This window comes from Bos indicus, chromosome 8, assembly GCF_029378745.1.
Source record: "Bos indicus isolate NIAB-ARS_2022 breed Sahiwal x Tharparkar chromosome 8, NIAB-ARS_B.indTharparkar_mat_pri_1.0, whole genome shotgun sequence".
Classification (NCBI taxonomy): Eukaryota; Metazoa; Chordata; class Mammalia; order Artiodactyla; family Bovidae; genus Bos; species Bos indicus.
Window position 1 is genome coordinate 80,643,903 of NC_091767.1, and position 285,714 is coordinate 80,929,616.

At 43.9% G+C, this 285,714-nt stretch overlaps 2 protein-coding genes and 1 long non-coding RNA gene across 7 annotated transcripts; 1 reads left to right on the forward strand and 2 right to left on the reverse strand.

Annotated features, from left to right (window-relative positions):
• Positions 1 to 23,987: 23,987 nt before the first annotated feature.
• On the forward strand, positions 23,988 to 235,543 carry DAPK1 (death associated protein kinase 1). 5 transcript variants are annotated; one of them, XM_070795079.1, is made up of 27 exons: positions 23,988 to 24,006; positions 25,122 to 25,291; positions 134,855 to 135,076; positions 173,626 to 173,764; positions 175,933 to 176,062; positions 176,239 to 176,287; positions 176,374 to 176,400; positions 176,880 to 177,032; positions 177,395 to 177,440; positions 178,903 to 178,992; positions 180,328 to 180,420; positions 182,698 to 182,817; positions 183,281 to 183,379; positions 184,214 to 184,312; positions 185,730 to 185,828; positions 186,718 to 186,915; positions 188,492 to 188,689; positions 193,147 to 193,245; positions 199,890 to 199,967; positions 214,987 to 215,209; positions 221,511 to 221,699; positions 224,344 to 224,541; positions 225,630 to 225,768; positions 226,962 to 227,082; positions 230,014 to 230,202; positions 233,028 to 234,256; positions 234,719 to 235,543. In XM_070795079.1, the coding sequence occupies exons 2-27, from the start codon at positions 25,230 to 25,232 to the stop codon at positions 234,750 to 234,752; spliced, it is 4,323 nt and encodes a 1,440-aa protein (XP_070651180.1). In that variant the 5' UTR covers positions 23,988 to 24,006; positions 25,122 to 25,229; the 3' UTR covers positions 234,753 to 235,543. The 5 variants fall into 5 exon arrangements, with proteins under 5 accessions (XP_070651180.1, XP_070651177.1, XP_019822090.2 ...); XM_070795076.1 differs by lacking the exon at positions 23,988 to 24,006 and adding an exon at positions 24,024 to 24,280; XM_070795077.1 differs by lacking the exon at positions 23,988 to 24,006 and adding an exon at positions 24,538 to 24,659.
• On the reverse strand, positions 99,600 to 126,047 carry LOC109563230 (uncharacterized). Its single transcript, XR_002181315.2, has 3 exons — positions 125,705 to 126,047; positions 111,884 to 112,011; positions 99,600 to 104,034 (listed from the first exon to the last, which is right to left on the reverse strand). It is a non-coding gene; the product is annotated as an uncharacterized lncRNA (long non-coding RNA).
• LOC139184606 (large ribosomal subunit protein eL42-like) lies at positions 211,785 to 212,297 on the reverse strand. Its single transcript, XM_070795080.1, has one exon. It carries the CDS (start codon positions 212,218 to 212,220, stop codon positions 211,900 to 211,902), a length of 321 nt encoding a protein of 106 aa, XP_070651181.1. The 5' UTR covers positions 212,221 to 212,297; the 3' UTR covers positions 211,785 to 211,899.
• Positions 235,544 to 285,714: the final 50,171 nt, after the last annotated feature.

Sequence of the window (285,714 nt, forward strand, 5' to 3'; positions counted from 1 at the left end):
AAAAATATCATCTGTGAGTGAATGTGACAAATCCTTGTAATACAGCTAATCACTCTCTCTGTGTGTGTCTCTGTCTTCTCTCTCTGTGTGTCTCTCTGTGCCTCTGGGTCTTTCTCTGTTTCTCTGTCTCTGTCTCTCTCAGGACTCTGGAATTGTGAGCAATACCCAGCAGGAGAATGAGTGTCTGGAGTGTGTGGTTTTGTGGGAGTTGAGCCATTGCAGGTTTCCTTGGCCACATGACCATTCTTGTCCAGAAAGATGCCTCTAATGGCCCTTTCTTCTCTTCACCCTTCACTTTCTTCATTCACAATGCTAAATGACATCATCATTTTTTGGAGATTCACCTAAACTGTGAAGATGGTGAGGTCATATCACCACTATGACAATGAGATCACTTTAATGTTTATCCAAACCCACCATAGTGCTGTCAATGACTCAGGACAACTGTTGAGTATCTTCCCCAGATGATGTTCAGCCTGGAGGATGGAAGTGTTTTGTGTGAGAAAATATAAAATAGAGAAAGAGAAGATCCCAATCATCTTAAGTGTTAATCAAACATGGCTCTGCAAGAGGTAACGTTAGAAAAGAAATGGGATGTCTCCTGAGGTGATCACATTCTCTTGTAAAAAGTTGAAGATAAGTCTCAGGAGTGCCTATTAACTTCAGTGTGGTGGACCACATCTTCATCTCCATGAGCTGCTTTGAATGTTCTACAGAGAAGGCAGGAGAATGGAAAATCACGTACACACAACTGAGGCACTGATTTTAAACTTCCATTGCTAGCTGCTCACAAGTGATTCTTTGAGGACACAATCTTATTATCATAATGGGTAAAATCTAACCCTTCAGGGCCAATTAACAAATGCTTTATTCAGAGATTTGCGTGCTTAGAACTATTGAGGAGTGTCCTTGCACAGCCACATCTTCCTGTCTGTTCTCAAATATATAATTAATGGCCTTGCTCCACGATAAAACACATTGTTTTCAATAAAATGATTAAAAGCTTTTTTTATAAAAGTATCTTGCATGTCACTACACTTGAAATTGTCCTTCAACACAAAATGGTGAAAAATTATTGTAAACAAATCTATTGTAGTAACAGGACTAGAGATCTATTGTAGTCTCAAGTGCCTCAGTGGTAAAGAATTTGTCTTCTGTATCCAATGCAGGAGACACAGGAGACGTGGGAGTTTGATCCTTGGGTTGAGAAGATCCCCTGGAGGAGGAAATGGCAACCCACTTCAGTATTCTTGCTTGGAAAACTCCATAGACAGAGGAGACTGGCAGACTACAATCCATGGGGTCACAAAGAGTCGGACATGACTGACTGAGCAAGCACGCATGCACTGTAATAACAATTAGAGAGGATTCAGCTCTGGAGGTTGTCTGACAACTAATTCATCCAGAGACTTTAAGAATATATTTATATTGTATATTACATGCAAAAGGTTATGTTTTATTATGTCAGACTGCCAGGAGAAATATCAATAACCTCAGATGTGCAGATGACACCACCCTAAGGGCAGAAAGCAAAGAGGAACTAAAGAGCCTCTTGATGAAGGTGAAAGAAGAGAGTGAAAAAGCTGGTTTAAAACTCATTATTCAAAAAATGAAGATCAAGGCATCCGGTCCCATCACTTCATGTCAAATAGATGGGGAAAAAATGGAAACAGTGACAGACTTTATTTTCTTGGGCTCCAAAATCACTGCAGATGGTGACTGTAGCCATGAAATTAAAAGATGCTTGCTCCTTGGAAGAAAAGCTACAACAAACTTAGTGTATTAAAAAGCAGAAACATTACTTTGCCAACAAAGGTCCATATAGTCAGAGCTATGGTTTTTCCAGTAGTTATGTATGGATGTGAGAGTTGGACCATAAAGAAGGCTGAGCACCAAAGAATTGATGCTTTTGAACTGTGGTGTTGGAGAAGACTCTTGAGACTCCCTTGGATAGCAAGGAGGTCAAACAAGTCAATCCTAAAGGAAATCAACACTTCATTGGAAGGACTGATGCTGAGGCTGAAGCTCCAATATTTTGGCCACCTTTTCACTGGAAAAGACTCTGATGCTGGGAAAGATTGAGGGCAGGAGGAGAAGGGGGGCAACAGAGGATGAGTTGATTGGATGGAGTGATCTACTCAATAGACATGAATTTGAGCAAACTCTGGGAGATAGTGAAGGACAGGGAAGCCTGGTGTGCTGTAGTCAATGGGGTCACAAAGAGTCAGACATGACAGAGTGAACAACAGCAACAACTCTACTTCAAGAATTTCAAGAGTTTTCTCAATGTCACTTTGGATAAAATTCTGCAATTCTTTTTTTTTAAAAACAACTTTTTTGAAATTCATTTAAGTATTCAATGATGTTTAGTAAATTTTGTTATTCATTTTCAAAGTGATCATTATCCTTGGTAAAACTGTACACTGAATTTTCCTAATCACATGAATCATTTCCAATTCGGGTGTTTTGGTTGCTCCTGTACCTGGGTTACTCTTTTGTAGAAAACTCCAAATTCTTGCAAACTAGAAGACTGAAAGCACTGGGATTCCCTGATAACAGCTTTTAACAAATACTTGGTTGCCTCTGCATTATAATCAGAATACCAAGAAATCTGCCTGGCTAATCCTATTTAACATCAAAAAAGACACCAAGGGCAGGCCATGATATGTTAAACATTTACAGTTGGCATGTAAGTCTGTCTTTTGCAATTATATTTTAAAATGGTTTATTCCACTGTCAAAATACAACGTATTTCATCATCATTCAATAAATTTTTCTTTGTTTTTTGGAAGGTGTACAACCTATCCATCATTGACAGAGATTGCCCCAATACAGCATATAAAGGTGCTGTGAATTTTGAACCTTATGAACATCTGTGCCTTGGTGTACTTAAACAGCTTGCAGTGCATATAAAGCCAGCTGATCTAATTTAGCACGACAATGATCCACTTTGAAAATAGATAGAACTGTTAGGCTTTCAATTAGCATATATTTAATCAAAAGGTAAATGAAGGAAGATTAGGAAAGAAACAATTATTTGACAGTTTTAATTGAAATCCATGTATATAGTAGGTGTAAGATACGTAGCAGTTATACAAAGCATGTTCCTGAAGAAACAAACTCTGTGCTGAGAGACGAGAGCAGCAAACATAGAACGATGAAGGCTACATAAGGGAATACACACGTCTGGGGATGAGTCGCATGGAAAGACCTAAAGGTCAAAGAAGCTTAGAGAAGAGAGGTCAACACAGACCATAAACAATAGAGAATTTTTTATGGAGAAAACAGGACTTGTTCTGGACCTCAGAGATGATTATATCCTCAACAGAAAGTTTTCAAATTTGGGAACACTTTGGTACATACAGTCATGATTCTGATGGAGTGGCATAATCTGTATTTCAGTTCAGTTCAGTCACTCAGTCCTATCCGACTCTTTGCAACCCCATGAACCACACCACACCAGGCTTCCCAGTCCATCACCAACTCCCAGAGCCTACCCAAACTCATGTCCATTGAGGCATTGATGCCATCCAACCATCTTCCATCCCCTTCTCCTCCTGTCCTCAATCTTTCCCAGCATCAGGGTCTTTGCCAATGAGTCAGATCTTTGCATCAGGTGGCCAAAGTATTGGAAATCAGCTTCAACATCAGTCCTTCCAATGAACACCCAGGACTGATCTCCTTTAGGATGGACTGGTTGGATCTCCTTGCAGTCCAATGGACTCTTAAGAGTCTTCTCCAACACCACGGTTCAAAAGCATCAATTCTTCGGCGCTCAGCTTTCTTCACAGTCCAACTCTCACATCCATACATGACCACAGGAAAAACCATAGCCTTGACTAGACACACCTTTGTTGGCAAAGTAATGTCTCTGCTTTTTAATATGCTGTCTAGGTTGGTCATAACTTTCCTTCCAAGGAGTAAGTGTCTTTTAATTTCATGGCTGCAGTCACCATCTGCAGTGATTTGGGGGCCCCCAAAAATAAAGTCTGACACTGTTTCCACTGTTGGCCCATCTATTTGCCATGAAGTGATGGGACCAGATGCCATGATCTTTGTTTTCTGAATGTTGAGTTTTAAGCCAACATTTTCACTCTCCTCTTTCACTTTCATCAAGAGGCTCTTTAGTTCTTCTTCACTTTCTGCCATAAGGGTGGTGTCATCTGCATATCTGAGGTTATTGATATTTCTCCCGGCAATCATGATTCCAGCTTGTGCTTCCTCAAGCCCAGCATTTCTCATGATGTACTCTGCATAGAAGTTAAATAAGCAGGGTGACAATATACAGTCTTGACGTACTCCTTTTCCTACTTGGAACCAGTCTGTTGTTCCATGTCCAGTTCTAACTGGTGCTTCCTGACCTGCATATAGGTTTCTCAAGAGGCAGGTCAGGTGGTCTGGAATTCCCATCTCTTCCAGAGTTTTCCACAGTTTATTGTGATCCACACAGTCAAAAGCTTTGGCATAGTCAATAAAACAGAACTAGATGTTTTTTTTCTGGAACTCTCTTGCTTTGTCCATGATCCAGCAGATGTTGGCAATTTGATCTCTGGTTTCTCTGCTTTTTCTAAAACCAGCTTGAACATCTGGAGGTTCGTAGTTCACGTATTTCTGAAGCCTGGCTTGGAGAATTTTGCGAATTACTTAACTAGCGTGTGAGAGGAGTGTAATTTTGTGGTAGTTTGAGCATTCTTTGGCATTGCCTTTCTTTGGGATTGGAGTGAAAATTGACCTTTTCCAGTTCTGAGGCCACTGCTGAGTTTTCCAAATTTGCTGGCATATTGAGTACAGCACTTTCACAGAATCATCTTTCAGGATTTGAAATAGCTCAACTGGAATTCCATCACCTCCACTAGCTTTGTTCGTACTGATGCTTTCTAAGGCCCACTTGACTTCACATTCCAGGATGTCTGGCTCTAGGTGAATGATCACACCATTGTGATTGTCTGGGTCGTGAAGATCTTTTTTGTACAGTTCTTCTGTGTGTTCTTGACACCTCTTAATATCTTCTCCTTCTGTTAGGTCCATACATTTTCTGTCCTTTATCAAGCTCATCTTTGCATGAAATGTCCCCTTGGTATCTCTAATTTTCTTGAAGAAATCTCTAGTCTTTCCCATTCTATTGTTTTCCTCTATTTCTTTGCATTGACCTGTGAGGAAGCCTTTCTTATCTCTCTTTGCTAGTCTTTGAAACTCTGCATTCAGTATATCTTTCCTTTTCTCTTTTCCTTTTCACTTCTGTTTTTTTCACAGCTATTTGTAAGGCCTCCTCAGACAGCCATTTTGTTTTTTTGCATTTCTTTTTCTTGGGGATGACCTTGATCCCTGTCTTCTGTACAATGTCATGAACCTCCGTCCATAGTTCATCAGGCACTCTATCCATCAGATCTAGTCCCTAAAATATGTTTCTCACTTCCACTGTATAATCATAAGGGATTTGATTTAAGTCATACCTAAATGATTTAGCAGTTTTCCCCCACTTTCTTCAATTTCAGTCTGAATTTGGCAATAAGGGGTTCATGATCTGAGCCACAGTCAGCTCCCGGTCTTGTTTTTGCTGACTGTATAGAGCTTCTCCATCTTTGGTAGCAAAGAATACAATCAATCTGATTTCGGTGTTGGCCATCTGGTGATGTCCATGTGTAGAGTCTTTTCTTGTGTTGTTGCAAGAGGGTGTTTGCTATGACCAGTGCATTCTCTTGGCAGAACTCTTTTGCCTTTGCCCTTCTTCATTCTGTACTTGAAGGCCAAATTTGCCTGTTACTCCAGGTGTTTCTTGACTTCCTACTTTTGCATTCCAGCACCCTATAATGAAAAGGACATCTTTTTTGGGTGTTAGTTCTAGATGGTCTTGTAGGTCATCATAGAACTGTTCAACTTCAGCTTCTTCAGCATTACTGGTCTGGGCATAGACTTGGATTTCTGTGATATTGAATGATTTGCCTAGGAAATGAACAAAGATCATTCTGTCATTTTTGAGATTGCATCCAAGTACTACATTTTGGACTCTTTTGTTGACTCTGATGGCTACTCCATTTCTTCTAAGTGATTCCTGCCCACAGTAGTAGATATAATGGTCATCTGAGTTAAATTCACCCATTTCAGTTCATTTTAGTTCGCTGATTCTTAGAATGTCGATGTTCACGCTTGCCATCTCCTGTTTGACCACTTCCAATTTGCCTTGATTCATGGACCTAACATTCCAGGTTCCTATGCAATATTGCTCTTTACAGCATTGGACTTTACTTCCATCACCAGTCACATCCACAACTGGGTATTGTTTTTGCTTTGGCTCCATCCCTTCATTCTTTCTGGAGTTATTTCTCCACTGATCTCCAGTAGCATATTGGGCATCTACTGACCTGGGGAGTTCCTCTTTCAGTACCTTATTATTTTGCCTTTTCATACCGTTCATGGGGTTCTCAAGGCAAGAATACTGAAGTGGTTTGCCATTCCCTTCTCCTGTGGACCACATTCTATCATACCTCTCCAGCATGACCTGTCCATCTTGGGTGGCCTCACATGGCATGGCCTAGTGGTCCATATGATCAGAATGGCTAGTTTTCTGTGATTGTGATTTCAGTCTCTCTGCCCTCTGATGCCCTCTCGCAGTGCCTACCATCTTATTTGGGTTTCTCTTACCTTGAATGTGGGGTATCTCTTCACGGCTGCTCCAGCAAAGCGTAGCTGCCGCTCCTGACCTTGGACGTGGATTATCTCCTGTCTGCCGATCGCAGCTCCTGCGCTGCCCAACCGCTGCTAGCCATTCCAGCTCCTTGTAGCCGCCGCTTTTTATATCCACCTAAATTGACTTAGAAATAGCACATAAGTAAAAGTGTATCCATATCCTTATATAAAGAATAATAGAACTGGAAAATACAAAAAGTAAGTTTGCATATCTAGAGTTCCTGGGCAAAGAGGAGATCCAATGGTTTAGGGTGACCAGGCTTACCAAATTCCTGACTTGGAGCCCTGCACATTGGTGTATTAAAGTTCTCAGAAGTTAGGCTGAGGAGAAATTGTTTATTACTTATCTGACCGTGGAACACTGTTTCTCACAGAATGCATGTTACACAGAACATACATGTCAAAGAACTGAACTCCATGGCAAACAGATTGGAAAGATTAATCCATAACAATGAAAAACAAGCAATCTGATTTTTAAAATGTGCCAAGACCTTAAAGAGTGCTTATGCGCTCAGTCATGTCTGACTCTTTGCGACCCCATGGACTGTAGTGCACCAGGCTTTTCTGTCCATAGGTTTTCCAGGCAAGAACACTGGAGTGGGTTGCCATGCCCTATACCAGGTAAGCTTCCCAACCAAGGGATCAAACCAGCATCTTCTGCATTGGCAGGGAGATTGTTTACCACTGAGTCACCAGGGAAACTCTAAGACCTTTAGGACACTTCATCAAAGAAGATATACATTAACATATACACACTGTCTATACAAAATAGTCAACAAGGACCTACTGTATAGGTAGGAGGGAATTGTAGGGGGAGTTCTAATCAATAGAGGGAATGCTACTCAATATTCTATAATAACCTATATGGGAAAAGAATATGAAAAATAATAGATATATGGATATGTATGTATTTGTATGATGGAGTCACTTTGCTGCACATCTGAAACTAACACAGCATTGTAAATCAACTATACTCCAATATAAAATTTAAAAATTAAAATAAAAAAAAAGAATGACTTCCTTAGTGGTACAGTGGATACAAATCTGCCTGCCGATGCAGGGAGCATGGGTTTGATCCCTGTTCTAAGAAGATCCCCTGGTGGAGGGCATGGCAATCGACTCCAGTATTCCAGTATTCACCACTGAAGCCCATGAGCCCTAGAGCCTGTACTTTGCAACAAGAGAAGCCACTGCAAGAAGAAGCCCGCCCACCACAATGAGGAGTAGCCTCTACTCACTCGTAACTAGAGAAAGCCTGAGTGCAACAACAATGACTCAGTTCAGTCAAAATAAATAAATAAGCAATTTAAAAATATACATAAATGGAAAATAAGCATATGAAAAGATCTCCATATCATTTGTCAGCAGGGAATGCAAATTAAAGCAACAAGGTACCACTACACAGCTATCAGAATAACTAAAAATCAAACACTGACAACATTAGATGCTGGTGAGAATGTGAAGCAACAGGAACTCTCATTCATTGCTACTTCAAATGCAAAATGGTACAACTCTGAAAGACAGCTTCACCGTTTCTTACAAAATTAAACAGGATCCAGTAACTGTGTTCCTCAGTCTTTAGACCTCCCCCCCCAAATCCACTTGAAAACATGTCCACACAAGCACCTGCGTGTAGATGTTTATAGCAACTTATTCATAACTGCAAAACTCAAAGAATCAAAGATGTCCTCAGGATGTGATGACTAAACTGTGGCACATGCAGACCATGGATGGTTATTCAGTGCTAAAAAGAAGTGAGTTATCCAGCCATGACAAGACGTGGAGGAAAGTTAAAAACATATTCTTAAGTGAAAGAAGTCAATCTGAAAAGGGGGCCTACTGTATGATTCCACATAAGTGACACTCTGGAAAAGATAAAACTATGAAGACAGTAAAATGATGGTGGTTTCAGGGATTGGGGGTGGGGGGATGGGGAGGATGAATACTCAAAGCACAAAGGATCTTAACAGCAGTGAAACTACTCTGTAACACTGAAGAAGCTGTAACCAGTAACACTGAAGAAGCTGAAGTTGAACAGTTCTATGAAGACCTATAAGACCTTTTAGAACTAACACCCAAAAAAGATGTCCTTTTCATTATAGGGGACTGGAATGCAAAAGTAGGAAGTCAAGAAACACCTGGGGTAACAGGCAAATTTGGCCTTGGAGTATGGAATGAAGCAGGGCAAAGACTAATAGAGTTTTGCCAAGAGAATGCACTGGTCAGAGCAAACACCCTCTTCCAACAACACAAGAGAAGACTCTACACGTGGACATCACCAGATGCTCAACACCAAAATCAGAATGATTATATTCTTTGCAGCCAAAGATGGAGAAGCTCTATACAGTCAGCAAAAACAAGACCGGGAGCTGGCTGTGGCTCAGACCATGAACTCCTTATTGCCAAATTCAGACTGAAATTGAAGAAAGTAGGGAAAACCACTAGACAATTCAGGTATGACCTAAATCAAATCCCTTATGATTATACAGTGGAAGTGAGAAATGGATTTAAGGGACTAGATCTGATAGACAGGAATCAAGATTATCCCCATGGAAAAGAAATGCAAAAAAAGCAAAACAGCTGTCTGGGGAGGCCTTACAAATAACTGTGAAAAGAAGAGAAGCAAAAAGGAAAGATATAAGCATCTGAATGCAGAGTTCCAAAGAATAGCAAGGAGAGATAAGAAAGCCTTCCTCAGCAATCAATGCAAAGAAATAGAGGAAAACAACATAATGGGAAAGACTAGAGATCTCTTGAAGAAAATTAGAGATACCAAGGGAACATTTCATGCAAAGATGGGCTTGATAAAGGACAGAAATGTATGGCCCTAACAGAACCAGAAGATATTAAGAAGAGATGGCAAGAATACACAGAAGAACAGTACAAAAAAGATCTTCACAACCCAGACAATCACAATGGTGTGATCATTCACCTAGAGCCAGACATCCTGGAATGTGAAGTCAAGTGGCCTTAGAAAGCATCACTACGAACAAAGCTAGTGGAGGTGATGGAATTCCAGTTAAGCTATTTCAAATCCTGAAAGATGATGCTGTGAAAGTGCTGCACTCAATATGCCAGCAAATTTGGAAAACTCAGCAGTGGCCACAGGACTGGAAAAGGTCAGTTTTCATTCCAATCCCAAAGAAAGGCAATGCTAAAGAATGCTCAAACTACCACAAAATTACACTCATCTCACACACTAGTAAACTAATGCTCAAAATTCTCCAAGCCAGGCTTCAGCAATAAGTGAACCGTGAACTTCCAGACGTTCAAGCTGGTTTTAGAAAAGGCAGAGGAACCAGAGATCAAATTGCCAACATCTGCTGGATCATCGAAAAAGCAAAAGAGTTCCAGAAAAACACCTACTTCTGCTTTATTGACTATGCCAAAGCCTTTGACTGTGTGGATCACAATAAACTGTGGAAAATTCTGGAAGAGATGGGAATTCCAGACCACCTGACCTGCCTCTTGAGAAACCTATATGCAGGTCAGGAAGCACCAGTTAGAACTGGACATGAAACAACAGACTGGTTCCAAATAGGAAAAGGAGTACATCAAGGTTGTATATTGTCATCCTGTTTATTTAACTTATATGCAGAGTACATCATGAGAAATGCTGGGCTGGAAGAAGCACAAGCTGGAATCATGATTGCTGGGAGAAATATCAATAACCTCAGATATGCAGATGACACCACCCTTATGGCAAAAAGTGAAGAGGAACTCAAAAGCCTCTTGATGAAAGTGAAAGAGGAGAGTGAAAACGTTGGCTTCAAGCTCAACATTCAGAAAACAAAGATCATGGCATCTGGTCCCATAACTTCATGGGGAAACAGTGGAAACAGTGTCAGACTTTATTTTTTTGTGGTCCAAAATCACTGCAGATGGTGACTGGAGCCATGAAATTAAAAGACGCTTCCTCCTTGGAAGGAAAGTTATGACCAACCTAGATAGCATATTCAAAAGCAGAGACGTTACTTTGCCAACAAAGGTCCGTCTAGTCAAGGCTATGGTTTTGCCAGTGGTCATGTATGGATGTGAGAGTTGGACTGTGAAGAAAGCTGAGTGCTGAAGAATTGATGCTTTTGAACTGTGGTGTTGGAGAAGACTTTTGAGAGTCTGTTTGACTACAAGGAGATCCAAGCATTCCATCCTAAAGGAGATCAGTCCTGGGTTTTCATTGGAAGGACTGATGCTAAAGCTGAAACTCCAGTACTTTGGCCACCTCATATGAAGAGTTGACTCATTGGAAAAGACTCTGATGCTGGGAGGGATTGGGGGCAGGAGGAGAAGGGGACGACAGAGGGTGATATGGCTGGATGGCCTCACTGACTCAATGGACGTGAGTCTGAATCAACTCTGGGAGTTGGTGATGGACAGGGAGGCCTGGCGTACTGCAGTTCACGGGGTCTCAAGGAGTCGGACACGACTGAGCAACTGAAGTGAACTGAACTGAACTACTCTGTATGATACCATAATAGTAGAGACATGTCATTATCAATTTGTTCCGGGTGGCTCAGATGGTAAAGAATCTGCCTGCAGTACAGGAGACCTGGGTTTGATCCCTGGGTGGGAAAGATCCCCTGCAGAAGGGAATGGTTAGCCACTCCAGTATTTTTGCCTGGGGAATCCCCACAGACAGAGGAGCCTGGAGGGCTACAATCCATGGGGTCACAAAAGTCAGACACAACTGAGGACTAACACTTTCACTTTCATAGAATGTACAACAAGAATGAAGCCTAATGTAAGCGATGAGCTTTGAGTGATGTTGTGTCAAGATAAGTTCGTCAGTGTGACAAATGCACCACTCTGGTGCAAGATGTTGATGATGTTGGTAATAGGGGAAGCTGTACATTTATGGGGCAAGAGCTACATGGGCAATCTTTGTACACTTCCCCTAAAATTTCCCAATTAAACTGCTCTAAAAAATAAAGTCTTTAAAAAAAACTTGACCCAGTCAGACATGCAGTACACGCAGTGGAATCTGGTCCACACAGGTATTTTGTTTGCTACTTTACCTACTTACATTTCCTGTCTGGCAGAAAGCTTCATATATAAAAAAGAGAGAGAGAAACCGACATTGGGAGGGATTATGTAACTTGCACAGGGCCCCATGGCAGTGTTAGTGGCACAGTAAATGATAAAACTCAGATCTCCTCAATTCTGTCCTTGTGGTTCTTCCGCAAAGTTCTCCCTTACCGAGGCTTCCATATCAATACCCTGAAAAGCTCAGAAAGACAGCTGAACAGGTTAGAACAATGTTCCAACTGATATTGAGAAGGAAAAAAATAGGAGTCTGAAGTGTAACCTGCTGAAATGTGGCCAAACATAAATAATTTTCAAGGTGATGGAAAAAAATGCCTTATGATTTTTAAAATGTCAAAATTGCTCAAATACATAAAGGTGGTCCCAGTAAGAGTTGGCAATCACTAACTAATTCCATAAGGATTTCTGGTGTACATATATTTTTTGGGTAGCACTTTGCAGTTTGTGCAAAGGGATCTTTGTTCCCTAACCAGGGATTGAACCTCTGCACTGGGCGGTAAAAATGTGGAGTTCTAACTGCTGGACTGCCAGGGAATTCCCTCTAGTCTACTTTTTAGCCACATAAATCTATTATTTCTCCTTCAGGACTGACATCTTTCCACCCCACTCTTACCTTGAAAAAGCAAATGTAATTTTTAAAGAACATGGTGGCTGAATGCAGTGTTTAGAGAATGATCTGATTAAATCAAACACGTAAGACCCACAGCTCCCACTTTTCATCTCTTTTAGTACGGAAGTTTGTGCATTCCCTACTGCCTGGCAGTCATCTAGCAACCCTTTTCCATTTGTGTCCTTCTGTACTTTTTAAGTCTGAGTCTTTCTTCAATGTCTTTAGTCATTTTTAGCATTCTTACTTTCTAATCTCTATCCAATTATCCCATTAGCTAAATTTATTGGGAGAGAGGTTGTTTCCCTCATTGATTAAGCCTGGAAAGTAGTGAAAGTGTTAGTCATTCAGTGGTGTCCAACTCTTTGAGACCCTGTGGACTATATGTAGCTCACCAGGCTCCTCTGTCCATGAAATTCTCCAAGCAAGAATACTGGAGTGGGTGGCCATTCCCTTCTCCAGGGGATCTTTCTGACCCAGGGACCAAACCCAGGTTTCCCACTTTGCAGGCAGATTCTTTACCATCTCACCCACCAGAGAAGTCATGACTAAGCCTGCTGCTGCTAAGTCGCTTCAGTCATGTCCGACCCTGTGCGACCCCATAGACAGCAGCCCACCAGGCTCCCCCATCCCTGGGATTCTCCAGGCAAGAACACTGGAGTGGGTTGCCATTTCCTTCTCCAATGCATGAAAGTGAAAAGTGAAAGTGAAGTCCCTCAGTCACGTCCGACTCTTAGCGACCCCATGGACTGCAGCCTTCCAGGCTCCTGCCTCCCTGGAATTTTCCAGGCAAGAGTACTGGAGTGCGGTGCCATTGCCTTCTCCGCATGACTAAGCCTAGTGATTCTTAATTCTGCTGCACTGGTTCTTGGAGAGTTTTATAGCTTTTGATTGTGAACTCCTCTTCAGTGAGACTTGGGTATCCTCCCTGGGGTGGGCTTGAGGCCACGGCTCTTCAGAGGATTTTACCAGTTCAGGACCACTTTCCTGACATAGGTGATTCTGGACCAACACAAAGTATCAGTTTTAAACTCAATTTCATGTGAGGAGGAGGTGTAATGTTACAAATTCTCACATACCTTGTGGCAGATCAGCTTTATGTCATCTGCCCATGTAAGAGGGTAGGTTCTTATCTAGTTCATCTTACTGAAGGTTTGATCTCTTGAAGAGTGTTTTATCTAAAACTGCCCAAAGTCTCAACTACTGTCCCATTTGAGTATTAAAAGTCTAACCCTTTATATTCCTGAGGCTGATGCCCATCTCCAGTGCTGTCAGGATTCATTTTTATCATTTATTTTTAAAATTTTAGTAGCTTTATCTTTTTGGTTTTTTTCTTCCTCGCTATCTTTCAGCTGCAGATGAACATTTAAATGATTCTTTTTTGTATGTTATTAGTGTTTCTAATAATTCATAGCTAGAGGGTTTTAAGGTTTCTTATTTGCCATACAGTCAAGTTCAAAATGTCTTTTTGCTTTCACTGCATGGCTTCTGTTAGAAAACGAGGACAGAGCTCAGGTTGCTCAGATTGTGTTATATGCCTTTCTTGATTAACTCTGTTAGAATACATAAAACTATTATTATAAGTTCAAGGTTTTCCAGTGAACTGGAAATGTTGTTTTGTATTCTTTGCTGGGAGCTTTACTTTTATTTCATGATAAACAGAATTTGTAAATAAATTGATGATGCAGCAAACAATGAAGAAGAGATGTTTGGTCAAACTTGAGATCCTTAAAAAATTACTTCTCAGTGTAGTAGCCATTGATGTCAACAAGTAACACATGTTGATAACTTCATACCATCCTTTGAAGCAGCACTGATGAATTCCGAAGCTTCTCACTGCTTTAAGGAACTTTTCTAAGAGAGAAAGGGGAATCACCTTAAACCTTCTTGAACAGATATTAGAAACCTGGTCCATGCCAATTATCTCCCCAAAGTCCTTCCAAACTTAGAAAATAAGCATGATTATTATTGATGAACTGTTTAATTAATGCATATTTTATTCAGCATACTATTTTAACTAGCATTTATGATACTATGAAATGCATTTTATGCGACATACATATGTATATACACATGTATCTGTAACAGTGGAGTGCTGTGGTGATGTCTGCAGTGCAATTATGCCCATTTTATTAGGCTTGGAACATAATTTTGCTGTTTTGTATCTTCATAGAGTCATTGCTGCTGAGCCTCGATTTTTATGACATATTTTTGTTTACTGCCATGTTTTATATTATGCCAAATCCTTGGGCAGAAGTACAACCTCCAGTTATTGCATTCTTCCCGTGGAAAAGCACTATATGTTTACACCGTGGGTTGCACGATGTTCTAGTTTCCTCAAATGCATTTTGGTTAAAAGCAAAGACTGTCTGTATATCAGAACATCATTGTAGCTAACTGATTACCCCAAAGGCAATTAATCCAGGAAACAGTTTCACTGCCATCATGTGCGTGAAGTGAAAGTCGTTCAGTCATGCCTGACTCTTTGTGACCCCATGGACTGTACAGTCCATGGAATTTTCCAGGCCAGAGTACTGGAGTGGGCAGCCTTTCCCTTCTCCAGGGAAGCTTCCCAACCTAGGGATTGAACCCAGGTCACCCACATTGCAGGCAGATTCTTTACCAGCTGAGCCACAAGGGAAGCCCATCATGTGTGTAGTACCACTCTTTTTTAGTACTAACTTTTTGAGATCTTTTTAGAGATACAAAACATGGACTTTTAACACTTAAGGAGTCTGTAAGTATTTGTAAAACTTAAATAAATCAAATATCTAATCAAATATTTGAAAAATATTTGACTTTGCAAATCAACTGGGCAAAACTCATTTTAAAAAGACATATTTAGTCATTGAAGACATATTTAAGTCAAGCGAAATGTAATTTTATTTTTGGTCACACCTCACAGCAAACCAGATCTTTGTTACCTGGTCAGAGATTGAACCCATATTCCCCTTGGAGTCCTAACAACTGTATTGCCAGGGAATTCTCCCTAGATGTAATTATTATTTTTAATATATGAAAGAATCTATTTAGTTAATATTTGAAAATTTAACCACCTTTGCAAAAAGTTAGGATAGGATGGGAAGTAGGAATCTTATGTTTTTTAAATATTATGAGAGTGCAGTAAACTGGAGATATGGCAGTGGTGTGAAAGTCTACAAAAGAGGTGGGAGGTACATTTTCAGCTATTATGTCTTTTTTATTGTATAAACTTAATTAGGAACTACTCTTATCGATTGTGTTTGGAGAGCTCCATTGGGGAGATTTCTTCTAGGAATCTTAATCAGGAAATTTCAGAAAAACCAAGTAGATCCTTTCTTTAAGAGTATTCTATTAAAACAGAAATATAAAATGTAGCTACTTCTAAGTCATTACTCCCTGAGTCTGTCTTATTCACCATTATCCTTATGACTCAATAAATAATTAAATGAGTGAGTATGAAACTATTAGAAGTAATTCTTGATTCCTAAGAAGTTATAAATCCAGTATAGTGTTCTTAAGTAGTATTTCCAAAGAAATTTTCATCATCTCAATATTTCTTAAAATTAAGAGAAGATGGAGGAAATACTTAAGCAACAAGTTAAATTATGCCCATTGTAAGAATATAACTTTTTTAAAAGAATATATTTGGACTTATTAAGTTTATGTAAGCAAAAGCTATCAATTTTATAGGTGTGTAGATTTATGAGAATACAGCATTGAAAGGGCCAAAGATAATTGCTTTATTTTTAAATCTTCAGACTGACAAAACCTTCTTGAAAAATTTATGACGTTTGTCCTTTTTAAAAAGCAATGTTTCTATAAATCCTACCAAACTGCTATGAATAAGGCTGTAAATCACTTCATTGGCTTGAGTAATGGGACCTGTATTTCATGAAACCATGCCAGGAAATGTGGAGGCTTTCATTGATATTGAATCTCCTCCTGTAACATTTAATATCTCTGTGTCCAAAAAAAAAAGAATTTGGTAAAATATTTTTACCATAATTTTTTCTTAAAGGAAATAAATATAAAACAATGATATTAAATCTGATGATTTTAAAGAGGTTCATTAGTTACTGATAGAGAAAAAAAAGATTAGAAACAGTAGAAAATAAATAGAATTACCTTCACTAAATCAGTGCGGCTGTAAGCTTAGATTTTACCTGTAATTATGATTTGTACATCCAGTTCTAATGGAAGAGTAATGTCAAGTGCTTCCTTAGGGGTAACTTTTCTTTCAGTCTTGCTTTAAGTTTGTTTGACAAAACAGAAACTCTTGAACGTTCCACTCTTCCCCTTCCCTCTATATCCAACTGGATATGGTCCTAACTTTATCCATTGTATCCAAATGAGGAAATGCTGTATAATCTGGTGCCTAACTGCACTAAAAATCCAACAGCAGGAACTCCATGGAGAGATAAGGAGTTATATGAATGCTATATTTGCATTTAACAGTAAAATGAGTGACATGTACAGGGCTTAGAGACAGTGCTATGCACCTCTAGTTAAGAACATGACTGATATTCTGGGCCATGAGCTTTATGAGTGCTGTTCAGTGATTTAGTGTTACCAATCTTTTGCTCCAGCGAGTGTCTGAACCTAAAAGAAATCGGGCCACGCATAAAAGAAATCAGGCTAAGGACCAAAGTAAGCCTGCATCTGGAGACATTTATAATCTCCTGTGGCCTTTCATACAATGGTCAGTGATTTGTATGAGTTTGTTTACATCTCACTTGTTTTTGTTTTTTAACAAAGGATTTAATGAAGGTTAGCAAAGCATTCTGGAGAAGGCAATGGCAACCTGCTCCAGTGCTCTTGCTTGGAAAATCCCATGGAGGCAGGAGCCTGGTAGGCTGCAGTCCATGGGGTCGCTAGTTGGACACGACTGAGCGACTTAACTTTCACTTTTCACTTTCATGCACTGGAGAAGGAAATGGCAACCCACTCCAGTGTTCTTGCCTGGAGAATCCCAGGGATGGGGGAGCCTGGTGGGCTGCCGTCTGTGGGGTCACACAGAGTTGGACATGGCTGAAATGACTTAGCAGCAGCAGCAGCAGCAAAGCATTCAATACCATAAAATAAGTAAATGAAAACTGGAAAGAAACTGAGTCAAAGGAAAGTAGGCATAGCCAAGTAGGCAGAATGCATGCCATAGGGTCTCAAACTCGGGGTCTTAAACTCCAGTGCAGAGGGCCAGGCAGGTGATGGCAAGTCCTAATCTTTACAATTATGCACTAGAAAAAAGTAGAGAGGGGAAGGGTCTTTTGCACTGTGTCCAGCACTTGGATAAGAGCAGAAAGGTAAACCAAGGGAGAGCTTGACAGTCTTGTCCATTGTGCTCAGCACTTGAGTCTTCATTCTGAAGACTCTTTGATACCCGGGGTGATTTATGCTAAGTTGGCACATCCTAGGAGATGGTGGGGAGAGAGAAACAATGAGAAACTTTAAGGAGGTAGAACTCATAGGGCTTGGTACCAGAGGAAAAGGACAGAGTCGGGGCAATACCCAAATTTGGGGTTAAGTGATTAGGTAGATTTTGCTGCCATGTGAGCTGAAATACAGACGGATGAGCTATTTGGGGGATGAGAAGATGAGGTCACTCTTTGATACATAAAGCTTGAGGAGCATGTGAAGCTGAGTCAGGAGCAATGGTGGGAGAAGGGGTCAGAGAAGTGTTTCATTTATCTCACAGCTCAGAAGGAGTTGTGCAATGTGCATTCGACATTTTGGCTGTGAATATTCAATTCTGTTATAGAAAACAAGAAAACAAATGGGATAGATTAAACTTGCAAGTTGTGTTAAGCACAGATAAGGAAGTTAGTAACCTATTAGACCAAGAAGACAGCAAATATTTATAATGCATTGTACATACAGGAGGCATTTGAGGCACTCAGTATTCATGAGGTCTCAATTCACCACTTTAACCCTTTCTGCTAGACGGCATATTAAAAAGCAGAGACATTGTGAACAAAAGTCCGTCTAGTCAAGGTTATGGTTTTTCCAGTAGTCATGTATGGATGTGAGAGTTGGACTATAAAGAAAGCTGAGCGCTGAAGAATTGATGCTTTTGAACTGTGGTGTTGGAAAAGACTCTTGAGAGTCCCTTGGACTGCAAGGAGATCCAACCAGTCCATCCTAAAGGAGATCAGTTCTGGGTGTTCACTGGAAGGACTGATGTTGAAGCTGAAACTCCAATACTTGGGCCACCTGATGCGAAGAGCTGACTCATTTGAAAAAACCCTGATGCTGGGAAAGACTGAGGGCAGGAGGTGAAGCGGACGACAGAAGATGAGATGGTTGGATGGCATCACCGACTCAATGGATATGAATTTGGGTGAACTCCGGGAGTTGGTGATGGACAGGGAGGCCTGGTGTGCTGTGGTTCATGGGGTTGCAAAGAGTCAGACACGACTGAGCGACTGAACTGAACTGAACTGAACCCTTTCTGACCTCAAGAAATATAAGTAAAACCCATAGCTGCTCAGCTGACTCACTCATGCTCAAACCTCCCATGGCGTACACAAGAATTACCTCTGTTCTCTCATAGGAACCCTTCTCCACAGGGATATTATCTAAATGCCCCATGGGCACCTTAAACTTATGTCCTTTTCCTCTGGTACCAAGCCCTATGAGTTCTACCTCCTTAAAGTTTCTCATTATTTCTCTCTCCCCACTGTCTCCTAGAATGTGCCAAGTTAGCACAAATCACCCCGGGTATCAAAGAGTCTTCAGAGTGAAGACCCAAGTGCTCAGCACAACGGACAAGACTGCCAAGCTCTCCCTTAGTTTACCTTTCTGCTCTTATCCAAGTGCTGGACACAGTGCAAAACACCCTTCCCCATGCTACTCTTACATTGGAATATTTCACTGCCCAAACTCTGGTTACTTACAGATTCCTGAACAAGCCATTATCTTCCTCACATCCGTGATTTCACCCTCACTGTTCTCCTCTCCCTAGATGTCCTTCTCTCCCAGCCATCCCACCCTACAACCCACCACTCATCACCCACCACTTTATTCTGCTAGCTCTTAATCTGCTTTCACAGGTTTTTAGAAGGATCATCAGCTCCTCCAGGAAACTTTCCTGAAACCTCAGTTTCGCCCATTGTCACCCTCCATCCCCATTTTTTATCTGAATTAAGTGACCTCCCTTTGTGTTTCCACAGCAGTCTGCGGGGGTTGCAAAGGAAAGAGATGGCACACTCAATTTAGGATGATCAACAAGGTGTGCAAGAGGTGCAGAGGAGCCATGAAGGATGAGGCAGGAACTCCGGGTCTGTAATGTGGAGCTGCCATCAGTTCTAGGTCTGAAGAAACTAGGGGAGAGAGTGGTTACCAGCAACACCTGTATAGAGACAATCACAAAGAAAATTTACCTGGTGAGGAGCAGTGACTTTTGTTTGATAGTGACCAAGGCAAACTTGCAGTGAGAAAAGCAGGACAATAATTACCCTGGCCTCCTTCGCCTCCCTTCTCCTTGACCCCATGCCTGGTACCTCATTGGCCAAACCCACCAGAGGACAAGGTAATGAATTAAAATGATCTTACAACCAGCATGGAGACCTGTAAAGGTAGAGAAGCGTAGAAAGTACATATAGAGAAATAAATGGATTATATCTAACACAACAACACTTTAATAGAACTGTCCCTTTGTTCTTTAGTCTCCCTCACTGGATTGAGTTACTTAAGGACAGAGAATGTTTTATTTATCTTTGCATCCTTAGTATTTAATATATATTGGACAATAAATGCGTATTGATTGATTCAGAGAATATAGCAAATTGGACATAACTTGGATCCTGCTATGTGCTTTCTGGAAGCCAGGGGAAAATGGAAAACAAAGTGAGCTCTGTAATTTTCATTGTCACAAAAAAAGAAACATCATTTGGTCAGAAGTGATGAGTTCTCTCAGTGCTCAATGCTGAGAAGAATTGGAGTCAGTCATGTGACTGTCTACATAAGAGGCACTCAACTACACAATGGGCAATATCTTCAGAGAAACCACAGGTGCAGAAACATTCTTCCTGCGGCCATTTAAAAATATTAGCCCTTGATAAAAGCCAAAGGCACGTCACAAAAAGTAACCCAAAGTTGAACTGAGCTAGTGTATTCCACTCTCTTTGATATTAGAACATCTTTTCCAAGAAACTGTTAAGCCTCAGACTTCAAACCTGACCCCCTAAAAAAACTTCAGTGCAGTCCTTTCTGAATTGTCTCTTCTCTAATCAGCCAAAAGATGAAAAGGATCAACTGAGAAACTCAGTGTGCCAAGGAACCGTGGATCTATTAGAGGACAGAAGCCTGGATCCTCGAATGACCATGTGGAGGGGAACCCTTTCTCTAATTCCTGCAAGTATCTGTTCTGAGTGCAAGAAATAAACCTTTAAATGCATCACACCTCTAAGATCTGTGGACTTTTTAGCAGCGGTTATTTTACCCTAATGCAGATGTAAAATAATGTCCTAAATTCTATCCTTGAGTCTGTTTTAAATGTTATCCTCATGATTATCATAAGTCACGGTCCATATCACAATCAAGTTCTCTTCATGGAAGTCCTTTCCAGATTGAATCTCATAATTTCAGGATTGTAGTATTGTCATCTTCCATGAAAGAGATGTCCCTAAGAGCTCTTCTTGCTTGGAATATGTTAGAAAATATAATACCAACATTCTGATGTATTTTATAATGTACAAAGCCTTGTTTAATGCATCATCTCTTTAGAATCTTCCAGCAACTCTGAGGAAAACACAAGGGTCTATTTATTGTTCCCATTTTGCAGGTGATGAAACTGAGACTAAGAAGGTTAAATATAAAGTGGAAAAAACAATTAATTTAGAGTTGTTTGAAGATTAAGCAAGAGAATAATTCAGTCTGATTATCATTTGGCACAAGTTAAGAGCTAAGTTTTCTTATATAAGTTATCTATTGCCTTATAATAAACCACCCCAAAATAATGACTTAGAATGGTGAGTGAAGTGAAGCTGCTCAGTCGTGTCTGACTCTTTGTGACCCCATGGACTGTAGCCTATCAGGTCCCTCCATCCATGGGATTTTCCAGGCAAGAGTACTGGAGTGGATTGCCATTTCCTTCTCCAGGGGATCTTCCCGACCCAGGAATCGAACCCGGGTCTCTCGCATTGCAAACAGATGCTTTACCATCTGAGCCACCAGGGAAGCTTAGAAAGATAATGGTCCTTTATTCTGCTCCCAAAATTGGGGCTGTGAAGGCACAAATAGCTGAGAGTGGGGGTGGGGCTGGAACAGCTGGCTTCTTTGGGCTTCTCTCTTTCTGTGGTCTCTCCACATGGTCTCTCCACATGGCAGCCCCAGTGTAACCATGGCAGCTGAAGGCTTCCGGAGTGTGTGGAAAGAACAAGAGTAAGAGAGACAAAGAGCCAGAGAGAGAATAAGAGAGTATTAGGCAGAAGCTCTAAAACCTTATGACCCAGCCTTAGAAGTATGTTACACCCTGTCAACTTCTACTACATTTTCTTAAACTCAAGCCACCACAGCTAACTCATATTCTTGGAGGAGAATTGGACTCAGCTTCTTCACTGAATTTTGGGCACATTTCCCTGTCTAAAATGCTTGCCTAAATTAGTGCAGACATGAAGCTAAGAGGTAAAGGACACAGCCAGGGTCATTCACAACTAGGATTAAATGGTTCCACTAATATTAGATCCAACTGTGTGACTCCCAAGTCTGCACTTTTTTTTTTTTAATACTCTAGAAAATCCACTGTGATCATCATGTCCAATAGGGTAGGGAAGACATGCTGGTCACCAAACAGAACCAGTTCTCTTCACTGCTTTGGAAAACTTATTTATTTATTTTGCGGGAAAATATTACCCCTAAAGCAGTCATCCTCAAGCACTCAAGTCTGTTTTTAATCCCTCCCGCCAACAGATGTATTCAATTGCATTTTCCCAAAATGAATCACTTTTTTGTGTTATTTTTTCTGTATTTTTCACCTCTCAAGATCCTTTTATGTTAATTCTGAAACCCATCATTTAGATTGATAATGCCTCCCAATGTGGAATCTTCCCTTGATTCTTTCATAATGAATGTGTGCCCTTTCTGTGGGTCACTGTATGAAATATTCTTTAAGAGGAGGGTCTCACATAAGATCTGAGGAGTATTCTTTTTTACCCCAAGAATTTCTGTTGAACTAAAGAGAGTTTTGGACAAGGAAATGGCAACCCACTCTAGTATTTTTGCTTGGAGAATCCCCATGGACAGCTGGCAGGCTACAGTCCACAGTGTTGCACAGAGTCAGACCCGACTGAAGAGACTTAGCACAAAGAGAGTTTAAACCATCTCATTTTGGAAAACCTGGAAATTTGAACAATGACATGGAGCTGAATTCTCAGTGTGTTCACATACCAGTTTTAGTAACTCTCAGCAGTAAAGTGGATTTTTCCAATAGGAGCTTTTCTCTGTTTAAGGATTCCCAGCAGTCTCTATGGACTTCCCAGGTGGCTCAATGGTTAAGTAATCCGCCTGCCAATGCAGGAAACTCAGAAGACTCAATCCCTGCATCTGGAAGATCCCCTGGAGAAGGAAACTGCAACCCACTCCAGTATTCTTGCCTGGAAAATCCCATGGACAGAGGAGCCTGGCGGGCTACAGTCCTTGGGGTCACACGGAGTCAGACATGACTGAGCTTGCAGGTACAGCAGTCCTTATAGGGAAACATCCTTCCTGTTTCTCACACCTCAGGGCTTGGTGGGGGCCTGGGGTAAGAAGCAGAGAGAATGGATAAGGATCTCCAGTAGGTATGGGATCTCTAAGAAGACCAGCACAGTCCATAGAAATATCTGCAAGCCACATAGGTACTCATATTTTATAATATCTGCATTTTGAAAAGTAAAAAGTAACATTAATTTTAATAATATATTTTATTTAACCCAATATGTACAAAATACAATTATTTGAACATGCATTTAACATAAAAAATATTCAAGAAATGTTTTTCATCCTTATTTCTATACCAAGTCTTGGAATCCCATGTATATTTCACACTTCTTGCACACCTAATTCTTGACTAACCACATTGCAACTCATCAATAACCAATTCGTATTGGACTGCACACATAAACCTTTCGTTTCTGCTGTTACATTGGGCCTCTGATACCCCAAACCTTTATTCTTTGGTTTCATATCTTTTCACAGTCCAGATCTCAGCTCAAAACACCAGTCCCGTAGAGAAACTCCTAATGAGATCTACTCCTGTCTTGCCGTTCTTTATCGTGTTATCCTTCAGTATTGTCTCCACAGAACCCATCCTTTCTAAAATGATCTCATTTATTCGTTTACATACTTATTGTCTAGTTTCTCTGCCAAAATGTAAGTTTCAGAAGACCAGAGATTTTTAAAAACTTATTATGGTCTGTTGTGATTTTCAGGTGCCAAGCACCGTGCCTGGCCCACGTTGGGGGCTCAAAACACCTTTGCAGGAGGAAGGAATTGCATTCCTCTGGATCCTAGCGGAAGAGGGCAGCGTAGCCGCGTGTCACAGGTGGGGCACCCACGTTGCGCGCGACCGCTCTCTGCGCGGGTGTAGGGTGAGTGGGTTGGTGTGGGGGTGTGCGCTGTAGAGCGCGCCAGCGAGCCCCAAGAGCCGAACGGGGAGGAGCAGCCAGCGCAGCGCAGCAGCTGCAGCGCCGGCCCGGCCGGGCAGCTCGGAGGTGGGTGGGCCGTGTCGCCAGCCCGCCCGCGGGGTCCCTATTGGCCGTCTGTAGGCCGCCCTCAGCCCGGAAGGCGGCTAGGAGCCGCGGGGCTGCTCCGGAGCCGGAGCGGGAGAGGCAGGCCGAGCCGACGCCGGGCGGACGCGCGGGATCCGCGCCCCCACTCTCAGCCTCCTTGCACTCCCGCCGCCGCCCAGCTCGTCTCGGGCGCTGGCGCCTACCGTCGGCCTCCGACAGCGCCCGGGAAGGACCCGGGCAGCTCCCGGGCGCCCGGGTGAGTGGCCGCGCGCGACTCTGATCCTTCCGAGCCCCGCCGCCTGCTTTGGCTTTCGCGGCCGAGGCACGACGAGGTTTGCCCGGGCAGCGCCCAAGACAACAGGGAAGGCCAAGGCAGGGTAAACTTGACTGAGGGGAGAAGTAGGATCGCCACCAGGAGGTTCCCCCAGCCCCGCGGGCCGGATGGGAACAGGTGGCGCGGGCCGGGCGCTTTGTGTTCCGGGCGCGAAGAAGGAGCCGGCGGCCGCGCCTCCCTCGGCCGCTCCCTTCCCTCCCTTGCTCCCCCGGGCGGCCGCACGCCGGGTCGGCTGGGTAACGGAGCGGGAGTCGCCAGGAATGTGCCTCTGGGGACAGCTTGGCTCGAGGGAGGAGAGAAGGTGGCCGTGGCGGCCGGGGAACTGCGGGCACCGAGAGGTGGCGCGGGGGCTGCACGGCTGCTCCTGGCAGGAGAGGGATGCTTCCAGCCAGGCGCTTTCCGCCCGGGCGAGGGCTTCATTCTTCCGCGGCGCCCCTGGAGCTGGGGAGCTGGGTGGGCGTGTGTGCATAGAAAGAGGAGGCCGGGAGGCCAGCGACTTCCGGAGCGGGTGCTGATCGGTGCTCCGCGCCTTGCTTTCGGAGACCCAGACCTTGGGGTGCGGCGGTGCCGGGCCACACGAGTGCGCCAGTGATGCTGGGCTGGGGGCATCCCTATGTTGGGGTTTAACAAAGAGTGCTCCTCTCCACCCGGCGGGGTGGGGCAGCTCCGGAGAGGTGGTCTTCAGCGAGCTAGACTTAGCCCAGGGGAAGGGTACTTCCTTTTGGGGTTGTCATTTTATTATATTGCCTTTTTTGTTTTAAAGGACTGCTGACTGATGCATGAGGGGCCCACGGAGGCGCAGGAGAGGTGGTGATGGTTTGGGAAGCGGAGCTGAAGTGCGCTGGGCTTTGGTGACGCGTGACAGTTTATCATGACCGTGTTCAGGCAGGAAAACGTGGATGATTACTACGACACCGGCGAGGAACTTGGCAGGTACGGGGCAGGTGGGGTGGGGTGCCGAAAGCTCAAAGCTTTCCGGTGGTGGGAATGCATAATATTGCGGGTAGCGGGGCGGTAAACAAATGGAGTTTGAATTCAGAGGTCTCCCTCGCCCTTCTAGGAGATGTGCAAATTATAGAGAAAAGAGTTACTAACCCAGCAAGGACTAGGGACCAGAAATAAACTACCTCATCCAAGGGGTTGGGGGTGGAGAGGCAATTTCAGTGTTAGATGATGATGAAGTGTATTGATCGAGACCCCTGGACAAGAACAGATTTAATTGTCTTCAATAACTCTTGTCAGCTTTTGCCCTTCTGAAACAATGAGGCAAAAGCTTATGTAGTTGGAACTGGAGTTAGCTGCTTATGTGTGATTCAGATAGAGAGGACACACCAATTAATAGGCTTTTAAAAGCATAATACTTTCCCTCTTTATGAATTTTTGGAGTAACATGCATGAACAACTATTGGTAGGTCACACATGAAGACTTGCCAGATGTTGATGTTGGGTTTAGATTTTGAAACTTCCTTGAACCAGCAGTTTAATTACCCAGTTGGTGTCAGCGGGTGCTTGCTTTGCTTTCTTTCACGATGTTAAATTTTTAACAAATCCCTGACGGCGAGTCTAATATGGCTATCTGGATTCAAAGCATACTTCCATTGCTGCAGGAGCTATGATTCTGAAAGTGGAGCTTTTCAGTTCCAGGTGAACAAAGAACCATTTCTTTGGGGACATGGAAGGGCTGGATGGGTCTCCTCTTGACTGGGGATTTGACAAGGTGGGTTGTGCTCTGGTCTGGCTTCAGCAGAAAACCCAGGTTTCACGCCTTAATTTAAATTCAGCATAAGGAATTTGACTGTGGTTTATTTGTATTGTGAGTCAAGTAGAAGAATCTTTAAACAAACAAAAAGTATGTCTTTATTTAATATGTGTATCAAAATATGTATTTTTCCATATACATCTGTTGTCTGATTCAGTGCTTCCTTTTTCCCCATGAAAAGGAAATTCAAAAACACCCACACCCTAGATTACCTTATGAGAACTGAAGTTGAGTTTAAAATATTTTTCAAGTTCAAGTAATAGTTCAGGCTAAAAGCAATGTTTTTAAAGTTATTATATAAAATATTTCTGTATACATTTAGTATGAACTAAGAACATCACTGGGAGCTTGTGCTTAGGGGAAGCTTATTATATACTGGAGATTTACTGAATGAATAAGAAGGAAACCTCTCAAAAGTCACATTTCGTGGATATGTTTAAGGTTAAGGTTTAAGAGTATGTGGTTGAAATACTTGGTTTAACTAGAATTAAGTCACTTTATTCCTGTGGCTTTTAGCAAGATGAGTGGTACATGGAGTTTTCCTTTGGGAGCAGGGGAGAAAGGCGAAAAACTATATTTAAATTCTGTTTGTGTAGTGTGGCCTGATTATATAAATTCTCTCATAAAGAGAGATGATTAAAAGTAGGTGAGATGACTGCTTTATAGATTAAATATGCTGACCTTATTTTCATTAAGATCTTTTGATAGAATTATGTGTAATGAGAAGGAAAAACAAAAAATGCGGACTCCCTGTGGCTGATGGAGGAGTTTGTGATCCTTTATTTCGTGGGTGTCATGACAGGACCTCTGCCTCTGCTATGGGAAGTGGTTTGCTCATTTGTCACTAGCAGTTGGCTTTGATTCTGGCTCGTTCTACATTTCTGTGTATAATTTTCTCCCCACTGTGCAAGACTAACTGACAAATTGTTTATTGAAAATTTTAATTTGTGTGACCTATGAATTTCAAAGAAGTGCTCTGAAAAACTGGGAGTTGGGGATTTTGAAAAAAAAAGTATACGTGCCCATCTGTCTAATAGGTCTTTTGTTTTTGTCTAAAAATGTGGTAAATAGTTGGGGGTTTTTTTTTGAAGTTTTTTTTCAAGCCCTGTGAATTTTATGTCTGCTGGGAAATTGCCACTTCCTGAAAACAAATGCAGGCATAAGATGGACATTTGGGAAAGATGCTGCTGTGAGTCACTGCGAGGAGATTAGGAGTGGAGGCAAGAGCTTAGTGTTGCAAAATGGAAATGGGCAAATATTTAACACATAAGCAAGGTTGTTCTAAGTGTGAGTTACAAATAGGCCAACATCTAGGATTTAAGACTTCACCCATGTATCTTTAGCAGTAATCTAAATAATAGCTACTCACCTTGTAAAGGGCTTCCCTGGTGGCTTAGAGGATAAAGCGTCTGCCCACAATGCCGGAGACCCAGGTTCAATCCCTGGGTAGGGAAGATCCCCTGGAGAAGGAAATGGCAACCCACTCCAGTACTCTTGCCTGGAAAATCCCATGGACGGAGGAGCCTGATAGGCTATAGTCCATGGGTTCGCAGAGTCGGACACGACTGAGTGGCTTTGCTTCTTCTTCACCTGATAAATGAGCTGAGAAAAGTCCATAGCTAGAGGAGGAAAGACGGGCTTTTTAACAAGTAGAATGTAGTATTGTGATTATTACTATTGTCACTTTACGTTTATGAAAACAGAGTTTGTATGTACAAGGGCGAGAGTGTATGTGTCTCTGTGTATATTAGTGTGTGTACTGCCAGGACTACCATAAAAACTCTTTGTCAGCGCTAAAAAACTTTATAAAGTATTATGATCATTTGCAGTAGTGACAGAGCAGACAGACCACTGCACAGATAGTCTGACCCAAAATTGGCTCTACAGTTCAGTAGCTTTATAACTTTGACTAGGCCACTTATCCTCCCTGACCCTCAGGATCTTCATCTATGAAATTAGAGGCCTAGTGCTTATTTCATGACTGTTGTGAGTATCAAGTAATCTAAGACATGTAGAAGTATTTTATCAGCAGTCGTGAGTTAAACAAACAAAGATATCATCGGCAGAACTTGGTTGAGACGTGAGTATTCCAGGCATGCCAATAACTTGGTTTGCAATCCGATATTCTTTTAAGTGTCTGTTTACCAATTTGGGGAAGGGCCTGTAGATAAAGGGCCGTGAGGAAGACCCACTGCTGATGGCCCTCAGCCTCTCTACGCTGATTCTGAATAATGCAGCTCTGGCCTTGAAGTCAAGCAGAGACAAGCGCCTGCAGTGAAAGACACTTCATCATTAGAGTATTGTTTGGTGACCTCTGTTGACTCCAGGAGGTCCTTTGGGTCTCAGCCTCTATCCCAGGAGGTGGAATGAAGAACTGCTTCCGTCATGTGTAGTGGTTTCTGGGAGGAGTTCTTACAAATGTGGATTTCTGCATGTGCTGTTACACTGGGTCATTTTAATGCCCCAGGTGCCTTAGCATCTCTTATCAGCGGGCGCATGGGGCAGCTGAAGTCTGGCTTGTCCCACCATCAGGCTCCAGTTTCACCCCTGGCTTTGGTTCAGCCTAATCCGTGAGCCTTCCGAGCACCTCTCTGAACACTGCCTTCCTAAGGACTGGCCTTGTTTCTCTTCCAGTCTGACCTTATGTGATCTTAAGACCTTGGTCCTATCTCCTGAATAAATCTCTCCACGATGATCTCTCCCTTTCAGAAGCCAAATGGCTTGTCTGAAGCACTCCATTGATTGTGACCACAGACTGCCTGGTCCATGCTCCATCTTTGCTTTGTGTTATTAATGTTCTTGTATTACTCCATGTAGCCAACTTGAAAGTTCCTTTAGAGTGTGTTCTGGTCTCTTTTCTCCCCAGGGTGTACAATGTGCTTTATAATTCCGGGCAAAAATTTGATCAGTGCCTGAATAAGTTAATGCAGGCCTGCAGGTACAATATTGAGACCAGAATGGGGATTTGAGATGCAAACGATGATGCGGATGCCGACACCGATGGAGAGGCAGTGTGTAGCATGGGATGGCCTGGTATACCAGAAAGTGGGAAGATCCCTACCTTTGCAGGATGTTGTGAGAATTGGGGGCAGTGGCTGTAAACATCGGATACGTAGTCACTGCCCCAGATATTATTTTTAATAACCTCTTTTCCTCATTAGAACATTTACCACAGTGCATACTCATTACTTATTTGATTGTCTGCTTTCCCCACAACTTGTCACAAGGTTGTGACCCTGGACTTTCTCATCACTTTTTATCTCTTCTGCCTAATTAGATGTGTGATACTAGGTGCTCAATAAATGCTTGCTGATTGAATGAATGAATGGATTAATATTCATAAAGTATCATGAACACCCCATATATATTTACATGTATATGACCCTCAATAAGTGATGACTGGTAGGGATAAACTTAGGATATTAAAGACTGTAGCTCATCAAAATAAGAGCTGCTTTTGCTTTTGCATTCTCTGGCTGAACAGTAATGTTCACAGCAGCCAAAATTTCTAAGCACAAGATGAGTTTTAAACAAAACACAGTGGAACCTTACATATTCTACATTTGTTTGGATGGTCACTGGAAGATAATAATTCAAAGTTAAAACATTCTCATTTTGGCATAAAATCCATGAGCATTTTAATCAACATAAGGAGCTGTATTGATAATAAACCTGACAGTCTGAGTACATCTTTCAGTTGATTTACTGTGAACTGCAGAAATCAGTCTTAAGAATACTGGCAGTCTCATGGGGATAGGGGTGAGGGTGGAAGGAGAGACCTCCGAGCATGTTTTCTCCTTGGAAGTGGGGCTCAAGGCTCGTGCGGTTGACTAGTGAGATCATCCCGTAGGACCTCGCTGATTGTGAGTGTTCTCTATTCATTTCTGCTTTCTTGTCCCCTCAGATGTTTGCTCTGATGGGAAAGGCAGCCAAGCTTTAAGAGAGATAAAGTTCAAATATTCCTATTAGAGATAACAGTCAGGGATTTAAAAATTCTGTGCATTTCAGGGAGATCTAATAATAGTCTTCTAGAATGTGAAGGGAGGGCGTGGTGACAGTGCTGAGTGGCATTTGGGCTGAATGCTTGCTTGCCAGCACTGGGAATGCAGAATGTGCCTCTGGACCTCCTGGGGACACAGAAATTCAGCTCACTGGACCCCAGCATACCCCAGGAATGTAGGGTATGGAGGCGCTTATTGATGGAGAAGCCAGGGAACATTGAAGCAGCCTTCTTGGCCTGTCTGTGCTCTTTACTCTTGGCTTGTGTCTCACCCAGCTGCTTACGAACCTAAAAGCCCCATAGCGTTGGCTCACCCCTGTAAAGCCGTGAAAAACACAATAAGCTTACAGAGATGGATGTGCAGATTAATTTCAGTAATTGCAAATACAGTGTTATGTCAGAAGAGGTGCCATCGTCAGACATATCCTCTGGTCTCCCAGCAAATCTGTAACCTCTGAAGTGCAGAGTGCATTTCCTTGAGGCACTGGTGTGTGAGTGTTTGTGTGTGTGTGTATGTGAGGCACTGGTGTGTGAGTGTGTGTGTGTGTGTGTGTGTGTGAGGCATTGGTGTGTGAATGTGTGTGTGTGTGTGTGTGTGTGTGTGTGTGTGTGTATGTGAGCATTGATGTGTGAGTGTGTGTGTGCGCATTGAGGAGTGGGGTGGAGGGGGGAAGCTTGAGAGATGCTGTGGTAGGGGGATGAGAGGTGAACCTCAAGGTCAAGATTGTGTTGTCTGATCTCTGGGACACCCTGCCAGGGAATGTGTTACGAACTTTCACCTTTAATTCTAGTCAGTAGCTTTGTGTACCTAACCTAACCTAATCTTGCATTTCATATGCATGAAATAAAGCATGATTTTAGTGTAAAAACTTCTTTCTGAACAGGAGACAAAGAAAGCTACCTACCAGTAGAGGGGAGGGGAGGAGCTTTTGTTGGTGAGTTCAGTTCAGTTCAGTTGCTCAGTCGTGTCCGACTCTGCGACCCCATGAACCGCAGCAGGCCAGGCCTCCCTGTCCATCACCAACTCCCGGAGTTCACCCAAACTCATGTCCATCAAGTCAGTGATGCCATCCAGCCATCTCATCCTCTGTTGTCCCCTTCTCCTCCTGCCCCCATCCCTCCCAGCATCAGAGTCTTTTCCAATGAGTCAACTCTTCACATGAGGTAGCCAAAGTATTGGAGTTTCAGCCTTAGCATCAGTCCTTCCAAAGAACACCCAGGACTGATCTCCTTTAGAATGGACTGGTTGGACCTCCTTGCAGTCCAAGGGACTCTCAAGAGTCTTCTCCAACACCACAGTTCAAAAGCATCAGTTCTTCGGCGCTCAGTTTTCTTCACAGTCCAACTTTACATCCATACATGACCACTGGCAAAACCATAGCCTTGACTAGACGGACCTTTGTTGGCAAAGTAATGTCTCTGCTTTTGAATATGCTATCTAGGTTGGTCATAACTTTCCTTCCAAGGAGTAAGCGTCTTTTAATTTCATAGCTGCAATCACCATCTGCAGTGATTTTGGACCACAAAAAAACAAAGTCTGACACTGTTTCCACTGTTTCCCCATCTATTTCCCATGAAGTGATGGGACTAGATGCCATGATCTTTGTTTTCTGAATGTTGAGCTTTAAGCCAACTTTTTCACTCTCCTCTTTCACTTTCATCAAGAGGTTTTTTAGTTCCTCTTCACTTTCTGCCATAAGGGTGGTGTCATCTGCATCTCTGAGGTTATTGATATTTCTCCTCGCGATCTTGATTCCAGCTTGTGCTTCTTCCAACCCAGCGTTTCTCATGATGTACTCTGCATAGAAGTTAAATAAGCAGGGTGACAATATACAGACTTGATGTACTCCTTTTCCTCTTTGGAACCAGTCTGTTGTTCCATGTCCAGTTCTAACTGTTGCTTCCTGACCTGCATATAGGTTTCTCAAGAGGCAGGTCAGGTGGTCTGGTATTCCCATCTCTTCCAGAATTTTCCACAGTTTATTGTGATCCACACAGTCAAAGGCTTTGGCATAGTCAATAAAGCAGAAATAGATGTTTTTCTGGAACTCTCTTGCTTTTTCCATGATCCAGAGGATGTTGGCAATTTGATCTCTGGTTCCTCTGCCTTTTCTAAAACCAGCTTGAACATCAGGAAGTTCATGGTTCACGTATTGCTGAAGCCTGGCTTGGAGAATTTTGAGCATTACTTTGCTAGCGTGTGCGATGAGTGCAATTGTGCGGTAGTTTGAGCATTTTTTGGCATTGCCTTTCTTTGGGATTGGAATGAAAACTGACGTTTTCCAGTCCTGGGGCCACTGCTGAGTTTTCCAAATTTACTGACATTTTGAGTGCAGCACTTTCACAGCATCGTCTTCCAGGATTTCAAATAGCTCAACTGGAATTCCATCACCTCCACTAGCTTTGTTCGTAGTGATGCTTTTTGTTGGTGAAGGGAAGCCCAAGACCCTTGGACAATTAGACCTTAGAAGAAGCTGAGCAGTCAGTGAGTCCTTTCTTCTTGTTTCTTCCCGTCAGACCTTAGGTCCAGTAGCTTTCTTGAGGTGGATGGTTGGTAGGTAGCAAGAGATGGACCTAGATTCCTGAGCAGGACTGTTTTCATTATATTCTTCATACTACTTAGGATTTGGCGATTATCTTTTTTTTGGAAGCCAGGAAACATTGATATTTAAGAGAAGTGGTTTAGGTAGCCATCTAATGCCCATCTATCTTAATACCTGCTTGGACAGGATGGTCAGGAGTAACCAGTAACCATTTCATGGTGGGTTTTCATTTCACCCCATGCAGAGGGTGTGAACCCCTTGGCATTCAGAACACTCATGGGTACTTGACAAAATATGTGACATCCTTGCCTTTTCCAAAGGGCTTGTGCCCCATGGTTATGAATGGTGCTTGAACCTGCTGTAGTTTTACCCAAGTCTCAAAGTTAATAATTTAGCTTTTTGGAAAGTTCACAGAACACTTTCATTATTATTTAACCTTTGAGTCTTGGAGTATATGAGAGTTGTGGCTCTACCTAATAGGCCACCCTGTAAGTGACAGCTTCTCAGTTCATTAAGCATCACTAGTCTGTCTGGTTTAAGGTTGGGGTATGATTGTTTAAATCTTTATGTGGAAAGTGACAGCTGATTGTTTTGCGTTGGTTTGTTGTGGTAAGTTATCACAACAGAATGCATCATCTCTCAGCCTTGAAGGAGATTATATGGTAGTATAATTTTTTATAATAAATGCAATTATTACTTTGTTAATATTTTAAATGAATTCCTTTAAATATCCAGTTAGGAGAGAGTAGAGGAAAAAGCGATTGATCTTTGGTTTTTCTACATCATCTAACAAAAATAGGTTTAAAAATAACTGTCTAACTAGTACATCTTTCTTAGGTAAAATAGAAAGTGCCACATCCCCGTTCCAGGTTCAATGTTCTGTTCAGTTCAGTTCAGTTGCTCGTCCTGTCTGACCCTTTGCAACCCCATGGACTGCAGCATGCCAGGCTTCCCTATCTATCACCAACTCCCGGAGCTTGCCCAAACCCATAACCTAAAATCATTGGTCTCATTTTCAATCCTAGTTCAAAACAAAACAAAACCAGTCATGTGCTGGTAACTAATCTCTTGTGATAGCTGACAGGTGTGACCCTTAGTGACTCTTGTTTATCGTTCCTGTCTTTCGGAGGTGACGTTAAGCGCTCGTGTGGCTTACAGACCACAGTGTGATCATTTAAGTATAATGTTGCTTACCTCTGAGAAATGACCCTGAGTCTTTCCCTTGTGTCCTACCTGTCGACATTTCGATTGTGAGCTTGAGAAATTTTATTCAGTAATATAATGTTATGTTCAGAGACATCAAGAGGGGAAGGAGGAGGGGAGAAAGTTGGTTTTTTCCCCCTTTTAAAAACACTTTCAACTTTGGACGAAGAACATAATGTTTGAACAAATGAATGCTGTGAACTGCTGATCACTGGCGTTTGAAAAGTTTATGTTGATGGTGCTGATATTCATAAGCTTGATGGTTTTCAGCTGGAAAATTTGGCTCTGTGTGTGAACTTTTGCAGGGCACATTTTCAGTCAAAACTGTTTTGATTATTCCTACTCAGATATCATGTGATGAGTGGGACTGGTTTTTAAATATCTCAGGACAGTTGATATAGTAAATTTTCACTTATAAGTAATGAGCTAATTTCCATTTTTCCGTTACTCATTGTTTTCTACCTTCAGAACCACGCACCCCTTCCCTTTTTAACTCGTAAAAATTGTCAGGATTTTTGAGACCTTACTTCAGTCCACCATATTCTTGTCTACCTCCCAGTGTAGAATTTTCCATAGAAGAGGTAATCAGTACCTTTTTTGGCCCCACCATGAAGAGGGTCAGATTTCCCTCGGAACTGCCTGTCTCTGTGTCTGCCTAGCAACCCATAATGCTGTCTTAGACTAGGCTATATGTGTGGGAGGGTAGATAAGACTCAGCTCAGGTGATGGGACAGAATTGTGTCAGGGATACGTAGGCACATGGAAGGAGTGGCTTGGGGGAGAAGAGATCAGTAGTTGTGCTGATTCTGCTCTGATGTTTCCACCCCACTTTGAGAAGTTTTTCTAAATTGTTTTGCCTCCTTTAAAGCTTTCTTTCTTTCTTTTTTTTTTTTTTTTTTTTTTTGCCATCTGTGGTTTATGGGTGAGCAGCAGAAATATGTGTCTCTGAAAGAGTGTTGAAAAGCTGCAACCTTTTGAGTCTAATATTATATAATAGACTGCTTCCCTTTAAAAAAACCAAGCCATTGGCCCTGCTGGTGTATGGATACTGTAGAGAATAGACTTTTCACAGCTAACTGCTGAAGTTGTAAATGCTGAATTGCACCTGATACCCAGAGGAACTGTTCTTAGAAATTTGCTAAGTCAAAAAAACATTAGTAGGTTATTTGTTATCTTAAAAATACTATTTTACTGCCACATAAATCAGTTAACTGAAACCAGAGCCTGCCAGGGTTTCTGCTATATACCTTAGATGTGGATATAGAAAGTTGTCTTTCTCAGTGTTGTTTTTGCCACTCGATGTTGAGAATCAGCACGTGAACTGCTGTTCGTAGTGCCAGAAATTTCCACCAAAATGTCCTCAGGAGCTCCCCTTTCTTTGGATAACAGTAGGTTTATTTCCTTCCCCTTCCCTGGCCAGCTTACACCTCTTTTCAGACCATAATTGCAGTGGCACCATGTGCTCAGGACAAGGCCTGCCTGACCTAAGGCAACTCTGCTCTTGTTCTCCTCCTAATGTCTCTTTTTCCACATTGTACAATCAGAGTGGACTCCTCACGTGTCATCCCATTTGATGAAAAATCTATAAAAAGAGTGCTTGAGACCCTGTTCTAGGCACTTCTTTGCCATGTAATTCACACTGCCTTTGGAATAGAGAGGAGATAGTCACAGTGACCCTTTTAGTACTGTGAAGTTTGGACACCTGTCAGATGTGCCTCCTCACCAGCTTCAGGCAGCTGATTCAATTGTTTGGCAGAGAAAGTGAATTTGAACAAGTGGAATATTTTCCAGGATGAAGCTTTATCATTTTGCTTTCCTCCCCACCCCTCTCCTGACACAGAGATAGGAGAACTTGGCAAATGCAGTTGGGGACAGGCAAGGTAAGCTTAGCTGTGGAATAGAAACATCAGATCCCTTGGTTTTGCTAAACATGGTTGGGGCACTGAATGAATATATCCAGTTTTATGAACAGTACCAGTTAAGATGGACCATCCTTTGTAGGCCTTATCTTCAGAAGCAACATTCTTTGAGGCATATAATTAAAAAAAAAAAAAAAGTTTTTTTTTTTTTTTTAAATTTTGCATCCACTGGACAAAGTCAGATGGAGAAACAGTGGAGCAGGATCCAGAGTCCTGCTGGGTCCATACTCCCAACATTCTTGAGTCTCCGGTGCTCCTTCCCCAAGGCCCAGTGTGCCCTTTAATTTCATTTAGAACCCAGGCGCCCATGGGGAGGGGCTCACAGTCATTGCGCAGCCTGCCTTTTGCCCGCAGCCCTGCGGGGGCTGGGTCCTGACTGGCTGGTGAGTGCACCTAGCCTGCCCGGAGGAGGATGCAGGCCCGTGAAGGCCAGTGCCCTTGCCTGCCGACCCTGAGCCACCTCCACTCTGGCCCATGCTGGGCGGGCAATAAAAACATGTTTTTTTTTAATTAAAAAAAAAATTACCTGCATCAGAGAGAAGTTTTAACCTGGAGAACTAAAAAGCAAATGCAAAGTGAGCTGGCCGATGGTGGCCTGCAGCCTTCTGTGGAGCCTGTCCAGGCTTGTCCTGCTGGTTCTCTTTCTTATCTTCTATATCCTTAATTTGTGGTAAATAACTGGGCACTTTGTCTTTTTTTGTACTTGGCTTGTCCCTGTGATTCTTGGCTCTCCCTATGAATTGGGCGTTTCACAAATTGACTTTTTGTGTGTCTTACATTGGGTGGGATTCAGCTATCTGCACAGGAGGCCTTGTTTATCTGCCTCGAAAGTGTTAGTCTCTCAGTCTGTCCAACCCTTTGCGACCCCATGGACTGTAGCCCACCAGGTTCCTCTGTCCGTGGAATTCTCCAGGCAAGAATACTGCAGTTGGGATCTTCCCAACCCAGGAATTGAACCTGGGTCTCCCGCACTGCAGCAGATTCTTTACTGTCTGAGCCACCAGGGAAGCTATGAAGGTGCATATTCGGAAATGATAATATAGATCAGAGCTTTTGACCCACATTGCTGACTCAACAAAGCACTAGCTTTGGGGAAGGCAATTGACTACTGTGAGACTCCATTTTCGTATCTGTGAAACTGGTATAATAATCATATCTGCCTCAGAAGGTAGTTGTGAAGATATATGTGATGTGTGTAAGGTACTTGACCGAGTAGCAGGAACATAGAAAGTGCTGAAGAAAGGGTGGCTGTTTACTAAGAATAGGAGGGACTGAATGGGCTTCTGGGTCTCAGGGGCCTGCCTTTTTCTGTTAGTTCCTCAACATCACCCAGGTTCTGGCCTGGCCACCTGGGGCGGGGTGGGGGTTACTTCCCTCTTCTCCTCAATTCCATCCTCCTGCCTTCTCTGCTCCTCTGTCTTTGGCTCAGCCCACAGAGTGGGCTCATTCTACCAAGTTTGATGTCATTTGTGCGCTCCGTCTTGGCTGTCTGTTTCAGCTGGCTCAGACCCAGGACTCAGTTTATGTGCTGGGCTCCCTCGCTGGTCTGCCCTGTGGTGTGGTCAGTGATTCTCAGAACTCCTGAGAAACAAGTTATCCAGGAATTTAGCCATGCATTTGAGGGTGGGCTGCTAGAGATGGGGCTTATGGGATGCCATTGCCAAAGTGCACCCAGAGTCTCTGGGAAGAGGGAGGGAGGAACTCATATCAAGATGGGAAGACATGCTTTCGGGGAAGCCAGAACAGCTAAAAGCTGCACAACAACGGAGGGAGGGCTGCTCAGAAATGCTCAGGGGGACAGTCATCTTGGCATTATTAAGAACCTGAGGTATGCCTGCACACAGATTCATGTTTTAATGGGGTGTACTGTAGCTTCCTGAAAAGTCAATTTCATTTTTCTAGCTGCTTTTAAATGAAAAAAACTGTCTTAAGCAGCTGAATAAGAGACTAGGAATTTGATCCGATGAACAAATCATTGATTTTTATTACAGATCTTTATGGGGGAAGGAGTCTGAATGAGTGTGTGAGTTCCATTCCAAGATGAGCTTGCTGCAGAAGGCAAGACGTACAGCAGGTCTGAGCCTCCGCTCAGTTCTGACACGTACTGATTTAAGATGTGAAAATGAGTGTTTGGCCAAGCCAGAGTTTCCTGTGCCAAGAAAAGCCTATTAGATTGGTGGCTGAAAGGCTGAATTGTTAGGATTTACTTAATGGTGAGGCTCTGCCAGCTGCTGGGAGTGAATGCCCACTTAGGCGTTTGAGTGCATCCTTGTTCCCTGGACTCGGGGCCCATTTGTTCAAGGAATATGGCGGCCTCACAAGAGGCCACTCTAAAAGGATGCTTCCTTATTCTTTTGGCCCCTTGTGTAGAGCTATCTGTAGTTTGTAACAGTAACATTAGTTGCTCACAAATTTATAAAGAAGAATGCCTGGAAATTGGGCTTATAAGGTGAGTTCAGGTGAAATATCAGGGAGTGACAATGTTAACTATAAACAGGCAACATAAATGGCCTGTTAAACAAAAGTCACGTGAGCTGTGATATCCGCCCATCACGTATTCATTCATCCAGGGTTGATTGATGTCTCAATGGTAGGGTACTGGCTGGGGTAGTGGGCAGAACATTTTATCTCAACGAGTTCCAAGTGGGGCAGACAGACTTTACATAACCAATGATAATAGAAAACCTAAATAAGAAGTGAGAGAAACCAAGTATGAAAAACTGTTTCTGGAGTTCCAGCAAAGAGAGGCCATTCTGACTTTGAGGGTTCATTTGTTTATTCACTCATTCATTCAGATTTTCTGGGGACTAAAAACATAAGCAGGTAGGTGCCCAAGTGGAAATGTGTGTGTGTGTCTACCTGTTTATTCCCTGAAACAATTTGGAACTCAGACATGAAGGAAGAGACTAGGAGACTAAGATTTACTGGGAACCCATTCTAGACCAGTGACTGGAGGTAAGTTTAGTAACCTACATTTTACAGATGAGAAAACTGAAGTACAGAAAGACATTGGCCTTGGATAATGTGTTTAAAATAGTGGAGGCAACCATTGGACACCCCAGATTGCTAAGTGATGACTGGAAATTGGGTGATGGGCTTACTTTGTGGCCTATTCCTCTGCAACTGTCATGGAAGGGAGAAGTTCAAAGAACTTCAAAACATTCAGAGCAATGCCTGGCGTATGACATGTTCAATACATGTTTCCTGCCTTTAAACTGGAAGTTTTCAACCTCAGTACTAGTGACATTTTGGTTGAAATGATTCTTTGTGGTTGTGGGAAGCCAGCATCCCTGTCTTCTGCTCTCTGGATGCTAGTAACATTTCACCCTACCCCCACCCCAGCCCACTGAGAACCGCTGGGCTACAGGATCAAGACAGGGAAGTGTTAACAAATGGACCTAGGGGTTGGAACAGGTGGTAGGCGAGGAGGATCCTGAACCCAGTGAGCAAAGAAACTGCCTCTGAAAGAAGGTATTGGCCTTAGGTGTCCAGAGCTGGGGAAGGAAGAGAGCAGGCTACCGATGGTGTGAGCCAGGATTCTGCGGCAGGTGTTGTTGTGATCTGGTCTTTATGTTGCCCCTGCAGTGGGCAGATCTGTTGTGTCCCAGTAGTATGGGGTGGCACACAGACAGTGAGTAAGACCTGGAGAGACTCCATGGTGTTGCTCACCCAGGGTGACAGCCACCCATGGCCCACATGGAAGTTTCTGCCTTGCCCTTCCCTGCTGAGCAGGCTGCTCTGAGTCATGGCTCAGCCGGGTCCCCATCATGGCCTGCTCTTTCTTGGTCCACTCTGCTCTCTCCCAAGGGTGGTTTCCATGACTGTTTTTAACCTGAATAGCTATGTGGTTTTCTTTTTAATGCTGATTTCTGATTTTTAGTCAGAGCTAGAGAAAAGTGTGTTAGTTGCTCAGTCATGTCCGACTCTTTGTGACCCATGGACTGTAGCCCACCATGGTCCTCTGTCCATGGAATTCTCCAGCCAAGAATACTGGATTGGGTATTCTCTAGGGGATCTTCTCAACTCCTTGCTTTTTAATTGCTTTACATTCTCTTAAGCCTGCAGGGCGGTTCCAGCCTCTCCAGCAGGCTGGGTGGCATAGCATGCTGTGGGATTGTGGGGAACCCACAGAGCTTAGTTATTGCCTCCCATATCCCCTCCTTCTGGCAGGGGGCTTTTGAAGGTGAAAGGTTGGGTCTTGGGATGTGGCAGAAGGCGTGAAGAATGTTTTCTGCCCTCTCCCAGGTCCCTGGGGGAGAGGGCACTTATGTGGAGTTTACCTGAGGAAGCTTGTCAGTGGTGGAGGGTGTGAAAAGACCCAGGCTGATTGGGAGGGCATGGTGGGGAAGGGAAATGGGTCAGTCAAGGGGCAGGCAGGATGTGAGTCCGCTCTTGATGGTCACAGTGAAGAATGGCCAAGTATGTACTGTCTGGGAAGATGATACTTCACCTAGGGCTGAGCTGGAGCCACCGAAGAGGGCCTTTAGCACATGCCATGCTGGGAAAGAACACCTGTTCTTCCTGTTAACCCCCTGCAGGGAGCCAGGGTGGCGCAGGATGTGGAGCAGCCTCTGGCTGGGCAGAGAAGAGTGAAGAACAGAGTTTGCGGGGGGTTGGATGTATGGACGGATGGAGGAGAGGGATGTCCACTGATGACAGCTGTGAAATAGCACTGGGTTTGTCATGGAAACTGTTCCCCTCTGTTGGTGCAGGTGCTCAGAATCTGTACTGTCAGCACGCAGGACCCGCCTCTTGACTCTGAATATTGGGTCTCCATCCATTTGTCCCAGGAAGTCACTCTTGACCATGCCCTTGCAAAGTGTTCCTTCCTCTTGCAAACGCTTGGATATTTCCTCTTTGGCACAGTCGTCCAGAACTTAGACCCTCCATGTTGCATCGCTGGCTGTCCCTCTGTGTGTGTTCAGTTCAGTTCAGTCGCTCAGTCATGTCCGACTCTTTGTGACCCCATGGACTGCAGCATGCCAGGCCTCCCTGTCCATCACCAACTCCCGGAGCCTACTCAAACTCATGTTCACTGAGTCAGTGATGCCATCCAACCATCTCATTCTCTGTTGTCCCCTTCTCCTCCCGCCTTCAATCTTTCCCAGCATTAGGGTCTTTTCAAATGAGTCGGTTCTTCCCATCAGGTGGCCAAGGTGTTAAAGTTTCAGCTTCAACATCAGTCCTTACAATGAATATTCAGGACTGATTTCCTTTAGGATGGACAGGTTGGATCTCCTTGCAGTCCAAGGGACTCTCAAGAGTCTTCTCCAACACCACAGTTTAAAAGCATCAATTCTTCCGTGCTCAGCTTTCTTTATAGTCCAACTCTCACATCCATACATGACTACTGGAAAAACCATAGCTTTGACCAGACAGACCTTTGTTAACAAAGTAACGTCTCTGCTTTTTTAATATGCTGTCTACGTTGGTCATAACTTTTCTTCCAAGAAGCAAGCGTCTTTTAATTTCATGGCTGCAGTCACCATCTGCAGTGATTTTGGAGCCCCAAAAAATAACTTCTGTCACTGTTTCCACTGTTTCCTCATCTATTTGCCATGAAGTGATTGGGACTGGATGCCATGATCTTGGTTTTCTGAATGTTGAGCTTTAAGCCAACTTTTTCACTCTCCTCTTTCACTTTCATCAAGAGGCTTTCTGTGTGTTTATCTTCCCTGTATTGTAAGCCACTTAAGTTGTCATAGTTCTTTTGTTCCCAGCATCTTGTGCAGAGAAAGTACTCCAGAAGTACCTGTTGTTTGGTGATCAGTTCCCTTCACTGGCCATAATCAACAGAATTCTGAAATGCCCGAATGTACTGTACCTCCTATGTACAGTATGGCTAAGTCATCACTAAAAACTTCCTTAAGAAGCATAGTATGTTTTCGTCCTTGGAATAGCCCTGCCCAAGGATAGCATCAGCCCCTTGGAATAACCCTTGGAATAGCATCAGCCCCTTAAATGTACAGAGTGGGTCCCAATGTCAGTAGCTCGCTGGAGAGTAGGGTATAGACAGAATGGCTATGTCCTTTCCATGATGGCATCCTGATAATTTCCTCCAAATCTGGTGGTACTTTCTTTTTTTTTTTTAACCATGTAACCTATTTTTATTGTCTTTTTTTTTTTAATTTAAAGCATGGTGGAGCCTAGTGGGAGTAAGCTATGCTTGACCCCATATCAGTTACTGAAGGGAAAGCAGGTATCAGAGCTTATAGGCACCAGGCACTGATGTGCCTGTGTCACAGCTTGTGTGGCTCTTAGAGAAAGCAGCCCACGTGTGTGCTGAGTCTATGAATGGAGCCTCTACAGCACAACTGTTTGCCCTAGAATATTTGCAATTTAAAAGTGAAAACCCATGGGACTTGATGTTAAACCTCTCTGCAATTGGCGGTCTCCCTGCTGTCAGTCACTCCCGTCAAGTTTGCTATTTTTTTACAATGCTGGAAAACTGGGACTTCACAAAGGAAAAAGGAGGTCTGAATATAGAATTGACTTCTTCCCCACCAAATTTTAATTGATTCTAGTGCAAGTAGAAAGGTGTATCATGTGTTCTGAAAAGATAGGGTTTAATTATGGTTTATAATTAGTTCTCTAGGAAGCGCTTGGAGTTGTACCCAGGGAGGAAAAACAGAGGGCTCCGGTGGAATCGTGTAAAAGGATTGATGAGAAAATGGGTTTCTGTTGCGGAGGATTTGGGCATGTTGCCAGCCTTACGACAAGGTGTCAATTAGCCTCCTCGCTCAGGGAGCAAGAGAGGGGACTGCCAGCATGGGGGACCCCTGCTCTGGAGGACAAGGACACCTGGAACCAGAGCAGTTTCCAGGGCAGAGAAGCTTTTGTTTCTCAGGTAGCATTTCTTCCTGTGATAAAAAAGAGGTTACAGGCAAGAAGACAGCTGCTCGAAAGCCAAAGACAAGGGGACAGTTGTGGGGAGTGTATATTTAAAAATCAGCCACCGTGAGATGGAAAAATTAGGATGTTGGAAACAATTAGGGTTCAATTTTATAACTTAGAGTTTCTTTCTTGACCCTTGAAGGTAGGTGGAAAGTGTTTTTTTTGTTTGTTTCTTTTTCAGATTGGGAAACTAGAGTTTAGAGAAGTTAGGTTCAAGGTAGCATAGGTCAGTTCACAGTGAATTGAAATATGTGTATGTGTGTATATAACTTACATACATGTATATATACATATAAAATATACACATGGAGATATATATATATGTACACACACACCATACAAATATTTATTGTAAATCTTACTGATGTAAAGGATATGTAATAATTGACAAATAATACAAAATATCCATATTCATTATTATAAATCCATATAGCCGGTATATAGCCAGAATGCATTTGTTAATTTTTGACAAACCTATGTTTGATGATGTTTTGACAAATGCTAGCTCTTGTCCATCTGCTAATTCTTTTCCTGATAAATTGATTGCCCCTGAATCTGACATGTGATCTACTGTTAGACTATTTCTCACCCTTGTACAAATTATATTTAGTAAATTGAACCCCTTTCACCTTCAGCACTGCTGATTATGGTAGTGCTGTGTTTCAGCTCTTGGTGTCATTGCTGGGATTGGTATACATTGTTGGATTCTGCATTCTTTAACAGTGGCCGTGTTTAACCAGCAGTTCACAAAATTCCTACAAAATGAGCAGTGCTCTTGTGAGTTGCACTGGTCAGCTAGAGCACTTCCCAGTTCCATTGTTAAGGTCTGAAAAGACAAGTGCTTGCCTGTCTTACTCACTGTTGAGCCCAGAACCAAGGATGGTGCCAAATGTGTGCTTGGAGGACGTGTTGTTCACAGGGATGAATGAGATTTCAAAGCTGGGACCTGGAGCCAGTTCGTGGGACTCCATGAGGACAAGGTCCTCGGTGGGCAGTGAGGAAGCTCCGGAAAGAAGAGACAGCAGAGACTGTCTCCACCGTCAGAGCTGCCTGAGAGAGCCCCGCCTTCTGGTGGGACGTTAGCACTCGAGCAGTAACACAAGGAAGAGGAGAGGGGACAGCATCTCCTTCTGTGTCCCTTTCTTCCAGCTGTATCAGGCCTGACAATTCTGTGCCCCATCTTCGACGTGGCCTTCTTGTGTATCAATGTGGAGGCTGCCTTAGTCTTTGGTCCTCAATGTGGTTAAGCAGTGATGGGAACAAGAGAGAGAGATTACATGGTCTGAAATGGAACAGGTCATACCTGTCACATGACACAGATGTCAAAGAGGACGTGCAGGGAAAGTCGTGTCCCTCCTTCCATCTTCCAGCCACCAGCTCCTCAGCTACTTGTGGATCCTTCCAGGTGGAGCCTGTGCATATTTCAGTCAAAAAACTTTTTACATATTTTCATGTGTTTACTAAGATGGGATCATGTTATATGCATTGTTCTACACTTGGTTTTTTTCACCTGACAACATATTTTGATAATCAGCCCGTTACTGCACAAGGAGAAATGACTCTATTCTATGGGTTTACCGTAATTTATTTAATTCTCTCCCTATCTGTGAACATTTAGAGTTCATTTCCAATTTTTTTATTACAAATAATTCTGTAATGAAAACTTTTGCATTAAAGGTTGAAATTATCTGTAGGATAAATTCCCAGAAGTGAAATAGCTGGGTCAGAGGGGAGCATTTGTTATTCTAATAGATATCCTCCAGGTTGCTCTTTATAGAAAATAAGCCAGTTTACCACCCAGTATGGGTCACATGGAGTCGGACACGACTGAAGTGACTTAGCATAGCATAGCATAGCATGGGCTTCCCTTGTGACTCAGCTGGTAAAGAATCAGCCTGCAATGCAGGAGACTTGGGTTCGATCCCTGGGTTGGGAAGAGCCCCTGTAGAAGAGAAGGGCTACCCACTCCAATATTCTTCCCTGGAGAATTCCATGGACAGAGGAGCCTGGTGGGCTACAGTCCATGGGGTCCCTGAGTCAGACATGACTGAGTGACTCAGCACAGCTTAGTGCAACCCAGTACAATTAGAGAGCCAATTTCTTCCCCCTTTTCTGGAACTTTTGGGTACTTGCTACTTTGATAGGTGTGGTCTCATTAACTTTTTTTTGCTCCACCACATGGCTTGCAGTATCTTAGTTCCCCAACCAGGGACTGAACCCGGGCCACTGCAGTGAAAGTACCAAGTCCTAACCAGTGGACCACCAGGGGATTCTGTCATTAATTTTTGAATATGAATGAGTATAAGCATCTCTTCATGTGTTTAAGAACTATTTGTCTTTGTTGTGAACTTTCAGTTCATACTATTTGCTCATTTTTCAATAGCATTGTAGACCTCTATTAATTTGTAGGAACTCTTTATATATTGAAAATTGCTTTATGTCTGTTGCATGATTTACACATCTTTTCTCTAGGTTGTCCTTTGTCTTTTGACTTTGTTTCTGGTCTCTTCCTCATATATGTATGTTTTTCTGTATTATGTAAAATATACATAAAATAAAACATAGCATTTTTAAGTGTACAGTTTAGTGGTATTAAGTACAGTCACACTGGTTATACACCACAATCTAGCTCCAGAACATTTTCATCATTCTATTTTTCTAAAGTAGTTGAATTTATCAATAATTTTTCATCTTTTTTAGATATTATATCACCTTTAGAAAGTCTCTGCTCGCTTTGAGTTTATTAAAAATATTTTCTATCATTTCTTCTCGTACTTTGTATGGTTTATTACTTACTTTATTTATTTCTTATTTTTGGCTGCGCTGACTGTTCGCTGCTTTACATGGGCTTTCTCTAGTTGTGGTGAGCAGGGGATACTGTCTAGTTGCAGTGCACGGACTTCTGATGGCAGTGTCTTCTCATTGTGGAGCACAGGCTCTAGGCGCATGGGGTTTAGTATCTGCAGCACGAGGACTCAGTAGTAGTGGCCTTTGGGCTCTAGGATGTGTGGGCTTTAGTAGTGCAGTACTTGGGCTCAGTCATAGCTCCTGGGCTCTAGAGCTTGGACCCAGTAGTGTGGCACAAAAGGTTAGTTGTGCTGTGACAAGTGGGATCTTCTCAGACCAGGGATCAAACCCATGTCCTCTGCATTGGCAGGTGGATTCTTAGCCACTGTGCCACCAGGGAAGTTTTATTACTTCTTTAAATTCTATGATCCATTTGGAATTCCTTTGGGTGTAAAGTGTGAACTGTGGCTCCAAGGGTACCTATTCCTGATAGTGAGCTCCTTGATTGCCCTTCGGTCATCAAACATGGTTTGAGGACTAGTTGGATGCCTCTAGCTATAGGGGAGCAGCAGAAGAAGCCATTTTGAGCAGTCCATGTGAGTTGGGGTTGGAAGGGGGTGCTTCAGAAATGAAGCCTGACCTAGACTGATGAAGTCTCATTCTAGGAAATATGAGCTCCTAGGTATTTATGTTTGCTATCCTCAAAAAAAATCTCAGACATGCTGGTCAGTACTTTGAATTTGCTGAAAGAGTCTCCCTGATGACAGGTAGGTAGGTTACGTACAGCACACAGGACAGAACTGCCTCTTAGGTAAGGCTGTCCTGCAAGGCGAGCAGTGTGTGTCCTGCCAGAGGCTCTGCAGCAGGCTAGGGAGCAGTGAGGTCAGGGCTGAAGTCCAGCTGATGCTCAGCAGCATCTTCCTGGAAGAGGGGGCACCTATTTCTAATTCTCCTGTAGGCACCTACTAGGCAAGAGGTGCCATAATGGAAGAACTCAGTTTCCAGGTCTCCAGACCCACGGGCAAGTACCCTTCTGGATCTGTCCTCCCAGGCTCCTTGAGCGGAGGGTCAAGGAGCACCCTTCATGTTCCAGGTGGGCTGGCCATGGGTCATTGGTCCCCTCACCCTCAGGGTAGCTGGGCATGGCCTGAGGGCACTGGAGTCCCGAGGCTGGTTATCTCAGGCGGCAGGCAGCCCATATATCCTTTCTGCATGGTCCATGAGGGGGGAGAAAAGCTGGAAAGCACAGACATGGCCTCTTGAACTTGTATCTTTCTCAGAAGCCTGCAGGTGGAGCTGGGGTGGGTTCCCTGCCAGAACCACCTCCTCACAGTATTCCAGAGGACACCAGCCATGAACATTCACATCTGACCATTTGAATGGTATGCCCTGCAGTCTCCCCAGGGTCCCATCTTATCCCATGGGAGTCTGTGGGTGGCCCAGTGGAAGCAACTGGGCTGGAAGGATATGTCTTTTCAGTTCTAGGACTTTCTCCATCTCTGTTTTTCACTGCGTGCAGCTCAAAAATGAGTTGAATAAACGAGTGACACAATACGAACTTCTGAAAAAACCCCTGTGGTATTTCTTCTGTCAGAGCAGCCACATCCAGACTGGGGGCTTCTGGTCCATGTCCAGAAAACATGTGTTTTCCTTTCATCCCTTCCTCTGTGAGCTCCCCAAGGCCTGGTCTGGGACATCTCTCCTTTGCCCAGCTCCTCTCCCTATGCTTGGCATGTACTGAATGCTTGAATGTTTGAGGAACTTAATTACCTGCCCCTGTTGCTCCTACCACGGGTGAGAAGTCAGTTGTTCTGAAGGGCACAGCCAGTCAATTGAGCCACCAATGTACAGAGAGAGGTAAGTTTGTTTTTAAATATTAAAATGGAACTTACCTAGAAACAGCAAATATTTAAGTTCTTTATTGGGTTGTGCACTTTTTCCTGGTTACTACTAGATTTTTTTGTTGGCCTTTTTTTTTTTTTTCAGATACAGTTAGTGTGTAGTAATATTGTACTTTATATTGTACAGTGTTATGAGTTTTAACAAATCATATTGTCATGTAGCCACTGCTGCAATTGAGAGATACAGCAGTTTTGTAATCCCTCCCAAATTTCCTTGCTGCCCTTATAGTTAACACTCCCCTGTCCCCAGCATCTGACCACTATCAGTTTTCTGTTCCTCTAGTCTCTCCTTTTCGAGAATGGTATAGACATAGAATCATAGCATATATACCTTTTAAGTCTGGCTAGCATAATGCATTTGACGTGTATTCACGTTGTTGATATCTTACTTCATTCCTTTTTATTGCTGAGCAGTGTCTTGTCATATGAATACACCACAGTGTATCCATTTACCAACTGAGGGACACCTGAGTTTTTCTAATATTAGCACTTTGACTCCATTTGCTGTGGGTGGGAAGCTTTTAGAGAGTTGTTATGGTACTAACCTAGTATGTTTGGTATCTTTTTCAAAGGCAAAGCGTTTTGAGCAGCATCCTCCAAGGCACCCTTGTGAAACTGTGCATTGGATGGTCCTTTAAGGTGATAGTGGTGTGGTCTCGTCACCGTGCCCAAATCTGGTTGACTTCTCACCCTTCAGCTATCCTTAATGGTTCTCTGCTGCTCGCTCTTGTGGGTGACATGCCTTCTTTGATGTTGAGGCCAATTCGAAATGTTATAAAAAGCATTTCTCTGAAAACTCAGAACCCAGACTAAACCATCTCCATATGCTGATTTCTGCTTCAAAGACAGTTGGAGGCTAGTTCGACAGGATTTCTTCCCATTAGAACAGGGAAGACTCTTGGCAGTGGGGCCAAGGAGGAGGAGATGGGAAGAACCCCCTGAACAGAACACACTGGTCTCAGGCAGTCTGTGAAAGTGGACGCCTGAAGGGTGGAGGGTCAAAGTTGACATTAGTCCTCTGCACTTACTTAGCTGATGGAAATAGAATTCCATAAACTTTCCATGAAAGCAAAGGCTGGTAGCTGGCTACATGCGCTACACACTCCAGTGAGGAGAGCTGGGGTCTGCATACTTCACGGATGGGGTGTTTCATTTGGGGGCAACTCTCTGCCTCTCTGGGCTTTCCAGGTGGTTCAGTGGTAAAGAATCCACCTTCTAATGCAGGAGATGGGGGTTGCATCCCTGGGTCGGGAAGATTCCCTGGAGGAAGAAATGGCAATCGACTGCAGTGTTCTTGCCTGCGAAATCCCATGGACAGAGGAGCCGGATGGGCTATAGTCCATGGGATAGCAAAGAGCCAGACACAACTTAGCGACTGAGCATGAACTTGTGCCTCTCTAGATGTTGACCAAAAAAAATCCAAGAGACAAATTGAGGAAACTCATCTTTTGACTTTGACTTGTGTGTCCTTGGGTGGATCACTTACTCTCTATTTCCTCTTTGCCAGAATGAAGGGCTTGGAGGGGATGGGCCTCCTGGGTCTCTGACACTGATGTCACCTTCTCAGAGAAAAGCACATCCTTGGGCTTTACATCTGCAAGTCCAGAAGTATCTTGGTACCGTGGGGGGGGTCCCTGCTGCCATCACTGCTCACCAGGCGTGGTGGGTAGGGGGCATACTCTGTTGTGGGACAAGCCTGGGCTGGCCCTGCCCGCCTCACAGAGTGCAGGTACAGCTTGCTCCCCTTGGGAACTTCCCAGGAAACTTCTCTGATGCTTTCTGAATCCAAGCCTATGAGGAAGGCTGTCTGGCCAAAGATCTCCAGAACCTTTGAAAATCCCCTATTTAGATGTGCATGCAATACTGTCTTTCAAAACACAAACCTCGTGGGGTTTTTTGGACCATTTCCAAATACTGAGCTTTTTTTTTTTTTTTTTTTTTTGAGCTGTCAGTGGCTGAATTACTGGGACTTACCTCAGATGGTTATTTCACATCCTCCTTTTCTTGTGAGTGACATTTAAAATAGCAACACTTCTCCTTTGATAGCACGCCATGGTAAGCCAGGAGAAAATCCTAGGACAGGTAGAGGTCTTTTGGCTGAGGTCTTATCTCCAAATGATCATTTGCCAACTGGAATACAGAAGCCACGAATCCTCCTTTGCTGCTGTGTTCTAGTGCCTTTGAGGTGGAAAGTGAAATTTCAGAAGCATTCCCAGTGCTCTGCTCAGCCCGCATTATTTCACATGCCCGTATGCATTGGTAGTTTGAATTCCATACATAGATATATTAAGCCACCTTTGTACAGAGAATGCTGGTGACATATAGGAATGCACCATGTAAGGCTAACATCCTGAGAGTGAATGCTCCTCTGCATTCATCATTCTTATGAGTACTTCAGCAACACGTGGACACTGTCCACTTAAGCTTATCGTACAGATGTGATGTCTATTCCCTCTTCCGGGGATGCTCTTCTCCCCAAGAGTCACATGTTAATCCTCACCTTCTTCAGTGTTTGGTCAAGTGTAACTGTCTCAGTGAAGTGGAACTTTACTACCCTATTAAATTCACTTCTTACCCCACAGCCCCTCATTTTTCTGCCCTATATCTCCCCCAGCACTTAGCACTTTCTAACATGCTACTAATACAACCTTAGCGTTTTAAAGTTGTTGTTCAGTCGTTCAGTTGTGTCCGACTCTTTGCGACCCCATGGTCTGCAGCACGCCAGGCTTCCCTGTCCCTCACTATCTCCTGGAGTTTGTTCAAACTCATGTCCATTGAGTCGGGGTTTTAAAGATAAGAATGTGTTTTCTTTTTTTTCCGGGCAGAGATCATTGTCTCTTTTATCCTAGGTATCTAGAACATTATCTGCCTGACACATAATGGGTGCTCAATAAAAAGTGGTGGCGTGAACATATGCGTGAATGGCGTAGTTGTTTGCTTTCATTCTTGCCTGCAAAGCTGGTGGGAAGGCCCTGATTGCACTGAAGGAGACCAAGCTTTAACACTACGTGGGCTGCAGTCCACATCCCTTTTCCTGTTGGGATAACTGACTGCTTTGAGCTGCCTGGAGTGAGGAAGCTGTGACCCTCGGGAGGCTCAGGCTGGACCAAGAGAGCCTAGGAGGAGGAGGAGCCCTGGTCATCTCCCACTTAGTACAGGGCAGATCTCCTCCTTGCACTGGAATCTGGTCTCTTGCTGTAAATTTATTCCTTCTTGCCTCTGGCCCTTTAAATTTGAGGTTTTATGAGAATACGTGGGGTGGTAGAGTATCTGATGCCTCCTTTGCTTCTCAGAACCCCTTCTTCCTCATCTGCAAAATAAAATCCTAAGAACCGCCTTAGAGATCTGTGTGCATTAAATGAAAGAATGTCCATAACTTCTTATTACAGTGCTGTCATTAATTTTTAAGCTCCCTGCATCCTCCCTGCTACCATCCCTATTTAGCATTAAGAAAAACCTTGCTCTCTTGTTTTCCCCAACAAGAACCTATATGGTTTCTCTTGTGTTTTGTTGTTATTCTTCCATTCACCGTAACTTAGGCCATAGAAAAGTAGCATTTTCCGGAATGTTAGGAATAACTGAACATTGAGACTGTCATTTTTGTGCAGTTGTCAGAGGTCTGGAAGAAGCAGTTGAGAGCTCTTTTGACCTTTAGCATCAACCTCAGAGACCCTTGTGTTACCAACATAGGTCATATTTTCAGTTCATGCCTTTAGTTTTTTGGAAGGTAGCTTGATTTTAAGTTTGCAGGTTGATTTCAAGTTTGTTTCATAGGTACAGTTTATATTCAGCACATTGACTACCATCCATTGACTACCTTGGTCTTTCTGAGGGTCAGATGATAATTCTTTTCTGGACCCATTTTGAAGTTGGCAGAGACAGTTAATAGGCAGCTGTGTGCCCTCCCTTTTAGTTTTAATAATGGATGAAAAGTTCTTTCATCCACTGTTATTTCTTAGAAAACTCCAAAACAGTTTTCCTCTGAGGAATATTAATACGGCTCTTAAAAAGATAAGCATGTTATTAATTTTAATTTCTAGACACAACTTTCCAGTGGCATTCTGGCGTCTGGGGACACCCTGGATTCAGGGGTTGGGTGTTGCTACATGGAAAGGACACAAAGTGGGGAGCCTTCTCAGGCCAGTGGGAAAGGACATCAGGCAATCCCTAAGGGGCCCTTTTGAAGGTCAGGCTCCCTAGAACAAAGATAGTCATTGGGGCCAGACCCTTGGCCTCCTCATATTCATGCAGTTCTCCCCTTCAAAGGAGGTTTTTAAGTAATTTCCTTCCCCGGAGGATGGAGCAGCTGTGAGCCAAGAATTAGCATCAAGCCTTTTAAAAATAGAGACTGATGAATTTAAGAAATGCTTACCCTTTGGAAAGTCGAGTAGAGACATGGATATATTTTAAAGTAGCTATCTATCTAACCCTTTCTCTCAAAGAGATGGAGAGGGAGGGAAGAGAGTGGAAGAGTGAGAAAGAAAGCTAGAAAGAGGTGGATTTATGCAAAAGATGGGGCACGGAGGAAAGAGAGAAGAGTCAGACATTTTTAGGGGAAAAAAATGGTCTGATGTTCTGTGTTGGGCACAGTGGCCTTGCTGTGTGGGCACCCCATTGTGGATGGTGGCTTGTTCGCAAGCCCTCTTGTACACTGTTCCCTCCGAGTGGGGGGCTGCCCTGTGCGCATTGCCATCAGCCACTGAACTGCATTACTGGGCCACCAGCCTCTGGCCTGGTTGTTCAAAGAAGAAGCAATATTTGAAAACTAGCCTGATTTTTTTTTCCCTTTGAAATTTCCTGCATTTTCTTTACTGAGCATGTTTTCCTTTGTACAGTAATTGGGGCAAACAGAGTAAATAGCAAAAAGAAGGGTCGTGAGATGAGATTATCTGAAGGCTTTGTGAACTGTGAGAGGGAAAGGCCGGGGTGAGAGCCTGGTCACCAGACAGCAGAGACTGGTGTGTTTCAGGCCAGTGCAAACCTCTGTGAGATTAGTGACCCAGGACGGGTAGACAGGTAGAAAAAAAGCCATCACTTTCTTTCAATGCTAAGGAAAAGCCACTCCCTCCCTGGCAGAAGGCATGGGATCCTTAAGGATTTCATTCAGGGATTAGATATTACATATAGTTTAAAAAGCTAGTTGTTGAAAGTTAAGCTATTATTGTTTGCTCTGGCATGCTGGAGAGTTCTCAGTATATTGGAGACTATGGAAGAGAGAACAAGGAGGGTGCTTGAGAGATGGTATCAGTTCAGAGAAATCCCTGGGATCTCTTCTTTCTGCCGTTTTCCTTGTGTGTCCCCTGGGCATTTGCTCCATAATCTGTTACAGGTAGTGGCGAGAGCATTCCTGGCTCTCCATTTTACTTTTTTTTGAGGCATCATCATCTTAACAACATATTACTAAACTGGTGTTTGTGCTGTGATGAGCCTGCTCTCTTTCTGGCCATGTGGGAATTAATGACACCCTTTGATCGTCTCCTATTTATGAGCCCTTATATGCCATTGATAACTGGGGCCAGACTTGACCAAGGTCCTGTGGTTTACATCGGATCACAAAGGATGACTCTAAAGCCAAGTCTGGCCAAATGCCTTTTTGTCTAGCTCACAGGCTAAGAATGGCTTACATGTTTTTAAATTATTGGAAAAAATCAAGAGGCGATAATACTTTGTGACATGTAGGAATTATTTGAGATTCAGATTTCAGTATCCACACATAAAGTTTCATTGGGACACATCCTCACCCACTGTTTTACATTTGGTCTACACCTGCTCTTATGCTATAGAGTTGTGTCGTGGCAGAGATCGGAACCCTTGAATACTTACTGTCTAGCACCCCACTCCAGTACTCTTGCCTGGAAAATCCCATGGAAGGAGGAGCCTGGTGGGCTGCAGTCCATGGGGTCGCTAAGAGTCAGACACGACTGAGCGACTTCACTTTCCCTTTTCACTTTCATGCATTGGAGAAGGAAATGGCAACCCACTCCAGTGTTCTTGCCTGGAGAATCCCAGGGACAGAGGAGCCAGGTAAGAGGCCAACTATGGGGTCGCAAAGAGTCGCAGCAGCAGCACTTTATAGAAAAAAGTCTTTAATCTCTGGTTTATATCATTGGGCTTGGCATATTGTACTGTTATCCTATGCTGTTTAAACTTTGAGAATTGAAATGTATTAAGTTTATCCTGTTTATATTATTATAGTGGAGCAATTTTTGTTTTGACAGCACTTTTCATGCCCCCTATAAAAATCTGAAAATGCTAGACAATGAATAAATGTTGAAACTGTTGAATAGACAGAGCCAGGTGTCCATAACCAAGCGCTCTGATGCTTTAAGAGAAGAGAAATCTCATCCCTCCACTTTTTTTTTTTTAATTTTATTTTATTTAACTTTACAATATTGTATTGGTTTTGCCATATATCAAAATGAATCTGCCCCTTTTTTCCCAACATGTTATTATGATAAATTTAAAATATGCAAAACAGTTGATGGAATATGCAGAGAAATTTGCTATGCAGTAAACACTAATATGCCTACCACTGAGATTCTGCATTTGCTAGCAACATTTTGCTTTATTGCCTCTATCCCATATCTATCCATCAGTCTACCTCATTTTCAATGCATTTTAAAATAAGTGGCATATGCTACTACATTTCAACTATGGGTTACTTTTATTTCCACTACTGATGAGGCATAGCCAGAAGGGTGTGGAATATTTTTATTCTCTGAATGGAGTAAAAGGGAGGTGCTAAAAGTAGATAGGAGCAAACAGGAAGAGATAATTAATTGAAGCCTGGGTTTAAAAAACTAAGCGTGTGTGTGTGTGTATGCACACACATTGTAAAATTGTGTGTACATATACCTGTGTGTGTGTATGTCTACACATAAAGTAAGAAACTTGTCCATAAAATAATGGAATTTGGGGAAGCTAGTTCACAGGCAGCTGCTGGGAGAGAACTATGCATTGCTGGGCCTGGACACCAGGATAGTGTTGTGAAGTTAAAGCTGCTAGAGACAAGGCCAGGTTGAGTGTCTAGACTGTGAGCAGATGTGTTTTAAGGAAGGGAACATGTGGCCACCTGGGCAGCCCCATTTCTAGCCAGATTGCGTGGCACCACCAGGGCAGCCAGGACTTGCCTGCCCATTTTTGTCGAATCCCCCAGAAGCCTGAGCGCTCCTGCAGTTGTGTTGCAATTTTGCCTGCACCTGTTGGGCTTTGCTCCAGAAGAGCCTTCAAGGAGTGGGAGGAGTCAGGAAAAGAGGCGGCTGTGTGTTCCAGGTGGCTTCAGACAGGTGGAGAGGTGCCCTTAGGATCAAAGTCCGGCCAACCCAGAGTGCACTGTGCCCAGGTGGGCAGGGAGAGCAGAGCAGGGTTCAGGGGAGCAGAGTCGGGTTCCTAAGGGAAAGTCTGAAGTGCATCAGGCAACCTGCTACCTGAAGGACTAGAGAGGAAACTTTGATTATCAGAGAGCCTTTTATGACAGGAACAATTAATCTTTAACCAGTTGTGTTCACAACCTTCTCAACTCCCTGTCCCCAAACCGTATTTAAATGTATGTTTGCATAGTGCTTTACAGTTTTTAAAGCACTTTTCATGGGTGGTATTGACCGCCACTATGATCAGGTGGGGGTTATTATCCCGATTTCTTAGGAGGAATTTTCTTTTCAAATTGCTCTGTGTTCTTAGGGAAAACTATAGCCTATTTAGCAGTAAATGTACACAAAACTATGTACCACACATGTGGCAAAATACAGATGGCTTATTTTGACAACTGTTTTTGATTTTTGTTTTATTCCTGCGATGCTATTCCAATTAGTTTGGTTTAGAAGTTCTTTAATTGACAGTTTTTTGCCACTCCCAGTCTTTGTTCCTGAGGGCTAGAGTACTCTGTTGTACATTTACTCAAAGCTTCTAAGCCCCTTAACATAATGTTGATCCTCTTGCAGATACTCTGTAATGCTTACTTTAAACAGACTTTGAATTGTTGATAGGATGACTTAGTTTTGATACATCTCTGACCCAAGGAACAGCAAAAACAACTTTAGGCATACTCGGTGTTCTTGTAAGTGGATATGTTGTGAACACATGAAATAACCTTCTTTTTGGAGACCATTATTTTAAAATTGTGTTCTTGCTTGTGTTGTATTCATCCTTGATTTGTTTTCTATGGTTGATTTGATTCATGCAAATGTATTTATTAATATGAAGGACACTTTTTGACAAGACATATTATTCAGAAGATTAAGGGATAAACAGTTCCTGATTTTAAATAATATTTTAAAGCTATAGTAATCAAAACAGTGTGGTATCGACATAAAACAGATACATAAATCAATGGATTGGAATAGAGAGTCAAGAAATAAACCCACATATTTATAGTCAGTTTTCAAAAAAGGAGACAAGACATTACAAGGGGGAAAGGACAATCTCTTTAATAAATAGTGTTTGGAAAATAGGATATCCACATGCACAAGGATGAAACCAGACCCCTGTCTTATACCATACATAGAATCAATCCTACCAATAACTCAAAATAATCCTATCAATAACATCCTATCAATAACTCAAAATGGATTAAAGACTTGAATATAACTTCTAGAAGAAAGTATATATATAACTTCTAGAAAAAACTTACAGAAGAAAGCACCTCGATATCAGTCTTGGCAATGATTTTTTGAATTTGGCACTAAAGCAAAAATAAATAAGTGGAACTGCATCAAACTAAAAAGCTTCTGTATAGCAAAGGAAATCACCAACAAAATGAAAAGGCAACCTATGGAATGTAAGAAAATACTTGCATATCTGATGAAAGATTAATATCCAGAATATATAAAGGACTCATATAGCTCAATAGCAAAACCCCCAAACCATCTGATTAGAAAATGGGCAGAAGAACTGACTTGACATTTTTCCAGAGAAGACGTACAAATGGCCAACAGGTGCGTGAAAAGATACTCAACATCACTAATCAAAAGCACAGTGAGCTATCACTTCACACCTGTTGGAATGGCTGTCATCAAAAAGATAAATGTTGGTAAGGATGTGGAGAAAAGGGAACCCTTGTACACTGTTGGTAGGAATGTTAAGTTGGTATAGCCACTATGGAAAACAGTATTGGATGTTCCTCAAAAATTTAAAAATAGGACCACCATATGATCCAGAAATCCCACTTCTGGGTAATATCCAAAGCAGAGGAAAACAGGATATCAAAGAGATATATGCAGCCCCATGTCCACTGCAGCATTATTCACAGTAACCCAGATATGGCAACAACCAAATGTTTCGATCAACAGAGAAGTGGTACAGAATATTATTCAATGTGAGAAAAAAACATCTTGCTTTTGGTACAACATGGATGAACCTTGAGGGTATTATGGTATATGAGATAAATCAGACACAGAAGGACAGCACTGCATGGTATCACTTATGTGGGATCTGAACAACAGACAAAAACTCAAAACCCAGTCAAACTCATAGAAATAGAGATCGAAAAGTGGTTGCCAGGCACTGGAGGAAACAGGAAAAGGTTGTTAAAAGGGTACAGATGTTCATCTATAAGATGAGTGAGGTCTGAGGATCTAGGGTATAACATGGTGATAATAGCTGATAACACTGTTTTGTGTGATTGAAATTTCCTAAGAGAGTTGACACACACACACAAACACACATATGCAAGAATAAATAAAACTTCATCAGCTCTTAGCTTCTAGAAATTATGTGATGTAAATGAACAGATGACACAGCCATTTTGTTTTTTCCGCATCCTCTGTGCTTCTGGCCCCAGGCTAATCCCTTTGAAATGGGCCCTGTTGTGCTGTCACCATGGCTTACAAACGAGTCTTCCATTAGCCCCCCTTTTCTGGGTTTACCTGACCCTGGATTATTGTTCCCTTAGCAGCTTCAAGCAGAAAGCAGAAGAGAGTTGCTTGTGAACATGCTGAATCGCCAGTGTTCTTAGATTTATCTTGGTGTTCACTTCTAGTATTGACATGAAGTTAATTTGTTTTTTATATTGACTTAAAATTATAAGTCCTAGCTTTTGAGTGTGGTTAAAAAAAGTCCTATAAATTTGAAACTGGTTCTTATGTGGCATCAGCATTTTATATTGTAAATTATAGATACTCAGAATAACTTACAGGGTTCAGTTGATCCTAACGTGAAGTTCTTATGTGTGAAGGTCTCCTTTGATGTCAAATATATAATCTTTTTTAATGTAGTACTATCTATAAATATGATTTTCTTTTCTAAGGAAGGTTATAGTCTTGCCTTAGTTAATTTAAATACATAGTCCTTTAGAGTTTTATTTCCCTTTGTATGATAGGGACATAATTGACATAATTCAGGATATCTTAGTGTATTTCCAGAGCCATAAATTTGCTTCACCAATTCCTTACAAAATTATTAGATAAAGTGTGTATTATTTTTTATGAAATAGATGATGGTATAGTAAATGTCTTTTGCCTGCTGCTGCTGCTGCTAAGTCACTTCGGTCATGTCTGACTCTGTGTGACCCCATAGACGGCAGCCCACCAGGCTCCCCCATCCCTGGGATTCTCCAGGCAAGAACACTGGAGTGGGTTGCCATTTCCTTCTCCAATGCATGAAAGTCAAAAGTGAAAGTGAAGTCACTCAGTCGTGTCCGACTCTTAGCGACCCCATGGACTGCAGCCTACCAGGCTCCTCCGTCCATGGGATTTTCCAGACAAGAGTACTGGAGTGGGGTGCCATTGCCTTCTCCAGTCTGACATACTATTAAAACAGCTATATATAATTGTATGTATAGGGAAGAAATATATATATTTGTATGTATAGGGAAGAAAAGGGTTAGATATATAAATCAAAAGCCAGTGGTGGTTATCTTTCCCTAAAAAATTGAATCTTAGTCATTTTTGTTTTCCTTTTGCTCATCAGTTTTCTAAAATTTCTACAGTAGATGCTTTACCCTAATAAAAAAACTAAAATGATAGATTTTGTTTAATAAAATCAGTTGCAGTACCTCTCACCTTTTCTTCCTTCCCAAATGAGGCAGAACTGATGTAAATGGATTTTTAAAGCTTTATTGAGATGTAATTGACAAAATTTTAAAATATTTAAAGTGGATATCATGGTGATTTGATAAGCATTGTGAAAAGATTCCTCCCATTAGTGTGTGTGTGTGTATGTGTGTGTGTGCATATATGTATACATGTGCCAGTGTGTGCACATACACTCAGTCACGTCCAACTCTTTGTTACTCCATGGACTGTAGCCTGCCAGGCTTCTCTGTCCGTGAATTTTCCCAGGCAAGAATACTGGAGTGGGTTACCATTTCCTGCTCCAGGAGATCTTCCCTACCCAGGGATCCAACCCATGTCTCTTGTGTCTCGTGCATTGGCAGGCAGCTTCTTTACCAGCTGAGCCACCGAGGACACAAACATAGATAATATTGTTGTTGTTCAGTCACTCAATTGTGTCTGACTGTGACCCCATGGACTGCAGCATGTCAGGTTCCCTTGTCCTTCACTATCTCGGAGTTTGCTCAAATTCATGTCCATTAAGTCGGTGATGCTCTCTAACCATCTCATCCTCTGCTGCCTACCTCTTTTGCCTTCAATCTTTCCAGCATCAGTGTCTTTTCCAGTGAGTCAGCTCTTCACATTCGGTGGCCAAATTGTTGGAGCTTCAGCATTAGTCCTTCCAATGAGTATTCAGTGTTGATTTCCTTTAGGATTGATTGGTTTAATATCCTTGCAGTCCAAGGGACTCTCAAGTGTCTTCTCCAACACCACAATTCAAAAGCATCAATTCTTTGGTGCTCAGCCCTCTTTGTGGTCCAACTCTCACATCCATACATGACTACTGGAAAAGCCGTAGCTTTGACTAGACGGAACTTTGTTGGCAAAGTCAAGTCTCTGCTTTTTAATATGCTGTCTAGATTTGTCTTAGCTTTTTTTCCAAGGAGCAAGCGTCTTTTAATTTCATGGCTGCAGTCACCATCCACTGTGATTTTGGAGCCCAAGAAAAGAAAATCTGTCACTGCTTCCACTTTTTCCTCTTTTATTTGCCATGAAGTGATGGGATCAGATGCCACAATCTTTGTTTTTTGAATGTTGAGTTTTAAGCCAGCTTTTTCATTCTCCTCTTTCACCTTCATCAAGAGGCTCTTTAGTTCCTCTTTGCTTTCTGCCATTAGGGTAGTGTCGTCTGCACGTCTGAAAAAGTGAAAGTATTAGGTGTCCACCTCTCTGCGATCCCATAGACTGTAGCCTGCCAGGCTCCTCTGTCCATGAGGTTTCCCAAGCAAGAATACTGGAGTGGGTTGCCATTTCCTACTCCAGGGGATCTTCCCGACCCAGGGATCGAACCCATGTCTCTTCCATCTACTACACTAGCAGAAGGGTTCTTTACCACTATTGACACCTGGTAAGCAAATATGAAGTTACTGATATTTCTCCTGGGAATCTTGATTCTGGCTTGGGATTCATCCAGTCCAGTATTTCACATGATGTACTCTGCTGCTAAGTCACGTCAGTCATGTCCGACTCTGTGCGACCCCAGAGACGGCAGCCCACCAGGCTCCCCCATCCCTGGGACTCTCCAGGCAAGAACACTGGAGTGGGTTGCCATTTCCTTCTCCAGTGCATGAAAGTGAAAAGTGAAAGTGAAGTCTCTCAGTCGTGTCCAACTCCTAGCAGCCCCATGGACTGCAGCCCACCAGTCTCCTCCATCCATGGGATTTTCCAGGCCAGAGTACTGGAGTGGGGTGCCAACTCTGCACATAAGTTAAATAAGCAGGATGACAGTATACAGTCTTGTACTCCTTTCCCAATTTTGAACCAGTCATTTGTTCCATATCCAGTTCTAATGGTTGCTTCTTGACCTGAATATGGGTTTCTCAGGAGACAAGTAAGGTGTTCTGGTATTTCCATGTCTTTAAGAATTTTCCAAACTTTGTTGTGATCCACATAGTCAAAGGCTTTAGTGTAGTCAATGAAGCAAAAGTAGATGTTTTTCTGGAATTTCCTTTCTCTATGGTCCAAAAAAAGTTGTTTTTCTTAGTGACAACATTTTAAATGCTACTCTTATAGCATATGGTCCTTATATAGTACAATCAGTTCAGTTCAGTCGCTCAGTCGTGTCCGACTCTTTGCAACCCTGTGATTGCAGCACATCAGGCCTCCCTGTCCATCACCAACTCCCGGAGTTCACTCAAACTCTCGTACATCGAGTTCGTGATGCCATCCAGCCATCTCATCCTCTGTCGTCCCCTTCTCCTCCTGCCCCCAATCCCTCCCAGCATCAGAGCCTTTTCCAGTGAGTCAACTCTTCGCATGAGGTGGCCAAAATACTGGAGTTTCAGCTTTAGCATCACTCCTTCCAAAGAACACCCAGGGCTGATCTCCTTCGGAATGGACTGGTTGGATCTCCTTGCAGTCCAAGGGACTCTCAAGAGTCTTCTCCAACACCACAGTTCAAAAGCATCAATTCTTCGGTGCTCAGATTTCTTCACAGTCCAACTCTCACATCCATATATGACTACTGGAAAAACCATAGCCTTGACTAGACGAAGCTTTGTTGGCAAAGTAATGTCTCTGCTTTTGAATATGCTGTCTAGGTTGGTCATAACTTTCCTTCCAAGGAGTAAGTGTCTTTTAATTTCATGGCTGCAATCACCATCTGCAGTGATTTTGGAGCCCCCAAAAATAAAGTCTGCCACTGTTTCCACTGTTTCCACATCTATTTCCCATGAAGTGATGGGACCAGATGCCATTATCTTAGTTTTCTGAATGTTAAGCTTGAAGCCAACGTTTTCACTCTCCTCTTTACTTTCATCAAGAGGCTTTTTAATTCCTCTTCACTTTCTGCCATAAGGGCTGTGTCATCTGCATATCTGAGGTTATTGATATTTCTCCTGGGAATCTTGATTCCAGCTTGTGCTTCTTCCAGGCCAGTGTTTCTCATGATATCAGATCAGATCAGATCAGTTGCTCAGTCGTGTCCGACTCTTTGCGACCCCATGAATCGCAGCACGCCAGGCCTCCCTGTCCATCACCAACTCCCGGAGTTCATTCACACTCATGTCCATCGAGTCAGTGATGCCATCCAGCCATCTCATCCTCTGTCGTCCCCGTCTCCTCTTGATAGTACATAGTATATAGTACAATAGTACAGTGTTATCAGTGGCAGTCACCTTAGGGTTGTATCTGGCCTTCTTGATTGCCCTCTAGGTGAGATCACTGCTCAGGTCAGCACCAGGAGCTCTTGGAGGTCAGGAGTAAGGGTAGCTTGCTGTCACCAGAGTGGCCTAACTGGCTGAGACAGTTAGAAGTGTCTAACTGTGAAGTGAAGAAGGCTTCAGGTCTCAGTGGATTTTAAATCAATAAACTCGTTTGGTTTCTTTTGGGGAATCACATAGTGCGGAGAGCTTGGGCTTTGGTTTCCCTGGTAAAGATGATGTCAGGCCAGGTGAGGGGAAAGGATATAAGTCATAGTGTGTTTCTGCAAGCAAAGATGATTTTAAGACACCATGTGAATGAGAATGTGACCCAAAGGCTGAGTAATGATGGTTTCTTTTCTCCAGGAAACTGCTCAACAATTAAAGCCTTTATCTGTCTACCCTGGTTTTGAAAACCAACTGCCTAAGACTCTGACAGCTGAGTTTGTTTAAAAGAAAAATCTTGAGGTCATATGAGAGTTTTAAAAAATCAAAAATGCTTGATTTCCCAATCACTCGTCTTTTCAGTCACCCCCCCCCCCCATTCATGCCAGCTTTAAATGAAACTAGTATTATGCTATATTTAATTCATTTCACAAATTACTGCCTTTATTGCTACTCTTTCCATGTCATTTGGTTTTAAGTCAGATGATATCCTCTCTGAGAATGTTTTAGCCTTATTTAAATTCTGTGTTGTTTTGAATAGGCACAATAACAATAAATGTATTCAAAATTCAAGAATGGGAAAAATTTTTAATTATCTTGATCATTTTATATTGTTTATAATGGAATAGCAGTGTTGGTTTTATCATCTGGGCGATAATAGTTGTTTTAAATTAAATTGTACTTAGAAAAAATTGATACTGAAGAGAGATGAGGTTTTTATGTGTTTTGGAAGTCCTGTTGAGAACATCAGCATCTACTGTGATAAGGACTGTCTTAGCTGTCCCCTCACCAACCCCTGACAGGCTGGGGGTCCAGGGAGATGTTCCCAGGTGTAGTAGGGTCTGTGTTTGTGCGGCATATGGGATGCCTGTGTGTGTGTGTGTAGTATGTATTGTATAAGGTGTGTGTCTGTGTGTCCTTGGAAGGAATAGTGGGTGCCATAAAGGATGCATTCTCACGCTCTGCTCTAAGTGGAGGGAAAAGGATTTCTGGAAGCAGCAGATGGAATGAAATGTGCTGCTGTAAAGTCAGAAGAAAATGTTGTTGAGGACCAGATTGGTTCTCAGGCCCAAGGAGCATCCTAATAAAATCCACCACTTAAAACTATAAACATCAGATAGCAGAGCCGGAGGCCACCCAGGGGGTTGAGAGGAGCTGAAATGTGTTCCCATTCACAAATGCAGGGTCTGCCAGCTTTGATCCACAACTCCCATGGGAATTACAAGTATTTTACTGGTCCAGAACATTTTGTAATTCAGCAGATGGCTTGAAGAATTCAGTTTCTTCCCATTTTTACTGTAAAGTCAAAGGATTCTAATGAATGTTCAAGCTACAATCTCAATGTTGTTGTTTAAATGAATTCGCTAAGACTGTAGTTCTAGAATCTTTTAAAAGACATTTGAAGATGTTAATTTCCTACAGAAGTGTAGTATACTAATAATTGAACCAAGTAATTACACTAAAGAATGATTTAGAGATCTGCCTTTTTGGAGTACATTTTTTTTTAAAGAAAGATTTTTTTTTTTTTCTTTCCTAATTTAAAAAAGTACCAATAAAAAAAAAAAAACTGAAAAAAAAAGAAAATCACTTATTCCCCCACTCAAAGAGAATCATTGTAAATATCCCTTCATTTCCCAATCATAAATGTAGATGTCTGAGGCTGTGTGAAAGTGTATGTGTTAATTTATTTTGCACATCTACAGTTCATGTTGTGTCTATAAAGGTTAGTATCTTTCTCTTTAACCTAAGGTTCTATTATTGTCTCCCTTTCAAATGCCTTTATCTTAAATCCCCAATATGTCACAGTTCACATGTCTTGGAGACCTCTTGTTAGAACAAATATTTGAACAAAATTCTTTTAAAATCCTGAAATATGCAAGATACAATATTTAAGCAAGACTGACTTTCTGCCCAGATGTTCTGTTGCTGACTCATTCTATGGAAATCACCCATATGACTAAAAAGACATTGTGAGAGATTAGAAACAAAATGAAACAAAGATAAAAATACTTTAAAACCACAAAACCAACTGTCCATTTGATTAATTAAAATATTTAAGTATACCTAAGTTAAAAATAATAAATTTCAAAACAACAATGAATTGTCATAGCTTTATAAACTGTTGACTTTGTTTTTTAAATTAATTTTAACAATTTTTAAAATTAGGTGGCTTGGGGTCTTTAGCTGTGATGTCTTTTTAGTTGCTAGATAGTAAAGGCCTTTAGACTCTAAAAAGTGGGCTAAATACCCTAATTGGATTATATATATTACTTAGAGGCTTTTTATGTTAGCTTAAGTCTCCTAAAGGGACGTCCCAGGTGGATAAGTGGTAAAGAATCTGCCTGCCAATGAAGGAGATGGATGCAGGTTTGATCCCTGGGTCAGAAAGATCCCTTGGAGAAGGAAATAGCAACCCACTCTAGTATTCTTGCCTGGAAAATTCCATGAGCAGGGGAGACTGGTGGGCTACAGTCCCCGGGGTCACAAAAGTGTCCGACAGGACTTAATGATTGAACAACAAGTCTCCTAGAGGTGATGAGACTTGAAAGTGAAAGTGAAGTCACCCAGTCATGTCCAATTCTTTGCGATCCCATGGACTGTAGCCTAACAGGCTCCTCCATCCATGGGATTTTCCAGGCAAGAATACTGAAGTGGGTTGCCATTTCCTTCTCCAGAGATCTTCCCAACCCGGGAATTGAACCCGGGTCTCCCTCATTGTAGGCAGACACTTTACCATCTGAGCCACCAGGGAAGTCCTGATGAGACTTACATCAAGGCAGTTACTGAGGTTTAAGTTTTGTAGATTTTGTTTAGATTTAAAATGAATAGATGTATAGTTTAAGATGTATAGGTTATATGTGCTGGTAAAAGCTAGGTAAAACCTTTTCCTGGCTGCTGTTAAGTTAGTTTAATAGGACAAGTAATTATAGTTGATAATAGGAATATCAGTGTGACAGCCATAAGTAATTCTGTTATTATACATATTATTCAACAATGTAGTCGCTCATCTGTCTATGTCCTAAACTGTAAGCTTCTTAGTGAAGCGTTTGTCTTAATCATTTTTTAATTCCTGAGACTGACATGTACTTGAGATAGAAATAATTGCTGAATTAATGAAAGACCCTCTCACAGAACTGGTTTCTCTTTACCTAAGTTCATTTGGACTGTGACGTGCATACCACAGAAATCTGTTTTAGTTTTCCATGTCAGTCTCATCCTCACACAGAAATGAAAATAATTTGACTTTCTAGGAGCATTCTCATACTTTACCACATTTTGATTAAAGTACCCCAGATTTTCAAAAAGACATAGTAATATTTATTATGTGTAAATTACCAGAAGTAGTTAAGTAAGAGCAAAGTCAAGACATTCAATTAGAACACCCTTTTACTGGACATTGAATATTGGTTACTGCTTTTATTCCTCCATCAGCCATTTTTGGTAAATGCTTATATATTCCTGTGTGGTTCCTGTCCAGTTAAAGTATAAGTGATTCTTCTTCCAGCACTTAAAGAATGATGATAAGAGACAGTGAAAGGCGCTAGAGCAAACTGCATCCCACTAGAGGAAACTTGTGACTTTCTGAAAAGTCTCTCAAAACACTGTGGTTAACCAATGAAGAACTGCAAAAGGGGAAATGTGAAGTTTATTTTCAGGCTGAAGATGTAGTAAGAAGAGTTAGGATCTCTCAAGGATATATTCTCATTAACTACAATCACATCTTACATTGCCATGGGTACTATTGTTATCTGTAGGGCCATTCCAGTTACTAATGTTATTGACTTATTTTTCTGTTATTTATCTACCACGTAGTCTATCTGTATTTATGCTTTTCTTGTTTGTTACAATTAGATTTTGTTATTTTCAGTAGTTCCTTGTGTCTCAGGTCAGAGAACGTCTTTGCTCATCTTTAAAGTGGTATTGATAGCTACACAGAATGAATTGAATTTTTGAAGAAATAGAATTTAGATTCTTTTAGACCCTGAACTTAAGGACTACAGTAGTATTTATAAGTCCTCTGCTCTAATAAAAAAGAGTTGGGGACTTCAAAAAAAAATGAAGTACAGAGTTTGTCAGCAAAGTTTTATACTAATCTGTCCCTTCATAATAATTTAGCTCACTTTAGTTTCACATTAGCAATGAAAATTAATAAGGTACAAAAATTAATTATTAATAATAATAGGCAACATTTCCTAAAAACTTAAATCATATAGTGATAATGTCTAATAATATTGCTTTCTATGGATTTCCCCATAATCATCACTATAATCATAAGAGGTTGCAGCTGTTATGCCTGTTTTGCAGATGAGAAAACTGAGGCTTGATGAGGTGAAGGAATTTGTCCATGTCACACAGAGAGTAAGGGATAAAGCCACAATGCACCCAGGTGTGTCTGACCTCCTGGTCCCTGACGTTGTGCTCCACCCATCATTGCTAACTTTGTCAGCAGCACAGTATGAATCTGTAAGCAGTGTGCATGCCATTGCCTCACCAGACCTAGCCTGTGCTGCAGGGCTTTCAGCTAGGTTTTCCTGTGCATGTTAATGAGGACTTACGAGGTACCTGCGGTGCTAAATCTGACTTACATTCAGTGACTTTTTTGAAGCCTCACCAAACCCCATGAGCTTAGAAGGATCATTTGCATTTTAAGGATGAAGAAACTGGCTTTGTGGCTAAGTTGCCAAAAGGCAGATGGCCAGTGAGAAGTGAAACTCAAGTCTGTCTGAAGCCAGGACTAACACCCTTGTCATTGCCTGGGGCTGACTTCAGAGTCATTGCAGCCTTGAAATGATTGGATGCCCTGCACAAGTTTCCTTGCCCTTTATCACCAAAGAGTTCATTGACAAATACATGAAATGTCAGCATGGTCCTAAATAGATGTTCAAATAACCTGGCATATTGTTAGCATGTCATTTTATAATTAAATCCTAATGCAATTGTGGCAGAAAGCAAAGGAACTAAAGAGACGCTGATGAAGGTCAATGAGGGGAGTGAAAAAGCTGGCTTAAAGCTCAACATTCAAAAAACTAAGATCATGGCATTCAGTCCCATCAATTTTCATGGCACATAGATGGGGAAACAATGGGAATAGTGACAGACTTTATTTTCTTGGGCTCCAAAATCAATGCAGATGGTGACTGCAGCCATGGAATTAAAAGACGCTTGCTCCTTGGAAGAAAAGCTATGACAAACCTAGACAGTGTATTAAAAAGCAGAGACATTACTTTGCCAACAAAGGTCCATATAGTCAGAGCCATGGTTTTTCCAGTAGTCACGTATGGATGTGAGAGTTGTATCATAAAGAAGGCTGAGCGCTGAGGAATTGATGCTTTTAAACTGTGGTATTGGGTAAGACTCTTGAGAGTCCCTTGGACTGCAGAGAGATCCAACCAGTCCATCATAAAGTAAATCAATCCTGAATATTCATTGGAAGGACTGATGCTGAAGCTAAAGCTCCAGTACTTTGGCCACCTAATGAAAAGCGCCGACTCATTAGAAAAGATCCTGATGCTGGGAAAGATTGAAGGCAGGAGACGAAGGGGATGACAGAGGACGAGATGATTGGATGGCATCACTGACTCAATGGACATGAGTTTAAGTAAGCTCAACTTGCTTGCTAGTGAAGGAGAGGGGAGGCTGGCGTGGTGCAGTCCATGGGGTCTCAAAGAGTCGGACACGACTGAGTGACTGAACAACAACAAAAACGATTGTACAGGTGACAAATCAGAATAAATTTTTATTGCTTCTACCATAAAACATGTGGACATTTTGTAAGAATCATTTTAGTAAGTATTAAAGATATGGCATATATTATATATAATTCTTGGCTATGAGTTCTGCTTGTCTGAAGCAAATGATCTGAACATCCCTTAACCCTGAAGGTTGGGGCAGGGTGGGGGCAGGAAGTCTTTATAAAGAAAAACAAAATTATGGTGACCTTCTTAACAGGCATATGGATGAATCTTTCTCAGTGCTCATCTCTTAAAAATTGCTTTTTATGCAAAAAATTTTCTTGGCTCACCAGTTAAGTATATCTATTAATCATTTTGAACCCAATTTCTTTAAAATACATTGTTGTTAATAAATGTTTTCTGGAGGTAGATAAGTGGATTCTGATGTGGTTAATAAAAGCAGCACAATCAGCATAAATGCTTCTGAGGATTATCTTTTCATTTCATGGAGCTTTCTGCACATTTATCACTTGTCCTTATCTGAGTTTTTTCTGCAGTTGCTTTATTAAGCATTGCATTATTTAATAATGCAAACTGTTTGAGTTTGTATGAGCTGAATGAAGTGGTACAGACTTGGGGAAAATGTACAAGCCTCACTTTTTAAATATCCAAGTTAATTTCAGTATATTCTTGTGAGTTTGGATTTTGTTTATTGTAACATTGGGCTGTAGGTTTAAAGACTGAAGATTTAGAAGACTGTGGCCTTAATTAGTGATCTGTCATATTTTAAACAAACTTGTGTTGAGATAATAAATATAGAACCTGTAAATATTAATGTTTACAGCCTCAGAAGGCAGGGGTTGTATCCAAAAATTATTTTGGATAATATTTCAGAAGAGACTATACATAATTAAATGTATAAATCTATTATCTGTAGAAAATTATACATAGACCAAAATTCATTAACCAAATTTTGAAAAAAAACAGAAGAAAATTCACCCATAGCTCTACTATTTCTTTAAAACTTTGTCATGATTTTGAGTTAATAAACACTTGTTGGCAATGAGGATAAACCAGTAATTCACCAGGTTTTCATTTTCAAACATCATGCATGAGCAGGGAAAAATTTTGTAAATACCACACTTAAGAATGTATGATACTTGAGAATCTATGAGTATGTCAGGTAATGTGTGTATACATGTATACATATATGTACACACATTTCAGGAAGTTGTCTAACATTTCTTCCAAAACACAGTCTGCACCTTTATGAAAATAAGTATTTTTCCGTTGTATTTAGTGACTGTATCATTTATACCAAGTCCCCTACATACAGATGAGTTCTATTCTAAGAGCATGTTCGTAAGTCAAATTTGTTTAACAGAGTTAGCCTAGGTACCCAGCTAGTCTAACAGAGTTTGTCTAGGTACTCAGCTAGCACAATCAGCTATACAGTTCAGTTCAGTTCAGTTCAGTTGCTCAGTGGTGTCCGACTCTTTGCAACCCCATGAATCACAGCACGCCAGGCCTCCCTGTCCATCACCAACTCCCGGCGTTCACTCAGACTCACGTCTATCGAGTCAGTGATGCCATCCAGCCATCTCATCCTCTGTCGTCCCCTTCTCCTCCTGTCCCCAATCCCTCCCAGCATCAGAGTCTTTTCCAATGAGTCAACTCTTCGCATGAGGTGGCCAAAGGACTGGAGTTTCAGCTTTAGCGTCATTCCTTCCAAAGAAATCCCAGGGCTGATCTCCTTCAGAATGGACTGGTTGGATCTCCTTGCAGTCCAAGGGACTCTCAAGAGTCTTCTCCAACACCACAGTTCAAAAGCATCAATTCTTTGGCGCTCAGCCTTCTTCACAGTCCAACTCTCACATCCATACATGACCACAGGAAAAACCATAGCCTTGACTAGATGGACCTTTGTTGGCAAAGTAATGTCTCTGCTTTTGAATATGCTATCTAGGTTGGTCATAACTTTTCTTCCAAGGAGTAAGTGTCTTTTAATTTCATAGCTATACAGTACTGTACTGTAATGAGTTTATAATACTGTTTGGATAAATAATCATAAAAACAAACATAAAAAATAAAACATTTTAAATCTTAGGGTACAATAACATGAAAAGTACGGTAGTACAGTCCAACAGCTGGCATACAAGTGAACAGGCAAGAAGAGTTACTGACTGAAGAAGGGAGAGGAGGTGCGAGACGGAAGAGCTGAAGAATCATCAACAGTAGGAGACAGGAGGGCAAGCTGCAATTTCACTCATGCCTGATGCTGATGGAACACACATTCACATCTTTGAAAGTTTGCAACTGAAAGGTTCATGTGTAAGGGACTTAACTATATTTTTCATAGCAAGATTTGGGTGGTCCCTATAGATGGGGCTCTTCTATTCAAGGTGAATTCTGTATGTCCCACTTCAAACAGGGGAGGCAGGACAGCTGAATAATGGTAAATTTTAAATGAGAGCTTAAGATCCACACAAAGTTAACTTCCCTGCTGGTATCCAAAATACAGAAAGAAAGGCATTTTTTTTCTAGGAAGAAATTAAAAAGTGAAGATTTTAATTTGGTTCTCCCCATTCCTCAAGGTGGAACTGCAAACCAGCTCTGCTTTCTGGCAGGTAAATGATTTTATGCACATTTGCGGCCCCCACACTGTGGGCAGCATTCTCACACTCCCCTAGGTTGCTTTCAGCATCTCATTGCTTGCTTTCAAATCTGCTTCCCATCTGGAAGATATTGTCAGCTACCCTTGTAACTTCACAGATAAGGACAGAATTCCTGAAGAGCAGAGGTTGTCAGAACAGTTGTTGAAGTGCTTACCACAACTGTTTTATTATTCAGGGCCCCCCAGCAGTCTGGTCTCCCTGCTTCTCCCGGAGCAGGCTCCCTAGTGAGATGTTAGGAAGGACTTAGCTTGAGAATGGTTCCTGAACCCAAAGCTTGTTGCTGTTGTATAGTCACTAAGTCATGCCCACCTCTTCTGTGACCCTATGGACTGTAGCCCGCCAGGCTCCACAGGATTTCCCAGGCAAGAATACTAGAATGGGTTGCCATTTCCTTCTCCAGGGGATCTTCCTGACCCAGGGATTGAACCAGTGTCTCCTGAGTCTCCTGTATTGACAGGTGGATTCTTTACCATTAAGCCACCAGAAAAACCAAAACCAAAGGTAAATTGTTATTAATCATCTCAATTCCAGCAGTACTTCAGATGAATAGATCTTAACAGCTTTTTAAATGAAAAAATGCATATATTGAGAGAGGATTGGGCAAGCTTATTGAAGCTGAATCTCCAATACTTTGGCCACTTGATGCGAAGAACCAACTCTCTGGAAAAGACCCTGATGCTTGGAAAGATAGAAGGCAGGAGGAGAAGGGGATGACAGAGGATGAGATGGTTGGATGGCATCAGTGACTCAATGGACATGAGTTTGAGCAAACTCAGGGAGATAGTGAAGGACAGGGAAGCCTGCCTTGCTGCAGTCCATGGTGTCACAAAGAGTTGGACACGACTTAGCGACTGAACAAGAAGAAGAAGACAACCACAAGCAAGAGTCTTTGTCATTTATTAGTTTTAGGTGAATGTGCACCAGATTGAGAAAAACAGGCTGGACACAGACATCAGTAAGAATGTTTAGGATCGACATTAAATCAGTTTAACTCTTCAACAACCAAATGCCTTTTATTAATAAGGTTATCCATCTGTTTTGCAGGAGAGACACAGGAATAGGAAAAACGTAGTCAACAAGACGGTGAAAGAGACAAACACAAACCTAGTTTTACTCACGGTGGTGGCTTTTGGAGAGATGTTTCAGCTGTAAAGTAAGGGGTTTTGTATGATCATCTGATAATTAAGTTTGAGAGCAGTTCCACATGGTCCTATAGGAAGAACCATTTTGCTGCATCCCCAAAAACTATAAAAGAAGAGGTGTCTTTTTGGCTGCATGTGGCTCTTGAGCATTTGAAATGTAGCCAATGAGACTGAGGCACCGAATTTTTAATTTTAGCTCATCTAGAGTTAAATTTAAATAGCCACCCCGGATGAACAGCACACAGTAAGGACAGTCCGCCTGTTAGCGTGCCAGGCACTTCATGTGGGGCTCCATTAAATAAATGCTGTTATACATTCTGTAGAAAACATTGCGGAAGCAGTGGTTAAATCATTTGCCCAAGGTCACTAGGTCGGGACATTAGGATTCACACTAGGCAGCTTGGCTACAGAGGGCCTGGGAGCCTCCCTTAGCTGTGAGGGGCAGAGTTGCTTTGTAAACACCAGTCTTTTTTTTCATGGAGGCTAAAGTCAGAAAGCTTAGGTTAGAACCCTCGTTCTGCCCCTTAAATGGCTGTATGATGTGTAAGTCACTGAATGTGAGCAATATCGTCAATCTCTAGTATAGGTAAGATTATTCCCTCCACTTGCATTTCTTTTTTTTTTTAATGAGGGGAAAGAGGATGAGAGGGTCCTAACATTTTGCTTGCGTTTGTCTCTTTCACCGTCTTGTGGACTACGTTTTTCCTATTCCTGTGTCTCTCCTACAAAACAGATGGATAACGTCATCAATAAAAGGCATTTGGTTGTTGAAGAGTTAAACTGATTTGCATTGTTTCTTTAATGCTAGAGTGCTGGAATGGCTTCTTTAATTCTACAGGAACGACTTACATATTCGAATTACCTTGCTTCCTCAAAGAGGAAAGCGTGGCATTTTTCTGATTTGTGTAAAGCTTTTCTTTTGAGTAACTGTCTCCGAGCCACTTCCTCATATGTGACGCCGTCTTGAGGAGCCCCGTGCTGATTTTGCTCCCGGTATGCCCATCAGGTTTCAATACCTGCTTCTGCTTTGGGGAACTTCTGTCTATGCCACACCTCCACACAAGGCTCTCAAGGACACACCTTTTGAGAACTCAGCACTGAATGTGAATTTTTTATGTAGTTTGTTGGTTTGAGTTATCCTCGGGGGTTATTAAGAATAGACTTCCCTCATTAAAAAAAGGAAAATTTTGCCGTTTGCGACAAGGATGGACTCAGAAGGTATTATTCCAAGAGAAATAAGTCAAACAGAGAAACACAAATACTGTATGATATCACTTGTATAAGGAATCTAAAAAATACAGCAGACTAGTGAAGAAAACAGAAAGGAAGCAGACTCACAGAGAACAAACTAGTGATTACCAATGAGGAGAGAGAAGGGCGGGGGCAGTATAGAGGCAGGGGATTAAGAGGTGCAAACTATTAAGTATAAAATAAGCTAGAAGGAAATATTATATAACATGGGGAACATAGTCAACATTCTATAATAACTATTAATGGAGTACAACCTTTAAAAATTGTGAATCACTATATTGTACACCTGTAAGAGTCCCTTGGACTGCAAGGAGATCCAACCAGTCCATTCTAAAGGAGATCAGTCCTGGGTGTTCTTTGGAAGGAATGATGCTAAAGCTGAAACTCCAGTTCTTTGGCCACCTCATGCGAAGAGTTGACTCATTGGAAAAGACTCTGATGCTGGGAGGGATTGGGGACAGGAGGAGAAGGGGACGACAGAGGATGAGATGGCTGGATGGCGTCACCGACTTGATAGACGTGAGTTTGGGTGAACTCCGGGAGTTGGTGATGGACGGAGAGGCCTGGCGTGCTGCGATTCATGGAGTTGCAAAGAGTCGGACACAACTGAGCGACTGAACTGAACTTATATAATATTGTGTATCAGCGATGCTTAAATTAAAAAAAAATAGACATCCCTGAAATCAAGAAAAAGTTTTTGGTACTATCCACACTCTATTCTGTTTTTTTAAAGTAAGAATTCAGACAAATTAGTTTTACAAATAGATTGGAGTAGGAAAACCTTCCTCATTTTAAAGAATGTAAAGTAATGTTCCCTCTCATTAACCTGGTTTTCAGATCCTTAGCAGAACTGTCATGAGGTTGTACTGCCTGCAAGTGGTGCCCTGAATGAGATCAGATGGTGGGCCTGGTAACAGTTTTCCATATTTTATTTTGAAAATTTGCAACTTTGTAGTCTGAGTACCCCGATGCATTCCCTAAATTCAGCAGTGAACATTTTACTCTATTTGCTTTATCAAATCTCTGTTCATGGGTCTAGCCCTCTAACAAGCCATTTTCATTTTTTGTGGATTTCAGAGTAAATTGTGAATACCAGTACATGCCAATCCTTAACATTTCAGCCTGCCTATCACCCCCTAGAATTCAGCATTTTTTTGTAGTTCTTTTTATGTGAAGTAAATTTTACATGTAGAGAAACACTCATCATAAGTGCACCTTTTAGTGAGCTTTGGTAAATGCATACCCCCATGTAACCCAAACCCCCATCAAGATAATATAGAACTTTAATATCACCCCAGAAAGTTCCCTCTGCCCCCTTCTTAGTCAGTCCCTGTTTTCACTATGGTTTGGTTTAAGCTGTTCTAGAACTCGAGGTAGATAAAATCATACATTTTATACGCTTTCTTGTTAAGACCTCTGTTGCCATCAACATTTTGCTAGGGCTGGTGGAACAAAGTGTCCCAGACTGGGAAGCTTAAGCATCAGAAATGTGTTTTCTCCCAGCCCTAGAGGCTGTGGGAGGCAATGTGTGGGAGACAAAAGTCAACCCAGAACCCCAACGAATGACTGAAAGTTTCTCCTAGGTTGTCGCATGTGTCAGTACTTTGTTTTGAGGTGTTTCCCATCATGTAAGTAAACTATAGTTTGTTTAGTCGCTATCCTGTTAGTGGGTGCTAGTTCTGACTGTGGTGAATAAAGCCACTGGGAACCTTCTTGAGCAAGTCTTTCTGTGGACTTGTGCTTTTGTTTCTCTTGGATACAGAACTAGTGTGGAATGACTGGCTCATCTTCTTCCAGCTCTAATCTACTGAGATTCAGAAGCAAATCTCTGGGCCTCTATTTCCATATCTGTGGAATGATGATTAAACTAAATGATCTCAAAGAAAATAGCTTCCTTCTATGTTCCTCTATTTTTTGACACCCAGGGATCAAACCGGGGTGTCTTGCGTTGCAAGCAGATTCTTCACTGTCTGCACCACCAAGAAGCTTCTATCGGTGGTAGTGAAAGTTAATTTTCTGGGCAAGCACTGGGAATCATCAGGCAGGTGTGCTAAGGTGATTCCCTTTGTCCTTTCCATAAAAGGACTTGAATACATTCAAGTTTCTTTTGGATTGAAGCATTGCTTATTCTGGGCTTTCTGAGTGGCTCAGTGGTAGAGAATCCATCTGCAATGCAGGAGCCACAGGAGATGCAGGTTTGATCCCTGTGTCAGGAAGATCCCCTAGAGGAACGCATGGCAACCCACTCCAGTATTCTTGCTCGGAGAATCCCCATGGACAGAGGAGCCTGGCAGGCTACAGTCCATGGGGTCATAGAGAATTGGACACAACTGAAGCAACTTAGCACACACACAATGCTTACTTTCCAAGGGGTTGTATGTAGGGTGAGGGGATGACACATGGGTTAGATGAGATCCTAAGGAGGGGCTGGTGTCAAAAACGGGAGGCAGTGAGCTGTGAACTGAAGCTTTCTCTGCATCTGAAGCGGAATTCAGGGGAGGGAAGCATTCTTGGGGCCAAAGAAAGGCTAGAGAGGCAAAATGGGGCCCTGTGCGGTGATGGCCAGGAACCCTTTAGGCCAGGGATAAAGTCAGCATGGAGCCGAAAGCGGGACAAAGTGTCAGCAGAGCTTGGAGATGAACAGAGTGATGGGGGGGGGGGGGGGGGCGCCCAGCAACCATATGGGATGCCAGGAGGGATCAGATGAGGAGGCTGGGCTGCCAGCAGTCTGGACAAGCAGAGGAAAGTCTAACCCCTGTGTCATCTCAGGGACTTGGGACCAGGAGCAGGGATGAGATGTCCCAGTGTCCAGAAGCAGCAATATTTAGGAAGGCAGAGACAGAAAATAAGTATGTGTTATATATTTTTATATATAATAAAAATAAATAGCAACCTTTTCAAGGTTGTGCAGAACAGCCTGGTGCCCAGGAGAGCCTGGGATAAATTCCTCCACCCATGGGAAAGCCAGAGGGGCTGACCTCTTTTAGGGTGAATGTTAAAGGGCATTCCTCTCCAGGTCAGAGGACCCCAGCTGGTGGATCCCCCCCCTCTTATGGGCAGCAACCTGGAAGTGTTGCTAGGATAGAGTCCAGTTGGGAGACAGCAATATAAACCACAGCCTTCCTTCTTAAAAGCAGGTGACATCTTCATGTCCCTTCATTTAGACCCTAGGCCAAATCTATTGGTCTCTGTCTAAGGTTAATGATGAAATCCCTAAAGACCCAGTGACCGAGTGTGTTGAGTGAGACCACAAAGCAAAGGGAAGATTGTCCTAGTCCCCAGGCCTGTGCTGGCAGCGATGAAGAACAGGGAAGAAGGTGACATCCTCCAGAGCTGCAGAATAAAGGGGGCAGGCTTCCCTGTGCATCTGGAGGGCCAGCCCAGCATGATGGCTCTTGGATCTGTCATGGGGAAGGAAGCAATCAGCACCTTGAATGCTTCCAAGGCAGCGCAGGTCCTGATACATCAGCGCAGAGAAGCCATAAGAAAACCAGAGGGTGACGAACCCTGAAGGTGGATCATGAAGATAAGCATCACCTCTGTACAGTAGTGATAGACATGGGAGCTGGAAGCTGATGCGGAGTTTCAGATCCCTCTGTGGTGTGGCAAATCTAGAAGCATAGGACTCTAGATAATCTCAGCTGCCAGTGAGCCTAGGGGCTTTGTGATAACCAAGATCAAGTTCTGAGATGACCAGGAAGCCCATGTAACTCTCTCCACAAGCGGCTCATTTTTCAGGCTGCTTGAGACAGAAACGTGATGCTGTCGGGAACCCAGGGAGCAGGCAGGAGAGGCTGTAGCTGGTGGCCATTCCAAGTGTCAGAGGAGGCTGCCAGGCACCACAGTTCTGCTCAGGGATGCTCAGGACTCCTTTCAACCCTGAGGATGTCCTAGAGGAAAGAAAGGAAGGGAGTGTCAGCCTGAGCAGGGACACCACTTAGGGAAGAACCGGGTGTGCATCACGGTTTGTGAAACTCTGGGTCCAGCAAACTCATTTTCTTTAGCAATCCAGCTTAAGGGGGTGCCAGTAACATCTTTTTTGTCAACTATGTACAGAAAGGGCTTCCCAGCTGGCACTAGTGGTAAAGAACTCACCTGCCATAAGAGACATAAGAGACATGGGTTCAGTCCCTGGGTCAGGAAGATCCTCTGCAGGAGGAAAAGGCAACCCACTCCAGTAATCTTGCCAGGAGAATCCCATGGACAGAGGAATCTGACAATACAGTCCATGGGGTTGTAAAGAGTCGCATACAACTGAAGCGACTTAGCATAGCAAACAGCACACACTGGAAAATCAAGACTGCTTCTTATTAATTGTGGTAAGATATACATTCCCTATAGACAGTACCTGATGAGACATGGTGTTTAACTGTGAGAATCAGTGAGAACTGGTACATCTCTGCTTTGTGGGGTTTGGAGAAATTTTTTGACAGAATGAAAGGATTCCTGCAAGTAGCCAGTCCTTTACAAACTTTGCGTGTCTTTTTTAAAGTGAAATAATTAAGGATGTACTCTGGCAATGGCACCCCACTCCAGTCCTCTTGCCTGGAAAATCCCATGGACGGAGGAGCCTGGTGGGCTGCAGTCCATGGGATTGCGAAGAGTCGGACACGACGGAGTGACTTCACTTTCACTTTTCACTTTCATGCATTGGAGAAGGAAATGGCAACCCACTCCAGTGTTCTTGCCTGGAGAATCCCAGGGACGGGGGAGCCTGGTGGGCTGCCGTTTATGGGGTCGCACAGAGTTGGACACGACTGAAGTGACTTAGCAGCATACATTCCCTAAAATTTACCATTTTAATGTGTTTGGTCCATTGCCATTCAATGCATTCGCATTGTTGGGCAGCCATCCCTGCTATTTGCCATCAGAACTTTTTCATCTTGCCACCAAAACTCTGTGCCTGTGAAACACCAGCTCCCCATTCCCACCCTTCCTCCTGGTCATCTGCTTTTTATCTCTGAATTTAAGACTGCTCTTGAGGACACACAGCTCATCCTTGACATTGTTATTGATACTGTTAATGAAAATATATGTCAGTAGTAAGAAATGGAAGATTTTGATCTAAGAAATGGAAAATTTTATTTGAGCCACCCTAAGGTGATAACCCCGAGGACAATATTTCAACAAGCTCTGAGAACTGTTCCTGACCATTAGAGGTCAAAGCACAGATAAATAAATTTTTGAGATAAAGGGTTATATATCAAATGATGTACTGTTGACAGTTAACACAATCCAGATCTACACTTCTAAAGCGAGTCATGGGTCATGGGTCACCTTGGCCCCTTACAGGATTAAGAAAGAAGGTTATTTCCAAAGGAGCTGGAACTCTTGATGAGATTAAGAAAGAATGTTATCTCTTAAGAAAAGTGCAGCTTTCCTGATGGCTCAGTTGGTAAAGAATCCGCCTGAAATACATGAGACCCTGTATTCAATTCCTGGTTCGGGAAGATCCCCAGGAGAAAGGATGGGCTATCCATTCCAGTATTCTTGGGCTTGAGATCAAATTGCCAACATCTCTTGGATCATCGAAAAAGCAACAGAGTTCCAAAAAAAAAATCTACTTCTGCTTTACTAACTATGCCAAAGCCTTTGACTGTGTGGATCACAATAAACTGGAAAATTCTTAAAGAGATGGGAATACCAGATCTCCTGACCTGCCTCTTGAGAAATCTGTATGCAGGTCAGGAAGCATCAGTTAGAACTAGAAATGGAACAACAGACTGGTTCCAAATTGGGAAAGGAGTATGTCAAGGCTGTATATTGTTACCCTGCTTATTTAACTTATATGCAGAGTACATCATGAGAAACACTGGGCTGGAAGAAGCACAAGGTGGAAACAAGATTGCCAGGAGAAATATCAATAACCTCAGATATACAGATGACACCACCCTTATGGCAGAAAGCGAAGAACTAAAGAGCCTCTTGAGGAAAGTGAAAGAGGAGAGTGAAAAAGTTGGCGTAAGACTCAACGTTCAGAAAGTTAAGATCATGGCATCTGGTCCGATCAGTTCAGTTCAGTTCAGTTCAGTCACTCAGTCGTGTCCGACTCTTTGCGACCCCATGAATCTCAGCATGCCAGGTCTCCCTGTCCATCACCAACTCCTGGAGTTCACTGAGACTCACGTCCATCGAGTCAGTGATGCCATCCAGCCATCTCATCCTCTGTCGTCCCCTTCTCCTCCTGCCCCCAATCCCTCCCAGCATGAGTCTTTTCCAATGAGTCAACTCTTCGCATGAGGTGGCCAAAGTACTGGAGTTTCAGCTTTAGCATCGCTCCTTCCAAAGAACACCCAGGACTGATCTCCTTTAGGATGGACTGGTTGGATCTCCTTGCAGTCCAAAGGACTCTCAAGAATCTTCTCCAACACCACAGTTCAAAAGCATCAATTCTTCGGCACTCAGCTTTCTTCACAGTCCAACTCTCACATCCATACATGACCACTGGAAAAACCATAGCCTTGACTAGACGGACCTTTGTTGGCAAAGTAATGTCTCTGCTTTTGAATATGCTATCTAGGTTGGTCATAACTTTCCTTCCAAGGAGTAAGCGTCTTTTAATTTCATGGCTGCAGTCACCATCTGCAGTGATTTTGGCTGCTACTGGTAAGTCACTTCAGTCGTGTCCGACTCTGTGTGACCCCACAGACAGCAGCCCACCAGGCTCCCCCATCTCTGGGATTCTCCAGGCAGGAACACTGGAGTGGGTTGCCATTTCCTTCTCCAATGCATGAAAGTGAAAGGTGAAAGTGAAGCCACTCAGTCATGTCCGACTTTTAGCGACCCCATGGACTGAAGCCTATGAAGCTCCTCCCATGGGATTTTCCAGGCAAGAGTACTGGAGTGGGTTGCCATTGCATTCTCTGCAGTGATTTTGGAGCCCAAAAAAGTAAAATCTGACACTGTTTCCCCATCTATTTCCCATGAAGTGATGGCACCAGATGCCATGATCTTCGTTTTCTGAATGTTGAGTTTTAAGCCAACTTTTTCACTCTCCTCTTTCACCTTCCCATCAAGAAGCTTTTTAGTTCCTCTTCACTTTCTGCCATAAGGGTGGTGTCATCTGCATATCTGAGGTTATTGAGATTTCTCCCGGCAATCTTGATTCCAGCTTGTGCTTCTTCCAGCCCAGCGTTTCTCATGATGTACTCTGCACTTAAGTTAAAAAAGCAGGGTGACAATATACAGCCTTGACGTACTCCTTTTCCTATTTGGAACCAGCCTGTTGTTCCATGTCCAGTTCTAACTGTTGCTTCCTGACCTGCATGCACTTCATGGCAAATACATGGGGAAAAAATGGAAACAGTGAGAGACTATTTTTGTGGGCTCCAAAATCACTGCAGATGGTGACTGCAGTCATGAAATTAAGAGACACTTGCTCCTTGGAAGAAAAGTCATGACCAACCTAGACAGCATGTTAAAAAGCAGAGACATTACTTTGCCAACAAAGGTCCATCTAGTCAAAGCTATGTTTTTTCCAGTAGTCATGTATGGATGTGAGAGTTGGACTGTGAAGAAAGCTGAGTGCCAAAGAATTGATGCTTTTGAACTGTGGTGTTGTAGAAGATTCTTGAGAGTCCCTTGGACAGCAAGGAGATCCAACCAGTTCATCCTAAAGGAAATCAATCCTGAATATTCATTGGAAGGACTGATGCTAAAGCTGAAACTCTGATAATTTGGCCACCTGATGTGAAGAACTGACTCATTTGAAAAGACTCTGAGCTGGCAAAGATTGAAGTGGGGGGTGAAAGGGATGACAGAGGATGAGATGATTGGATGGCATCACCGACTCAATGAACATGAGTTTGAGTAAACTCCAGGAATTGAAAATAGACAGGGAGGCCTGGTGTGCTGCAGTCCATGGGGTTGCAAAGAGTTGGACATGACTGAGTGCCTAAACTTAGCTGAACTGAAGAAAAGTGGAAGTCGCTTGGTCCTGTCCAGACTCTTTGTGACCCCACAGACTACACAGTCCATGGGATTTTTCAGGCAAGTGTACTGAAGTGGGTAGCCATTCCCTTCTCCAGAGTATCTTCCCAACCGAGGGATTGAACCCATGTCTCCCTCGTTGCAGGCGGATTCTTTACCAGCTGAGCCACCAAGGAAGCCGTCCTGAGAAAGCTGGTTAACACACATGCACAACACACACTAACAGGGAGGGAGGAGGCCCAAACAGGCAGAGAAGAATTTTATGTTCAAATTTTTCTCATCTTGCTATAAAATATGAATTTTATTTCATTAAATCTTTTTTTTCTTCTTTGGTTTTTGCTTATTATTTCATTAATTCTTAAGTTCCAGCCAGCCAACTCAGCTAGAAACCACTCGAGACCCCAGTCATCAGGTTCTTAGAGTATCTTTTCCCTTGATTTTTGTCTCTGATGTAGGCTAGGATTGGGGATTGGAAACTGACATCTCTCACAGCAACTTGCGAGGCTGTTCCAGCATTCTGCCTTAGGCACATCAGACTATTTGTGTCTTCTTTTCTTTCATCTGACACCAAGCTCCTTGGGAACATGGGCCCTGTCAGAATGACCTTGTATCCGCAACTCTGAACACCTTGTCCGGCACATGGTACTCAATATTGATTCATTTAGTTTTAAATATTCACCAGATGAGGGTGACAAGGAGAGGAGGAATAAGAGAGAAGATGAGATGAGTAACTTGTGGGCAGAACAGGGAGATAGGAAAACTCCCCGCAATGTGTCTTCCACCAAGTTTTAACATGTTCAAGGGAATAAAAGGAACTGGATGGGTTAACTTTCCTGTAAATTAAGTAGACTCTAAACTTAATATTTTGGGAATCTTCTTTGGGAATGCTGCTGCTGCTGCTGCTGCTAAGTCGCTTCAGTCGTGTCCGACTCTGTGCGACCCCATAGACGGTGGCCCACCAGGCTCCCCCGTCCCTGGGATTCTCCAGGCAAGAACACTGGAGTGGGTTGCCATTTCCTTCTCCAATGCATGAAAGGGAAAAGTGAAAGTGAAGTCGCTCAGTCGTGTCCGACTCTTCGAGACCCCATGGTCTGCAGCCTACCAGGCTCCTCTGTCCATGGGATTTTCCAGGCAAGAGTACTGGAGTAGTGTGCCATTGCCTTCTTCATCTTTGGGAATAGTTGAGAGTATATACTCCTTTCTCAGAAAAATGCCCTGAAATACTCAAACACATTAACCTACAGGTCAGAAATCTTGTCCCAAGGCTAAAAAATAGAATTTTAATTGTCTTCTAAATGAAGTTCATAAGGAGCTACAGATTTATTAAAATTTTACAGTTGGTTTTGCCCTCAGTAATCTCTTCAATGAATGCAAGGGAGTCAAAGGAGGGTATTCTCAAGTGCAGTCATACTGTTGCTGTTAAGGGTTCTTGTTGCTGACTACCATTTTAAAAATTATTATTATTCCCATCTTGTTCAATGCCTCAAGGCATTTTTAAGCTCAATAGCCATCAATAATTTAACTAATGATTAAATAATTGTGAAACACAGGAAGCAAAGCAGTAAAATATAATACTGAAAAACATGTTAAAAAGTCATCTTTACTTCATCTAGGAAATTCAGTTGAAAGAAAAGAAATCCTTTCCTTCCAGACATAACAGTGACTAAGCCAGAACATTCCCTCTGACCCAGCAGGGCCATGGGGGTCCAACCTACCTACTCTGTACACAAAGCCCCCTTCCTCACCACCTTGACTTAGAGGTGCTCACGTAGCTCCCTCCACTGGTCCTGTAGTGGGGGTGTCTAGAGAGACTGCTAATCTCTAAGGCAACCTGGACCAAGGGAGCAAAGCGCATTGACTATTCAGGGCCCGCTGACTACTTGGAGGGACAGTGGTGGCTGGTCCAGCCCTGGCTTCCTGCGCCACCTGACATGAACACCTGGGGCAGGGGTTTTCCGATCTCAGCTTTAGCTGGTTCTCCAGGTGGTCTTTAAACAGAAGCCTCAGTTCAGTTCAGTTCAGTCACTCAGTAAAGTCCGACTCTTTGCGACCCCATGGACTGCAGCACACCAGGCCTCCCTGTCTATCACCAACTCCCGGAGTTTATTCAAACTCATGTCCATTGAGTCAGTGATGCCATCCAACCATCTCATCCTCTGTCATCCCCTTCTCCTCCCGCCTTCAATCTTTCCCAGCATCAGGATTTTTTCAAATGAGTCAGTTCTTCACATCAGGTGGCCAAAGTATTGGAGTTTAAGCTTCAGCATCAGTTCTTCCAATGAATATTCAGGATTGATTTCCTTTAGGATGGACTGGTTGGATCGCCTTGCAGTCCATTGGACTCTCAAGAGTCTTCTCCAACACCACAGTTCAAAAGCGTCAATTCTTTGGTGCTCAGCCTTCTTTATGGTCCAAGTCTCACATCCATACATGACTACTAGAAAAACCATAGCTTTGACTAGATGGACCTTTGTTGGCAAAGTAATGTCTCTGCTTTTTAACATGCTGTCTAGGTTGGTCATAACTTTTCTTCCAAGGAGCAAGGGTCTTTTAATTTCATGGCTGCAGTCATCATCTGCAGAGGAGCCTAGCTGGTGACAAATTCCCTGACACAGCCCAGAGCGAGGTTGTAATGATGGCTCTTTAGGTGCTCAGGGAGCCAAGTGACTTGCTGGAACAGAGGAGGAACTATGGACCGGCCTCTCAGAGCCGGTAGCAAAGCAGACGCAGGAGAGCTGTGTGATCAGGGAAGCCTCACTGGTATGACTTTTAAGGACATGGGGGTTTATATAATATCCCTTTTTCTCAGCAAAGTAAGTTCCTTATTTCTGAATCTCATTGCTCTGAGAAGATCCAGTTCCTGAACTGGCTGTCCCATTAGAGCACTTCCCTAATATAGCACAGTCTTCAGCAGGCGTTAAACCAGGAAGCACTTACGTCAGAGCTAAGCCTGGTCTCAACCTTCTAAAGCAGTGTATCTGCACTTCCTTTTGGCCTCTCTCTCCTGTTGATGGGTCAAGGAGAAGCTGGGACTGATCCTTACAGAGTAGAAAACACGCAACAAAATCAAAAGCAAAAATTTAAATCCCCAATTTTAAACACTAACCACTGAGAGCACCTTAAAATTTACTGTTAGGCACAAATATGCAATCACACAAGAGCACACTGTTAAAAAATTACCAACTTACTACAAGGCAGGTGAGTTCCATATCAATATGATTAAATAGTGCACAGGAAAATGATTCTTTAAAGGAGTGAAGTAGTCACACGCTGCCATTGTGGAGGATAACTGTTTTATTCTTTAAAAGACAATTGAGAAAATTAGGTATTATGAATGAAGAAGCAAATGCAAATGTAACCATCATAATTACTGCTGAGGAGCAGGGGAGAAACTGTCTATTTGTGTTCTAGTTTTGGTCACTGGGACTCATAGATGAAGCCGGACCCAGAAACAGGAGAAGGCAATTTGGGGTGGACCTTTCATTAACAGTAACTTGTATGGCTAAACGGCTGTGTGGGTCAGGCACTGTGCTAAGTGCTTCTTCATGTATTATCTCAATTAATCCTCACAATAGTCCCTGAGGTAAATCCCTACCAGGGCTTCCCTGGTAGCTCAGATGGTAAAGAATCTGCCTGCAATGCAAGAGACCGGGATTCGATCCCTTGGTTGAGAAGATCCCCTGGAGAAGGGCATGGCAACCCACTCCAGTAGAGAATTCCATGGACAGAGGGGCCGGGTGGGCTACAGTCCATGGGGTCACAAAGAGTTGGACACGACTGAGTGACTCTCTCTCACACAAATTGAGCGACTAGCTCATACACATACACACACAGACATACACACACGTATTTCAAACATGCTGTGAGGATTCCAGCTCAGACCTATGTGTGTCCAGCATCTTAGAAGGAGGACTTCCTCCCCATGTTTTTATGTGAAGAGGGAGAAAAATTGCTTTTCCCTCTCTTTGCTCTCAGGAAAGCCTAAGAATGGAAATGACTCGCCCCTGCCAGGCTGAAATGGGGTGCGGTCACAAGGGTAGGGCCTGGGGCTGGGGCTGGGCTTTCTCAGCTGCTGTTTGCAAGGGGGCAGCCTAGAGGTGGAGGCAGGGCGGGCAGAGCGCCTCGGACCTGGTGGTGGAGGTGGATGGAGGGCCTCTTCCCGTCTGGTCCACAGCTGCTCACATCCTTTAAGGAGTCAAGGAAAGAGGAAGGTGGAGGCCTGGCCTCTACCTTGTCCTCCCCGAGGCCACTTTGCAGGAAGGAAGGGCTGACATCTCCTTCGGGAGTGTGGCTTCTCCGAGGTTGGTGTTTAGCTTTGTGAGGCCGTGGTTTTCTAATCCTCTTTGGTTTCTAGTCATTTGTTCAGGGCATGTTCCCTGGCAGCCCCATATGTACCAAGCAGCCCTTTGAGGAATGTGTGGGACTCCTGAGAAGAGTCTGGAAGCCTGGAATCTGCCTTTTCCTTCATGGCTAGGCCTCAGGGAAATCACTTTTGCTTTCGTCCTGACCTCTGTTCACTACATCGGGCCCCTTCCTTGTGCTTCTGAATGCATGGCATTCAAGAAGAAAATTACAGTTTTCTTTCTTTGATTCAAAAAGTCCTCCTTTGTGAGCTCTAAAGCCATACAGATTAAGAAATTATAAAGTTAAAATAACATCAAATGTTCATTGCTTTTTTTTTTTTTTTTGGCCATGCTATGCAGCTTTCAGAATGTTAGTTCCCCACCCAAGGATCAATCCCAGGCCCTCAGTGGTGAAAGCACTGAGTCCTAACCACTGGACCACCAGGGAATTCCCCTGTTCATTACTCTTATTGCCCAACAGTTTTAGTTGATAGAATTTTTTTTCCTTTCTCCTACAGGATCCTCCTCTTATTACTTAAACCATTACTCATTGAGAAGTTATCTATTAAAAATGTATTGGGCTTTTAAAAATACCTAGTACTTTAGCCAAGTGTGTCTCTTTGAAAAGTCAGTGCTTTCCTTCTTTCACTTACCAAACTGTGATCAGTCTTTAATTTTAACTTCAGTGATCAGGATCTTGAGTGAGAGCCCAGTGTGGTAGCTGGTAGTGAGTTCGTCACACGTCCAATCGTCTGACCAGCCCCTTGGAAGTCAAGTGCAAGGGGCAGGCAGTCTGTCTGGTTTCATATCATGGTCACAAAATCTCCCCAGCTGATGTCTTATCTACACACAGGTGTGTTGCCTGTCCATACTCTCCTTGAGGCGTCCCGGGAGGATGCTAAACAAAGTGGATTGAAGCCTTTCATGATAACAACCCAGTGGTGTGTATTACAAAACCTGAGGATAAACCCACATAGACAAATGGGAAAAAATAAATAAGGCAAGTTTAAAATTGAGATATATTTTATTTATGAAAAAAAATCTTAAATGAGTAAAGGATCCTGGAATCCCTTGATTATGTGCTCCATATACACAAATATCAGAGACAGCAATGGCACTCCACTCCAGTACTGTTGCCTGGAAAATCCCATGGACGAAGGAGCCTGGTAGGCTGCAGTCCATGGGGTCGCTAAGAGTCAGGCATGACTAAGCGACTTCACTTTCCCTTTTCACTTTCATGCATTGGAGAAGGAAATGGCAACCCACTCCAGTGTTCTTGCCTGGAGAATCCCAGGGACGGGGGAGCCTGGTGGGCTGCCATCTATGGGGTCGCAGAGAGTCGGACATGACTGAAGCAACTTAGCAGCAGCAGCAGCAGCATACACAAATATAGCATATGTATATGTCCATACATGTAAACATATACACAGTAGCAGTACATTAGATATGCAAGGTGCAAAGCAGTCAGTGAATATCAGTGCCCCTCTTGAGGGACATGAACAATTCCCAGTACTGGCTGGTCCCTGGGTGTCTGACATCTATCACTGCAGAGTCATTGAAGAGAAGGGCTGTGATCAAAGGGGTTCCTATTGACATAGGCAGCAAGTTTTCATCTGTGGATCCCTCACTTGACTCGTTGACAACCTGCTCTAGGCTGCACCCACCCATGTGGGCTCCGCATGTGGTCCTTCTCCCTACAGTCTCTATGGGTGGACTCCTGATAAGTAGGTGGGAGAAGGGAGACCAGACCTCCTTGAGCCTGGCCCCCATGCCTGGTGCCTCGTGGGCCATCTGGGAAGGGCTGTCCATTTCAGTTGTTTAATCAGAATCTTATGCACTCTTTCGGGGTAAGAAGGGTGTACAGAGGATGGATTCATGCTCCCTCTCTGCAAGGAGTCCCCAACGTATATGTGTTTGTGCGCATTCGTATTCCAGATGCACCCTCCCCACAAAATAATAGCTGGTCTTACCTGAGCCCTTACTGTGTGCCTGACAAGTATGATCCTATTTTCCCCACTGAACAGCCCTATAAGTTATGTGCTAATAGTATAATTTATGTATCACATTTTTCCAGTTGTCATGTATGGATGTGAGAGTTGGACTATAAAGAAAGCTGAGTGCCAAAGAATTGATGCTTTTGAACTGTGGTGTTGGAGAAGACTCTTGAGAGTCCCTTGGACTGCAAGGAGATCAAACCAGTCAATCCTAAAGGAAATCAGTCCTGGGTGTTCATTGGAAGGACTGATGTTGAAGCTGAAACTCTTAATACTTTGGCCACCAGATGTGAAGAACTGACTCATTAGAAAAGACCCTGATGCTGGGAAAGATTGAGGGCAGGAGGAGAAGGGGACAACAGAGAATGAGATGGTTGGATGGTATCACTGACTCAATGGACATGAGTTTGGGTAAACTCTGGGAGTTGGTGATAGACAGGAAGGCCTGGCATGCTGCACGGTCACAAAGAGTTGGACACGACTGAGTGACTGAACTGAACTGAATGTATCACATGTAGATCCCAGTGCCCCAGGAAGCCTTCTTTCCATCGCTGTGTCATGTAGTATATAGTGTAGCATCTATACCAGTGCTGTGTGATAGGCCTTTCTGTGATTGTGGAAATGTTCTGTGCTGTCCATTGTGCTGGCCTAAAGGTTCTGTTTTTAAAGATTAAATAGTATTCCATTGTAGGTATGTTTGCCTTTATCCATTCATCCACTGATGGATGTTTGGATGCCCTTCTATCTTATCTTTTCTTCCTTTTCCCCAGGTATATCAGTAATATATAATTAATATATCCAGACAGTTATTGTATTAGATGAGGAGTTCAGTTCAGTTGCTCAGTTGTGTCCGACTATTTGCAACCCCATGGGCTACAGCACGCCAGGCTTCCCTGTCCATCACCAGCTCCCGGAGCTTGCTCAAATTCATGTCCACCGTGTTGGTGATGCTATCCAACCATCTCGTCCTCTGTCATCCCCTTCTCCTCCTGCCCTCAATCTTTCCCAGCATCAGGGTCTTTTCTAATGAGTCAGTTCTTCACATCCGGTGGCCAAAGTACTGGAGTTTCAGCTTCAACATCAGTCCTTCCAATGAATATTCAGGACTGATTTCCTTTAGGATTGACTGGTTTGATCTCCTTGCAGTCCAAGGGACTCTCAAGAGTCTTCTCCAACACCACAGTTCAACAGCATCAATTCTTCGGCACTCAGCTTTCTTTATAGTCCAACTCATACGTGACTACTAGAAAAACCGTAGCTTTGACTAGATGTACCTTTGTTGGCAAAGTAATGTCTCTGCTTTTTAATATGCTGGCTAGTTTGGTCATAGCTTTTCTTCCAAGGAACAAGTGTCTTTTAATTTCATGGCAGTGGTCACAGATGAAGAGTAGTTTGTGCTTATTTCATATTTTAAGAGCAACACATGTTAAGTCTTTATTCTGTTCCGCTCATCACTCCAAAATGTACCAAATGTGTCTGCCCAAAGTGGATTTTAGTCTAATGAAGCCTCCCAGTGATTTTAATTCCTCTAGGTTGTTGACTTTCCATGGAAAAAGAAATTTTCCAGGCCTAGAGAATGACCCCGTTCAGATGGTAGGTTGGATAGGCGTTGCTTTGGGGGTAATGTTTGTGTACGTCGAGCACAGTAATCCTGACATGTTAAAGGGTTAATTTTTCTCTCCCATGAAAGTGGGGAGGTAAGTGGCTGAGTGTGGCATGGTGGCCCCTCAGTGCCATCAAAGACACAGACTCCACATGGGTTTCTCCCCTGCCATCCTTAGGGGTCACTGTCATTGAGAGGCTCCATGTTGGCCACCAAAGCTCCATCCACCATGCCTGTGGTTCAGGCAAGAGGAAGGGAAGCATAAGGTGTCCTGGAAGTTCCACCTGAGACTGTCCACTTATCAACTAGACTGTATCAAAAGGCACCCTGGCCCCTCCCCTAGAGCATGGGAGACAAGGCACATTTGCTGCCATGAATAAAATTTGATTCTGGTCGGAAGATGGAAGAGGGTGGACATAAGGTAGACAGCCAGCAGCTCAGCTGGGGGTCTTTGGCATCTACCCTCTTGGGGTTCGGGATATGGCATCAAGAACTGGGGCACAGACTCCTTTCAAATGGCCTGTGCTTCATACTAGAGGCATTCAACTGCTTTTTTTTTTTTTTTTTTTGGCTGCTAAAGCATGCCAGCTTCCCTTTGTGGTTGAGGGCACTGAATTCTTCCAAAAAGAGAGGAAAAGAGTGTGTTGTGTCACTGTCTGGTGTCCTCTTCTTTGTGTGTCTTGTCATGGAGAAGTGTGGGATAAAGCAGCTGCCTGTGAGGTCTCCTCTGCATGGGTCTTTTTAAAAATTCTTCTATTTAAATGGGTTTTAAAATGTGAAAGGGAAAAAGGATTGTCCCCTTAAAGAAGTCTTTTTCAGATGATAGTTCATCAAACTGAAGCTTAATAAAGACACTCATTCATAGTGATTAGGTCTTTGTTAGAAAGGATGGGGGAGAGTTACTGAGGCTGGTTTGCAGACTGCAATTTCCCAGATACCCTCATGGTTTGAGCAGACAGATAATTTAATCTTCCTCTGTGCTTCACTGGGGTCTGTGAGGGAAGAGGGCAGAGAGTGTGGGCACTGTCTTAAGTCCTGGCTCCTCAAAGTGGTGACGTAGGAGCAGGACTGTTAGGTGCTGGGCTGGAAAGTCCTGGTGGGCTTTCCTTGCTGAGGAGCTGTGATCAGCTAGAAGTGATCAGCTTTGGGCATCCAGGGGTGGCCTTTAAGGAGATGTAGCTGTCGGACCAGAGGAAAGAAACCTCTTGGGGAAGCAGAGGAATCTCAGACCTGGAAACCCTTAGACCAGAGGCAGAAAAGTCAAGTCAGATTCTAGGGGAAGGAGATGGCAGGCAGAAATTGGGTTAAAAAAAAAAAAAGAAATTGGTTTCCTTGTGGTGTGTGTACTAGTGTCAGGGAATAGTCTATAAGCCAGCCATGAGCCTTGGAAAACAGCTGGGCTTTAGACCTGAGTTTGCTACTTACCCTAGGCAAGTGACTCACTCTTTGCCCTCAGGGTCAGGATTGTGAGCGCCCTGATAGGCAACACAAAGACCCTCTGACCCCATGATCCAGACTTGGAGGTGCTATCCAAGGGATCAAGGCCAAGATCCTGTGCCAGAGAGGAGCTTGATATGCCCCAATCTCTCTCCCTTAACCCAGTCACTTCTGTGCATTCCCTGCAAAGGATATAAAGGAATTTCCTAAATTCAAGGCAAGCAAGAAGAGAGAAGTAGGAACATTCAGGCAGAGGGAAGTGAGGGGCAGAGTAATTAGTGCACTTATACTGCCCTAAAATCGGGAGCCATCTTGCTTAGATGGGCTATTTACTTTCTTCCGTGTAGCAATTTAAGGTAATCATGTGTTCATCTAGTTATGTTAAGATGGGCAAAGGCATGCCACTGTACCAAACAATGCCAACGGCCAGTATGAGTGAGTTGAGGGCTCTGTCTCACATGTCCTGTTTCTGGTACTAAGCTCTACCATCTGAAAAATGGCAGTCACTTTGGGTGAGGGAAGAGGATGTGGCAAATCGAGTACTGGCTCTTGAAACTTTCATCCAAGGCAAGTACTTTGGCTCACGTTTCATCAGCCAGAGGAAGTCACATGGCCAAGCCTAACTTGAAGAGTATGGGGGTGCCTTCCTACCTTGTGCTGACCAGAAAGGTAGCTGAAATATGTGACGAATAGCACTGCCACAGTAGTTATTTTAATAGAGTTATATTTTTACAGAAAAGGGGTCAAGAACTGGGTCATTTGCTAATCCAAGTCCCTGCATTATTTATACCTAAAGGAATTTGAGACTCCCATATAACCTTACCATTCCATTTACTTAATCTCAGGCACAATGTCTAGAAGGAAATAAATCTTGCCAAGTCTAACTCATAAAATGATAGCTTGTCAGTTGCCCAAATTAGGAAGACAGATTGAAACAGCAGTCTGCTGCTACTGCCGAGCAAAGACAATTTGCTGTATATTAAGCTTAAAGAGTGATTTAAAGAGGATTCTGCCCAGACATGATGACTTGCTCTGCTTTTTTGTGGAACCTAAAGCAGGTCCTGACCTCTCAAACTTTTTTACCTCCATCATGACAAACGATGGGATTTGGAGTGAAGGCTGGAAAATGGAAGGAGAGCAGTAATCTGTCTGGAGATTTGTACCTGGTGAATTCCAGGGCACATACTCTTTGTGTAACAGTCATGTTCTTATTCTGTTGTCTTGACGTGTTTTGTAAGCAAAAAAGACTTTTTATTCTTTATTAACTGGACCCTTGGGCATTCTCTGCCCATAAACTCCAATTCCTAATTGTGTGCATTTGTGACAATTTAATTAATCCACATGAATTTATTAAGTACTCACCAGAAAGAACTATGCGAGTTACAGTTGGGGTTACAAAAGTAAGCAGGATTTTAAGCTTCTTGAATGCTTTTGAATTTAAGGGGCCCACAGAGAAGGTATACATGCATGGTCTGATGATATCTCTTTCCTCTCTGGGGTAGGTGGTAATATTCATGTTCCCTCAGGAACCTCCGCAAGGGGAGCCGCCCACCTTAGCAGTTTGGCATTTCTGTTCTTCCCCTCTCTTTGAATCAGGGCTGGCCTTGTGACTTGACCTGGCCCAGCAGAGTCCTATAGAAGGGATGTGGTGACCTCTGAGGCTAGGCCGTGCTCTCTCAGCTGCTTTGTCCTCATGTAACGATGCTCTGGGTAGGCTCCTGGAAGGTGAGAGGCACGTGGAGCGAGACGCCCAGGTGACAGTCAGCATGTGCCACCAGATAATGTGAGTTAGGCCATCAACGCCCGCCAGCCCCAGTGGATCTCAAACATGTGACTGAGCCAGGACAAAACCGTGAGGAGCGGACAGCCTGCCCATATTGCAAACATCAGACTGTGAGCAAGTCAATGACTGTTATTTGAACTTCGAAGTTGGCGGTGGTTTCTGTGCCTCTTGGTTGGCCATGGCCCACTCCCTTCACTTACCCTCTGTGACAGCTAGACCTGCCCTCTTGCTGTTCTCCAACATGATGTGATTTTTGGCTTCTTCTTGGGTATATTTTCCCCGTAGTCTGGAATGGCTGTCTGCCCCTTTCCTTCTCAGAACTTCATGTCCTATCTTCAAGATGCAGGTGCCTCTCTGCGTTCTCCTGGAGCCCTTGATACTCATGTCTGTAAGTGGTACTTTCTCTGTTGCCCTGTGGTTCTTTGCTTACAGATTGAAAGTGGAAGTAGTCGTCGTTCAGTCGTGTCCGACTCTTTGTGACCCTGAGGACTGGAGCCTGCCAGGCTCCTCTGTCCATGGAATTCTCCAGGCAAGGATACTGGAGTGGGTTGCCATTTCCTTCTCTAGGGGATCTTCCTGACCCAGGGATGGAACCCAGGTCTCCAGCATTGCAGGCAGATTATTTACCATTTGAGCTACCTGGGATTTACATGTTGCAGCTGCTGCTGCTAAGTCGCTTCAGTCGTGTCTGACTCTGTGCGACCCCAAAGATGACAGCCCACCAGGCTCCCCCGTCCCTGGGATTCTCCAGGCAAGAACACGGGAGTGGGTTGCCATTTCCTTCTCCAATGCATGAAAGTGAAAAGTGAAAGTGAAGTCGCTTAGTTGTGTCCAACTTGTATCGATCCCATGGACTGCAACCCACCAGGCTCCTCCGCCCATGGGATTTTTCAGGCAAGAGTACTAGAGTGGGGTGCCATCGCCTTCTCCAATTTACATGTTAGCGTCTCCTATTAAATGCTGAGTTCCTAGGGAAAAAGGCTGTCCTCTCCTTCACTGACTCTGGGGCCTCTCCTCAGATCCTGGCACACAATGGACGTGGCGGTCCCCCGGGAGACCAAGCGTGGAGAATAACTCTTTTGTGAGGGTGAACACCGCACTGACCATGAGGCATGGCTGCCGAGTCCTGGATATAACTGCATGCCATACTGCAGTGCCTCGCACGGGAATCAACTGCGATCCTGTTAAAATGCAGCTTCTGATTCATTGGGTCTGAAGAGGGGCCCAAGAGTCCGCATTTCTGACAAGCTCCCACAATCTACATTTTGAGTAGCAAGGCCATAAGATAAGCCAGATGCCCAAGAATGACCATTAGTAACAAAAGTCCTCAGTGGTTCATGAAGAAGAAAATTATGAAAGTCTTTTTTTTTTAATTAAAGTGTATAGTTGATGTGCAGTATTATATAAGTTACAGGTGTACAGTATAGTGACTCACAGTTTTTAAAGGTTATACCCCATTTATAGTTGTTATAGAATGTTGGCTCTATTGTTTGTGTTATATAATATATCCTTGTAGCTTATTTTCTACATAATAGTTTGTATGTCTTAATCTCCTATCCCTATATTGCCCCTCCCTGCTTCCCTCGCTCCACTGGCAACCACTAGTTTGTTCTCTGTATCTGTGAGTCTGTTTCTTTTTTTGGTTAGATTCACTAGTCTGTTTTATTTTTTAGATTCCACATATAAGTGCTATCACACAATATTTGCTTTTCTCTGTCTGACTTACTTCACTTAGCATAATACCGTCCAAGTCCATCCATGTTGTTGCAAATGGCAAAATTTCCTTTTTTATGTCTGAGTAGTATTTCGTTATATATGTACACACACCACATCTTTATTCATTCATCTGTTGATGGACACTTAATAGGGATGAGTCTTGATTAGTAGTGCTGATAGCCATAGCGTACAGAATATGACTAATAAAGTGAATGTGATCATTTTAAGGGTGTTCCAGTTGAAGGGAAATGGTAGAAGGAGATAAATATTGATTAGAAAAGGAGTGTTTTAAATAAGCTCAGATTTTGAAAGGATCTACCAAAAATAAGGTGAGGAGAATCAATTATATCAGAACTGTTGACTAGAGAACTAGCCTAGATTCTGATAGATACTAAATACAGAAGCAAAACAAAAGAAATCTTGTAGACTGATGTTCTGAAGAAGAACGAGGATGGGAGAGATGCGTTAATCGACCTCTTAGAAGGATGAAAGGAAAGCAGTGAACACTGGGGAGCCGGTGCTAACAGGCTGACCTTATTTCCTTGTTTGAAAAGATGACTGTGCTGCTGGAACAGAAGAGTGTGGTTACTGCACACAGAGGCTTTCTGCAGGTTGTTTGATTCCTACCTGGGACAGATCCTGTGGTCAATATGGAAAGAGATTTACTTCGGAAATGTACAATGTATACCTTTGGAAAGATATCTGTACATTTTGATGACTGGTTGGAAAGCAAAATAGCAAGAACTCTGGTTGATAATGTTTACCAGTGCAAAGATTTGTGCTCATAGTTCATCTGAAGATATAATTGGACTACTTATGAAATATAGAGTTCCTCCCAAACTAATTATTAGAAGATTAAAATATACTTTTTCTATTGGCAAAGCAAGTGAAGGCAAAGTCCAGGGGACATGGCAGACATGAGAAATACTTGGCGTCCCCTCCCTGGTGGCTGGTGCCAAGTCAATCTGTAGCTGTTTATTGTCTTGAATATGTACTCAAATTAGCTGTGCAGCAGGCCATCTGCCGTCTCCTCCAGACTCAGTTGACAGGCCCTGGGAAAAGGAAATCCTGCCAAAATGCAAATAACCTACTAAACTGATAATAAAGGGAAAGATAAGGTCTGTAGGGGGATGGGGTAGAAATAAGTGACTGTCTTCTCAGCTTCTCTTTGTCTTTCTTCCACCTGTATTTCTTCCTGTTAGAGAAAGACCAGGTGTGGACCACGAGACCCTGGTCTCAACTGGAAATGCCGGATCAGAACCCGAAGTAATAGGGGAATTAGGAGGTTCCCGTTTAAGAATGCATCTTGCAACTTCTTAAACTAGTCTCAGCCCCTGACTTGGTTTGCACTGATCACCTTGCTGCCATGGAAGCCTGATCAGATCTGTGCTCTTCCAGATGCAGGGTTGAGGTCTCTGTGCCTCTCAGCAGGCTATTGCCTGAATTCCCCAGGTTGCCTTGTCATTAACCCATGAGCCCAGCCCCCTTACTCCCCACCCCCACCCCAGACTGCCCTCCATGGTGTTCCCACCCAAGCATAACGCAACTGTTCCAAGTGGCCATCTTGAGCTGATTGGACAACTGTCATTTACAGGCGTCTATGGCTTTAGTTTCCAAATACTTTCACAGTCACATTCAGCTCCTTTTCATACTCATATAGGCTCCCCAAGAAGCTGTCACTACTTAATCGGAATAGTAATATTAAAGAAACTCTGGCTTCATCCAACGAGGAAGTTGTGACCATCTGAGACCCATGGCTCAGCAGTAGGAGACGAAAAATGTGAATGCAGATCTTATCACTGGTTCTGTTGATTTAGAGGGAAGAAGAGTTTGCAAACTCAGGTGTTGGCAGGGGCTGTGCAGCTAGCAGCAGTGAGTGAGGCTGGCCAGGCACAAGGCAGTGGGGAGCAGTGAGGCCTGTGTCCTGCCAGAGGGCGCGGAGTCCTCACAGGTGGCCAGCCGTCATTCGCTGTGTGGTGGTCGTAGGTGGGAATGTGGGCCAGCACTGCCACCCCTTCCAAGTCTAGGCAGTGCCAAGAGTTAGTTTAAAATATTGACAGTGGACTCATTTCTTCTCTAAACACTGTGTGGCTCAAACAAAAATCATCCCACAGCCCTCCAGTTTGATCATCAGATTACAGTAATATTCCCCAGTGAATGATGCTTAGCTGCTTTTGAGGGTACTTGCATTTTAAAAGAATTTGGTGAAACAATTTAGTTTCTAATTAATGCAGTCAGTGGGGGACATGTTTTTTCATCCATGGCACCACCTTCCTGAGCCTGCTTTCAATCCCTCAGCTTCAACAAATCTTGGCTAAAGAGAGTTTGAAAATGAGATGCGGTATGCATAGCGTTGCCTTGCAGTTTATAACCATATACCCTCCACCCTCCCCTCCCCACCCCCGTTCTGTCTACACAGGGGTCTAAACTCTGAAGGTGGCTGTGCACCATGATGCAGAAGAGGAGGCTCTCTAAACTCACCCTGGGGAGGGCACAGAAGTCATTAAAAAACCGTTTTCTAAAAATCCTTGTAAAGGAGGAAAAAGGACTATGTGAGCTGTAGTTTATAATTTGGGGTGGTTGCAAAGCAGATCTATTTTAAAATTGCAGTTGTTCATCATCTACCCCCTGTGTTTGAAGGAGGATCTTGCCACAGCAGAGGACTTGGTGTACTTCTGGGCTGAGGTAATGAGCAGGCTTCATACTGGGAAAGGAGTTTAGAGGAACAGAGTCTGCTCCTGAAAGGAAGTGTCATCCTAGCAGGAGTGATTTTAAAAATACGGTGGTTGGGTGGGGGGCACTGTCTTGATGCAGTAATGCCTTAGGCCATCCTTATTTCGCAAAGTAACACCAGCCCGCAGGAGTCTCAGTGGTTCCAGGGAATTTCCTGGGAACTTTAGAATCCGCTGCCATCAGGGCCCAGCCTCTGAGATTAGGATTTTGTGGTCCACGTGTGGTCTAGGCACCTGCATTCTCAACAGCTCCCTGTAACTCTGGTTGAGAACGATTACAAGTCTGGGAGTTTCAGACTTCACAGCATCAAAGCACCCAGGGGGCCTGTTAACATGGGCAGTTATGCCTTGCCCTGTCCAATGACTAAGAACCTCACGGAGGCATTGGACTCTATTTTTAAAGACCCGCAGATGATCTTGGCTTAGATTTTTAATAAAGTTTTTCAGCCCTTTGTAAACCACTCCCTACCATATGGTCACTCAAGTACACACACAAACATGCCATTTACAAGTATTTCTAATAAATAGAAACACTTTATGGTCCCACCTTTGGCACGCACTTGAGGTGAAAATAGATTTCCTGAAACATGTCAGTTAAGGCACAAAGGCTGTGACTGCCCAGCTCTTTACTGCTGGGGGAAGGGGGTGATGTTGGATGGGGCAGCAAGGACTGGATTGGGCCAGGTTTCTGGTTAAACTCAGACTTTCTCTGCTACAGCAGCAGTTCCCAGCCTTTTTGGCACCAGGGACTGATTTCGTGGAAGACAGTTTTTCCATGGAGTAGAAGTGGAGCTGGGGGGAAGGTTTTGGGATGGTTCAAGTGCATTGCATATATTGTGCCCTTTATTTCTAATCTAATGCCACCACTGATCTGGCAGGAGGTGCCAGTCCATGGATGGAGGTTGGGGATCCCTGTTCTGGAGGTCTTCCAGCCCATTGATCTTGTGTTATTTGTAGAAATGGTGCCAAATCACTGTAAATGCAAGGCTGAGAGTTGTCTGTCCTCTTGCTTCTTTTTCAGATTCCAGAAAACACTTCTGCCCAATAATGTCAACATAGTTTTACTTATTCTCTTTTGATTCAAGAAATCACCATAAAACCCACCTTTGAGAACTCTGAACATCATGATTTTATTTCTGGCACTATAATATTCGTGTTTCTGGGTCTTAGTGTGTTGGAAAAGCTTCTGAAACAAAAGCAGTTTGTTTTTCCTGCATGTGATTCTTAACACTCCTTATCTTGAAGTTTGCATTGCACATTTTAGTGTTGGTCTTTGCATAACTGAATAACTTGCTAATATTATTTTTGTTGTTCTTTTGTGTTAAGAGTAAGCTGCAGTCCAGGAGAAAGAAGGTACAAAGCCTGCAGATCAGATATCACCTGGGCCCATATGGACTCCTGGTCTTGCTTCCCTCCAGTGTCTACAGGAGTCACCCTTCATTCTGACTGTTCAGGCCTCTCTGTCTACTAGAAAGTTCCCTTCTGATCCCAACCTTGTCTAATTATTCACACTGAGAGATACTACTACTGAGTTGATCAGTAAGGGGTAGAAAACTTAGGTTTGGGACTAATTTTATTACATCTCAAAATGGCTTTGATGAAATCAAATCTATTTATATATCATCAAACACTTTGCTTTAACTTCAAGGATACTACTCTCCACTTGGGCCGTGCTCTTTTCCATTCTTCTTCTTATTTTGTTATGCAAACGAATAGTCAATTGCACATGGCGTAAATAATACAGGTTTTATGTGCAGAGCTAGAATTCATGGGGCACCTACAAGCAGAGAACTTTTTTCAGGGAGTGGAAAGCCCACTGAGCACATCCGCTTCTCAGGATTTTCTCGAAGGAAGAGAGTCATCGTTCACAGCAGCCACCAGAGGAGATTTTATTCCAAAGACTGAATTTTCTGTTGAAATGTCTGAAATACCTGATTCCCCAGACTTGGGGGACAGGAGAGGCAGAGAAAGCATTCAGGAACACATAGCATGTTGGATATGAGTCTCAGCAATTTTTTTTTCATCCTAAGTGTCATTTGCTGTATTTGTTTTCCTCGCTTACATGTGGAACTGCCCCCTAAACGTGCTGATAAGAGAAGAATAAGTAAGTAAATGCTCCCAAGGTTCGAGGCTGATATAAAAGTCACTTGGTTTCAGTGAACCGGACTGGAACACGAGCCTTTTGTTTGCTGTTGAAAGTTTAGCACTTGAATTTCGGGTTGGGCTGTTCATTTCATTAAGGAAAATGTGGACACCTCATGCCAACCCCTGTTTTCTTTAGTCCCTGAGAATGAAAGGCATTGTGTATTCGGTCCACACACAAAAAAGTGAACAGTGACTTAATTGTACCCTGGGAACAAAAGCTATTACCTGGGGACTAGATGGGAGACCCCAGTCTTATGCTCACCGACTTCACTCTTTATAAAGTCAGCCTTGCTAGGAACCCCAGAGCAAATGTTTGCATTGTGGCCGCTGTTTGCATTTGAAATTGTAATCCGCAGAGTAGTTTCTCCTGGTGCTTACAAATGAGAGGGATGTGGCAAAGTGCAGACCTGGCTTATTTGGAAGAGGCCAGGCATTGGGCCCCAAGTCCCCTGACAAAGGCCAGATATCCAGCAGAAGGAGGAGACTGAAAGGGGAAGGAGAGAGTTTGGTTCCTCCTCTCAACCTGCCTCTTCCTTGCAAAAGCCCCAGTGACACAAATTGATGGCTGTGTCAGTCATGTGGGTCCCATCTGCTTGCCAGCAGTTCAGCTGTGGTTAAATCCACTTAAAAAGCTTTGACCCACTGATCAGTTATCTGCAGGCAATGGCTGTGTGCAGTGTGAGAATTCGGGGGCAGCAGCTTTTCGGGAGGATAACGGCAGCCCCTTGATTCTCCCATCATACAAAGGTGAAGAAACTATCTCCTTGAATGGTGATGTTGGGTCAGAAGCCACTTTTCTCTTCTGAGAGTGGCTGAGGAATTGGCTTTGCTGTTGGTTGAAGCCATCACTTTGGTTGAGGACCTCAAGTCCCAGGACATTTTCTTTTGCCTTTGGAGTATCAGCTAGGACTAAGATTTTGAAGCTGTTTTGGTTCACTGGGAGAGAGTGTTGACTTGCCAGGGGTTGGGGATAAAGTATCTCAAGTCAAAAGAGTTACTTCAGAATTTGAAATTCCTATACCCTCAGTGATCCCATTGAGTTGTGATAAATTGAGATCAGTGAATAGCACAGTTAATAATAATGGTGGTAGCAAAAACCAAGCTAGAATTTTTTGACCTTTCACACTACATGCGTGCTAAGTCACTTCAGTCGTGACTGACTCTGCAACCCTGTAGACCATAGCCTGCCAAGCACCTCTGTCCAGGGATTCTCCAGGCAAGAGAATTGCCATTTCCTCCTTCAGGGGATCTTCCCAACCCAGGGATTGAACCAGTGTCTCTTACGTCTCCTGCATTGGCAAACAGGCTCTTTACCACTAGTGCCACCTGGGAAGCCCAAAATGTTCTTCCTCCCCACACCAAACCCAGCCCACCTGGGTGAAGAGCAGGAATTCTAACCACTAGACCTTGTGGGATTTCACACTATATCATAACCTTTAAAAGCATTATCACTTAGAATCTCACAGTAAGTGGTTTTTATTTAAAAAATGAAACAAAATGAAAAGCAAGTATTGAGAGTGGTTCCCAGGACAGTGGCTAAATATATTACGTTCTCCATGAGGTCATGACATCATGGACTTAAGCCAGCATTTCCCAAACTTTAATGTGTACATGAATCACCTGGGATCTTGTGAAAATGATGATTCTGGTTCAGTAGGTGTGGGTGGAGACTGAGAGTCTGCATTTCTAATGAGTGTGATGCTGCAGGCCCACAGAACACCCTGTGTGGCGAGTTTCTAAGTCAGAAATTGCCAAACCTGGCTGATCGTTGGAATTACCTGGAGACTCTGAAATACAGCTTCCCTTCCGCTGTGTGGATCACAACAGACTGTGGAAAATTCTTAAAGAGATGGGAATACCAGACCACCTGACCTGCTTCCTGAAAAATATGTATGCAGGTCAAGAAGCAACAGTTAGAACTGGACATAGAACAACAGACTGGTTCCAAATCGGGAAAGAAGTACATCAAGGCTGTATATTGTCACCCTGCTTATTTAACTTTTATGCAGAGTACATCATGAGAAATGCTGGACTGGATGAAGCACAGGCTGGGATCAAGATTGCTGGGAGAAATATCAGTAACCTCATATATGCAGATGACACCACCATTATGGCAGAAAGCAAAGAAGAACTAAAGAGCCTCTTGATGAAAGTGAAAGAGGAGAGTGAAAAAGTTGGCTTAAAGCTCAACATTCAGAAAACTTAAAGCTCAACATTCAGAAAATCACTGCAGATGGTGACTGCAGCCATGAAATTAAAAGACACTTGCTCCTTGGAAGGGAAGTTATGACCAACCTAGACAGCATATTAAGAAGCAGAAACATTACTTTGCCAACAAAGGTCCATCTAGTCAAAGCTATGGTTTTTCCAGTAGCCATGTATGGATGTGAGAGTTGGACTATAAAGAAAGCTGAGTGCTGAAGAATTGATGCTTTTGAACTGTGGTATTGGAGAAGACTCTTGAGAGTCCCTTGGACTGCAAGGAGATCAAACCAGTCAATCCTAAAGGAAATCAGTCCTGAATATTCATTGGAAGGACTGATGCTGAAGCTGAAACTCCAATACTTTGGCCACCTGATGTGAAGAACTGACTCATTTGAAAAGACCTTGGTACTGGAAAAGATTGAAGGTGGGAGAAGAAGGGGACGACAGAGGATGAGATGACTGGATGGCCTCACTGACTCAATGGACGTGAGTTTGAGTAAACTCCAGGAGTTGGTGATGGACAGAGAAGCCTGGCGTGCTGCAGTCCATGAGGTTGCAAAGAGTCCGACATGACTGGGCGACTGAACTGGACTAACTGAACTTCCACCTTTGAGATGCTGCTGCTTAAGACGCCAGACTTGCTTTTATTTTTTAATTCTTTAAAAAGATTTACTTATTTATTTATTTGGCTGTGTTGGGTCTCTGTTTCTGCAATAGGCTTTCTCTAGTTGCGGTGAGCAGGGGTCACTCTTCATTGCAGTACATGGACCTATCATTGCAGTGGCTTCTCTTGTTGGGGAGCACAGGCCCTAGGGCACGTGGGCTCAGTAGTTGTGGTGCACCAGCTTGGTCACTCTGCAACATGTGGGATCTTCCCATACCAGGGATCAAACCAATGTCGCTTGCATTGCAAGGTGGATTCTTAACCACTGGATGACCAAGGAAGCCCCCAGCCTTGCTTTTATACAGTAAGCCAACTGTGACCCCTCTGAGAGCAGCTGTGATCTATACCAGATCACACACAGGAATGCAGCCTCCTGGGGCCCAGAACACCTCCTTCCTTACACTACCTGTGACTTACTGTTGACTGGAATCAGATGCTGAAAGGTGAACCCAGGTTTATATCTTTCTTTCTTGCCAAATCTGCATAGCTGGCAAACCACCCTGTCTGCCAGGAGGAATGGGCCTCACTTCCTTCCACATGATCTGAGCTGGTCTTCCTCCCTGCATGTCTCACTGTGTGCTACACATTTCTCCCAGGTGGCACCACAGCTAAGGCTCTGTCTCTATAGGATGGAAACAGTACTCCCTAAAGAGCTGGTGACCCTTGAGTTGTGTCCCTGCACACAGCCATGTATTAACATAACATCTGGAGGTGATATGAGGAGGAAGTGGGGAGGGCTGGGGCTGGGGTGGTGAGGATAAGTGGTTCTGGAGGAGGCTTGGCATATATTTGCAGAGGTGGGCAGCGCAGCAAGGGCTTCCCTGGCATGGTGCCTTGTTGCTGTCCATCCCTGACCAGGAAGACCTAGGCTCTGGAAGTGCTCCCAACTCCAGCCAGCACATTATGTCAATGTCCTATGGCCTCAGGACATTCTCTAGTCACTTATACTCAGCCCCAGTCTCCATAAGTATCCAGGAACTCAGCAAGCTTATGAAATGGTCCTACAGGATTCACTTCCTGCCCCTGATCTCTATGACTCTATCCCAAGCTGACCCTTGATCATTTGGAGGTTTGAAGATATTTTCATTACTGCATGTTTGTTAGGATTAGTTTTGGCCACTTGTGACAGAAAACCCAAGATAATAATGGCTGAAAGAAAATAGGAATTTGTTTCTACCTTGTGTAGGCGCCCATGCTGCTGTGGCACCTCTATAGTATCAAGGACTTTGCCATCTTTTGTGATGTCACCCTGCCATCCTAAGTATGTGATTTTCACCTCATGGTCCAATGTGGCTGCACGTGCTTCAGCCATCACATCTTCATTCCATCTGCAAGAAGAAAGGAGGGCATGTGCTTTTTCATGAAAGACATCCCTTGAATGTTTCACCCAGTACTTCTGCTCAAATCACTTTCACCAAGATGAAGTTACATGGCTATAGCTAGGTAGTTATATTGCCACAGAAAGGCTGGGAAATGTAGTCTTTATAGCAAGTCACCTGACTCTCAGCTGAAAGTTGATAATTCTAGGACTCAAGGTGATAAAGAACTCACCTGCCAATGCATAAGATGTAAGACACTTGGGTTTGATACCTGGTTCAGGAAGGTCCCCTAGAGAAGGACTTGGCAACCCATTGTAGTATTCTTGCCGGGAGAATCCCATGGACGGAGGAGCGTGGAGGGCGATGGTCCATAGGGTCTCAAAGAGTTGGACATGACTGAAGCGACTTAGCACAGACAGCACACAGCACAGGACTCAAGATAAAGGTAGATCAAATATTGGGATAGACAACTGGCCCTGCCTCTTACGGTCATTTTCAGACCCAGGTAGTATTTGAATTAGAACCAAACGTTTCAGATCGATGATTCCAAGCCACATTATGTACCACAAGAGGTTTGAGGTTGTGCTGGATTGTTTAGGCATTCCTCCAAGAGAAGCCAGAGCTGGCATTATAGTTTTATCCAATTAATTATTATTTAGTAATATGATTAATTAGGATTGGTGTGGAATGCAGATTTGAGGAGAAAGCTGCCAGCAGTAATCCAAGCTTAAAGGCAGAAGGCAAGAGTGGTAGATATATAGCATTTTCTCTGATGCCATCATCAGCTTGCTGGAGATGTTTGCACATGTGTTTGGAGCCGGGCAAAGAGATTAACTGTAACCACAGCAAGAAGAGAAAAATGGACTGTCTTAGTACCAGATGAGATGGTTGTTTTGAATCAGCATTGGGTGCATTCTATAGCACAATAGAGCCTGTGAATCTTAGCAGCATTTGGGTCCTGAGATCATTCTTTTGTAAAATGAAAGCTTGGATCTGGAGGTACCTGGGATGTCAGGTTTCATGGGGGTTTCAAAGAAGCAGTTTGAGGAGTGGCATCTATATTATTTGAACATTGATAGCTAAGTATATTTTCTCAGATAGTATAGGGCTGAGTGGGTCATTCTGTGTTTTTTCTAGAATATTCTGCTTTGTTTTTAGAAAATACCTCAGATAACTTCTGTGTAGCCCATAATGGGCTGCCTTCCAACCTTTTTTTAATTTGCATAACAGCAAACACAAAGTTTTCACTTTAGAAGAGAAAGTGCCCAAGAGGTGGGAAAATAAGAGTTTTCTTCAGTCTAATCATTCCAAACAATTGGAACACAGCAGTCCTCACACTCACAGGAAATAAGGAGCTCCCCAGCAAGTGGAATCTAGGGCAGGACCGAAGATGTGGGTAAACCCGGCTATGCCTTGCAGGGGGAGGCTGTGAATACAGTTAAGTCCTGAAATCAAAGTAGACAAATCTCACATTTTTACAAATGCTTTCTGTAGTTTCCTGCTTTGCTTTTACTGACGACTCAGGATGTCTGCTTTAGTGTAATCCTCTTTAACATCAGTGTCCAGCGTCCTCCAAACTTCAGTGGATTTTGATGGGCTCATTCTTCACAGATGTACACATTGAAAGTATGTTTGAATTTGTGCTAAAGGCAGGCTGAGAAGATGTTTTCTTACACTGAATGCATTGCTTCTTCATTGTACTAATAACTGTAAAAAAAAAAAAAAAAAAAAAAACCAGTGTGATAAACTCATATGTTTGCTCCTGCACTTTCCTCGTGTTATGTAGGTCATGTCTTTTCAGGCAGCATGATATTTGTTTACAGGAGAGGTTTTATCTTAGTAAAATGTGTCTCTTCTCAGGGGGAGAGAAGCCAGGACTTGGGCATCTGACAACCCTGATGGCCTCTCGGCCCCATCCCTCACTAGCTGCCTGTCCCTGGCAAATGACCCTGTTCCCTGGGATCTCAGTTTTCATTTTCCTATGATAAAGATTCTTTACTGGCTGAGCTACCAGGGAAACTTCCACCAGCTTCCCCAGTGGCTCAGATGGTAAAGAATCAGCCCAAAGTATGGGAGACCCAGGTTTGGGCTTTCCTGATAGCTCAGTTGGTAAAGAATCTGCCTGCAATACAGGAGACCCCAGTTTGATTCCTGAGTCGGGAAGATGCGCTGCAGAAGGGGTAGGCTACCCACTCCAGCATTCTTGGGCTTCCCTTGTGGCTCAACTGGTAAAGAATCCACCTGCAATGCTGGAGACCTGGGTTCGATCCCTGGGTTGGGAAGATCCCCTGGAGAAGGGAAAGGCTACCCACTCCAGTATTCTTTCCTGGAGAATCCCATGGACAGAGGAGCCTGGTGGGCTACAGTCTGTGGGGTCACAAAGAGTTGGATGCAACTGAGTGACTAACAGTTTCACACTTTCCTGATAGAGATGGCCATGCCTCCCTCCAGGAGGATGGAATGAGTTCTAGAGGATGTGAAGGGTCCAGTCCATGCCCAGTTCCCTGCAGCTGCTTAGTCAGTGGGCATTTCCTTTCTTTGTCTTAATTTTCCAGAACTTTACCTTCTTTGCGGGGGGTGGGGGGGGGGAGGGAAACCCTGCCAGTTAGTGTTTTAGGCAAGAAATAATAATCTGGTTTGTCATTAAAATTTGAGAACCTGCTGTGGATGGGACTCAAGGTCCCTGGGGCAAATACAAGAAATTCTTGCTCTATTATCTGTGGTTCTGGAAGTGTGGTCCTTAACTTTATAGCATCATCCCCTGGGAACCTGTCAGAAATGAAGATTCTCAGGATGATTGATTTTCCAGGATAAGTTCAAATATCCTTGTAAATAAATCCTTGCTTTTCTGATTATTTCCTTAGATAGATTCCTAGAAGTAGAATCCCTGAGCCAAAACTTTTAAACCGTTTAAAGGTTCTTGTTACTTACTGCTAAATTCATTTTCCCAAAGGGCTGTGTATGCCATTATCACTCCCCCCTCTCTGAAAGTGTGCCGTTTGCTTGTACTTTTGCTAACGTTGGTGGTTATCTTAACAAACAAACAAAACTTGTCACATTGCTGAGCCAAGTGGTCATGTTCTTGCTCTCTAGCAGCTCTCTGTGGACATGGTCACAGATTTCTAAACCTATGTGTCTTATCTTCCTTTCATTCATCTTTTGGGCCATGTTTATCTTTTACTGTCTGATAGCACTAGTTTGGGAATTTTCATCTTATCTTGGGATTTGAAGCCATCTGGAAGTCCCAGCTCTGCCCTCTTATAACTCTTTCTTCACTGTATCTGGGCTTCATCTTCACTGCCATTGAACCTTTGAACCCATTCATGTCATGCATGCCAGCTTACCAGAGACAGCCTTAACATCTCCCTTAAGAGGCCCTTAATAAATGCTCTGGGATGTGGTAGCAAAGGGCATACATAGGATTACAATCAAAATTAAATTATTGTAGGCCATCGACCAAGGTATAAGTCATCCAGTGCAGAAGTGACACTGCATCTGCACACAACACACACACACACACACACACACACACACACACACACCCCAACACACACCCTCAAGTGCACTTCTACAGTGCAGCATGCAGGGAAGTCTTTTAAGGACCTTCAACTGAAAAAATCAGAGAATCCATTTTCTTGGCCTTCCATGACATGATATTTGCTTGAAGCACAGAATGATTATAATTGTAGACTTCCCTTTTAAACTGAATGTGCCTTACTTTCATGGAGGAAGAGGTTGAGAACATTTCCACTAGCCATTTAACATCGTGCAGCCTTCCCAGCTTGTCACAATGGCTAAGGCCATGCAGGTCAAGCCAAAATAGCTTACCTTTAGGTTTGGGATCTCCTAGGAAGATCTCTGGGCTTCCCAGGTGGCTCAGTGGGTAAAGAATCTGCCTGCAATGCAGGAGACGTGGGTTTGATCCCTGGGTCAGGAAGGTCTCCTGGAGGAGGGCATGGCAACCCATTCCGGGATTCTTGCCTAGAGAATCCCCTGGACAGAGGAGCCTGGTGGGCTACAGTCCATAGGGTTGCAAAGAGTCAGATATGACTGAAGCGACTTAGCATACATGCAGGAAAGTCTCTGTGCTGGAAGGGTGGTGATGAAGTTGTAAATCATCATTGCCCTAATTCATGAGGCTTCTTCTGATACCTTCCCATCCTAGGTGCTCTACTTTTGAAAGTGTAGACATCTACCTGCCAGCTTCAATTCCACCCTAGAGCATCTGTGGTCTGAGGTGAATAACAGAGGCCCATCTATTGGTGAATTTCAAGAATTTGGCATTATTTGAGAGGTGGGAAGTTTAGGCAGGACAAGAGCAGAAAGGATTGAACTCTTCTATTTAAAGGTCAGGGCCATATTACATTGTCTTCTATTTGTTTGCAGAGTGATTTTTTTTTTTTTAAGGCAAATCAGATAACTGATGGGCAGAAAGAAACTGATGGCCTTGCTTTTATTCCAAAGGCTCCTGGATGTGTTCTGTCCTATCCATTCACCCATCCCATTCACCCATCCATCCATTCACATATCCATTCACCTACTTACCCGTTCAGCCAGCCAGTCAGCCACCCAACTAGCCAGCCAGTCATCCATCCATCCATCCACCCACCCACTCATCTACCCTTTCATCTATCCATCTACCACATATCCATCCATTCACCCATGCCTCCATCCATCCACTCACCCATGCATCCACCCACTCATCCATCCATCCACCCATCTATCCACCTACTCATCTACCCATTCATCTGTCCATCCACCGCATATCCATCTGTTCACCCACTCATCCATCCATCCATCCACCCATGCATCCACCCACTCATCCATCCATCCACCCATCGACACACACATCCATCCATCTACCAATCTGTCTTTCCAACACACATTTGTTAAACATATACTAGCAGAAAGCAGTCACATTTGTCCCTGGTTTTCTGAAGCACTGTTATACTGTATAACACATGAGTATGTGCTGTGTATCCAGAGGCCTAGGTATGAACTCATTTGCATATGCAGAGTTGTTTTTTTTTTTCACTTGAACTGGACATTACGGCAGATAAATAGGAAATTAGCCAATAATAAGGTCCAATCTATTCAAAGACAGTAGTCATAGCATGTAAATAGTGATTGAGGGGGCAGTTGGAGAACAGCTTTAATTCTGGTGAGAGAACCTCCAGGCTATAGACAGAGCTGCCCAGTCAGTCTGCTTCTTCTTCCATATAATTCCTTTCAGTTCTTAATTTAAAAAATAAAGATCTGTAGTTATGTTTAGCTCATTTTGTGGGTGTTGCAGACTTGGGTAATGGCCTCCAATGATGTCCTTCTCCTAATCCCTGGACCTGGGACTATGTGGTAGAGGGACTTTGTAGAGGTGGCAGGAGGAACTAACATGAGGGGTAAGGTGCTGTTCAGTGCAGAAGAAATCTCAAATATTTTATCCTAAGGGGCTTTCCTGGTGACTCAATCAGTAAAGAATCTGCCTGTAATGTAGAAGACCCAGGTTCAATCCCTGGGTCAGGAAGATTCCCTGGAGGAGGAAACGGCAACCCACTCCAGTATTCTTGCCTGGAGAATCCTGTGGACAGAAGAGCCTGGTGGGCTATAGTTCATAGGTCGCAAAGACTTGGACACAACTGAAGTGACTTGGCACGCATGTGCACAAGTATAATTTGACTTTTTCTACTACATGTGCTATTTTTTGGTTTAAAAGGTTCACTCTCATAGCAGATTACACAGAAATGAATTCTGTCCTCTATCCCTTTATCTTTGGAGGAAATTTTTGCTCTAAGTTTGGTTTATTGCATGTTGATACCTGCTCTTGCTTTGCACTACTTTACCGCCTGTTCTAAGATCCCTTTGGCCCTAGCCTCCATGGTGTCCCAGTAGTGATCAGAATGTCCCATAAGGGTAGAACAGGTATGGCTCTCTCAGGTAGGACTGTGAGGTTCAACTTACAAAGAGGATTTTGAAAGTTTTATGGAGAAGCAATCCTGAATACTGTTCAGACAGTGTATCAGAGCGGGTAATACGAAATAACATCGTAATCTCAGTATGTGGCCTTTATACAACTTGGTGTTGATTCTGCTGTAAAACGGAGATGACACCGACCTCCGTGGAATGCTATACTGACAAAGTCAGTGCAGAGGGGCTGCGTGCCCCAGTCAGATAAAAACATGATGACTCCTGAGGGGTTCTCACTATTCGCTCAGCCTCCTCAACCAGTTTCAAACTCATTGTCTAAAACTATGATGCAGGCTGTTTCTCTCAGCAGTTCAGACCAGCCTCCAGAAGCATAGCTTCCTCGACACAAAGTATAATCTTTAAATTGCATAGTTTCTGTGCCTTTGTTTTCATTTTTCCTTCCATGAGGAGGAGCAGGGAATAGCAGTGGCTGGTGGGAGTTACCTTAATCCGTCATGAAAGCTTTTCTGTCCGTAGGCAGATAGACTCAGCTTTGCCTAAGCACAAATGGTGATGATGGAACCAAGCTGTGACTCTTTTTAAAATGTAGTTAATTTTACTTATAATAATATTCTGTAATCAAAATGGATTTAAAATTGTATAGTTATCATTATCAGTAATAAAGCTGACTCTAGGGCCTGTGTTTTCAAAGGTGTTTAAGACCATTTCAATTTTGAGATCCACATGTTCTGTATTTGTGGCTAGGTTGGGATGTAAATTAGAATTTGATTCTTTTCCCTAACTACCCCAATTCCCTCTTGGCCATGTGGAAGGTAAACTGTTGTGTGTTGAGAACATTGTGCTCACATGACCAGCTGACAAACAGGGGCAGCCTTAAAACATGCCTGACTAAAACCAGTTTGGAAACTTGGAGAAACTGTAGAGGGTCATGGTGAGGGAACAAACCAGCCATCATCTGTGCCCTTCACTTGGAGTAGATGATGTGCCTGGAGGTCATGCATATTTTTAAACATTTATTCCATCTCATTTTCTTTAATTTGAAATTCTTCAGCTTAATGTAATAAGAAAGTTTAACTGAAATTTTGAACAGAGCCTCACATACAGAGGTCAGTGCTCTACAAAAAAATAACTCAATTTCCAGAAGAAAGCAGATTTAGAAAGAATTCACAGCTATACTACTTAAAACAATCAACTTTATGTTTTAAAAGAAAATGAATTTTGTGTTCTGCTGGAATGTGGCCCCATACCAGTGTGTTCTTCTCCTCCAGTCCCTTCCTTGATGAGCTGGAGTATCCAGTGAGATCTGAATGAAGTGCACATAAAGTAACACTGGAAGAATTGCTACAATCTTGTCAGCTTTTCTGATTGTACCAAATAATTTAAAGCAAAGTTGGAGGTGTATATACATCAACCCAGGAAGCCAAAACAGAATTCCATTGACTGGGTGGCTTAAACAGCAGAAATGCATTTTCTCACAGTTCTGAAGGCTGAAAGTCCCAGGTTAAGGTACAACATGGTTGGATTCTGGTGAGAATTTTCATCATGGCTTGCAGATGGCTGCCTTGTCACTGTGTCTTTTCTTATAAGGGCACTAGCTTTTGAGCTGTGGTGTTGGAGAAGACTCTTGAGAGTCCTTTGGACTGCAAGGAGATCCAGCTGGTCCATTCTGAAGAAGATCAGCCCTGGGATTTCTTTGGAAGGAATGATGCTAAAGCTGAAACTCCAGTACTTTGACCACCTCATGTGAAGAGTTGACTCATTGGAAAAGACTCTGATGTTGGGAGGGGTTGGGGGCAGGAGGAGAAGGGGATGACAGAGGATGAGATGGCTGGATGGCATCACCGACTCGATGGACGTGAGTTTGAGTGAACTCCGTGAGATGGTGATGGACAGGGAGGCCTGGCGTGCTGCGATTCATGGGGTCGCAAAGAGTCGGACATGACTGAGCGACTGAACTGAACTGAACTGAAGTCCTATCATGAGGGCCCCACCCTCATGACCTTATCTAAACCTAATTCTCCCCCAGAGGTCTCAAATATCACCTCCAGTATCATCATGCTAAAAATTAGGGCTTCAACATACAAATTATGGGGAATACGAACATTCAGCCCTTAAAAAGGGCTGTATGGCACAGGGACCTCTACTGTGTACTCTGTAATGGCCTATACAGGAAAAGAACCTAAAAAAGTTATACATATACGTATATGCATGTGTATATGTATAACTGATTCACTTTGCTGTATACCTGAAACATGATATTTATAAATTAACTATACTCCAATACAAAGTAAAAAAAAAAAAAAAAAAAAAAACTTTTCAATCACACATACACAAAGGGTAAAATGAGTTAAAAGAGTAGGTGTGTTGTGAAAACAATAGTAGAAAAACAGTAATCTCTAGAGTCTCTGGGACTGTAGCCTTTTGGGGCCCAGTAGCGGTTGACAGTCAGTGACCATCTTCACTGCTCTTCAGTATAATGGACTGGACGCATAAGTCCTTAAAAATGTGGTCAGGAGTGGCCAGCAAGTTTGTTGAGACTTGATGCTCTACTCCAGTTGCTTCTGCCATGTGTGTCCATAATCATGAAGCTTCTCTTTGTACCATGATCACACTTTGCCAGCCATCCCTATTTCTGGTGGGGTCCCTGTGCTGTAAAGGACCCTGAATATTGGTGATCAGAACCACAGGAGCAATGTAGTGTGTTCACATCTGCCAAGAAGTAGCTCCTCCCTGGGTCTTGGGACCTGTCTTTAGGTCATTAGTGGAGTTGGCCACTTTTAAAATGGCATGACATTTATCTTCCTATTATTTAATAGGGAGAAGGGAGGAAGCAAAGGAATAGTAAACAGAGGCAAGATCCCTAGAGATCGTAATTCTCAGTCAGGCAAGGAAAAATTAACATTTAATTGTTACAGACTCCCCCTTTTTGTGATATTTTAGAGATCAGTCCTGGGTGTTCTTTGGAAGGAATGACGCTGAAGCTGAAACTCCAGTACTTAGGCTGCTTCATGCGAAGAGTTGACTCATTGGAAAAGACTCTGATGCTGGGAGGGATTGGGGGCAGGAGGAGAAGGGGACGACAGAGGATGAGATGGCTGGATGGCATCACCAACTTGATGGACATGGGTTTGAGTGAACTCTGGGAGTTGGTGATGGACAGGGAGGCCTGGCATGCTGCAGTTCGTGGGGTCACAGAGTCGGACATGACTAAGCGACTGAACTGAACTGAGGGAGGAAAAAACCCCACCATACTGTGCCCGACACAGTGCTCAAGAATTGTTTGATGAGTGAATGAATGAATGAATGAATGAAAGTAACAATTACCTGGAATTCAGGCAGAGACCCCAGTTTTTCTCAACATAAACTTACCATCTGATGGGAGCACTAAGTATTTAGTGCCTCCACGTGATAGGCGTGTTAATTCTTGTGAGTTTCCTAAGCAAGGGAAATAATGGATATCAGTACCATGATCTCTCACAAGAGAAGAAATAAATCAGCCCTTTGTTTAAGAAACGTGCATGAAGAGGGCAGATGTCAGTGAGCAGTGAGAATCTGGGCTTGCAGACATCCCTTCCACCCTTCCCCACCATCCTGTGAGCAGCTTTAACCTCCCTGTGGATGACAGAAACCTTACCTGCTTCCTACTTCCTTGACCTCCTTGTTTCTGGTATCCTTTTCTCGGCTCCACAGTATCACCAGAGATTCTACCAGTATATCCATTTCCAGGCAGCTTCCCAGGTGTCACAGTATTAGAGAATTCTCCTGCCAATGGGAGAGATACAAGAGATGCGGGTTTGATCCCTGGGTTGAGAAGATCCCCTGGAGTAGTACAATGCAACCAACCTTAGTATTCTTGCCTGGATAATCCCATGACAGAGGAGCCTGGCAGGCTATAGTCCATGGGGTCACAGAGTTGTACATCTGAGTGACTGAGCACACACACTTCTCACAGCACCTCCCCCACTGGCCTGCCCACCCCTTCCACCATAGACATGCTTTGGCCTCCTTGGAAACTTGTGGTTCATCTACCACTTTTCCGTGTCCATCACTGCTCTTCTTTCTCCACTTTAGTCTTTGGGTAGAAGGAGGGGATGACTGAAATAAACAAGATCGTATGCAAAATCAATTTACAAAATAGGGTCAAACTTTTGAAGTTAGCTGAGTCATAATCTTTGTGTTTCTCACTGGGGCTGGATGTGTTTTTGTAGCCTCATGTAGTATGCTACATAGACATCTTGATGTTTGCCGTTTTTGAACCATAAGATGGTCTATACCAACCAGTGGTTTGTGGTAGCAGGAATTTGCTAGAGAAAGCTATACAGAGACTTAGGAAATGCCTTTAAATGCAAAAAAGTTGGTTAAAGCATATAGATTGTCCAGTTGACTCCCATACTCCAAACAGCAGAGTATACTTACAAAGAAGACTATTTTAGGGCACATAAATGAAGAATTGAAATGTATTCATATAATTTTAAGAAGAATATTGAGAATACATAGTCTGGATTTCCAGGAGAATTTTCATCTCTATTATTGTTCTAATAATAGAACAGTGATAGTATTGTTAGTATTACTAACTATATACTAACAATGTTCGTATTGTCAGTGGTAGTATCTTTTATCTTCTAATGATTAATGTACTAAATTAGCAGTGATTCACCTCCCAGGGACTTCACAAGTATCCTTTCCACCTTCCTTCTATAAATAAAATAATCACGCTATAGCCCTATTTTATGATATGGCTATGAAATTAGCCTGAAGCTGTGCTGTATGACACAACAGCCATGAGCCACTTGTGCCCATAGAGTACTCAGACCGTGGCAGTCCCAGTGGAGGTGTGCTGTGGGTATCAAACACGCACTGGGGCTCGAGAACCCAAAAAGGGTAAAATAAATCATAATAGTTTTTAATTCTTGATCACATGTTGAAACTAATATTTGGGATATATGTTGGGATAAATAAAATATATTATTAAAGTTACTTTTACCTGTTTCTTTTTGTAGCTACTCACAAAATTGCACATGGGGTTTGCATTTGCGACTTGTGTTATATTTCTGTTGGAAGTTATTGTATTTTATATTGTATTATAGTTCTGTCTTAAATAAATCATATTTTAATTTAATTGCCTAAAACTTAATTTTATTTTATGTCCTAACTAGGAAGATCACATATTTATTTATACCCATAAATATACCAGATTACATATTTGTAATTCACTTACTGTAAGAAAAAACTATTGGATACATCTCTGAACAAATTAATTGACACTTAAATAGATAGTACTTAATAGAGAGTAGTTAAATAGATAAATGTAAATTGAATCAAACTTAATATAGTTAGGTTGTAAGTTTTTAAAGCTTTTCTTATGTGAAATTGTATTCTAAGTATGTTTGTTTAACACAGGTTAACCTCTGTGAGAGGTTAGAATTCTGGAATTAGTGCAAAGTTCAGTTCTGTTTGCTTTGCCCTGAACCACTAATATTAACTCTTCCAGTGACCTGACACCCAGTTACCCAGTGGGTTACACAGTGACATGACACCCAGCATTTTTAAAGTTAATTCAGCATGCTAAAAGTCATCTTTAGTTTGTTTACACATGTCTTTATCATATTCCATGGGCCTAGCAATGAAATTCATCTAACTAACATTTCTGTTAATTTGGTCAGTGAATCAAAAACTAACAAGAGAAGCTTGGAATTCCAAGGACCCAAGGCTAAACAAATTAATACATCCACCCATTCAACAAACATTTGCTGAGAGGAAGAAAATGAGGTGTCCTAACAGGGTTGGAACTCTCTCTTCTCCCTCACCGTGTAAGGTTCATGGACTTGTAGACAGACCCAAAAACATAGATTCAAAAGCACATGATATGTTCTAGTACAGAGGTCCCCAACCACCAGGCCACAAACTGGTACTGGTCTGTGGCCTGTTAGGAATCAGGCTGCACAGCAGGAGGTGAGCAAACAAAGCTTCATCTGTATTTACAGCTGCTCCATAACTCACTTTACCACCAGAGTCCTACCTTGTGTCAGATCCGTGGCTGCATTAGATTCTCGTAGGAGTGCAAACCCTACCATGAACTGTGCATGTGAGAGATCTATGGTGCACGCTCCTTATGAAAACCACCCCAAAACCATCCCTCTTTTCCCCCTAGCCCGTGGAAAAATTGCCTTCCATGAAACCAGTCCTTGGTGCCAAAAACGTTCAGTTCAGTCACTCAGTCCTGTCTGATTCTGCGACCCCATGGACTGCAGCACGCCAGGCTTATCTGTCCATCACCAACTCCCAGAGCCTACTCAAACACATGTCCATTGTGTTGGTGATGCCATCCAATCATCTCATCCTCTGTCGTCCCCTTCTCCTCCTGCCTTCAATCCTTCCCAGCATCAGGGTCTTTTCCAATGAGTCAGTTCTTCACATCAGGTGGCCAAAGTATTAGAGTTTCAGCTTCAGCATCAGTCCTTCCAATGAATATTCAGGACTGATTTCCTTTAGGATGAACTGGTTGTATCTCCTTGCAGTCCAAGGGACTCTCAAGAGTCTTCTCCAACACCACAGTTCAAAACATCAATTCTTCGGCGCTCAGCTTTCTTTATAGTCCAACTCTCACATTCACACACAACTACTAGAAAAACCATAGCCTTGACTAGACAGACCTTTGTTGGAAAAGTAATGTCTCTGCTTTTTAATATGCTGTCTAGATTGGTCATACCTTTTCTTCCAAGGAGCAAGCTGCAGTCTCCATCTGCAGTGATTTTGGAGCCCACAAAAATAAAGTCTCTCACTGTTTCCATTGTTTCCCCATCTACTTGCCATGAAGTGATGGGACCAGATGCCATGATCTTAGTTTTCTGAATGTTGAGTTTTAAGCCAACTTTTTCACTCTCCTCTTTCACTTTCATCAAGAGGCTCTTTAGTAGTTCTTCGCTTTCTGCCATAAGGGTGGTGTCATCTGCATATCTGAGGTTATTGCTATTTCTCCCGGCAAGCTTGATTCCAGCCTGTGCTTCGTCCAGCCCGGCATTTCTCATGATGTACTCTGCATATAAGTTAAATAAGCAGGGCGACAATATATAGCCTTGACATACTCCTTTCCCGATGTGGAACCAGTCTGTTGTTCCATGTCCAGTTCTAACTGTTGCTTCTTGACTTGCATACAGATTTCTCAGGAGGCAGGTCGGGTGGTCTGGTATTCCCATCTCTTGAAGAATTTTCCACAGTTTGTTGTGATCGACATAGTCAAAGGCTTTGGCATATTTAAAAAGCAGAAGTAGATGTTTTTCTCGGAGAAAGCAATGGCAACCCACTTCAGTACTCTTGCCTGGAAAATCCCATGGACGGGGGAGCTGCGTGGGGTGCCGTCTATGGGGTCACACAGAGTCGGACATGACTGAAGCGACTTAGCAGCAGCAGCAGCAGCAGATGTTTTTCTGGAACTCTCTTGCTTTTTCAATGATCCAGTGGATGTTGGCAATTTGATCTCTGGTTCCTCTGCCCTTTCTAAATCCAGCTTGAATATCTGGAAATTTATGGTTCACGTACTGTTGAAGCCTGGCTTGGAGAATTTTCAGCATTACTTTGCTAGCATGTGAGATGAGTGCAATTGTGCAGTAGTTTGAGCATTCTTTGGCATTGCCTTTCTTTGGGATTGGAATGAAACTGACTTTTTCCAGTCCTATGGCCACTGCTGAGTTTTCCAAATTTGCTGGCATATTAAGTGTGGCACTTTCACAGCATTATCTTTCAGGATTTGAAATAGCTCAACTGGAATTCCATCACCTCCACTAGCTTTGTTCGTAGGGATGCTTTCTAAGGCCCACTTGACTTCGCATTCCAGGATGTTTGGCTCCAAGTGGGTGTTCACAACATCGTGGTTATCTTGGTCATGAGGATCTTTTTTATATAGTTCTTCTGTATATTCTTGCCACCTCTTCTTAATATCTTCTGCTTCTGTTATGTCCATACCATTTCTGTCTTTTACTGTGCCCATCTTTACATGGTAAAGATGGTATCTCTAATTTTCTTGAAGAGATTTCTAGTCTTTCCCATTCTATTGTTTTCCTCAATTTCTTTGCATTGATCACGGATGAAGGCTTTCTTATCTCTCCTTGCTGTTCTTTAGAACTCCCCAGCCAAATTGGTTGGGGCCACTATTCTAGTAGCTACCGGTTGCTGAGTTCATCGCTGTCAGATTGACAGGGATAATGTTATAGCTAGATCTCAGGCCTGAAGTTTCCCTGTGTTCCCTATCTTCATGGCAGGTAGATGATTATATTTCACATTTATGTTATTAATAATGGAAGCAAAAACAAGACCAGATCTTTCTCTACTCCCTTCCTATACTTAATTTTGCTTTAATGCTTTGTCTGTGCTTTAGAAAATGTTATTTTTCTTGTGCATGATAAATATTGGTCTTAAATGATCAAAGTCACAATGTTAGCTTGAGACATTTGAGGCTTCTTTGAACTCAGGTAAACTTGAGTTAGAAACAGCCTCAAACAGCCTGAGAGTCTTTCCTCCATGGCTGTCCAAGAGATGGACCTATAATTGTTCCAGGATGAGGTTGTTTCACAGAATTTGACCATCTAGTCATTCCTGCAGCCATGAGACCAGAAAGACATCAGAATGATATTAGTTAGGGTTATGCTTTCCTTCTCTTCACCCTGAATATTTTAGTATTTCCTGAGTCCAATTGGTTAGTACCATCCTCATGTCCCAAAGTGTTCTGAAGTCAGCCGTCTTCATGGGGGATTCACTCAGCAGCCCATGTTCAAGATGGCTTTTCCAGAATAGGGTGGGAAAAAAACTTCCATAAATAATTCCTTCTGTTATTTCTCTAATAAGGTGATATATGAGCCTTGATACTGGTCTAAGAGATGTGATGGTTTTAAGCAACCATATACTATAATAGCACAGGTTTTTCATCTGTATGGAAGTACAGCATTCCTATGAAACCTCCTAAGCTGAAATAACATGAAGTGAAGCATATCCCCTGCTTTCCAAAAGTTCACTTTATGCCACTTAGCCTTTATGAAAGACCTACATTAGTACATGTTTTTGCTAACTGCAAGAAATGTGAAGGGTAACATAAATTTTTGTTTTCATAAAAGTATAAATCCTCTGTTTGCCTTTATGCTCTTTTCACACAGTTAGGAAGTGGCAAAGCCAGGATTCAAAACTAGGCCCTCTCTTCCCAAAGTTCCAGATACACGATGTCATGCAGATTTATCTGTCTAGATATTTAAGTTTTCATTTTGGAAGACTTGAATGCGCTGTTTCTAAATCCTGCTTAAAAGAATTCTTTCCCTTTTTTTGTCATTCCCTCTTAGAGACTGACTTGAACTTATTAGGGATCTTTGGACATAGACACAGGGATTTTGTTCCCAGCTGTGATATCACTTAAATATTTCCAATTAGTAGCATTATATTTGTGTGATAGTATGGACTCTGTAAAACACAGTCACATCTTTTTACTTCTTTTGAGTCTTACAGCAGCCCTATAAGCTATGCATTGTTAATCTCAGTTGTGTATGTATATGTGTGTGTGTGTTTAACTTCCAAAATGACCATGCTAAGGCTCAGGAAAGGTACTAAAGGATCAGCATTCCCACTGTTGCTGGATGGGAGAGTTGGGTCAGCTGCTTCTTGGCTGAGCTCTCTTTCCTTCCCACAATGCATTTCCACTCAGATTATTAATACTCTGTAATTTTGGAGAATTAATCTTAAGGTACAGATGCATAAGTTTCCAGATAGAGTTGAGAGAAGTTGATGGCAATATGGAATTTATTTTGAGTTTCAGTCTGGGAAGATCATTAGTATAACAGAGATTCAGAAAATTCATGAAGAAAAAATAGCGTCATATCATTTCAACTGTACTCAGTCATATGTTTTCTTTCAGTTAAGTGAGGAGTGCAGTGCCCTGATCTCTGCAACTCTAGAAACAGAGCATCTTAAGGTTGGAAGGAATTTAAGAGACCATGGTCAAGCCTCCCACTCATTCCTGGCAGATGGCCTGATTCCTCTTGACAAGCTTTCAAACACTGACAGTTCTCGTGCCCAGAAGCAAAACCTCCCTATTGTCATGGTCCTCCCCTGACTGCCACCTACTCTGCCAGCATCTTTCCTACCAAGGGCAAGTGCCCAACATGGGGCACAGATTCATGCTGAGAGCAGGAGCACTGCACCCCTTTGGCACATGGGGACCACGTGCATGGTGTGGGCAGTGAGGTTACACTGTGCTTGTGCCATGTGTGATCAGATACAACCATCATCTGTTTTCTATATGAACTGCTATCCTGTAAGCTTGATTTCCTTGAACCTAACTATGGGGATTTCTATTTATTTCTCTTATGAATTTTATTATTAAGCTGGTTGGGATAATGTAGATTCTAGATTCTGTCCGTAAATACTGCCATTACTTTCCGTGTTATTTTAAAATGTGGTAAATATGCCTTCATCTGATACACTGAAAAATATCTTGTCTAGGACAGTGCTAAACTCGAGAGTCTTATGGCCTGCCAAAATCCACCACATGGTGATTCACCATTTCATCTACAAAAATATCATGAAAAATTATGTCAGAGGCCCTGCTAAAATCAAAACATTTTTTTGTCTATATCATTTCCCATTTTTGCTGATTTTATAATGCAGTTGGGACAGTGGGAAAGTTCTAGCTGATTATGCTGTTTTTTATTTGCTATTTTTAATTCCTGAGATCAATAGTTGATTTTCAATGTTTGCTCTGTACTAATAACAAGGTAATTGATCTTAGAGAGGGATCCAATTTGGTCATCTTTTGAATATCAATCCAGTATCACTCCTTATAATTTGTCCAAGGTTACCAGCAGTGATTTGAGATTGCTTCTGCCACACTGAGATTTAACTTTCCTGTAGATTTGAATTTTTCTTTCTTTTTTTTTTTTTTTTTATTGTCTAGCTAGGCAGTCTTTTATCGTGTCTTTTCTAAACTCAAGCTTTGGTTACACTTTAGTAGCATTTCCCCAGTCTTCTCTAAGGGAAGACAACTGGCCTCATATGAAAAAAATAAAAGCACAAGAGAATTAATTTTGCTTCCTACATGTCTGTTATACCATCAATTCTAATCAGCCATCTTTAGCCCCTTTCTATCCATCTTCTGTTAGGTGTTGAAGGGTTTTTTTCCAAATCTTAAGTTCTTTTAGGGTTCCTGTTGTATACAAATGAACTTATAAGCCTTGCCTTCTCATTTTCCCTTTTTTAGAAATCCCACTTCCTGGAGTTTGCAAATTGCATTGACCTTTCACGGGCCAATTACAAGTTGATTAATGACTATGAACAATTCATGTTTTAAAAATCTTTAGGTTGTGCTTTGATTAGGGAATTTTCCCAGTCACCTAAAGTTATAGCCTAAAAGCAACTGCTTGGGAAAAGCACTTGGCCTCAAGGAGACTGGGTGAATTCCAAGGAGTGTCGATAGCCCTATGAGAACTATAATATACCTCTGCTTTTCGAATGAATGTACATGATCAAATACACTGATTATCCCTTTGACAGTTTCTAAAGCAGGTGGGCCAGTTAGGACCTAGCACAAGGCTGAAGCCTAGTAAACAGTGGAGGAAAGTAAATGCACACGGACTGCCCAGGGCCACGAAATACTTAAAGCAAATGATGAAACATAGTGTGTGATATTTTTAAGTACTGCACCAACAGTTTTCCCATGTCCAGAAGGTCAGTGGAAGCAATCTAAACACTTAAATGGTCAGCATATAAATTTAGGGTGACCCATCAGGTGATTGGATCAACATATTATTAATTCCAGAATTTTACTGAATGTACCATGTTGTGCTCTTGGCACTCAATAGTGTTAATTTTTAGGAAGAACCCTGTATACATGTGTGATATAAACAACATTTTACAAGCTAATATATTGGTAGATCACTATGAAGAGGATTAAAATTCAAACTCTATAAGCTGATTCTTCTAGTTTTAATTCTTTGTGGTTCTAAACATAGCTAGTGGTGTATCTTTCATAGACGCCTAACAGATCAGAGTAGCTGGAAAAACAGATTCTACTTCTGTGCCATTCACTTGCCTGTTAAATGGAAAGTCCATTCCAAACTGTGTACTGGGCTTCAGAGTACACAGCTACAGCTTTTTAGAGTTCACTGTCACCACGAGGCCACCCAGCCACACCTGAATCCAGCTACCCTCTCTTCTTGAGCTGCTCTCGAACCCCCAGAAGTCAGTCCCTCGACTGGAAGTGGCCTAAGCAGGTGGCCCGGAGTGTCGCATGTGACCTCTGGTGCACCTGCCTAGGGGTCATGGGTGTGTTTACTCCTGTTGGATTGCTCCCTGCTCCAGGCCTGTAGTCATGTTTCCTCTGTGCCTCATTACCTGCCTGCAAGTTGTGTATCTTTCAACCAAGTAGCCTGGCCCAGGTGTCTCCTTGTTACTGCAAGTAAGTACTGGCTTTTGATCCAAGTGGCAAAACAGTGAAGACCCTCAGGGGAGGAGTTCTGACAGCCTCACTCAGCTCTGTAGAGTCCAAGGCTATCAGTGGGGCAGGGTGGGGGTTACACAGACCCTCAGTGCCCCCCACTGCAGATGAGGAAGTGGGGGGAGGTTTTCTCACCTGCTCCTCTTACAGGGGCTGTTCCAGGGGTCAGCCCACAATGCCCCCTCCCCACCCCCTTGCCTGCTAGAAAGTTAGGTTTCCAGCAGACAAAGCTTCTGAAGCCCCCTGCGCATGCTCACTCTGCTACTGCTGCTGCTGCTAAGTCGCTTCAGTCGTGTCCGACTCTGTGCAACCCTATAGATGGCAGCCCACAAGGCTCCGCCGTCCCTGGGATTCTCCAGGCAAGAACACTGGAGTGGGTTGCCATTTCCTCCTCCAATGCACGAAAATGAAAAGTGAAAGTGAAGTCGCTCAGTCGTGTCTGACTCTTAGCGACCCCATGGACTGCAGCCCACCAGGCTCCTCTGTCCATGGGATTTTCCAGGCAAGATCCCTCTGAATGCAGGTTCCAAGTTTTCTTGGGAAGAGATGTCACAAAACGGCTGTGGGGTTTGAAGCCCCTGCTTCAGGAAGCATCATGTTCGTGAATGTGAAGTGTAAATTAGTTTTCATTTTCTTTAATGTTTGACCTAAGACCTGATAAGTGACACCTGCTCCTCAGAAGTCTCCCTTCCTAGGCGAGGTAACGTCATCCGTGTGTCCAGGCTCCCTGCTGGGTGTTTACAGCCCTCCCAGCCTCCAGCGATAAGCTTTGTGTTTGCTCTGGTTCAGGGCTCCGGGGTGAGGTCGGCCCACATGGCAGGCTTCCAGAGAGTTCTGCTTCCACCGAGGGAATACTTAGCCTTCCCGGCAGCTCTGGTTTCTCTCTAACTTATCATCTTTCAGTTTTATCTGTGTGGCTCTCTTTCTGGGTAACTCCAGCAGTGAATTTCCCTGCCAGCCTCTCCTTGCCTGGCCTGAAGTGACCCCCTCGGTCCTCTACTTGTTTTCTCCTCTCCCCAGACTTCCTCTGGGAGGTGAGTCCCCTCCTGACTCAGAGCCAAGGTGACAGATTTGTAGACCCCGTGGGAGAGGGTGTGGCCAAGAGCACTGCAAAAGGACTCCTCCTGGCTAGGCTGACGGCCAGATAACCACTGGCTGCCCCAGAGGAGGCAAACCCTCAAGAAGGGGGTGCCCCAGTTTGTACTCAGTCTCCAGAGCCGGACAGGCCCGTGAGCAGTGTCTCTACAGCACATCCATCGATGGCTGCACTAAGAGCCACATCACGACAGTGTATTTGAATTTCTTGCAGGTCACTCAAGTCCAAACTCTTCACCAGTACAGACCTGACTTCCTGGGATAAGACAGAGCTGATTCTCAAAGCAGGACAGAGGGTCCCAAACCTGCTCATGAAAACACACAGGCAAATAGTATTTCTAGCTAAACTGAGAGGGAAGACATGAAGCTAGTCAGACATATTTGTTCAGCACCTGGAATACTCCAGAACTGAGCAGACTGCATGGTGGAGGGTGGTGGGGGTCATCCCACACTTTCTATAAATTACATTTAATCTATGCAATTCAGTGTAGTGTTTGCACAGTTACAACCTGTACCCATCAGATGGCCAAACTGGTCCTTTCTCGTTACCTTGAGCTCGTTCCCTCATCTAGAAGCTCAGCATTTGGAAGGAATCTGCATTTCTCTTTGGCTGAGGCATGAGGAACTTCAACTCAGCTCCTTGACTTCTGTCTCCCTGTGAAGATATATGAACCTTCTGCTCCCTTTTTCAGCCTTTTCCCCGAGAGCTGCTTGCTGAGTTGAGAATAGATCGTACCTTATGGCCCAGTTACCTTGAGCCCAGTAGTAGCTGGAGGGTTTTGTGTGACACAGTCTGGAGGATCAAATAATAGGATTGGCCTGGGGAGTAGCTTGCTGAGGTTGGAGCAACCAAACAAGGGACAGACCCCTCTGAGCCTCCATGGGATATCCTGAGGGTCTCCTGCAACTGTGGCTGTCTGGGGCAGGAGGCCCCAATCTCCAGTCCCCTGACAAGGTCACCGTTCATAAAATGTGTGAGTTGCTCCTGACATGACACCCTCTCTTTGTAAAGGCATTTGATTCTCCATAAAACTGGACTGACAGGGCAATCCTGGTGGAACTTACTATTTGGGAAGAACATTTGGAGTGTTGTTTGTTTTGTCTGGTCCATTGGAGCATCATTTAGATTGTAATTAAATGACACTTTTCCAATACTCATTTTCTTCTTTCCTTTTTCCTTTTCACTTTAAATGAAATGATACAAATGAACTTATTTACAAAACAGATACAGACTCACAGACTTAGAGAATAAATTTATGGTTGCCACGTAGGGAGGATGGGGGAAGGGATGGTTAGGGAGTTTGGGATTGACATGTTCACACTGCTATATTTAAAACAGATAACTAACAAGGACCTACTCTACTCAATGTTATGTGGCAGCTTGGATGGGACGGGAGTTTAGGGGAGAATGGTTGCATGTATATGTATGACTGAGTCCCTTTGCTGCCCACCTGAGACTGTCATAACATTGTTAATTGTCTGTGCCTGTGTGCGTGCATGCTCAGTCACTTCAGTCATGTCCAGCTCTTTGTGACCCCATGGACTGTACCCTGCCAGGCTCCTCTGTCCATGGGATTATCCAGGCAAGAAGAATGGAGTGGGTTGCCATTTCCTCCTCCAGGGGACCTTCCTGACCCAGGGATCAAACCCACGTCTCTTAGAGCTTCTGCATTGGCAGGTGGATTCTTTACCACTGAGCCACCTGGGAAACCCTGTTAATTGAAGGCCCTGCTATACTCCAATATAAAATAAAAAGTTAAAAGAAACAAGCAAACAGTCATCAGGCTCCAAGTTTGCTCTCTGCCCAGCCCTGAGTTCGGTACCAGGGGTGATGCTGAGCAGAGTGGATGAAGTCTCCCCCAGCCCCCAGCTCCAGCAGGATGTCACCTGCTTGGCATACGTCATCACGCAGTACTCACAGCTCTGTCATATAGAAATATTAACTTATAAAGTCTTGTAAATCCCGGTGGGTTGTAGGTTCCTTAAGTCACAGACTGGATCTGAATCAGGCCGAATGATTAGGTACGGCAATGAGTAATGCAAACCGAAGGGCGGCTCCCAGAACAAGATGGTTTTCTCTGCTGTTGCTGCTGCTGCTGCTAAGTCGCTTCAGTCGTGTCTGACTCTATGTGACCCCATAGACAGCAGGCCACCAGGCTCCCCCGTCCCTGAGATTCTCCAAGCAAGAACACTGGAGTGGGTTGCCATTTCCTTCTCCAACGCATGAAAATGAAAAGTGAAAGTGAAGTCGCTCAGACGTGTCTGACTCTTAGCGACCCCATGGACTGCAGCCCACCAGGCTCCTCTGTCCATGGGATTTTTCAGGCAAGAGTACTGGAGTGGGGTGCCATTGCCTTCTCCTATGGTTTTCTCTAGGCTCCTGCAAATCAAGTGCTGGGGGAGGCCATTCAGGACTCACTTTGAGGCCTCCTTCCCACCACCACACTCTTCTCAGGGGTGGTGCTCATGGTCCAGGGTGGCAGCAAGGACCCCAGAGCTCATTTGGAGTCATCATAAAGCAGATATCCCTGTGTTCTGCCTCGGCTCCCACTCTCCACACCTCCTCAGCCTGTTCTCAGTTGCCATGGAAAATACCCAACCCAACTGACCATTCTAAAGAAAAGGGAAACACCAGATTCCCTGCTAATCTCTGGTGGTGCCGGACGTCTGTCAGGATGAAGACCACTGTGCATCTGCCTGCCCCCTGGGAACAGCCCAGACCAGCAGCCAGGAGGAGGCGGGGAGCCCCAGGCCCAGGGTGGCGGGTGGCCTCCTCTTCCAGGCCTGACAAAGTGGATCCCCCACCCTTCTAATAGGCCAGAGCCCCGAAAGGATCTGAATCTCTGAACACCTCCATCAAGCTCTGCACTCAGCTCCCCCAGGCCCGTGAGCAGCATCATGCCTTAGGAAACACCTCTAAATGCAGCTCTGGGTTCAAAGGAAAGGGAACTGCTGTCTGTAGACTCAGTCCCAGCTCTTAAGAATATAACTATTAACTGGAAGAGAAGACCAAAGCAAACTCTCCCAAGAAAACTGGATTTCACAACCAAGAAAAAAAAAATAATTATGTTTAATAACACCCTCCAACCTGCTAAAACGCTGAATTCCATGCCCCCTTGGAGACAGAGGGCGGGGTCTGGTGAGTTCTCCGTATAGATGCCTGTTTTGTCTCTGTTTACCCGATTTTCCCTAAATGTGCTTTGCCATGAAACTTTCTCCATGAAAAAAATTTTAAAAGAGTACCCTCTTTTAAAAAAAATTTTTTAAATAATTGATTTACAATATTGTGTTAACTTCTGTTGTATAGCAGAATGACTCAATTATACATATATGTATACATTCTCTTTCATAATTATTTTCCATTATGATTTATCACGGGATATTGAATATAGCTCCCCATGCTAGATGTAGGACCTTGTTATTTATCCTTCCTTTGTATCCTAGTTTGCATCTGCTAATCCCAAACATGAGCTTCAGAGAGCCCACTTTGGGAAATGATCTTCTAGGTGGAGCTGAGACCTTCCCCCTCCAAAGAGGTATCCCGGGGACACATCAGGTTAACAGAGATACCTGCTGTTCTCTTTCTCATCTTCCTTATTTCTGGGTCCTCACCAGCTCTGGTTTGCTAGTTCCTTAATTATAAGGAGGCTGCTCCAGCCACCTGATACTCTGTGTATTTGGTTTCTTTGACCCACTGGCAGCCCCACACTTGTGTGGGAAGCCAGACCCTTATCTGCCCTGCCTTAGGTCCTGGGTCTTGCCCCGTTCTCATGGGTGACTTCTCTGTGTCCTATCTTCTGGGAGGATGCTCCCCGCAAGGGGTCCATCTCTGGTCTGAGCTCCCTCGCCCAGCGTGTAGCTCCCAGCGTACCCTTAGGCAGCACTTACGTTTTGCAGCTCACTCCTGACTCACGTGTTGTCCTGGTTCCCGGGGTGACATGCTGCTGTTTATCCTCTTGGCAAACTGCTTCTCCCCCTCCGTGTCCTGGCAACCTGCTCTGTTTGCTCACTGCTGGGGGAAGTCTTGTTCTCTAGATCATGTGACTTTTTAACTGACCCATGGCAGCAGTTCAAAATAATTTTTGGAGGGTTGTTTGGTTTTAATAATAGTAATAAATAACCAACTTTGTTTCTTTGTAAAAAAAAAAAAGTGGTTTCTCTTCCTGTCACAAATAGCTTCTCAAAAGGCAGAAAGAGAGCAGTTCCAAGTGTGGGCTGCAGCACGGAAGCGTTCCAGGAACTCAGACTTGGTGCTGAAGTACCAGGTTCCCATACTGGGTCATCATCTGCTGAAGTCTGCACAGCCGGTGGGTTGTGATGGAAGGGGAAGTTTCCACTGAATGAGGATCAAGTGCTTCCTCATCACCAGAGACCACTACAGGTGATGTCCCTAGGGGTAGGCCCTGGGCGTCTGCACCACTCAGGATGGAGATTCATAGCCATATGTTTACTGGGTCTTGCTGGAGAGCTTGGCAATTCCCTGGTGGCTCAGCTGGTAAAGAATCTGCCTGCAATGTGGGAAACCCAGTTTTGATCCCTGGGTCAGGAAGATCCTGTGGAGAAGGGAATGGCTACCCACTTTAATATTCTTGCCTGGAGAATCCCATGGACAGAGGAGCCTGGTGACAGACGAGTCCATGGGATCGCAAATAGTTGGACACGACTGAGTGGCTGGAGACTTTGGGTCTTGTGCATTTCCCAGAGGGGAGGTCCTGCTTCCCCAGAGAGACTGGGAAAGGTACGTTGGGGATGAGTACAGCTCAGCCAGAAATCTGCAGAGGCATTTTAGTGTGATCTTTGGGTTTTGTTGTCATCGGTTTGGGGTTTTGGCACAGAGGTCCCTCGTAAATGATGTAACACTTCCCTTGAAAGAGGGCGACTTGCTGCCAAGATGAGAAGCGGAGAACCTGAAAAGTGAGCCCGCACCTGCTGATGTAACAAGGGGGCTGTTTGTGTGGGGCCCCACCCCCACCCCGGGGGGGCCAACTGCATGCAAAATGGTCTGGACACTCTCGCTCCTGTTCCCGGCTCTCCTTTAGGCTTGTCAGAGACTCCGGTCACCTTCTGTCCCCTCACCCTGTGCATTGAATCTTTTCTTCACATAGCTTCTGGGATCATCTGTTTTTAAAAAAAAATTTTTTTAGTAGCTGTTCCACCTATCCATTGTTGTGAAACAAACGCCCCAAAACTTGGTAGCCTGAAACATTTTTTTAATGAACATATGCTTCTGTGAGTGTTCTTGCTTGGGGGTCTCTCTCATGTGGTGGCACTGAGATGTTGGCTGGGGCTGGAGCCACCTGAAGACTCACCTGGCTGACTTTTTAGAGCTGCTCTCCACTCCGCGGGAGCTATTGATGGGAACATGTCCACATGGCTTCTCCCAGCATGGTGGCTGGGTTCCCAGAGGGAGCTAGCTCTCAAGAGTATGCATGCTGACAACCCAGGCAGAAGCCCCAGAGTCACGCTGCCATGTTCTAATGGTCAGACAAAGCTCAGATTCCAGGGGACAGGGATGGTGGGAAAGGCAGGACCACACCAAGCAAGAGCGTGAGCGATGGGAGATACAGCTGAGGTCATCTTTGCAAAATGCAGTCTGCTTCCCATCACCTGCATGCATTGGTGCTCAGTCGATTCAGTTGTGTTTGATTCTCTGCGACCCTACGGACTGGAGCCTGCCAGGCTCTTCTGTCCATGGGATTCTCCAGGCAAGAATACTGGAGTGGATTGCCATGTGTTCTTTCAGGGGATTTTCCCGACCCAGCAGTCGAACTCATTTCTCTTACCTCTCCTGCATTGGCAGGCGGATTCTTTACCGCTGATCTACCGGGGAAGCCCTCTCATCACCTACCTAAAAATTCAGCATACAAAGCCACACGGTCTTTTATGGACCAACTGTGGAAAATCACATAGGTCCCATCCAAAATGAAAATAGCTTTGTTGAGTCCTGATGAGGGGGAAAATGTAGAGATTTAACACTTAGATTTCAAAGATGTTGTAAAGAAAACTGCCAAGAAGAAATTAGGTGCTGCTTTTCAGCCTCTGAAATACCACCCTCTTGGCTGCTTTGAGTGAGTGAGTGAAAGTCACCCAGTCGTGTCCGACCCTTTGCAACCCCAGGGACTATAAAGTTCATGGAATTCTCCAGGCCAGAATACTGGAGTGGGCAGCCTTTCCCTTCTGCAGGCGATCTTCCCAACCCAGGGATTGAACCCAGATCTCCTGTGTTGCAGGCAGATTCTTTACCAGCTGAGCCACCAGGAAAGCCCAAGAATACTGGAGTGGGTAACCTATCCCTTCACCAGGGGATCTTCTCAACCCAGGAATCAAACCAGGGTCTCCTGCATTGCAGGCAGATTCTTTACCAACTGAGCTATCAGGGAAGCCTCTTGGCTTCTTTAAGAAGTATGAAACTGAGCCAACGTGCTAACTTTCATCCTTTTCATGTGCTTAAATGCTGTACTCACGTGCATGACCTCATTTCATGTTGCCATTGCTCTTATACAGAGGAGGAAACCAAGGCTCAGCCAGCTCTCTGCTTTCCCACGTTGTTAGCAGGGTTGGGGCTGGCATTGCTCCATTCTGGGCAGGACCCTGGCTGTGAGGATCCCTCATTTCCCCACCACCACTTCCTCTTCTCTCAAGAATACCAGGCAGGCTCTTTCATGCCTCCCTGCCCTGGGTCATGCTCTTCTTCCTCTTGGAAGCCATCCCTCCAACACACAGTTTCTTCCTCTTTTGGCTGGAGCCCAGACTTCAGGACACTGCTTGGGTCTTCCAACCCCATCCTCTCCCCTGAAGTGGTCCCAAGGGGCCGTGTCCTTTCTGTGGCCCTTCCCACCTTACAGTGTTAACAAGCTTCTCTCTCCATTACTCTATAAGCTCTTTGGGGTTTTTATCGCCTGCCATAAATGTGAATTATTATCAAATGTGAACTCATCCTTGAACAATCTTTTCTGTCACCTCACCTCTTATTTAAGACCTGTAATTCCTGTATTCTAGCAGGATCTGTGTCTATGCCACTCTCAGAATGCAACTCTTCAAGAAAAATGTGCTTAATCACTCAGTCATGTCTGACTCTTTGCGACCCCATGGACTGTAGCCTGCCAGGCTCCTCACCAGCACTAAAATTTTGCCAGAAGCTTGATATATGAATTCAAAAGTAAAAATTATTTTGTGTTAATTAAAAACTGTATTGCAAATCTTGGAAGGAGGGGAGAGATGGAACTAATTATAGGCACAAATGCTTCATCAGTTGCATGCAATCCTTGTATGCTGACCTTGGGAATGAACTTTCTGTGGTTCTTTCTCAGTGTTAGCATCTTGCTTCCTTAGCTTACACATAAACAGGGTTTTCCTTTGGTCACAGAGCCCCCCTGAGCGTGTAAAAGCCATGGTTTTAGTTAATTAAACACTGTTTGAATTTTCAGTGAAGAGGAAGCTCCATTGCCCCAACTTACTTAACCACAAGGCCCCTCTCTTTGTCTTCCCCTTAGAAAACTCTTTTGTGAATGATGTTCCAGTCCTGTCTGTGACTTCACAGGAGGTGGCTGTATCTCAGTCAGGATGGACACAAGCCCAGTACAGCAACTGTGCTCATTGAATAGAGCTCTGGAGGCAAATGCACTTGGATTTGGCTCCAGTTCTCAATTATGCAACTTACTTGCTGAGTGATTTGGCGCGATTTTAAAAATCTCTCTGAGACTTGGTTTTCTCATTGATAGATGAGGTGGTGATAATGTGAATTTCATGTAAAATGCCTTGCATAGCATCCTGGATAAAGCTCATTGAATGACTGCCAGGGTACTGTGTGAATTAGATATATTAATAAATAAGACAAGGAAATCAGCTTGTAAATTAGATTGTTGTTGTTTAGTCAGTCATGTCCAAGTCTTTTGACCCCCCATGGACTTGTAGCCCGCCAGGCTCCTCTGTCCATGGGATTTCCTAGGCAAAACTACTGGAGTGGGTTGCCATTCCCTTCTCCAGGGAATCTTCCTGACCCAAGGATTGAACTACATTGGCAGGTGAATTCCTTACCACTGAGCCAACAAGAAAGCCTCCAAAATTAGATTAGGTTATTTTATTGAAGTTTTGGTCCTTTTAGCCAAAGTTTTTTCTTTTTAATGAAATTTGTGATTATGTTTGAAACACTTTTTTGTTTTGTTTTGTTTTTAGTAGATAACTCTTATAAAGCTGGGATGGCTCTTGTCTTTATATGCATCTGACCACTGGTGGTTAATAAACATTACCTTAAATGGAAAGTTTTCATTTGAAAATGAATGTGGCTGGCTGTACCTAATGTAATAAACTGTCAGTTATTAGATGACAGAGAATGTTATGAAAAAAAAACAAAAAACAAAAAATGACACACGGTCAGTGCTCGTCATGGTAATTAATGTTCTATAAATTCATCACAAACACTGACTTAGTGGATACTGGACCAGTGGTCCTGGAGGAAATACAGAGTTAGGGTCCTGTGAGCGGGTCACATTTTTACCAATAGGTCAACACATAACCTTGTCTGTTGTGTTTCTGTTTAAAGGCACCTTATTATATGTATATAGTTGATGCACTAATGTTGATCTCATGGCCAACAGCACTATATCTCATGCCAAGCGTGGCTTGTCTAACACGTGTTTTCTCTGTAAGGCACACCATAGCCTCCATGCTTAATGAACACTGGACAGCTCTTCAATACCATGTTTGGGGGCCATTTTAAATAATGAAATCATGAACAAAAAGCACAAAATGCAAAATGAAACCGAAAACACGGCACTGAACAGACTATGAAAAGGACACTGTTTTCAGTGTGAGAGCTGAAACAAGGAAGCAGAGCGTGCCCTTAACCGAGCTCAGCTGGGAACATGCATGTCTGACCATGTCTGGTCATTTGTGGTCAGATCCACAAATGACCATGAAAGTACTATGAGTATTGAGTTTTTAGATTACAAACAAAGTTGTAAGGAGTAAGTGAATTTGCAAATAAAGATCCTGGAGAAAATAAGGATTGCCTGTACTCTGTCTTGTCAAGTTTAAATGTTTCTGTTTTCTAGTAAGGAAGCTATGTTCCCCATCCACTGCCTGTGTGGGTTTCAGTCACTGAGGTGTCTCGTGTGTTTGTCACAGGACAGGGGTGGGCTGGAGCTACAGCCAGTCCCCTAGGTGGCAGGTGGCCTGGCTTCTCTGGGCATTTGCTCTCCTCCTACCCCGGAAGCTGGATCAGGAAGGGAAAGTTGGGAGCAGCAGTTAACCAATAGTCCAACGGGAATTAGGTCTCACAGCAAATCACTGTGTTTGAGACAAGTTTCTTCTCTGAGGAGTCTGTCCTCAGCCTGCTAAGGTGCCACAGAGGGGTATGAGGTGCCCTGTGGACTCGGGGATGCAGCATTCACTGGAGCAAAGGGATGGGGAGGCAGATTGTTGAAGAACTGGTGATAAATAAGGAAAAGTGTCTTTAAAGAGGCAGCATTGAGATAGATCTAGAAAGTGTTTCCCCAAATTGTTCTACACTCTCCTCTGACATCCTGCAGCCAAAGTTAGCTCAGATGCTAGCATGCTGCCATGGAGGGCACTAGAATCACATCTTCTCCTGTGCGGGGGCCTCTCCCACCTTCAGACTGCTCATGAGGGGACCCTGAAGTGTGAGCGAGGGGTCAATGGTTTGGTGAAGGAATGGGTTCTAGATATTAGGCTGCAAACCTGGACGACACGGTTGTCTTAGATGTGTGCACACACTCTTGGCCTTGAAACACAGGGTGTTCAGAACCACACTTGAATTCAGCTTTAGGGTTGGGAACCTGATGCTCTCACTTCCCATAACTGAAAGCATCGAATGCCCACATGGAACATTTGGCTGTGAAAATCTTTGATTTTAGGCTTGCATTTAAAATACTTTGTGGCTCTCCTGATGATTTTTTTTTTCTTTGCTTTTGTTTTTTAAAGCAATGTGATTCAAGTCACCGAGTTTGCCTTAAGCCTGCCTGATGAGTGGCTGTGACTGCCAGACGCATGCATGGGCCCAGCTCCTACAAGCATGTGTTGCTGTGGGTCAGAGGTCCTTGACTGGGCTGAGTCCTGGGGCCCCTGGAGAATGCTTAGTGGGGAAGTGGTACTGTATTTTTGAGGAGAGGGGTTACAAGCACCACTTCACTGGCTTCTGGAAAGCTAACATTGTTTTGTATTCAGGCTGTTTTTCCTCTTTTCTCCATAAGCCCCATCTCTGTAGCCCATCCCCACCCCCTACCAGAGGGAAAGCCCAGTGTTCCACTCCCCAAGGAAATCAGAAAGGGATTGTAATACAGTCATAACATTTCCCGTGACTCTTTAAGGTTGTGAGCTTACAGGCAGTAGGCGCTAGTGTTCTGATGTGATTTATTCTTCAGCATCTCTGCGATCCTGCTGACCGGGAAAAGAAAGTATTAATAACCTGTCATGCAAAAAAATCGGCACTGCTATAAAAATACTTCTTCACTATGTGTTTTTATCTTCATGGGCCTCCCACTGCCAAAGTAAATGAGTAACATTTTAATGTATCCATTCTTTAACATCAAAATATTAGCCTTAACTTGATTTTTCTGTCTTCCTTTTGTCTTCATGTGAGGAGAATAAATCTAGCAAAAAATAACAGTGATAATTCTTCACATAGCAGTTCCCCAGCAGGTGCCCAGAACTGTGCCCATCCTGTGATGGCTGGATTGGCCCTTGGCACTCGGGTGCTAGGGAGGAAGTGAGGGTCCCAGCAGTGACATAGGAAGCACCTTTCCATTGTGTTTCACTTACTTTAAGGGTATACTACTTGCTTCTCTCCTGCTTACATGGTCACTTTACTATTTTGTGTCAAGTTCTGTTATTGTATTCTTTTATTGCAAAGCGTAGGACACGACTTAGCAACAGCTTATGGGTAGGAGGCTCTGCTGTTGAATTTAGGATGCTTTCTCTGCAAGAAATAAAAAACCCAAACTGGCTTTAGCAGTAAAGGGAATTTTATTGGCTTGTGTTGTGGAAAAGTCTAAAGGCAGACGACTTCAGGCTAGGGTTGATCCAGCCACTCCACAGGGTTACCACAGACCTGTTTTCTTTCCTTTGACCGGTTGTGCCTCTGCTTTAGATCAGGAGTGGTCCCAAGATGATTGGCAGCAGCTTTGGGAGGGAGGAGGGTCAAAGAGTCTTAACAAAAATCTTTGTCTTCACATTCTCCAAAAAAAGAATATAGTGCACAAATTGGATGGCACCCCACTCCAGTACTCTTGCCTGGAAAATCCCATGGACGGAGGAGCCTCGTAGGCTCCAGTCCATGGGATCGCTAAGAGTTGGACACGACTGAGCGACTTCACTTTCACTTTTCACTTTCATGCATTGGAGAAGGAAATGGCAACCCACTCCAGTGTTCTTGCCTGGAGAATCCCAGGGACGGCGAAGCCTGGTGGGCTGCTGTCTATGGGGTCGCACAGAGTCGGACACGACTGAAGTGACTTAGCAGCAGGTCACATGAACCATATCTATGGTTGGGGGTGGACCTTGGCTTCCCAGAACCAAAAACCCCGGATGTAGGTATTTTGGGAAAAGAAGAGGAGAGAGATGATACTGAAGAAGCATCCAACAAACGTCTAAGTGCATATGACTTATCAGTCCCTGAAGTGTGAACAAAATATATAGAGGCAGGACATTGCAGGTTCAGTTCCAGACCACGTCAATAAAGCAAAGATTGCAATAAAGTGAGTCAAAATAACTACATAAAAAAGTCGCACACAGTACTGTAGTCTCTTAGGTGTGCAATAGTGTTAAACCTTAAAAAAAAAAGAAAACAATATAGATACCTTAATTAGAAAATATTTTATTGCAAAAAATTGCTCACCATCATCTGAGCCTTCAGCAAGTTGTAATCTGTTCTCAGGGGTAACATCAAAGATCACTGATATCAAACTACTGTAACAAATATAATAATCATGAAAAAGTTTGTGAGCAAATGCTATTGGAAAAATGGAGGAAATAGGTTTGCTCAATACTAGATTGCTGCTGCTGCTGCTAAGTCGGTTCAGTCGTGTCCGACTCTGTGCGACCCCATAGACGGCAGCCCACCAGGCTCCCCCATCCCTGGGATTCTCTAGATTGCTACAGACCTTCAAACTGTAAAAACTCTCTGTGAAGCACATAAAGTGAAGCCCAACAAAATGAGGTATTACTTGTGTTTTTGTTGTTGTTGATGTGTTTCAATTAATAAGTATTTGTGCTTCCCTAGCGGCTCAGACGGTAAAGCATCAGCCTGCAATGCAGGCTGGGTCAATCCCTGGGTCGGGAAGATCCCCTGGAGAAGGAAATGGCAACCCACTCCAGTATTCTTGCCTGGAGGATCCCACGGACAGAGGAGCCTGGCGGGCTACAGTCCATAGGGTCGCACAGAGTTGGACGTGACTGAAGTGACTTAGTACCTGCTAGAAATACATCACTGAAGGCAGGACCCTGTATATTTCTGCCATTTCCTTGATCCTGACCCCTTGCTTTCCTAGAATACAGGACAAGAACAAGGAAGCGAGGCCCAATGGGAGGGGGCTCCTTCCTGTGGCCCCTGAATCTGAAATGGGGGAGAAGGAGGAGAACAGAGAAATGGAGGTGTTATTACCCATTTAATAAAATGTGATTCAAGAAAGGAAATTATATTCTTTGCAGCATTGTTCATAAGGAAAGAGGCTTAAATTAATGGGGCCAAATTATAAGAAGAAATTTCTCTATTGAATTTATTAATTTCCCACAATTTGGACTCCTTATTTACAATCCTATTGTTCCCCCCTCCCCCCCTCCGCCCGCCGTGGGACTACATTCTTGCCCAAACCTGGGTTTTAGTGAACAGTAAAGAACATATATCCCCTGGAGGAGGGCATGGCGACCCACTCCAGTATTCTTGCCTGTAGAATCCCATGGACAGAGGAGACTGGCGGGCTACAGTCCGTGGGGTTGCAGACAGTGGGACACGACTGAGGGCCTAAGCGCAGCACACAAAGAACATGTGAATGACCCGGGACCTCTTCCTTCTCTCTGCAGTGGGCAGTTTGCCGTCGTGAAGAAATGCCGTGAGAAAAGCACCGGTCTACAGTATGCCGCCAAATTCATCAAGAAAAGGAGGACCAAATCCAGCCGGCGGGGCGTGAGCCGCGAGGACATCGAGCGGGAGGTCAGCATCCTGAAGGAGATCCAGCACCCCAACGTCATCACCCTGCACGAGGTTTACGAGAACAAGACGGACGTCATCCTGATCCTGGAACTGTGAGTGCTGTGCTGGGGCGGGGGAGGGGCACTGCCGGCTCCCAGCGGCCGGACAGCACAGCCACCAGCCTGGACCCTCCTCCGGGACCACTCGGCCTTGCTGAGTTGGAGAACTGGGGTGTGCGGCCTGCCCTGAGGCCCAGCTGCAGTTGTCTGGAGTAGGTCTGCAGAAGCTTCCACCCATGTGGTCGCACTTGGTTTGCCAGTGGGTCCCGGGTCTTGAGTTCTTCCTTGTCATGAGATCGTCTGTGTTTTAAGTTTCATGCTAAGCTTTAGGCTTAAGAGCATATGCTCGTCTCCTCTCACACTGTTCCTCTGCCTTCCCTCTGTTTTCCTACTTCTGTTTTTCTCTTCTCTCTCTCTTTTTTTTTAATATTTTTAATTTATTTTTTTGGCTGTGCCACACAGCATGCAGGATCTTAGTTCCCCGACCAGGAACCCATGCCCTCCTGCAGTGGAAGCATGGAGTCTTCACTACTGGACAGCCAGGGAAATCTGTCTCTTCTCTTTCTTTCTCTCTTCTCTTTCCCTCTGTCTTATACACACCTCATTTTTAACTGTTGAAACTGTCGACACTCATTATATGAAAGGGTGAGATTGAAGCAGAATCACTCAGCGGTGACTGCAGGACTTGTTGTTAAAGCATTCTGCTGATTCTCTCAGGCACACCCTGTCCGTCCGATGTTACTGTGGGAAACTGACTATAGTGCGTTGTTCTATGATGTGTCCGGTCCCTGGCCCCCTGCCTGAGGGCCCCGCTCCCTGTGATGAATTCAGCAACCAACATGGGCTGGTGGGAGAGGAGAGGAAGTCATCCAAGAACATGCAGCTGGGAGTGTCTCTGGACAGTTTGGGTGGAGGACACACATCATCACCCTGGGGGCTGAGGGAGGGAGGGATGGCGCAATCCTGGGTGGTTCTTAGTGATGACAGGCCCCACCCATTTCCTGGAGCCTCTGAAATTCAGATGTACCCTTTTGCCAGCCCAGCAGCTCCCCCTTATTTGCAGATCTCTCAGGGCTAAGAGGTGATTTTTTGAGACCAGAGAAGGTGGAAGTGAGGGGAGGTATACAGAGGGCTTGGCACCTCACTGTGGGGACCTGTGCTTTGCAGTCAGAAGGGCCTGGGATGCCCACTGCTTATTGTCTCAACACTGGGCTCTGAGCACGTTCTTTTATGCATCTGAACAGGAACCTTCTTAACTATAAATTGGGATCAATTAATACCTCAGAAGGGTTTTGAGGAGATATGTGAGATGAGAATATAAACATAGCTAGCAAAGTGTGTGGCTCATTTGTTGTCGTTCAGTCGCTCAGTCATGTCCGACTCTTTGCAACCCCATGGACTGCAGCATGCCAGGCCTCCCCATCTTTCACCACTTCTCGGAGTTTGCTCAAACTCATGTCCATTGAGTCGTTGATGCCATCCAACCATTTCGTCCTGTATCGCACCCTTCTGAAGCCCTCAATCTTGCCCAGCATCAGGGTTTTTCCAGTGAGTCAGCTCTTAGCATCAGGTGGCCAAAGTATTGGAGCTTCAGCTTCAGTATCAGTCCTTCCAATGGATATTCAGGGTTGATTTCCTTTAGGACTGACTGGTTTGATCTCCTTGCTGTCTCAAGAGTCTTCTCCATGGATGTGTTTCTGGGAAGTTCTCAGCCTCTGCACTAGTGACATATTGGGCTGCATAATCATTCAGGGGACTGTCCTGTGCATTGTGGGATGTTTATCAACATCTCTGGCTTCTACCCACCATAGAACATCCTCTCCTCTAGCTGTCACAATTAAAAAATGCCTCCAGATGTTACCACATGTCCCCTGGGTACAGACTCTTCCCCTCTCCCCCATTGAGAACTACAGCATTAAAGGAAGAGCAGGACTCTAAGAGCACAGAGGATTAGAGGGCTGCTCAGGGTTCAGCAGAAAAAAGAGAGGAATCAGAGTGTAATCTTTGCTGTGACTTTATATGGTGATGTGAAAACTAGACAGACCCGAGATCAAAATCCAGAGCAAATCCTTTCCCATCTATGTGCTATATTGTGCTTAGTCACTCAGTTGTGTCCAACTCTTTGCAACCCCATGGACTGTAGCTCCTCCTTCTATAGGGATTCTCCAAGCTAGAATACTGGAGTGGGTTGCCATGCCCTCCTCCAGGGAATCTTCCCAACCCAGGGATTGAACTCAGGTTTCCTGTGTTGCAGACAGATTCTTTACCATCTGAGCCACCAGGTAAGCTCAAGAAAACTGGAGTGGGTAGCCTATCGCTTCTTCAGGAGAACTTCCCAACCCAGGAATTGAACCAAGTTCTCCTGCATTGTATGGAGATTCTTTACCAGCTGAGCAACCCAGGAAGCCCTTACCATATATCTCTAAACCTAAATTTTCTCCCTTAAGGCTGTTGTCAGAGACCATAAATGCAAAGTTCCTGGGAAAGAAACTATATAGATCACAACTGTTTTGCCATTTCAGAGAATTACTAGGTAATGCCTGGTAACTCAGCCTGCCCAGGTGGCTCAGTGGTAAAGACTCTGCTTGCCAATGCAGGAGCCACAGAAGACGTGGGTTTAATCCTTGGGTCAAGAAGATCCCTTGGAGAAGGAAATGGCAACCCACTCCAATATTCTTGCCTGGGAGATCCCATGGACAGAGGAGCCTAGCAGGCTATAGTCCATGGGGTGGCAAAAGAGTCAGACATGACTGAGCAACTGGGCATGCCTGCATGCCTAGTAACTCAAAAATGTCATTTGCTCCCTTTGTATATCAGAATGTACAAATGATGGTGAGGTGTTACTGTTACCTGTGTGTGTATATTCTGAGTTCAACTTCTGTTGACTGACTCCCAGTTCATAGAAATTTTCCATTAGATGCATTTATCCTCTGCATAAAGTGAATGACATGCAATTTCTTTAGCCACTTGTTTTAAAATTATTATACAATAAATTTGATGTTGGAGGAGAGTTGTATAATTCTATGAAAGGTAACATGTGTGTAGATTTGTATAACCACCTCCCAAACCAGGATTCAGAATAGTCCATTTGCCGCCAAAATGCCCTTGTACTCACCCCTTAGAGTCACACCCACCTTCCACTCCATATCCTCTGGTGGTCGCTGAGCCATTCTCTATCACTATAGTTTTGTGTTTTTAAAAATTATTTAAGTAGACCTATATTCAATCTTTTGAGACCAGTTTCTTTCACTCAACATAATGCTTTTGAGATTCAAGTATGAGTCAGTTTCTCATTTTTAATCCTGAATGGTATTCCATTGTATGCTGTTTTTTAATTTGTTCACCCATTAAAGGACATTTAGGTTGTTTCTAGTATGTGGTGATCATGAATAAAGCTACTGTAAATATTCATATACAGATGTGTGTGTGGATGTAAGTTTTCACATATTTGGGGTAAATACAATGGAGTGGGATTTCTGGGTCACTTAATGAGTACATTTAACTCTATAAGAAATTGCCAAACTTTTTTCTAATGTGGCTGCACCAGTTTACAGCCTTTCCAGAAATGGGTTGGAGTTCTAGTTCCATCAGCCCTTTTTATTGTCAATATCTGTTTCTAATTGTAGCCATTCAGTCAGGTGCATAATGCCACACAGCTCTACATAGTTCATTGTGCAGGATCTTGAATATTGCATAGAAGCCTGAAATGTTAGGTCCATGAATCAAGGCAAATTAGAAGCGGTCAAACAGGAGATGGTAAGAGTGAACGTCAACATTTTAGGAATCAGCAAACTAAAATAGACTGGAATGGGTGAATATAACTCAGATTACCATTATAACTACAACTGTGGGCAAGAATCCCTAGAAGAAATGAAGTGGCCATCATAGTCAACAAAAGAGTAAGAAATGCAGTACTTGGATGCAATCTCAAAAATGCCAGAATGAAATCTGTTCGTTTCCAAAGCAAACCATTCAATATCAAGGTAATAAAAGTCTATATCCCAACCAGTAATTCTGAAGAAGCTGAAGTTGAAGGGTTACTTTGCCAACAAAGGTCTGGCTAGTCAAGGCTATGGTTTTTCCTGTGGTCATGTATGGATGTGAGAGTTGGACTGTGAAGAAGGCTAAGCGCTGAAGAATTGACGCTTTTGAACTGTGGTGTTGGAGAAGACTCTTGAGAGTCCCTTGGACTGCAAGGAGATCCAGCCAGTCCATTCTGAAGATCAGCCCTGGGATTTCTTTGGAAGGAATGATGCTAAAGCTGAAACTCCAGTACTTTGGCCGCCTCATGTGAAGAGTTGACTCATTAGAAAAGACTCTGATGCTGGGAGGGATTGGGGGCAGGAGGAGAAGGGGACGACAGAGGATGAGATGGCTGGATGGCATCACTGACTCGATGGACGTGAGTCTGAGTGAACTCCGGGAGTTGGTGATGGATAGGGAGGCCTGGCGTGCTGCGATTCATGGGGTCGCAAAGAGTCAGACACGACTGAGCGACTGATCTGATCTGATCTGATCTGATGAAGACCTACAAGGCTTTCTAGAATTAACACCCAAAAAAGATGTCCTTTTCATTATAGGGGACTGGAATGCAAAAGTAGAAAGTCAACAAACACCTGGAGTAACAGGCAAGTTTGGCCTTGGAGTACAGAATGAAGCAGGGCAAAGGCTAGTAGAGTTTTGCCAAGAGAACACACTGGTCAGAGCAAGCACTTTTCCAACAACACAAGAGAAGACTCTACTCATGGACATCACCAGATGGTCAACACCAAAATCAGATTAATTATATTCTTTGCAGCCAAAGGTTGAGAAACTCTATACAGTCAGGAAAAACAAGACCGGGACCTGACTGTGGCTCAGATCACGAACTCCTAATTGCCAAATTCAGACTTAAATTGAAGAAAGTAGGGAAAACCACTAGACCATTCAGGTATGACCTAAATCAAATCCCTTACGATTATACAATGGAAGTGAGAAATAGATTTAAGGGACTAGATCTGATAGACAGATTACCTGATGGACTATGGACAGGGATCAAGACCATCCCCAAGAAATAGAAATACAAAAAAGCAAAATGGCTGTCTGAGGAGGGCTTATAAAAAGCTGTAAAAAGAAGAGAAGCAAAAAGCAAAGGAGAAAAGGAAAGATATACCCATTTGAATGCAGAGTTCCAAAGAATAGCAAGGAAAGATAAGAAAGCATTCCTCAGTGATCAGAGGAAGAAATCTATCAAAGAAATAGAGGAAAACAGTAGAATGGGAAAGACTAAGATATCTCTTCAGGAAAATTAGAGATACCAAGGGAACATTTCATGCAATGATGGGCACAATAAAGGACAGAAGTGGTATGGACCTAACCGAAGCAGAAGAGATTAAGAAGAGGTGTCAAGAATACTCAGAAGAACTATACAGAAGAGATCTTCACCACCCAGATAATCATGATGATATGATCACTCACCTAGAGCCAGACATCCTAGAATGTGAAGTCAAGTGGACCTTAGAAAGCATCACTATGAACAAAGCTAGTGGAGGTGATGGAATTCTAGTTGAGCTATTTCAAATCCTAAAAGATGATGCTGTGAAAATGCTGCACTCAATATGCCAGCAAATTTGAAAAAAGCAGCAGTGGCCACAGGTCTGGAAAAGGTCAGTTTTCATTCCAATCCCAAAGAAAGGCAATGCCAAAGAATGCTCAAACTACTGCACAATTGCACTCATCTCACACACTAGTAAAGTAATGCTCAAAATTCTCCAAGCCCGGCTTCAACAATACGTGAACCATGAACTTCCAGATATTCAAGCTGGTTTTAGAAAAGGCAGAGGAATCAGAGATCGAATTGCCAACATCTGCTGGATCATGGAAAAAGCAAGGGAGTTCTAGAAAAACATCTATTTCTGCTTTATTGACTATGCCAAATCCTTTGACTGTATGGATCACAACAAACTGTGGAAAATTCTTCAAGAGATGGGAATACCAGACCGTCGGACCTGCCTCCTGAGAAATCTGTATTCAGGTCAGGAAGTAACAGTTAGAACTGGACATGAAACAACAGACTGGTTCCAAATAGGAAAAAGAATATGTCAAGGCTGTATATTGTCACCCTGCTTGTTTAACTTATGTGCAGAGTACATCATGAGAAATGCTGGGCTGGATGAAACACAAGCTGGGATCAAGATTTCTGGGAGAAATATCAATAACCTCAGATGTGCCGATGACACCACACTTATGGCAGAAATCGAAGAAGAACTAAAGAGCCTCTTGATGAAAGTGAAAGAGGAGAGTGAAAAAGTGGGCTTAAATTCAACATTCAGAAAACTAAGATCATGGCATCTGGTCCCATCACTTCATGGGAAATAGATGGGGAAACAGTGGAAACAGTGGCAGACTTCATTTTGTGGGGGCTCCAAAATCACTGCAGACAGTGACTGCAGCCGTGAAATTAAAAGACACTTGCTCCTTGGAAGAAAAGTTGTGACTAACCTAGATAGCATATTAAAAACCGAAGACATTACTTTGCCAACAAAGGTCCGTCTAGTCAAAGCTATAGTTTTTCCAGTAGTTATGTATGGATGTGAGAGTTGGACGGTAAAGAAAGCTGAGCACCAAAGAATTGATGCTTTTGAACTGTGGTGTTGGAGAAGACTCTTGAGAGTCCCTTGAACAGCAAGGAGACCCAACCTGTCCATCCTAAAGGAAATCAGTCCTGAATATTCATTGGAAAGACTGATGCTAAAACTGAAATTCCAATTCTTTGGCCACTTGATGCAAAGACCTGAATCCTTTGAAAAGACCCTGATGCTGGGAAAGATTGATGGCAGGAGGAAAAGGGGACAACAGAGGATGAGCTGATTGAATGGCATCACCAACTCAATGACATGAGTTTGAAAAAACTCCAAGAGTTGGTGATGTACAGGGAAGCCTGGCGTGCTACAGTCCATGGGGTTGCAAAGAATTGAACGCAACTGAGCGACTGAACTGAATTGAACTGATCTTGAATAAAAGTTGAGTGAGCTTACAAAGAGCAGCTATTAGGTGGAAGAGGCAGGAGGGGCCTCAGGAGATGGCCTCTTCACCACAGTGTCAGACAAATGTTTGTCTTCCCTGGGTATTTGCTCCTCACAGGTTCGAAAATCCCTGTGAGGTGATTGTCTTTGCTTTTGCACCCATTGGGCATGTGGGGAGCCATGATGATTACATGTATGTGTCAACTGACTGGGCCACAGGGTATCCCAGGATTTGGTTAAACATTATTCTGGATTGTGTCTTGAGGGTGTTTCTGGATGAGGTTAACATTTGAATTGTAGACTGAGTAAAGTGGATTGCCCTCCCCATTGAGGGTGGGCCTCATCTAATCAGTTGAGGATTTGCATGGAGCAGAAACGCTGACTTTACTCTGAATAATAGGGAGTTCCTCTTACCTTACAGCCCTTTAGCAGGTGCATTGCTTTTTCCTGCCGTTACACTGAAACTAACACATTGACTCTCCTGGGTCACCAGCTACGTCCAGCCACCTCACCTTGCAGGTCTCGGGACTTGTCAGCTCGTGATGGCATGAGCCAGTTCCTTACAATACATCTCTTCCTCCCTTTACATATGTACATCCTATTGGTTCTGTGTTTCTGGAGAACCCTGACTAATACAGTGATACCAAGGACTAAGGAGAGAAAGTGCACTCTTGTTTTCACACTACAAGTCTGTCCCATTTTGTCCCAAAATAAATACCCAAATATAGGATTTATTTTGCCATAAAGAAATGTTGTAACTTTTAATACACTATTCAAAATATTAGGTCTTTCTGAGAGAGTCATCTTTGCCTTTGAGAAAATCATGCTTGTTGTAAATTCTAACAGTTTTAAAGAACATTTAGTCATCAGTGACATATTCCATCTTCTCTTTCCTTTCTTGAGGGTGTTGGGATGCAGTGGTAGTTAAGGAGAGAATAAAATGTAAGAATTTGTCAGAAAGCAGCCCTGCAACTCATAGTGTTGTCTTGTCTGTATCCTCTGGTTCAGTTATCTTTAAGTGTATAATTATTATTTTAATATATATATTTAAATATATATTTTAAATATATTTTAAATATTTATAAATATATAAAATAATATATTAAAATTTTAAGAAATATATTATATATATTAAATATATATTTTTAAAATATATATTTGGGATGAACTCCATGGCAAGTAGAGCTTCCTTCAGGCTTCCCAATGAAGTGTGTTCTGTTGTTGAAACTTCTGTTATTGAAGCCTACCTCCACGTGGATGTGTGAGTTCCCACCACCACTCTCTGGACTTGTCCTTACCACTGAGACAGAGACCCCAAACCCCCACTCCCCTCAGTATTTCATGAGCTGCTCCCAGGGATCTGGGCAAAATGCAAAAATGGTACTTTCTGTGTCCTTTGTACAGAAACTACTTGGTGTTAAAGGCAAATTTGTTCAAATTCCACTCCAGGATTTGGCTTAAAATTTCTGTAAGTATTTTTGAAGAGTGACTTTTTCTCCACATGCTTCTCTGGAAACAAGGCTGATATGCTGTTGCAACTCAGCAGAGCACATACTTGAATGAGGCAAATCTGATGTCTCAAAAATCGCAACTTCATATCCTCCACATCCCTTTGTTCCTTAATGAAAATCTCGTGTTGCCGTATTATAGCTCATTCATGCATCGTCATGTGGGCAAGTCACTACAAGACTTTGACCTTCGGTGTTTGTGTCATTTTATACCTTGCTCCATTACCTGGTGGAAAGTGAAGCCAAACAAAGGCAGTGCTAATCAGAGACACTGGCTTCTAGAATTCTGCTCTACACTTGCTGCTCAGAAACAGCTAAGTATTTCAGGCAGCGGATAATTTAGTTTCCCTCTGCCCAGACGTGTGTGCACGAGTGCTAAGTTGCTTCAGTTGTGTCCCATTCCTTGTGACCCTGAAGCCCATGAGGCTCCTCTGTCCATGAGATTCTCCAGACAGGAATACTGGAGTGGATTGCCATGCCCTCCTCCAGGGGATCTTTCCAACCCAGGGACTGAACTGGCATGTCAATGTCACCTGCATTGGCCGGCAGGTTCTTTACCACTAGAGCCACCTGGGAAGCCCCTGCCCAGACATTAATCAAATCCAAATGCCCTTAGGGGGCTGGACAGGTGTCGTAAATGATTGGGATTGTTCTGCTCGGAGTCTCAGTGTTGGGGATGTATGAGGGAATGGTAAGGACTGTGGCTGGTTGAAACTCTCAGCCACTCAATAGTGGATTGTTGCCATGTGGGTTATTGGATCCAGTGTTGCCAGATCCTGCAGTTTTTTCCAAGGAAAGTCTGGTATCTAGGCTTTTAATTTTGGCAGTTAATTCATAATACTTATAAGCAGATGGAATAAAACTTTCCTGGAAGGTCACATGTGGCCTTCATAGAACTTCAGATTCTTACCTCTTTTGTGTAAGGAATAAGTATTAGCAATAGGTGATGAATACAGTCAGAGATAGCCCCAGAAGGCTAGCAACTCTGTTGGAAGGGCAAGTTACACACTTAGCATTACAAAATGATTTTTTTTTAATGTACACTATGGTTTATCAGCTATTTGTAAGGCCTCCCCAGGCAGCCATTTTGCTTTTTTTGCATTTCTTTTCCATAGGAATGTTCTTGATCCCTGTCTCCTGTACAGTGTCACAAACCTCATTCCATAGTTCATCAGGCACTCTATCTATCAGATCTAGGCCCTTAAATCTATTTCTCACTTCCACTGTATAATCATAAGGGATTTGATTTAGATCATACCTGAATGGTCTAGTGATTTTCCCTACTTTTTTCAATTTAAGTCTGAATTTGGCAATAAGGAGTTCATGGTCTGAGCCACAGTCAGCTCCTGGTCTTGTTTTTGCTGACTGTATAGAGCGTCTCCATCTTTGGCTGCAAAGAATATAATCAATCTGATTTCGGTGTTGACCATCTGGTGATGTCCATGTATAGAGTCTTCTCTTGTGTTGTTGGAAGAGGGTGTTTATTATGACCAGTGCATTTTCTTGGCAAAACTCTATTAGTCTTTGCCCTGCTTCATTCCGTATTCCGAGGCCAAATTTGCCTGTTACTCCAGGTGTTTCTTGACTTCCTACTTTTGCATTCCAGTCCCCTATAATGAAAAGGACATCTTTTTGGGGTGTTAGTTCTAAAAGGTCTTGTAGGAAAGACGAGAGATCTCTTCAAGAAAATCAGAGATACCAAAGGAACATTTCATGCAAAGATGAGCTCGATAAACGACAGAAATGGTATGGACCTAACAGAAGCAGAAGATATTAAGAAGAGGTGGCAAGAATACACAGAAGAACTGTAAAAAAAGATCTTCACTACCCAGATAATCACGATGGTGTGATCACTGACCTAGAGCCAGACATCCTAGAATGTGAAGTCAAGTGGGCCTTAGAAAGCATCACTACGAACAAAGCTAGTGGAGGTGATAGAATTCCAGTTGAGCTATTCCAAATCCTGAAAGATGATGCTGTGAAAATGCTGCACTCAATATGCCAGTAAATTTGGAAAACTCAGCAGAGGCCACAGGACTGGAAAAGGTCAGTTTTCATTCCAATCCCAAAGAAAGGCAATGCCAAAGAATGCTCAAACTACTGCACAGTTGCACTCATCTCACACGCTAGTAAAGTATTGCTCAAAATTCTCCAAGCCAGGCTTCAGCAATATGTGAACCGTGAACTTCCTGATGTTCAAACTGGTTTTAGAAAAGGCAGAGGAACCAGAGATCAAATTGCCAACATCCGCTGGATCATAGAAAAAGCAAGAGAGTTCCAGAAAAACATCTATTTCTTCTTTATTGACTATGCCAAAGCCTTTGACTGTATGGATCACAATAAACTGTGGAAAATTCTGAAAGAGATGGGAATACCAGACCACCTGATCTGCCTCTTGAGAAATTTGTATGCAGGTCAGGAAGCAGCAGTTAGAACTGGACATGGAACAACAGACTGGTTCCAAATAGGAAAAGGAGTTCGTCAAGGCTGTATGTTGTCACCCTGTTTATTTAACTTATATGCAGAGTACATCATGAGAAACACTGGACTGGAAGAAACACAAGCTGGAATCAAGATTGCTGGGAGAAATATCAATAACCTCAGATATGCAGATGACACCACCTTTATCGCAGAAAGTGAAGAGGAACTCAAAAGCCTCTTGATGAAAGTGAAAGAGGAGAGTGAAAAAGTTGGCTTAAAGCTCAACATTTAGAAAATGAAGATCATGGCATCTGGTCCCATCACTTCATGGGAAATAGATGGGGAAACAGTGGAAACAGTGGCAGACTTTATTTTTCTGGGCTCCAAAATCACTGCAGATGGTGACTGCAGCCATGAAACTAAAAGACGCTTACTCCTTGGAAGGAAAGTTATGACCAACCTAGATAGCACATTCGAAAGCAGAGACATTACTTTGCCAACAAAGGTGCGTCTAGTCAAGGCTATGGTTTTTCCAGTGGTCATGTATGGATGTGAGAGTTGGACTGTGAAGAAGGCTGAGCGCCGAAGAATTGATGCTTTTGAACTGTGGTGTTGGAGAAGACTCTTGAGAGTCCCTTGGACTGCAAGGAGATCCAACCAGTCCATTCTGAAGGAGATCAGCCCTGGGATTTCTTTGGAAGGAATGATGCTAAAGCTGAAACTCCAGTACTTTGGCCACCTCATATGAAAAGCTGCTCATTGGAAAAGACTCTGATGCTGGGAGGGATTGGGGGCAGGAGGAGAAGGGGACAACAGAGGATGAGATGGCTGGATGGCATCACTGACTCAATGGACGTGAGTCTCAGTGAACTCCGTGAGATGGTGATGGACAGGGAGGCCTGGCGTGCTGCGATTCATGAGGTCGCAAAGAGTCGGACACAGCTGAGCGACTGATCTGATCTGATCTGATCTGATGGTTTATTAGTGGGTCTCAAAGTCTAGCATGCCTCAGAATTTCCTGAAGCCTTGTTAAAATATACATTATTGTAAAATATACGTTATTGTTAAAATATACATTATTGTAAAATATACCATCTTGGCTGCATTTCCAAGATTTGAGTCAGTATGTCTACGGTAATGTCCAGGAATTTACGTTGCAAACAAATTCCCAGGTGATGCCGATGCTGCTGGTCTTAGAGTTCATCTTTTGAAAAACTCGTATTTTTATATATTATTGTGTGTATGCTTGGTCACTCAGTCATGTCTGACCTTTTCGCACCAGACTTCTCTGTCCATGGAATTTCCCAGGCAAGGAGCAGGGTGCCATTTCCTCCCAACCCAGGGATTGAACCCACCTCTCTTGCATCTCCTGCATTGGCAGGTGGTTTCTTCACCACTGTGCTCCCTGGGAATCCCTAGGGTTCATCTTTGGAGAAGCTGTTGTAGGTTGAATTGTGTCCCTTGCCCCCAGATGATATGTTGAAGTCCTAATCCCTTTTACCACAAAATGTCCCCTTATTTAGGACTAGGGTCCTTGTAGGTGTCATTAGTTAGGATGAGGTCATCCTAGAGTAGAGCAGGCTCCTTATCCCATGTGACCGGCATCCTTATAAGAGGAAGACCATGTGGGGATGGAGAGTTGGAGTGATGGAGCAGTAGCATCCACACACTGCTAGGGGAGAGGCCTGGAACAGATTCCCCTCCAAAATCCTCAGAAGGAACCAAGACCACGAGCCACACCTTGCTTTCCGACATCTGGCCTCCAGAATTTTGAGACAATCAGTCTCTGTTTTTTAAGCCACCCACTGTATGGCGCTTTGCTGCTGCTGCTGCTGCTAAGTCACTTTAGTCGTGTCCAACTCTGAGCGACCCCATAGACTGTAGCCCACCAGGCTCCCCCATCCCTGGGATTCTCCAGGCAAGAACACTGGAGTGGGTTGCCATCTCCTAGTCCAATGCATGAAAGTGAAAAGTCAAAGTGAAGTCGCTCAGTCGTGTCTGACCCTCAGTGACCCCATGGACTGGAGCCTACCAGGCTCCTCCATCCATGGGATTTTCCAGGCAAGAATACTGGAGTGGGGTGCCATTGCCTTCTCCAACAGAAGCACTAGTTGAACAGAAAACTACTAGGCTCCTATTTGGACTCGGAGCCTGCTCACATGTTAATGTAAAACTCTGTAAGCCAGTTCATAACAAAATTAAATACCTAATTGTGGTAGTTCCATTGGGCAACCGAAAAACAATGGGATGTATGAATCTTCCTCCGAACTGGAGGCCTGAGCTGAGGAGGACTGGAGTGGGGTAGGTGGTTCTAGGTCTACCTTCAGCAGGAGTGGACCTCACCCATCACAGCCTGCTTCAGGAGGGACACCTGAACTTTGGGTGACCTATCTGAGGTCACCCCGTTAAGATTTTTTAAAGTAAAAATCTTGGAATTGCCGTGTCATATTGTCACGGTGGACTATTCCAAAGAAATCAAGCCGATTTGGGCTCTCCAACCTTAAATTTTCTCCTTTTTGTTCTGATTGGAATTTAAAGCTGGTCTTTATATTGGAGGGGGGCTTCCCTGATATCTCAGTTGGTAAAGAATCTGCCTGCAATGCAGGAGACCCCAGTTCAAATCCTGGGTCAGGAAGATCCGCTGGAGAAGGGATAGGCTACTCCTCCAGCATTCTTGGGCTTCCCTTGTGGCTCAGCTGGTAAAAAATCCATCTGCAATGCCAGAGACCTGGATTCTATCCCTGGGTTGGGAAGATCTCCTGGAGAAGGGAAAGGCTACCCACTCCAGTATTCTGGTGTGGAGAATTCCATGGACTGTATAATCCATGGGGTCACAAAGAGTTGGACACGACTGAGCAACTTTCACTTCACTTTATATCCGAGTAACCTTTTTCTCTCTCTTTCTCTCTGATTTTCTCTTTTTCACAGGAAACTCCATTTAATTAGTGCAGTATGCAGTGGTTTTAGCCAAGTATGGGACATGAAATTAATGCACTCTTTTTTTGCATTTAATAAAGTAAATTTTATTAGTTTTTCAATCTGGTAGAAAACACATAACGTAAAATTGACCATCTTAACCACTTTTAAGTATACGCTTCACTGGTGTTATGTATTCACCTGTGCAACAAATCTGCAGAACTTTTTCATCTCGCAAAATAGAAACTCTAAACCTATGAAACAACAACCCTCTTTTCTTAGCTCTTTTTTTTTTTCCGCTTTGTATAAGTTAATAATTTCTGGAATTCAGTTTGTTCATTGCAAACAACTGCTGAGTTGTATTCAAACGTTTGTGCAATATTAGATCACTTTATGCGGGATCACTGTTAAGCTGGCTCAGTCTCTTGTAGCCAGACTGAGATACACATCAATAAGAATATAAATATGGTTTTTCCATGTGTGTCAGCACAGTGAATGCATGTGGATTGGGTTCATGCTGCCCTGTCAGCAAATCCAGAATTGCAGGAGCCTTTCAGGAAGCAAATGCAGTGATTTAAGTGATGCTTTCAAGCTGCTGCCTAAGTGGCAAAGTTGTACTAAGTTGAAAACATTTGTAGGGACATAAGTGATGCTGGTAAACGGGGCGTGTCTGATGCCAGGGGCCTTCCAGCCCCCCATCCCTACTCTCTGCTGCTCTCCTGGTTCTCCCAAGACTTAAAAGCACACTCAAATTTCTTAAATGCTTTCCTTTCTTTCTTTCTTTCTTTTTTTTTTTTTTTTCCTGCAGCTACATTTGTTCTCTCTTCTCTGAGCTCCAGCCAGCTCTTTTGACTTTTTGAACTCTTGTTTTTATTCACAAAGGTAATTTCAAGAACTGTTCTGGGTTACACTTTTGGCATCTGGCACCTGGATATCTACTATTAGGCAAGAACAGAGAACTGAAATGCATTTGGCAACAGTCGCAACCTTTCACAACAGAATTAAATGGTGTAGAATAGGTTATTTTCCACTCAGGCAGTCTCTTGAGAAATAAAACCCCCTATGTATGATTTCCCCTATGCTCTTTCTTCTTACCAGTTCAGTTGAAAGTGTTTCCTTAGTGTTTATTAAATGGGCATTTTTACTCACTTAAATGGATTAATTGATTTCCAGATGGCCTTAAAAGAAGTGGGACAATGAAAGTCATAAAAGCAGACCACATATAGTATCTGTGAACTCAGAGATGTGTCGTTTTTATCATATATTCATAATTTTAGTATCTGGTTCAATATACTCTGTGCTGTATACCTAAATTATAGGTAGTGAGTATTTGAAGTCTTTGCTTGTCTCCAAGAAAGGTGTATACTTTTAGTTAAAGTAAACTGGGATAACACTGCTGCCTGCCAGCCTCAGAGGCTTCCAGAGCTCCAGGGATGGGCTATTCTTAATCCCTCCTAATGGACCACAGATTCTACTTTATGATGATCTGCTGCTGCTGCTGCTAAGTCACTTCAGTCTTGTCCGACTCTATGCGACCCCATAGACGGCAGCCCACCAGGATCCCCTGTCCCTGGGATTCTCCAGGCAAGAACACTGGAGTGGGTTGCCATTTCCTTCTCCAATGCATGAAAGTGAAAAGTGAAAGTGAAGTCGCTCAGTCGTGTCTGACTCCTAGCGACCCCATGGACTGGAGCCTACCAGGCTCCTCCATCCATGGGATTTTCCAGGCAAGTGTACTAGAGTGGGGTGCCATTGCCTTCTAGGGTACTGCAAATCCCTGGGAATCATTCACACTTCCTCTTGGAAGCTCACAAAGGTAATTTATGTCACAGATCTTATTATTCTTCCTGTGTTGGTTAACCCCTCTTCTAACCATCAACCTGAAGAGGATGTAATAGAAAGGTACTCTGTGGAACTGTGGCTTTAACTGACCCCCACCCACCCAGGCATTCTCGTTTCCCCTTGCTGTGTTCCCTCCCCTTGCTGCTCTGGTTTCTTCTGTCCATGGTGGGGCCATCCCGGACATAATCACAGCCTCCCTGCAATGTTCAGCTGCGTGCCTGCCCCTAGAATCCAGGTCCCTCCCGGGTTGAGGGCTGCCAGTTTGTGGTCCAAGCTCCACCCAAACCTTCAGCCTGCTTTCCTCCACGCCAGTCATACAGCCCTCCATGTCCAGGCACGCTGAGCCCAGAATTCTGAGGCAATGGTTGGGGGTCTGCTTTGGGGACAGGATTGAACCCACGTCACCTGCATCGGCAGGTGGATTCTTTACCACTGAGCCAGCAGGGAAGCCCTGTTCTCTTGTTTTGAGGCACATCCAATAGACGTGGATCTTGACAGACTTCCATGAGAGACAGGAGAGAGGATGAGAGAGGCTTCCTTGGAGAAGAAAGGGACGCGCACTTCATTGGAGTCTTCACTGGGTCAATTAGCCACGGCGGGGACCCTGCTTTATGTTTTCTCATTCAGTCCTTGGACACAAGCCCAGCAGGGTGGTGTTGTCACCAGCCTCCAGATCTGGAAAGCTATGCACGTCAGTCCACATTGAGCGGTTGGGAATTCTAATTCTCAGATAGCTTCTTGGGGAGAGAAGTGTTTCATTTGAGTCCTGAGGTTCTGCTGAGCCCCTGTAGGACTTAGCCAACAGGCCTATCACCCATCTTTTCTAAGCAGTCGTCTATGGGGGTTGGGGGAGGATGACTGAAATGAAAGACCACTATGGAGCGGGGAGGACATTCCAGGCCTGCCCCCCACCCTCTTCTTTCCAGGGCTGCAGTCAACTTGGACGTGACCCTGAGAGCAGCATTGCTCACATGATAGTGGCTCCTGAGCTGCACTTTGCTGCTTTCAATTTCAAAGCAGTGACGTAGCAGCTTTTGAAAGCCAATCTGGACTTTGAAGACCTTTCGGTTTCTCTCTTTGGTGCTGTTTCTCCAGCAGTCATGTTATTCCTGCCCCTCGTCTCTTAACATTTCCATGGTGCTGGGAGAGAGCAGAAAACGCTCTCGTGTTCCCATGGGAATGATGGAGTTCAGGACGCTGTGAGGGCTCTCATGCGCACATTTGCCCCCATCAATGTTTCTTTGAGCACAGGACCATGTCCTGCTTTGGCTTCCACAGCCCCTAAGACTATTCTTGACCTGATAAATGTGTGCAGACAGGGCCAGAAGAATGCTGTGTGATGGAAGAGTCACGTGTGGCTCAAGAGCCAGCTGACCGTATTTTTCTTTGTGAGATGCTGATCGGCTTGCTTGGAAATGTACTCTTGACTAAGGCTCTTAGAGGGTAAGGAATAACACCTTTAACACTGGGATCTGAGTCAGTCTGGATCCTACCAGAAAGCAGATGGCACACACAAACAGGGAAATTTGAAGAGCATTTGATAGCGACTGTTAGTAAAAGTGTGTCCAAGGGTTAAAGAAAATAAGTGATAAGGAAGCACCCTAGGACTAGTGATAGCATGGCGCTCTCGCCACCCTTAGGTCGGGGAGTGAGGAGGGGTTAGGAGAGGGAGTGATTTGGGGAAACTGGAAAGGATAACTTCCTGGAGAGAAAGCCCACCTGACCTGAGCTGAGCACTCAGCAGAGGGACTCAGCCCTCCCTTGGCACTCTGGCAGGGGAAGCGGAGTTGCCTCACTCTCCCTCTCTCCTGGTGCTGCTTGTTGCCAAACCAAACTAGAAGCCAATTGACAAGGGAACCTTTTCATTCTGTCTCAGTGAGCAGCCTCCTTGTACCCAAATGTGGACGGACAAGAATATAACACAGGTCTGGAGAGGTAATCTTGGTCTGGGTTTAGAAGGATTTTTTTTCTTGGTTCTCTAATCTTTTGACACTAAATAGTTACAGTTCAAACTTCCTGGCACCACCACCCCTCCATGAAACTTGTTCAGGCCTGAAAAATATACCAATTTGTCCGTGGATGGTTGGGATCCACTTGATCTCATGCCCTTCTTTCTCAAAGGCTGTGTGCCCATCACAGATTCTTAAAAAGGAAGTGCTTTTTTTGAAGCATAACTCCCTTTTGTTTCCCCTGTTTTTTACTTTGTTGAAAACTCTATTGGAGTGAGGAGGTGGAGACATGGAAGGCAAGGCTCAAAGTCCTGGCTCTTTGACAGGCAGTAGTTCTCTGTTGCCAGGGCAACCTGCCCAGCAGGAGAGCGATGTTCACCTCACCTCTTTTACCCCTTGAGTGCCGCATCTTTCTGTGAAGGGACAGGAGTTGTCTTGATGCGCCTCGACACACAGGGATCTAACAGATGCACTGGGAAGGATTTCCATGGAGATGGGAAGCACTTTTTATCTGTCCCCTTCTTTTTTCATGACTTGCATTCCCTTTTCAAATCTCTTTAGTCTACTTTCCATTTCTCTACTTGCCACTGAAAGGACTCCTGCAGAAGCTTCCTAATTCACAAAATTCCTTAATATGTAAACAACGCATGCTACTCAACCATCAGCTACCAATATATTGATGTCCCTACAGCTTTATCTCTCAGTCTCTCTGCAGCTCCATGATTGCTTCTCCAGCTACCTATCCAGCATCTCCATCCACACGGATCTTTCCAGGTACCTCAAACCGAACCTGTCCTCTCTGAACTCATAATCTCGCCTTCTGCAATCTACTTCTGCCCTCTCCTTCCCTAGCTCAGTTCATGGTATCACCATCTTCCTGGTTGCCCAGCCTGGAGAGCTTAGCACCACCCTTGCTACTTCCTTCTCCCCTCACTCCCCACTGTGCTACTCAGTCAATCTTTCATTAAGTCCTGTGGATTCTGGGTTGTTTTTTTTTTTTTTTTTGGACTCTGGTTTTGAAAGAGCTCTGAGTCCCTCTCTTTATACCATGCTCATACTTTCCCCTGACCCAGGGCCTCATTAACTCTCCCCTGAGTTGTTAGAACAGCCTCTAGTTTCCCTCCCATCCAACTCACCCCCAAATTTATTATAAAACATCTACATTTCTTACTTAAAAATCTTTGATTAATAAGCATATGAAAAGATGCTCAACATCATGCATCATTAGGTATCTCTACAAATCAAAACCACAGTGAGACCATTTCATATCCAGTAGGATAACTGTGGAGCTTCCCTGGTGGCTCAGACAGTAAAGAATCTGCCTGCAGTGTGGGAGACCTGGCTTCGATCCCTAGATCAGAAAGATCCCTTGGAGAAGGAACTGGCAACTCACTTCAGTATTCTTGCTGGGAGAATCCTACAGACAGAGGAGCCTGGAGGGCTATAGTCCATGGGGTTGCAAAGAATCAGACAGGACTGAGTGACTAACACACATACACAGGATGACCATAATAAAACAAAGACAATATCAAATGTTGGTTGAGGTTTTGGAGAAATTGAAACATTTTCCAAAACCTTACATTGTAAACATAGTGTTATGTAGCATAGTTACATTCCCAGTAAGACTATAAATGGTTCCACTACTTTGGAAAACAGTTCAGCCATTCCTCAAATGGAGAAGCAAATGGCAATCCACTCCAGTATTCTTGCCTGGAAAATCCCATGGATGGAGGAGCCTGGCAGGCTACAATCCATAGGGTAGCAAAAAGTCGGACACGACTGAACCACTTCACTTTTTTTCTTTCTCTTTCTTTCATTCCTCAAAATGTTCGACACAGAGTTACCATTGCCACTCCTCAGATTATATCCAAGAAAAATGGAAATATATGTCCACGTAACTTACTCATGAAATATATAGCAGCATTATTCACAGTAGCCAAAAAGATTGAAACAACCCAAATATCCATCATCTGATGAATGAACAAACAAGAAATATGGTATATCTATTACAATGAACTGATATTTGGCAATTAGAAAAATACAGAGGCACTAATACTTGCTACTGTGAATGAACCTTTGAAACATTATACTAAGTGACAGCAGCCAGTCTCAAAAGACCACATATCATATGATCTGATGAATATGAAATGTCCAGAAGAGGCAAATCTGTAGAGACAGAAAGCAGATTAGCAGTTGCCTCCCAGTGTCAGAGAACGAGGCGTGGCTACCAGTGGGCACAAGGTGCCTTTTGGAACCATGAGAATGTTCTGAAATTAGATTATGGTAGTAGTTTCACACTCTGTGAATATACTAAAAACCACTGGATTGTAGACTTTGAAAGAGTCAATTGTGTGGTATATGAGTCATATCTCAAGAAAGCTTTAGAAGATATCTCTGATGGCTGCCTCCTGGCCACAGAATAAAGCCCATGATCTATAGAATGGTGTAGGATTTTGAACCCATGTCCAACCCCCTCCTTATAGCCAGCCACTTCCCCTGCATCCCTTTGCCTCTGCTCCTCTTGCCTGGCACCCCCACCTGAGTTTATGCCGTTACCCTCTATCTGACACACCATACCTTGTCCACCTGGAGAATTCCAACCCATCTCTCAAAGCTGCCTCACACATCACTCTCTCCGTTTGACTTTCCTACTTGGCCTGGCTAGATTTAATTGCTTTCTGTTGTGTGTCTTTATCACCTTTGAGAAGTGTGTTGATTATAGCACATGTAGTACTATATCTTCAATGTTTGTATGGCCTCCCTGTAATGGATTGTGAGCTTTCTAGGAGCTGTGCCAGTGTATTACTTACTTATTTTTTTCATCCCAAGCCCCTAGAAGAGGATATGAAAACTAGCGCACAGTCAGTGCCTAGTAAAAGTTGCTGAAGTTGAATTCAGTCAAGGAGACTAGTGGGGAAATCCTCATGAACAGCAACGAGGGGCTTTTCTAGTTAGGACAGTGGGAATGAGAAGAATTAACAAAACCGAAAGCTCTGCATCATTTGTGACCTGTGAAGGCTGCCCTCTCTCCTGAGAACAGAGCAATCTGTCACCTTAGCTAGTTTCTATCCTGGGCCTGAATAGGACCATGTGTTTAAGTTGAGGGATAAGGAAAGAGTAGGTAAAGAGGGATGGTTGGTGGGATTCTGAGGGACAGAACTGAGAACCTCTGATGTGCCTGACATTGTGAGGCTCGATGCCAATGACAATCAGAGGTAGTTGGCTAAAATTAAAGCTGCTGATTGTCATTGGCATCTGGTATAATAATGCCCTTCACAAGGCAGGTTCTCAATAAATATTTATGCGAATGAAAAAAGAAAGCTTTTCAGACAGTCAAAAGTCACCTTTGCCCATTATAGCATTCTTCATAGAGCCTGCCCCAGGCTGACTATACTGTTAGAAAGGAGGTCTACATCCCTTCTCCATCTTTCTTTGATGCCTCCAGTGAGGGTGACTGTCCACTCTCGGCCCCCTCTTCCGGGGAGAGCCGGTTTCAGGCTTCCCTTCTCCTGCCTTCTCTCCTTGTACTGACCGAGGTGGCCAGTAGGAGGCGCTCAGCTTCCCGCCCCTCCTCTGCCTGTGACTCCTGGTCTTCTGCCAGTGGTGGCCAGGTTCTTTGGAGCTCTAAGCAGGGAAGCCAAGGTAGAATGTGACCTGAGAGCCTCCAGCTTGCTGAGTGACTATCAACTCCCTTACCTTTTCCACCTCTTCCTCTTCCAGCTCTTCTTCCTCTTCCTGAAATCCATGTTCACATTCAAGGGAAGGACCACTCTACTCTGCGCCCATTTAAAATCACAGCTTTCCACACTGGGGGCAGCCTGGCCCACTCTGTGCTTCAGATTGGCCTGTGCCCCCTGTGTGACAGGCCAGTGGCTTTCCATCCTGGGATTTCCAGGGCATTAACAACTACAAGCAGCTTTCATCTGAGCCCTTTGGGCTAGATTGTCAGAGACGATAAACCTGGTCAAGGGGTGGGAGGGGTGGATCCCTGGGCTTCCCCAGATGATAGCCCTGCCTTGTTTGCAGCTAGACGAGACAGGATGGTTTTGGAATGAGCCTCCATCTCTGGCTGTCCCAGCGTGGTTTTCTTCCCGCTGGCCTTTTGTTCTCACACCAGTTACAATGGCCCAGGCTGGGGAGGTATCCAGCTGCCCGGCTTCTCCATTTGCCCCACTTTTGATTGACCTGATTATTTCTGTGTGTCTCCAAAGCTTAGGCTGGATCCATTAAAATAGAAAGAGGCTTGTCGGATGCTGTGCTTAGTCTTGCTGAAGAGTTTCTCCTGTCCCTTTACATGAATACATTTTTTAGTTGAAGGAATCTGCATGGACATACTGGAAAGAGGGACCAGTCTGTCCTTCAGCACCTTGTCTACCAGCCCCCCGCCCCCAGCAGTGCCACTCTTCCTTGCCACCTTACACTGGTGTGGGAAGCCCTGGTGTAAACAGATGAGGCTGTTCGTTGCTGGAAGTGACCACCCTGTACGTCCAGGCAGGCACCTCTGGGCCCCATCCACAGACACCTGAAGTCTGGGGCCCGGGCACCTCTGCACACCCATCTCTTACCTGTGGTAACCCAGTTGGCAGGCTCTGCCACTGAGCCCTGAACACTATGCCCAGGAGGCCACATGTGGCCTTTCTAGTGAGTTTCTTGCCTGAACCACCTCAGCCAGGATTCTTGCATTCCTGTGTCTTGTCTTCCCCCAGCTCCTGGCCTCCCTAAGCTCCTCAGGCATGCGCAGTCTTTATGTGTATTTTATAGCCTTACGTGCATCACCCCCATTGTTGGCCTGGCATTTCCTGAGTATCCTCCAGACTCCGCCTCTTGCTTGAAATGTAGGACCGGGACAGTGTGCTGTCCTCGGATTGTTGACTGATGAAGGGATGAAAAGAATTAACCAATTTATTAATTTAAAAAATTTTTTTAATCTTTTGGCTGTGCCGCATGGTATGTGGGACTTTAGTTCCCTGACCAGGCCCCAAACCTGCGCCCTCTGCATTGGCAGCATGGAGCCTTAATCACTGGACCTCCAGGGAAGTCCCCTGTGCTCAGGCTCTGAATCCACCTGTATTCCCAACACAAGCGGCTGAGGGTCTCGTCTGACCCTGGTTCCCTTCCTTGCATGCGAGCGTCTGCTTTTTCTCATTTGAGTTTGTTTATAATCTCACCTGGAGTGAGCACTTTTGACACTCCCTCTCTACCCTCCCTTTCTTCTTCCCCTCCACCCCTGTTAGAACAGAGGCCTGGGCGCCTCCAGTTCTGGGGCTCCTCATCACTCTAACTCAGAAACCCAAGGTTCTCCCAAAGTCATGCTGGGCTCCCAACACAGCCCTTTCTTGCACACTATTCCCTCTGACCAAGGGCATTCTTCGGTCTAGTGGAATTCTTTGGAAAGCCCATTGAGTCTTCTACAGAGGTTTTTGTTCTGTATTATATACCTTTTTCCTATTTTCTTCCCTAAACTGATATACTCCCTCGTTTTTCGTTTCTGGTGGGTTTCAGGTTTAAACTGATTTTTTTTTGGGGGGGGGCATATTTTTATGTTCCCTCCTCCATCCATTTCTCTTTCCCATGTCCCCTTGCTCCCTATCCAGTATGGGCAGCGGGGAATGCAAGTGGGGGATCAGAAAATGAGCAAGTGCTCAGAATTGGCTTACATTAATCTACTGTAGCTGTGATGACCACCTACGTGAGACATCCTGCAGTGTGTCATGTCACCCACTGCCTGAGCAGCAGGCCTTGACACCCCAAAAAACAGCCATCAAGGTTTTCTTCTCCAGAGACCTGGTTTAACAAACTGCATCTCTGAGCCAATAGCATATTTTCAAGAGTTGTAATGATTTTGATCTGGTCAATGATAGAGAACAAGTAGATTTTGATTCCTGAGAGAGGAAGAAACAAAATTGGTTTTGGTTTGTTGGCTTGTTTTATAAATGCCTCATTATATTCCACATAGAGCTTCTTCAATTAAGAAAATTAGGGATTTTTTTTTTTTAGTACCATATCTAGCTGAAAACTGCAGCCTCCTGTTTGAAAGCCTGCCTCAGCAACTGTGGCTCTCTGCTTTGACCTTGAACGTGTAGTCATGTAAGTGAGGGGTTGGATAATCGCATCTGGGACCACTCAGACTTCAGCACAATCACTCATTATGTATTGTCCGCAGCTACTGCTACCTTATCAGCTGAGCGATGCAGCCTGCTCCTGTGCATCGTGCCTGCTGTATTGATAAATCATGACGCATTTTCTGTTTACCAATCCAGCATCCTGTTTCCATCTTGGATACTGAAAGAGAAGTCATGATTCTGCTGCTCCTGTGCATCGTGCCTGCTGTATTGATAAATCATGACGCATTTTCTGTTTACCAATCCAGCATCCTGTTTCCATCTTGGATACTGAAAGAGAAGTCATGATTCTGCTTTTTCATTCATGAAGGAAAGTGATTGCTTTAAAATCATTTTTTTTTTTTTTTTTCACAGAAGCCATACTTTAATCCAGCGTCACAAATTAGTCCTTCCTAACAATAGAAGGCTCGGAGAAAGCAATGGCACCCCACTCCAGTACACTTGCCTGGAAAATCCCATGGATGGAGGAGCCTGGTAGGCTGCAGTCCATGGGGTCGCTAAGAGTCAGACACGACTGAGCGACTTCACTTTCACTTTTCACTTTCATGCATTGGAGAAGGAAATGGCAACCCACTCCAGTGTTCTTGCCTGGAGAATCCCAGGGATGGGGCAGCCTGGTGGGCTGCCGTCTACGGGATCTCACAGAGTCGGACACGACTGAAGCAACTTAGCAGCAGCAACAATAGAAGGCTAGATTTTTGAACAGGGGACCTTTATGGGACCCCAGCTTATTTCCAAATGTGTCTTTTGTACAAGACTGCAGTCTTCCTCTTCTTGCCATAGCTGGCAGAGCTAACAAGTATGGTACCTCTTGCACAAAGCGTAGGTCCCTAAAAGCACATAGACCAGCTCACCATTTATTCAGTACCATTTCAGGTTTTCTTGCCAGTTACATCAGTCAGTCATTCTCAAATCACTGGAGGTGCCATGTCCACCAGGAGGCAGAGAAACTGAAATGAAATTATTAATTCTTGAGGAGTTTGAGGATCAGGTAGAGCTACTCAGGTGGAGTGGTTACATGGTAGACTGGAGATGTGAGATGAGCTAGAGCTTGTGTGAACGTTTCTGAGCATCCAAGCAGGATTTTTTGGTATTTTCTGAGCAACTACTTTATGCCATACTCTGCCAAATGCTTTTTGTTTAATCTTATTTAATGAGGAAGTCACAAGAAACATCAGCCTCTTTAGAAAGCTGAGTGTTAGGAGCAGACCTCTTAAGATAAGGAAGTGAAACATTTCCCCTATTCTTGGAAGGGAACTCAAGTAGCTATATTTTTTTCTAAAAAGTAATTGCAGATTACTGAGGATTTTTTATGTGCCAGGCATTGAGCTAAGCACATTATATACATCATGTCATTTAATCCTCACAAAAGCCCAAGGAGGTAGTGTTCTGGACCCCACTCTGGGTGTCTTTTGCTGCATAACAAACAACCCCAAAGCTTAATGATCTAAAATGGAAACAGCCATTTGTTTTGATCACATATCTATGACGTGGGCAGGGATCAGCCATGCATGCTATCTCTGTTCCTTGTGGCGACTGCTTGGGGCTGGAGGACCCCCCTTCTAGACAGCTTCCTCACATGATGGGCAGCTGTCAGCCACGAGTTCAGCGGGGGTGTTGGCTTCACTCCACATGTGCCTGCCTCTCCGCAAAGCCACCCAGGCTCCCCCACAACATGGAACTGGGTTCCCAGAGCAAGAATTCCAAGCAGGATGGAGAAGCTGCCAGTGTCTTAAGATGGACACAGCATCACTTCTTTTGTCTTCTGTTGGTCAAGCAGACACAGAGCCTGCTCAGGTTCAAGGCGAGGAGACCAAGGTCATAGCTCTCAGTCAGTAGTACCAAAGCATTGGCAGTCATCTTTATCCTACCAGGAGCCCAGAAAGGTTAGGTGCTTTGCCCTGGACCACACAGCCAACATGTAGACGGCTCCCCTGTGCTCTGCTTCTTCTAGATCCTGTGACACTCCCAAGTTGGCCAGAGCACCTGACTAACCTCAGTCCAGAATTCTGTTCCTTTTCCTACCATTAACCCAACCTATAGTATTGATGCCCAGTGAAGCAGATTCTAGAAACATTCCTAAATCACTGCTCCGGTATTTGGGGTTGACTTCAAAAACATCCCTGAAAGAATCCTAGGCTTGAGAAGAAAAGACCCAGAGCTATGTAAGAAGCATCTTTGGATCCGGGAACGATGGTTGTGTCTGTCATAGTGTAGCTTGTGTTCTTCATCTTGTGTTGTTCATGAGTAGAAGTTGTCAGACTCCAACCAGTGAACCAAAGCCTGCCACCTGTTTATGTGTAGCCCTTGAAGAAAACAAAATGGTTCAACATTTTTAAATGGTTGAAGAAAAAAGCAAGAAGAAAATGTAACAGTCGAATAGTTGCAGCAGAGACTGTGTAGCACACAAAGCCTCTTACAGAAATAGTTGACCTCTGTTCTAGAAGACAGAATCAGGACTGGGTGAGCGGAGCTAGATTTCATGTCTAGCATAAGGAGAATTTTCTGTCTAGAGTTGTCCGTATGCACGAACAGTAGCCCTCAGCTGAAGGCCGTGCAGGCAGAGGGCTGTGTGCCTAGGATGCTGCTGTCAGTGGTGTGCTGGTAAATGCATAAAAACTGGCTCTCCAGGCAAGATAAACCCTGACATGTAATGTTTGTCTATTTCTTTGGTACAGATCTCGCTATGGTCAATTTCTAGTTCTGACATGATAGCCCTAAGGATGGAGTTGGGAAGAGATGCACATAATTGGCTCTTGGAGTTCTAGTTCAGGGAACTGGGAATTGATACTATGTAATGCTCCCCTCTGGTAGCTTCCAACCCAGAGAGCTTCAGGGGTGCAAGGAAGAACAGCAGTGCAGGAAAAGCTTCTGCCATTCCCTCTGCCTCTCTGGGCTCACAGGCAGCCGCTGTTAGTATCTGCAAGCACAGGAAGATGAAGTTCCATGCCCTGAATTACATAGCTGCTACAAACACTTGCCATTTCACTGCCACACGTTGGGTTTAGAAAATCTTGATTTCTACAAAGAGTGAAAAGTTGGACTGCATCCAAATTGAGAACTTCTGTTTAAGAAAACGTCACTTTAAACAAAGTTAGAAGGTAGATGACAGATTGGAAGAAGATATTTGAAAATCTTCAGAGATCCATATCTCGTGTCAAAAAGATGTAAGGAATGCCTATCAATCATTTAAAATTAAAGCCAAAGACAGTCCAAGAGAAAAATGGGCAAAGGGTGTGGACAGTGTATTTCCACTCAAATATGAAAGGCTGATAGCATATGAAAGATGACTAATCTTTCAGTACGTAAGAGTACCAATCTCACTACTAAGCAGGGAGATGTGGGATAATAATGGGATTTCATTTCATCCATCAAACTGGCCCGAAGTCATGACACCAGCAAGTGAGGCTGTGATCCACAGCACATTCATCCACTGCAGCTGGAAGAACGTAAAACATCCGTATTCAAAACTGAGGTTCCTTCTACTTCCTCTTGTCCCAAACCCCGGCCTCCTCCCTCCCTCCCTCCCCAAAAGTAAAGATGGTCCCAATTCAACTTCATGATTTTTCAGTTTTATGATGGTGTAGGAACAACAAGCATTCAGTAGAAACCATCCTTTGAAGTCTGAATTTTAATCTTTTCCCGGGTCTAGTGATCTCCCGTGATTCTGGGCAGCTCCCAGTCAGCCACAGGAGGGGAACCGACAGACACTCTTATTGCATATTGTGTTTTATGTTTCAAATCGCATCATGGCTACAAAATAACCTCTGACCCAGAAATTCCAAATCAGGCTATGTGTCCTATGGCCTAGAAAAGCCCTCACATTTTCAGAAGAGGCCAGGGACACAAAAATATCGTTGCCTTTTAGTTTGTGATAGTAAACCATTGGAAACAGCATAAAGCCCCTCAGTTGAGGGAGCGGCTGAGTGCATGCTGATGTGAACATTCCAGTGAGCGCCAGGCAGCAGCGGAAAGGAGGACCCTGGAGCCCTGTGCCAACCGATGGGCATAGCTGAGCTGAGATTAACAGAGTCGAACGGCTCGTGCTGTCTGATACCATTTATGTTCTTAGAGTGTTGATGAGAGAATGCTGTGTAGCCCATAGGACATATATAGAAAGTTTCAGGGGGCTAAGAGTCAGACACAACTGAGTGACTTCACTTTCACTTTTCACTTTCATGCATTGGAGAAGGAAATGGCAACCCACTCCAGTGTTCTTGCCTGGAGAATCCCAGGGACGGGGGAGCCTGTTGGGCTGCCGTCTATGGGGTCGCACGGGGTCAGACACGACTGAGGCAACTTAGCAGTAAGCCCACTATAAGCTGAAAATGCATTTAATACACCTAACATTTGGAGCACTGTAGCTTAGCCTGGTCTCTCCTAAACATGCACAGAACACTTGCATCAGCCTGCAGTTGAGCAGTTATCTTGAGCTAAAACTAATTATTTTACCTTCCTCTTCTCACCAGAAGCGGGAGAAACAGTTGAGCATTTTGTAGGTATGATGGAATTTGGAACATAAAACACAATATGCAATAAACACTGGTAACATGTTATGTTATTGAGTACTGGCTGTTTCCGCTGGGCACAGCTGCCCTGCCCAGCATCATGGGCGAAGATTGTACCTTTTATCAGTAGCCTCAGGAAAAGACTAGATTTCAAAATTCGATGTAGAGTTTCTATTGAATGCTTATGGCTTTTGCACCATCAGGAAGCTGGAAAATCATAAATTGAATCGGTGTGATCTGTACTTTTGGGGAAGGGGAGGGACAGAGAAGACCAGGACTGAGGAGAAGGGGAGAGAGATAGAAGGAACTTTAGTGTTATACATGGATGTTTTAATTTTCCTTAAGGCAAGTATATTCATGTATTTCTTGTATAATATTTTCAAGAGACCAAGTTAAAGTTCAGTCCTCCCTGCATGGAAGGGTTTCTGTGCCATCTACCTGGCTATTACCACATCTACCAGGTTGGCCAACAGGGGCATACTTGGGAAGGGGCATGTGAGAATGGTGATCACTTTGGCCCATGAGCCTGAACTTCCCTTGAGGACTCTTTTATCTCCACCAAGGTCTCAGTGTTCCTTAACACTTTTGCCTAACCAAGAAAAGGCTGTTGTCCTTAACTTCCTGTTGCTCAACTGAGACTGGCCAGGAACGAGGGAACTGGAGTCACACTGGATGGATGGTGTTGGACTGGGATTGGCTTCTGCCACCCTGCCCACCTTCCCCCTCAAGGCTCTCATCCCAGTGCCCCGGGCAGCTCTCAGGCCGGACTAGATCCCTCTGTGTCCAGACCCAAGGAAAGTGAGCCAAGGCTCCCTTCCACCTTACCTATTTCATGTCTGGGAACCCACCTCTTCCCCAGATTATGGGCCCTAGGAATGTCCCCCCATTTCAGGAAAACTCTTATGTTTAACCACAGGCGAGTGTGTGGCGTCATTCTACTGTTAGCATGAGAGCTGCACGAGAAGTCCACGCCTTATGATGCCATTTTGACAAGAGATACACAGAGAGTAGCTTCGAGGGTTTCCTCACCCAGATGCCTGTGGCCTAGAGTATCGAAGGCCCAGGACAGCTACGTGGAACACTGATACACTGACCACGTGGCCAACAAGCTTACCCTACGTCTTATCCCCATGCATCCCCAGAGGTGATAATAGGTGTTATTCCTATTCTGTAAACAGATGAACTGCGCCTCAGAAACTAACTTGCCCCATTTGAGGTCACAGAGTCCAGACTGAAACCCTGCCTCCAATGCTTTTTTTAACTTGAGCCATATTCTTTCTTCCTTCAGGGATTTCATTCTAGAAACATTCAGAAGTCTTCCTGTTTTGGGCACAACCGCCCTGGGTGAAATGAAAGAGCACTTCCTCCATGAGTTTTGAGTCCCAGGCATTCTTTTCCATGAGAATCCCCAGAACTCCTTTTAAGTTCTACTTGAGTTGAAGTAAAAATAGAGAACTTATTTGCAGATACGGCTTGCATTTTTGGATGCAGGAGGCAGGACTAATTCAAGAGGAGGCGTGGAGGTTGGGAACTCCTTTGATATTATTTATGTGATTTGAGGCAACAGTCTATAATCAAAGAATGGTGTTGTCAAACCCCTAATCTCCCTTGACCTTAAATTCACAGCTGTTTCACAGATGCAAAAGGAAGATATTGTACCACATCTTTGCTTTGAGTTCTCCAGCTTCAGTTTTGCATTCCCCAAAGACCTCAGTTACCCAGGGAATTTAAATTAGTGAGAGGTGAGAATGTGAAAACCCTTCAGGACTTCCCCTAGATTAACAAGAAAGAGCATTCAACACTTGGTAATGACCATGGAGCATTGCTTTTTAATTTGAGGTTTATTTCGAGGCAGAGCTGAGAAACGGTTGGGTACTTCCCCTCACACCTTCACACAGAGTCCACCAGAAGAGCTGGTTTTCCAAAAAAAAAGCATCTCAAAGTCTTGGGGAAATTACTTCAGGATGGGATCAGATATGCATTTTTCACCAATATTTTCTGACTTGAATTTAAAAGTTTTTTATAATAGTGCATGAATGAACCCCTCCTTGATAAGAGAATTTGAAAGCAAGACTAACAAAAAATATCAGCGGATTCTATTTATCCTCCCTTTCTGTTGCATCCTCTCCTTTCCCCGAGTTGCTTTAGCCATAGTATTTTGTTGCAGCCCTGTGAGCAGTTACTACCTGTTATGGTTTGAATTATGCCCCCTGCAAAGAAAAAAAAAGAAGAAGATATGGTGAAGCTCTAATCCCTAGTACCTCAGAATGTGACCTTATTTGAAAATAGGGCCTTAGCAGATGTAACCAGGTTAAAATGAGGCTACTGTGGTGGGCTCTAATCCATCTGACCTGTGCCCTTATATAAAGGGGAAATTTTAAGCATAAACACAGACTTGCAGAGAGGGAAGATGATGTGAAGACACAGAGAGAAAGAAGGCCATGTGCAAGCATAGGGTTTGAGTGATGTATCCACAGCCAAGGAAAGCCCAGGGTTTCCTTTTAGGCAAACCTCTGAAAACTAGGAAGAAGCAAGGAAGATTCCCTTACAGGCTTCAGTGGGAGCAAGGCACTGCTGACACCTTGATTTCCAGCTTCCAGAACTGTGAGACCATAAATTTCTGTTGTTTGAAGCCATCCAGTTTGTTTATGCAGCCCTAGTAAACTAATCCAGCTGCCTATACCTAGCCCTTATCAAATATCCATGTAGGATAAGTAAGAGTGAGGATTTCTATTCATCTCTCTCATAGTTAATGTGACATTATATTTTCCAAAGATGGCTGCAACTTCCTCCCCTGTCTTCCATGTCCATCTGGACACTTGAAATTCCCCCATCAAGAGATGAATCCTAAATCTCCTCCCCTTGAATCTGGTCGGGCTGTGACTCCCTTTTGATGCTCTGTGACTTCTGAGGCAGCTTCCACCCTGTTTCTAGAGCACTTGCCCTGGAGACCTAAACTGCCATGCAAATAGTTCACTTGTCTTGAGTCCGCCATCCCATGAGGAAACCCAAACTACCCCAAATGGAGAGACCACACAGAGACACAAGACTATGCAAGACTATGTGGAGAGAGATGCCCAGACAATCCCAGATGTTCTGGCACCCCTGTAATTTCAGTTTCAGCCACTGATTGCACCCCCATGTCAGACCCTGAGCCAGAGCTACTGCCCAGCCCAGCCCTTCCTAGATTTCTGATCCATAGAAACCTTAAGAGATAATAATAGCTGTGTTTAAAGCCACTAAGTTCAGGGAGATTTGTAACACAGCAGTAGGTGACCAGAACAGTTAATGTACTCTGTGCTTTGCTTTGGTTGCTTTCCTTTAATTAAAAAAAAAAATTTTTTTAATTGGAGGATAATTGCTTTATAATTACCCTGGTTTCTGCCATACATCAACATGAACCAGCCACAGGTATACATACATCCCTCCCCTCTTGAACCCCCTTCCCATCTGCTGCCCCATCCTACTCCTCTAGGTTGTCACAGAGCACTGGGTTGAGCTCCCTGTGTCACACAGCAGAGTCCCCCTGGCTACCTGTGTTACATGTGGTAACGTGTATGTTTCTGTACTGTATCAATTCGCCCCACCCTCTCCTTCCCACGCTGTGTCCGCAAGTCTGTCTGTATGTCTGCATCTCCATTGCTGCCCTGCAAATAGGTTCATCAGTACTATCTTTCGAGTTTAATTTAAAAAATGGATTGCATTTTTACTCCTGACTGAAGTGATTTGTATTTAGAGCAAACAGACTACAACCACAGCATCTCAATGGCTTAGCCTAATAGTACTTATTTCTCACTCACTCAAAGTCCAGTGTGGATGCTACAGGTTGAGTGGCTCTCCTACAAGCATTAACTCAGGGATCCATATACTTTCTAACCAATGTCTCTGTTGTTTCTAGTCCTCCTTGAGGTCCTCTGCTGGGTTGTCTGTGTTCAGGTAGCCAAAGAGAAGGGGGAAAGAAAGTGGAGGATTGCGTGAGATATTTCAGGGGCCAGGCCGGAATGTGGTGCACTTCATTCTGGTTCATGTTGCACTGGCTAGTCTTCAGCTCAAGGGAGCTGGAAAGTGCAGATTAGCTGTGCAGCCAGGAGGAGAAGGTGAGCATGATGGAAGCAAAGCTCGGCTCCATTCACACATAGATTCATAGAATCTTATATTATCAGAGCTGCAAGGGACAGGAGATAGGCTTCTCCAGGTGTGGTCCACCAGCATCAGGACCCCTGAGGGACTTGTTAAAATGCAGGTTCTGGGCCCCCACCTGCTGAGCCAGAACCTCAGGGAGTGGTTCTAGGAAACTGCATTTTTCCAAACCTCCCAATTCTTGTTATGTACGGTAGGCTAGAGAGTCACTTACCAGTTCAACTCTCTCATTGTACAGACACCCAAGTTGAGGTGCAGAGAAGTGACGTGACCTCCATTCTTTCTTTCTGTCGACCCACAGCCTGAGGCCAGGAGTGGGGGCCTGTGTGCTGAGGCCCATCCAGTCCGCTTGCCAGGCCACCTCCCAGGGCTCTGTGTGATAGCCAGCCAGGCCCCTGATGGTGTGCCCTGGCAGAGCATACTCAGTTCCTGAATGGCCCCCAGTTCAACAACCACTGACTTGCTCTAAGCCACCAGCATAGAAATCCAATCCAACACTGTAGAATCACGGCATGTGCCTTGAAAAGCCTTATCAACTTATAGTCAAGAGTCCCTTAAAGTTTAGATTATGACCAAATCTGGTCCCAAATCAAGTCTTGTTATATCTTGGACAATTCCTAATAAGAGTCAGGGACCCTGAAGAGTGTTTTACTTTAGAAACTGGAATCCTATAGTAATTTCTCTTAGGTCACTCTGAAGGCCCACCTCATCATTAAAGCTGGAACATGTCCTGATGACATTCAGATACAGTAGCTTCAGGGAAGGCGTTGGTGTTTGAATGAAAGTCATGAGGAGGAAAGTGAACCTTCGTATTTTCCAGAGCTCTTGATGAAAACAGCCTATGCTTATTAACATGCATTCCACACAATTTCTATTATGATGCTATAATTTAAAACACTGACTCAAAGCCCTAATAAAGAAGGTGAAACTCACTTTCTATATTTACTGTACAGATTGCTCTTCCCCTCTCTCCATCAATCTTCCTCCTCTTAAGCAAAATGTACAATTTGGAACAAAGAGTGAAAATACTAGGGTTTTGACTGATCTTGTTAACAGTATTCTGCTGTGCAGCAATGGCATTATAAGCATTTGAGTTCTGGCTCAAAGCATGCATGTGAAAGTTTATGTGAAAATATCAGGTCACTTTCTATCTTCTGAGTTTAGGGGAACAAGCAGGGGGTAAATTAACAAGGGATGATTATCATTCTTCCCACCCTTTGCTGGAATCACTTAGTTTCAATTATTTTGATTATTGATTAAAGATTTTGTAAGTGGAGGCCCTTGGCTAAAACATCAGCCTTCCCATACTGGCATGAAGGAGAATGAGGATATAGGGGAGACCTTCAGGGCATCAGGAAGTCAGTGATGGGTCCAGGTGCAGTGAGATGGTGACTGTCCTAACCCTCCTGATGTCTAGCCAAAAGATTTGGCTCCCAGCACAAGTGATGGTGTGGACCTCGTTGTGAACAACACAGAATTTGAAAAGGGCCTGAGAGTAGACGGAGAGGCTGAGGGTAGATGGAGAAAATCAAAGATGACCCCTGCTTCCTTTCTCACAGCATTGCCACTTTGCTGTCTGCTCCCTCACTCCAGGAGGGAGTTCCCAGTTCTCACTTCTGTGGTCAGGAAGCACTGTTAGAGTTAAGTTACTTAGGACATGACGACTGAATAGGGCATGAGGTGGCCAGCCTTTTGAGGTAAACCTGATGTCCATTGGCTGCTCAGAGGAAACAGACCCAGTCAAGATGGGGAGTGTTCCAGACAGCTACTGCTGTGTAACAGACTACCTCCACATTTAGCAGGGTGCAAGGCGTGTTCCCTGGGAAGCAGACTCTGGGCTGGAGTAGAATGTACAGGATGTTCCTGAAGAACTGCTCTTAGAATTAATTCTTCCAAGGGAGAGGAAGGAACTGTCTTGCAGCTCAGCCCTGGCTGGCCCAACGGAGTTCTGGAGCCAGAATGACCCTTGAGAGTTGCCCCAAATTGGGCTGGGACGACCTGGCTTCTATATCAGGGGTGCACAAACGAGCATGTTTTCCACATACAGGTGGCCACCTGTTCTGTTGTTGTTCAGTCGCTAAGTCGTTTCTTGACTCTTTGCGACCCCATGGACTGCAGCGCACCAGGCTCCTCTGTCCTTCACTATCTCCTGGAGTTTGCTTAAACTCATGTCCGTTGAGTCAATGATGCCATCCAACCATCTCATCCTCTGGCACCCCCTTCTCCTACCTTCAATCTTTCCCAGCATCAGGGTCTTTTCCAATGAGTCTGCTCTTCATATCAGGTGGCCAAAGTACTGGAACTTCAGCTTCAGTATCAGTCCTTACAGTGAATATTCATGGTTAATTTCCTTTAATTTTTTGATCTCCTTGCTGTCCAAGGGATTCTCAGGAGTCTTCTCCAGCACTACAGTTCAAAAGCATCAATTCCTCAGCGCTCAGCTTTCTTGGTAGTCCAACTCTCAAGTCCATACACGACTACTAGAAAAACCATGGCTTTGACTATATGGACCTTTGTTGGAAAAGTGATATTTTTGCTTTTTAATATGCTTTCTAGGTTTGTCATAGCTTTTCATCCAAGGAGCAAGCACCTTTTGATTTTGTGCCTGCAGGTATGGTCCACAGTGATTTTGGAGCCCAAGACAAGCCCACTGTTTCCACTTTATCCCCATCTATTTGCTGTGAAGTGATGGGACTGGATGCCATGATCTTAATTTTTTGAATGTTGAGTTTTAAGCCAGCTTTTTTCTCTTTTTCTTCAACTCTCCTCTTTCACCTTCATCAAGAGGCTCTTTAGTGCCTCTTGGCTTTCTACCATTAGAATGGTATCATCTGCATATCTGAGGTTGTTGATATTTCTCCCAGAAATCTTAATTCCAGCTTGTGAGTCATCCAGCCCAATATTTCACATTATGAACTCTGCATAGAAGTTAAATAATAGGGTGACAATATACAGCTTTGACATACTCCTTCCCCAATTTTGAACCAATCTGTTGTTCCATGTTCAGTTCTAACTGTTGTTTCTTCACCTGCATACAGGTTTCTCAAGAGACAAGTAAGGGTTTATGTAAATAAAATTTTATTGGAACACAGTTCCACTTTTCATTTCCATATGATCTAAGGCTGCTTTCAGGGTGCTTGGGTAGAGTTGAGCAGTTGTGACAGAATCTGTATTACCCATAAAGCCTAAAACATTTAGTATCTCACTATTTCTAGAAGTGAGTCGACCTCAGGTTTATGTTGCCACAGTAGCCATTGGCTGTGGGCTTCCAGGGAAAGAACAAGACCTTGGACAGCGGTTCTGCAGCAGAGATGAGCCCTGCTGGATGAGGGCTTGGGGCTATGCTGCTTCCACCCCCAGCATTGGGAACAGTAGGTCTTTGCTCAAGGGAAATGTGGGCTGAGCTCATATGATGGTGTCCATCATAGAGGATTAAAATGACCATTGCATTTAATGGATCAGAAATTCTGGAAGGACTCAGATGGACAGTCTAACTTCCAAGATTCCTTCCTTGCTCAATGCTTCTTTGCCTCTTTCCCTCTTTATGAGTCATCTCATCTTCCAAGGTTTCTCTATGCTACAGGGTGATTTTAGGATCATCACACTTATAGGAGGGATTCAAGAGGTGGGATATGGAAGCCCTGGGCCTGTGATAAAGCACACCAGAGCTGACACAGCATCACTCTGCTATGTCTAATTGGTCAAAGCTGTGATGGATCTGCCCAGATTCAAGGGGGTGGAACCAGATGCAAGATCACAGCTCAAAGAAGGAGGTGGGAGATGCTGTTACACCATCTCTGGAATGCCTCACTGGACCAGCTCTCAGAGCTGTTTGAACACGTCCTTTCCCTTTGAGCACATCAGATTTCCTCTTCCAGGAGAAAGGGCAACCCATTCCAGTATTCTTGACTGGAAAATCCTATGGACAGAGGAGCCTGATGGCCTACAGTCCATGGGATCACAGAGAGTCAGACACAACTGAGTGTGTAGGGAGTGGATTTGAAGGGGGAGAGGGGAACAGGCAGGAAGGGGATTTCATGTTGGAGCGTAGATGCATGGATCCTTCCTTTATAATAGTACCAGGCTACTTCCTGCGCCTCAGCCTCATGCCAGACCTGCCTGCCATGGGCTTTATGTATATTTATTATCATAAACCTTCAAAATCCTCAAAGTAGTAAGTCCTGTTATTCCCATTTGATGAAAAGAATGAGGCTCAGCACAAAGGAATAACCTTTTGGCCACAGAATTAAGATTTGAGTGTGACAGGCTGACTCTGGCCCATCTCTCCATCCTGCAACCTGCAGTGTCTACCTAAGGGGTGGCCATGCAGGCCGGAGAGCAAAGAAGCAAAAGGACCATAGAGTGACTTTCTCAGCATTAGGTGGTTCACAGTTTCCCATTTTTTCCTCCTTTTTGTTCCCTATAGTTGAAGGAGTCCCTCTCTCTGTTTTGTTGGTTTTAAGAGGAATAAAACAAAAAAGTGAGAAGCAAAGGGCTCCATAAAGTTGAGCAGGGAGCCAGTGTGAGGCCCCATGGCCCAGGGGAGCAAGACTGGGAGGGTGCAGACGGTGGTGTTATCAAGGGCCACACCAGGCCCCTGCCCCCCAGGCAGGGCTCAGGCTCTGTGGCTTGGGGCCCCAGGGGTGGAGGAGTCACTTTGCCCTCCCCTCCAGATAAACATCCTCAGGTATAAGCCTTGAAACAGGAGGACGTCATTAACACTTGGAAAAATAGTCCTCTGTTTTTAGTGTGCTAAGAATCACACTTGAGCCTTCCCGGGTGGTGCTAGTGGTAAAGAACCTGCCTGCCAATGCAGAAGATGCAAGAGACGCAGGTTCAACCCCTGGATCCGGAAGATCCCCTGGAAGAGGGCATGGCAATACTCCAGTGTTCTTGCCTGGAAATCCCATGGACAGAGGAGCCTGGAACACTAGGGTTGCACAGTCAGACACAACTGAAGCGACTTAGCACGTGTGCAAGAATCACCTGAGGTGCTTGTTTAAAATGCTGCACTCCTGGTCCCCCACTCTTGGAAACTCATGCAGCAGGTTGGAAGTGATGCCCCAAATCTGCATATTTAAAACACCCCAAGCCATTCTACTGCCAGTGGCTCCTGAGCCAGGCTACGAAAAACATGGACTTGGAGGGTGAAGGGGCAAAATCTCAAACTTCTTTTGTGAAAGCAGCTTGTTTGTCATTATAGTTTAATCTCACGAGCACCAGTTTTCTTATTCTGGATGTAGATGTGGTAGGTATGTTTATGGAGCTGTCTTGCTGAAAGAAAGATAATGCACACACAGTTATGTGCATAATTGCAGTTAATTATTGTGTTGTGAATGTATGGTTAAACTCTATAAAGATCAACTTATAAAAACTCTTATTACAAGTTCTCTATTATTTGCCATTAATCACTACTGTGGATTTTTTTAGGGGAGTTTCTTCATTCATCTACTTAATTAAAAAGTTTTGTGTTCTTGCTGTGTGCTTGGCCCTGTGGGAGGAGTGGGGAGCACACATACAGTGGGTCCACAGCTGGAGGCTGACCACTGCTCTCCAGGGATTTACAGTCTGGCCAAGGAGACAGATTCAATAAATCCCCAGCAACCACAGGCATTTCAATTCTGTGTATGTTTGTGATTTTTATAAATATGAAAGTATTTTCATAGATACAAATACAGAATATACAAACAAACACTGCTTGTCAGGCCATAGGTTGTAATGTGAGTGTTTTGTTGTTTTTTTTTTTTAATTGACTAACATACAGATTTTGAAGTTTCCAGGTAGTCTCTGACTGGGCTAGGAAGATATATCCTATAAATTCTACACGAAGTTGGATTGTAGGGTTTTTTTTTCCAATCAATGAGTTAAGACTTCACATATGAATATGTTGAATAAGATGTCTGAAAGATGCATTGATTTTTTTTTTCCATCACATTTCTGCTCCTCCCCCATTTGTGAAACTAGCAGATTAGGAGAGCAATACGCAGCTGCTTTCAAGCACAAGCATACCTGAATGCAGAGTTGTCATCCAACAATGAGAAGCACAGAGAATTCTGATTCCTTGCTTAGCAGTTTCAGCATGTCCTCGACGCTATTTTCTTGCCAGAAGTTTGAGTGTGCAAATCGTCTTTGAGAAAACAAATCAATAGGAGACAGAAGCTGTCATCAGTAACCTCTGCTTCCTGGTTTTCAGCGTTGCAGGTGGTGAGCTGTTTGACTTCTTAGCTGAAAAGGAATCTTTGACTGAAGAGGAAGCAACTGAATTTCTCAAACAAATTCTTAATGGTGTTTACTATCTGCACTCCCTTCAGATTGCCCACTTTGATCTTAAGGTACGTTGTGTGGTGTAAACCAGATGAAAGCATATGCATATCACAGCACTTGTTTGTTTGCTGAGAAAAATGGAGGCACCCAAAAGAGATACATGTATTTTTTTTTCCCTAGAGGGGTTTAACACATAACAGTTATCAGTATAAATCAGCAAGTGTATAATGCATGCTTACTACAGCAGTTCCTAATGATTGTGTGGAATAGAGGCTTAGGATTAATCATCACATTCTAGGATTTTCTTAGGGAAGAATTGAGGGCTCTTGCCAGCCAAGTCTTTAAGCAAGGGGGCTGCTGTTAGTTATGGGATATTTTCAGCCTGGAGTAGCCACTGGCTGCTCCATTTCTCTCTACCTGTGGTTATTATCATATAAGATGGAAGGTATTTTAATCTCTACTCTCTTTCTTGATGCAAAGGCTTCTGGGCTGACTCTGTCTGGCAATCAATTAAGCCAGACTCTGAGACTGTCTACTTGGGGTCTTTGTTGACTAGGGGCAAGGCATTATCAGCAATAAAAAAAAAGGGGGAGAGGGGCAGGTCATACTCCCACCCATCACAGAGGTTATGGTCTCTTTGGGAGGGGAAGACATCCATATGAGCAACAGAAGTGACAATGTAAGATTCAGGGTACAGTCCAAAACAGTGAGAAGATTATCACCAAGCAGTGTGTGGTGGATTGCCAAGTGAATGACTCCTGTCATTGGAGCTAGGATAAGATGTAAGAGAAGGGAAGATTTTCTCCATATTTACTGTAGCAGAGCTGTCAAGACCACATCTGGATCCCCCAGTACTCACTGGCACACACCCCAAAGACTGCTGCTGGGAGCTGGAAATGCCAAAGCATAAACACCCACTGAAGCAGCTCTTAGCAGTGGACCTGGGGAGATAGTAGATAAATACCCCAGCTTCCTTGTGCTTCAGTTGGAAAATTCTGAGTGCTACCATTTCTCCCCAAGTCTTCCAAAGAGACTGTGCTCCAGTCACCCCCACCTTGATAAGACACTTTATGTCAGCTCCCTTCCTTCTGTCTTCCCATTCGCTGCCCTAGCGTCCCCTCCCACTTAAGCCAAATCCCTTTCTGGATCTGTTTCTGGGAGAACCTAAACCAAGGCATTTATTTTTCCAGGTGTTCTCTTGCAACCTCTTTTATCCCTACTTTTTGTTGTTTTTTCAGGAGAGAGGAAGAACTACACTGCCATCTTGTCCTCAGCATAACATATGATAGTATTTTTTTTTTTTTTTGGATTGTGGAAAGATAAACACAATATAATATTTGCCATTTTAACCACTTTAAAGTATGCACTTAAGTGGCATTAAGTCTATTCACATAGTTGTGTAGCCATCAGTTCAGTTCAGTTCAGTCGCTCAGTCATGTCCGACTCTTTGCGACCCCATGAATCGCAGCACGCCAGGCCTCCCTGTCCATCACCAACTCCCGGAGTTCACTCAGACTCACGTCCATCGAGTCAGTGATGCCATCCAGCCATCTCATCCTCTGTCGTCCCCTTCTCCTCCTGCCCCCAATCCCTCCCAGCATCAGAGTCTTTTCCAATGAGTCAACTCTTCACATGAGGTGGCCAAAGTACTGGAGTTTCAGCTTTAGCATCATTCCTTCCAAAGAAATCCCAGGGCTGATCTCCTTCAGAATGGACTGGTTGGATCTCCTTGCAGTCCAAGGGACTCTCAAGAGTCTTCTCCAACACCACAGTTCAAAAGTATCAATTCTTCGGGCTTAGCCTTCTTCACAGTCCAACTCTCACATCCATACATGACCACAGGAAAAACCATAGCCTTCACCACCATCTATTTCTGGAATTTACTGTTCTTTCAAACTGAAACTATGTATCCATTAAACACTAAGTCCTCAGCCCTCCTACCCCAGCTGCTGACATCCATCATTCTACTTTCTGTCTCTATGATTGTGCCTATTCTAGGTACTTCATATAAGTATCTAGAATTATACAACATTCTCCTTTTGTGATTGACATTTCAATGTCTTTAGGGTTCATCCATTTTGACACACATGTCAGAAGTTTACTTTCTTTCTCAGGCTAAATAATATTCCATTGTATGGATAGACCCTGTTTTGTGGACATCATGTTATTTCCACCTTTTGGTTACTGTGAATAACACTTCTATGAACATTGCGGTACTATTTTTCTCTTTTTAAAGCCCGAAAACATAATGCTTTTGGATAGAAATGTTCCCAAGCCTCGGATCAAGATCATTGACTTTGGGTTGGCCCATAAAATTGACTTTGGAAATGAATTCAAAAATATATTTGGGACACCAGAATTTGTTGGTAAGTTTTCTTCATTCCTATGGCCATTCTGTTTGTTTTTCATGAACATTATGCTGGCAGAATTCCCCCTGCTTGCAGCATCATTTCCCTGGTACATGTTTCTGATTTATACATGAAGATTAGACTCTGTTGGTTCACTTCCTTCCAAAACTAAATGTGCATTCATTTCCCCATAGCTCCTGAGATAGTCAACTATGAACCTCTTGGTCTTGAGGCAGATATGTGGTAAGGAACATGTCATTAATGTTGTCATTTTTCTGATTTATTTTACTATTTGTCTAATATTGTTTTTCTTCTTGTTTCACGTCTAGGAGTATTGGGGTAATAACCTATATTCTGTAAGTACCCAAATTCACTATTTGTGTTCCTCCCCTTTTTCTTTGAAACTATGTGCCGTGTTGATCACTTCAGGTTACGCATGCTTTTTATGTACACATAATCATTTTACACCTCCAGAACACATTTAGTTTATACTAATTACACATTTTCTCTTAATTTGAAATGAGTCATCAGAAATTGCAACATAATCACCGAAAGAAAGCTTGACAGCCCATCACTGCTGAGAAAATAGGAAAGGTTTTTCTTTTATAAACTACTTAACGCTATTCTAAATTAACTTTTTAAATGTGTCCTTTGCATAAGCTGAAGCTTTTGTGCATGACAATTAAACGCCCCGTAAAATGTAATTGAATTTTGAAGTGACTGCTCAAGCACCAGATTAGACTGTTATTCCTCATTCTCCTAATCAGATACTAGAGGAGCAGCATGATAACAGTAGGAAGACTTACTCATGTTCTATGCCCCACTTTATTAACAGCCTCAGTGGGGCCTCCCCGTTTCTCGGAGACAGTAAGCAAGAAACGTTAGCGAACGTATCTGCCGTCAACTATGAATTTGAGGAAGAGTACTTCAGTAATACGAGCGCCCTAGCCAAAGATTTCATAAGAAGACTCCTCGTCAAGGATCCAAAGTGAGTGTCCCTTACTCCTGAAAGTTCCCTAGCCGTGGCCTCAGCTAGACGAGGGTTAGCATCTGTCCTGTGCACATAGCCGTGTTTATTCCTCGCTGGTTGTTTCCACCTGGCAAAGAGAAGCATGCCACGTGAAACGCTTCAGCAAATGCAGGCAGGGCCCCTTGTACCTTTCAGTCCCGGTGGGCACAGTGAAATAATCACACAAAGACTGACCTCGTTTTCGGCTTGCTTCCGTGAAGCAGGCCCCGAACTGCGTTTTCCAGAGCATCTGCTTGGTAGGTCCAGCCGGCATGGAACCAACCTTAATGTTTGCTTCTATGGTCACTGCATTTTTTTTCTTTCCCCTCCCCCCCACAAAGGAAGAGAATGACAATTCAAGATAGTTTGCAGCATCCCTGGATCAAGGTGAGTTGCATATTGCAATTGGTCTGGGGATAGGGTGTCCTGGAATTCATTTGCCCTGGGCTTTCTGGGTAGCTCAACTGGTAAAGAATCCACCTGCAATTCAGGAGACCCTGGTTTGATTCCTGGGTTGGAAAGTTTCCCTTGGAGAAGGGATAAGCTACCCACTCCAGTATTCTTGGGTTTCCCTGGTGGCTCAAATGATAAAGAGTGATGTGGGAGACCTGGGTTCAATCCCTAGGTTAGGAAGATCTCCTGGAGGAGGGCATGGCACCCCACTACAGTATTCTTGCCTGGAGAATCCCCGTGGACAGAGGAGCCTGGTAGACCACAGTCCATGGGGTCACAAAGAGTCCATGGGGTCGGACACAACTGAGTGACTAAGCACAACACAGGATATCACGTGGCACTGTGGGTTCTAACCATGGCCACGTCTGGAGTATTGTGTTTGCTGTTGGTGCCGTATTTTAAGGCAGCTGAGACAATACTCATGATAACAGAGGTAGACAGGAGTGAACTACCACAGGGCAGGATGGTGATGAGAAGCTGAAGGGCAGAGCCACTCAACCACTTTGCATTTGATTATGGGATATTAACCCAAACACTATTTTTGTTAAGTTTTTGAATTAAATTAAGCATTTAAATATGATATCAAATCTAGATTCCCAGCTTCTCTTGAAAAATCTGGAGTTCTGCCAACACTGAGACCTCATTCCACAAGTCTGCCAGAAACTCGTACCCTGCTGCTTTTGTGCCAGGCCAGGGTCACCCCCACCATACATATACCTACCTGCCTGGCGCCTGTTGGCATTTGGGTTAAAGAATCAAAGCTGCTTCAGATAGAGCAGAAAGGACTAAGGGTCGGGGAGCATGGCAGTTGCAGACTAAAATCATGGAACCAGTAAACGGATTGCAATGCAGAAGCAGGTTTGGGGCAGCTGGCAAACTCCACCTGTGCCAGCTCCCAGCAGTTACCTTGGCTTCCCTGGAAGGCAATGATATCTGCTTCTCTTGGAGGTAGAGCTTCACGGCCTTCTGAAAAAGATGCAGTGGAGGAGGGATTTTAATGCTGTGGGATAGAGTGAGTTTGCTAACCTCTGAGGTCTCAAACAGCTCTAAATTACTTGACGATGTTAAGTTTATAATATAACAGCGTCTCATAACATGGCCCCACCATGAATCATCCCATTCCCAGACTCTTTTATGGAGTTATTTATTCAGCTTGGTCCAAGCTAACTTTTCAACTTTCCCCCAAGACCCAGTCTTTATGGATTTTTCTCAAATCTTTAGGCACAAAAGTTAGCCTTCAGAGACTAGGTTCCTAGATCTGCTGTATTATCCCAATGGTTTTGTTACTTTAGCAAGGTGAATAAGCATCCCAAATAGTAAGAGGTATCCAGAAGTTGTCATGTAACACATTTCTGTCAATTTGAGAGCTCTAAATTGTCTTGAATTTTCATTTTAGCCTAAAGATACCCAACAAGCACTTAGTAGAAAAGCATCAGCAGTAAACATGGAGAAATTCAAGAAGTTCGCAGCCCGGAAAAAATGGAAAGTAAGATAGTTTGATTTGAAGGAATTAACTAATTCAATTTCCTATATGGTTCTCTCTGCTGAGGGTACATGTCTGATATCAGCAATGCAAAAGTGCATCCTTTTTTCAAGTTCACATCTGTACCATTACTCTATTTTCAAACACAAGCAAAAATATTATTTCAGTCCTATTTAACTCTTCTTTTTACATGTAATCTTACATTTATTTTTTAAATCAAAGCCATTCCCAAGGCACGTTTTTAAATCAGTACAATAAAATTATAGTGCAGTTTTTTCTAAATGCAACAAACCACATTTTAAATAGATTTGTTCCTTGTGGTAAGCAGCATGGCATTATGATTATCCCAGAGTTTGTGTAAATGGTTCTCTAAATCCAGCTTTGGTCTGTGAGTGGTTGAGATGAGGGTAGGGTGGGCCAGGAGCATTTGCTACAATCTCTTCTCAGTGTTAATGGTTTCTTCAGGGGCTGAGAAAGATGTGGCTCTAAAGAATATTCCATCCAACTTGAACAAATACAAATTCAGGGTTCAGAGGGGGACAGGATGGCTTCTTGTGCACAGGGTCATGTCAAGCCCAGAGGAAGCAGGTACTTGCCATGTCTCCTCATCACTGGCCCAGAGGTATACCTCATTGTCATGCCCATCAGTGTGGGATGCCTTGATAGAGATGAGGACCACAGCAATAGATTACTCAAGACCTGACTCTTAGTTCTCAAAGAACCCCTGAAAATATGGCTTAAAATGTAGTGTGAACCACCATAACTTTCTTTCTCTCATTCTCTTTCTCACATATACACACACACAGTCTTTACATGTTGCTTCTGCCTTTGAGAGTAAATGCAGAGGTGTTTGTCCCATTGGCAAAAAAGTACCCCATGTGCTCATTTCCAACATCTGTAAGAGTTTTGAGTGTCACACTGCCTGCCATTACCAGCTTGCCTGGGCACCACAGGCACAGGGCCCTTGCCTACCATGCTTCTCCAAGGGGGGACGTCCATAGGCTTTGTTAGGGTAAAATCACATTCCTCAAAGAGTAGAGAGTGAAATATGGAGAGAGAACAGACATGTCCACTTCTATGGTTTGATAATGAAATGTAGAAGGAGAATCTCTCTTTTGTTGTCTTAATTTATAAGACCTTTAGAAGTTTCTTTAAGCAAATATAATCTAACCTGCTTCTGGGATTGCCCACCCCTAAAGAGTATGTGCAGTCAGCAGTGAATGCTATCTCAAAAGACTTTGTCATCTGCACTAATTTGAGTATTGTTACATAAGCTCTCTCTCCTCCTTTCTCCCTGCCTTTTATTCACTCTCTCTCTCTCTCTCTTTTTTAATAAAGCAATCTGTTCGCTTGATATCACTGTGCCAAAGATTATCCAGGTCATTCTTGTCCAGAAGTAACATGAGTGTTGCCAGAAGCGATGATACTCTGGTAAGCAATCCTTTTCCCTGGATAGATTCGTTCTTAGTGCTGTGTATTTACAATGTTTAAGTTATTTGACTTGTTCAGCAACCCAGAAAACCTGAAATCTTGGAAATGTCAGGCCTGTTCTTCCTCCTCTCGAAGAGGGAGTTGGGATGGCTGATTTGATGTACTCTATACTTTGGGGTCCTTTTTCCTCTTTGTTTTGATTGGCTATACCCACTACCTCCAACCTCCACCTTCCCACCCTCCTCTGCCCCTCCAACACAGTTTGATAAAAGAGAGGCTGGCCAGTAAAGGGGAAAGAGCATCTAATTTTCATGAACTAAAACGAGAGCCCTCTGTTTCCACTGACCTTGGAGAATCTTGAACTGTAATAGTACAAAAGGGACAGACAGCCCTGCTTCCGAACATACACACACACACACAAACACACACAGCAGAAAATCAGGGAAAGTGCCGTGGGGCTCGATGATATAGTTCATGGTAGATCAGAAGGCTAAACCCACTCTCTTTGTTGACATTGTATCGACTTCCAAAGGTCCTTGAGAACAACTGCACAATTTTTTTCCCTAATCCAAACTGAAACCTAATCATAGATTAACTGTTGAGATATAGTGGACACATCAAAATTCAACAAGACTTTACCTGACAGTCAGACAACAGGACTTTGTGAACCCCGGAGGAAAAGGAGACTCCAGAAAAGGCAGGAAGGGTGGTTCTGTGGGAACCTGCAGGCTCATGTAACTGAGTAGTCAGGGCTTCCTGAGTGGGATCTGGGGACTCCAAGGGCAAGGTCACATATCAGCAGACACCAGCTCTTTTTTTTTAATCCCCTGAAGCTAACAGTTTTACTCAAGTTCCAGGTCTAGCCTTATAGAATGAAAAGAGTTAGGAAATACTAAAAAGAAAAAAAAAAAAGAAGTTGGAGAGATGCAAGAGAGGGGAAGAAGAGGAAGAAGTCTGGATTGGGAAATTGTCTGAGGGTGACAATGGAACCAAGACAAGATATAAACTATTAACCTAAGTCAGGTGATGAGAATGATTAAATCTTATAAATTAAAATCACAGAACAGTCAGTTGGGGGAAAATACATTGCGATGAAAAGTTCAGGGGAGGAGAGGGCCTGGGCTTGTGAAGGAGCTCCAGGTGGGAAGACCCACCCCCCCCCCACCGCCCCCACAGCCCTCAGGTTCTCTCTCATGTCATCTCAGTGTCCTGTTGACCATCCGTGTTACAGCAACCTGCCTGGTCCTCCATTCTCCCCTTTCTCGTCACTCTCGCTTTCAGGCAAATGTCTCTTAGTCTTCAACTTGAAAAGGAAAACCAATGGTAATCTTCAACATGTATTCTCTACAAATAGTATTACAGCCCTTGTGAAGCTTGTTTGAATTCAGATTTATAAAGAGAAAGCAGAGTTCAGAGAAATGCTTTCTCCATCCCACCCCCACAGGCAGAGGTTCAGCCTCTGTAGCTATGCTTTTCCAGATCTGAAATTGTAGTAGCTGTACCTCTATAAGTCCAAAACTTTTGTGTGGAATTTTTCTAGCTTATGTTTTTGGTTTTAATTTACCATATTTTACAAATATCTTATTATATATATTTAAGAAAGTATTTTGACAAAGTGGCAAAAATTTAGTAAATTTATTGTTCTATAGTATCTAGTTATTTTCTCTTTATAAATAGAAATGCATCCATTTTACTTTGTTTTATCTGGCCTTTATTTTTACATTTCTCCCCTTTTAAGACCTTTTAAAAAAAAATTGTGACCAACTTTCAGAGAATTTTATTATGTTATAGAATACAGGAATTTCTAGTAATCAAAAAATGACAATCTGTAATTGCAAAAATCGCAAAATAAGTCTTTCTTATTCAAAGACGTCATTTCCTTGGTTCAATAGTTTTAGAGTCTGAGTTACACCTGAAATTTTCTACAGTGGTTTCTGGAACTATATGTTTTGAAAGATTCCTAAGATAAACACAAAGAGTAGTTTGTCGTCAATCATTGTCCTAAATCTGAATCTTCAGAGCTGTTTGCTGTCTGGGTTATAATGCAGGTGACATAAAGTCACAGGTAAATAGTAGGTGGTATTAGTTCCCAATGTGGGAGGGGCAAAAGGTGACTTCCTGCTTCCCTTCATGACCAGGTAGATTTGGGGATTAAATGGCTTACTTGCCCCCTGAAGGCTCCTTTTAACAAATGAGCCTTAGTCTCTCTGATGTTGGTAAAAGGAGCAGCACAGCCAGCTGTGTAAGCCTTTTTCCCTCTTCCGTGTCTCTCTCAAGGATGAGGAAGACTCCTTTGTGATGAAAGCTATCATCCATGCCATCAACGATGACAATGTCCCAGGCCTGCAGCACCTCCTGGGCTCCTTGTCCAACTACGACGTTAACCAGCCCAACAAGGTCTGATGCTGTCCTGCCAGGGGGGGTAGGGGTCAGGGGTCATAGTGACTGTGCTCCTCCAAGTCCAAGGTGGAGAGAACCCACCTGCTTCTCCATTCGTCTTTCCTGTGTAAACTCCATACTGTGGGGAAAATCACTTCTGCTTAGAAAGTGAATTGAATTAGAAATAAGGTCGTTGTGCATTGAGGGCCTTTCTTCACACAAGGCCTTTCTATACGCAGCTAGCATGCCCCTCTAACCATGAAATTTTATATGTACTCATCTTGCAAATGAAAATGTCACTTTTGGTTGTGAATCCAAAAGAGGGCAGGCTACCATTTCCTCCTGTGTCTACTCTTGTCAGGCAGGGCAGGTCTGTGTCTGTGGAGACACAGGAAGGCGTCTGGGGCAGCGGTGGTAGTTTAGGCTTTTCCTTTCCTATCAAACCTGAAAAATTGTATTTTTTTTTTCTTGCCTTTTCCAGCATGGGACTCCTCCATTACTTATTGCTGCTGGCTGTGGGAATATTCAAATACTACAGTTGCTCATTAAGAGAGGCTCAAGAATTGACATCCAGGATAAGGTCATAATTCTGTTTTATTGCAAAAGGAATTATTTTTTAAGTATTTCCAAATGTCTCTAATCATAGAGGTAACAGAGAAAAATACCACATATGCCCTACTTCATTTCTTAGTTTCCTGTAAAGGGAGATGAACTGATTAAGTAGTCTGGTCCTGTCTAACAGGTTATAAGGGAAAAGGCAAACATTGATCTTCCTCATGGCTCTGTTACTCAGCGTCTGCCTTTCTTTGTGCCCTGCCCAGACTGACTCCTTACTGATCACATTGACTCAGTGGTGTTAATTGATGTTATATTTGGAGAAGTTTTCATTATCCAATTAATCTCATCAGAAATGTATTTTCCCACATGTTTATTAGGGTAACAGAATAAGGCAGATATGCTTTGAGGTGTATACCTTGCTGTGAGTGTAGACACAAGTGATGACCAGCTAATTGTCATTACAATGGATCTGTCATCAGCTTCCATAGACTTTCAGCAGCACTGTTAATAGCCTAGAACTGGCCCTTGACAATATAGGGAATTCTAACTGGAAGTTGAAATGAAGGTTTTAGGGGGAAAAAAAAACCTTTTTATTTTAAGATAATTCTAGATTAAAAAAAAATCTAGAGAGATAATATAGAAAGCTCACTTATCCCTTTCACCCAGCTTTCTGGAATGTTCATGTCTTACATAACCTTGGTCCCTTTGTCAAACCAGAAACTGAAGTGGGGTTTTATTCCTCTTGGGAGTTGCTCCTTTGGTGTTTGCCATCACACAGGAAAAGAAATATAGCAACTGAGTGATGTGTGTGTTCAGATCCATCTGGGAGCATGACTCTGCCTTGGTTTTTGTACAGGGTGGATCCAATGCCATCTACTGGGCCTCTCGGCATGGCCATGTAGATACCTTGAAATTTCTCAATGAGAACAAATGCCCTCTGGACGTTAAAGACAAGGTAAGGCCACTTCTCTTCTTATGGAAAGTGATAAAAGACTGCATTTGAGTGTTGGCATGCCATCTGCATCATTACCCAAAAAATAAGAATTCGGGACCAAAATCTTCCTACAGAAAATTTAATTTAGAAGTTTCTTTTTGCTGGTGACTTGGTCTAACATTAAAACCTGATTTTAGCTGAAATATGCCAAGTGGTCTTCATATTATGTGAGCCGTGAACTATCTTCCCTGTAACATGAAAACTCAAAAGTTCTGCTAGAAGGATAACCAGAAAGTGACCCGAGTCCTGGTCCTCCTCTCACCTCCTCTTCCTCTTTGACATGACTGACTCTGCTGACCTTGACCACTGGTACTAGAAGGGGTAATGAGACAGTGCAAGTAAAGTTAAGGCTTTGGGGATTAAAATGGTATAAATATTATTAATTTGGGAAGATACCCTGCTTTCACACACCATGTTTCATCCACTCCACACAATACTCCTGTGAGTTAATTGCAGGGCTGGGGCTTGCACCTAGGGTTCCTACTTTCTCATCTGTATGTATTCTACTATGTATGTAACCCTTCTCTGCTTCTAATACTAGTAGACTGATTTGTTATGTTCAGTCAGGGCTGTCACATACAGTTGTATGGATTGTGCACTGTACCATACCTAAGGGAGAAGGGATGACATTCACATTCCATGTTCAGTTGCTCAGTCATGTTCAACTCTTTGCAACCCCATTGATTGTAGCCCATCAGGCTCCTCTGTCCATGGAATTTTCCAGGCAAGTATACTGGAATGGGTTGTCATTTAAAGACATACTTTTATTATAGCAGTTTTATGTCAGGTGGCAACAAATATCTCATTGTTTTAGATAAGTTTATTCTGACAGTTTTATGGCAGATATAAGTAAAATATCTTAAGAAGTTGCATCTATTACAAATTCACAGAATATGTTATTGTAGGGGCTAGTGGTAATACTTACAAAAATCTCTGAGGATGTAAGAAATTATATTCTAAACGTAGTGAAATCAGAAACTTGCTAGTAAATAAAACCTTGTGTTCAAGTAACTTAATATTAAACAAGGAATTTTGTGTTTTGAAAAAAATTCACATAGCTGGAAGCACCAGTTTATGAAGATTAGGAACATCCATCACAGAAAAGGAAATGGACTCTCACCTGTGGGGTGGGTAGGGTGGGTGGCATTACACACAAGAGAGGCCAGGTGTGTGAGTTTAACACTAGCGACATGGTGGACACCCCACCACGGGGTCCCTGGCCCAGTCACCAAAGGGGCATCTGGCCTGAGAGGGACAGGCACCGCCTCAGGGGGAACGTGGAGCCAGGCATGTGTGGGAGTGGGCCTCCAGTCCTGTGTGTTCTAGTCCCTGGAGACGTTTTCAGGGGGCTCTGAATCTTTGGCTGTGTCTTTTGCAGTCTGGAGAGACAGCCCTTCATGTGGCAGCTCGCTACGGCCACGCTGATGTGGTTCAGTTACTGTGCAGCTTCGGCTCGAATCCTAACTTCCAGGACAAGGTGGGTCACGGTAGCTGATGTCCTCACTTCTTCCTACTCTTTGCATGCATGCACACAGCCAAATGATAGGCTTGGGTATTTTGGAGGTGCATCCAAGTTAGGTTTTCTGCTTAAATTACAGAGGGCAGGGACTCAAACAAAAGCACTGCCATTCATTCATTCATGAATCCTCTGAACAACCCTTCAGTTCTCATTTTACAGATGAGGAAACTGAGGCAGAGAGAGGTTCGGGAACTTGCCTAAGATAGCACAGCTTGGTAGTGCTGGAGCTGGTGCTCAAACCCACACAGACTGGTTCCAGAGTCTGTGTTCATAACCGCTACAGTGTAACAGCCTCTTGTAGACAAATATCTATGTGTCTGATGGTGTTGGTCATGAATATGTAGACCTGATGACCAGTCCTTTTTGTTGAAGCATGGTTATCTTGGCCCTTTCTCTGCCAGAGCAATAATCCATTTATGTGACTCATCTTTGTGCTATGTTCGTGACAGGAATCTTGAGACAGGTTTGTTAGAGGAGTTCTTGCTCAAAGAAATGCTCTCCCTCTGTTAGTAATCACAAATGAAGTAAACTATTGCACTTTCACAGGAAAGATGCTATATGTCCACACACGCAGGGGCTCCATTGTTCAGAGGAGCTGAGCCCATGGTGCCAGTGGGCTCTGCAAAGTCAATTGTCAGTAAAATGCTGGAGAAAGCTGGATTTGAATTAAGGAAAGGCATCAGACCCAGCCCATTATTTCATGTTAACATTTTGCTCCAATAGCTGCAAGCCCTTTCTCTCCACTGCCTTGAGTTTGCTGCCAAATTTGGTTAGGACTCTCACCATGCCTGTACTTTCTCTCATCTTATTGCATTCTCCTCTTCTCTGTGCTTCTCTCCTTGGCCAGGAAGAAGAAACCCCCCTGCACTGTGCTGCCTGGCATGGCTATTACTCTGTGGCCAAAGCCCTTTGTGAAGCCGGCTGCAATGTGAACATTAAGAACAGAGAAGGCGAGACCCCCCTCCTGACGGCCTCCGCCAGGGGCTACCAAGACATCGTGGAGTGTCTGGCCGAGCACGGAGCCGACCTTAATGCATCCGACAAGGTGCTTTTTGGGTGAAAGTATCCCACTTGCTGAAAAGTCATCTAGTGGGGGCTACAGGGACCACAAGACTTCTCAATTCGTTTACCTAAAATAACTTAAATGCCACAAGTTATAATTATCCTTTCTCTTCTCCAATCTAAACATTCTAGGATTCTCAATTCTGTTTCATAATTAATGTTCATTTGTGGGATGCAGCAAAATTTATGAGGTGGTCAAACAATTCAAGTCTATTTTATTTTTAGCTTTGGAGTAGGTACAGTGATGATCATGGAACCCAAGACAAATCCTCATTTAGTACTGAAATTGGCAATGCACTATTGATTTGTAGATAGACAAAGAAATAGGTGGTTTATTTACTTCCATCACCTGCTATTTTGTAGAAAGACAATAAACTATTCTTATTTGTTTGCTAACAATTCTAGACAAGGTTTCCCTTCTTTAATTAAGCCAATTCAGCATAATCTTTTCTTACTGTGAACTGCAGTGAAACTGATGCTACATCCATGGTGGTTTTGGAACACTGTGGTTCATTTAGTCACTGCCCTCTGTGGAGTATTCTCTTGGTACAGAGCAGCCGTTCTCAAGTGGGCAGTGACCTTGACCCCAGGTGACATTAGGAAGTGGCTGGAGACGTATTTTTGGGTCGTCACAGCGAGGATAGGGTGTCTAGAAGATAAAGACCAGCGGCTCTGTTGAACAGCCTGCAATTCCTAGGAAAGGCCCCAAATGTTAACAGGGCTGAGGTTGAATAACCCTAGAGTAGATGAGTTACAGAAATGCTTCTAAGCTCCCTCTACCCAGCTCCTAAAACTCAGCACTTATCTTCACCAGGGGCTCTACAGGGAGAATGAACTCCCAGGCTGGTGCTGTGTGGGTGCAGAGGTTAAATATGTTATATTTGCTTCTTAGGGCTTCCCTGGTGGCTCAGTGGTAAAGAACCTTCCTTCCAGTGCAGGTGACGTGGGTTCAATCCCTGGGTTGGGAAGATCCCCTGGAGAAGGAAATGGCAACCCACTCTAGTACTCTTGCCTGGGAAATCCCATGGACAGAGGAGCCTGGTGGGATACAGTCCATGGGGTCACAAAAGAGTCAGACACAACTTAGTGACTAAGCAACAACAGTTTGCTTCTCATCTGTGTGATAGACATCACCTCGCTTTCTCAGTTTCTCAGAGTACAAAATAAAACAATAAACTCTCTACTTAGGAAGTTAGTAAAGATCACTGAGCAAATGTTTTCCAAATACTTGATAAAACAGGCCACTGGAGAACCAACAATGACGTAAGTCCTATGAATTCAGACACAAGAAGGAGTGTGGTGTCTTCCTACCTGAATGTACTGGCCAAGCCTAGATTAATTAAACTGATGGTCAGCTTTACCCGTGATTATTCAGAGTGAGACATGTGGGGCCTCACCTCAACCCCGCCAGGAGTAAAGTTTGTGGTTTTTAATCCTCCTTCAGGCTTTGCAGTAACGGTCCCATTACCAGTTAAACCTGACCCAGTGAGGCTAGAAAGGCAACCAGCCAGTTCCACATGCCCGATCAAAACTGCTCACGGCCCTGGCGTTTGTTACAGGATGGACACATTGCTCTACATCTTGCCGTGAGACGATGTCAGATGGAGGTCATCCAGACTCTCATCAGCCAGGGCAGTTCCGTCGATTTCCAAGACAGGCATGGCAACACCCCCCTCCATGTGGCCTGCAAAGATGGCAACGTGCCGATTGTGCTGGCCCTCTGTGAAGCCAACTGCAATTTGGATCTCTCCAACAAGGTAAAGCTGGAGGGAAGATCTCTGCACAGTCTCTGTGTCTAGCTGCTTCTGGGTCTGGGCAAGTTTCTCTCTTCACTGTTCATAGTCAGTATTGCTTTTATGGACCTGTTCTTTTTCATAGGGCTCTCCACTTTAAGTGTATTTTGTGTATGACTTTTTAATAATTTCCTATAGTTTATTAATTTAATAAATTGTTCAATAATTATTTAACTATTAAATAAATATTATATAGGAAATTATTTAATTTCCTATAGACTATTAATTTAATAATAGTCACAGAAAAGTATTACATTAATACTTCCTGCTGAGACTGGCTTACCATTTATGAGCATCTAGAAAGAGAGCAGAAAAGGCAATGGCACCCCACTCCAGTACTCTTGCCTGGAAAATCCCATGGACAGAGGAGCCTGGTGGGCTGCAGTCCATGGGGTCGCTAAGAGTCAGACATGACTGAGTGACTTCACTTTCACTTTTCACTTTCATGCATTGGAGACGGAAATGGCAACCCACTCCAGTGTTCTTGCCTGGAGAATCCCAGGGACAGAGGAGCCTGGTGGGCTGCCGTCTATGGGGTCGCATAGAGTCAGACACAACTGAAGCGACTTAGCAGCAGCAGCAGCAGCAGGAGCAGAAAGAGAGAGAAGGAGGGAGGGCAGGGGAGAGAGTGTGTGTGTATGTTCTCTTCCTGGAGAAGAATCAAAGAACACGGTACAAATCAGGGCACTGAGTGTTCAGGAAAACACCTAATGAGTTATATGATTGAAATTCCTAGAACCAGATTTCTCCAGTTTCCCTCATTTGAGAGTTTTATGGTCAAAAATTCATAACATCTTTCTTGTGCTAAATACATTTGGTAAGACTAAGGGGATACTATCATTTGGTGAATGATAAAGAAATAAAAATCCCCATATGTTGACTTCTAGAAATTCTAGAAATTAGCTAACACCTTCTCTTTTCCCTGAATGCCATCTAGATTTTCATTACCAAGTATGGTAGAACAGGTGGATAGTCATGTGGTTTCAGCTCTGTAACTGTATGAAAGGCAAGCACTATTCTATTACCATTATGTTAAAAACAAAGTCCAAGTAGAATTAATTTTGTAATTGCAGGAAATATTTGTTTATAAGTGGCAGACATGATACCAGCAGAATTTAATATGGTTTGTTTAAGGTAAAAGAATAACTGAAATACCTGGAAAATTATGCTTCTACCAAAAAAAAAATCCTTCTTGCATATTATGTGATTAATTCTAATAGAAATTGAAATAGGTAATCTTCATATTCTGGAAATATGAAAAGGCAATATCCTAAGTCCTAGCCATCAGCTGCTGGTTGCTTTCTTAGTTTATCCTTTTCTAATCTTGCCAAGTCAGTTATATAAGTGGCTTAAGGAAGAAACTAAATGTAATATAATATTAAGCAGCATCAAGAGGTTGGCTTTCCTTCCAGGAGTCTTTAAATGAATAAAAAGCAGATTTAGGGACCTCGTGGCACTCATTTGAATGGCTGTGACTTGGCCATTGTACATGTTGACTTTGTGAGTCTTACACCTTCAGAAGAGCTGGTGTCAGCTTGTTTTTCTCTTCCATTTTTTTGTTGCTTGTTTTAGGAAAGATGATGCAGTCTATAGAGGAACTTAAAGTCAGAGAAAGGCCTTGTTTCCCCAGAAAGCATATCTGACTTTACATGGACTGACCCTGGTAACCAATTGCATGGCCATGGCACAGTGACAGCCACGTCGCCCAGGCAGACTGTCACTCCTTTCCCGTGCCCTGCCGTTTCCTTACCTGGATTCCATTCCCCCAGAGATACACACGGCCATTCAGATCCTACCCCTGTCATCAGTATGTGACAGGAGCTTGTCATGATTTCTGACAGTCATTGCAGTGAAACAGGCATTTCTCTATCTGCCTTCTTCTCATGTGTAAATCAGGAGACTGGCTATTTAACTCGGCTGCATCAGGGAATGTGGAAGAAGAGAGGAACTGGACGATACAGACAGTACACACTTAACCCTTTGTTCTCTTCTGGATTGGCTCTTCTGATCAGCAAAGGGAGAAAAAGCATGTTGACACATGCATAGGTGTACACGCACATACACACACACACACAGATGTGCACACACACCCAGGATCTGCCCAAGAATTCCGTGCCTGCCAGGTATTGATGAACGAATGCCTTTTTCTGACAACACTGTGCAAGGTGTGATGTGAAGGGGCTGGGAGGTGGGCAGCAGGGAGTGATTCTTGTCCTCAGGCTGCTTGCAGACAGACACAGGGACATTTCACTATAAGAGCATCTCGTGTTATAACCACTACTGTGATAGAGACACTGGCACTCCAGAAGCATGGGCATCTGGACACTAAAGAAACTGGGAAAAGCTGTTCACAGGTGATTATTTTAAATGATTGGGATTTGGACAGATGGAGAAGAGGGGAAAAGCATATTTCAAGAAGAGGGAGGCAGCCAGGAAGGGGAATTGAGTCCAGATGGTGAAAGACCTTGAATATAATGTTAAGGAGTTTGAGTTTTGTTCGGTCAAACATTGGAGGCCATCAAAGTGTAAACTCTCCTGGTCTTTTATTCATCATATGTCTCTTCCTTGACCCTTTCCCCTTCTGTAAAACTATGCATCTTGTTACCCAGGACTGTCTTCCTTACACAGAAATCCAAACACGTCCTCCAAATCTTCCAAACCAACTCCTTACTTTTCACTTTAGCTCTGGGGTATTTGAGAGCTTCATATCTGTTTTCTAAGTGACTCTAGGAGTTAACAGTAAACAAAACATAAATATGCACACACACTGCAGCATTACTTATAGTAGCAAAAAATGGAACCACCTTAAGTGTCCATCCTCAGCAGGCTAACTAAATAAGTTATGCTATATCTAAATATTGGATATTATTCAGGTATCTGAAAGAATGTAATAGGTTTTCTTATAGACATGGAGAAGTATTCAATCTGTTGTCAGATGAATAAAGCAAGTTGACAGAATGGAAGGTGGAATATGATTATGTCTTCGCTTTTCAAATTATTTCTCTCCACTTATGAATTCGTAGAGAAAAGCCTGGAAGGTTTGTGTGGGGCTAGCTCTGAGTGCGGGAACTTGGGGGAGCGGAAGGAAAAGTCTTCATTTTTCTACTGTGTATCCTTCTATGTCGTTTGGATATTAAATGAGCATGTGTTACCTTCTTAACAAAAACCTACATTTATTTGTACATAAACAGCACAAAACAGAGACAGCCAAACTTGCTCAGTTCATAATTTCCATTGTGTAAAATAATTTATTTTTTTCTGGTTTCCCCAGAGCAAAAGAAAAACCTTAATAAGTTCCAGGAGTTCCCTAGTAACCTAATGGTGAGAATTCTGGGCTTTCACTGCCATGGCCCAGGTTCGGTCCTGGTCAGGAGCTGAGATGCCACAAGCTGTGTCGCGCAGCCAAAAAAGAAAAAAAAAAAATTGTTTAAATGCCTTTGTTGTTGTTCAGTCGCTCGGTTGTGTCCGACTGTTTGCTACCCCGTAGACTGCAGCACTCCAGGCTGCTTAAGTTCTGTTTATTAAGTTATTCCACCCAAACAACCTAATATTTCAGGAGCTGATGGAACAAACGATTCACATAAATTGAAAGAAAGCTATTTTTATTTAATTCTCAATTGACCACAGTTGTGTACTAATGGAAGGTGTGTGCTTGCTGGGCACCTCACGACTCTTTAAACCTTGGACTCAGAGTGGACACCACCACCCCTATATCCTGTTCTATGTGGATCTTCACAAGATACCTGCTTTGTATCACAGCCGCCGCCAACCCCATGCTGTGCATACACAATGTCACTGAAAGGAAGGCAGTCCCAGCTAATTTGAGACACTGGACTGCCTGAAGCTAGTAGTTTCCCTGATGTCTGAACCTGCTGGTTCCATCAAAAATTTAAAATATTCCTCAGCATCCCCTTGAATACACTGCAGTGCCCCCAGATACCTTGGCACACGTTTTGGGAGCCGTAGGCAATCAAAACTGCTGGGTATGGCCGTGGCGTTTCACCTCATTAGAGCGTCTTCACTTTCTGTCCTTCCATGCCTTCTTCCCTTGCTGTATCTAAATCTGAGCCACAGTGCAAATCTTTCCGGAACTTTGGGGCCTTCAGCCCTGACTCATGCCTCCTTTCTGCCAGCACAGCAGGAGACTTAATTTAGTTATTTTATGATAAGCCTCCCACTCTTTCAGCCTTTGAAGTTTTATTTTAAAGTCACTCTGTTAGCTGAGAAATACTTGAAAACATTTTGTTTGGCTTGCCTCCCCAAGGAAATGGCAAGTTTCTGGAGAAAGGAGACCTCGCCTCCTATCTCTTCCTTGTGGCTCCCAGATCCTTACACAGTGCTGGCCCCGTGAGATTCCCTCCACACATGTCATCCTTGTCAGCAAGAGTGAGGACTCTCCCGGGTCTTTTTGTCTCCTGCAGTATGGACGGACGCCTCTGCACCTTGCCGCCAACAACGGGATTCTGGACGTGGTCCGCTACCTGTGTCTGACGGGCGCCAATGTGGAGGCGCTGACCTCGGTGAGTAGCCCTCTGGCAGAAGAAAATGACTGCAAATGTCTCAGGCCTCGAGGGCACGAGAGGGAAGGTATTGCTTGGCAACTGCACTGCGAAGCAGACAGGCTGCTATTAAGCTCCAGCTCCTCCGCAGGCAGTTATGTAAACATCTGCCCACACAAACCCAGGGTAAGATCTTGTTAATGCCTCATCCTCTCCTTTCCCCAGACCCGCACTGCGGGGAACACCTGCTGTTTCCCACTGGCCTTTTCGTTTCCTGTGTTACACAACAGGCCTTCATGTTTTGTATTAGCTTGTGTTTATCTTTTCTAAGTGTGCCCCCTCCACTGTGGGGGACTGGAGGGGCCATGGGCTTTCAGAGAGGGAGGAGGAAGGCCCCTCGGTGTGGGGGGGAACAGGTGACAAGAACTGTCCTCTCGTCTTTGAAAGGTCTGGCTTTGCTCTTAGGCCTGCGTGCATGCGGTAGTGTCCGACTCTTTTGCGACCCTATGGACTGTAGCCCGCCAGGCTCCTCTGTCCATGGGATTCTCCAGAATACTGCAGTGGGTTGCTGTGCCCTTCTCCAGGGGATCTTCCCCACCCCAGGGACCTAACCCACATCTCTTATGTCTCCTGCATTGGCAGGTGGTTTTTTTTTTGTTTTTTTTTTTTTTACCACTAGCATCACCTGGGAAGCCACAGCATATTTTAAAATGAGGTTTCTTTAGTTTCCTTCACTCCTGACACTCCCCATTCCAGACCTGGTACCTCCCTGCAGAAGAAACCCTTTGATCCTCATTTCGAGGATACCAGAGAAGAACAACGTGTCTGCGGATGAGATAAGGTTGCTGTTTTACAGCTGCAGTGAAACATTATCTTTTGAGCTGTTTCTGGCCCGGCAGTGGGTTGAGTCTCCACTGGCTCATGTGGGAGATTCCTAAAACTCACAAGAGCTTTACTAACACAAATTGTTTCTTTAGAGGAGACCCACTGGAGTTTTAAAACATGGCAGCTAACCTTGGGAAAATCAGGGATCTGAAGCTGGAGACTCATACAGGGGATGGCAAACTGTGGACCACAGACCAAATTCAGCCTGCTGCCCACTTCTGTTAATAAAGTTTTATTGGGATACTGCCATGCCTGTTGTTTACATATTGTCTGCAGCCATTTTCACTCTTCAAGGGGAGACTTGAGCAATTGCAGCAGAGACCCTAAGGCCCTCAGACCCCCAAATATCTGCTCTCAGGCCCTTTACAGAAAATGGTTGCTAACTCCTGGCCTAGGGTGTTGCCTCCCTGGCTGCACAAATGTGACAAGAATGTCATTCCCTGTCCACAAGCAGGGGGTCTGTTTTCTGCAGTGTTGAGCCCTGAGCTGGGCTCCTCTGCAGGCCCAGTGATGACCAGTGCTCTACATGGGACTGGACCTTCTTAGGGCACCTGCTCACCCATCACAAGCCCACCCACAGCCACCTATGAACCTGATGTTCCATTATCAAACTTTCCCCAACCATGTGTAGGCACTCAATCCAGTTACTCCACAGTAGAGCACTTATATACATTTTTACAAGAAGAAATATTTTTTTTTTACAGATATTGCCTCATAAAAAGTAAACTGTCGACAATGGCTGTGAAGATGCCAGCAGCTGCTCCTGCTGCCAGCCTGGCAGTGTGGGTCAGGGTCTTGGGCCTCTACTGGGTCCTCAGGCTTCCCCATGACCTCTGTGAAAGTGAAGTGAAAGTTGCTCAGACGTGTCTGACTCTTTGCGACCCCATGGACTGTAGCGTGCCACACTCCTCTGTCCATGGAATTCTCCAGGCAAGAATGCTGGAGTGGGTTGCTGTTCCCTTCTCCAGGGAATCTTCCTGACCCAGGAAGGAATCGAACCCAGGTCTCCTGCATTGCAGATGGACTCTTTGCCAGCTGAGCTTCCAGGGAAGCCCTGACCTCTGTGAGGCCACAGCTGTCTCCCCATGCCTTCCCCACAGCAGCTGCCTCCAGCCTTGGGCTCGCCCTCTGGAGGCTCTCAGGTGTACCTGCCCTCCCTGCCAGCTCACTGCAGATGCTCCTTCTTGGTCCTGCGAGTCCACTTCCTGGGGGCTCCATTGTTTATTCATTCAGCAGATACTGAGCACACACTGCACACCGGACAGACACGAGGGACACAGTGGGGCCGCGATAGGCGAGCTGGCCCTCCCTTGAGAAACGTCCAGTCTAGTGGGAGAGTCAGAACCAAGGGTCACAGCAAGGATCACAGTGAATATGCAGCTACAGAGTGGGACCTGAGCCAGTTGGGAGCCAGGGTCCCCAGGGGTTTCCAGAGGTCAGGAGCACTCCTCAGAGAAAGAGGAGGACAGTCTGAGCCCAGAAGAAAGACTGTGGGCTGGAGCATAGGGGGATGACGGGGCTGGATGTGCATGGCCTCCCCAGCAGGCGCAGTGGAAACCACGCTGGCTCCACGCAGGAAGGGCGTTATCATGGAGGTGCCCTGATGCAGGCCTAGGCTGGCTCCATAGAAGGACAGCGTGCTGCCTGTGTCATTCTAAACTTTCTAATAGCCACATCTGATGAGGAAAAAGACAGGAAGTCAGTATCAGTCATATACTAAAAGTAATATATAAAGTAAAATATTTTGTACATAATATGCCAAATATTATCATTTTGACTTGCAATCATTATATTTAAATTACTGAGATATATCCGGTTCTCTGATTTAAGTCTTCAAAATCTGTCTGATTTAAGTTCTCTGATTTAAGTTTTCATCCACAGCATGTCTTAGCTCCACATTTCCAGCCCCAGAAGCTGCATGGGGAATGGAAAATGAAAATGAAAGTAAGTCGCTCAGTCGTATCTGACTGTTTGTGACCCCATGGACAGTAGCCCACCAGGCTCCTCTGTCCATGGAATTTGGCTGCCACATTATGGACAACACCCTCCAGCCCGTTTTGTCAGCGGGCTTTTCTCCTCTGCCTGACAGCACTGCTCTTCCCGGTCAGCACCACAGCCCTCGACCCTACAGCGCCCCCCAGCTGCTCCCTTTCCTCTCCCAACCTGTTCCTCAGCCAGGATGGCCAGGAAATCTTCTGACTATCTGGTTCTCTTTTTCCTTGCTTCCCACTTCTCCTCTACCCGCCACAGTCTGTCGTCGAATCCCTGTGACTCAGCAGAGGGAGTCACCTCGCTTTTTTGTTGTTGTTATTTAGTCACTAAGTCATGTCTGACTCTCTGTGACCCCAAGGACTGTAGAGCCCACCAGGCTCCTTTGTCTTTGGGATTGCCCAGGCAAGAATACTAGAGTGGGTTGCCATTTCCTCCTCCGCGGGATCTTCCTGACACAGGGATCAAACCTATGTCTCCTGCTTGGTGAGCGGATTCTTTACCACCGGGCCACCTGGGAAGCCCTCAAAACTTCTTTGTTGTAAAATAAAGCAGATTTTCTTTTTAAGAAAGGACAGGAACAAAAGAACTTGGTGAATTTGACAAACGCCTTTGTAGCCCTATTGAGATCAAAAAATAGAACTTCAGAGGCCACCCCAGAAGCTCCCTGTGGCCTGTCCCAGCCACAGTGCACCCCAACCCCCCACCCCGAGTGTAAGCCCCACTCTGACTTTGTAGTTCTCTAAGCATTTCCTTCCTTGCCTTTCTTTGAGGTCTTTCTCACCCATGAGCCAGCAGTCACATCTAGTTATCTCTTCAGGACATGGTACTTCCTTGACACCCACCCCTGTCTTAGATAAGAAAATCCTACTTGCCCTTCTTCCCCTCCCACCTCTGCTGCCCTCCTCCAGCTCTAGGTCTTCTTGCTGCTGCTCCACCCCACCTGGCAAGCTGCCCTCCCACTCTCTGCCCTCTGCTCCTCTCAGAAGCCCCATGGCTGTAGCTGCACCTGGGAACTCAGACCCGCATCCGAATCTCCAGCCCTGTTTGACTCCTGAGCACTGGCACCAAGCCTTGCCATTTCTGCTGTCTCAGGGCCTTTGCACTTGCTGTTTTGTTGTTGTTGTTATTTGTTTTTTTCCTTTTGCAAAACTTCCTTGGGTATCCAAATGGCTTGCTCTCTCACCTCCTTCAGGTTTTGACTCAAAGGTCACCTTCTCAATGATGCCAGCCTCCTAGACCACCGTGTATGACAAAGAAGGCAGAGAGTGCTTGGGCTCACTTGTGGGCCAGCTTCAGAGCTGGCACCTTGCTTAGCATGGGACTGGGATGAGGAGATCTAGCTCCTACACCTTTCCTTCTTGGACGGAAAGCTGGGGAGGGGGACGCTGGGGACACTCTCAGCTCTTTTTTCATTAATTACCGCTGCTTGCTTTTTCAGCTCATGGTGCTTCATTTATTTGTTTTTGTCTAATCTGCCCAAGAACCTATGCAATAGAGTGTCATTTCTCATCTCATGGGTGAAGAAACCCAGGTTCTAGGAGGCCAAGTGACTGACCACATAGTCTGGGAGGGACGGAATCTGAATTAAACCCGGGTCCTTCTCACTCTAGAGTTCAGCCTCTTTCCAAACTCTGGCAAAGAGTTCTTTTGGAAGCTGAACAGTGTCCTTTAGAGCAATACTTTTTGCAAACTGTAGAGTACCATGCAAACATAAGGAAGTATTGGTGGCAGTTTTCCTGTCATTTGAGAGACTCGACAGTGGAGAATAACTTTGCCAGTGAACAAACATCCTGTGTCTGAGTGCTATGCAGGTCTAAGGCCTTTGAGAGAAATCTATGGTCAGTCACACCAGAAGACAGAAGATTTTAAGTTGAGGTTCAGATTTCTTCCAACTAAGGCAATGGTTCCAAAACCTATTGGAACCATTGCCTTAGTTGGAAGCCATTCTATTGGCTGCACAATAGAATCACGTGGGAGGGCTTAGAACCCTGATGTCCAGGTCACACCTCAGAAAGGTAGAAGGTGAGTATGCAGGTGGGAACCTGGCAGCAGAAGTTCTTAAAGACCCCAGTGACTCCAGGGCGCCATGGGGTTTGAGAAGTAAGGCCTGTCCTTATCATGTCAGTAAGGACCTACAGTCTGGTATGACCCCCTTGTTTGGATGCGGTGTCCGACAACTTACCTCATTCACCCCAAAGCAAACTAGAAGCTTTTGTCTGCCCACTGGGGCCACTGCAGGACTTGACAGCGGGGAGTGGGCAGAGAGAGGTGGGCAACATGAGTGCAGAGCACACCTCCCAGGAGCACCCACCGAGCTCCAACCACAGCCTACGACCATGCTTCTCAAGTTGGGCAGTTTCACTGCTCAGGAAACATTTGGCAATGTCCAGAGACACTGGACTTCCCTTGTGGCTCAGATGGTAAAGGGCTTTCCTTGTAACTCAGATGGTAAAGAATCCACCTGCAATGTGAGAGACTTGGGTTCAATCCCTGGGTTGGGAAGATCCACTGGAGGAGAGCATGGCAACCCACTCCATTATTTTTGCCTGGAGAATCTCCGTGGACAGAGGAGCCTGGTGGGCCAACAGTCCACGGGGTCGCAAAGAGTCAGACATGACTGAGCGACTAAGCACAGCACAGAGACACTGGGTTGGCACAGCTGGTGCAAGGGAAATCTGCTGGTGTCTAGTGGTAGAGGCCAGGGTGCTGCTTGACATCTCACAGTGTACGGGACAGCCTCCCATGGCAGGGAATCGTCCTGGCCAGAATGTCAGCAGTGCTGAGACTGAGGTGATGTGATGGTTGGGATTGTGACCTGGGCTGCGAGATTGGCAGGTATGCTGTCAGTCAGATCTGGGCATCCCCCCGCTTCCTCAGGAATGGTACTTGAACTGTCCCTAGAAAACACTGACAGATGGGCCAAAGGCTGCTTAGTCTTCTCATTTAAGAAATATTGCTTTTATTTCTTTGGAAATTGCTTCTCATCTTTTCTACTTTTAAATTTGTAATGATTCCTAAGCTGCAGCAGAGCAGTCCCTCAGTCTCCGATCCCTCCTCTGTGATGGGTGAACAACTAGTGTTCCCACCGCCCGGGAGCACCTCTGAGGTTTCTACGCTCAACGCACTGAGACTGCGAGGAGGCGTTCGAAAAACATTAGCCATCATCGTGCATGTTCACAGCCTGGAAACAAATTTGTTCAGTATGAGACTGCAGCCCTGTGAAAATTCTCTAATTAAAAAGCAAACACTGAAGTGCCGTGGACCCTTATTTCCACCTTTTATGTTTCACTGAAGATCTTCAGATCCAAATTGTCTGTAAAACTCAGCCTTTTCTTTGAAATGCACAGTAATTACCAGTAACTAGCTTGATATGAGTGCTGAGGTTTGTCCCTGGAAGGATTCTAAGACATTAGCTTCCACTAACTAGAATTTGGCAGCTAATGACAGTCTTTATCGTTGGCCTAATTGGAGGGAGGTTCAGGATGCAGAGTAATCTGCCTGCTAATGAGGTGCCCGGTTTGATTAAAGCCTGTGGGCCTGAGACATCTTGCCTTTGGACCTCAAAGCACCAATGCATGGTTTTTTCCTACTTTCCTTATCTTCCTTTCCTGGACCATCAGTGAAATCAGGATTCCACAGAAAAGGGAATAATTCAGGACAGGGTCTTTTGTCCACCTTATTTGCTTCTGATGCCTGTTACACTGTTTCTGTCTCAGAAGGTGATGTTGGTGTGTGGAACACACAGTTCTCTGCAGCGAAGGAAAAAACTAATCATTTCTCTCCAACAGGATGGAAAGACAGCAGAAGATCTTGCGAAATCGGAACAGCATGAACACGTAGCAGGCCTCCTCACAAGACTCCGAAAGGTGAGAAATTGTTTGTGCTCTGAAATGCTCTGTGCTTTTTATGTGAAAAATTCTGTCTTGTCCCTTATAAATGCTGAGAATGAACAATCTGTTGGACACACAGATGGTACCAAAAGGCACCTGTCCTGGGCTGTGGTTTGCTTATCGATTTGCATAAACGTGTCGGCCACCTCTCTGGTTTCTTCTTCTGTGTTAGGACTTGGAAATCACTGGCCTCTTTTTGCAGTCACTGTGCCTGATTTTCCTCCTCTCACCCTGTCTATAATACCTGCTCCCGTGAAGTAGAGGGGAAATGAAAAAGCTGACCCTGCTTCTTTCTTTCTTAATGTTTCGAGCTCCAAAATATCACATATGCTCTAGCTTATCAAACATCATGGCTGTAAGGTTTAAGAAGATATGACAAAAATAAATAAATGCAGGTATGCCGTTTCAGCCCACATCACAGCAGTGTGTACGGAGAGACTTCAAAACAGTCACACCCTTTAAGTTAGGGATTCTCTGTGACTCTATCCTAAAGAAATCAAAGAAATGCATTAAAAAAAAAAAAAAGTTGTATGCATGAAGATGTCCATTGCAGTGTTATTTATAAAAACTGGCAATTAAAATCAGAAATGTTGGATGACCAACAATAATGTCTGATAAACTGTCATACAGCTATAAAATGGAATGGATTTTGGCCTTTAAAATGTTCCTAAAGAGGTTTTAGTAACAGGAATTTAATGTTTCAGATGTTCCTAGGCTGCAAAGCAGAAGATGAATTATGTGCACATTATAATTCCAGCTATGTTTTTTCAAATACATATAAAGAAAATGTTAACAGTGATGTCTTTGGGTTTAGCTTTCTTAATTGACAGTCTCTTCTTTAAACATAACTCTGTTGTTTCCAAACTTCCTAAAATAATCGTGTAATAACTTTTTAAAAAAAAGGACAAATGTTATAGAAATTTTAAAAATTACTCAGTTAATTTAAGTGTTCATGAAAAAGTATTATTTCAAATAAGCTCAGGGTATCCTACAAAGACCCTGCCATATAAATTGAAAAGTGCCTGGGGGAGGGATAACAATGTTTTAACTTTCACAGCTACTAAAAGTTTGAATTGATATAATGGTCCCCTGGTCCTGGTTACAGGGAAAGGGCAAGGGGACACATGCAGAGATTGGAATGATTTCAGTGCCTGGAGTTGGCCCGGGGAAGATAATGGACTTTCACACCTTTGTGCTTTGGAGTCTGTGAACTGATAAACACTGAGATCCCCCCAGGCCACTGCTGGGATTCAGTCTCCCCTTTGATCTAGAATTTCTGGGAAGAGATCCCGGCTTATTCACACGTTCTTAGAGGAAAAACTTACATTAACTCTGGACTTCATGTTCTCCTACTCTGTGCCCCCACAGACTATCTCACTGTGAGGGAGAATCTGGACTAGCAAAGCAAGGGAAAACTTTTTGTTTACAGGCAAAACAAGAGGGGGCTGTGCAGGAACCTATGAGACTGTCAGCCAGTCAGCAATGAACTTTCACATAAAATCTCCTCATCTTAAAACTCACTTTATTTGAAGTGATATTCAGCCAAATGAAACACAACTTCAAGCCAGATTGACTCAGAGGCCACCAGTTTGTAACCTCTGACTTTTGCTGGATTTTATTGTAGGGAGCCCCGCATTTGAGTATAGAATTCTATGTTTATATAGATTATCACACTTTAAGGGCTGTTTTTTTTGTTTTTTTTTTTTTTTTAATGGAAACAGTATCTTTTGCTTGCTTGCTTATTTTTTAATATTTCTCTCTTTGGCTGCACCGGGTTTTAGTTGCAGCATGTGGGATCCAGTTCCCTGACCCAGTATCAAACCTGGGCTCCCTGCACTGGGAGCACGGAGTCTTAGCCAATGGACCACCAGGGAAGTCCCATAATAAGGGCTGTTTTAAACTGAGTCCCCCATTATAATATTCATTGATAGTGAAAAGAAACCGAAGCAAATCTGGCCTTTCCACAGTTTGGGTGAGTACACATTTTTACAGTTAATACCTCTAGTATGGTCCACTATTAGGAAGAAACATTTTATTAGGCTCAACACCTTAGCAGGTATATAAACATGCTGAATCAGGTATTCTTAGGTTTCCCAAATTCCACAAAGCGGGATTTTAACCTGCCTGCCTCCGCTGGCACCATCGTCCTGCTCTGAGCCCAGCGTCGTCCTTGCCAGTGTTTTGTGGGCTCAGTTGGTGCACGGGCAGCCCCTCTCACAAGTGTAGCACTCTGGACAGTACTGTTGCCTCATACTTTCTTGGCTTGAAGTGCGGTTCATCATCTCAGAAATGCTTGTTCCACAGCAGTGCTCCAGGGAAAGGTACAGCCTGCTCATCTTAAAGCAACAATCAGCTGCAAGCCATGATCTTCCATGGCCTAATAGTCACCCCAGGAAACACCCTCTTCTGGCCAAGGGACAAGGCTTTTCCTTGGACTGTGCTGTTTTAGTGCCCATCTACCCCTTAGGAAGATACTTTTATTTAAAAACATTGCTATGCTAGATACAAGCCCAAGCCCAGATGTCCATTCCAGCAGGTCAGAAACAGCAGACAAATGTCATTAAAAAAGACAGGAAGGAGAGCGCTCTACAAGATAGCCAAGGTTGGGTGGATTGGATGAGTGGGGCTCAAAGCACTTTCTCACGTTATCTGATTCCTGTATTTCTTGCTGTGCTTCAACCACTTTTATAATTAGGAATATAAATAGTAAGTGAAGCCACATGCAGCTCAAGGAAGGGTGGCTGTCCCCAGACTGGAATTTTGAACTCGGTGTGGCGTGGGTTCTTGTACAGTCCCAGTTTGGGGCTTTCCCTTTTTTTTTTTCTTTCCTTCCATTAATTCGTACTTTTGCTTTTTGATGTCTAGATTTTTTCAAGAGGGGTGGGAGAAGGAATATTACAGCGTTTAGTCTTTTACCATTATCCTATGATTTTTGTAGGGAGATGAAGAAAGTCATTACGATGCCTGTGAATATAGTACATCATCCCTCTTGGAGCCCAGAATCTACTGGGAGATTCCCCTCTCGTCTTTGCTTTGAGAGGCAAAATATAGGGTAAAGGCTGAGAGCACAGATTCAGGAGTCCCCGCTCTGCCACACCTTCATGCTGGGTGAACTACCAATCTGCTTAACAGGCTGGGCCTTAGTTTCCCTGTTTGTTAAATGGGATGAGTACAGTGCTACTCACAGGATGGTGGTAAGGGTCAGGCGGGTGGTGTAAACGATGTCCTTAGAGCAGTGCCTTGCACACCCTGAGCACCGTGAGTTTGCCACAGTCAGCATCCTAGTTCGCATCCTGCAGACCACCCTCCAGGTCCGGGGGAACTATGGAGGTTTCCTTGGGGCCGCCTCTTGTGACCCAGCCCGCAGGAGCAGATGTTGGGGTGGCAGCAGTGGCAGCAGTGGCAGCTCTGGCAGGGTACGTTTGAGAGTCGTTTTTAGTAACAGCCACCATTGACGCTCAGTGTGTGTGGCAGCCCTGTAATTTTACATCCCTGAGTTGCGGATGTTCCCGCAGGAAACCCGGTCTCCACTAGGTTAAGCAACATGCTAATTACAGAGCAGAGACCCAGACCAAAACAGAAATGCCTGCTTTCGGGGCTCGATCAGGGGCTCAGGACTCCTTCAGACTCAATTCTCCAACAGCCCAGGATGGTCCTTCCCTCCAGTGGGGTCACCCGCTTGGTGGCAGACATGGGTCACTTCCCTCGAGATAATGCAGAGCCCTGTGCCCTTCAGCGGAGTCTCCCCAACTTCATGTTCGACAAGATCCACGTAATCATTTGCTTTAGTCATGCCTTCAAATGACTCTAGACCTCAGCTTTTCCCTTAGCCAGAAAGGGAGGAGTTGACTGCCAAACATTTCTAACCATTCTCTATCTTTAAAAAAAAAAAAAAAAATGTAAATCCCAAAATAAATAACTGCTTGGGATTTCGGGACACCCAGTACTGGAACCTGGTTATTGAAAATGATCATGATGTCCCAGTGTGTCTGGAAAATGCATCGCAGAGGACTTGTGGGCGGTTGCCTTAAGGAGCAGGCTCTACCTGCAGAGAAAGCCAAGAAAGGTGATTTGTTTGCAGTGGTAACCTGCAATGGGTCATCTGCAGGAAGAGACTGCCCACAGCCCTGTACAGTGGGTGAGGGGAATGGAAGAAGGTAATTTACACTGAGGGGCATTTTATCACCTTTCCTTTCAGTGTCATTTTCTGTTCCAGGCTGCAGTGTTTCTTACCAGGGTGCTGTCAGAATTTGGGGGTGGGTGGAACTTCCTGTCCTTGCAGGATGCAAGGACCCCCAAGGATCTAATGTCAAGCACCCCCTCCCACATTCATTGTGGAAACCAAAAGACTGCCTCTGTTCCTTTCCTGACACCCCCAGGCGTGGTGCCAGCCTCTGCTCACCCACTCCACGCGCATCCTAAGCACAGTCACTGGGTGGAGTCTGTGTCTGGAGCAGCAGGGGTTGGCCATAAGGTGCCTTGCTCAGCCGTTTGGTTTTTCAGGGCCAAATTAGCGACAGAAATGCTCCCTGTGTTTTCACCTCTCATCAGTTGTCAAGCCTAGGAACGTGTTCTTAAACATCTGTTAGGGGTAAGCCATGGTGCTTTCTCTTCTGAAAAAAGAACCAAAGTCATCTTGTTGAGCTGCATAGGGCAGCGGAGGGTGGGCTGGAGGAGAGTGAGAGGAGATGACATCCCTAAAGCAGGGGGCTGACCGTGGGAGGTGAGACCTGCCGCCAGCACATCCGCATCTGGGCAGGTAGGGGAGAGGGCAGCCGAGCTGGGGCTTGTGAGGGAAGGAAGAACACAGCGCATCTTCCTCTCTGACCCAGTTCAACAGGAGATGATGGGGTGGTGGCATGTGGGAGCCCATGGTAGTGTCTGGGAGAGCCCACCATACACATCTCTCCCCAACTGCGTGTTCCGTGCCGTCACATTCGGGGCTGAAATCAGCTGTGGTAGTGGTATTTACACCACAGGAATCAGCAAACACTGGTCAGGCTTCACCTTTTGCCCGAAACCCCAGCCTGCTCCCCCCGCCATCCCCTGCAGTGAGCTGGTTTCCCAGCACACCATTGTTTTAGGGGCCTCTGGGGGCCCCCTTAGCTCCACCATGCATGGTAGGTATCACTTTCTTATAAGGAGCTGCACCCTCTTCTGTCCCCTGTGTTCACCCCCACTGCTAAACAAAGCCCCCTTCAGCCCTCCAAACCTGCTCAAGAACTCTGCTCACTTAACCAAACCAGTTCTGCTCCTAGAAAAAGGGGAGCTTGTTATAACAGGCGGGGAAGGGGGTAGCGCTTAGATTTTGTACTGGCATCCATTTTTACTATCATATCAAGGTCTATTCTTTCCTGATTTTAAAACACTAGTTTTAAGGGGGTTGAGGAGTCAGCTTATTTTTATTTTGTTTGATTGTCCTTCTAATCAGCTTTTCTGTAAACTGATATTAAAAGTAGTTGCTTTTCCTAAGTCTGAGACTATATGGTGAAGAAAGATGCCCAGGAATAGTTTGAAAAAATAGGACAAAGTTGGGAGCTTGCCCAAAATTTAGAATTCACCACAAGTAAACTGCATTTGCATAATTAAGAGTTGCTGCTCCCATCCTGTGGGTCTAATTGCATCCTGCCACGTGCAGAGAGCCACGTCACCTCTCCATTCTCTTATCTCTCTTTCCCAGGCGGGAGATGGCTCTCGATCTCCCATCAACCTTGCTGTTTAGTCACTTTTGCCGATGAGAAAGTGAAAGCTGAATTGCCAGGGGGTAGAAGGTGCTGGAAGAAAGGAAATTAGAAACCCCTGTCGACTAAAAAATATAGTCAGAATGTGAAAGTAGAGTTATTTTATTTGGTGGGAATATTTAGGACTCTGAGGCAGGGAGACAGCATCTCAGTAGCTCTGAGAAAACTGCTCCAAAGAGGCAGGAGGGGAAGTCAGGCTATATACAATTTTGTAACAAAGGGAGCAGGCATTTTGAACATCAAAGATGGGATATCAAATGAAGGAATTTAGCATTCTATGTATGGGGAGATGCAAGCCTCTGGGCTCACTGAGTTCCTCCCTTTCAAATGCATCTCAGCTTTCTGGGGCCAACCCTGTTCCTTAGTTCACATCGCCTCTTGCATTCCCAGCTCCTCAGCAGTCACCCTTGGAGGTGGCAGCGTCTGCACTCATTCACATTTGGAGGCCAGAAATCGCTGATGGCTGTGACATTTCTTGTTTATTAATATGGCAGGAGATGTTTTCATTTCACCCCAGAGTTCACCAGGGCTTCAAAAAGCAATGCAGTTACCAAATAATGCTCATTTAAAAGATAATCACAGTGTCTACCATAGGAAAGAACTATGAGAGACCAAGTAAAGGAAAGGGGCAAGACCAGTCAATAAACAAACAAGAAAATGTGAGATAGGTCAGAGGGTGGCAAACTAGGACCATAGAGCCAAAACCGGCCCCTCACCTGCTTTTATAAATAAAGTTTTATTGGAACAGCTATACCCCTCTGTTTACTCCTGTCTATGGCTGGTTTCTAGATCCATATATGGCAGTCACAACAGAGACCACCAGGTTCTTTACAGGAACCAGCCAGAAGAAGGGCTGGGAGAAGACAGAGGGAGCAGTGAGTGGAACGGGCCTGAGAAGGTAAAGAGTTAGAAATAGATCAAAAAGGAGGGAGCTGTGGGGGTAGCAGCAGAGTTTGAGTGTGATTGTTGGGGCAGAGGACAGTGCCTATGGTGAGCAGAAAGAGGCCTGGCTTGAAAAGGCGATCGGGTACGGGGCCAAGTGTGTTAAGTAAGTTGTTCAGTCACTCAGTCGTGTCCGACTGTTTGCCGGCCCATGGACTGCAGCACGCCAGGCTTCCCTGTCCTTCACCATCTCCCAGAGTTTGCTCAAACTCATGTCCTTTGAGTCGGTGATGCCATCCAACCATCTCGTCCTCTGTCAACCCCTTCTCCTCCTGCCTTGGGATTTCCCTCTGACTGCTCACACCCAGAAACCCAGCCCAGAAGGTGGTCTTGGCAGCCAGGCGAGATGGGACGGCTGCTTGGACTGGTGCTGTTCAGGCTCAGTTACTTTGTGAGCTTGAGGCAGGAATACAAATGAGAGCTCGCTTTCCTGTGTAAATATTTGAAGTATGTGGTTAAAGCTAACAGGGAAACTCTGGCCTCCCATTACACAAATGCACCTTTGTGACCACCTGGAAGCCTGAGTTCCGGTTTAGAGGTCTGGTTCCTCAGGGTCCCTGCTGCTTCCCCTCCCATCTTCCCAGCCCGCACGCGAGGCCTTGCCGTGTCCCAGCCACATCCACCAGCCTGTGGGGTCGAGGGGGATGGGATGCACAAGAATATTTTGAGGCATGAGTCAAGACTTAGGGAACCCAGAAGTCCTGACCCTCCTCTCCTCTGGGCAGTGTCCCTGCTCACACTATCCTGGTACAGCCATTGAGGGCCTGAGCAGACTGGGCGCTGGGGCATCTTGGAGCTTCTGTTAAGAAATCGACATTCTTCCACATTCTCGAGCTAACCAGGAGCACACTCTGTACCTCTCTTTTCCCCCTCTCTGCATCAAAACCAGAGAGGGCACACACACTAAGGCTGCTGCTGGAAGCTGCCTTCTTGGGGACAGACACTAATCTGAGCATGCCACTCGTCCCTGCTGCGACATCTAATGGTGAAAAGTGGAAGTGCACCACCCACCAGGAGGAGAGAGATGTCAGAAACTTGTTGTTGCAGAGTTGTTCAGTCACTCAGTGTCTTCACGACTCTTTGTGACCCCTTGGACTGCAGCACACCAGGCTTCCCTATCCTTCACTGTCTCCTGGAGTTGCCTCACACTCATGTCCATTGAGTCGATGGTGCCATCCAACCATCTCATCCTCTGTCACCCCCTTCTCCTCCTGCCTTCAATCTTTCCCAATATCAGGGTCTTTTCTAATGAGTTGGCTCTTCACATCAGGTGGCCAAAATACTGAAGCTTCAGTATTGGTCCTTCCAGTGAATATTCAGGATTGATTTCCTTTAAGGCTGACTGGTTTGATATCCTTGCTGTCCAAGGGACTCTCAAGAATCTTCTCCAGTACCACACCTCTGTCGCAGAGGGCTGTCTCAAATTCTGTGTTCAGATTCTTCATGGTTCTTAGTGAGTGCCAGTGGGGAGGGGCCCTCCTTGAGGACAAGGTTAGATTTCCTTGGACTGAAGACTGGAGTATATTCTGCTTGTCCTTGCCTTTAGCAGTTTCTCAGCCCATCTTCCCCAGGGCAAAGTAAAGGGTGAGAGTCCCTCCCAGTCCAGGCCAGCAGGTCCTGACTGCAGGGGAAGGGAGGGCAGGGAGATGTGTGAAGGCCCTGGGCAGAGAGTAGGAATGTGGGATGGCTTGCAACCCCTACACCCCTTTCTTTGGCCATTGAAATATTTTTCTCACCTGCCTGCCATTCATCTCCACTTGAAAGGTGAGAAAGTGTGTGTGTTTGTATGATCGTCCCAGAATCGAGGACACTGTAAAAGCTGAGCTGTCAGTCCCATGAAGCAGTATTTTCTTGGACAAAACAAGATTTCTTGAGGATTGTTATATTTGGGAAACACCATGAGAGCTAGTGATGGATTCTGACATGAACGCAGTCCCTGCAGAAGAAGGTTCAATCTGACATGAACGCAGTCCCTGCAGAAGAAGGTTCAATCTGTATTTCTGATTAAAAAGCTTGGGGCTGGTGCACTGGGATGACCTAGAGGGATGGTATGGGGAGGGAAATGGGAGCGGGGTTCAGGATGGGGAACACTTGTACACCTGTGCCGGATGCATGTTGTTGTATGGCAAAACCAATACAATATTGTAAAGTAAAAAATAATAAAAAGTTAAAAAAAAAAGGTACTCCCCTGGAGCTCCCCAAGGACATGGAGCCTGTTAACACAGGCCAGCAGTCCAACTCATTTGCTTAGGAAAAATGAGGTGCCCGAGTGTACTCTTTGTCTGTGCAAATCCAGAGTGGGGAGGCGGGGTGCACTCTCATCCTACAGAGCCTTTTCATAGCAATGACTTATAAGCCTTACTTTAAATCAGGACTCTGCACTAACTGGGAAGTGTTTTCTTAGTGAAACGAACTGGAAATGGCCCTTGTTGGATATTCATAGTCCTAGGATTAATAGCTGAAGCACAACCCAGCTTTCAGTTTCTGTTCTCAACTTTGTAAATCCTTGTTTACTCCTCCCTGCTCCCCACTCCCCTTCTAGAAACCCATCACCTCCCTTTCAGTGACAGCAGTGGTAGAAAGGAAACCTAGTTCTGTCTTCGCCTTGGTCAAGAAAGGGCCTTGACCTCTCTGAGCCCTGGTTTCCCCACTTGAAAGGGAGAACGACCACAGTAACCACAAAGGTTTCTTTGAGGTTTAATGAGGAATGTGAGTGAAAGCACAACATAAGCTGGAAGATACAAACCTGGAAGTTACTGTTGCAGACAGGAAATGCATCTGTCACAACTCCTAGGCGTGTTCATGAAAGAATAGTTCGGGACCCTTTTTGAAGACAGTAGGATTGACTATTTGGGGGTACTGCAGTGGGTGCGGAGCAGAGGAAAGAGATCAGCTCAATCCCAACTTCAACAAGGACAAGCGGGGATTTATAACCAAGGAATTAGGTGGGGTTCATGGATGGAAAATCACTAAGACAAAACCCAAAGGCTAAGGGGTTTCTTGCTAGAAACCCATGCCTTGGATTCTTTCATGAGATGGTCAGCCAGCTGGGGCCACAAGAGGAGACGGAAGGGAGGCTCAGGGGAAATGCAGTGTGTATATCATTGGTCCCAGAGAGAGAGGGATTAGGGTTGGGTCGTGGAACTCAGACTCAGTTCAGCAGGGAGAAGCAGAGAGCCCCTGGGGCAAGTGCTTTACGGGGGTCAGGGTGGGTACACATGGAAAGGTGCAGGGCGTGTCACTGGGGCATTTGAGTGTCAGGGGTCACAGTGGGAAAGTAGGAAGGGGAACCTGTGGCTGAGCCCACTTACACACTGGTATACCTGGGCTGGCACTCACATCCTCTATTTGTGGGGACGTTGAGGCAACAGAAACATAGGAAGTTTTAAAGATTATAATACTCATCAGGATTATTGCTAAAGGCAGGGCAGGTGCTCAGATATCAAGGTTGGGCATGAAGAGTTTGCTCGGATGTCAAGGGTGGGGGATTTCCTCTAAACTTGACCTTGCAGGATTCTTGTTCATCCTGGACTACCCAGCCCGACACAGCCCACCATCACCAGCCCCTCTTCCCGCTTTCCTCCATTTCTGGGGCTGACTTGGGGAGCAGGCAGACAGACCACCAGCCACTGCTAGCCCACCATTGTCCTGAGTGGAACTGGAAGGAGCAGAGGGCTCTCAGCCCAGGCAGCACTGAGCAAGGCCAAGACACACCCTCTATCAGTGGCATGGGACAAGCCCACGTTGGTTCAGAGCAGCCGCTGGAAGCAATGGGATAACACCTGTGTCCGAGTGTTACTGCAGTCTGTTCAGACTTGGGCTCAGACCTGCAGGACTCATGCGAGGGAACAGAGGTGCCCTCACTCCTTCTTCACACAGGATAGATGTGTTGGCCCAGCCTCAGAGTGTCAGGATCAGAGGACACGGAACAGACAGAATAGAGCAATGCTATGGGTAATGCCCCCAGGTTCAGTGATGGGACTAAAGCCAGAAGCAGGTTTTCTGCCTTTGCCGCATCTCAGGAGAAGCACATCCCGGCTTCATGCAAAGAATCTGTCCATGTTAGTTAGCCATGTGTCATGGACTAGGTGGAGAACTTTTTTATTTATTCATGAGATACTCCTAAAGGAGGGAGCTGCTCCCAATTCAGACACTCACTGTGCAGTGGGTGGCACTAGTGGTAAAGCACCCCCTGCCAATGCAGGAGACATAAGACACGTGGGTTCGAATCTGGGTTGGGAAGATCCCCTGGAGGAGGGCATGGCAGCCCACTCCAGTATTCTTGCCTGGACAGAGGAGCCTGGGGGCTACAGTTCGTGGGGTTGCAAAGAGTCAACACAACTGAAGCAACTTAGCATGCGGCACCCACGACTTGAAGATAGAAGGGCTAGTTTGAAGATTCAATTGTAATGAAAGGTGGTAGATTGGCTTCAGGGGTCATGGGCTCATCTGCCACAGTAAATGGCATCAGGGAGAAGCCAGTGCCCCATTTCTTCTTGCCTGATTTCTTCTTGCCTGATCAGCAACACCCCAATGAGTAACTGCCTCAGAATAGAACTTTTCAACTCCTGTGCTGACCTGGGTCATAATTCAGGGGAAGTGCTGGCAAGATACTCCAGCCCTTTCCGCCCAGTGCAGCATTTTGTCTCAGTACCTGCTGAGATTTGAGGTTAAAAGAAGAAACCCAACAAGGACAACCCCATGTTCTACAGATCACTGTCCAAAGTGTGGTTTCCAACCCTAGGAGAACCAATACTTTCTAACAGTGGTGCCCAACCTTTTGGATAGGGGAGTGGTTTGGGCAGTAATTCGAACCCTGGGGAACGGTGGATGGAGCTTTGCTGTTCACCTCCTGCTGTGCTTCCTGTGTCCTAACAGACCAAGGGCTGGTGGGGGGTTGGGGACCCCTGCTTTATAATGTACATTTTGTGATGCTGCCGTCACTCTCCTGAAATAAAACTCAAAGGTAACAGTGTACCTACTGAGGTAATTTTAAAAGATCAACAGAATGCCCTAACTGTAATATAACAAAGACATCAAAGTAATATATATGTGATATAATAAAATGTGTTTCAGTATGTAATTGCAGAGCACAGGCGATGAAGAGACATTGTTTTTTTGTTTTTTTTAAGTAGGAATATCGCTGTATTTATTCTCATTCAGGCAATTTTTCTGTAACTTCAGCATTTTCCTCTCAAAACATAAGAACAAAAGAATCCCAAAGCTTAGAACTGGATCACTTGGCCCTTTCTCTTCTTATCTCCTCCAAGTTCAAAATGCTTGCACCTCTTAATGGCCAGCATCCTCTTGGATCTGCAGTTGGGCTCAACGCATTCAAGTCTCAGCACGATCTTCTTGGTGGTTTTAGCCTTCTTCCGGAAAATTGGCTTGGTTTGCCCACCGTAGCCACTTTGCTTCCGATCATAGCGCCTCTTTCCCTGGGCATACAGGGAATCTTTGCCCTTCTTATACTGGGTCACTTTGTGAGGCTGATGCTTTCCACACTTCTTATAGAAAGTCCTGCGGGTTTTAGGTACATTGACCATCTTTGCAGTAGAGGTGTCTTCGAGGTGCAAACGAGAGACCCGATGTCCACGTTCCTGCCTCGCTCGTCTCGCGCCTCACCGGAGACATTGTTAACTTGACAGATGCTTGGGCCCATCCACAGAATCCCCGAATGTAACACCTACAGATGCCATGGATGTTGGAGGGACAGCAACTCAAAACAGCAGCAACAGGCTAACATTTTACAAGTGGGGATCAGAGCTTCTGAAAGATTAAGCGGGAAAGGATGTGTGTATAATTCCACCAACATATACAATTGGTGCACTCTTGGGAAAGTCAGTGTGTATTAAGCCATACCCTCTCAAAACCCTCTGGGTCATATTAAAATGCAGTTAAGTCCTAAGTTCAGATGATCACAAACAAGGTCTTTCTCTTATATAAATGCTTAGCAGACACTCAGAAGTCAAGCAGACTCGGGAGAATTCGTCCCATTCAGAACACTGTGTGCACTTGTCAGGAGCCCAGCACCCACCTACCCACCGCCCGCCAGCAGCAGGCCCCCAGTGCTGGGAACTAAAACTGCCACCTTCCATTTTCAAAATGCCAGCTCCTGGGTGGTGCTCCCCTTGTCGAGAAAGATGAGTCGGAGTTTACCAGGAGGAAACGGAGGAAGGAACGCAGGAGAGTTGTGAGTTTGCTACTAGGGCATGAGCATGCCCTAGGGCTCCCATCCTGGGTTGTTGGTGGAAAATGTAACAATGGCTCAGGAGGAGGAGATGAGCATTAAATCAGCACCTCCTAGGATTTAGGTCTGGAAGCAGGGGCCCAGCCAGGCCTGAGATCGCACTGAAAGAAAAAGGCAGACCCTTAGCTCTGAGGCACTCCTGCATGGGTCACCCTGAGTACCTCATTTATGTAGCATCCCTTTACTGGCCATCCTAGGTGAGCCGGGTGCTGGGGATACCATCCTGCCCTCAAGTTGGCCTCTGTTTTAGAGGGGAAAAGTATCACATGATTACCCTCCAGTCCAGTGGGGTCACGATGGAGAACCACGTGTGGGCTGGAGCCTGCCCATGAGGAAACTTCTGGGAGAGGTCACAGCAAGATAGGTCTCCTAGGGTGCAAGGAGTTAACAGGCTAAAGCACAGGGAGTCATCGTGGGTAGGGGCGAAGGACTTGTCCTCAGGCTGCAAGCCAGAGGCTGTTATTACACAGCTGGGAGCTGAGAGCCAAGAGGGTGCATGAGGCCAGGATGGAGCTAGCATGACATGACCAGCGTTCCACCATGTAGCCCTTGAGGTGGGTTCTCCGGGGGCACGGAGCTCCTCGCCAGCACCATCTCTTCAAAAGCACCCATGTTATATTTAATAGCACATTGTTCTTGTGTCTGTCTCTCCTCAAAGCTGCAGATCTGGGGCTGGCACACAGGAGGTCCTCCACGAATGTTTGTTGATGAATCTGTGCATCATCCAGGGCTGGGGAGACTTCTGCTTCTCCCTGTAGGGCTGAGAAAGAAGACGGCAGAAATGTTATCATGTCCTGCAGGCCCTTCCCCAGCATTTAACTTTGTACCTTGAGACACCCTTCTTCTCATCATCTTGTACCTTCAGAATGTTGTCAAGGAGCAGGACTCTTCCACACAGAAGGGGCAGGCACCCAGGCCAGTCTAGACTGCTTCCCAGAAATTGTTCTACCTAGTTCATCGTGCATCCAAGTGCAATGGGAGTGGGCAAATCCACTGAGACAGAGCACATCGGTGGTTGCTAGTGGCAGGGCAGAGGGAGGGCTGGGAAGTAACCACCAATAGGTACAGAGTTTCCTTGTGGGGCAGGTGGAAGTGCTTTGGGACCAAATGGCAGTGATAGTTAGTTGTACATGTAGTAAAAACTGCTGAAAGGTCTGTTGTTAAATGGTTAAAATGGTGAATTGTATGTTATGTCTGCATGCATGCTAAGTCACTTCAGTCGTGTCCGGCTCTTTGTGACCCGATGGACTGTAGCCCGCCAGGCTTCTCTGCCCCTGGATTCCCCAGGCAAGAGTACTGGAGTGAGTTTCCATGTCCTTCTCCAGTGCATCTTCCCCACCCAGGGTTCAGACCTGCATCTCTTATGTCTCCCACATTGGCAGCAGGTTCTTTACCACTAGGGCCACCTGGGGAGCCTATGTTATGTCTGTTTTATATTTAAAAAATTTTAATGCCACGGGGACAGAACAAGAGGTATCTACCACGTGAGTAGAAATTGCAGACCTCCTGAAGTACAGACTTCCAGTTAGAAATTAAATAAACCTTGGGGCTATAATGCACAGCTGTTGACTAGAGTTAATAATACTCTACAGCACATTCGAAAGTTGATGAAAATAGATCTTTAATATTCGCATCACAAAAAAATATTTTTACTGTGGGTAGTGAGGGATGTTAACTAGACTTACCACGATGATCATTTCACAATAGATACAAACATCAAATCATTTACATTGATTTGAAACTAATGTTATAATAAGGTTACTTTTACCTCCATTTTTTTTTTTAAAGGCAAAGAAAACTCACAGACCAGAAGGATGCACTGGGGGTCTTTTGTTTGTTTTGGGGGCTGTTTTATGTTTTTGTTTATCTTCTGCCGTCGCTGCACAGCTTGCAGGATCTTAGTTCCTCCGACCAGGGATCAAACTTGGGCACAGAGTCCTAACCAATGGACCCCCAGGGAAGTCCCAAGCAGCTGGGTTCTTGAACCGTGGGAATCAGCATGTGTGTTTTGCTCAGGGCCTGCTCTTCTCCCTGACTAAGGGCCCATTTCATCTCTATGCAGGACACACACCGAGGACTCTTCATCCAGCAACTGCGACCCACACAGAACCTGCAGCCAAGAATCAAGCTAAAGCTGTTCGGCCACTCGGGGTCTGGGAAGACCACTCTGGTGGAATCCCTCAAGTGTGGGCTGCTGAGGAGCTTCTTCCGAAGACGCCGGCCCCGGCTCTCCTCCACCAACTCTACCCGGTTCCCACCCTCGCCCCTGGCCTCCAAGCCGGCAGGTATGCGTGCACCCCACCAGCCCTTGTCTCTCCACTGGGTGCTTCCAAAGTCAAAGCCTGGGAGGAAGGGTGGCTTTGTTTTGAGCACTTGGCCTGAGGCTGACCAACTCCTGCCGCCTTGGTGGCTTCAAGGTGTGGGCCCCCTGGCTCTTGGCCCTGTGTCCACCTCACTCTTGGGCAGCAAGTACACCCTGCCCCCATGCTAGTAAGGAAAGGGCCTCACTGAACTCACAGTCCATAGTCACAGACGTGCAAAATAGCACAACCATGTCGTATTCTGCTCAGGGACTCTGCCCTTGAAGACGCAAAGAACTGGGACTGACACAGATTCAAGGTTCCACAGATGGAATATCAGCTCCCAGGATGGGTCCTCTCCCCTGACACTCCTTGGAATGCTGTGTGCACGTCCAGGAATGCAAGAACGCAGAGCAACAAGTCTGGGTGCATGGGGAGGCCCATCCACGCGTATCTGGAAAGTGGGGTGGTGGTTTTGAAAGTCTCCTTAATGGTTTTTCAATTGGTCCATCTGCTCACCTGGACCCTGGTTGGAAAGCAGATGTTGCCATCTACCCCCACCTCCCACAGACACAATTATCAGCGGGCCCACACCCAGAACTGCAGGGTGACCTGTCCCTCCCAGGGAGAAACACCGGAGATGACCAAGAGGAAGCTGAACAGTCTGGGGTGTTGTTTTTCCTGACCCCGCCCCCCTTTTAGAGTAAGGGAATTAAGTTTTTCAAAGATAGGAATATAGACCTTCAGAGACTTTTCTAAACAATGTCATTTTTGAAGCTCTGTGCCTCGGATTCACTTTCTGTACATAATACAAAGGTGTCATATCTGTTACCTAGAATGAAAACGGATTTCAAAGTTTTGTTTCTATGTATTTCTCTCTCCACGAGGAGGGAGGTCTGGGCAGCATTAGTAGGGTGAGGGACAATTGACTGAGATCTTCATGCCCTTTCAACTTTTTTGCTCTGAGCACAGCAATAGGATTTGAACTAGGGGAAGAAGTACGGCCAAAATGGACATATAATTAGAATGATTATAATATTGCTAACGCATACTGCTAGTGCAAACTGAGCACTAACCGTGTGCCAGGAACGGGCAAAATGTGGTACGTTTGACACCTCATTTAATCCACGTGACAGCTTTATTGGCATTTTTCCACCCTTTTACTGAAGCCTTGAGGGGTCAGATACACTGCCTAGAGTCACACAGCTGGCAGTTCATGAAGTGTCTGGCTCCTGAGCCAGGGCTTGTTAATAACGCTTATAACTCCATCTGACTTGGGGCATATTTGTGCTCACATTTTCCATTTTCCACTGTAATTTTGCTCAATTTCAGAATGTAAGATAGGTTTATACCTTCTCAGAAGCCAGTAGTTTTCCAGATTTGACCATTAAGTTCAGCCTGTGTGTGTGGATATGCCAACGTTTGCATAAGGTTCAAAGTGAGCTTCTCTAGCAGTTCCTGGGGTTGCCCCTAGAAGGAGCCAATTCTCACCTGCTGTGGGTAAGGTCACTCCAGTCTCAATGACTTGAGGCTGGGAGGTGCAGCGGGAGGGAGGCAGAGAGAAACAGACAAAGAGCAGAGACAAAGATGGGATCTCTACAGATCCATGATCTGGAATTTTCATTAGCCATATTAGATATGAATTTATGCTGCAGGGGGCATCCCTTGTGGCTCAGCTGGTAAAGAATCTACCTGCAATGCAAGAGAAGACCTGGGTTCGATTCTTGGGTTGGGAAGATCCCCTGGAGAAGGGAACGGCTACCTACTCCAGTATTCTGGCCTGGTGAATTCCATGGACTTTACAGTCCGTGGAGTCGAAAAGAGTTGGACATGACTGAGCAACTTTCTCACTTCACTTATGCTGCAGGAGCTCATGGGCATACTTCAGGTGACATACAGGCTCTCCAGGAGGGAAAACAGCTCTACCCTCTACCCTCACTTCTCAGAAGTCGGATCTCCATTCTTCTTCCTCTGATCAGTTCCCATGTCTGGAAGAATCCAGAAGTAGATTCTTGATAAAACACAACTCAGGATGGCTAAAGTGAAAGAAGGAGTTATCACTCAGTCATATCCAACTCTTTGTGACCCCATGGACTGTAGCTTTCCAGGCTCCTCTGCCCATGGGATTCTCCCAGCAAGAATACTGGAGTGGGTTGCCATTTCCTTCTCCAGGGAATCTTCCCAACCCAGGGATCGAATCAGGTCTCCTGCATTGCAGGCAGATTCTTTACCATCTGAGTCACCAGGGACGCCCCTCAGGATGACTAGATTATCGGCAAATCTCACTGCATCTTCCAGCCAGAGCTTAGAGAGATGTGAGTCATGGGGCTGAGTTACACAGATTCTCTCAAGGACGACAGGTGCTCTGGACCAGATGAGTGTCCCTGACTGCGATCAGCACAGAGAAAAGTAACTCGGGGTGCAGGGATGTGAAGTCAGAGGTCAGCAGCCGGGTAAGCTGCAGCATTTTGTGTAGTATGAGGAAAGGGAAGGAGAAAAGTTGAATTAACTTCCAGCATTTGCAAATCAAGACACTTCACCTAAAAAGTTGGATATTTATTTGATTTCTTGTAAAAAACAAACTTGGGAGCTCTGGCCACGCTGGATTCACATTTCTACCTGGAACCAGTTAGTGGCTGAGATGAGGGGCGTAGCACCATATCGAGGGGCCCAGGCTCTGCATTTTGCCCTGCCCCCACCCAGCCCCCTAACTCCAGGAGGGAGAGCTCAGGAGTAGACTCCCCACATCTGTGTCTGAAATTTCTCCCTGTGACAGAAATGACTTTTCAGCAGTGCCTTGGTGTGTGTGACCCTTGGGCTAAGGTCACTCCTAGTTCATCCCAAATCTGTCTGACCAAGGCCAGGCAGCCTCCCAGAGGGCCTGGGCAAGGACGGAAGAGGCCCACCCAGCTTCGTGTCCCGGTGGCTGGTCTGCTCTGAGGGTGGCTGAAGTGTCCATATGGACAGTTCCTGGAGGTGACAAGATTCACTTGCAGCTAACTCTAGTCCTGCTGAGGCCGATTCACTCACAGCTAATTCTAGTCCTGCTGAGGCTGATAAGAGCTGGGAGGCTGTGTTTTCTACAGGAGGCTCTGTGTCAGGCCCTTCTCCTGCCCTGCCCAGTGAGGGGCCAGCAGGCCCCCTGCTGCAGAATGCAGGCAGGAGGCAGCAGAACATGAAGCCTGGACCCCCGCAGCCCCAGACCAGGCAGCCTAACAGTCACTTTCTGACCCTCACAAAACAGAAGGGGGTCCTCAGGAAAACAGCATGGCACAGATATGAAGCACCAGGAGGGCCACCTTGGGGGGACCCGGCTTGGGGAGGGCGGCAGGCTCTGGGGGCCTTGTGTACCATAGGAGAAGGGACGGGGCAGTGTTTCTTTGTAAGGCATGAGGAAAGGCTGCTCTGGAGCATGGTCTTCAGGGAAGGAGGTCTGTTGCAGCCAGGCTCAGCTGCACCCCAGCTCTGGACACCCCTGATTTCTGCTAGAATGGTCAGGCCTTCCTCCTTTCCCTGGGACAGATGCCTGAATGAGCACATTTACGTCACTCAGGCGCCAGGAAGATTGTGGGCTTTTAGAAACTTGCCTTTTGCATTGTGCTGGAGCTAGAGCCTGAGCCATCAGCCAGGAGACAGGATAGCATGGCGTAGGGGACCTGGTGTAGCCGCTCACGGCACATGGCTGCCGCACACACTCCCTTTGTGCCACAGCTGTTGAACAGTGATTTTGCGGTAGGAAGGAAGCCCCTGGTGCCAGCGGAGGAGTGAATGTCCAGAAAGAGCACTGCAGAAGGCTGTTGCCTGCTTACCAGAGAGCAGTGTTTGCAGGAAGTCTGTTCTGACCTGGGTGCTAAAGTGGCTTCTCCATCGGGGCCTTCCACTTTTTACCACTAGAGGTCAGTGGTTAGCAAAAATGCTTTCCTTGTGATTTACACTTGATCTTAGCCAAAAGGCTGAGAAGTGATTTTCCCTCGTGGTTTTATTGTTTCCCTGTAAAGTAGTTCTTTAATAATACCGTGTACAACAATGTCCTGATTTTCATCCTCCCAACAAAAACTGTCAGTGAGATGCAGGAGTTCCTGTCATTTACCGAATCTGGTCTGTTCTTCCTCGGCAAGCCCCCAGTGCTGCTGGTGCTGCTGCTGCTGCTAAGTCGTGTCCGACTCTGTGCAACCCCATAGACGGCAGCCCATCAGGCTCCGCCGTCCCTGGGATTCTCCAGGCAAGAACACTGGAGTGGGTTGCCATTTCCTTCTCCAATGCATGAAAGTGAAAAGTCGCTGAGTCGTGTCCGACTCTTAGCGACCCCAGGGACCGTAGCCCACCAGGCTCCTCCATCCATGGGATTTTCCAGGCAAGAGTACTGGAGTGGGGTGCCATTGCCTTCTCCACGGTGCTCCTAAGACAAAACTTATTCCTGACAGTGGCCGTCCCAGACACAGGTTTTGGAGCACAGGAAAATGGACACGCCCATTCTTATGGAAGTCACGTGGCTTTTCTCAGACTTGGACTAACAATCTCTAAAGAAATACACTAAAATGCCTATCTTGTTGGCCTAGAGTATTGGTCTTTACCTTTCTGTTTGCCAAGTTTCCCCCTTTTATACCAGGGCTGGGGGAAGATCGTAGGGCAGAGAACAAATATATGAATAATTCTTCCCCTTCTCATCTTATTGCCCCTTCTTCCTCCCTTGTACCTGACCCAGCTTTTGAGCTCCAATTTTATCCTCCTCCCCGTCAAACCTCTTGAAAACTCCTATTATCTATGTCCTCTGTCTAGAATGTTTGGTCTTTCAACAAGGGTTATCTTTGTGTTCGGATGACCAGTTTTAAAAGTCAGGTGGCCCAGATGTGATGACCTTGCAGAGTCTGTCGCTATCAACTCTGAAACAAAGCCACTAACTGTGTAGTAGGATTTAGTTCACTGAGCCCCTCCCAGATGCACTCTCAGAGCCCCCACATGTGCCCACCCAAGTCCTAGCCTTCACCATACTGTTGGAGGTCTGTTGGAGAGACAAGCAAGCCAGCGAGCAGTCAGGCTGAGGACACACAGGGCTCTGCCTGTGGCCCAGGGGACCCAACTGTGTTATTCAACTGATCTCTCACAAAGTTCTACCATTATTATTCATGATAACATCTTTAAAACTGGTTCTTTTTATTTACTAAAATATATAGATTTGAAAATGAAATCTTCATGTCCTTTCCATGAATAGAAAACCAATACCACTGCTACCAGTAAATAAAAATAGATACCGTGAACAGTGATGTGAGGAAAACCTAGCTATATACTGTTGAAAGTGAAAGTCTCCCAGTGGTCTCCAACTCTTTGCAACCCCATGGACTGTAGTCTGTCAAGCTACTCTGTCCATGGAATTCTCCAGGCCAGAATGGGTAGCCATTCCCTTCTCCAGAGGATCTTCCCAACCCAGAGATCAAACCCAGGTCTCCTGCATTGCAGGCAGTTTCTTTACCATCTGAGCCACCAGGGTAGCTCATATACTGTTACCCACTCCCTCCTTATAAAAAGGGAAGATTAGCAAGGATTGAAGACATGTAAAGACTTAATGCCACAAACTGAGACTTGCTGCTAAAGCAATTTAAAAACTTTCAAGGGGATCTTTTAAAGCAATAGCCTTCTCACTGTGTGATTCAGCATTAATTAATGCTCTGGCCTGCCACCATCTAAGATCATTTTTCATTCGATCTAACTTCTCATGTGCCAGAGTGATACTCATCTCACCTGTATCAGTCAGGCTCCTGGTGGGGGTTTAATGAAAGGTTCAAGTCACAGACACAATTCACAGGAACATAAAAGAGAGGGTGAAGCACCCAGAGGCCAGGTTAGTTACCACCCCTGGGGCGGAAAGGGCAAGAGGAAGAAGTCACAATCCTGGGAAAGCTGGAGCTCCAGGGGAGAAGCTGCTCAGGGAAGTCTAGAGTCAGAGACACAACTGGCATCAGAAAAGCAGCAGGCAGTGCAAGGGGACATGGGCATCAACCTTCTTCTCCAGTGCCTCCCATCAGCGGACCCTAACTGGAGGCAAATGGCGAGCAAGCCTGGGAGAGGCAGTCCATCAGGTCGGCCTCTCAGTGCACAGAGCAGGACAGGAAAGGATACAAGAGGTGGAGCAAACAGAATCAGCACAATGTCCCTGGGAAACGTTGCTGCCCAGCATATGCGAGGGACACACACACACACCTTGGCCTGAAGGGAGGGGGAGACAGAGGGCGGAGGCTGGGAGGGACAGGGCAGGCAAGATCTAATGTGCCTGTTCTCTGGCCCGCAGTGTCCGTGAGCATCAGCAACCTGTACCCGGGCTGTGAGAACGTGAGCGTCAGGAGCCGCAGCATGATGTTCGAGCCAGGCCTCACCAAGGGGGTGCTGGAGGTGTTCGGGGCCCCGTCCCACCATCTGCACTGCGCCACCGATGACCAGTCCACAAAGGCAATCGACATCCAGAATGCCTATTTGAACGGTATGGCTCACCCTGCCCAAATGAAAGAGTTTCCAGCAGGGAACCTGTCCCGGCGAGCATGAAGGGTGGAGAAAGGGCCAGCGTAGGAGTGACCCAGGGCTGAGGCACAGCTGGTTAATATCCCAAAAGTAAAACTAAACACAGTAGGTGCTTAACAAATGACTGTTAAGTTGTCATTCAGTCGCTTAGTCGTGTCCGACTGTTTGCCAGCCCATGGACTGCAGCATGCCAGGCTTCCCTGTCCTTCACCTTCTCCCAGAGCTTGGCTGAAACTCATGTCCATTGAGTCTGTGATGCCATCCAACCGTCTAATCCTCTGAGCCCCGTTCTCCTGCCCTCAGTACTTCCCAGCATGCGGGTCTTTTCCAATGAGTCGGCTATTGCATCAAGTGGCTGAAGTATTGGAGCTTCAGCCTCAGCATCCAGTGAGTATTCAGGATTGGTTTTCTTTAGGACTGACTGGTTTGATCTCCTTGCAGTCCAAGAGACTCTCAAGAGTCTTTTGGGTAAAAGTGAAGAGTCTTTTGGGTAAAAGTAAAGAGTCTTTTGAGTAAAAGTAAAGAGTCTTTTGGGTAAAAATAAAGAGTCTTTTGAGTAAAGAGTATGTTTACTCTTTGGAATAAATTTAAAGACTCAAATTCAAAGACTTAGAGTAAATTTTTTAAAAAGACTTTACTCAACAGTCTTTTGAGTCTGTTGAGTAAATTAGTGCATTTTTTAACCTCATAAAATACAGTCCCATTAGCAGTTGGTATACCCAATTTGAAACCCAAGTGCTCTCCCCAGAGCTCCCAGGGCCCCCAGCAGGAACACAAACCTTGCTGAGATGCAGTCCATTCAGAACAGGGATAGAGCAGTTTCTCTGAGGCTGAGTTCCCTTAACTGTGAGGATTTTATGAGCTGGTGTCTATTAAAGGTCCAAGGGAGAGGAACTCAGAAGAAATTGGGGGCATCTTCATGAAAGCCCTTTTATATACTAAACCCAGTGAAAAATAGAATACTCAGGGTGTTTACCTAAAGCAGCGGTTCCTAAACTCCAGCATACACACACATCCCCTGGAGCCACTGGAAACAGACTGCCAGGCCCTGCCCCTAAGCCTCTGATTCAGCCCATCTGGGGCCTTTCCTGGCGATGCTGCTACTGGGCCAGGGACCCTAAGGAAATAAAATTCATATGCATTTTGCTCCCTTAAAAGCTGAGTGTTGTCTGAGTTCCGGGGAGCACAGCTGGCCCCGCCGCATAGGGAGAGAAGTGTGTGCTCAGTACCCGCCACCCACACCCTCACCCCGCCTCCTCCCCTGGTCTCACCCCCTTCCCGTGTCTGGCTCCCAGCACTCTGCAGGCTCAAAGGGCCAATTTCTGTGTTCCCAAAACTATTCCCACTGAGGTGTTAGCTGCCAGACTTAGAGGGTCATGCTCCCCAGGAGTGCTGGGCTCTAGAAAAACCCTGAGGATCTTCCAGAATGTCTCGACTGCAGACTTTCTGGCACAGAGTAAACCCCAAGGGGAAAAATTAGGGAAAAGGAGCCTGAAATCCTATAACTTAAGTGGTCCTGCCTGACTTCCCAGAGGCCATTTGGTGGATGTCACTGACCTTGTGGTGTCCAAGTGTCTGGACGATCATGAGGAGGTTCTGGGTGCCCTAGAAACTCCAGGTCAGAATCTCGCCCATGATACTTATAGGAAAACCAGCCACACCACAGCCCCTGTGTGGGAAAACAACCGCACCGCCCACCCCCACCCCCCCACACACACACTTCCTCCCTAGCCTGACCCTTCCACTGCCTCCCCCAGTGTGGCTGGCCTCTCGGACCCAATCTCCTCGCAGTTCCTCTTACATCCTTCATGTGCCAAGCTGCTCTTCAGTTATCGCATCTTACACCTGTGTACAGTGGCCATCCAAAACAGGGTGCTCCCTTAGCCGTAGAGGCGAATTTAGTCACTATTTAACCAAAATTAAGGTCACATTTCATAGTGAAGATTCCAGTGTTGGGGGGTAGAAAACAAAGTATTTGTACACATACACCTTTCCATGTATGCTTACAGGCATGCACATACACACACGTGTAGGGGGTGTGTGTGTGTGTTTGTACCACTCTGGGGTGTTACAAGTAGATGTGATAGAGATACACATATAATAATGATACAGATATGATAATGGAAGTGTTAAGGAAAATGGAAAAGCAGATGACAGGTACAAGCAGGTTTATTGTAGTAATAGCATTAGTCACTCAGGCATCTCCACTTCTTTGCGACCCAATGGACTGTAGCTCACCAGGCTCCTGTGTCCATGGGATTCTCCAGGGAAGAATACTAGAGTAGGCTGCCATTTCCTTCTCCAGGAGATCTTCCTGACCCAGGGATTGAACCAAGTTCTGCATGGCAAGCAGATTCTTTACCGCCTAAGCCACCTATAGATGTATAGATACAAGGCGTGGGTATAGAAACAGACATAGACAGAAAATATAGGGATGTGTAAATATTCCATATGTAGATCTGTACTTAAGTAGATGCATAAATAAACAGATGAATGCGGTGGATGTCACTGTCCCTCTTCACAAACCCTAAAGTGCTGAGAAAGATTGTGATTGAAATTTGGTGGCGTTTCACGATCATAATCTTTCTTTTCCTTTTTCTCTGTAGGCATTGGTGACTTCAGTGTGTGGGAGTTCTCTGGAAATCCTGTCTACTTCTGCTGTTATGACTATTTTGCTGCAAACGATCCCACGTCCATCCATGTCATCGTTTTCAGTCTAGAAGAACCCTATGAGATTCAGCTGAATCAAGTGATTTTCTGGCTTAGTTTCCTGAAGTCTCTTGTCCCAGTGGAAGAACCGATAGGTGAGCCACGACGCCGGGGGCTGGATGGCCCTTCCTCCTGACCTTGCTTCCCGCTCACACCCAGATCCGACAGCTTGTGGCCAGCAAGCCACCCTTATTCCTCCCTCCTATCAGGAGATTTCCACTCGGGAAGCTTCCTAAGGCTCAGCTGTTGGTTTTGTTCTGCAAGGAGTTGTTTCATGACTGCATATTTCTGCCACAAAGACTCAGTTCTGAACAATTCCTTGAGAGTCATTTCTCACTTTCTTTCTGTATTTCTGAGCTGTGGTCATTTCTGTTAGGTGCAAAGTGGGACACCTCATCTGACAGCTGCTGTGCCTTTACCTAATGGGCACGTAATTAATAAACAGAACAAGCTCCCCTTCATCCATCAAAAATGAAAGAAAGGGAACCATGTTAACTGAATGTAGTATCTTAGCCTTACCCCTAGAGGAAAAGACAGCGTGGACAGACTTATTTTGTTCTTTTCAGACAAAAAAAGAGGCAGCCTTCCCTGGTGAAATGTAAAACTCAGCAGTCAATTCTTTTCCTGAAAAGCATATAACAGCAAAATAAATTGGGCTAATTCCCTTCAGGGTACCTCCACTTTTGTCCCCTCCTTTCTCATGTTTTCATTTTAAACACTGCCATAAGTGAGAGGCTCTCTGCTGATGTGAACTGCAGGAGTTTCCCTTCTGAGCCATTTCTGTGCTGTGCTGCATTTAGCAGCTGGCTCTGGTCTTGGAAAGGGCCTCCCCCAGCCAGAGGTTAGATCTCCCCTCACCATGCAAACAAGGCCTACTTGGAGGAAGATCTGAGAAGCTGCAACATGTTCTGTGGTCGCTTCTGGTCCACTTCTGAGCAGCCTTCCTTGAGGCCCAGAAAATAGGCTCATTCCATCTTTGGCCAGGCCTAGACCTTCTAGTGACCTTGTAGGTCACTCCGATCAGCAGGCATAGGTTTGCAAGTCTGCAGACAAAATGTACTAGTCTCGTCCACCTAGCAAGGCAGCCCAGACCTGAGGCCGAGCACCCCACCTCACCTCAGCAGGGTGGAGGTTTGCTCTTCACACCTGGGCAGGTGTGAAATGGCTCACTTTCTGCCCTCAGCCTTTGGCGGCAAGCTGAAGAACCCACTCCGAGTTGTCCTGGTGGCCACCCATGCCGACATCGTGAACCTTCCTCGTTCAGCTGGAGGCGAGTTTGGATATGACAAAGACACCTCGTTGCTGAAAGAGATCAGGAACAGGTAAGGTGGCTGCTGTATCTTCAGGCAATGCAGCCGAAATCAGGTGACCCAGAGGGAGGAATGAAAGCCCTGAAAGGTCTCTTTGGCTGGGCCGAAATTTTTATTGTATGTTTCGTTGTTACCAAAGCCACCAGTATACATAATAACAAATGAAACAGAAGTAAAAGGTACAGGATAAAAATCAGCAGCCTTGGAGTACCACTGCCCAGAGGTAACTCTTTTTAGCTGTTTTGTGCATTTTTTTTTTCAGCTTTACTGAAATATAATTGACAAGTGAAATTGTAAGCTATTTAAACTATACAAAGTGGTGATTCAATATATATATATATACACAATGTGAAAGGATTCTCTCCATCTCATTAACATATCAGTCACCTCGCATATTTCTCTTTTTTGTGTATGAGGACATCAATCAGTATTTCTTAGAATGTAAGTTGCAACCTGCTAGTGGATCATAAACTTCATTTCAGAGGCCTGCAGTAGAATATAGGTAAGAGGAACATGATAGAAAATATCAGAGTTCATTTTATGTCCAGTATTCTTGGAAAACTTTTTTGTTTCACTGAGGAATATGGATGTGCTTAGAATCACAGCATAGAAGTATCTATTTTTACTTAGTGTCTATCCCCCCCCAAAATTTTGAACCTAAAGCTCTACTTAATATGCTAGTAATTTGAATTCTTGGTTTATCAACTCACACTTACCTATTATCTTCCTGATATGAAAAATAAGGCTTCTACTCATACTTTTTTTTGAACATTTTATTTTGTATTGGAGTGTAGCCAATTAACAATGTTGTTACGGTTTCTGGTGACCTACTAGTTAATACTTTAGGTCTAAGGTGTTGTTTCATGCTCATCCCTCTTTCTCACTCCATCAGCTTCCACAGCATCTCTTCTCCTGCCTGGTCAAGTGAGTTCATTAGGCCTCCCCTTCCTGTGTCGGGGGAAGCTGTGTTCCCCAGTTTTGTGGAACCTGGCACCTGTCTGCACCTGGAGCAGGCGGTGTCCCCAGGCCTCCACACCAGGGCAACATTACAGAGGCCAGCCAACAGCAGGTGGGAGTGTGTCTCCGCAAGGCCACCAGCCCTTCCTTGCCCCCCACCAGCTCTTTGGACCAGCAGCAGCCTGGCCCTCTGTGGAAACAGCTGGGGAGACTGCGTCCCTCTCAGGAGGCCACTGCTCTTCCCTTAGGTTTGGGAACGATCTTCACATTTCAAATAAGCTCTTTGTTCTGGATGCTGGGGCTTCTGGGTCTAAGGACATGAAGGTGCTTCGAAATCACCTGCAAGAAATACGGAGCCAGATTGTTTCGGTGAGTATACCTGGGGAGGGCTGGACCCAACCTTCAGCCAGACCAGCCAGTGGCCAGGGATTTGGACCTCTTTGTGCCTCTTTGTATGGTTCTCGTGGTTTGGTCTGGTTTTCAGGGGACCCAGTACAAGGTGTCTACATGGCCATGTTTTTATCCTGTTGTTCTAGGGTGAGCAAGAGTAGAGAAATGAGGAGATGGCCTCGAGATGAAGAGCTGTTATGGGCAAGACAGACTACCTTAGAGTGTATGAAATTCTGAGTTTTAGTGGTTTGTTTAAGAGTAAAATTGCTTCCTAAAAATTACAAAAGCAATTCAAAAGTGAGTAAACATATTGTGAAATATTTGGGAAATGCAGAAAAGTGGAAAAACAGTCACCAACAAAATTCACTGAAGAAATAATAGATGACCAAATGGAATGAGATGGTGTTCTTAGATGGCAAGATCTTAGGAAGTGTTTCATTTTCCTAAGTTATGTAAACTTTGTACAGTTCTCATTAGGATCTGAATGGGATTGAGGACATGGGGTTTTTGTCTTAACATTTCAATAGAAGAATAAGTGAACACAAAGGCTCTGCAATCAGTAAATAAATGGAATAGATTAGTGAGGGCAGAAATAGTTCAGAACATCTGCAGAAATTTAATAGAAAACAGAGATGTTATTTAACTTTAATGGGGAAATTTAATAAATGACCTGGCACAACTGGCTATTTGCCTGGAAGGAAATAAAGTTGAACTCCTACTCACTACGCAGCCCCAAAATAAACTGTAGGCAGATTAAAGCATTAAATGTAAAAAGCAGTATCTTGAATAGAAATGCAAGAGAATTTATTTTTAAAATACCTCGAGAGTGTTCGAGAAACCTTTTAAACCAAGACAGAGAACCTCAGAAGTTTTCAAAGAAAATACACCAATAGTTTGTTCAAATACATTGGACAACGTAAAAGTTTAAAAAGTTTTTTCTGGCAAATAAATTCCATAAATGAAGTTAAAAGGTGACATGGATTGGGGAAAGAAATATTTTCAATGCTTCTGGCATATGAAAGATTACTATCCATAATATTCAAAAAGCTATCTGAAATGAGCAAATGTTCTAATGGAAAACGCTAAAAAAAGAAAAAAAAAGTGCTCCAGGGACTGTTTTTTTGTCTAAGCTCCAGTGTAACAAGGATACGGCTCTTACCCCCCTGCCTGGTAGAGGCCCTCTTCAGTTATAATTTACTGTTTACCTGATGGAAGTGACCTGTTTACAACACCAGGCTCCAGTTCCAGATGTGCTTTAGGAATTTTCAGGAACTCTCTCCTCTCTCATGAAGCCTGACCCCGACTTTCTGAAAGGGGTCGCACTACAGCACTCAGTGGGCAGGGAGTAAGCCTGGAGGGCCTCAGAGAACCTGGTCACAGAACCCCGTGGGTGGCAATCAGGAACAGTGGTCTGTGAAGGGCTCAGTGCCTGCCCACCAGGTGGGCCAAGGGCCTGTGTTCCCTGCAGCGTTTTGAGCTGAGGTGTGGCATATATCTGCTCCACGTCCCTGTACCCCATAGCTCCTGAAATCAGGCAGATAGAACTCACCAAACCCACTGCTTTTAGCCCTGGGAATGTTGTTGAATTTAGGGGGCATAAAAATGTGATTGAAAAAGGGACTGCCCAACAAATGATGCAGTGCAGTGTATGGCCAGTTAATTTCAGTTCAGTTCAGTCACTCAGTCGTGTCCGACTCTTTGCAACCCCATGAATCGCAGCACGCCAGGCCTCCCTGTCCATCACCAACTCCCGGAGTTCACTCAGACTCATGTCCATAGAGTCAGTGATGCCATCCAGCCATCTCATCCTCTGTCGTCCCCTTCTTCTCCTGCCCCCAGTCCCTCCCAGCATTAGAGTCTTTTCCAATGAGTCAACTTTTCCCATGAGGTGGCCAAAGTACTGGAGTTTCAGCTTTAGCATCAGTCCTTCCAAAGAACACCCAGGACTGATCTCCTTTAGAAAGGACTGGTTGGATCTCCTTGCAGTCCAAGGGACTCTCAAGAGTCTTCTCCAACACCACAGTTCAAAAGCATAGGAGGTTTAATTAGGAAGATGTGTTGATTATATGAGTCTGTAGCACAGACTGATTTATTTAACCAAGTTAAGAGATGAAAAGCTTATTACAAGACAATTATCAAGAATTAATCAAATTGGCACTAATGGTAAAGACCCACCTGCCAATGTAGGAGACATAACAGACACAGGTTCGATCCCTGGGTTGGGAAGATCCCCTGGAGGTGGGCACACAACCCACTCCAGTATTCTTGCCTAGAGAATCCCATGGACAGAGGAGCCTGACAGGCTTCAGTTCATAGGGTCACAGAGAGTCAGACATGACTGAAGTGACTTAGCACACATGTACATCTCAACAGTAATCCTCAACGATACCTAATTTACTGGTAAAAACCCATCTAATGTTGATATAATGATACTTAACTCTCTTTTCCTGTCTCTTTGTTCATAAAGTGGTCATCCCCTGGCTGAAACCCTCACTACAAGGGGGTGGGGGGACATCAGAAGTTGGTGCACCTTAGGTCACGGAGTCCACAGTTCCAGAACCATTATTGCAAAGCCTCACCATCTGTCTAACATGAACAGAAGTGAAAGCCTCTGTAAACTTGTAGATTTGTGAAATAGATTCTGCTTAAAGGCAGTCTGAGAAAAGAACTGCCCCAGGCACCTAACACAGTGCTTTTTGCACATAGTAGTTATTCAGTGTTTGTTAAATAAAGCTATTAGTGTTGTTCAAATTTTAAAAAAAAGACCTGCCCCAGTACTTAGCCAAAAAAGCATGAGTGCACCCAAAAAATTCCATGCAGCAGTGCAGATGTGAGCAGCGTCATTTTTAATCCCAGCTCCCCCTGAGTCCCCACAGCAGAACATTGACCTGCCCATCCTGCATGTTCTAGGTCTGCCCTCCAATGACTCACCTATGTGAAAAGATCATCTCCACTTTGCCCTCCTGGAGGAAGCTCAATGGCCCCAACCAGCTGATGTCACTGCAGCAGTTCGTGTACGACGTACAGGACCAGTTGAACCCCCTGGCCAGCGAGGCAGACCTCCGGCACATCGCCCAGCAGCTCCACAGTGCTGGCGAGGTGAGCGCTCCAGCCTGGCAGGGATCTGGGAGGAGCCCCCCGGGATGCATTTCCAGCATCTGAAGGTGGGATGAGCTGGAGGGGCAGAGTGGCAACTGCTCACTGCCCCTGATGCCTCACAGGAGGGCTCGAGTGATTTCCTGAACTGTGATCCTCTGCTCTCCTGTCCACCTTAAAAGGGCTGTTTATTTGTTGTTGTCTTTTTTTTTCCGCTTTGCTTTAGTTGGTTGGTTTTCTGGCTTCTCTAAGTTTGAGGGCAGAATTCCCACTACCCTGGGTGACTGGGCCTCTCCTCCCTCTCCCCATAGCACCTGGTGCTTAGCTGTGATTCTTGCAGCTTGGATGACTGCTCTCCATGAGGCGTGTCAGCTACACACAGACCTAGTGGGTTCACAGACAGTCAAGAAATGGCAGTGATGTATCCTCAGGGAGATGACATCTGGAGACACTAAGATGTGCCAAGCGGTGGTCCCCAGAGATGATCAAGAAATAGAAATCTCTGTTTCTGGTTGTGTTACATTCATCACTGGGATGTAGTTTGGGAAGTCTGTTCTAATTGCTTCATATGCTGCCTGTCCCTCTAAAGGGGGCGTAGCCTTCACATGCTTCCATCTTGTGAAATCAGGAAACAGTATAAGCTAGTCTGGAACAAGAAGAACAGTTCTGAACATGAAAACCCAGAAGCAGTTCAGAGAATCTTACAAACAAGAAGTTTGCCTCCCCATTCTCAGGGGCCACATTGGGCCCTTGGCCATGGATCATATAGGCTTGAAATTCTGATTAAATCAAGAAGCCAGTGATCCTAAAAACCTAGAGCCTCAGGCAATGATTGTGTCAGTCTTTGAATCCCCATGAAACCACAGGCTAAATCCACTAGCCCCTCCAGCAGTACTTTAAACGATTGCCTCCAAGGATGGGAAAAACGAAGGACCAAAGCTCACCTTATAGTGCTAGATATAAACGTATGTATTTTAACCACAATAATAAGCTCACTCTTTTTAATAATGTATTCTCTTGCCTTCTGGCATTTGACCAGCAACTTTCTAGCTGGTCAATTCAGCAATTCTTCTCTCCTTGCTCTTGAGACTTTAATAAGTAAATGAAGGTAAAAAGAAAAGAAGGGAAATCTGAATCAGGATGCCCTACTCTGGCTGCCAGCCCCTCTCCAGTACTGTTCTGCTCTCTAGAAAATAATCTAAGGTTCTTACTCAGATTTCATCAGTTGTTCTGTCTTTTTCTGGCTCAGGATCGCACATTGCACTCAGTCATCTGTCTCCTTAGTCGCTATCAATAAGGCACAGTGTATCTGTCTGTCTTCGGTGACCCTGAGGAGATAGTTATGTCTAGGACTAAACTGCAGACAGTATTCTACCAAAGTGAAAGTGAAAGTCGCTCAGTTGTGTCCAACTTTTTGCAACCCCATGGATAGTCCACAGAATTCTCTAGGTCAGAATACTGAAGTGGGTAGCCTATCCCTTCTCCAGGGGATCTTCCCAACCCAGGAATTGAACCAGGGTCTCCTGTATTGCGGGCAGATTCTTTACCAACTGAGGAATCAGGGAAGCCCATTCTACCAAATGCCTTATTAAAAACTAAAAGACACTGTTCTGCATTCCAGAAATGTCTCAAGTTTGAACAGAGGGCATCTCAAAGACTTAAGACTACAGGGAGAAAAGTGGGGGCTTCCCTGGTGGCTCAGATGGTAAAGAATCTGCCTGCATCCCAGGAGACCTGGGTTTGATCCCTGGGTCAGGAAGATCCCCTGGAGAAGGGAATGGCTACCCACTCCTGTATTCTTGCCTGGAGAATTACAAGGACAGAGGATATAGTCTATGACGTTGCAAAGAGTTGGACATCACTGAGTAACTAACACTCTCTTTCACTTTTCATGGGGAGAAAAGTACTCCCAGTGCAAACAGGTCTCAGCCTCCATGCAAGATCACTGATCTTTGTAGAACTAACCAAGGACAGAAGAAAGTTGCTTCTGTTTGTGTGTGTGTGTGTCATTTTGTTTTCTAACTTCTGCTTTTTAAAGAAATGAGTATGACAGGAAAAGCTGAAGTCCCCTTTGGCCATCACCTCTCATCTCATTCCTCCCTTTCCCCTCCAGGCCCAACCACTATGGTAGCATATCTTTCCAGAACAGTCTAATATAACATTCTTTATCTTTTTTGAAAAATTTCAAGCCTTCAGAGAAGTTGCAAGAACAGTAGGATGTATCCTCATATCCTCCAAACCTAATTTAACTAGCTGTTTATGCTTTGCTAAATTTGCTTTGTCTCTCTTCTGTTTATTTATTTGCTTTGCAAACATCATGACCTTTCACCTCTAAATAATTTAGCTCGCATCTGCTAAGGAGGACATTCTCCCACATAACCATAATATAATTGATTATCATATCCTGGAAGCACAACGTTGATATAATACTATTGTTGAATTTATAGTCCTCTTTCAAGTATTTGCCACTTGTCCCAGTATTTTCTTTTACAGCTAATTTTATTCATTTGTGTATTTATTTTGGGATTCAGAATCCAGCCAAAAATCACCCATTGCATTTGGCTTCTGTCTCTCCCTCTCTTATTGCATTGGCCTTTTATAATAAGAGTCAAAGGTAGTCTTTTCAGAATCTCCCTTATGACATTGCCAAGCTGGTATTTCTTGGCTGAGAATTGATTTTGAGACCCCTCCATATGAATGTCCTGGGTCCTTCCTTATGGCATCTGCACAGATTTCATCCCTGCTCAGGCCCCTTAGTGGTTTGAGCAGCTGGGTTATCTGGCCCTCTGTGTTCCTAATGCATGACTTCCCCTTGTCCCCTTGGACAGATCAACATCATGCAGAGCGAGACCGTCCAGGACGTGCTGCTCCTGGATCCCCGCTGGCTGTGCACCAACGTTCTGGGGAAGCTGCTCTCTGTGGAGACCCCACGGGCCCTGCACCATTACCGCGGCCGCTACACCATGGAGGACGTCCAGCGCCTGGTGCCCGACAGTGACGTGGAGGAGCTGCTGCAGATCCTGGATGCCATGGACATCTGTGCACGGGACCTGAGCAGCGGGACCATGGTGGACATCCCCGCCCTGATCAAGACTGACAGCCTGCACCGCTCCTGGACGGACGAGGAGGACGAGGCGCGGGTCTACGGCGGCGTGCGAGTCGTCCCGGTGGAGCACCTCACCCCCTTCCCATGTGGCATCTTCCACAAGGTGCAGGTGAACCTGTGCCGGTGGATCCACCAGCAGAGCACCGAGGGGGACGCGGACATTCGCCTGTGGGTGAACGGCTGCAAGATCGCCAATCGCGGGGCCGAGCTGCTGGTGCTCCTGGTCAACCACGGCCAGGGTATTGAGGTCCAGGTGCGTGGACTGGAGACGGAGAAGATCAAGTGCTGCTTCCTGCTGGACTCCGTGTGCAGCACCATCGAGAACGTCATGGCCACCACGCTGCCCGGGCTGCTGACGGTGAAGCACTACCTGAGCCCCCAGCAGCTACGAGAGCACCACGAGCCCGTCATGATCTACCAGCCACGGGACTTCTTCCGGGCGCAGACTCTCAAGGAGACCTCACTGACCAACACCATGGGCGGGTACAAGGAGAGCTTTAGCAGTATCATGTGCTTCGGCTGTCACGACGTCTACTCGCAGGCCAGCCTCGGCATGGACATCCACGCGTCAGATCTGAACCTCCTGACCCGGAGGAAACTCAGTCGCCTGCTGGACCCGCCCGACCCCATGGGGAAGGACTGGTGCCTCCTTGCCATGAACTTGGGCCTCCCCGACCTTGTGGCCAAGTACAACACCAATAACGGGTCTCCCAAGGAGTTCCTCCCGAGCCCAGTCCACGCCCTGCTCCGGGAATGGACTTCCTACCCCGAGAGCACTGTCGGCATTCTCATGTCCAAACTGCGGGAGCTGGGGCGTCGGGACGCAGCGGACTTCCTGCTGAAGGCGTCCTCTGTGTTCAAAATCAACCTCGACGGCAACGGCCAGGAGGCCTACGCCTCAAGCTGCAACAGTGGCACATCTTACAATTCCATTAGCTCGGTCGTGTCCCGGTGAGGGCAGCCTTTGGCTTGGGCAGGGTCTCTTCCAACTGCAGGGGCAAGGGGGACACAGCCCATCTTTCCCACCAGAGATTCTGGCGCGTTCCTTCCTACGCCCACATCCTGAAGGACGCCCCCTCCCTCCCCGCCTCACCTATTTCTCTGCCACTACCTCCCTCCTCTCACACATTCCCTGATGTGTGAATGAATGGTCTTTCTAGTTCAAGAGCAGACCCTATCCTTTAAACCTTTGGCCATTTGAAAAGCTAGCCACCCTCCACCTCTCATCCTCTAGTACCTTGCTTCTTAATGATAATTTTATTGGAATTCCTAACTTTTCAATGAAATTTTTTTAAACTGTTATATTAAATGTCCTTTAAAAAAAAAAAAGCGCACATTTATCCAAGATGTGTATTTCTTATACTCTTTTCTTTGTTATATCATGTCCTCAGCTTATCTCTTTTATATTTGTAGGAAAAACTCCCATGTAAGGAATCCCACTGTATGATTTATAAACAGACAATATGTGAGTGCCTTTTGCAGAAGAGGGTGTGTTTGAAATCATCCAAGTCAGCCCGAAGCTGTTGAGAAAGAAACACTCCCTCTCTGTCTCTTGCTGTATGCTGATCATCGCCAGAGGTGCTTCACCCGAGGGTTTTTGGTTGTTTTTTTTTTTTTTTTTGGAAACTTGTGTTTCCTTTGGCAAGGAAAGGGGAGAAAGAAACCTCCTCTAGAGCAATTTCATGGCCAGTGTTGTTACTGCAAGACATGTTCGTGTTTGCTTCTGTTTCATCGTCAGTGTGAACGTTCACGTGGAACCTGCAGGCTGTCATGCTTCTTCATCCCCTGTCGTCTCAGGTAGAAGGTTGACACGGTCATAGGGAGCCAAGACCTGTGTGAGAATTCAGAAGACCCCAACTCATGATTTGTGGCAGTTTGTTGTCATTGTGCATAGCAGATGGTTCTCCACATTTAGATCCTGGTTTGAAAACTTCCTGTACTTGAAGTCGCAAAAAGAAAATAAAGGAAGCAAGTTTTCTTGCAGTGATTTTGAATTGTAATGGAGTTTTAAATTGAAATAAGGGAACATGTCCTAATTCTTCTGTCCTGAGAAGCATGTAATTTTAATATTATATCATATGTATATATATATATGCAGTATGTATATACATATATATTAATACAGGTATTTTTACTTAATCTTTAAGATGTAGTAAAAAAAGTTTTCTTTTTTGTTCTTTTTTTCTTTTCCTTTTTTTTTTTTTTTTTTTTATAAATAAACTGTTGCTTGTTGCATTAGCTTGTTGGTCTTTAATTCAAAAATGATTCTTTTTGTCATGTCTTCATTTGTCAGTACCCCACCTCCTGGGACCAGCCAGTCTAGAAAGTGATTAAACCTAAACTCTTAGGGCTGGAAATCAACAGCAGTTTATTAGGTGCTTAATTATTACTGAAGTTGGGAAAGGTGTGGAAAAGCAGAAAGAGCTTGGATGATGTAGAAAAGAAGCTCTTTCCATTTCCTTAGGTGAGCCCCAAAACCAAATTGTATCATTTAGTTCTCTGCTATGGGGAAACAGGAAGCTTTCTATTTCTGTACAAAGGCGGAGAGACTAGTGCCCTATGGGAGCAAGAGAAAACTTGCTACAAAAGATACATACCTGCCTGCCTTTACTTAGAGACCACACTGCCCCAGGCCATCAGGTTCAGTCCTGTATGATAGCTGTAAGTGTCAAAAACTCTAAGTGACAAAACCCATCTTTAGTAAAATCTCAAGACTTCTTTAAAAAAAAAAAATGAGCAAAGAAAAAAAACTGTAAGGAAAAATACTGCAATGGTGTGGTTGATGTTTTTCTGTGGTGGTGGAAGTAGAATTCATTTCTGTTTTGCCTAAATTATCCTTAAGAAACATGGTTTACTTTTATAGGGAGAAAATAAATTTTAATGAAATAAAATTTAAAGCTGCATACAGATAATGTGTCAAAAGGATGGCACTGAAATTGAAATCACAGTTGCCTTAGAGGAATAGAACCTCCTTTTATTTTTTTTGGCCACACTCAGCTTACAGGAATTCAGTTTCCTGACTGGGGATCGAATTCAGGCAATGAGATTTCGAAATCCTAACTACTAGGCCACCAGAGAACTCCCAGAACCTCCTTCTCTTGTGTCAACTCCCTCCTGAATGTCAGCTTTGTTTCCTCCTGCTTCAGAAGTGCTTCACATCACAGGGTCTAGCACCAGGACATAGGGCCCAGGAGGCGAGGGCTGTGTCTGGCTGCATCAGTAAGTAAAATCCTAGAGAAAGATTCTGACTGCTCCAGCCTGGGTCATGCTCTGTCCCAGTGCTTCAAATGATTGGCCTGGCCCCGGGAACCCTGGGACAGTTTTGGGAAAGGAGCATTTCCCCCAAGAAGGGAGTCCTGTCAGCAGGAGAAAGGGACAGAAGGAGGATGCTGGGTAAATAAAGCAGAGGCGGCAAACATCCCGCACGAGTCTTCAGACTTTTGTTTTATGCAGGTGCCTGTTCATACGATTATGGGGCCACCTAAGCTCCTGAAATATTGAAGCCATACTTCAGAATCATTACTACCCAGAGTTTAAGGACCACTGAGCTCACTGCCCTTCCCTGGCAAGTGCTGTGGGGACATTCCAGGCGACATTCGGGGGTCTTCAGTGCCATGAACTCTAGCTAGGTTAGAACTGTTGCAAAACCCCAACATTAGTAGATGACTCTGCCTCCTACAGGAGGGAAGAAACCAAGCCATTCGTAGCCTCCTGCCCCACAGTGAGAATCAAAGGTTTAGGTTCTTAGGAGCCAGAAAAAGCCTTTTGTGGACCCTTTATTGGAGTTGCTGTAAAATGCACTTGGGCACATGTTCCTCATCCCCTGTGGTTGCTCTGGGGTGCCCAGGGTTCCCCTATAGAAAGGAGCATCCTAATGACCCAAAGTCTCTAAGGCATGGGTTAGAGGGGACTTCTGGGGATTCTGATTGGTTCAAAAATCTGGATCCCACACCTTTGAAAAGGAATCAGAATTCTGGGTGGTCTTTTTTGCAGAAAGCGGTTTACCATTACACTTACAGGATTCCCTGAAAACCATAAAACTACCCTTGGCCCTTTCTGGGATTCCCTGATGGCTCACTGGATAAAGAATCCACCTGCCAGTGCAAGAGATACAGGTTCAGTGCCTGAGTTGGAAAGATCCGCTGGAGAAGGAAATGGCAACCCACTCCAGTCTTCTTGCCTGGGAAATCCCATGGACAGAAGAGCCTGGCGGTAAAGTCCAAAGGGTCGCAAAGAGTCAGACTCGACTTAGCAACTAAACACTCTCTGGCCCTTTCCGTGTCCAGAGTCTCCACCAGTCTTTCTAAATCCTGCTGGTGTGACTGCAGAAAAGCCATACCAAAGTGAAGAGCTGGGCCTGGCTACTCCTGTATCAACAGCACTAGATGCTAGCCAGGCTGTAAAACTGAAGGGTAGCCAAGAGATCTGAGTTAATAGGGGAAGACCTTCACTAAGAATAAAAGGTGAGCTGCAGTTTTGCAAGATGAAAAAAGTTCTGGAGGTGCCAGTGGCACAATAATATCAGTGTATTTACTGCCACTGCACCATGCAGTTACAAGTTATTAAAATGAAAAAAAAATGTTATATTTATTTTACCCCAGTTTTTTAAGAACAGAGAAAAAAGAAAGCTGGAACCTAAAAATACCCAGGTAACTGTAAAGCTTGCTGAGTAATATACAAAACTACTCATGTGTTTAGTAATATATAAGACTACTCATGTGTTTGGTAATATACGAGACTATTCACGTGTTTAGTGCAGCCCAGCAAAGCATGTGCCCCCCACTTTAGGGGGAAGGTGAAATAAAAAAATGAAAGATTGCCTTTTGAAGGATTTGATATTTGTTATTAAAAAAAAAAACCTGTAAAATGGTTATCATGGAAGGAAGAAGTGAGAATTTTGTTTGACTTCTTTTCTTTTTTCATTTACTTGTTCAGGTTTTAGTTCTTTTTGTTGTTGAAAAGTTTCAATTCATACTTGTGAAGGCAACAATAGTCTTTTCAGGACTTTGGATTCTTGAAGATTTAATCAGGCCACGCTGTTCATGAGGATAAGGTGCTCTGATTTGTCATTCCCCAGATGTCTGTTGGGCACCTATTGCTATGAGGGGGTGCCAGCCCCAGGCACACAGAGCCTGGTGAGTTGGCACTTGATCCCCAGGCTGGCCTTCGGGCTCAACTAAACTCTTTCAGTTCAGTTCAGTCGCTCAGTCGTGTCCGACTCCTTGCAACCCCATGAATCGTAGCACGCCAGGCCTCCCTGTCCATCACCAACTCCCAGAGTTCACCCAAACTCATGTCCATTGAGTTGGTGATGCCATCCAACCATCTCATCCTCTGTTGTCCCCTTCTCCCCCTGTCCTCAATCTTTCCCAGCATCAAGGTCTTTTCAAATGAGTTAGCTCTTCGCATCAGGTGGCCAAAGTATTGGAGTTCCAGCTTCAACTTCAGTCCTTCCAATGAACACCCAGGACTGATCTCCTTTAGGATGGACTGGTTGGATCTCCTTGCAGTCCAAGGGACTCTCAAGAGTCTTCTCTAGCACCACAGTTCAAAAATATCAATTCTTCAGTGCTCAGCTTTCTTTATAGTCCAGCTCTCACATCCATATGTGACTACTGGAAAAACCATAGCCTTGACTAGATGGACCTTTGTTGACAAAGTAATGTCTCTGCTTTTTAATATGCTGTCTATGTTGGTCATAATTTTCCTTCCAAGGAGTAAGCATCTTTTAATTTCATGGCTGTAATCACCATCTGCAATGATTTTGGAGCCCAAAAATTTGCTCTCAGGGGGATATTTTCAGGGACTGTGACTGTGTTTGCAAGGCCACCTGAGGTTGAGGTCCATTTTATCATTGCAACCAAAGGTCATGTGCAGGTGGGAGGACTCAGCAGCTGCCAGGCAGGGGCCAGGTCAGGGCCAGCAACTTCTGCCCCTGCTGAACACCTGGTCAGGGAGGTGCCCCTGAAAAGGGATTTCAGGGAGTAGTCAGCCACTTTGATATGCATTTCTGGAAATGCGTGTGGTGGAGCAGGAAATGACCCAAGAAGGAAACAGCTGCTAATCCTGGTGGAAACGCCTCAAACAGGTGCTTGTGTCTACTGTTCACAAGGCAATTCTCTGATGAAAAGAAATGTGTGGGGTTGGAGAGGAAGGCAGGAAAGAAGCTTCACAGATACTACAGCAAAGGTTTCCGTGGCATCGGACTCTGATGCCCGTCACTCTAGGGGCTATTGCTTGGTGATGGTGGCCTGGCCAGGTGCCCAAGGCAGACACTAGCCTGTGGGGATCCTGTCAGCAGTACCATGAAGGGACCGAGACAAGCTCCTGTTGAATAATGTCTTGTCCCACTGAAATCACAGAATTTTATTGATGAAAAGAGATCCTACAGATGGTGATTTAACCACACTTTGGAGGGAAAGTGTTTTAAGAGATTTAGACCAAATAGTGTGGTTCAGTTAGTCACAATTTAGACTAAGTGTCAGGTCCTCTGACCACAACTGGGGTTCTTTATACTCCTCTGCTAAGTGTTTATGTTGTAATGTAGTATGTGTGTCATGAGTGCATGTGTATATGTATATATTGTGTGTGTATGCATAAGTGTGCACAAGTGTATGTGTGTAAGTATGTGTATACGTGTGCAGCATGTTCATGTGTCCATGCCTACATGTACCTGTGTGTACATGTGTCTAAGTGTACGTGTGCTGTGCTGTGCTAGTTATCTGACTCTTTGTGACCCCATGGACTATTGCCCACCAGACTCCTCTGTCCATGGGATTCTCCAGACAAGAATACTGGAGTGGGTTGCATGCCCTCCTCCAGGGGATCTTCCCAACCCAGGGATGGAACCCAGATTTCTCAAACCCAGGTCTCCCACATTGCAGGCAAATTCTTTACTGTCTGAGCCAACAGGGAAGCCCAAGAATACTGGAGTGAGTAGCCTATCCCTTCTCCAGCCAATCTTCATGACCCAGGAATTGAACCAGAGTCTCCTGCATTGCAGGCAGATTCTTCAGTGGCTGAGCTACCAGGGAAACCCAAGTGTATGTGTATATACATGTATAAGTTTGTGTATGAGTATATGTATGTGTGTATATGTGTGTAAATGTGTATGTGTTGTGTATTGTGTATAAGTGTGTGTTTATGTTTCATGAGCAGCTATTCTGGGCAAGAGCCTCTATTCCTGCTAATTCAGCCTTGACAGCCTATTTCCCACAGCCGGGGTGACTAACAACATCACGAGAAATTTCTTGCCCCATCCTGTGTCAACCTCCCGCACCAGTGTGACCCTCTGGGGTTCTGCACAGCCCTCATTACATCACAGCCAGTGTTGATGACAAAGTTCCTGTCTTCCCAGAAGGGAGAGGCACTCACCCTAGAGGGAGGCCAGGGCTGTTTCCTCTAAATCACAGGAATCTGTGACCAGTTCTCGCCTGGGAAGGAGAAGCCCCGGTGCTGAAGGCAGCAAACTGTGCTATACTGGCCCTCCCTGGGGCTCAACTGTGTCCTTCGGCTTTCGAGGCAATTCCATGCAATGGAAGTTGTTTGTTCCTTTCACTCTTTTTCTAGACATATTTTAATGGACATTAAGATGTACAATTTTATATGCTGCTCTTTTAAAAAATTGAAGTATAGTTGACATATTCTATCATTTAGTTTCTGGTGTGCTTGCTTTTTCTTTGATGTAATATGACAGCTGTTTCAATGTTACTAGAAGCTCTTCGAAAACATTAGTTTTAATGGCTGCATAATACTAAAATAGCATTGTCATATCCCAATTTGGCCTTGCTGTTCCTTACCATGAAATACTCAGATCTTTTTCCCCCATTATAAATAAAACTGGGACAAACATCTTTATGCATTTTTCCCTCCTGCATTTTGGATTAGACATGAAACATTTGGGGTAGGGGTGGAGCTTTGTCATATGACAATTAAAAATCCAAGGTCAGAAACATTTATTGCTGAGCAAAAAAAACTGCATTCGTGTTGAACTCTGTCTGGACTTCTATTTTTCCAGAAAAGTGTTATTTTACCTATTAACTGTTAACACACTTTATGATGGTCTCTTACTACATTTTTTGCTGCTTATAACCACTTTTATAATATTATTCTTTTAGCAAGAATGGAAAGAAAATTCAGTCTTTCCGCTGAGAGATGAAATATTTCCTGCCATATCAGTAAACAAGGCTGTCACCGCCATCAGTGATTACAGCCCTCCAGAGTGAGCTGGTGAGCCTAAGGGCACTGGGGAAGGAGAAGAATACCTGCCATCAGCCTCCAGCAGACTACAGCCACTCCCTACCTACGGTGAGCCCAAAGGAGCTCAGGATGTGAAAACACAGGGTAGCTGAGATGGCCTCAGATAGCTGAGATGCATTTATGAAAGGAATGACTTCCATGAGCCCAGACTCCTGCAACTTCTATACAGAGAAAAGTGTTAAATTCCTGAACTTGGGATGCTTGCTGCTGCTGCTGCTGCTAAGTCGCTTCAGTCGTGTCCGACTCTGTGCGACCCCATAGACGGCAGCCCACCAGGCTCCCCCGTCCCTGGGATTCTCCAGGCAAGAACACTGGAGCGGGTTGCCATTTCCTTCTCCAGTGCAGGAAAGTGAAAAGTGAAAGTGAAGTCACTCAGTCGTGTCCGACTCTTAGCGACCCCATGGACTGCAGCCCACCAGGCTCCTCCATCCATGGGATTTTCCAGGCAAGGGTACTGGAGTCGGGTGCCATTGCTTGGTTTTCTTTAATTCACAAAAGTACTTTTGACCTTCAGACTACCTGCCCTTTGTTCCAAAACTTCTATATAACCTGACTCCTCGCCTCACCTCCTAGGAGCAGTTCTCCCAGGGTTCTTGAGATGCTACCTGCAGACTTAAACACTAAAAGTGAAGTGAAGTGAAGTGAAAGTCACTCAGTTGTGTCCAACTCTTTGCAACCCCATGGATTATACGGTCCATGGAATTCTCCAGGCCAGAATACTGGAGTGGGTAGCCTTTCCCTTCTCCAGGGGATCTTCCCAACACAGGATTTGAACCAGGGTCTCCTGCATTGCAGGCAGATTCTTTACCAACTGAAAAGTTCCCTCTAAATAAAAGATAACTCTCAGCTTTTAGGCTTTGTGTATTTTTTCAGTCAATATCACCATCATGAGACATGAAAATGGTTAGTTAATAATTGCAGTTACTGATTGTTTAGAAAACTTTCAGCTTCAAAATTCATTATTAGTAATGCTATATAAATTTTGAGAATTGTTTTCAAATCCAAGCAAATTCTATCAAGCATATATATGAGCTGTAGGATTTTCTGACATGCTGAGTTTTCTTATTTAGTAACTTATTTTATATGTTCATTTAACTGTACACGCTCACTAGCCAGTTGTCAGAGTGGATGTCCTTCTCCATCTGATGGAGTGTGCTGAGTTTCTGTGCAGACTTCCCTCACTGGGAAGGCAGGCTTCCTGGTACTCTGGTCTCTTCTATCTATGTGGCTCCCCAGCCATCCTGCTCAAGAGTCCCAGTTCTCCAGTAGACACACATTGCTGACCCTGAGAGCCAGCTGTACCACTGGGCCCCTATCCAGCATATTGGGAAACTACAGGATGAACACCTCAGTCAAAACAAGCTGTCGGTAGTGAAGATCCCCACTAAAGACTTATTTACGCAGAGAGCACTCCACCCCAGTGCAAAAATGTGAAGCTGGTTATTTTGTAGAAGGTTCTAATCTGTGGATTTAGCTGACTGCTTCCTCCTCATGATATTTGACTTATCTCTCCATGAACTGAACAAAGGAAGACTAAAGCTTAGATTTGACTCTCATCCATCATTTAGCAAGACTGCGCATCCTGAAAATGAAAAATAAAAGTGAATTCTACTTCTCTCTGGTCCCAAAAGCTATAGCCTGAAGCTTTTTCCCAATAAGTAGCTTTTCGTTTTACTGACTCTTGAACTCGGAGACATACTACTGTGTCAGTGGTTCCGTGCTTTGGGAAATGCATGGACTAGTAAAATGTCATAAAGGGCATGGGCGCCTGACACTTTGTTTTGCAAAGTAAGACCACTTAGATACAGTGACTACCAAATATTGTCAACAGTCCTTGACAAAAAAAAAAAATTAACGTTATAATGCCCCCCCTTCCAAAAACTAGGTAAGTTAGAGTCTTAGAATAAGGGACATTTCTTTCCATTGAATTTCCATTGAATCTAAGCATAGAGAAAAAAAACAACCCCGTGGTCCTTATTTTCTCCATGTCACGAGACTAGTGACTAGTTGGTCATGGGCAGTGTGGCTTTAAAATTCATTGTTTTGTTGGCCCAGAAGGCTTTGCTCTTTGCTATATACAGAAGTACATACAGAGCCCCACAGACTCCTTCCCATGAAGTATTTTACAGCCATTTGATTTTATCCCCTGAAAACTGTAAAACTCACCTACTGTTCTCTAGGCAAGGCCAGGTTTTAGGAGGCACAGAAATTCTGGCTGCTCTGGAAAGAAGGTCACAGGATCTCAGCATTAGGGGAAACCTGGAAGTCAGGAGGTTTGACTAGGGCATGAGGCCGCCAGGAATGGCAAAGATCAGTCGGTTTCTGCTCCAACAAGCCCCCGGGCTGAGGAACTGCAAAAGTGGGTGTTAATTCCTGTGTGCTAACGCTTGTCATTTTTGTTCTCTTTTGCCAATGTATACAAATCTTGATTCATCAACCAAAATAGCCACTTACACATATATTTTTTTAAAGTTATCACACTGCTTGCTGACCTTCTATGTATCACGGGAGACGAGAGGACTTGAGTCAGGCCACCGTAGGTGCCGACCTCGCTTCTCCAAATCTTTGGGATTTGGAAGGACATTTTGTGTCTCTCTATAATAAAAACCTCTAAATTTCTACTGAACGTCATGAGCTTAAAATCCTATTTTGGAAGTTAAAGCCTGAACATTTGACTCTTCCCTTTCATTTCTCCTTTAAAAAAAAAAATATATATATATATATATATATATTTTTTTTTTAATTGAAGGATAGTTACTTTACAGAATTTTGTTGTTTTCTGTCAAAACATAATACATGATACATCACCATGATTCAGCCATAGGTATACACATACACCCTCGCTTTTGAACCTCCCTCCCATTTCCTTCCCCATCCCACCCCTCTAGGTTGATACAAAGCCCCTGTTTGAGTTTCCTGAGTCATACAGCAAATTTCCATTGGCTATCTATTTTACATATGGTAATGTAAGTTTCCATGATAGTCTTCCCATACATCTCACCCTCTCCTCCCCTCTCCCCATGTCCATAAGTCTATTCTCGATGTCTGTTTCTCCATTGCTGCCCTGTAAATAAATTATTCAGTACCATTTTTCTAGATTCTGTGTATGTATGTTAGAATACGGTATTTATCTTTCTCTTTCTGACACACTTCACTCTGTATAATAGGTTCTAGGTTCATCCACCTCATCAGAACTGACTCAAATGCGTTCCTTTTTATGGCTGAGTCATATTCCATTGTGTATATGTATCACAAGCTCTTTATCCACTCATCTGTCAATGGATATTTGGTTGCTTCCATGTTCTAGCTATTGTAAATAGTGCTGCAATGAACAATTGGATACATGTGCCTTTTTCAATTTTGGTTTCCTCAGGGCATATGCGTAGGAGTGGGATTTCTGGGTCATATGGTGGTTTTATTCCTAGTTTTTTAAGGAATCTCTATACCATCTTCCATAATGGCTGTATCAATTTACATTCCCACCAACAATGTAAGAGTGTTTGCTTTTCTCCACACCCTCTCCAGCATTTATTGCTTGTGGAATTTTTGATGATGGCCATTCTGACTGGTGTGAGGTGATAAATCATTGTGATTTTGATTTGCATTTCTCTAATAATGAGCAATGTTGAGCATCTTTTCATGCATTTGTTAGCCATCTGTGTATCTTCTTTGGAGAAATGTCTGTTTAGGTCTTTTTCCCACTTTTTGATTGGGTTGTTTGTTTTCCTGGCATTGAGTTGACTGAGCTACTTGTATATTTTGGAAATTAACCTTTTATCAGTTGTTTCATTTGCTATTATATTTTCCCATTCTGAGGGTTGTCTTTTCGCCTTGCTTATAGTTTCCTTTGCTGTGTAAAAGCTTTTAAGTTTAATCAGATCCCACTTGTTTACTTTTGTTTTTATTTCTGTTATTCTAGGGGGTGAGTCATAGAGGATCTTGCTTTGATTTATGTCATCCAGTGTTCTGCCTATTTTCCTCTAAGAATTTTAAAGTTTCTGGTCTTACGTTTAGGTCTTTAATCCATTTTGAATTTATCTTTGTGTATGGTGTTAGGAAGTGTTCTAATTTCATTCTGTAATGTAGCTTTCCAGTTTTTCCAGCACCATTTATTGAAGAGGCTGTCTTTGCCCCATTGTATATTCTTGCCTCCTTTTTAAAAATAAGGTACCCATAGGCACATGGGCTTATTTCTGGGCTTTCTATCTTGTTCCATTGGTCTATATATCTGTTTTTGTGTCTTGATGACTATAGCTTTGTAGTATAATCTGAAGTCAGGAAGATGGATTCCTCCAGCTCCTTTCTTCTTTCTCAAGACTGCTTTGGGAGGAACAGGACGGCGGAGGAGTAGGTGGACATGGAATACATCTCTCTCCACAGATACATCAGGAATACACCTTCAGACACAGAAGTGCATGCAAAACACCAGATGAGAGCAGGCAGGAGTACCTGACCAGCAGAAAAGAATATATAGACCCACGCAAAACTCGGTAGGGTGAAGGAACTAGTTATTCCTAGATATTTAATTCTTTTTGTTCCAATGGTGAATAAGATTGATTCCTTAATTTCTCTTTCTAATTTTTTATTGTTAGTATATAGAAATGCAAGTGATTTCTGTGTATTGATTTTGTGTCCTGCAACTTTGCTAAATTCACTGATTAGTTCTAGTAATTTTCTGATACTATCTTTAGGGTTTTCTATGTCCAGTATCATGTCATCTGCAAACAGTGAGAGATTTACTTCTTATTTTCCAATCTGGATTCCTTTTATTTCTTTTTCTTCTCTGATTGCTGTAGCTAGGACTTCCAGAACTATGTTGAATAATAGTGGTGAAAGTGGACACCCTGTCTTGTTCCTGGTCTTAGAGGGAATGCTTTCAGTTTCTCATCATTGAGAATAATGTTTGCTGTAGGCTTATCATATATGGCCTTTACTATGTTAAGGTAGATTCCTTCTATGCCCATTTTTTGGAGTTGTAATCATAAATGGGTGCTGAAGTTTATCAAAGGCTTTTTCTGCATCTATTGAGATTATTATATGGTTTTTATCTTTCAATTTGTTAATGTGGTATATCATTGATTTGCATACATTGAAGAATTCTTGCGTTCCTGGAATAAACCCAACTTGATCATGGTGTATGAGCTTTTTTATGTGTTGCTGAATTCTGTTTGCTAAAATTTTGTCAAGGATTTTTGCATCTATGTTCATCAGTGATATTGGCCCATAGTTTTCTTTTTTGTGTTGTCTTTGTCTGATTTTGGTGTCAGGCTGATGGTGGCCTCATAGAATGAGTTTGGAAGTGTTCCTTCCTCTGCAATTTTTTGAAAGAGTTTAGAAGGACAGGCATTAGCTCTTCTCTAAATGTTTGATGGAATTCTCCTGTGAAGCCATCAGGTCCTGGGCTTTTGTTTTTTGAGAGATTTTTGATCATAGCTTCAATTCCAGTGCTTGTAATTGGGTTGTTCATAATTTCTATTTCTTCCTGGTTTAGTCTTGAAAGATTGAACTTTTCTAAGAATCTGTCCATTTCTCCCAGATTACCCATTTTATTGCCTTATAGTTGTTCATAATAGTCTCTTATGATCCTTTGTATTTCTGCATTGTCTGTTGTAACCTCTCCTTTTTCATTTCTAATTTTGTTGATTTGATTCTTCTCTCTTTTTTTCTTGATGAGTCTGGCTAAAGTCTTGTCAATTTTGTTTATCTTCTCAAAGAATCAGCTTTTAGTTTTATTAATCTTTACTATTGTTTCTTTCATTTCTTTTTCATTTATTTCTGCTTGGATCTTTATGATTTCTTTCCTTCTACTAATTTTGGGATTTTTTTAGTTCTTCTTTTTCCAGTTATTTTAGGTGTCTATTTAATGTTTTTCTTGTTTCTTGATATAGGATTGTATTGCTACAAGCTTCCCTCTTAAGACTGCTTTTGCTGCGTCCCATAGGTTTTGAGTTGTGTTTTCATTGTCTGTTTTTTTATTTCCCTTTTGATTTCTTCAGTAACCTGTTGGTTATTTAGAAGAGTATTGTTTAGTCTCCATGTGTTTGTTGTTTTTACATTTTTTTCTTGTAACTGATATCTAGTTTCATAGTGTTGTGGTCAGAGAAGATGCTTGACATGATTTCAATTTTCTTAAATTTACTGAGGTTTGATTTGTGACCCAAGATGTGGTCTATCCTAGAGAATGTTCCATGTGCACTTGAGAATAAAGTGTATTTTTATGCATTTGGATGGAATACTCTGAAGATATCAATGAGATCTATCTCATCTAATGTATCATTTAAGATGTGTTTCCTTACTAATTTTCTGTTTTGATGATCTTTGCTTTGGTGTGAGTGGGGTGTTAAAGTCTCCTACTATTATTGTGTTACTGTCAATTTCTCCTTTTATGTCTGTTAGTGTTTGTCTTATGTATTGAGGTGCTTCTATGTTGGGTGCATAGATATTTACAGTTGTTATATCTTCCTCTTAGATTCATCCCTTGATCATTATGTAGTGTTCATCCTTATCTCTCGTAACCCTCTTTATTTTAAGGTCTATTTTGTCTGATAATGGGGATTGATACTCCAGCTTTCTTTTGCTTCCCATTTGCATGGAATATATTTTTCCATACTTTCACTTTCAGTCTATATGTGTCTTTAGGTCTGAAGTGGGTTTCTTGTAGACAGTATACATATAGGTCTTGTCTTTGTATCCATTCACCTAGTCTATGTCTTTTGGCTGGAGCATTTAATTCATTTACATTTAAAGTAATTAATGATGTATTTGTTCCTATTGCCATTTTCTTAATTGTTTGGGTTTGATTTTGTAGATCTATTTCTTCTCTTGTATTTCTTGACTATATAAGTCCCTTTAACATTTGTTGTAAAGCTGGTTTCGTGGTACTGAATTCTCTAACTTTTGCTTATCTGAAAAGCTTTTTATTTCTCCATCAATTTTGAATGAGATCCTTGCCAGGTACAGTAATCTTGGTTGTAGATTTTTCCCTTTCAGTATTTATATATATCCTGCAATTCCCTTCTGGCCTGCAGAGTTTCTGCTGAAAGATCAGCTGTTACACATATGGGATTTCCCTTGTATGTTACTTGTTGCTTCTCCCTTACTGCTTTTAATATTCTTTCTTTGTGTTTAGTCTTAGTTTGATTACTATGTGTCTTGGTGTGTTTCTCCTTGGGTTTATCCTGTATGGGACTCTTTGTGCCTCTTAAACTTGACTGACTATTTCCTTTTCCATGTTGGGGAAATTTTCAACTATAATCTCTTCAAAAATTTTCTCATACCCTTTCTGTTTCTCTTCTTCTTCTGGGACCCCTATAATTCTAATGTTGGTGCACTTGATATTGTCCCAGAGGTCTCTGAGACTATCCTCAGTTCTTTCCATTCTTTTTACTTTATTCTGCTCTTCAGAAGTTATTTCCACTATTTTATCTTCCAGCTCACTGATTCATTCTTCTGCTTCAGATATTCTGCTGTTGATTTCTTCTAGAGTATTTTTAATTTCAGTAAATGTGTTGTTTGTCTCTGCATGTTTATTATTTAATTCTTCTAGGTCTTTGTTAATTGATTCTTGCATTTTCTCCATTTTGCTTTCAAGGTTTTTGATCATCTTTACTAACATTATTCTGAATTCTTTTTCAGGTCGTTTGCCTATTTCCTCCTCTTTTATTTGGACTTCTGTGTTTCTAGTTTGTCACTTCATTTGTGTAGTATTTCTCTACCTTTTCATTATTATTTTTTTAACTTATTGTGTTTGAGGTCTCCTTTTCCCGCCTTCAAGGTTGAATTCTTTTTTCCTTTTGGTTTCTGCCCTCCTAATGTTGGTCCAGTGATTTGTGTAAGCTTATAGGGTGAGATTTGTGCTGAGTTTTTGTCTGTTTCTTTGTTTTTCCTCTGATGGGCAAGGCTGAGTGAGGTGGTAATACTGTCTGCTGATGATTTGGTTTGTGTTTTTGTTTTGTTTGTGATTTAGATGAGGCGTCCTGCACAGGGTGCTGCTGGTGGTTGGGTGATGCCAGGTCTTGTATTCCCGTGGCTTCCTTTGTGTGAGTGCTCACTGTTGGATACCCACTAGGGTTACTTCTCTGGTAGTCTAGGGTCTTGGAGTCACTGCTCCCACTCCAAAGGGTCAGGGCTTGATCTCTGGTCAGGAAGGAAGATTCCACAAATGGTTTGTCATGGCATTAAGTGAAATTAAAACAAATATCCAAAAACAGAAACCAAAGATGAACCCCAGACAAATGACAGTTATATAATCAGGCAAATAATAATTAAAATGATGGAATATACACATATATATATATATATACACCCATGGGCAAAGTCAAAACAGTTAAAAAAATAAATAAAGTACAATAGATTGACCTGATGAACAAAGGAAATCAAAAATTGTATTTACCAGTTAGGAACAAAACTAACTAAAGCACAAACTGGAGAACAAAACTAAAGCAAGGTGCCAAGTGGGGAATAAAGCAATGAAAACAAAACCAACAAATATGTTGAGAGGAAAAGAAAGAAAGAATAGGTATGCAAGGTTAAATAGGGGCAGATGAAAATTTATATACATTAAAGATTAACTGCAAGGGGAAAAGAGAAGTAGGAAAGGCAAACAAAGGAATAAATGTGGGGAAATGTAATAGGTTGAAAAAAATTAAAAGTTAAAATTATATAAAAGAGAAAAAAGAAACAGAAGAAGAAGAAAAAAAAGAGGGGAAAGAGGAAAACTCCACAGAACTGCAAAAGCCCAACATAGAGGCAGAGGTTTATAACAACAATAAAAAGTGTGACTGAATATACATATATACATATACACCCAAAAGCAAAATCAAAACAGTCCAACAAAAATAAAGTACAATAGACTGACCCAGCAAAGGTAACCAAAAATTATGTCTACCAGAACAAAACTAACTAAAGTACAAACTGGAAAACAAAATTAAAACAAGGTGCCAGTTGGGGGATAAAGCAAGGAAAATAAAACTAACAAATATGTTGAGAGGAAAGAAAAAAAAAAAAAGAATAGATATGCAAAGTTAAATAGAGATAAATAAATAGAGTTAAAGAAGATTTATACATATTAAAGATTAACTGCAAGGGGAAAAGAACAGTAGGAAAAGCAAACTAAGAAATAAATGTAGAAAAAATAATAATAGGTTTAAAAAAATTTTTTTATGAGAAAAAAAACAAAAATAAAGTAGTAAAACTCCCCAGAACTGCAAAAGCCCAATGTAGAGGCAGAGGTTTATAACAATAGTAAAAAATGTGACTGAGAATAAAAATTAAAAAAAGTTTAATTAGATTTTGTAGGGCCAATAAAATTGACAACTACAACAGAGAGGGGAAAAAGAAAAAAAAAAATCAAAAGAATTTACAGAACAAGTCAAAACATAAGAATAATAAATGTTTTTCTTGAGTCTCTGCTGTCAGGGTCCTTTCCCTATCTGGGAGTCACAGTCCACCTCACCTCCCTAAGTGAAAGTGAAGTCCCTCAGTCGTGTCTGACTCTTTGCAACACTTTAGACTATAGCCTACCAGGCTCCTCCATCCATGGGATTCTCCAGGCAAGAATAGTGAAGTGGGTTTCCATTTCCTTCTCCAGGGGATCTTCCTGACCCAGGGATCAAACCGGGTCTTGGACACTGCAGGCAGAAGCTTTACCCTCTGAGCCCCAGGGAAGCCTTCACCTCCCTAGGATGCCCTCTAATACTGTGCTGATCTCTGGACCTGCTGCAGGGGCAGCTCAGATTCTAATCTAGTCCTACTCCTCTGTTTTCTTGCCTCCAATGTCCACAGCTATCAGGACTAGTGTGCTGTCTTTTGTGGGATCTGTCAATGTCCTTTTATGTATTCCATAGACACAGAGTCTGCCTAGTGGATCGTGTGGATTTAATCTGCAGCTTATATCGCTGGTCGGAAGGTTTTGGGTCTTCTTTCTTAGCCACACTGCCCCTGGGTTTCAATTGTGGTTTTATTGCCACCTCTGCATGTGGGTGGTTCACCAGGGTTTGTTCCTGAGGCTTCCCTGGAGGACTTGGGTTTGCCCCAGTGAAGGCCAGGTGTGGAGGTGGCACAGCTACTTGGGTCACAGGGATTCTGGCAGCACCAGGTACTCAGGGGAGTTGGCGGCTAGGGCAGCAGGAAATACAATGCTCTAGAAGGGTATAGCAACCAGTATTGGACAATACACTCCAGTATTCTTGCCTGGAGAACCCCTCTCTCTGACAGAGAAGCCTGGCAGGCCACAGTCTCAGTTCAGTTCAGTTGGACACCACCGAAGCGATCCTGCATGCATAGGTGCAAGACCTTTTTTGACTGTGGCAGCTCTGCTCCAGTGAGAGTTGAGCATGAAGGTGGTGCAACTGCTTGGCTTGCGGGGACCCTGGTGGTGCCAAGTGTGCAGGAACACAGACAGCCTCCCCCGCAGGAGTTGTGGCCCTATCAAAGTCTTTTCAAGCCTCTTTTGCTAGCAATCAGAAGGCCTCTTTGGCCAGACTTTCTTCATAGCTCCGCCCGTTCAGGCACTTAGAGGGCTTGCTTACCTTGGGTTCTTTTCTATTGTTCAGTGCATCAATCACATAGAGGGCCCCCCACCTCCCCCAGTCTGAGGTCCTACTCTGTAGATTGGCGCATCAGGCATTTGATGGGCCAGCCTCTTTATTGTTCAGCTGCCAATGCTGGCTGGAGAGAGAAGGGAGAGAGGCTATAGTGGTGGCTCCACCCCTATGCATGACTCAGCAGTATTGCCTTGCTTCCATGGCTGCCCGGTTTTCCCCTACAGGCATTTCCCACCACAATCTCCTCCCTCACATCCCCTCGAGCCATCTCTTCGCAGCCAACATCAGCCCTCGCCCTGGGATTGCTCCACAGTCCCTAACTCCAGCTCCCAGCCGCTGCGCCATCTGGGTTATGGATGGCTGCAGCAAGGACTGTCTGATTCTCATTCCATTTAGGCTGCCTCAGATCAGCTGTTTCACTCCCAGCCTTACATGTTTCTCCTCTGACTCAGACAATTGCCCTGACGTGGGGATTGAATCCCTGCTTCAGTTCCCCCACCCGCCAAGGGCAGGTCCAATCCTACTAACACTCCTGTTTTTCCCCTTAGTTCCTTCATCCTACCGAGTTTTGCATGGTTCTATATATTCTTTTCCTCTGGTCAGGTACTCCTGTCTGCCCTCAGCTGGTGTTCTGCATGCACTTCTGTGTCTGAAGGTGTATTCCTGATGTGTCCATGGAGAGAGAAGTACTCCATGTCCACCTACTCCTCTGCCATCTTGTTCTCTCCTTTAATAATTTCTCCTTTCTCCTTTAATAATCCTAACACTTTCCAATGAATGGCAACCTCTGGCTGAATCAAGGGAGGGTTGCATATAAGAAAGTCAGTAAGAAATGAGCCTTATCATTTCAAAATACTGTTCTCATCACAGCTGAAATTAAGGGACCAAGAAGAAAGAGGAATGAGATCTTAGTGTTTAATGAGCACAGAGATTCAGTTTAAGATGATGAAAAAGTTCCGGTAATGAATGTTAGTGATGGTTACACAATGAGGTGAATGTACTAAATCAAAACTGGTTCAAATGGTAAATTTTGTTACGTACATTTTACCACAGTGAAAAAGAAAAGAAGGTTGCTTCCCAGTGAGCAGGTGAGTAAAGGAAGCTCTCTTGCTCCATCTCTCCGGTAGAACAAGAAAGAAGTTGGAAACAATGGTGGTGGGTGCTCTTAGGAGGGCATTGGAGACCCCCTGGGAGACAGTTGGAAGCAACAAGACTCATCTTCTGATGCTATAGTTAATGTGACAGACCAGCCTTGACTTTCTGCCTGCCCAAATTACCCTCGATTGTGAGTTCTTAGCAAGCAGGGGTGGAGCATTCTGTGTATTTTACACACAGCAGTCTACTACCCATCCAACTTGTGCAAACAGTAATGCACTTTGGGAACTGCTCAAAGGTGCCTGTAAGAGGGGGCTGTGGGGGGCCACATTTCACCACATTCAACTCAAGCCACGTGCTCACAGCCCGTGGTTCTCATGTGTATAGGTAATCGTTGGCACCAAGCCCTGACCATTTTAAAGACAGTATTTGGCACAGCCTGGACTGGATTTGTGCCTAGATTGTTTAGATCCCTCTGAGTTCAGTGAATATTCCACAATACAAATTGTGGGGCACCCACCAAGAACAGCTCCATTTTGCAACAGAAATGTATAGCACTCGGGGTGGAGTAGAGTGGGGCATGGGAAGGGAGTTCACCAGCCAGGAAGCATGAACCCCAGGCAGAACACATGTGCCTGATATACATCAAGTGTCCTAATGCACTAGAGAGACTGGCATGCTCTTCATGTTTGTCAATCTTCACCCTTGTTAGTGTCTGAGTAGGACTATAAATGAACTTGTATTTGCTGGAATCATAAGACTAGCTTTAGAAGAAATTGCAAACTTGAGCTCTCCAAATTTCATGCACCCTCTGCACTTCCTTCCTTTTTCTAGGAACCACTTACCCCCTTTCAGATTCATCCATGACTGTAACCCTGCCATTGGAGCTAGTTATTCTCCCACACTGTTGAGAACTATCATATTCCTTTATTGTTAAAATATATCTGATTTGGACCCCCACTCATGCAAAACCTAGCCTCTTTCATTCTTCATGGAGCCACTCTTCTCTGAGGTTGTGCAAAGGGCCTGAGGTCTCATGGGAAGTTTGTTTTGCCACCCTTGGTCATCCCAAGATGCAGGACCTGCCCCCTCCAAGCCAAGTCAGTGCATGGGAATCTTCTAGAGTCCACCATCTCTAAGATCAGCCTCGGTAGGATTTCCCTTTAAGTCAGAGGAGAATCACAGTATGGAAGCCCCTTCAGGAAGTGTTTCAGTGGAGGCAGTGACAGAGGGTTAGGGTCTCTAAGTTACCTAGAATGACCTTGTATAGGGCACTGGGAAGGGTGTGGGCTCTTGGTTGTTGTTCCCCTGCACTGTGAGAAAGGTCCTATTAGCATAATTGTCTTGAATGATTTTTAACAACCATCAACCTTCAATCCAGGGCTGAGACAGCCCTGTGGCGCTGCATGCTGGCTTGTCTGGAGTTACACTGACTGTCAGCTGAGGAAGTCCCCAGACTTCTCTAAGCCTCAGTTTATTTTTCTGTAAAATGGAGACAAGAGTTATTATGGTGAGCAAATGCCATAACTCAAAGCAGCGTGTGCATGACTGAGCTATACATTTTGAGTTGTCTACTGATGTCAAGAGGTCAGTGGGATTTTGTGTACTTTTTTTCCCCACTTTGCTTATCTGTATTTTCTAAGTTTTTCATAATGATTACTTGTGTTTTAACCCCCAAAAAAAGAAGGAAAAGAAGAAATGGAAGAAACTTCTGGGAGGACAATGGCCAATGTCTCTCCAAAAATCCTTGTAAATAGTCACTACCAGGTTCCTCAGTGAAAGCACTATTGGGAGGAAAGCAAGCTGTGCCAGGCTTACTGTCCCTCCCCCAGGACATGCTCTAGGGAAATCATGACATTACTGCTCCTAAGCCAGATAATTGGTTTGGTTCATTGATCCACTTGGTAATGAAACATTCACATACTTTATATTTTTACAACAAACCAATGCTTTTTTATTAGATTATGAGTAGGTCAGGGCCTAGAGGCTAAAACTTTAATGCAGTGATTTGCTCATGTCACCTCATAGGTCCAGTTTACCAGGATAATTTGAATCAGCTCACTAGAAGTCAAAAAAGTCGTTTTGGACTTATTATCTTTCTGAGATTGTGCAAAAGAGGGGGAAGAATAGCAGCTTCCCCCATGGAGCACAAGTCAGCCAGGTTCACCGAGGCAAGGGCTAGATTCAATACTGCATTTTGCCAGAGATATGCCCACAATTAGGCTCTGTCAGTACTTCCTGCGTATATGGGGCTCAACAACCAAAGAAAAGCTGGGGAGAAGGCAGTGATGATGGAAGCTTCTTTGATTGAGAAACTCCAGGGGCACAGTAGTTCTTTAGTTCTAAATTGAACCACGAGAACCAAGCACACCTGATTCAACGTGAGGAGATGGCGCCAGGAGAGTATATGTGGCTCCAGGTGAATGTTTGTGTATCCCTAATCTGCTCATCTCTGCTCTGTCCTAAGGCCTTAGGTATGTGACGGGCCTCAAGGGCTTGTCACATGTCCGATTATTTTTCTGTATTATCTGGGAACTCTAAAATCTTCAGTGATATATCTTGAGGTATGACCCCAACAAGGGCATTTTGATGGTATAAGGGCACTCTTAAATTCCAAAACATCATGAAGAATAGCAGTTTTTAGCTATATGCTAAAACTGTGGAAAATTCTGAAAGAGGTGGGAATACCAGACCACCTGACCTGCCTCTTGAGAGACCTATATGCAGGTCAGGAAGCAACAGTTAGAACTGGACATGGAAAAACAGACTGGTTCCAAATAGGAAAAGGAGTACATCAAGGCTGTATATTGTCACTCTGTTTATTTAACTTCTATGCAGAGTACATCATGAGAAATGCTGGGCTGCAAGAAGCACAAGCTGGAATCAAGATTGCCGGGGGAAACAACCTCAGATATGCAGATGACACCACTCTTATGGCAGAAAATGAAGAGGAACTAAAAAGCCTCTTGATGAGAGTGAAAGAGGAAAGTGAAAAAGTTGGTTCAAAGCTCAACATTCAGAAAACAAAGATCATGGCATCTGGTCCCATCACTTCATGGGAAATAGATGGGGAAACAGTGGAAACAGTGTCAGACTTTATTTTGGGGGGCTCCAAAATCACTGCAGATGGTGATTGCAGCCATGAAATTAAAAGATGCTTACTCCTTGGAAGAAAAGTTATGACCAACCTAGATAGCATATTCAAAAGCAGAGACATTCCTTTGTCAACAAAGGTCCATCTAGTCAAGGCTATGGTGTTTCCAGTGGTCATGTATGGATGTGAAAGTTGGACTGTGAAGAAAGCTGAGCACTGAAGAATTGATGCTTTTGAACTGTGGTATTGGAGAAGACTCTTGAGAGTCCCTTGGACTGCAAGGAGATCCAACCAGTCCATCCTAAAGGAGATCAATCCTGGGTGTTCATTGGAAGGAATGATGCTAAAGCTGAAACTCCAGTACTTTGGCCACCTCATGCTAAGAGTTGACTCATTGGAAAAGACTCTGATGCTGGGAGGGATTGGGGGCAGGAGGAGAAGGGGACGACAGAGGATGAGATGGCTGGATGGCATCACCGACTCGATGGATGTGAGTTTGAGTGAACTCCAGGAGATGGTGATGGACAGGGAGGCCTGGCATGCTGTGATTCATGGGGTCGCAAAGAGTCGGACACGACTGAGTGACTGAACTGAACTGATGGGACTGGATGCCATGATCTTAGTTTTCTGAAAGTTGAGTTTTAAGCCAACGTTTTCACTCTGCTCTTTCACTTTCATCAATAGGCTCTTTAGTTCTTCTTTGCTTTCTGCCATGAGTGTGGTGTCATCTGCATATCTGAGGTTATTTCCCCTGGCAATCTTGATTCCAGCTTGTGCTTCTTCCAGCCCAGCGTTTCTCATGATGTACTCTGTATATAAGTTAAATAAGCAAGGTGACAATATACAGCCTTGACATACTCCTTTTCCTATTTGGAACCAGTCTGTTGTTCCATGTCCAGTTCTAACTATTGCTTCTTGACCTGCATACAGATTTCTCAGGAGGCAGGTAAGGTGGTCTGATATTCCCATCTCTTGAAGAATTTTCCACAGTTTGTTGTGATCCACACAGTCAAAGGCTTTGGCATAGTCAATAAAGCAGAAGTAGATGTTTCTCTGAAACTCTCTTGCTTTTTTGACAATCCAATGGATGTTGGCAATTTGATCTCTAATTCCTCTGCCTTTTCTAAATCCAGCTTGACCATCTGGAATTTCACAGTTCAAGGACTGTTGAAGCCTTGCTTGAAGAATTTTGAGCATTACTTTGCTAGTGTATGAAATGAGTGCAATTTTGTGGTAGCTTGAACACTCTTTGGCATTACCTTTCTTTGGGATTGAAATGAAAACTGACCTTTTCCAGTCCTATGACCACTGCTGAGTTTTCCAAATTTGTTGGCATGTTGAGTGCAGCACTTTCACAGCATCATCTTTTAGGATTTGAAATAGCTCAAATAGTAGGAAGTAGTAGGAAGGCAAGAGATACCTGGAGTAGCAGGCAAATTTGGTCTTGGAGTACAAAATGAAGCAGGTCAAAGGCTAACAGAGTTTAGCCAAGAGAACGCACTGGTCAGAGCAAACACCCTCTTCCAACAACACAAGAGAAGACTCTACAGATGGACATCACCAGATGGTCAATACTAAAATCAGATTGACTATATTCTTTGCAGTCAAAGATGGAGAAGCTCTATACAGTCAGCAAAAACAAGACTGGGAGCTGACTATGCCTCAAATCATGAACTCCTTATTGCAAAATTCAGACTTAAATTGAAGAAAGTAGGGAAAACCACTAGACCATTAAGTTATAACCTAAATCAAATCCCTTTTGAGTTTACAGTGCAAGTGACAAATAGATTCAAGGGATTAGACCTGATAGACAGAGTGCCTCAAGAACTTGGGACCGTTTCGTGACATTGTACAGGAGGCAGTGATTAAGACCATCCCCAAGGAAAAGAAATGCAAAAAGGCAAAATGGTTTTCTGATGAGGCCTTACAAATAGCTGAGGAAAGAAGAGAAGCTAAAGGCAAAAGAGAAAAGGAAAGATATACCCATTTGAATGCAAAGTTCCAAAGAATAGCACAGAGAGATAAGAAAGCCTTCTTCAGTGATCAATGCAAGGAAATAGAGGGAAACAGTAGAATGGGAGACTAGAGATCTCTTCAAGAAAATTAGAGATACCAAGGGAACATTTCGTGCAAAGATGGGCACAACAAAGAACAGAAATGGTATGGACCTAAGAGAAGCAAAAGATATTAAAAAGAGGTGGCAAGAATACAAGGAAGAACTATACAAAAAAGATCTTCAAGACCCAGATAATCATGATGGTGTGGTCACTAGAGCCAGATATCCTGGAATGCAAAATCAAGTGGGTCTTAGGAAGCATCACTACAAACAAAGCTAGTGGAGGTGATGGAATTCCAGCTGAGGTATTTCAAATCCTAAAAGATGTAGCTATGTTAGTAAAGTATGTATTTACCTTAGACTCTGTCGGAGAAGGCAATGGCACCCCACTCCGATACTCTTGCTTGGAAAATCCCATGGACGGAGGAGCCTGTTAGGCTGCAATCCATGGGGTCGCTAAGAGTCAGACACGACTGAGCGACTTCACTTCACTTTCACTGTCTTTCTTCTAGTCGTTTCCGCCTAAGACTCAGAAGGGATAATGGCTCAACAAACCAGTATGATTTTTACATACATACATACTTACAATTGTTCTCCTAATTTATGTTAATGAGACTATGTATTTGCTTGGAAACCTGCCTTTCTCAAGATTCATGTCAACCATTTTATATCCCAGGATGACTCACTTTGTACCAATGTTATCTCAAAATGCATGTTGTGGGTGAGGGGCCTGGTGTCACTCTTGGAGTTTTGAGACATTTTCTTTCTGTAATTAGCAGCCTGCTAGTAGGTATATAACTTCCTGTTAAAGACTAGTAGGAGGGCACTCTTACTGTCCCCTTCTGATGTCTATGTCAGAAGCTTTCTCTGTCTCTTTTATACTTTAATAAAACTTTATCACACAAAAGCTCTGAGTGATCAAGCCTCATCACTGGCCCTGGGTTGAATTCCTCTCCTCCAGAGGCCAAGAATCCTGGTGTCTTTCACAGCCCAGCAACAACCTTTCAAGTCCACACTGCTAATTTTAAGTGAAGCTCAGAAGAAAGTGCTCTCCCACCTGGGTCATATCTAGTGGTGCTTGATGTGGCAGCAGCAAGTCAGGATGCTGTTTGAAGGCTTTGTCACCTCCTAGAGGTGAATCACAGCACAGACCCTAAGGATTTAGGAGTAAAGCCCTACTCTCCTTTTAAGAAACAGATCCTGCCTGCTGCTGAGCCTTCGTAGAGACTGAAGGTCTAACCATGGGTCATCAATGAGACCTGGGCTGCCCATTATGTACAGATGTTATCTGACACACTAAACCATAAAATTGGAAATGCACAGCAATCCTCCACCATCAAATGTAAGTGGTATGTACATGATCTGCCCTTAAGGCACAAATCAGTTATATCAGGAAGTGGCCCCAAAACTCCTACCTTCTCTCCCCTGGTCTGTGCCTGTGGCCTCATGGGGAGTTCCCTACAACCAATCAACAGAGAAAGAGAAAACTTGGTCCTGGTTTACTGATGACTCTGTACACTATGTAAGCACTGTTTGAAAGAGGCCAGTTGCAGCACTAATGCCCCTTTCTGGAACATGCCTGAAGTAGAGTGGTAAAGGGGAATTCTGGGGGGACAGACCTTAGTCTCTAGTTTGTTCACTTTTCTTGGAAGGAGAAATGGCTAGACAGGTAATTATAGTTTGATTCATGAGCTGTGGCCCAAGGCCAACCTGCCTGCATGCCCAATATGCCAGCAGCAGACACCAGCACTAAGTCCCTGATATGACACCATTCTCCAGGGTGATCAGCCAGCTACCTGGTAGTACTCAGATGGTGCTTCCATCCCAAAGGGGCAGAATTTTCTTCCCACTGGAATAGACACTTACTATGGATTAGATTTGCCTTCCCTGCATGCAATGTTTCTGCCAAAACTACCATCCATGGAGCTACAGAATTCCTGTCCACCATTGTAGTATTCCACACAACATTGCCTCTTTTCAAGGACCTCAACCATCAGCCAATGAAGTGCATCATTGGGCCCATCCTCATAGAACTCACTGGTCTTACCGTGTTCCCTACCATGAACAGTGGAATGGACTTTTGAAGACTCAGTTTCAGCACCAGCTAGGTAACAATCCATATACAGTCAGAATCAGCATCCAGTATATAATGCTGTTTCTCCAACAGCCAAGATTCAAGGGTCCAAGAATCAAGGGATGGAAATGGGAGCAGAACCACTCAATATTATCCCTCATGACCCACTAGTAAAACTTGCTTCCTTTTACCACAACACTGTGTTTTGCCAGCCTAATAGTCTTTGTTCCAGAGGAGGAATTCTTCCAGCAGGAAATACCATGATTCCAGTGAACTGGAAGTTAAGAATGCTGCCAGTCTCTTTGGGTTACTCACACCTGAGCTAACAGACAAAGAAGGGAATTACGGTGCTGGCTGGGGTGACTGATCCTCACTTCCAAGGAGAAATTGGACTGCTACTCCACAGTGGAGGTAAGGAAGAGCGTGTCTGCAGTACCAATGATATCTTAGGGTGTCCTGTGGTTAAGGTCAATAGAGAATTAGCAACCCAATCCAGGCAGGACTAGTAAGAGCCTAGATCTTTCAGGAATGAAGATTTGGGTCACCACACAAGAAAAAAAAAACCCTGCTGATGTCTTGCTGAAGACAAAAGGAATGTGAATGGATGATAGAAGAAAGGAGTTACAAATACCAGCCATGGGTGACCATGTGAGCAGTTATAGAAATGAAAATTGTAATTATTGTGAACATTTTGTCCCTATTGTTATGTATACATGTGTGTACTTAAACATCCTTAGTTTTTTCCATCTCTTTTCTCTTGTGTAACATAAGACAATTGACTTTGTATCTTAGTTTTTAAGTTACAGGATATCAAGAAGAATAGCACTCAAGAACCTTATCTCCTCTTTTGGGGAAGGGATTTAGTGCATTTTTTGGTTGTATCAGGATAGTTGCATCATATTAGACAGAATTATGATCTTGTTATTGTCTATATACATGTGGATGTCCAAGTTAAAAAGGGGGACTTGTGATGGCTAGTTATATGTGTCAACTTGACCAGGCCACAGAGTACCAAGACATTTAGTCAAACTCAGGTATATCTGTGGTGAAGGTGCTTTGGGATGAAATGAACATGTGAATTGGTACATGGAGTAAAGTATATTAGCCTCCCTAATATGGGCAGCATGTATCCAATCAGTTGAAGGCCTGAAGAGAATAAAAAGGCGAACCTAACTGCTCAAGAATAGGAACTTTACCTGCCTGAACACCTTCCATTAGGTACATTGGCCTTTTCCTGTCTTTGGTTTCCAACGGAAACATTGGATCCTCTTGAGCCTGGAAACTGCAGGCTTTTGCACCCAGTCCTATTTTTCTGGCCTTCTGAGTTGGACTGAACTTTCCTGGGTTACTGACTGCAGATCTTGGGACTTCTGTACTATGCTCTGCTTAATTTCTCAGTCATTACAACTCTTTAGGACCCCATGGACTGTAGCCTGCTAGGCTCCTCTGTCCATGGGGATTCTCCAGGCAAGAATACTGGAGTGGGTTTCCATGCCCTCCTCCAGAGAATCTTCCCAACCCAGGGATCGAACCCAGGTCTCCCACATTGTGGGCAGATTCTTTGCCATCCGAGCCACAAGGGAAGTCCAAGAATAATGGAGCAGGTAGCCTATCCCTTCTCCAGGGGATCTTTCTGATCCAGGAATCAAACCAGGGTCTCCTGCACTGCAGGCAGATTCTTTATCAGTTGAGCTACCAGGAAGCCCTTTGGGACATCTAAGCCTCCATAATCACATGAGGCAATTCCTTATAAATCTTTTTCTATATATTAAAATCCTGTTGCTTCTATTTCTCTGGAAAACTCTAATAAAGGCTTCCTGAAATTTATCCACGAACCCAAGAGGTCTGTGGAATTCACATATAGAAGCCCTACCCTAGAGGGGTTTTTGTGCTCCACACACGAGGCACAGAATAAGTCAGGACCCAATACCATTTGCTGTCATCTTATTCAACTACATAGCACTAATAAACTTTTCTCTCTGGCCTCATATTCTAGGGAGCACTCCTGCCCCAGTACACATTTTTGTGGTCAGGATTCATGATCTCATTTTCTTCATGTTCACCTATGGTTCAGTTCAGTTCAGTCCAGTCACTCAGTCGTGTCTGACTCTTTGCGACCCGATGAATTGCAGCATGCCAGGCCTCCCTGTCCATCACCAACTACCGGAGTTCACTCAGACTCACGTCCATCGACTCAGTGATGCCATCCAGCCATCTCATCCTCTGTCGTCCTCTTCTTCTCCTGCCCCCAATCCCTCCCAGCATCAGAGTCTTTTCCAATGAGTCAACTCTTCGCATGTGGTGGCCAAAGGACTGGAGTTTCAGCTTTAGCATCATTCCTTCCAAAGAAATCCCAGGACTGATCTCCTTCAGAATAGACTGGTTGGATCTCCTTGCAGTCCAAGGGACTTTCAAGAGTCTTCTCCAACACCACAGTTCAAAAGCATCAATTTTTTGGCACTCAGCTTTCTCCACAGTTCAACTCTCACATCCACACATGACCACTGGAAAAAACCATAGCCTTGATTAGACAGACTTTTGTTGGCAAAGTAATGTCTCTGCTTTTGAATATGCTATCTAGGTTGGTCATAACTTTTCTTCCAAGGAGTAAGCATCTTTTAATTTCATGGCTGCAGTCACCATCTGCAGTGAATTTGGAGCCCAGAAAAATAAAGTCTGACACTGTTTCCACTGTTTCCCCATCTATTTCCCATGAAGTGATGGGACCGGATGCCATGATCTTCGTTTTCTGAATGTTGAGCTTTAAGCCAACTTTGTCACTCTCCACTTTCACTTTCATCAAGAGGCTTTTGAGTTCCTCTTCACTTTCTGCCATAAGGGTGGTGTCATCTGCATATCTGAGGTGACTGATATTTCTCCCAGCAATCTTGATTCCAGCTTGTGCTTCTTCCAGCCCAGAGTTTCTCATGATGTACTCTGCATAGAAGTTAAATAAGCAGGGTGACAATATACAGCCTTGACATACTCCTTTTCCTATTTGGAACCAGTTTGTTGTTCCATGTCCAGTTCTAACTGTTGCTTCCTGACCTGCATATAGGTTTCTCAAGAGGCAGGTCAGGTGGTCTGGTATTCCCATATCTTTCAGAATTTTCCACAGTTTATTGTGATCCACATAGTCAAAGGCTTTGGCATAGTCAATAAAGCAGAAATAGATGTTTTTCTGGAACTCTCTTGCTTTTTCAGATGCTTATCTGCAAATCTACAAGAGAGACTGGTCTTAGGGACTATTAGTCCCTGTGCTGCTGCCACTGAAGCCCTCTGGTTGACCTTCTGAGTGCCCTCCAGGTCCCTCAGTTCACTGCAGCCTCTGGGAGAAGGAATGGTGTCTTGTGTAACAGGCATATGGCTCTAATGCATTTTCCTCATAACTCTACTTGCTGCCCATAATCTGATCCCTGGATTGCAACACTAGGATCTTTAAAAACATCATGTGATTGGGATGTGAAGGAAGATGATGCCTGCTAATATTTTCTTGAGACTTCAAAGAATTGTTCTTCATTGAATCTGTATACATAGTAAAACAGATAAAGCAAGAGAGGGAAAGAAAATTTGCTTTCTATTTACTTAACTGCCTTGTACTTTATCACCCATGGAAAAAAGAGAACTGCCATCATTCTATCTGTATGAATTCAGTACCCACTACAGATCATTATAGATGGTACTAAACTATTTTTTAATATTAAAGACAAAAGCAACGACTCTCATTACAAATTCACTTCTACCATAGAGACCTTCCCATAACAATTGGATCTATAAATTCTCAACCAATAGATTCATTGTTGGCTAAGATGAGTAAGGAGGGGAGGACCCACACAGTCTGTGAGAATATCAACTGGCTCCATATTCAGAGGGCAATTTGTAAATATCCACAAAATTTTTAATGATCTACTGATAGAGAGAGGTAATAAATTTCCCAAGAATCTCAAGAAATAACCACACAAATGTACAAGAATATTTGTACAACATTGTCACAATGTACAACAGGAAAAAGAAACAGCCAAAAGACAGTCCAAATGTCCACCAAGAGAGATGTCCATATGTAGAATTCTATGTTACCTTTAAAAAGAATGACATAGATCTATATATTTGACATTAAAAGATGAAATATTCTTTCATGAAATATTATTGAGTGAAAATAAGTGGCATATAGGTTTTTATTTGAGATGCATTAAAAAAGAAAATCACAGTTTAATTTATCCTTTCCTTAGGCAATTAAATTTCATAGAAAATAAGTTGAGCAACTCCACGCTTCCAGTGCAGGGGGTTCAGGTTCCGTTCCGGGTTGAGTAATTATTAAAAAGATTCCACATGCCATGCAGTGTGGCTGAATTTTAAAAATAAAAAAAGGAGAAGGAAGGTTGATAAGCACTGTATAGAGTATTCATTTTTTATTTCCAACAGGTCCTCTGCTACTCCAAAATCTGGTGTCCAAAATCACTTAAACTTCAACTTGTGTCCTGGTAGGTAGAGGAGAAGAGTCATCCTCACTCCTCAAACAAAATAATCCCTCTTTTGGGGTCTTACTTTAAAAAGAAAATCCAAAACAGAAGTGCTGTTTGCCCACCCAGACTTACAGACATTTGCAACCAAGTGGAGAAATTGGGACCCAGCTGATAGCCATATGTCAACACTATCCATTCTGACTGCGATAGACAGAAATTTCTTTCTCACAGTTCTGGAGGCTGGAAGTCCAAGATCAAGGTGCCAGTCAATTCAGAGTCTGATGAGGGCCCACTTCCTGGTTCACAGATGACCATCTTTTCGATGTGTCCTCAAATAGCAGAAGAAGCAAGGGAACTGTTTGTGATCTCTTTTATAAGGGCACTAATCCATTCATTAGGGGCCCACTCTCATGACCTAATTGCCTCCCAAAGACCCACTTCTGAATACCATCACCTGGGGGTTAAGGTTTCAACGCCTGGTTTGGTGGAGGCACATTCAATCTACAGCAAACACCCAGTGTTGTTCTGCTCCTTTTCCTTCCCAACGTAGCATTAGTCACCACCATCTTTATACTGGTGTGTATTTTTTGAGAACTTGCCAAGTGCCAGTGCTAATACTTTATATGCACAAGAATATCTTACCACTCAGAACAAATTTCTTCTCATTTTTATTTTGTAGAATAAAAACACTGGAGCTCAGAGAGGCTAAGTGGCATGCCCAAGGTTCATAGACTGGAAAGGAAGTGTGTGCCCTTAGACCTGCACACTCATGTCCATTTGGCCTCTCCCACCTATCTGAGAAAACACCCAGAGGTATAAGTTGATCTTGTGATGATCTCTGAGAGGCCCTGCGTTATACATGTTAGTCAGCTAGTCAGAAGCTCCCAGAAAGAAATTTAGTAACTTAAAACCAGTACAGACCCCAGTGTCCAGGGGGAAACCTACAATCTGGAAGACTGGTGCTCATTTCTTTTTTGAGGAAATAATTTATTCAGGATACCAAATGGTACCCCATCCACCGCCCAGGATCCTGAGAGTGTGTTTCAGCTCCCAACACCCTGACTACTGAGAAGCTTGTGCCTTGGAAATACTATTGTATTGCTCCCATGCAGATTGCATTTTCCAGAGATCCATATCAATATCTCCAACTCTATGTGGTCTTTTTACAAAATGATCTTGGCAGTCCTTCCATTTAACTATGAGATCTGTGTCCCCATGTCTTGAACCTTGTAGAATCTGGTGACTCCCCCACATGGCATGGGAAATGCCATGAGATGTGACTTCTGAAGCTGGAGCATAAAAATGCCACACATTTCCTTCTGGCTGTGTGCGGACATGTGCTCTTGGAACCCAGCTGCTAGATGGATTTTACTCAGAAACATTCATTCTCTCCACCTTCCTTGCATGTGTATTCTTTTCTGCTCAGTTGGTGTTGAGCTTGGCTGTGTCACTTGCTTTGACCAATGGAATCATGTGGAAGGGACAGTGTGTCAGTTCTGAGCCTGGGCATTAGGAGGCCGTGTGTGTTTTTACTCACCCTCTTCTATCTCTGTCTTGCCACATGAGGAATAGGACTAGCCCGGGGAGGACGAGAGATGCATGGAGCTGGGCCTGCTGAACCAGCCTAGACCAGAAAACCTCAGCTGAATCACAGACCTGAGAGAAACAGTGAATAACTGTCATTTTGAGGCAGAGTTTTGTATCTTGTATTATACCATCATAATTAACAAAAACGGGGACTTCAGATGTTCTAGTCCTGCTGACATGACAAGCCCAAGAAAAAGGCACTGGTCTCATAGCTAGAACTTGTCTAAACTCTGAATGTGGCCTTCCTTTAGAACTGAGGGAGAAACCTGAAAGATCTCACTTAGTACCTCACTGTATTAAGTTATAATTGTATATTTAAATAGTGAAAAGGGCTCAAGGATTTTTATAGGATGTGAACTTACATGTGCAGAGATAACCCAGGGAGTCTGTGAGGTTAGTGACTTTGTATGAGAAGCCAAAAATAAATTAATAAAGTGTAATTTAAACACTTGACAACAAAACCTGAAAATGGGACTTTATTGGAACAGTAGTCCACGGGCTCCAATAGCCTCACCGCTTCCGTTAGAAAATTTTGTTAAAAGTTGGTACAAAGCGCTTCAAATACAGCAAAGTGACTTGCTAGTGTCAACTAAAATAAAAACTCACAACATAAGAGCTGTGAGTTAAGTTTTATTCAAGAAACATTACTGAGGACTATAGCCCTAGAAATAATCTCACAGTAGCTCTAAAAGGACAGCTCCATGAGATAAGAGAGAAGCCAGTGATACATTTTTTGGCTAAGAAATGCATGCAGTCACCGGACATCTCAGCAGAAGATTACTACTAATCACAAAGAACAGATACCTTAAGTTAATGATTTTAGTGCTTTTCTATGTATGAGAAGTAAGAATAGGGGGTCATTGCAATTTTTTCTGAGATATGCATCTTAACCATCTAGGGACCCATCTGTCCAAAGCACAGAATGCCTCATCCTGTATTTTTCCTCCTGAATTCCCTTCAGGATGCACAGTGGGTGGGAGATGGAGGAACTGGATCATGCCATCCATTGCTGGTGGGAATGGAAAATGGTACAGCTGCCTAGGAACATAGATTAGCAGCTTCTTTTTTTCAGTCATGAGTGACACTCTTTATGCTTTTTATTATTCACAGTGGTAAAGCTGCTGGCTGTACATTTTAAAACAACTCCTAATGCGTTGCCATGCAACTCTAGCCCTGTCACTAAACACGAAGAGCCTAAAACTGCAGACTGACAGAGACAGCTTCCTGAGAAGCAGGAGCTATAGCAGATATAGCAGAAACAGCTATATCCTGAGAAGTTCTTCCAAGTAGCCACAACTTTGATGCTAAGAGAGAAAGAAGAAGATGCTCTGCTACATTTCTCTATTGGATGGCATTGCTGAACATCAAGCATCCATTGGCATATACTACAAATGAGCCATTTTCCACATGAGTTCCTATGGATAAGCCCTCCACGGAACATGTGCAACCACAGCAGACATCTTGTTTGACACTGAGTTAGCTCCTGATGTCTGTGCACTATGTTTGAAGGAGGAGCACTTCCTATCTTCACCAAGGAAGATATGCAGACGGAAAATTAGCACATGAAAAGATGCTCAACACCATTAGCCATTAGGGACATGCAAACGAAAGCCACAATAATACATCAGTACACACTTATTAGATTGGTTAAAATTAAAAGTAGTGGCAACGCCAAACGCCAGTAAGAACATGGAGGAAGCGAATCGTTAGTCCATTGCTGGCAGGAGTGCAAAATGGTACAGTTGTTCTGGAAGATAGTTTAGCAGCTTCTTTTTCCCCCAGTTTTACTGAGATATAATTGACATATGACATTGTATTGTTTAAGGTGTACAACATATTGAGTGGATATGTGTGTTTATTGCAAAATGATTGCCACAGTAAATTCAGTTAACATCCATCACCTCTTACAGATACAGTTTTCTTTCCTTATGATGAGAACTTAAGGTTTACTCTCTTAGCAAATTTTAAATATAAAGTACAGTAAAAAAAAACTTGTGTTCACACATGTGCACAGATGTTCATAGCATCTTTATTCAAACAGTCAAAAACTGAAAGCAATCCAACTGTTTTTTAATAGGTGAATGGTTAAGCAAACTATGGTATATCCATACCGATGAATACTGCTGCTGCTACTGCTGCTAAGTCACTTCAGTCGTGTCCGACTCTGAGTGACCCCATAGACGGCAGCCCACTAGGCTCCGCCATCCCTGGGATTCTCCAGGCAAGAACACTGGAGTGGGTTGCCATTTCCTTCTCCAATGCATGAAAGTGAAAAGTGAAAGTGAAAGTGAAGTTGCTCAGTCATGTCCGACCCTCAGCGACCCCATGGACTGCAGCCTTCCAGGCTCCTCCATCCATGGGATTCTCCAGGCAAGAGTACTGGAGTGGGGTGCCATCGCCTTTCCGGAAGAATACTACTCGGTAATAAATAAAAGCTGTTAATACACTTAACAATTTGGATAGAATGCAAGAGAATTTTGATGAATGGGAAAAATGCAAATCCCAAAAGGATACATACTGTATGGTTTCATTTCTATAACATTCTTGAAGAGATAAAGCTATAGAAATGCAGGACAAAATTAGTGGTGTCTGGAGGCTAAAAGGGGAAATGGGGGAGGGCAAGAGACAGGGGAGGGACGTGGTGTGGTTACTAAAAGGAAGTGTGAGGGCTCTTTGTGGTGACAAAATTGTTCTGTATCTTGACTGTGGGCATTATTAGATGAACATACCCATGTGATAAAACTGAAGAACTAAATACACACACACGTACAAATGAACTCATGTAGCAAATATGAATAAGGTCAGTGGTTTGTCAATGTCCTGGTAGTGATATTGTACTATGGTTATACAAGATGTCACCACCAAGGAAACTTGAGTAAATGGTATATGGAATTTCTCTGTACTATTTCTTATAACCTCATGTGAACCTATAATCATCTCAAAATGAAAATTTTCAATTAAGATAAAAGCTCATCTGAGGACTTCTCTGGTGGTTTACTAGCTAAAACTCTGTGCTCTCAATGCAGGGGTCCCAGGTTCAATTCCCGATCAAGGAACTAGATCCCACATGCTACAACTAAGATTTGGCACAGCCAAATAAATAAATTAATTTGAAAAAAATAAAAAAGCTCACCTGTGTGTTGGGAAGCTAAAGAGCAGCTGCCATGGTTTACAGTTGTTTATTTCTTATCCACCAGCATCCATTTCTTATCTTGGTAGGAGCAATCTGATTTCTCCTTCCCCACTGTGTGCAGTCATGGTGGGGCTATAATCATGGTCCCTTGTCCTCCTCTAGACAAGGGATGAGATATTGTCTTCCAGAATTTTGAATCTTCAACAGAGGGATTCAAGAAACAATGTGAATCTGTTCATTCCAGCAGCTGAGCCCTGACAATACTGCTGAGTAGTTCCTGCTACTTTGATGCCAGAACTGCCCTGAATTCTGGATGTTTCAATCCTGATATTTGTTTCTCCAGCCTTGCCATCGACTCTGTGAACATCCCAATTTCTTGCCCCAAATTCACTTTTAAAAAGCTAATTCAATAGATTTTGTTGCCAAAATCTTGGCTCCCTATCCACTGATGCCAAATAGAAATATGGAGACAGAGTTTAGAGGAAATAGAAAAGAGTAGCTTTATTATTTTTGCCAGGCAAAAGGGAAACAGCTGGCTAGTGCCTCAAGCACTGTGTCCCCCTCTCTTGGGAACAGAGAGAGCTTTTATATCCTCATGATGATCTTGCTTTTCTTTTTTTTCTTGTGCAAAGTTTCAAAATGACCACAGCTGGCACAGGCAACTCAGCAACCAGGTCTGGTGTCCCTGAAGTTACTGGCCTGTGACCTTTCTGAAATGTAGAATGCTACATGAGAGAGTCGGGGGAGAAGAAAGCCAGGTGCAGAGTATAATCTATATGGAATCAAAGAGTAATTAGCCTTGTGAAGCTTTGTGAAGGACAAGTCCAGCTACAAGTGTTTGTCAGCCATAACACCTAAAGAATAACCAAGATTGTTTAACTCTTGCAGGCCTGTTGGGCTGGTTTACACCAAAGGCCATTCACTCATTTCTGTTTTTACTGCAACAATTTGGGTAATCCGTCATTTGCTACTCAGATCTTACAACCACCTGAGCTACCATTACTCAGGTTTCTAGTCTGTTTCTTATTCTTTATATAGACTACATTAGAATCCCTCAACTCTGATTTTAGCTCATTGGGAAGGGCAGCAAGTATTCAGAGACTCTCTCAAGTAATGGTTACTATGAAAAGTTAAGTGTAGTGAATCTTGTAATAACTATAATGGAAAAGAATCAGAAAAATATGTATACAGACATACGTATAACTGAATCACTTTGCTGTACACTTAAAACTAATAGAACATTATAAATGAACTATCCTATTTTAAAAAATTAAGAGAGGAAAAAAGTAAATGCAATGGTATATTTAAATTATTACCAATATCTAACAAGTACATAAGTTGTTGGTACCAAGGTAATGATGGTGATGATGGTTTTCTGAATTGTATACTATCTGAACTGACAGTTTTGTAAACAAAAAGAACAAAGACTCTTACTCATCACTCAGCTATATGCAGCTTTTTTTTTGTTTAGTTTATTTATTTGTTTTTGGCCGTGCTGGGTTTTTGCTGCTGTGAGGGCTTTTCTCTAGTTGCAGCAAGCAAGGGCTACTCTAGTTGTGGTGCGAGGGCTCCTCATTGCAGTGGCTTCTCTTGCACAGAGCACAGGCTCTAAGGTGAGCAGGCTTCAGAAGTTGCAGCTCCCAGGCTCTAAGGGGCTTAGTTGCTCCAGAGCATGTGGGATCTTCCCAGGTCAGGGATCAAACCTGTGTCTCCTGCCTTAGCAGGGGGACTTTTTATCACTGAGAGACAAGAGAAGTCCCCAAGGGTGAAGTCTTAAATCGCTGCAGTTATCCAGTGAGAGTGCACTCGGAGGGAAAATCAGGATGGAAAGACAGGATGAAGCAGTCTGCGTATTGCATATCTGGCCCCTAAATAGTTAAGACGCATATCTAGGGAAGAATTTCATAGATCTCAGATTCTTTCCATACACGGAACAAGCATGAAAATCATTAACTTGAGGTATCTATTTTGGTAAAAACAGTAACATTTTATCAAGATGGATGCTTGTCAGCCTGACTTTCCCAGCCAAAAAAATTATCTAATAGACTGTCTTCTGGGCTATAGTTTTCAGTGGATTTGTGTATGCGTGCTCAGTCGTATCTGACTCTCTGTAACCCCATGGACTGTAGTTTGCCAGGCTCCCCTATCCATGGAATTTTCCAGGCAAGATTCTGGAGCAGGTTGCCATGCCCTCCTCCAGGGGATTTTCCCAACCCAGGGATTGGGAATCTTGGCATCTCCTGCATTGGCAAGAGGATTCTTTACCACTAATTTTCAGAAAGGTCCCTGAATAAAACTGAAACTCACTGCTCTTACACTGCATTTTTTTTCCATTGACAGTTTTAAGTAACTTGTTCTTGCTGTTCTCATTGCTGATAAAGAGAAATCAAATAGGGGGATTAATTACTAGATGATATACTTGTAATTTTCTAGTCATTTGAATGCAGATAATAATAATGCTAACATAAGTGCTATTTCTTCTCAAGAATTCAAAGATATTTCTTGCAACTGTTTGACTATTAATTTATTTGTGAAGTTCTTTTGTCATATATAGTATAGAAAAAAAATTCACCTGCCCTGGTTGAATTATCACAGATTATTAGTTGAAGGGGAAAGGAAAAAAACAAAAACAGAAAAAAGTGAATATTTCAACTTCATTTTCTCATTTTTAAAATGACCAGAATGACAGCAATTTATGAATGGATGTACTTTTCAAATCAGCAAAACATTAAAATCTAAGGCAATTGGAAGTCACAGTTTAGTTCTTTTCCCCTTCATGGATCACAGCTTTGTAGTGGCAAAGGGGTGCAATGAAGCTATGAGCCATGACGTGTAAGGCCACCCAAGGTAGATGGGTCATGATGGAGAGTTCTGACAAAACATGGTTCATTGGAGAAGGAAATGGCAAACCACTGATAGCTTAGTTGGTAAAGAACCCGCCTGCAATGCAGGAAACCCTAGTTTGATTCCTGGGTTGGGAAGATCTGCTGGAGAAGGGATAGACTACTCACTCCAATATTCTGGGTCTTCCCTTGTGGCTCAGCTAGTGAAGACTGCCTGCAATGCAGGACACCTGGATTTGATCCCTAGGTTGGGAAGATCCCCTGGAGAAGGGAACGGCTACCCACTCCAGTATTCTGGCCTGGAAAATTCCAAGGACTGTATGGTCCATGGGGTCACAAAGAGTCAGACACAACTGAGCGACTTTCACTTTCACCAGTATTCTTGCCTTGAGAACCCCATGAACAGTATGGAAAGGCAAAAAGATAAGGCACTGGAGAATGAGCCCCTCAGGTTGGAAGGTGTCTAATATGCTACTGAGAAAGAGCAGAGAATTAGCTCCAGAAAGAACGAAGAGGCTGTGGTCACTCACCTAGAGCCAGACATCCTGGAGTGTGAAGTCAAGTGGGCCTTAGGAAGCATTACTATAAACAAAGCTAGTGGAGGTGATGGATTTCCAGCTTAGCTATTTAAAATCCTAAAAGATGATGCTGTCAAAGTGCTTCAGTCAATATGTCAGCAAATTTGGAAAATTCAGCAGTGGTCTCAAGACTGGAAAATGTCAGTTTTCATTCCAATCCCAAAGAAGAGCAATGTGAAACAATGTTCAAACTACCAAACAATTACACTCATGGATGAATCACAAGCCAGAATCAAAATTGCTGGGAGAAATATAAACAACCTCAGATACACAGAGGATAACACTCTAATGGCAGAAAGTGAAGAGGAACTAAACAGCCTTTTGATGATGGTAAAAGAGGGGAGTGAAAAAGCTGAGGTAAAATTCAGCATTCAAAAAACTAAGATCACGGCAATTGGTCCCATCATTTCATGGCAAATAGATGGGGGAAAATGGAAACAGTGACAGATCTTATTTTCTTGGGTTCCAAAATTGCTGCAGATGGCGAGTGCAGCTATGGAATTAAAAGACACTTGCTCCCTGGAAGAAAAGCCATGACAAACCTAGACAGCATATTAAAAAGCAGAGACGACAGTTTGCCAATAAAAGTCGTATAGTCAAAGCTATGGTTTTTCCAGTAGTCGTGTACTAATGTGAGAGTTCAACCATAAAGAAGGCTTAGTGCCAGAGAATTGATGCTTTTGAACTGTGGTGCTGCAGAAGACTCTTGAGTGTCCCTTGGACAGCAAGGAGATCAAACCAGTCAATCCTAAAGGAAATCAGTCCTGAATATTCATTGGAAGAACTGATGCTGAAGCTGGAGCTTCAGTTCTTTGGCCACGTGAAACAAAGAACTGACTCATTGGAAAAGACGCTGATGCTGGGAAGATTGAAGGCAGGAGGAGAAGGGGAAGACAGAGGATGAGATGGTTGGATGGCATCACCGACTCAATGGACATTTTGAGCAAGCTTCGGGAGTTGGTGATGGACAGAGAAGCCTGGTGTGCTACAGTCCATGGAGTCGTAAAGAGTCAACACAACTGAGCAACTGAACTGGACTGATGTTTATATAGATACATTCTAAGTAAAAGAGTTCACTTTTTAAAAATATAATTTGAATATTATTTTGCAAATTGTTTTTACCTATATTAGATTATTCATACAGTTACAAAAATTAATCCATTCACTTTATAACTTCAGAACATAATTAAGTAATAGACACAAAGAAAATATCAATAATATGTGTAATAAGTGCTTGTAGTGGAAGCTTGTATTATGACCTATAGGAAAGAAAAAAGATAAACTGCCCTTTAAGAGTGGTAACATATCAACTGGGTATGAAAAAATAAATACAAGTGTATTAGCTAGAGAAAAGGGGGAAAGAGGGACGTCAAATAGAATGAAAAAACATTTTAAAAGTCTTAGAGTTTTAAATCAAGACTTCTTAAATCTTTTATTAAGTTGAACCATTTGAAATTGCTATTTTGAAGGTCAAAAATCATCAAACATCAGCAATCTCATATAGATAAATTAAAAGCCTTTCTGTATATTGGTCTATACTACAGCCAATTTGTTTTAAAAGGTCCAGATCTTTCGACAGGGGATTAGGAACAATACCACTGAAGTGTTAATACTCACATGAATTAGTTTATTTGTTTTTATTAGTTGAATCAAACTTCTTGCTTCATGTTTTTGTTTATTCAATTGTCAACTCATGAGGGAGCCAGGTTTTGATAGTAGCCTGAACCAAAGGAAACAGCTATATCTCTTATATTAGGAGTCTCCCTTCAGAGTCAATGTGTTTCAAAAGTTTTACTCTACAAAGAAGCCCTTTTGGCTTTGACTGGAAATAGTGAGCAGGCACTGACAGCAAAATGCTCTGCGTTGCTCTGAGGTATGAAACATCACTTGTTGGGTGAAGCAATGTTACCTAATTGCTGTACCTGGCTTCTTCCACCAGATGATTCATCAATTTCATGGAGTCGTTGGTCAATATCATTATCCTGACCATCACTAATTAATGTTTGCAGAGCACCCACACAGAGATGGCTCTGTACCTGGTGCTTGACAGAATACAAGGTAGACAAAGAGTACAACTTATAAACTGTTGGAACTGCGCACTTGAATATGAAATACAGCACAAACGTACATGGAAGTCCAAGCCTACACGGTAAGATAAACTTATTGAAGCTAACCATTGAGCTTCATGGTGGTCATTTGTATTGCAGCAGAGGATGGAGCAGATGGTCTTACCACAGAAAGATGCTGAGAAGGGCTTCCAGTCTCTTTGTGGCCTGCAGAGTCAGACAAAATGTTTGGGAGAGCCTTTGTTGACTACTGAGTCAAAATCTTCAGAATCCTAGGAATTCCCTGGTGGTCCATTGGTTAGGACTCCAGGTCAGAGAACTAAGATCCCACAAGCTTCACAGCCAAAACCAAAAGAAAAATTAAAAAAAAAAGAAAGAAATCTCCATAAACCTTTTACAAGGCCCTTCAAATCTAAAGATGGGGAATTTGAAGATACTAGGGAAGATTCAGTTGGTTAAGAGCTGGGAATTTCAGAGAGTAACATAAAGAAATTCTGGAACAAAAATCATCATAGGAGGACAGTTATGCACATATTTTCCAGTTAATAGTTTTTAATAAAAGATCTTTCACGTGTGCATTGAACCAAGATTATATTTTCACCATCATCACCATTCTCATTTTGAATTACTCCATGCTGCCATGTGTCCTCTTCAATGCCATCTTGAACTAGGCAGAGACAGAATAAAAAGGAAAACTGAGCAAAATCCACCTGTACCTGACTCAAAACACTCCTAAGCTTTCTTTGAATTTTAAACAGGGTAACCCCAGTTTATAAGCAGCGTGTGTGCCCTTAATGTGTGCCTGGTGGGCTGACTGGAAAACAAGATGTATTTTCTCGCAAGTGCCAAGTGCTTGGTGGTTAGGCACTGAGGCTGGTACAGGATAGCCCACTAACTCGGGGTGCACCAGAGGTGGGACCCTGCTGATGGCACCCAATAGACTCTCACCTCTGTGGACAGTAAGCTTTCTCGGGAAGCCAGGCACACACCTGTCCCAGCACAGGAGATCCAGGCCTGCAGGGCCCAAGAGATGGCGGGCTCTTCCAGCATCATGACACAACAGTGCAGCCTGAGAGAAAGGAGGCATGGGGGTGGCACCCAGGCGGCCTTGGCTGTAGGGGGCTGATGGGACCCTATCTGTCCCAGGAGGTTTCTCACCATCCTTTGTTCCCCAGTCCCATACACCTGCCCAGATTTCCCTTTTTGCTAAGGATTTGGAAGTGGCCGCTGCAGAGACAACCCGTCCCTGTGGAGGTTTTCTGAGTCTTTCCGGAGAGAAACAAGGCAGAACATGAGGAAGCAGACAGTCCCTCCTCCACCCCTTGGTTCATCCCATCACACAGGACGAAAAGGAGGCTTGCTGCAGGTCAGAGCAAATCCAGGCTTTGGCCAAGCAGCATCTCTGGTCCCAGGACCAGGTGCACAGGTTCATGAACAGTGAGCTGGGTCTGGAGACAGAAGTGTGCAGCAGGGACATCACCCTAGATGGGCGCCAAGGAGCAGGGGTGGAAGCAGGGGCTCTGTCCTCTTCTGTCCCCTTCCAGGGCCCCTCAGCCCCACCCGGGCAGTGTGAGCAGCAGGCCAGCATGTGCTCCTCTGCGGTAAGCTGGGGAGTGGAAGGGAAAAAGCACCTCCAGAGGTGGCAGAAGAGAGAATGAAGGTGACATCTATGGCTATCGCTGCTCCAACGAGGCCCTTGGGTGGAAAAAGGCACTCAGGAAGCTTTAGAAAAATAAAATCAACTTCCATGTTATTCACTGACTTTTAAAAAATGTGCTTTAATAAATTTACAATGTAAGGAGCAATAACACAATAGAAAACGGGAAAACTACGTCAACAGTCTACTTTAGAACAAATACAAAGAACCAGTATGAAATGAGGAGAAGGCAATGGCACCCCACTCCAGTGCTCTTGCCTGGAGAATCCCAGGGACGGAGGAGCCTGGTAGGCTGCCATCTATGGGATGACACAGAGTCGGACACGACTGACTTAGCAGTATGAAATGATAATAAAATGCACTAATAATCAAAGATATGAATCTCAAAAACATAGTGCTACGTGAAAGAAGAGAGACAGAAGAGAAAGCATACTGTATGAGTCCATTTATGTGCACTTTTTAAAAATACAATATTATTTATTTATGGCTGTGCTGGGTCTTTTCTGCTATTTGGACTTTTCTCTAGTTGTGGCAAGTAGGGCCTACTTTCTAGTTGCAGTTTGAGGGCTTCTCACTGCAGTGGCTTCTCTTGTTGCAGAGCAGGGACTCTAGGGCATGAGGGCCTCAGTAGGTGCAACTCCCCGGCTCTAGAGCACAGGCTCAATAGTTGTGGCACAGGGGCTCAATTCCAGACCAGGGGTTGAACCCATGTTTCCTGCATTGACAAGTAGATTCTTTTCCACTGAGCCACCAGGGAAGCCCTATATAAGCTTCTAATAAAAGCATCCAGGTGGCACTAGTGGTAAAGAACCTGCCTGCCAATGCAGGAGACATAAGAGACATGGGTTCAAGCTCTGCATCGGGAAGATCCCCTGGAGGAGGAAATGGCAACCCACTCCAGCCTTCTTGCCTGGGCAATCTTAAGGACAGAGGACCCTGGTGGGCTACAGTCCATAACATCGCAGAGTCAGACGCAACTGAAGTGACTTAGCATGCACACAAAGGCAAAGTTACAGTGACAGAAAGCAGATGAGTGATTGCCAGGGGCTGGGCTTGGGGAAGAGCCCAGCACAGGCAAGTATCAGTGTTTGTTCATCACTGATTCCTCAGCACAGGGCTTAACATACAAGGGACTTACCTTCTGCAGGTCCCTCTGTGTTAACAGAGGAATTAAGGGCCAATATTCCAATCAGAGAGGACAGGTAGTGGCAAGATGGTGCAGCTTTGAGGTTTTAAACAAAACACTAGAATGAATTGCAAAGCATCAATTCCTGAATCCAGTCACTGTGCAGAAGGTGATGGTGACTTACACTTACTTATAAGTAAATAGTCACTTATCCCAAGGCTCCACCCTTCCATCCCAACCTCTTCATACAGTATCCCCAGGAGGTAAAGAGTGAAGAGATGGCTGTGACACCCAGGCCTACAGATCTGCCTAAAGGGCTGGCAGTAAAGGCAGTGACAGTCATTCATGTCACTCTGGATGCAGGCCTGGCACCTGAGGCCAAAATGCCTCAAGATCCCTTGTCTCACGCCTACCACTCAAATTCCTTAAATGAAATTGGAACCATATTTTAGAATTCTATCACCCTGTTAGAGGATTTCAAATTCTCTCACAGGTTCACGTGAGTTCCTGGAGGGGAGACCTTCCTAGGACAATAATGTGAAAAAAGGGAAGAAATTTGGCAGACGATCATCCTGAATGGGAAGGATGCCAGCTCCCATGGTTTTGTGGATATTGAGGGTTGTTTCCCTGAATTAAGTTCCAACCTTCTCTACTGCCTTACAGTAGGATTCTAGATGAATGGTAAAAGCAGTAACATGATCAACAGATCATATCTCAGTAGTAACAGAGGTCACGGCAATGTTAGTGTGCCTTTGGAATGAAGTCATCCAAGGATATGTCCATTTTAGAGAGAGAAATTTTTAATGTGGTTGCTTGTATCAGTATTCATGTTATCTCATTTAATTTTTTATACAGTCTTATGAGGTCATTAGTATTGTCCACATCTTAGAGTGGATGAAACCAAAGCTTGAAGAGGATAAGTTATTTGTACAAAGTTTATGATTACCAAAGATGAGACAGGAATTATCTATGTTTCAAAGCCAATGCAATTGGGTGGTAAAACCATGAAGTCAAGGAATATAAAAATTGCCTTTTCTGTTGGTTTGTCTTTTTTCCATGACTGTTTTAATGCAGACATGGCAGAAATGAAAAGTTTTTCAACAGAAACCTTGGGATGTTCTGTAATTTATCAGTGCTTTCTTTCACCTCAATCAAAATGATAAACAACAAGAAGAGAAAGTATAAGTGATTTTCACTGCTTCTTCAATTCAAAAGGGAAACCAAAAAATAGAACAGAAATAATAGTTCAAGCAAGTCCCAATCATCGGCCTTTTCATCTACTGGGCAAATGATCAAACTATCCATTCCGAGGTGACAACTCCCCATTGTGTTTACAGCAAGTTTCACTGACTGGGGGATTCAGTGCCTAGATCTGCAGAGTGCTCAGTAACGGCCAATGCCTGATGATTTTACTGTGCTGGTACACTTGTAAGTCACTAGATGAGCCATTTGGTTAAAATGAGTCTTACCTCCATGCTCATTTTTACCATTTTTCCATGAACTGTTTCCCTCTCCTCGGTACCATCTCCTATTGGGAGACGGGCAGACAATTGAAGTCAATCCCAGCAGATGACAGCAACATTAAGAGACACCATAAAATGTCCAATGACTTCAATCAATTCCTCTCTTGCTTTTTTAAAAATTGAGATATAATTCACATATCAGAAAACTTATGATATGAAAGTGGACAATTCAGTAGCTTCTAATATTTTCACAGAAAGTACAATGATGGCTGCTGGTGGTTGGGGGAAGGGAGGAATGGGGAGTTATTATTTATTGGGACAAAGATCCAATTTTATAAGTGGAAAAGAATTCCAGAGATAGATGGTGGTCATGTGTATACAAAATGTGAATATACTTATTATCACTGAACTATATACTTCAAACGGTTAAAGTGGTAAATTTTATGGTATGTGTATTTTAACCACCATTTTTAAAAATGACACTATCAAGAGAGTGAAAATCCAAATGACAGAATGGGAAAAATATTTGCAAATCACATAGCTCGTAAATGTATAATATCCAAAGTATATAAAGAACTCTTACAACTCAATAATAAAAGGATAAATAATCCAATTAAAAATGGGCAAATGATTTGAATAGACCTTTCTCAAAAAAAATATATAAACACAGCTAACAAGTGCATGAAAAGATATTCAACACCATCATTCATTAGGGAAATGCAAATCAAACCACAAGCTAGCATGTCTACCTACCAGCCTGGATATCATCTCAAAATGGACAAATGAGATGTCTTAGAATGTGGAGAAATCAGAACCTTCATATGATGCAGGTGTGAAAATAAGATGATGTAGACACTGTGAAAAATAGTCTGGAATTTCCTCAGAAAGTAATACATACCAATTCCTATGTATACACCCAAGAGAAATAGAAATACATCTTCATGCAAAAACTTGTACACAAATGTTTTTAGCGGTGTTACTCATAATAGCTAAAAAAGTGAAAAAAACACAAATGCCATCAATTGATGAATAAATTTTTAAAATATGGTATGTTCATACATTGAACTATTACTCAGACACAAAGAGGAGTGAAATACTGATATGTGCTATACTATGCAAAAAACCTTGAAGATCTTATGCTAAATGAAAGAAGCCAGGTACAAAAGGTCGCATATTTCATGATTCCATTTCTGTGACGTGTCTGGAACAGAAAAATCCATAGAGTCCGTGTGCAGATGATGGGAACTGGGGTTGGAGGGAATTGGAACTAATTGAGAAGGACTGATGCTGAAGCTGAAGCTCCAATACTTTGGCCACCTGATGTGAAGAACTGACTCATTGGAAAAGACCCTGATGGTGGGAAAGATTGAACGCAGGAGGAGAAGGGGATGAAAGAGGATGAGATGGTTGGCTGGTATCACCAACTAGATGGACATGAGTTTGAGCAAGCTTCAGAAGTTGGTGATGGACAAGGAAGCCAAGGCATGCCATACTTGAACTGGGACTAACAAGTACATGGCTTCTTTATGGAGAACTATGAATGTTCTGCGCTTCCCGGGTGGTGCTGGTGATAAAGAACCCACCTGCCAATGCAGGTTAGATGTAAGAGACACAGGTTCAAGCCCTGGGTTGGGAAGATCCCTTGGAGGAAGGCATGGCAACCCACTCCAGTATTCTTTCCTGGAGAATCCCAGGGACAGGGGAGCCTGGTGGGCTGCCGTCTTGGGGTCGCACAGAGTCAGTCACGATTGAGCAACTTCACTTTTCATTTTCATGCATTGGAGAAGGAAATGGCAACTCACTCTAATGTTCTTGCCTGGAGAATCCCAGGGACGGGGGAGCCTGGTGGGCTGCCGTCTTGGGGTCGCACAGAGTCGGACAAGACTGAAGCAACTTAGCAGCAGCAGCAGCAGCAGCAATCACCATCTGCAGTGATTTTGGAGCCCAAAAAATTAAAGTCTGACACTGTTTCCACTGTTTCCCCATCTATTTCCCATGAAGTGATGGGACCAGATGCCATGATCTTCGTTTTCTGAATGTTGAGCTTTAAGCCAACTTTTTCACTCTCTTCTTTCACTTTCATCAAGAGGCTTTTGATTTCCTCTTCACTTTCTGCCATAAGGGTGGTGTCATCTGCATATCTGAGGTTCTTGATATTTCTCCTGGCAATCTTGATTCCAGCTTGTGCTTCTCCCAGCCCAGCGTTTCTCATGATGTACTCTGCATATAAGTTAAACAAGCAGGGTGACAATATACAGCCTTGACGTACTCCTTTTCCTATTTGGAACCAGTCTGTTGTTCCATGTCCAGTTCTAACTGTTGCTTCCTGACCTGCATACAGGTTTCTCAAGAGGCCAGTCAGGTGGTCTGGTATTCCGATCTCTTTCAGAATTTTCCACAGTTTATTGTGACCCACACAGTCAAAGGCTTTGGCATAATCAATAAAGCAGAAATAGATGCTTTTCTGGAACTCTCTTGCTTTTTTGATGATCCAGTGGATGTTGACAATTTGATCTCTGGTTCCTCTGCCTTTTCTAAAACCAGCTTGAACATCAGGAAGTTCGCAGTTGGTATACAAAATCAAGGGTGGTACCAGATTCCTCTCTAAAGTGAAGAAATAAATGTGCTTCAGGATGGCAGAGCTTAGAAAAGGCAGCTAAGCTTTGGAGACTTTGCCCCCATCAGTCACTCAGCAAACTGGACTCTGGTTGCCAGAGGGCATGAGGAAAATGAAGCATGAGCACTGAGGAAACGTGAGATAAGGAACCACAGCTCCCCAGGGCCAGGCTCTGGAATTTACCTGGTGTCATGTGAAAGGAGGAAAAGACAGGTGAGCCACACAGAAGGCATGCTGCCCAAAATGGGTTGGATCTCTTCCCACCCCCATCAGCTTCCAGGAGGGTGTTTTGCCTTGAACAGGCTAAACCTGAGAAAACTGTTATAATTTTATGCTCAAGCTACACCAAGCAAAGGACAGTGAGCACAAGGTCAGAGCTTAACTAATTCTTGTTGATTGATTTAATGAATTGGCTCACTGTTTAATCCTACAGGAAAAGCAATATTAGAGTAGCTCAGAAAAGTAACTTGTTTCATAAATGGCTTCATATGAATATCTACAGTCTGTGATTATAAACAGGTTCTCATCCATAAAATTATAAGTGATAATAATTGTTGTTTAGTCGCTAAGTCACATCCGACTCTTTTGCAACCCCATGGACTGTAGCTCGCCAGGCTCTTCTGTCCATGGGATTTCCCAGGCAACAATACTGGAGTGGGTTGCCATTTCCTTCTCCAGGGGATCTTTCCAGCTCAGGCACTGAAACTGCGTCTCCTGTATCGGCAGGTGAATTCTTTACCACTGAGCCACCAGGGAAGCCCAAGTGATAATAAACCACTTTACAAATGGACAGTTGCCTAAATAATGTTTCTTAAGAGTAATTCTCAGCTCATTAAATTTAATCAACTTGGAGTTGGTTGTTATATTGGGGATAGCTGTGAAGTGGCCTCAGGGTTTTGAATACTACCATACAAGATTTGTTCATCCCCCTAGGATTTAAAACTTTCAGAGATAGGGTAAAGAATCATATCCTGTTTCCCCAGTAAGCAAAAGAAATCTAGACAGATGCACTCAAAAATATGTTCTCAGAGATACTGCATTTTAAGTAAGAATCTACCAATTGCATTTTATCAAAGGCAAAGCAAAGGATTGATCACTTAGCTAAAATATGACTATTTTAATAATTGCTGCTAAGTCACTTCAGTCGTGTCCGACTCTGTGCTACCCCATAGATGGTGGCCCACCAGGCTTCTCTGTCCTTGGGATTCTCCAGGCAAGAATACTGGAGTGGACTGCCAGTTCCTTCTCCAATTTTAATAATTAGCACTTATCTAAGTCCATCTAGTCAAAGCGTCATGTAGTTATGTATGGATGTGAGAGTTGGACTATAAAGAGGGCTGAGTGCAGAAGAGTTGGTGCTTTTGAACTGTGGTGTTGGAGAAGACTCTTGAGAGTCCCTTGGACTGCAAGGAGATCCAACCAGTCCATCCTAAAGGAGATCAGTCCTGAGTGTTCATTGGAAGGTCTGATGCTGAAGCTGAAACTCCAATACTTTGGCCACCTGATGCGAAGAGCTGACTCATTTGAAAAGACCCTGATGCTGGGAAAGATTGAAGGTGGGAGAAGGGGAGACAGAGGATGAGATGGTTGGATGGCATCACCGACTCGATGGACATGAGTTTGGGTAGGCTCCAGGAGTTGGTGATGGACAGGGAGGCCTGGCGTGCTGCAGCTCGTGGAGTCACAAAGAATTGGACACGACTGAATGACTGAACTGAACTGAAGTTATTTGGCAAAGAAATGGCATAGAAGAGTAGGAATAAGAACAAAATGGTTAATGCCTTTTGGTAATACATTACTTAACAGATTTTGTATAAATAGATGTTACAGTTTCTTGCTTAAATGGCCTTCTCCCATATTTCTCTGGCATTTGGATATTTCTTAGCCTAATTTTAGAGTTGGGGCACATTTGGAATTTTAAAAAGTCCAGCTTTCTCCAGGGCATTTATATCACATTCCAAGAAACAAAGGAGCGGCCACTCCTTGGAAGGCAGCCCCAGGTATAGACGGTTATGCAGTGGTAGGGTTTTTCCACTCTGTGCCCCAAGGGCAAATGTAAAACCCATATATTAGACGATGTATTCAGATTTCTTAAACGAATGACTGTTGAACTCCATGGTATATTTTTTTAAAAATTTAACCTCCAGTCATTTCCAATACTTGATAACCACCTAAGACCTTTGGCCTCTAGCTGTGTCTGAGAGAAGAAAGCTTCTATTTCCTCAAAGATTTTAAAACTTTAAAAGAATTGATTTTTCTAAATTGTATGGGGTTGCCAGGACCATTCAATAGGGAAAGGATAGTCTTCAACAAATAATGCTAAGAAAGTCAGATATCCACATGCAAAAGAATGATATTGGACACTTAACTATACCATATGCAAAAGTTAACACAAATGGTTAAAGACCCAAACATAGGAACTAAAACTACAAAACTTTAGATGAAAACACAAGCAAAGAGCCTCATGATACTGGGCTTAGTAGTAATTTTTTTGATATGATACCAAAAGAATAGGCAACCAAAGAAAAAATAGGTAAACTGGATTTCATCAAAATTTAAAACTGGTGCACCAAAGGACAGTACTGATTTTATGAAAAGGCAACTCACAGAATTTAAGAAAATATTTGCAAATCACAATCATATTGGAACCTGTGCGATGCTGGTAAAATGATGCAGACACAGTGAAAACAGAGAAAAAAATTGAACATAGAATACCATATCCAGCAAGTCCACTTCTGGGTAGATCTCCTAAAAAACTGAAAACAGAAACATGAACATTTGTACAACAACACTGACAGTAGTGTCATTCAACATAATCAAATCTGGAAATAACCCATATAGTCATCTGGGGATGTCTGGAGAAACAAAACATTTGTCCAGGGGTATTTTAGTCACCTTCAGAAAAAAGGTAAACTCTGACACACCCTGCAACATGAATTTAGTACCTCATGAGAAATGCTGGGCTGGAGGAAGCACAAGCTGGAATCAAGATTGCGGGGAGAAATATCAAGAACCTCAGATAAGCAGATGACACCACCCTTATGGCAGAAAATGAAGAGGAACTCAAAAGCCTCTTGATAAAAGTGAAAGAGGAGAGCGAAAAAATTGGCTTAAAGCTCAACATTCAGAAAAGGAAGATCATGGCATCTGGTCCCATCACTTCATGGGAAATAGATGGGGAAACAGTGGACAGTGTCAGACTTTATTTTTTGGGTTCCAAAATCACTGCAGATGGTGACTGCAGCCATGAAATTAAAAGACGCTTACTCCTTGGAAGGAAAGTTATGACCAACCTAGATTGCATATTAAAAAGCAGAGACATTACTTTGCCAACAAAGGTCCATCTAGTCAAGGCTATGGTTTTTCTAGTGGTCATGTATGGATGTGAAAGTTGGACTGTGAAGAAAGCTGAGCACCGAAGAATTGATGCTTTTGAACTGTGGTATTGGAAAAGACACTTGAGAGTCCCTTGGACTGAAAGGAGCTCCAACCAGTCCATCCTAAAGGAGATCAGTCCTGGGTGTTCATTGGAAGGACTGATGCTGAAGCTGAAACTCCAGTACTTTGGCCACCTCATGTGAAGAGTTGACTCATTAGGAAAGACCTTGATACTGGGAGGGATTGGGGGCAGGAGGAGAAGGGGACGACGGAGGATGAGATGGCTGGACGGCATCACCGACCCAATGGACATGAGTTTGGGTAGGTTCCGGGAGTTGGTGATGGTCAGGGAGGCCTGGCATGCTGCGATTCATGG

What these genes read in the sequence shown, in the direction of transcription:
- LOC139184606 (XM_070795080.1), bottom strand. Translation starts at nt 212,220, where the DNA reads ATGGTCAATGTACCTAAAACCCGCAGGACTTTCTATAAGAAGTGTGGA.
- DAPK1 (XM_070795079.1), top strand. Translation starts at nt 25,230, where the DNA reads ATGACCGTGTTCAGGCAGGAAAACGTGGATGATTACTACGACACCGGC. An exon ending in CCAGAAGCGATGATACTCTG is followed by an intron (nt 180,421 to 182,697) that starts GTAAGCAATCCT and finishes GTCTCTCTCAAG; the next exon opens with GATGAGGAAGACTCCTTTGT. An exon ending in ATTAGCTCGGTCGTGTCCCG is followed by an intron (nt 234,257 to 234,718) that starts GTGAGGGCAGCC and finishes TTATATTTGTAG; the next exon opens with GAAAAACTCCCATGTAAGGA.